This window comes from Nothobranchius furzeri, chromosome 5 (assembly GCF_043380555.1).
Source record: "Nothobranchius furzeri strain GRZ-AD chromosome 5, NfurGRZ-RIMD1, whole genome shotgun sequence".
NCBI lineage: Eukaryota > Metazoa > Chordata > Actinopteri > Cyprinodontiformes > Nothobranchiidae > Nothobranchius > Nothobranchius furzeri.
In genome coordinates, this window is record NC_091745.1 from 67,779,093 (window position 1) to 68,001,267 (window position 222,175).

The 222,175-nt window shown below is 41.3% G+C and overlaps 2 protein-coding genes across 2 annotated transcripts in view; both read right to left on the minus strand.

Annotated features, from left to right (window-relative positions):
- Nucleotides 1-1,873: 1,873 nt before the first annotated feature.
- LOC107379285 (neural-cadherin) lies at nucleotides 1,874-163,152 on the minus strand. The gene is made up of 34 exons (XM_054740960.2): nucleotides 161,753-163,152; nucleotides 91,848-92,036; nucleotides 88,429-88,654; nucleotides 85,226-85,430; nucleotides 74,803-74,914; nucleotides 73,718-73,967; nucleotides 73,149-73,291; nucleotides 69,570-69,742; nucleotides 69,324-69,486; nucleotides 69,074-69,244; nucleotides 66,874-67,046; nucleotides 66,583-66,750; nucleotides 55,101-55,350; nucleotides 50,549-50,676; nucleotides 50,285-50,471; nucleotides 49,842-49,985; nucleotides 37,739-38,022; nucleotides 30,165-30,794; nucleotides 29,080-30,076; nucleotides 27,120-27,213; nucleotides 22,570-22,754; nucleotides 21,563-21,801; nucleotides 17,979-18,256; nucleotides 17,291-17,505; nucleotides 14,625-14,752; nucleotides 13,502-13,629; nucleotides 12,525-12,636; nucleotides 9,625-9,805; nucleotides 9,377-9,543; nucleotides 9,034-9,295; nucleotides 8,609-8,789; nucleotides 8,273-8,523; nucleotides 7,542-7,699; nucleotides 1,874-6,929 (listed from the first exon to the last, which is right to left on the minus strand). The coding sequence occupies exons 1-34, from the start codon at nucleotides 162,705-162,707 to the stop codon at nucleotides 6,240-6,242; spliced, it is 8,817 nt and encodes a 2,938-aa protein (XP_054596935.2). The 5' UTR covers nucleotides 162,708-163,152; the 3' UTR covers nucleotides 1,874-6,239.
- Nucleotides 163,153-215,637: 52,485 nt separating this feature from the next.
- LOC107379288 (complement factor B) overlaps nucleotides 215,638-222,175 on the minus strand; it is a 19,711-nt gene continuing 13,173 nt past the window's right edge. The window contains exons 10-18 of the mRNA XM_015949982.3: nucleotides 222,088-222,175; nucleotides 220,051-220,160; nucleotides 219,785-219,917; nucleotides 217,771-217,909; nucleotides 217,581-217,657; nucleotides 216,478-216,578; nucleotides 216,257-216,386; nucleotides 216,110-216,159; nucleotides 215,638-216,002 (exon numbers count right to left, since the gene is read on the minus strand). The exon at nucleotides 222,088-222,175 is cut by the window's right edge and continues 47 nt beyond it. Of these exons, the coding sequence (XP_015805468.3) occupies nucleotides 215,826-216,002; nucleotides 216,110-216,159; nucleotides 216,257-216,386; nucleotides 216,478-216,578; nucleotides 217,581-217,657; nucleotides 217,771-217,909; nucleotides 219,785-219,917; nucleotides 220,051-220,160; nucleotides 222,088-222,175 (1,005 nt within the window). The 3' untranslated portion in view covers nucleotides 215,638-215,825. The remainder of the gene's footprint in view (nucleotides 216,003-216,109; nucleotides 216,160-216,256; nucleotides 216,387-216,477; nucleotides 216,579-217,580; nucleotides 217,658-217,770; nucleotides 217,910-219,784; nucleotides 219,918-220,050; nucleotides 220,161-222,087) is intronic.

Genomic DNA, 222,175 nt, shown 5'->3' on the forward strand with positions numbered 1-222,175 from the left:
GCAATAAAAAAATTAAGCAGCTTTTTGGTGTTTTTTAAATGGAATAATTGCATTTGATTTATACAACAGTGACACTAAAAATACCAGTAATAACTTTAGGTCTGTTTAAGTTTTATTTATTCTCTTCCACATATGTAGCATCCCATAGACAAATATATCTTTATGTTCTTTAAGTTTTTATTTTAATTTAAAAACATAATAGAAGGAAAATGGTGGTTTATTTTCTTTTTTCAACTAATATTTTAAAGTAGATATTTATGGAAAATGAACGGGAAAAAAGACTTCTGATTTTCATCTAATAAAATCTCACATAATTCTCAGAAAGAGACAAATAATTAAATTGCCCATCTTCCATAGGTATTAAGAATTATAGCCTCTTTTCAAAACATCCTGTGCTATTTGTGTCAAAAAATGTTTTATTTTGGAGGACTTTTTCATGCAGGCTGAACATTAATAGTCTCCTACAGCTATCTCCTGCATTAGCCTCTGATAGGAAATAGACTGTGAAACTTTAGGACTTGAAAAGCCTGACAGATCTACGTCACACTGTCACTTAATATTCATGGACTCACCCATCTTGGCTCACGGCGGGGAAGCCTGTTGGTGGTTTAGCATCCAGGAATCGTCAGAAAACGTCTTGGCTACTAGATGCTAACTGTTAGCATTAGCATCTCAACCACACAGCAGAAGCTTCGAGTTATTTGTGGGGATTAACCAACCACTTCACAAAGCAAATGGATTAAGTGGCAGAGTTGCTTTGCTGATATCCAATCTCAGGCAACATGTCCAAAAATCAGGAAATAAGACTCCAAATCTCGCTGTCTTGTGCCACTCTGCTGCAGCAGACTTGTCCCTGCTGATCAAGGTGTATGGCTTGCAAGGCGTTCATCCCTACCAGAGACCACTGCAAATGGGTAACACTTTACAATAAGGTACGCAAAGCTGTGCTTTGTTACTAGGGAACGACTTAGGGGGTAATGAGTAATGAAGAAGAAAAGAATAGGTAGTTAACCAGTACTTACTGGTAAACATCCAGCAGTCTTTTTCAGGGAATAATAGGTAGCTTTCTATGAAAGCTATAAGGAATGAATCCCAGATGAATGTAGTGCCTGTAGACTCTTTTGTCAACTTCATGAAGGATGCAGATAATTAGCAACATCACAGTGATTTAACATCCCTGTTTCATCTTGATTTCACTCATCTGTCACTTCATCTTCCATCGTAGGCATCCGTCCTTCTCGAGATGATGGGAGGTGAAGGCTCCTTCCAAGTACCTACTCAGGAACTAATCTATAGGTACTTAACCATTACTTTTATGTTGTTACACGGCCATAATAACATTGAGCTTATTCACACATCATTTCTTTCATCTTGTTTGGTAATATTCCAGAGATGGGTGACCAAAATGCCAGTGTCACCTGGCTCAAATCAATCACTAACAAAATGTTCATTGTTTAAGGTAAGGTACTTTTTTTTAAAAATAATCAGAAAAGTATGCAAAAATTAACTTTTAAATAAACATGTAAAAAAATTCTTAGACTACATATTTTTCCTGCATCATTACTCATTACCCTCTAAGTTGTTCCGTAGTAACGAAGCACAATTTTGCGTACCTTATTGTAAAGTGTTACCCTGCAATTGTGTTGATTAAATGAGTTTTTTACACTTTTACAGTTTTGCACCCAACCAGAGGGCCAGTTTCTGATGAAAGTACTAAACCTGTTACAGACTTACAACTCCAAAAAATGTGATGATCAAAAACGATGTGCTTTTTAAAACATCCTGCTATATACAGCTTTGAACTTTGAAATGAGCCAAACTGCACAATTATTGTTTAGATCCAAACAAAAAGCTAAAAAGAAACAAATCAAACTTCTGGGAAAAGACTTTTTATTAATTAAAAGTTGCATACAAAAGGGTTTACCCATAATCGGCAGCTATAAAATGTTTTTCATGTACAGCATACTTTACAGATCGTCAGCACAAACGAAACTTTAAAACCTACAGGACAACAAATGTGTTTAAATGAAAACAAAAACAAAAAAAAACACATCGACACTCATTGTACGCTGCTTTAAAAGCACTGGATTTACACCAGATGTCACCGAATACGCTGTGCAGGCCAGAAGTCACGCAACATCTGCTTCACATCAGTTTAGAAAAGGACACCTGTATTATTCTGCGTGGATGCATAGCTGTGAGCGCAGTTCTTTCAGGGCTCAATACAGGATTTGTTTTTTCTTCAGGCACCAGAAGAAAATAAAAATCTGTTCATTCATCTAAAAGAAAAACATTAGACTGATTTCCACTGAAGTTAATGCTCTGTATGTGTGTCTGGGAAAGAACTGGAATGCAGTCTGCATTACCAATTTAATGATGATTGACTTGTCATTAAAAGCTGTTATTAGGAGTTTTTCTTTTAATATGATTGTACTTTTGCTTTTTCAGATACCTGTTCAGTCTTCTAGGCCTCTCCATATAAATCTACATTCATCAGGCAGAGTGACAAAAAATTATGCTTGGCTGAAAGGCATACGGGGAAACAAAAGAAGAAATAAACCACTGTCCCTCATTTTAATATATATATATATAAAAAATATAAATAAGAAGAAAAAGAACGGCTGCTTTGTTGCGGTCACTGATCCAACTTACTCGTCTTATTCTTTATTTCACCTTCAGGGAGATGCTTGGATATTTACTGTCCCATAAAGCAGCCTGCTTTAATGCAGCTAAAACAAATGGCTACTGCCTTGATTAAACAAGTAATTTACAGAAGCTGAGTCATGAAAAAGCTGTTAGGAGACCACCAGGTGTCTTGTTTAACACGAATACCGACAGGCAGGTAGTGGGGAAAAAACAGAACAATTTTACTGTGATCAGGCTCTGTCAGCGTGCATAGACACACTTTATGAGTTAAAATAATTAAAATGGTTGCTTTTTATGTTTTTAAATGAACTAAAGTAGTTTTTTGAGTCAATGTCTAGAAACAAGATTAAAGTATCTCAAATGCATTTAGATCCTTAAAGCTGGGTTACGTAGCTGGTGTAAAATGTTTAAAGTAACGTCAAAGATGTTTACATCTGACTATCTGACCCTGTTCTGCTATTTAAAGTCTAGAGAGTTGACCACTAAATTTACAGAGACTCAAGAGGAGCTGTCGGGCAAAAACAATACTCCCTATTCCCAAAATGCACTACGGGGAGACACAGGCAGTTCAGTCAGCTTAGCACACCAAGCTAGCTTCAACGCTAACTCAACCTAAATTGAATTACTGTCAGTCTGTAAACCTCAAGCTAACTGTTGGAAGGGAACAAAAATGGATTTATCTTTTGTGTGTTTGAGCTAAATAATTAATGTAGCGTTCAACTTTAGGTCAGACTATTGCTTTAGCTTGTAGTAGCGTTAGCAGCATAGACATGAATATGTAGACGCACCATTGGGCATGATCATCATCTACTCGTTGGAGGAGTACGTTGGAGGGTATAACACCATCGTCGCCATATTAGGTGGGTTTCTCACTCTCCGAACCATAGACTGTACATACTGGACAAACGGATTCCATAGGCTCCAATAACGCGTTTTTTGTCCATAATGGGAGGTGGCCACCACCGCCATTTTGACCGTGTCACAGGTTCCGTCCAGCCCAGACAATTCTATAAAAGGGAAGAGAGGAGGCGCTGAGGGTGGGGCTGCGAACCCAGCCTATGGTTGCAACAACAGGCGCATTATTGAAAACAGATCATGTGGGATTACTATTGACTTTTCTAGCCTACCTGTTGAGATTTTATGTTTTAAATTATTTCTTTCAAATATCTTTATATTTTAATCATCATGCCACACCACATAGCTGTCTAATAAAATGTTTTTATTTGGGTAAACACCTTCCACCGTAGAAATGTGGACACATCCAAGATGGCGTTTGTGATTAGCAGGGGTGTGCTAGCACCACGAGTGTCAGATTCCTGCTTGTTGTAGATGTGTCCCTGCTTGAACGATGCAGATTTGATTAAAACGAGTAATCAGCAGAACCTGAGAAAAGCTGAGGAGATAATTCAGCATTTAGAATCAGGTGTCTGAGCAGGGACATACTGAAATTGTTACTTTTCAGCTAGCGCTACAAGGCTACTTGCGTTTTGTGCATGGTAAAAGACGTGGCTTTCAGCTCCTCCCAGAAAGGGAGGAGCTACAGGGGTGGAACTTACAGCCATTCCGAATTCAAAATCTCCTCCTGATGACGTCACTCTATGGACTCTAGCTTTAAAACTTATTTAAATGCAGCTTGTTGCTTTTTCAACCATCTATTTCCTGAGGAAATGTCACATGATCTTTGTGAAGCTTCTTGATTGGATGGATGTCGCACAGCATTCTGCTTTTGTTCAGTACGGAATTACCGCTTTGAATCTGAATGTAACCTTTACATTTAGAAAATAAAAGAAAATATTCAGTCTTGTAAACAATTGAAATACCATATATTATTCATGTTTGGGAATTTGTTGTTGTTTTTTGAGTACGTGTACCATAATTATAGGAGGAAAGGTGAGTCAGTAAGCTTGGACAAATAGACCTGCTTCTGTTAAAAAGTGAAATATTTAAACAAAAAAAAAAATTGGTCCCACTAAAGAAATATAAATCTTTACAAAAGAAAATGCTGCCGTCTGGCTGCTAAACGTGCATCAAGTTCAACTGAAAGCTGTAAAATCTCACACCTATGTGGAGGTGCTTCTGTTCATTTTCCAGCAGCCTTTAACAAATTAAAATACAGGTAACAGATGAACATATTGGTAAAAACAAAATAGAAACAGTCAGTGACACAAACATCACGTTAACAGCACGTAGAAAAATAATCTCTTATTTTGAAAAGCTGAGGTGAAAACAGCATTCCACCCAGTGAGCTCACAAAGGATTTTGTTTTCTAAATCGGGTCTTGCATCCAGAATAAAGGATCGTTTCGTAGTGCAATAGAAAGATACAAATAGGAATTAAAAGCTGGTCTTTAGGTATTAAACGTTAACCTAAAACATTTTGACTGCACAGAACTGAACATTTATTTAGTGAGGAAAGAAAACTGCAAAATAAAGTGCTGTACTTGGGAGGATTTTTCAGTGGAGGGTGTTGATTTTCTAATTGAGCTGCAAAGATGAGATGAAATTCAAACCGTCTGCGTAGAAAAAAAAACCCCAAACTTTGATAAAAATGTTCTTTAAGGAGAACTTTGAGTCTTCTTCAAGGCCCTAATGCTGTCTGAGATTTCAAGCACACCAGAATAATTCTTCCACACCAAAGCTCCACTCACCCTGAATGCTTTCACATAATTTAATGGAACGTTTTCTGCTGAAAAACATAATCTTTCGACCTCGAAAGTTCGTTTTTGCACGAGCGGAGCCCACAAACTGCTAAAAAATTGAATAGCTTCAGCACAAAGAGCTGCTTTTAAAGGAAAGAAATAAAAGAAGAAATAATCTTGGGTGGCATATTACTTTGTAAAGATGTTAAATGAACCAGAAACAAGTTCTTTGTGCTTTTTTTCCTCTTTCAGTTTCCGAAAACCGACCTGTCTCCAACAAACAGAAACAAGAGGACAACGCGACGATCCTCCGACCCTGAAAGTCTTTGAATTATTGTGAGCATGTGAGAGACGAGCTGCTGCATTCACATGTCTGATTAAAAGAGCTTTAGAAGTAAGACTTCACGTAAAAAACTGACCTAGATGAGCATCTTTGACATTTAGCTATTTTAAATGTTCTTTAATCTGGTTTATTATTTACTCCTCAATGCAACTTGTTGGACTTATTAGTCAGTAACCAATCTTTTGAAAACAGAGATGTTTATTTTATGTTTAATTTAACATTTGTTGCACCACCATGATCGTTTTTAATACAATTAATATTTAAATTTACATGATAATTGGTATTTGTGTCAGTCTTCTCAATTATTCATGTAAGAAACTATGATTTATCAAACTCTCTCCAGCTTTCTTTGCTTTCCGTCGTCTCTGTTCTTTATCCCATAGAACTTTTTAGGGCCGGGCGATGTGGAGAAAATTCCCATCACGATATTAATCTTCATATCAATCGATATCGGTCTATATCACGATAAATCATTGTATCGCCCAGCCCTAGAACTTTTCATATAAAATAATTTTAGGACCAGCAGGTGATTTTCATATGGCTTACAAACATTCTAGTCAAATTTGCACAGGTGTGGTGTGAATGCAGCACCCTTGTTCACATTGTGGGTGATCAGTGCTCTGTGGCTCCCCCTAGTGGTGCTTTGGCAGTGGGTGGGTCATGGCTCTGACTACTCTGTATGTAGGCTATTGCGTCCCCGTATGTGAGGGCCAGCTGGGGCCGGTCATACATCTCACTCAGAGCCTGGAACTTTGGGCCCCATCGTGACAACCTGTCATAAACAAAACCTCCTTCATCATCTTCATCGTCCTCCTCGCCTGGAGGGATTTTTCTACAGGACACTGCAGACCCCAGGGAGCTGAGGCTTCCAGCTGAGGACCCAGAGCCCTCACTGCACCAGACGTGGTAGGCGTCGGGCGGGAACGCATCTATGTCATTGTCTGCTTCCCAAATGATTCGCGCCACGTAGCTTTTGAAGTCCACATGGGAGCGAGACCCAGCCGGGGCGTCCACATAGCTGCCCGTGTCACTCGCCTCTGTGTCTCTACCTGTGTGAGAGGTGTGGTTGGCGTAGGGGGCGCCGCTGTTGTAGTTGGGGCTGACTGGGTGCTGATGGTGGTGGTGGTGGTGGTGATGAGGGATGCTGAGGTAGGGAGCACCCGAGCTACAAGAGGAGCTGGACGGATGAACTTCTTCCTGAGAGCCTGGTGAGGATTTGATGAGCGGGGCGGTGGTGCAGGAGGAGGACTGGGACAAACTGGAGCACAAGGGACGCTTCAGCTCTGTGATGTCATAACCGTTCTGAAGGAACAGAAGGACAAAAACACAAGAACTCAATAAATAACATATCTGGATTGAATGTTTCATTTGTATTTGGAGGTAAATAAGTAATGAGCTAACTGCTCGTCTAAAATTGGAGGTGGAACCCTTAAAAGTACAAATTTTAAGGCAATGACGAAATGTGAAAAGTTGAAGGCAACTCAAAATGCGAGTTTCAAAGACAACTCTTGCACTTAGTGCACTTGTGTAGGTGGTGTGATGGAGTGAGTTCAGTTCACTTGGAAAATAAAAATTAATGTCATTTTAAAAGAATATGGACTTGGGGTTTTGTGTGTGTGTGTGTGTGTGCTTGTATTTGTACCCTTGTGAAGACTGGATTTGGGATATTTACTAACCTTCTTATGACCGATGGTCCTTGTTAGGACCAAAACACGTTCCTAACACGGAGTACTCCCTAGGGGTGGGATTTACAGATAAGATGTGAATTGAGTTTTTGTTACAGATAACTTTAGGAATGTACTGGTTAGGGTTAGGGTTTGGCATAGTGGACTCACTAAAATGAATGGAAAACAATACCTAACATGGGTACAAATACAAGAATGTGTGTGTGTGTGTGCGTGTGTGTGTGTGTACCTGGTCTTGCTCCCCTCCTCCTTCCTCGTTATAGTTGAGGATGTTTTCTCGGATGTCCTCCCAGCTCTCGTGCTCAGCAGGGATATGATAAACTCCCCGTTTCCTGAATTTGTTTCGGCTTCCTTTCTGGTTCCAAACTGTCACTGCCACTAACACAACTACACACACGCACACACGCACACATGCACGCACGCACGCACGCACGCACGCACGCACACACACACACACACACACACACACACACACAGAAGGGAGCACAGTGTAACTATGCATCTTTTCATTAATGTGTTTCTGCACTATTCCAGATCGGACGATAATTCTCCACCGTGGACGTTTGAAGCTGCTCAGTGGAACCATTTCCTCTCATAAATCAGCCACGTGTTTATTAAGGAGCAGGATTATGAAGATACAACGAGCCTCCAGTTGGAGGAGTGTCAGCATCTGTGCTGTTTTTCATATTTAGAGTTGCTTTGCTACTGAGGGACGTGAACTTCCATTGTTAGACTGAGCCGCTGATTAAGATCCGTCAATGTTTACCAAACTCATTTCTCCCGATGACATCACGCTGCTGGCTCTATTGATCTGGAAACTGTGACACTAGTTGGAACAAAGGTTTTTATTGATAGAATGTGTCTTTTTTTTTTTTTTTACCTTTTGAAGCACAAGTTCATCAGTTGACCTCTTCCAGATTGTGTAAATTCACGTGACAATTCACGTGTGTAGGTGCTTACCGATGAAGACTAGCAGACACATGCTGATGGCAAGGATGGAGCTGGCACTGAGGGCAGTTAACCGGTGACCTTTGACCTGTCCTAGTTCACAGCGTTGACCCCTGAAACCCTCTTGACACTGACACTGATAACTGTCGGGTGAAAGCGCCTGGCACACGCCGCCGTTACGGCAAGAGGATGGTCCGCAGGGCGACGGCACACACCGGTGCTGGCCGGCGTCGCTTGTCACCGTCACCTGAGTGCCAGGACACCTGGGATGAGAGGGAGACCAGGAAAGATGACGGGATGACTTGACAGAATCTTATTTTTTTAATCAGTGACAGCTGCGTTATTTACTTGCACTGGTGTTTCCTCCACAGGTCGATGCAGCGCATCGGGCTGCGGCACGGCTGGCTGCTACAGGCGTCACTCGAGCAGCCGGAGGTAACTCCTCGCCTCTCCAGGATCGTCACCAAATCTCGACTCTGCCCGTCCAACGGGAGGACGTGACCATTAAAACGGACGTCCCGCAGACATCCTGCAGGAGAAGAAGTCCCGGTTAGTTACGAGTCCTGATTTTTCTACAGATTCTGTTGACAATCCGTCTACGGTGACTCAAGGGGCAGCATCTCTCTGATGTTTGGGTCTGATTTAAAGTAGCTGAACAATGTCAGGTTGTTTCTTTCAAAAATTTAACCACACGGATTCCACAAAATCTAGAGTCAGTTGTATTAAACATAAAGTATTCATGCCTAAATAAACACTCCTGATCCAGATCTCACCCTGAAAGTCGGCCTCTCCAGAGTTTGGTCGGTTTCCAACCATCAGACTCGCTGGATGAACCACCAGCTCCCTGCGGCTCCCCAGCTGAGCCTGCACCTCCCGCGAGCCGCCTCCCTGCTCCAGTCGTAGGGTGAACATGTTGTCATGGCGACTGAGGCTGACCAGGACCCACTGCCCGACGTCCACTCGGTGACCGGAGAGTCGCAGGGAGTGAGAGCTGTCGCCCAGGTTGGCACGGGCCGAGATGTGACCCTCAATGATCTGACAGAGAAAATGGAATATTTGTTCAAATGCAACATTGGAGCAGGTCATGAGATGAAACATTAGTGACGATGGACTGACCTCTAGGATAATGTACTCGTTGACATCCCGGGAAGCTACTGAGAGCAGGACCCCAGACGTGGATCTAGTCCGGAGGAGCAGCTGGATGTTGGTGCGTCTGGAGCTGCTGCCTCCTCTGAGCTGAAAACGAACCGCGCTGTTTGAGTCGAAGGAGAACTCCGGGACGGCTGAAGGGTGAGGAGGGGACAGAAGTTCAAACGGTGTCTCACAGCGATGTCCAACAGCAGTAAGTCAGAAGAGTCCCTCACCTTTATCACACTTGTGTCCAGTAAATCCTGGACGGCACTCGCAGCTGAAGGAGCCCCAGTCGGCGAGGCAGGAGCCGTGAACGCCACACGAAGGGCCGGCCATCGTCACACACACTCCATCTGTTAACCTGCAACCTGGCATGCTGTCCACGCTCTCACCTGGAGACGCCAGATCGTAAACCTGAAGGACAAACAAAAACAGAAAAATGTTTTCCTTTAATTTATTTTAATCAGTTTTAATCACCGCAAAGTTCCTCCACATTTTTTAAAATAAAAAAAATAACCCAAATAAAACATAATATTTGCTGGTTCCATGCTGCGCTCACAGCTTGAGATTAATGCTTCATATTTCCTTTTAATTCCGCTGTTTTCATCCCTCGAGTCCGAAATGCAATAAGGCTCGATTCGACATGCACTAAATTTCCACTCAAGCCCATTGTTTCAGCTGGCAGGCACACTGTGGCTGCATTTTGTAGTGCATCAGTCACATTAACACATAAATGTGCTCAATTCCTCTGATCCAAATTGGGAAATCAGCTTCAATTACACAGCAAAGCCTGTTAAGAAGAGGGAGAGCAGTATAAGCGACTCTGTTTTGTCACCAAAGCTCGGCTGATGAACTTTTACAATAAAAGTTCCTCCAATAAGGAGCAGATTTTACAGATCTTAAGGTTTTTGATCCAGGAAGAAAAAAAAAATTCACCACAAACTATAAACAATCACACGATGCACTAATTTGGACACATTTTTGTTATAACTCACTGTTCTACAAAAAACCCATAAAAGTTTTAGTAGAAGGCATAAAATGTAAATGTAGATATTTCTCTAAAAGACTTAAAGGTGCAATGTGGAAGAATTAAGTAAAAATTACATCATGTGGTCAAATTTGGGTACTGCAGTACATTTTTATAAAAAAAGATGACTTTCTCACTCCCGTGCCGTAAGTTTCATGGCTGTTGCAAGTTATGGATCAGCGACAGAAGGTTCTAGATCACAAGCAAAAACGAGTCATACACAGTAAGCTAATAAGTAAATAAATACATTGTCATATCTGGTGTTTTATGGTAGGGGGCACTTATTACGGTAATATGCCTCTGGCATTACAGGAAGTGCAGTTTGCCGTCTTGCTGTTAGCTTGTTGTTCTAGTTCTGAATGACTCATTAAAGGAAGTAAAACACCACAACTGACTCATTATTCGCTTCACACACACACCACTGTAAAATCGAGTTGCTGGTAACCGTAAAAGTAGCTTGGGATATTTTTAGAGCTGACTATATGCTTCTAATGAGCTGTTAGCATTGTTAGCTCATTGTTAGCCCTAGCCTATTTTAACCAATATTAGAGAAAAACAAAAAGGTGCAGTGGTTTCTTAGGGGTACACTGGATTCGGTTCTTTTAACATTTCTGGAGCTTTTTCTCTGCTAGTGTCAAAAAAAAATGTCAGCACTGCTGCGTTAGTCCGACTTGAACTCAGAGACCATTTGACCATTTTGAAAGGAATTTGTTTCAATATAACTTTCCTTCCAACATGACGGAGACATTAGACTGTTTTGGGTTTATTTTTATTGTAAAATCCTTGCATATTCCTCTTTAAACTGCAGTGATTTCTAAGTGAATTCATCTGTTCTTCGAGATCCAACCTTTACTTAAAACATCCACCCTGGGTTTTAAGTCTAAATATGTGAAATCTCACAGTAAAAACCAAATAGGACCCTAAATCTGTTTATCATCTGACGATTCTAATTAAATTTTAATCAAACAAAATTGCTGCTTTGGATCACGTTTATGAGAACACTCCTTCATTCATCATCCGTGACCTTTAATTAAAGACATCTAATTCTGCTCGCCGGATGGATTCCCACTCCCTCCCCTCTGGATTGGAGAAAAGGGAGGTATTATTTGATAGGAATGAATTATTAATTTGATCACATTTAACTAGCATGTGGCAAGGCTCTCTGATTAGTTTCATTACAATTATGTTGTTTTAATTATCTATGAGGAAAAAAAGGACCTGTCATCCTTTTTTTCATATTTTAATGTATAAAACACAAACCAGACGTAAAAATAGAAAAAAGTGAAATTTTCTTCACTTTACTGTATTATAGATTTATGAAATAAATGTCCTAAAGGCTAAACTTTCTTTATTTCTCATGCAAACATCACTCCACACCAAACAATGCCTGCAGGGTTTGTGCTGATGCTAAAACAATAAACTTCTATATTTTTTCCGGCTTGGCACAGCCTGGACTCTTTCTTGGGGGAATATTTTGGAATCACAGGGAGGTTTCTGAGGCTCGGCAGCAGCTTGCTGAGTTTCTGGAGGATAAGGAAGGATGCGGGAACTTCTCTTAATTTTTTATTACACTTTGGACCAGGATGTTGCTATATTGGCTTTGGCTAATGAGCCAAGCTCAGACCACCATCTGTCCGACCTCCACCCCCATGCCACACGGGTACACACACACGCGCGCACACACACACACACACACACACACACACACACACACACACACACACACACACACACACACACACACACACACACACACACACACACACACACACACACACACACACACACACACACACACACACACACACACACACACACACACACACTAATGATACACACCAACAAGTACTACCCACTGAGGACTTGGCGAGGGGTGAATTCATGCATGTACAAACAGATAGATGCAGGCCTATAGACACTGGAACACACACAGGAAATGCTAATGATCTCAGAGTTGTGTTGCCTTCTCTTCAGCTGGTTTTATTCAGTTACATTCATCATGAGAAGACAAACCCAAAAAGTTTACTTTTAACACTTTCCTGCATAAATTTGAGGTTATTTAACCCTTAAACTGAACAAGGCACATTATTTACAGCATGATGTTACCTGACTGTCAACAATGAGGTTCCGGATGCATCCGGTGAAACTTCGGTACCGTCGGTAAGGAGTCATTTCCTTCGCTCCGCCCAGCTGAAGAGGCTGGAATACATTTAGATACCTGAAGAAGAGAGAGAGCAGACAATGTGAAGACGAATGAAAATAAATCAAGTATGGGTCGGGATTTACTCTCCATAGATTCTGCCCCACGACTGAGTTGTGTCTATGAGTCGTGGCCAGCCTATTCATATAGGATGGCTTGCCTGGCTAGGTCTCTACAGCCTCTGTAAACACTCCCAAGTGTGGGGGGAAAAAACGATTCCATGTATTTTCTGTCACTGCTCGGTTGTAGGAATTGTATGCCTAAAACAAGCCGTTTCAAAAAATCCCCGTTTATGACATCACAAAGCTGCTGCTGACAAATATCATAGCTTCTCAGCTTATAGCAGCCTGAGGAGAGGGTGGGTGGGTGTGGCCAGCTCCAGTTTGATTTTATGACGAATCCCTGAAATGGCTCATTCTGGAAGGTACTGAAATTGTCAAACATAAAACAGCTGAAATCTCTTTGTGTGAGAGGGATTTGGTGCAAAGAACTTCAAGAAAATGTTCTGTATCAATCATGTTACAATGATAAAAAGTCATAATACATCCCCTATAACTTCATACATGATTGCTAATAGGATATTTAGCCTTAAATGTGACAGATAAACACAAGAGCTACAAAAGGATGAAACTAATTCAATAGTTGACACATTTATTTGTAAAATGGCTTATAAGCAATGTTGGTACCCTGAGCCTGGCAATAGTTGATGTTATGTCTGGGGTTTTTGTTTTGAGGCCCTGAAGTTGAAAAGTTTGTGAACCCCTGCTGCTGCCGATACTACATGCTCTCTGCTTTGGCAGGTCATCCACACATCCAATTATTCATGCTCACATCACCCCTAAAGAACAGCAGCAGTGTCCAACATCTGTGTTTGTGCGATTACCTCTGGTTCCCAGGTGTCTCTCCTGCAGCTCTGCAGCCAGATTCATCGATCTCTCTGGCATCTGCTCCAGCACCTTCCAGCTCATTCAGTGCCACCCCTGCACACTGGTCCAGGATCAGCTGGACAATCTACAAACACAATGATCATAATAAAATTGAATAAAACTCAAATAGAATCATTTATTATTACTAATTCATGATACACCTGAAAAAGAGATGCATGGACTGCTGAGGGAACGTTAGAGGTGACTTTTAATTGTAATGGGCTCGACACACGGGAGGCGATCCGCGGCAGCGGCCAGTGGCAAAGCCGTCTACGCGTTCTGTTCCATGGCGAAATCGAAACTTCCGTTGTTTTGCTTGGCTGTGTCAGGTTGGAGGGAATTAAGGTTATTTAAGCGGTTCAGAGTTAATAAAGCGGTAGATATGATGTTTCACAAGGTGCTGCTAGAGTTATGTGAAATCTTACTTCTGATTTTACTATATAAAACATAATAATAATCAACTTCTCCTTCATGTTTGCTCGGAGATGTACGGAGCATCCTGTCCGCTCATTGGTCAGTGAATGAAACCTCCGTTGATTGGTCCTCGTCTGAGCGACAGCGATGAAAAGTTGAAAATGTTTCAACTTTCTGGGATCGCGTCGCTGGGTCGCCTGTGCACGATACGTGCACGAGCTCAAAATTTCACACGCACGTTTTTTGCGTTTCGCTTGGTAGGAGGGAGACCCGCGATTATCGCTTTGTCGCGCATGTCTCACTGAAAATGAATGGAGGAGAGGCGATGTCGCCTCCCGTGTGTCGAGCCCATAACAGAGAGCTGGTGATTTTGGTACGGCAGAAATATTTGTGTTTTTTTAAGCGCTTGCTGCTCTTAAATGGATGAGCTGAAGTTGTTTTATGGGTTGTTTTGGGTAATTCTACAAATAGAATCCTACAGCAGTCGAATCTACTTGACGCATAAACCAGCACTTTAAAGTCAGTTTAAATTATAACTTCTTTTTAACTTCTGATTTATATTTTAGGCTATAAAAATGACTTATAAACTAGCAGAAAATTAAAAATCTCTATCCTGACATGTACCCATTTATTCACCCATCAGACATCAGTTTTTCACTGTCTTACTTTTCCATCGCTGATGATATCAAGGCGATGCCAGCGTCGGTCATTGATGGTGGCTTTAGGTGGGAGCTGGAGGGTCAGTGTTCCAGATCCATGGTTTACACTCAGAACTGGAACCCCATTTCTCAACTCTGGAAGAAAAGAGATGCATTTCTCTTGTTTTAAGTTCTTTTGGATCTAAAATTAAAGGTACAATATGTAAGAATGAAGTAAAAATGACACCATGTGTTAAATTTTAAGTAATGCCGCCCATTTTGCGAAACAAAACGTTACTATACCACTGCCGTGATTTTCATGACTGTTGCCAGTTAGGGACGTGGTCGTGGATATAAGTTATTTAACACTAGAAAGTTCTAGATGACAAGCAAAGATGAGTTTTAAGCTGATAAATAGATAAATACATTGTCATACCTGGAGATAGCACTCTTCGGTGTTTTATGATAGGGAGCACTTACTAGGGATGAGCCGGATACTCGTTTCAGATGAGTATCCGGTACGGATAAAGCATTTTTGACGAGTACGTGCATGAAACGAGTAAAACTCTTAAATATCTGTAATCGTGCTGAAGGAAAATCCTCATTGGGTAACTGACTGTCTTCACGCTCTGTGATTGGCCAGTCACATAGAGCGCCCGCCCCTCCCTATGCACAAAACTGCAGCCGGCCGGGAGCGCAGTCCGTCCGGCTCATCGGCGCACACACACAGACCGTAACGGATCTCGCTGTGATTGCTTCACTGTTGCTCACGTTCAGTTTTCCCTAGGTTTTCTTCAGCTCACCTCTTTTTTGGTTGAATATTTAAAGTTACTTTTTTCGTAACTTACCTGGTGCATTGACAAGACAGAGCTGACGTGCTGCATCAGTCACGCACTACCTCCGCTCCGGTCGGGTTTTTAAAATTTTTTTTACTCCCTCTCTCTCCCTCCCACCCTCTCTATCTCTCTCAGACACACACACACACACACACTTCAATCCACATTGTTTTGTTTAACTTTGTGTGGGGCAAAATGCCAAGAACGTTAAGAAAAAATTAGTTTAATCAAATTAAAATTAAAAAATATATATAAAGTTGTGTCTGGTTCTAGTATTTCATATTTCCTAATTCCTACTGCATGAGTTCAGATGTATTAATCCATGCACTTAAATATTAATGTTCTGATTTTATTGAAACACTTGTTCTGTAATACTTCCTTTGCTATTGTGATCAAAATATTTAATCTCAATTCTGAGGCTGCTCTGTAAATAGTTTTCAAACAAACAATACACATAGCAACATCTGATCAATCCATATCAATTTCAGACTTAAAATAATATATTGATGTAAACCACACCCACTTCCGGTTAAATCACGCCCATTCCGAGTGCAGATACAGATACAGATAATTTAGTTGGTTGAACAGATACAGATAGTGGTGTACTCGCTCATCCCTAGCACTTACTAACACTTATTACGGTAATATGTCTCTGGCATTACAGGAAGTGTTCTTGTTTGCCATCTTGCTGTTAGCTCATAGTTCAGAACAACAACAAAGGAAGTAAAACACCACCATTGACTCATTATTAACTCCACACACACGTTTCACTGTGATATTGATTTGTTGGTTGAAAAAGTAGGTTGAGATATTTTTAGAGCAATTCACTGTTAGCGTTGTTAGCTCAACATTAGCCTTTAGCCTGCTTCACCTGATATTAGAGTAAAAAAAGATGCTGTGGCTTCTTAAGGGTACAAGAAATAACTTTTGGGTTGCTTCTGTTTTCTGGTTTCTGTTCTTTAAAAAATTCTGAAGCTTTTTGCCTGCCAGTGTCAAATTACAAATGCTGCAGCTGCAGACTCTGCCACCTCACACGCTCACAAATAGTGAACAGTCACCACATCCATCCTTTTATTAGCATTTTCTAAAAAGAGAAAAACTGGCGAGCCTCCAGTCAGCTGAGATTGAAATCTGCTTCAATGTACCATTCCTTCCAACATGACTGAAACCTAGACTGTTTTGTGATTATTTCACTGTAAAAATCTTACACATAGCTCCTTTAACACAAGGATGGTCAACATATTTAGATGAATGTGAAATAACATAGAAGCTCTGGCAACTACAGAAAGTAGTTGAATTCTCTTGTCTGACTCTAAATCACCTCTCTGTGCTCCTGCATCGCATCAAGAACTGCAGAACCAGCATCTGATGTGTTCATGGTCATGTGTGTGTGTGTGTGTGTGTGTGAGAGAGAGAGAGAGTGACCCGATCAACTCCACAATCACAAAATTGAACGTGTAAGGGAAATCCGGCTCAAAAGCATCAATAATTCTGTCAGCTTTGATTTTCCTTTCCCCAGATCCATGCAGCAACAAGCCCGCGTTCGATAATTACATAAATTTAACGCCACAAGATTACGCAAGAAGTGTTTGAAAGGCCATCGGCGGGCTAATCCATTAACACCACATAAGAACCGCTGGGAGCTGACATTAGAGTTTATAAAGCTTTTCCTCCACTGAGAAACCGTCTGTGCCGCAGCTGAAACTGTTCCTTTGGGATTGTGGGATAAAAGTCAAACAAAACTTGGGAATTAATAGGATGTTTGTGTTTTAATCTGCAGGAAAAGTCTTCAGTATTGCCTATTCATGATAATTAAATCTTACTGACGCTGGTTTAATGCACTCTGCTGTGGACTCACCCACAGCGATGAAGTCCTCCAGCTCTCCAGAGTGGACGAGGCCGAGCGGCCCGTTGTAGAGGAGCAGCCCGTTGGACGACTCGGCCAGGAACTCTAAGGAGATGTGGCTCTGGAAGCAAGGCCTGATGGGAGGGAACCAGGCGTAACCCTGGCCACCAAAGCTGTGCTTGGTCTGCTGGCACTCGGGCCCGTCAAACATGGGAGGACACTTACATCTGAGGGACAGGAAAAGTTTACTTTAAAATATTTAAAAATTGAATGACTATGGTTTTCATAGCAATCACATTTTTTATGGCAGATGGAAAACTAGTTAAGAGAAAAAAACAATCAGCAGAAAGATTTCATCTAAATTCTAAAACTGATAAATTCATGTGACATTTCAAAGCCGGCGACTGTCTGTGCAGCTAAAAGTGAAGCTTCAGAGTTTTACCACTGAGTCTGTTCTTCATCTTTAAAATGTTTGACAGATTTCACTTGGGTTGTTCAGTCAACAAGCAGGACATTTCTGGCAGCTTTAAATACATACCCACGATAATGGTTTGGGATGTGAGTTACAGCTCAGATACCCTATAGTGCAAAACTAAACAATTACTAAAAATAAATCATACTAAAACAGCCATTTTTTGCTATGTGCACATGCTGAAGGAAAAGCACGACTCTAATCCTAAAACTTCTTCCCTACACCTACCGGTATCCCAGCGGGCCATCCTGGCAGGTGCCCCCATTGAGGCAAGGGTTGAAGGGGTGAGCGGAGCAGGGCAGGTGGATCAACTCTCGGCCCTTGCAGCCACATTGCCTCGACAGAGAGGCCAACAGCGACACCAGAGAGGTGTTTCCAGAGCTGAGAGCCACTGGAACCTGGCTGAATGACACCTGACTGCTGCAGCCTCCATATTGACTGCAGTCTGTGTTTGGACAGTCGTCTACGCCCACCTGAGAGATGGACACACCCAACATGGCCTCTAGCTACACAGGGTGTGAGGAGAGAGGCAGATGAACAAATTAAATAATTAGTTTGATTTAATTATCTGTATTAGATCAAAGTAGCAAAAGGAAGCAGGATGGAGATAAAAACTAAATGCCCTTCAAACTCGTAGTCTTTGGGTTTTGTTGTGTTTATATGATTTATGTTTTATACAGGGCAGCTTATGCTTGCTTTTAGCACCCCCTAGTGTCCATTTGTAGAACCGAGAGCAAAATCTATCTCCGTTCATTTTTTAACACCTTAATCTAACTGCTGAAACGTCTCCAAGCCTTGGGATTCATCACTAAATTAAACAAATCTAAAACATGCAGCAAACATGTTGGAAGCAGACTGCAGCACCAGGCATGTCAGCTCCATTTTTTCTAAGTTCAACAGTTGGCGGCCCACCAGTCAGAAGTTGCAAATGTGGCATTCTGCCCACAGGAGGCGACAGGGGCTGGGTGGCTTCTAGGGCTGGGCGATATGGCTTAAAATCAATATCACGATATATTGAGGATTTCACCTCGATAACGATAAATGGACGATAACTACAGGTAGGCGCAGAAACAAAAGTTGTCCACTAGATGGGGCTGTCACATGTATTATGCTGAGTCACATTTTTACGTGACTCAAGGTGGTACAGCTTCTTAAAGGGACATGAACGCTGCCAACCTACACACATCTTTTCATTTTTTTTGTTATCAAATTTATTGACATGGGAAAAATTATCTCGATAAGTCACAAATTTCGATAACGATACATTTTCGATTCATTGCCCAGCCCTAGTGACTTCTCATTAACACTGTGAAGAGTCATTTTAGCACATGCAGGCTCTAGAAAATGATTTAAAAATATGAAAAAGTTGCAAAGGGCCTCTTTAATGCAACCGTTTACACACCACAGAAAATACCTCAATAGAAACATAAATATTTTAGTAGCAAAGTAAAAAATGCTGCAGATCAGCTGGATATGATGACCTCTACGCTCTGAAATAACCAGCAGAAGTTTTCTAGGTTTTATTTACATCTCTTTACACATTTATCCTATCAAATTAAGACAAAATACAGTTAAACTCTTAAATTTAAATCGGTAGTTCACTGAGATAATATTTCTGACTTGGTCACTGAGTTTTTCATACAGGCTGAACATGAAAATAGTCTCCTACACCTATCTCCTGCATTAGCTTCTGATAGAAAATAGACGGTCAAAATCTCAGATGTGAAAATCCTGACAGATCTACGTCACACTGTGAATACGCATTCATGGACTCGCCCATCTTGACTCGTGACGCGGAAGGTCGTTGTTGGTTTAGCATCCAGGAAACAACAGAGAATATCTCAAATAGTAAGCTAACTGTTCGCGTTAGCAACTCCACCACACAGCAGAACTCCTCCAGGCTTGTGTTATTTGTGGAGATAAAACATCCATGTTGCAGAGCGAACAGAGTCAGTGGTAGAGTTGCTTTGCTGTTATCCAATCAGAGGAGAGATGTCCAAATAACAGGAAATAAGACTCCAAATCCCGCCGTCTGAACCTCAGTTCTGATCTGGCTCACATCTAGTTCCTGAAACAGGTGAGACCCCAGCAAATGTATTAAAAATATGAGTGAAAGACCACATTAAGGTGAAATCTTCCTCCTCCATTTAGGAAATAAATGTTACCTGTTTGCTTTATTGGAAACCATATTTGTCTGTTTCTTGGTTTGTTTCTGCTTTTCTTTTGCATGCCAGCTTTTACAGTAAGTACATCAGTTTGGTAGATTAGATTACTGCTAAACTGCTTTATTTTTCTTTCATGCACCATTTCTGCATTTTGGTTTTTCCTTCTTTTCAACCATCATGTTTGACAAGAATCTAGAATCAGAAATGACGCTCATTAAATATAAAGACAGGAAGAGCTGCAGTCAATATTCCCTGATGTTTTGAACATAATAGAGAATTTACAGTGAATGACAGCGTCTGTCTTTGATCTTGTCTCTAACTGCATCAATCATTTATGAATTACCTCCATTTCCTTAATGTTATTTTATGCACTTTAGTGTTTCTGTCATTTCTTCTCTTGCCGTCATTCAGTTGCCAAATTCACTCGTTCCCCTGCTTGTCATCCAGATTCCTCTCTCCTATTCAGTCTATTGGAGGGAGAGGTTTTGTCAGAGTCCCTGAGGGTTTTCTGTCTCTGTGTGTATTCCTGTTTTATTTTTGTGGAGATTCGGTTGACACTCTCATACAGTGTGCTTTACACTTCCCAGACAAGGTGCTTTACATTTTGGTTCCACAGTTTCAATACAATCTTTAATTTATGCCGACTTCCTGTCTGCAGTCATTCTCGCTCTAAATCACACTTCTTATAACCTGAGAAGGGTAAAGACCAATCTTCTTCGTTTCACGTTTGAGTTGCACATTTTTATTCATTTTAATTAGAAATTATTCCACGTGCTTTGGTAAAAATAAAATTTTTTCACTGTTATGATAATAATTTTTGGATGTAAACGAGAGTTTTGACCCACACTTCCTTAGAACATGAGGTGTGTTCTAAATGGTCACCTTCAGGATTTGAAAATGTGACTACTTACATGAAAAAGCATCTCATGCTCTAAATCAGTCAGGCATGGCGCTTCATGGTCAAATTCAACATGGCTAATATGTTTTTCTCCCTTGTTTTCTTTGTCTTTTTTTATTGATTTTAATTTAAAATTCTTTAATGATTTTATTGTTTTTTGTCACTATATCTTGTTTGCTGTAACCAAACATTCTGGTGCAACCTTACCTTTTTATTATTTCTTTGGCTGTTTTATAAAATTTTCTTGCCTCATGAACAAAACATCAGCTGAGAGTTGGCTTAACCTTGATTGGTGAAATACGTGCACAGCACACGCACTGCACGTGTTTAACATGTTTCATGCTCACAGAACTGATCTGAAATCAGCTGCAGCTCTCCCACTTTTAGTGTATGTTAAATATTAATTTTTATGTAGACGTGCATGTGAATCTGAGTGTGTGTTGTAAAATTGGACATTTTCTCACTCCTCTAATACGTGTGTGTGTGTGTGTGTGCAAGCGTGAAATGGTTATTGTTAACTGTCTGCTGCATGTATGTTAATGCATGATTATCACTTGTCTTGTTCTTTCAAAATAAAGTTCATGTAATTTCAGTTTTTCATTTGTATAAATCTTCAAAACAACGATTGTTTCGTTTTTGAAAGATCTGAAGATCAAATGCAAACTTGACATATTTCTGATGGTTGAACAAACAAACAACTGTTCTAATCAGAGGTGTAGATGTACTTTTTGTTGCAGTGCTCTCCTCACCTTATCTTTGTTTGCAGCCACATAGCCGTGCAGTCTCTCTGCCTTGTAGTACGGAGAGCCGTGCGCGGCAAACCAAACATTAAGCGCTTTATTGATCTTCAGGCCGGCATCGCCTACAGAGAAGATCTGAACATTCTCTGGCAGCGTCTGAAGGACTTCAGCCAATGTTCGACTCAGACGAGAAAACCGACTCTCCTCGCCGCCGCTACCTCTTCTGAAAAAGTCCCCCACTGTCAGATCTTAAAAAGACAGGGAAAGATAATAGACTTTGATAAACCTTCACAGGGAATCAGATTATGAGTTTTTTACCAAAAGAGTACAAAAAATATAAATGGTAAATCGCCTTCTAGAGTCCTGGAACCCCCCAAGGCGCTTTACAACACAATCAGTCATTCACCCATTCACACACACATTCACACACACATTCACACACTGGTGGGGATGAGCTACGATGTAGCCACAGCTGCCCTGGGGCGCACTGACAGAGGCGAGGCTGCCGAGCACTGGCGCCACCGGTCCCTCCGACCACCACCAGCAGGCAATGTGGGTTAAGTGTCTTGCCCGAACCTGCGACCTTCCGATTGCGAGGCGAGCACTTAACTCCTGTGCCACCGTCGCCACCACATATAAAAGGGAGTTTATGACACACAAATGCTGAAAAGACTTGAGAGGACATCATTTGATAGTTTTGATTAAGTTTGAGGAAGCAAACAGATGGAAAGCTAATATTTAGCAGCTTCCTGATGGCATGAAATACAGCAACCCATCAACTAATGTTACCATGGTAACTACAGGGCATGGAGCATCACTGAATAACATGTTGAGATGTCAATGTTGTATTCGAAAGTGATGACAGAGGCTAGAATTTTACGCACACACACACACACACACACACACACACACACACACACACACACACACACACACACACACACACACACACACACACACACACACACACAGTTTTTTTTTATATTTCCAAGCAACACCGTCACTTTGGGACTCACTAGTCAGACGAATGGACGCGGCTTGTTGCAAGGCACTCCGATGCAGCTCCGTCACGTCTACCTGGGCGGTAGAAATGACGTCAGGCCAGGTGCGGTCTGACACGCGCACCTGCAGGTGATACGAGCCTGGGGGAGTCCCCTCCCTGATAAGCAGCTGACCCGAGCTCTGGTTCAAACTGAAAAACCTGAGAAGAAGAGTGAGAAGTTTTCAGTTTCAGTAAAAAATAACAACAGCATGAGGTATTTTAAAAGAATTGGTTCTTAAAGTGAGCTAAAACCTAAAGAATGACGTTTGTAAAACTGGGGAATCTTGACATTTTGAGGTTGAAACAAAGTGAAGTGACAGATTCGGGAAGTGCTGCTAATCTTTTTATTGACTTAGTTCCCAAACGGATTAGGAATGTTTGTCTACACGTCTACAGCATGTTCTCATGATGGCTCTCTTTAGGGAAACTAAAACTCAAGGTTTTTATTAAAGTGCTACATTTACCTGTAAGATCCTGCTGTTTTTCCATCTTAACACTGGATTGGTTTTCATCTCCCAGGTGTAATCCAGGTTTAGGAAGCATTGCATCATAAAAACTAATGTAATGTTATGGAATGTAATAAAAATATAAGTACACTGCAAAAACTAATTTCGTTTGATTTAATTTTTTGTCTAAAAAGAAAAAAATCTCATCTAGAAAAACAGTAATACTTAAAATAGGGTAAAAATTCTTAAATAAGATCCAGTTTATTGTTTCATCGATCTAAACTTAGGCTTTTAAAAAAACTTTCTTGGAAATAAGTTTTTGCAGTGTACTTAGTTACTCTACTTCCACTACTACAGTTTTACTTCATCTGAACTTAAGTCATTTTCTTGAGGCCCACATTTTACTTTCTGTTTGAAAAGTAAAAGTACTTTTATTTACGTTTTGTCTGACCCCCCTCCCATGTTACAGTGTTTTGACTCCTCCCCTTTGGTTCGACATCACACACACAGCACATGTTTAAACGTTAGTTGAATACTTTTACTTCTGTACTTTTAAGTCCATTTGAAAATGTGTACTTTAACACTTTTAATTAAGTCAAACATTTGTTGGATGGTTCCACTTTTACTTAAGTAATTATTTTTGCCACCTTATCAGTATTTTACTCAAGTAAAAAAATAAATTGAAGTACTTCTTCCACCGCTGTGAAGAGGCAATAATTATTACTGTGAAACCATTGCTATCTAAAAGATAGAGGCTGAACAGAGTTCTGCCAACTTATGGAGGCTAGTTTTGAAATAAATAAATAAACATAGAAAAGTTGACAAAATTAAACAATTAGTAGACCTTTTCCCTTGCTTTCACTTAGTAAAATAACGCTTCTGACACAAATGAAATAGATTGGGACTACATGACAAACCCAGCCATGGGTAAAATTGCACTACAGATATGTTAAATAAAACAAAAACCTAATAAAAATCAAGTTAATGCAGTGTATTTCCCTATGATATGCAAAGCTCTACTAAAAACTGTTAAATCAAAATCTAAAAATCTAAATTAAAATATTATGGATGTAGTCTGAGCTGAATGGTATTTTGAAACAGTCAACTCAAAAATATCAAATGTAAATACGTCATAAACTTTTTCCACCATCAGTTATTTCACATTATGCTGTTAGCTCAGCTGAAAACTCCCCAAATTCCACCTGGAATTGTGTGGAAACCCCGGCGTCCCCTGCTTCTACTGTTATAGCTGAAACCAGTTTATGCATCTTCTCAGTTTCCTTAGAGAGGCAGGCCAGACCTAATCTGACTATGTGCCAAAGGGTCACGTAACAACTTAACCTCCTCACGCTGAAGCAACCTCAAGAGCTCAAAGCAGCTGGATCGATTACTCGTTGCACAGTCAAGACCAGAGAATGCAGGAATCAACCGGCGTTACTGCAAAAAAAAAAACTGGCTTTTTTCTGAAGCTGATTCAACCCTCAAGACTTAAAACTACAGAACAAAGTAAATGCATTTTTCTTTTCAACTTAGATTTTGAGACATTTTGTTGCATTTACACAAGTCGTCCTTTGAAGATGTGGTTCTTCATCCGGACTTTGCATTTCTTTTCTTTATGTAAATAACGGCGAGCCTAAACTCGATCTATTCTGTGAACAAATTGCTTTCTGCTGGCTGCAGAGATGACAGGAGGTGGTTCAAAAGTGTCTATGGTAATTCTCTCCCTGGTGGTTTCTTTGTTCTTGTCCGTCTCCTGTCGTCTCTTGTCATCCCTCCTTGTAGGTATCTCGTTAGAAGAAAAGGTGGCAGGCCGAGCAATCAGGTTCTCCTTTCTTTGTGTCTGCATGAAGCCTCGCCTCATCAAACAAAATGAGTGCGCCCTCACTGCGCTTCACTGGGAATTTTCAATACCGCTGGTTATGAAGTATTAATAGCACTGTTCCTGACAAGTCAGATCTCCTTTTCTATCCTTTTCCTCCAATTTTCATTCTTTTTCACTCTTTATTTGTTTCCTCCTTTAGGCTTAATGTAGCATACCAAAAGGTCTGCGCTGCCTCTGACCTGCATTCTATGTAAATTAGTAATGTTGTATGGCAACAGAGAAATGGTTAGTTCTTAGAAAAGCTGGTTTAAAATGTCATAAGCAAGACACAACACCTTATATTAGGATGTCCTAACCCACTCTAGCATTAACTTATTAACTGCCAATGATGACTAAAGTTGCCATTTGCATTTTTTTACTGAGTGGGCGTCGGAACGATCCCCCGCACCGTAAGAAAAAACACATCAGCTCTAAAGCCAATCTTCATCAGCGTACATCACACGTCACGTAACCAGGAAGCAGAAAATCCATGTGTTAGGAGATCGTTTTGGGCCGCTGCTGTCAATAAAGTGGCCGTGAACCAGAAAAGCTTCTACTGATTCTAATTCGACAACGGATTATGAAAGAACGGATAACGCTCGAAACGAGCAGATTCTTTCTGATGTAAGAGGTGAGTCTACTCTTTGTTTTGGTAGTTTTGGCGTTGACATCATCCTAGCGTGCAACGTTCTGTGACTTCTAAAAAAACAGTAAAAACACTGAAAAATGCTGGCAGCGAAAGGCTTTTCTGATCAGGACAGGCTGGCAGTGAATGAGTTAATATAAAATGTTGTTCACGGTGGTGCTAACCGCAAAACAGCGCCTGGCTGAATTACTGCTAACGCTAGCCTGAGCTGATGCTAATGCTAGCCTGAGCTGATGCTAATGCTAGCCTGAGCTGCAGCTAACGCGAGAATGAAATGCTAATAGCCCTGGTGGACAAGAGAAAAACAACAAAGAAGAATTTCAGAGCATTCTGATTCCAGGATGTACTGGGAATATCCAGACTATGAATAAATACCAGAGAGATCTACAGCTTGTGGTCCATGTCATGCACCGGTTGAGTGGTCGGGGGAAAACCAGTTTTTACATTGCAGGTCTAATTTTAGGGGTTAAAAGTGACCCTTAATCTGGGATCCTGGTAGATTAGGATTCCAGACCAGCAAAAGCAAAAGGATGGTCTAGCCATGCTCCATTCAAACATCCGCAGATCCGGCCAGTCTGGTGCCGGGCCAATCACAGCACTCTATCAGTTTCGTTTGTGTATCCTTTGACAATATGGCTGACTATTCCATTCACTGACATTCGAAGTGGGCCAATCACAACGCTCTATTTGTTTGGTGGGTTAATCACAGCACTCTGTTGGTGGGCGGGATGTTATTGCGACTGAGTGAAAAAAACAAAGATGGCGGTGGCTCATTTGAAATGGCTCTGGCATCAACTTTGGACTCTATTGACTCGGGCTTTTCTTTGAGTCTAGAGCGGATAGAGGTACTTAAGTTTATTTAGAAAAGGGATGTATTTGCATCTTTTTTGATGGAATTTGGTGGACTGCCCCATTGACTGACATGAATACCGGTGAGCGCATCACATGGTTTGTTGTCCAATAGCATGCAGAGACAGTTTAAAAGTCAATCATAGATCTCGTTCTATGACTGTCCAATTACTCCATACTATACATTCATCTATATGAGATGGGTTGCCAGGCTAGGCTCCTGGGTCACTGTGAGCCCCAATAAAGTTTCACATGCTGTTTCCAGTATTAAATACCCAGTATTATACTAACCATTTAGTGTGTAAACTCCACTGAACACTTCTCCCTTTGATAATGTTTGATTTTCATCTATTTTTATGTCAAAGACACAAAGCTTTATTTATCACAAGCTAAGTTGCTTTCTGACCATTTTAGCACATATTAATGCTTCTCCCAAATTAATGAAAAAAAAATCACTTCTTTTCTTGGTGTAGAAGGAAATAATCAGTTTAAATGTGTCTTTTATACTTGATTCTTTGTCAGGTCAAACTTCAGAATCAATTTTTATATTTAATCAATACCTAAAAATACTTTCAGGATATTTGCATTGCTGTCTTCCTATATTACCTCATGACCTTCTCCCCCAGTAACGTGATTTGTCCATTTCTGTTTTCCCCACCATCACTCTTTTCCAGGTCACTTTTAATTATTGTCAAAGTTTCACCAAGATTGGATCAAAGTACCTGGTTGATTTGCCTTCAAACCGGTACACTTTCTCGCTCCAGTCGTCAAGGTCAGGGGACTGAATGTGTCCGAGCACCGTCGTCGGGAGGATACCTGTCAGGCGGAAAGTAAAAAGCACCAAAGAAAAGAGAGAAAAAGTTAAAATTCATTCACTGGAGAAATTAGTTCAGAGCACAAAGAGATCCCTGTGGCACAACTCAAATATTAAGAGTGAAAGGAAGAAAGTTGGGGCTCCTTTAAAGAGATAAGAAGACAGGTGAAGCCTTTTTGGCATGCATGGTCATGGTTTGATGGCACATCGGGAGGAAGGGCACACATTAAAGTAACTTTGCTTCTCCCCAGCTTATTCCTCGCCCCCTCTTCTAAACCTGAACACAGTGCTGTAATCACTTTAGCCATGAAATCAGCCACCTTTTAAAAATGCTTCCTGTTTATGTGCCCGTCAAATCTGGGACATAAGCTGGAGTTAATTGTTTGCTTTGTGACATGTTTTCTGGGTGAGGGGTGGATCGTGTTAGCAGGTTAATATACTTTCAAGTGGAAAGGCCCCGGAGAGGGAACTCACCCAAAATACATTTCAGAAAACTCAAGTTTTCTTTTTTCCACCAGAAAATTACAGCGGGTCGACAGATGGTATGAAATGCTAAATAAGTGATAGGGCTGGAGCAAAAGCGTGTGAGTAGTTGAGTGTGACAAGAACATTCTTAACACGAGTAGAGAGTGCTCAGGAGGTTGTGAGTGGGGCCTGAGAGAACCTGAACGTTTGTGATGGGATCAGAAAGAGACCAGTCTGTCCACCAAATCAGGTCCATCAGTGTGAGACAAATGTCCCTCTTTTTCTTATATGACTATCCTAAGTGTGCCTTTGAGCAAAGCAGCCTGACCACGAGCTCTCCACTTCAGCAAACGGTTGCAAGTTTGCACAATCGGTCTTTCAGGTGTGAGCAAAAAAATAAAACCAATAAAGCCTGGCGCTGTATGAATTTAGAACTATAAAATGAAATAAATAAATAAATAAACATGCAAAAAAAAAAAAAACGTTATTTTAAAATATTTTAGAAAACAAATCAGAAACGTAAAACAATCTTAATTATACTTTTTATTTATTTATTTTGTGGATTTAAACAGTTAATGGTTTAAAAAAGGTTTATTGGCAGAACAATTTTGTAGTTCATTTAAAGATAGAAAATAGACGGATAAACGCTCGTCTCAGAAATACCTGACAGATCTATGTCGCACTGTCACTTAACATTCTTGGACTCACCCATCTCAACTGGTGACGGGGAAGGCTGTTGTTGATTGGAAACTACAGAGAACGTCTTGACTGGTGCTAACTGTTAGCATTAGCAACTCCACAACACAGAACTCCTTCAATCTTGTGTTATTTGTTGTGATAAAACATCCATGTTGCAAACAAACGGTTAGTGGTAGAGTTGGACTCCAAAACCTGCCGTCTGAAGCTAATTTCTCCTTCGGCTGACCTCTACATCCCCAACCTGGTGCGCCAGAGCTTTTTTTCCCCAGAGAATGATTCACAAGGCGTTCATTCCATAAATTCTGATGCTTTCAGGCGCAATCCCACTTTTTGGCGCATTTTTCAAACAGAAAATGTTGGTGGAGCAAGACTTTGGTGATGGGGGTGAATTGCTCTTTAACCAAAAGAAAATCTGTACATGTCTTTTATTTTGAAAGTTGCTGGATGCTTCACACTGCTCCCATATTTGATTTCCTGTCTGGCCTAATCTGATCTGCTCAGCTGGGTGGGTAAAAATAAAACCGGGGCATAAATTTAGCACAGCACAGCAGCACAGCACTTCTGGGATGCATTTGAGATGCGCTACTTTGCGGCTTTTAGCTGTGAAAATTCATTGGTGAAACCTTATCAACAGAAACCAGAACACAGATTTATAGAGACGAAACAGACTGTTCTGTTTAACAAGATTAAACAGGTTAACATACCTTCATAGCTGTAGACAATGAAGTGTGTGTGTCCAGGTGAATGTGGATGGTCATTCCTATCACCGATGACAACTGTCAGTGTGTTGGTTGAACTCATTGGTGGAAAGCCACCATCAATCATGAGAATTGGAAGGCGGTACTCCTTTTGGCGCTCACGATCGAAGGTGCGGAGGGTCGTGATGACTGCACTTCCGTTCCTAAAGTCAGTCAAATTAAAGTTGGTGGCATCTGAAGTGAGCATGAGGAGACGTATGGAGAACGGGCCACCATTGGTGGATGTGTCACGGTCAGTGGCATGAAGTAGCAGGGAGGTTTCATTCATTCGGACCACCTGGGGAGCAGCCGTGTTCTCCCAAACAACAGGCTTGTAGGGAGCCTCAAACTCAGGTCCGTTGTCATTAACATCCAGTACAGTTACCATGACGATCGCTGTGCCAGTCAAGGGTGGAGTACCAGCATCTGTCGCAAGAACCATGATCCTGTGCTGGGCAATCTTTTCTCTGTCTAAAGGATGAGCCACTACCACCCAGCCTGACTGGTCCACGAGGAACTGGTTATAAGGGTCAGACTCTTTGGAAATACTGTAAGAAAAGTGGGCATTTTGCCCTGAATCCAGGTCTGATGCTGTAACCTGAGTGACAATTGTCCCAACAGGGACATCCTCAGACATAGCAGGAGACTCATAGAACTGTGGAAAGAAGACAGGAGCATGATCGTTGGAGTCTTCGACCTGAACCAGACAGTAGGCCAAGCTGAAAAAATCTGCGTCTTCAGCCTTAAGGGTCAGATTGAAAGTCCTCTCATGAAGCTTTTCAAAGTCAACCCCCTTCTTAAGTTTTATGACGCCACGCCGATTTAATTTGTCCGTCTCCACAAAGAACTTTCTGTCTTCGTCTCCACCAACGATGCTGAAGGTAACCACGGCATTCTCGCCCTCATCTCCATCAGTTGCAGAAACCACAAGAACTTCGCTGTTAACTTCAAGGTCCTCGGTTACCTGAAATACACAAAAGAAGCACAGGGTGTATTGCTACTTAAATACCTTTCATGAGAAACTTCAGACCCGTTGATGCATGCTGACTCACCAGAGCAGTGTAGGACCTCTGTGTAAAAATGGGTGGGTGATCATTTACATCTGAAATCATAACGGTGGCTGTCCCTGTTCCTGACAACCCTCCTCCATCACGTGCCTCCACCACTACCAGATACTTGTCCTCTGTCTCCCGGTCCAGAGAACGTAGAACAGTGTAGATGGTCCCCGTAGTGGCGTTTATGGAAAAAAGGTTGAGGTTGATCTCATTGCGAATGTTCTTGATGATGCTGTAGGTGAGCACGGCATTCCTGCCTTCATTGGGGTCATCCAAGTCCATGGCACGCATCTCCATAATGGAGGTGTCAGCAGGTGAGTTTTCAGGAACCTGGCCAACAAAACATCCATCTACTTCAAAAGCCGGGCACGGAAAGAAGGGGGCGTTGTCATTTATGTCTCTAACTTCTAACAGCACATCAGCGAATCCGGTAAGTCCTAATCCTGCCTCGTCTGTGGCGAGGACGAGAAATCTCCAGGCAGGTCGCTCCTCGCGGTCGAGGCGACGCTGAGCATAAATTCTCCCGGTGTGTTCATCAATGGTGAATTCACCACCAGCACCCTGACCGTGGAGGGAGTAGCGGAGGGCGGACTGGTCGGCTTCCTGATCTGGATCTGTAGCTGAGACCTGCGAGACGGATCAATTAGGAAAAGAGATAAATTAATACGTTTATACATTAGAGATGTTTTAATACCTTTTCGAGGAAGTCGTGTAAAACACCACTAAGTTTAGCATTAAAACCATTTTGTTTATTTTAAAAACAAAAGTTAACTCCCAATATATAAATGGTGCGATTTGTAAGAATGCCATCCAGTGGTCAAACTTGGGTATTGTAGCCCATTTTTCTTAAATATAGATGGCTTTCTCACTACTGTTAAGTTAGTTTATTGACTGTTGCTAATTATGGATCAGCACCAGAAGATTCTAGATGACAAGCAAAGATGAGTCATTCACAGTCAGTTGATAAGTAGATGAATACATTGTCATATCTGCTGTCAGCACTCGGGTGTTTCACAGTAGGGAGCGCTTACTACACTTATAGGGCTTGTGATCACACGTGATTACGCATAGCATTCTGGGATGTGCGCGGACATGTTGGAAGGTTGACGAGTGTAAACAAACCATGAAACAATCGCAGAGAAGAAGCGGATTTGGGTGAAAGAAAGTGTTAAACAACATTATAAAATCCCCAAAAGGATGAGGAATATACAGGGATACATTAAATAAAGACATTGTAAACTGCTACGTGGACAAAACCAGCATTATAAATGGTTTTTATGCATATGAAAGACCCAAGACCAAAGCACCGATGACATATTGTTGCTGCCGCAGTTCTGCATAATGGACATTTTCAGCTTTCTTCTTAGTGGTGTGAGCGGATGTAAACGTCCGGATGAGAGGTACAGTGATCCCTCGCTACTTCGCGGTTCGTTTATCGCGGATTCACAACTTCGCAGATTTTTTCTTTGGAGCCTTATTCAAGGGAAATTCGCCGATTTGCGGTATTTCTCACCGATTCACGTTATTTTTCTATGCGAAATATCAAGAAATTCCTGTTTTTTTCATCAATTTCATCATAAAATGCACTTTTTGTAATAAAACTATAAAAAAACCAAGTAAAAAAAATTTTTTTTCTTGAGTTTTACCCACAAAAAGAGAATGTGATCATATGATAATTCAATATAGTTCTGTACTGTAAATATGGTGTGCCTACTTCGCGGATTTTCACCTATCGCGGCCAGGTCTGGAACGCATCTACCGCGATAAACGAGGGATCACTGTAAACATTTTTTGTTGGTTTTTCTAGTAAAACAATAAAAATTGTCATCTCACGGAAGAAGTGTAGTGAGAGAAGTTGTGTTGTGTGTCAGTGCACCTGCATTAGCTTACTGGTGTGTGAGTGTAGCCTCTGTCTGTGTGTGTGTGTGTGTGTGTGTGTGTGTGTGTGTGTGTGTGTGTGTGTGTGTGTGTGTGTGTGTGTGTGTGCTTCGTGTGAATGCCGCAGTGGAAGGAAAGAAACAATGTATAAAAAACGTAGACTATCTGTAACTTACCAGAATGAAAATACACTGGAAGGAGTAATATAACAAGACTTTGTTATGCTAGATACCTGATCTCCGTGGTTTTGCCTCTAAGCAAGAAAACGGTGAAAACTTAGCTTGTTTTCCACCTTTATTCCCCTGGCGATCACATGTGTCACCCCACAACACAGCAACGATTTACTAGAGTTGTGTAATACAACCGATCAACTGAATAATAGATTAATTTAAGCTGCAAGAACGAGACTGAGCGCGCTGTTTACGGTAGTAACAAGCAACAATTAAGGACTCACACGCCTCTAACAGGGCGGCTGCGTCGGTGATGACATCACAATCACATACCCTATTGTCTTAGTCTTAGGTTGTCTTACAGGAAGTCTTGTTTGCTGCCTTGCTGTAAGCTTGTTCTTAGTTCGACTCATTAAAGGAAGTAAAACACCACGTTTGACTCATTATTCACTTCACACATACATTTCACTGTGATATTGAGTTGTTGGTAATTGAAAAGGTATCTTGAGATATTTTTAAAGCCAGTTATTTGCTTCTAATTTACCATCAGCGTTGTTAGCTCAACGTTAGACTCTAGCCTGCTTTACCTGATATTAGAGTAAAGTAAAAAGATTGTGTGGCTTCTTAAGGGTACAAGAAATAACTTCTGAGTCACTCCAGTTTACTGGCATTGGTACTTTAAACAACTCTTGAGCTTTTTGACTGCCAGTGTCTAATTACAAATGCCAACATTACTGCTTTAGCGCGGCACAGACTGAGTGTTGGAGATTTTTTATGTATTACTGTCTTAAATGTTCCTTTTTAAGTAATCATATGTTAATAAGAAAGCCACAGAGTTCTTTCTCCTTCTTTCTTGATGTAGAATGTGGCTGATAAGCCCTGATGTTTGACTGGTATGCTGCGGGGGTGTCATGGTCTGTGTCCGTGTCTCTTTGTATTCCTCATGTGTCCCCTGGTCTTCAGCCCTCCAGATATTCCCTCTCAGGTCCTGTGCTCCTTCAATCTCCCCCAGTCACCCCTCTGCAGTTTTTTATAGGTTCAGCTTCTCTTTTTATTAGTCTCTTTAGTATGTTTTTTCCACAGGTTTTTGTAGTTTCCCTTCCCCTTAGAATATTATTTTGCTGCTCATCTTGTCTTTAGGTTTTTTACTCTTACTCTTAGGTCATGTTAGTTTCCTCCCTGATTAGTTAATTGGTTTCACCTGGTTCTCTCTCCACACACATGCAGCCCATCTGCCTCCCATCATTGTGCTCTTTAAGTGAGCTTTTGTCTCCAGGTTTCCAGGACATTGTTTTTTGACTCCCTGGCCTTTTTTTTTTTTTGGATTTTTGGTTCCCCTTTCTAATAAAGGAATGATTTCATTTACATCCACTCCTGCCTCATGTCGTTCTGGGTGTCTGCATATTGGGTCCACACCTCCTCCTAACTCGCAACGTGACAGGGGGTTGGTGAAATAGCCTGCCCAACAGGTATCCATGGTTACTGAGTTTCTGGCTGTCAGTTATAAATTAAGACTTCCTTTGGGAAGGCTCTGCTTGGCAACAGGAAAAGCTAGCAGGCTGAATGAGTCACCCCTGTAACTTGAGACTTCCTTTTTAGAAGGTCCCGCCTTAGATAGAAAACAGTGTTATTGGTTAAGTGTGGACAGTGATGGATCATCCTTTGTCTCTGTCTGCCTGTGTTTCAATAAAACCAGCTGAAGAAAGAACACGCCAGAGTTAATCGGACAAGGGCCTTGGACAGGCTTTTGGCTGGTTGCTCTCCGCTGTCTCCTCACAGCGTGTAAAACCTACTGACGTCTCTCACAGTGTGGTTCATTTCAGGGTTAAGTTTCAGGATTTAAAAATACCCAATAGTGAGCAACCTCACGGGGTCACAGAGCGTCAATCGTGACTACATCCCTCTTTAGTTTTTTCAAAAGGAGAAAAACTGACAACCCCCCAGCCTGCTGGGTATGAAATCTGTTTCAGTGTAACTTTACTTCCAGCATTATTGATACATTAAACGGTTTTGTGATTATTTCACCGTAGAATTCTTACATATTACCCCTTTAAGCCTGCGACAAACACCATAGTGAATAGATGGCAAAATGTAATTGCAATCTTGTGAAAATGCAGGTGTATGAATAAAGATGTTTATTTGAATTTACTGAATATCAAGACTCATGTGTTCACTACTCCTCTAAAAAAGGGGGTTAATTTTCCATTTAACCTTGACTGCTCTTTGAGAAGCTGTTTTTGAGTGTTTCAGGCTAATTATTTAACCTTTTGGTGACATTGAAAAATTTCTCACAAAACACCAACTTCCCATTCAAACGCTGCCTCAATAAAACCGTTGAAAATGGTAGCTGTTTGTTAAAATCCGGTCAAAGATGCCATGTTGACATCTCGTCCCAATTCAGTAACATCCTTCCTTTAATAAGACACTATTTCTTGTGTTCATTTTTTCCCATCACGTCTTATTAAAAAACAATTAAATTGCTTTTTCATTATGTAGAAATGTCAAGCCTTGCAAATAGGACTTGCGGCAGGGAGCTGATTGCAGCATTTGCCCCTGCACACTGAGACTTCACAGCACAGGAATAAACATTTCGCTGTTGCTTTGTCCTGTTTGCTTAATTAACCTGCCTTCCTGCTATCTCTCTGAACAAGAAGACAAGAGCAGCGGCAACCAGACAAGCTCTCACATCTGTCACTGAGACACACAATACAATTAAAAGTTAATACATGGCAACAAAAGCAAGAAAAGTACACTTTTACCCTTTCTTCTCTTTTCTCACCAGAGGGTTTGTTTACAGAAGCCTTTGAAGTCCCCCTACCCTCCCTGCCACCTCATGTTGGCTCCTTGCATTCCCTGACAACGTGATGCAGGTACACAATATTGAAGATGAACAGTGGTGACACCACAGAGGAGGCTGTCGCACAGGTGAAGTCACAAAATATTCATTTCAAATTGGATTTTCTCCTCCGTTCGCTATCTACTGAATTGTATTAGTGCACGGGGCTGAGAGTGGCGTGTGTTGAGGGAGGACCCGTTCGCTGTGCACCAGAAAGGAAAAAAAAAACAAACAATTGAATGCCTTGCAGAGGGACCCAATGCACATCAAATCAATTCCGGCAGGCGAGAGGAAACAGGCCCAGGTTGAGGACTCAATGACACCTCTGACAGAGATTATTCCCCTCCCCTCTAAGACGCGCTTCCACGTTTATAATCTTATTTAGTTTGGCAGCACAGGCAAATTATTGTGAAATACCAGAGATAGGTGTGACGAAAGGTGGATGAGATCAACAGAACAAGGAGTTCAAGTCTAACTTTTCAGAGGCAACTTTTGGGATCGTGGTCTCTTTATGTGACCCTTCTGTAAAACTGTTGCCACACACACATGATGTGTTATTATGACACCAAATCTCTGCTGGGGTGTCGCTCTGGGCTTATTCAACACTAAGCGTGACCACTTCTAATAGATTAGCCTCCATTAAACTTGATACCTTTTCACATATTGTTCATATAAGCTCTCAAATTTTAAATCAATGTGGTTGTGATACTTTCTCAGGTTTACATTTGAAACAATTTCCTCTGGAAAGGGTGAGCATGTGATTTAACATGGCAGTAAAAACATGTACCGTGCTTTTAACCCACCCCTTGGTTTTGTCTTGGTGTGTCGGATCGTGTGTCGGATCATAGTGTTTGTGATGAGGTCTCCCTATGGCGCCTCCTCTGGCCCGCAGATGTAATGAATTCCAGCCCAATAAGACTCTGAATGAACCACGGCAGGTTTGTCGGAGTAGAGTGATCGCATCCTTTATTTACACACCAGGTGACCCTAGATACAAGTAGGATCCAAAACCATGATCAGGAAATTTGACAGCAGGAAATAGGCTTCACCTCGTTGGTCACTTCTCAGAGCCATACTCACAGCCGCCAGGAGCAACTGGCTCCTGAGGCTTTCCCAATCAAAAAAAAAGCCTTCTGAATTGCAGTGAAGAACATTACATAGAGGTAGCCCCGCCCCTTAATCATCCTCTGTTTCTCCACCCGGAAGTGCGGCGGAAGTACGCCAGACAGGTAAGCGCCACCAAAACCAAATATGTGAGTTAACGTTTGTTTAACCATGAGACAGCGGGACGAGCACAAGTGCGAACACTTGTCGTGTCCTGCACAGAAGGAAGGGAGAGTGCCGATGATTTAACAGCTGTTTAGTGTAAACGGAACGGGAAGGTTACTGGCTGGTCGTGAATGTGTGTGCTAGGGTCACCCTTAACTGGAGGGATGGGTCTACCCCATCACAGTGTTGCAAGAGCAGATCTCAGTATATGCAAAAGAAAGAGCAAGACCTCACCACATACTTTACTTTTAAACTTAGTTTCTGCTGTTTAGATCACATTTACTTGACCAATAAACAGGTAAAAAAAACATTTCCTGTGTTAAAAAAAGAACCTAAAAACGCAGTCAGAAGAAAAACACAGGATGAACATACAAAAGATGTTTAAAGGTCAAAGAAGAGTTTGTTTCAAGATAATAGATTTGAAATGGAAAAGCATAGACTTCCTGACCTGGGTCTGAGGAATGGTCTGTGGAGACGTTTAGGAATCTCATGGTGTAAACCAGTCTCTTGTGAAGAAATGACTAAAGTGAAAGGTGGAGATTTGAGTCTACTGGCGAATCTATGTCCCAACTGTCATCTATGGTCATGGGCTTTGGGCAATTAAAAAACAAATGGAATGTAGCTGGGATTGGCTGACTTGGATTGGTGTCACTGCGTCTCCACATGGGTGGGATATGAGATGTTTATCAGAAGCATTTTTTCCCATATTCTACTCCTTGTTGCTCGCCCCGTAATCGGAAGGTTGCAGGTTCAAGCCCGCTCAAATTGTCTCTGTTGTTATGTCCTTGGGCAAGACACTTACACCCCCCCACCCCCGACCTTGCTGGTGGTGTTCGGGGGAACCGGTGGCACCAGTGCCAGTGCGCCCAAGGGCAGCTGTGGCCACATTGTAGCTCATCCCCACCAGCTGGTGAATGTGTAAATGACTGATTGTGTTGTAAAGCGCCTTGGGGGGTTCCAGGACTCTAGAAGGCGCTATATCAAATACAGGCATTTGAAATGCTCCTCATATACAGAAAGAAACCAATAAATTCAATATTTTGTCCCAAAAAGCAATAATGTTTCTTTCCATTGGGATGCTCCAGGGTGGAGCAAGGACAAAATGGAGGGGCTATATTAGTAGATTGGCTTTGGAACATCATGGAAATAATGTTAAGGTGTTGAAGAAGTAGATAAAGCGAAGGAAAGTCAGGGATTTTTGCTAGGGCTTCAGCAACCATGAGCCACATGGGGTAAGAAACCCAAAGCAAGATAATAGAACTTAATGAACTCTTGAGATAAAGTAGTATCTTGTTCCAGTTTCAAAAATATGGACATCTTGGAAGATTTGGAGTTATGCTTCTCTAATACCAGGGAGGTCACAATGAAAAAAACAAACTTTTGTGAAACATCTCTATCCAACACACATGCTGACTAACCTCCAGGATGAACACAGGAAGCTGGGTGAGCTCCTCCATCACCGTGGCGAGATACTCAGTCTGGCTGAAAACTGGCGCCTCATCGTTGCGGTTGACCACCTGAACCACCACCAACGTCTCGTTTTCCCACTTCCCGTCCGAAGCAACAAGCCGGAGCTCGTAGCGTTGCTCCATCTCATAGTCTAGAGGCTGAGCCACAAAGATAGTGCCCACCTCCGGCTCCACGTCGAACGTCCCCATGCTGTTTCCAGAGGTGATCTGGTAGCGCAGCTTTGCATTGGCACCTGGATAGAGGGAATGGAGTCATGGTTAGATCAAGCTGGTTTCGTTGTCATCAATCAACTTTTTGTTTTTAATATTTTCATTTAATTAATTTAGTCATTCATATCCCATTTTCTTTAAGAAGACCATCATCATCATCATCATCAACCTTTATTTATAAAGCACATTTAAACGGCGACAACGCTAAAGTGCTGTACAAGACAATACATCACCAAAATAGATAAAACAAATAAAAACTAGTAAAAAAACAAAAAACAAAAACAAAACAGGAAAGCTCAAGGGTTAAACAGTCTCAGCCGGGAAGGCCAGGGAATAGAAATATGTCTTCAAACGTTCTTTAAAAGTGGGAAGGGAGGGGGTAAGTCGGACCGTCAGGGGGAGTTGGTTCCAAAGTTTAGGCGCACAAACTGAAAAAGCCCGTTCACCACGGGCCATATAGCGGGCAGGAGGGACAAGCAGAAGTGCTGGTCAGAGGACCTCAGGGTTCGCGCTGGAACATAGGGACTCAAAAGATGTGCCAAATAGGAGGGGGCCGTTTCATGAATAGATTTGTAAACCAACAGGAGAATTTTGAACTTAATCCGAAACCGAACTGGAAGCCAGTGTAAACTTGCCAAAACAGGGGTGATATGCTGCCGTTGGTCTATGCCCGTCAGAAACCTTGCGGCAGCATTCCGTACCAATTGGAGGCGTACCACTGAAGAGAAGGGAATACCGTATAAAAAAGAATTGGCATAGTCCAGACGTGACGTTACAAAAGCTTGATCAACTGACTGAAGATCTTTTATGTTCAGGACAGATTTTAGTTTGGCCAGCCGGCGAAGACGAAAGAAACACAACCTGACTACCTGATTTTTCTGTGCATCCATTTTAAACAAAGCATCCAGAGTGACCCCCAAATTTGTAATTGTCGGCTTCACCAAAACTGACAATGAAGGGGGCAGAGATGGCTCCATAGCCTTAGGGGAGCAGGGGGCAAAGAAAATAGCCTCCAGTTTGGAGCTATTAAGATGGAGAAAATTAGCCGACAGCCAGGACCTGACTTCACTCAGGCAGTCAGTCAGTGGTTGCACAGGGTCAGCAGATTTTAGGGCCATAAAAAGCTGACAATCGTCAGCGTAGAGATGAAAATTTACCCGGAATTTTCTAAAAATGGCTGCCAAGGGTAAAAAATATAGATTAAAAAGAAGCAGACCTAAAACGGACCCCTGGGGAACCCCACAAAAAAGAGGTGCCACTCTAGAGGTGCAGTTCCCCAGGGCAACATTAAAACATCTGCCATTGAAATAGGAGCAAAACCACTCTAAAGCTCTTCCACGAATGCCAATTAACTGCTCCAGTCGCTTGAACCTGAGTTATCTCTTCAACAAAACGTTTTTGATGAAAATACCGCAGTTGAAGGCAGAAAATTCATATTTGATTTACTGGTGACAAACACACACGTGCACACACACATATGCACGGACTGATGACCCATATGGACAGCAGCAACAGAGAAGAAAACAAGTGCTTCTTCAACAGAGGGGCTCATCAGATGCTCTGTCCTTCACACACACACACACACACACACACACACACACACACACACACACACACACACACACACACACACACACACACACACACACACACACACACACACACACACACACACACACACACACACACACACACACACACACACACACACACACACACACACACACACACACACACACACACACACAAGATTGCATGAAATTAGATTCCTGGAGATATTACACGTTCCATGACCTTAATCTTACCTCTCCCTAACCTCACGATTAGACGTTTTGTCCCCCATAAAAAGTCGCCTCCTGATAATGCGACCATTTAAAGATTTAAGTCCCCACAAAATGAGGAATATAAATCCACACACTTATGGGATCTTTAAGCTCTTCTTGCTCTTTTCTCCTGAGGTGTTCTCTCTGGGTCTTCTGAGCACAACTGGAGAACTCTGCAATAATGAAAATTCGGAATGAATCCTGATTAGGTGTCAGAATCACCTGAACTGACACAAACGGAGCATCAGCTCCGCCCCAAGTGCCTCCAGATGTCTGCGTTACTCATTTCTAGCTGGAGGAGACTATCAACGTGCTCTAGCAGGTGAACACATGAACATAACATCCACTGCTAAAACTCACAGCCTTGCCTTCAGGCTCAGCTCCCCCTTCACCTCAATGCTCTTGTAGTACGTTTGCATTACTGCTGACTCCGTCTGTCAGCCTCTCACACACATTTACTCGTCACACCCAAGGTCCTTGAACAGCTTCAGCTGGGTAAGCGGCTTGGCTTCAAACTGGAAAGAATAACTGTAGGCTCTATAATGTCTTCTCCAAACCCTTCTTCATCCACTTACACCTATTTTGGGAAAACTGCAACAAGATTGTTGATGAATGGTGAGAAAATATTTTGTTCCTGATGAATTTTTACATAGGTGACACTTAAGGGTTCATTTATTAATGTTACTTAGTGCATAATTAAGCATTAATAAACTATTAAGTAAAGTAAACAACTGCTTAACCACATTATTTAATGCACCACTAAGCAGACCCACCCCTGGTCCTTTGTCCTAACCTTAAGGACACTTAATAGTTAACAATAACAGCGTTAATAATATGGTAAAATGGTAAATGGCTTGTATTTGATATAGCGTATTCTTGAGTCCTGGAACCTCCCAAAGTGCTTTAAAACACAATCAGTCATTCACCCATTCACACACACATTCACACGCTGGTGGGGAGCTACGATGTAGCCACAGCTGCCCTTGGGTGCACTGACAGAGGCGAGGCTGCTGACCACAGGCGCCATTGGTCCCTCCGGCCACCACCAGCAGGTAAGGGGGGTTAGATGTCGTGCCCAAAAAGTTTCTCCTTTTGTATCCTCTTTGTCCTTCTCTACCTGGCTTTAAGTCTTCATGGGCTTTTCTCATTCTCAGTCATCCCTCCAATATTTCTCCTTCATTTAATCTCTTTTCCTTTTACATATTTATCTTTCCGTCTCATTCTCCACTCCATCCCTGATTTAACTTCCTTTACTGGCCACTCCTCTTTCTTCCTGATGAAGTTAAAAACTCCTGCACTCACAAATTAAGTAAAAGCACACACGAACACATGCACGTCCGTGCATGGGACCCCCCCCCCCCCCCACACACACACACACACAGATGTATGTTCATAGCCCAGAGGCAGGTCTGTCTGGGTCCAGCTCGCTCTCTGTTTACCGGCACCAAGGAGACTTTAGGAGACAAACACCATCTGTGGAGACATGGAGGACTTTCACTACGATACCAGTGTGTGTGTGTGGGAGAGAGAGAAAGCAAAGTGCACCAGCCCATCAATGCCGCATGATCTACCGTGACACTCAGCGAGCAGCTCAGTGCGTGTAAATGGGAGTTTGTGTAAATGTGTGTAAGGGGAGCAGCTACAGCGGTTTTTTGCCTCCAGCGGCTTCCTTAATGATCAGTCTGGCCATATGGTTCTGCCCTCTTAACACACACACACACACACACACACACACACACACACACACACACACACACACACACACACACACACACACACACACACACACTAGGGAACAGGGTGAATTTGATTCACAGCCTAGGAGAAGACCCAAAATTCAGATTAAGGTCAGATCTCTGCTTCTCATGAGGTGGACTGGAGGGTAAAGTCGTCCCTGAGCGCTGACTGCAGGTCAAAACCCTAAAGGACTAAACTCATCACTGAAGGAAGTTTCATTCCATTTTTAAACTGCGTAAGAATATATGGCATGGGTTCTCACCTCATCTGGTTGAAACAGATCCCCACGCAATTACAACCTAAAATGACAAATTTTGTAAATTTGAACTATCTCTTTAGTTTTAACTTTCTACAAGGCGTGTTTGATTAAGTAAACACAATCCTGATGTGCATTATTCAACATAAATGAGGGTATAGACTATTCTGATTATGTTTTAGCTTCACTGGGCAAACAAGCGTCCGCACATGTTGTTTTTGTTTGTTTTCATGTGAGGTCAGCTTACGCAGCACGGGGGACTCTAACCTGCATCAGGGCTCATCTATCTTGCATGAGTCTGCAGCTCTCCACTGGGCTGACTGTTAATCCTAAACTGGCTGTGATTGGATGTCACTCTGTGTTGGCTCTTTGATGGACTTGTGACCACACTTCTTGTTCAATGTCAGCTGAAATAGACTCCGGCTCAACGCGGCCCTGAACAAGATAAAGTGGTTATGACAATAATATGCTTCCTCGTGTCAGACCTGTTAAAGGTCACTGAGAATACCAGAGAAGAGACACACTGATGGGAATACGAGGATGAATATCAATCCAAAACAGAACACATTTTCTCCATTTTTAAAGCAAACTATTCTCCTGAGGCATAATTAGTTTAGTTCCTGTGAAAATACTGTAGGTAGGCCCCATATGGAAAGTATGGGCAAATCACACAGGTCCCAACAGGTTTTGTCCAGTTTCCACGGGTACCCCAAGGGTTTCCCCACAAAAACTTTAACAGACCCATTTGGGTCCCTCTGAAACCCCGTGTACAGCCCGTTAAAAACTTTGTGGGCAAACCCTTGTAACACCACCATGGAAACAGCAGAAAAAAAACCTGTTAGGACCCATAGTGTTTGCTCATGTACAGTGATCCCTCGCTACTTCGCGGTTCGTTTATCGCGGATTCACGACTTCGCGGATTTTTTCTTTGGAGCCTTATTCAAGGGAAATTCGCCGATTCGCGGTATTTTTCACCGATTCGCGGCATTTTTCTATGCGAAATATCAAGAAATTCCTGTTTTTTTTCATGAATTTCATCATAAAATGCATTTTTTGTAATAAAACTATAGAAAAACCAAGTAAAAATTTTTTTTCATGTGTTTTACCCACAAAAAGAGAATGTGATCATACGATAATTCAATATAGTACTGTACTGTAAATATGGTGTCCTTTCTTCACGGATTTTTACCTATCGTGGCCAGGTCTGGAACGCGTCTACCCCGATAAACGAGGGATCACTGTATGCTCCATAAGGGGCCCACCTATGTATGTTAGTCAAAACAAAACTAAAAATGGTTGCTTTAAAACTGGTTTCAGTGATTCTTGAGGTAGAAACTTTACCAACTTCACCCTGGACAGCATTCTCCAGCCCTCTGCTGACCACAAACTGCATTTGTGGCACAGGTAGTTTCTCTAGTGGGGGGACTTTACCTGCTTTACGGCAATAGCTGCTACCAGTAGCTAGCAGATAGCGTTGTCAGCTCTGTCAATAATAAGCATTAAAAAAAGAAGAAAAGTAATTTTGGTGGAGCCTGGAAGTAAAAGTAAGAGAGTAATGTCTTTAAAGTCAAAGTAGGCTATGAAATTGTGGACTGATGGTGACCTGGCTTTGTTGCTACTGGATTTATAGGGAACATTTTACAATGAGGATCTTTGACTTCCTGGCCAATTTAGTATCATTTGGCTTCTGTTAGCATTAGCTTGTTGTTAGCACTAGCTACAGCTGGGTTGTTCATGAAAGTTGTAATTTTGCTTTAAACCAGTAGGAGGGAGAAGTGGGTAATCTCATTTAGTGTTGCTTTGAACTAGCTTCATAGCAGTAAAAGTACCAACAAATAGGCCTTCTGTAACTGCTGCACACATTTTACTAGGAAATAGAGGAACCTAAGAAGATTTAAAGTCAAATGACACCTGGAATAACGTATTATGCACACGTACAATATCAGTGTTCATTGTTTGAGCTCTGACCTCGTTGCTCTCTAAGCTCCCTGGTAAGCTTTCCTTCAGGTGCGACGATAATGATGCACAAAGTGCCTCATATCGGAGGCACTAAGCAGCGGGATGTCTCTCTGGTGAACTGTGTGACAGCAGGCATGCGGTGCAGGAATAAGGAACCTAATTACCCCCTCATGATCTGGAAGGTGTACAACTGAGATGCTTTATAGTCACTGCAGTGGACTTGGATCTGCAACCAGACCTTACTGTGTCTGTCGGGCTCATTTTGACCGACATAGCGAGCAATCTCCATGAGCTGCGTCTTTTCATCACTTCCATCATCAACGTTTGCAAGGTAACACCACTTCTGGTCAGCGTGACTTGACCAATCACTCCTTCTCTCAAATCCCTTATTATCACCCCGCCTCTCTGCTGCGGTAGGTGTTTGTTTGTGTTTACTAAACCCCGAGGCGACACTTAACTGAAACACTGAACTCAGCAGAACTGAAAAAAAGCCTCTTGATCTCATTACCAGACGCTCTTAGTTCGGCACATTTTCCACTAGAAGGACCAAATGGAGCCAGAAAACATGACGGGTGACAAAAGCCGCTGCATCTAATCAGCTTTATGACCAGGAGGGAGGTGAAGAGGGGTAATCTAACTCCACCCCTTGCGTTGCTTCCTCCTCACCTTTGATAATTGCAAGAAACACCAAGTCGAGCTGAAACGAGTGTAAGAGTTTTGTGTGTCGATGCGTGTGTTTCTCATGTAATTGTGTTTGTCGGATTTAGTTTAAACTGGGGCTGAAGGTCGGTGGTCCTTCAGCACCTGTCAGCTTCAACAACAAAGAGTGGTCATAATGTACAACACACACGCACGCACGCACACACACACACACACACACACACACACACACACACACACACACACACACACACACACTGATGAAGCCAAGGTGATGGGACAGCTAGATGATAAAACCTTCAATGCAGTTTACAGCTCATCAAATCTCCGTCTGCAGCTTTAACTCTTTCAGGAGTTTGGTACGTTGCCCTTGGCGACCTTACAGAAATCACTTGTATGGCTCAAAAGCATCATGTGCTGCATGCACATCAGAATCAGGGAGTCTACATGGGAAACAGGAATGCTTCTGGCCAAGTTACAAACTGGTTCATTGGTAAGACGGCCTTGCGTTTGACGAACTCACACATGCACATGGTTTCTCCGTGTGGTTTCAACCCCACTTCTTGTTTACAAGACGACCTGCAGCAATATTTTAGATGTAACACACCCAGAACTTTGGCCTCCATTGTCTAATAACAGTTCTGCAGAATTTTCTCAGATTCTTGTCAAGAAAACTTAACTTGATGAGCGTGAACGTCCTTCAAGAAGAAGAAGAAAATATCATTTCTATAGCGCCTCTCAAGATAAAAATCACGAGGCGCTTCACCCCGCTTAAACCCCTTAAAGTAGCTGGAACAGTGTCTGTTTCTCATGTGGAATGATGCATATTAATGATGTTGTTACGGGGCAGTCAGAATTGATGCAAAGACACATCTGCATTCATTCAAACATTTACGCCAGAGCTTTACGCTTTAGTGCTAGTTTTGTGATGAAAATAAAAACTTCCTGCTACCATAAGTCATGTGATCAAACACCATTATGCCCCAACGATTTGATATTCATGATATCTGAAAATCTGCTTTGCTCAAATTCTAGGATTTCTATGTAAAATAGCTTTTAGCACCCCCTAGTGTCCGTTTAGTAGAACTGAAAGCAACCCCCTCCGAGCCTTTCTACAGAAGATTCATCACTAAATTAAACAAATCTGCTGTGTTCATGTACTAAAACATGCAGGAAATGTGTTGGAAGCAGACTGCAGCTCCAAGAATTTCTGCTCCACTTTTTTCCCAAGTCCAGCAGGACAGACTGGCAACTCTAAAGTTGCAAATGCGGTATTCTGACCCCAATGGGGCTCTGAATGACATGTCATTAACCCTGTAAAGGGTCATTTTAGCACATACTGGCTCAAGAAAATGATTTAAAGATTTGAAAAAGTTGCAAAGGATACATATTAGCCCAGTGTTTGTCCAATTTTTTTCATTTTTCTCTTTAATCCTTTCAGATTTCCTTCAGGAAAATGCTCGGCATTAGATTAAAAGACGCCACGGGAGCAAAATACTGCTGATTTCTTCACAAATGCTTCTGTTTTATCGTTATCTGCTTTTTTTTTTTTTGTCTCACCAGAGATTTTCTTTGGTAATTAATAATCAACCCCCAGTTCCAGACCAGTTAGGTAAAGATAAGCTCAAATGCCCATTTAACCCCCACTTTTGCAGGGTAAGTGGGGGTGTTATTGGGATTAATTTAAACCTTAAATCTAATCCTTGCTGAGTCAGCACCGTGAGTATAAAGAAAGAAGTTTCTGTTTAGGATTAAACATGTTTTTGAAAATCTATCACTTATTCTCCAGAAATGTGTTATTTCCCCCTTTATTGTTTTAGGCTTCACCCAGCTGCTCTGGTGGTGGCATGATAAGTAACATAAATATTTATAAAATCTATCATTATGAATGCAGGATAATCCTGTTTTTACTTCATAAATGCAGTAAATTTCAGATTTATTTAAATATTCTCCTCCAGACACAAAAATCATCTGGGCCTTTTTTGTCTGCAGGAAAATCGACATTTTGTTGTTGCACAACAGGCATCATTAAAGACATGATTTAGCTGCCATTAAACCACAACTTGTCCTTTTGTTTCTAATTTATATAAACTTTACTCATATTTTTAATACATTTGCAGTTGTCTCTAGTCGGAATGAATGCCTTATAAGTCGTACTTGGTGGAAAAAGGTTTTGGTCCACCGGTTTCAGGAACTAGAAGTGAGCCAAATCCGAGTTGAGCTTCAGACGACAGCCATGTTTCCTGATACTTGGACATCTCGCCTCTGATTGGATAACAGCAATCTTCACTGACTGTTTGCTCTGCAACACTGATGTTTTATCTCTGATGTTTTATCTCTACAAATAACACAAGCCTGAATGAGTTCTGCTGTGTGGTGGAGTTGCTAATGCTAACGGTTAGCTTTTACTAGCTTCTACTAGCTGAGACCTTCTCTGCTGTTTCCTAGATGCTAAACCAACAATAGCCTTCTGTCAAGATGTGTGAGTCCATGAATGTTAAGTGACAGTGTGACGTAGATCTGTCAGGATTTTTACATCCTAGAGATTCACTATTGCAGGATTCAATTCAATTCATGTTCATTTATACAGCGCCAAATCACGACAAGAGCCGTCTCAAGGCATTTCACACAGTAAACATTCCAATACAGGTCAGTTCATTAAAGGGGCATTATGGAAGTTTGACAGCCAAAACATGTATATAAATAAAACATTTCTTCTTCATGCATTATCCTGCAATGCCCTGGTCCTGTAGAATGAGCCCTGACATTTTTACTGTGATTGCCTGTTTTTCTGTATAATTACAGAAAAAGAGCTGCTAGGGTCGAGCAGACTGCTTCATGTGCATTCACACTCAGGCATAGCCCTCCGAACCGTTCGTTTAACATTGTTTCAGCTGTCATCAAGAATATAATTGTTACAGATACAGATGACGTCATTGGTGGTTTAGCTCGCCTAGTAAGACGTCAGGCTGTCGTGCAGAAGACCCGGGTTTGATTCTGGATGTGAACATAGTTGTTTTAGATTTTCTTTTTTACATTAATGAGATTTTTTTACAGTAAGATGCCCAAATTTTTATTTGAGACTCGCCGAACGGCATTGAATTCACAGGTAAAAAAGATGTGGGTTCAACTTTCATTTTGGAACAATTTTTCAAGCAAGGGAAGGGAATAATCTGAGCATGCAGGAGGACTGACCCATCTTAAACCTTTGTCGGCTGTGCTGAAGAGAAAGGTACAGAGCCAAATTATTTCATTAGCTGCTTGTTCTCCTGTCCTCTGTCCTCCGGGCCACACACACACACGCGCACACACACACACACGCACACGCACGCACACACACACACACACACACACACACACACACACACACACACACACACACACACACACACACACACACACACACACACACACACAGGACTGTCTCAGCTGTTATTTTCGTTAAGGAGTGTGCACGTACAGCATGCGCGCCTCGTGCACGAGCCTCCTATTGAAGCTGCCGTTACGCTTTTGGCCTGAGGGGGCAATTGCAAGCATAAAAATTCAAAACTCCGTAAAGTCCCTTTAAGCCAATCAGTAAAAAGTTTCCTGTATAAGGAACCCTGCAGGTTGCATCATGTCACTGACTTCTATAACAGGAGATTGGTGTAGAAGACTTTTTTCACGTTAAGCCTGCCTGTGAAAATCAAATTGACCGATTATAATCAGAAATAAGATTTAAAACATATTTTTTCAGAGAAAGGGACTTTTAATTCAAATTTTCTGTTTAAACTTCACAGCCCTCACAATCATGAAACTGTTTCTCAGCCATGTTTTCTGTTTTCTGACTGAGGGAAAGAGGGTGAATAGATAACGGGCTGGATTATGTTCTTGGCCCTGCATATGCTATGATAAACGTCCTCTAAGGGAAGCTGCTTTTGGTCTTTTTTTGCATGAAAATATCCAACTATGACTAAAGGTTTTGGAAAAATTAACTTTCTGTTATCCATTCATCTTCTGAACCAGCTTGCAACACTTGTCCATGTGGGGTCGTGCCTGTCTCCAGTGGTCAATGGGCAATCAGGCGGGCTACACCCTGGACAGAGTGTCAGTCCATCGCAGGGCAACACAGAGACACACAGAACAAACAATCACACACACACACACACACACAACTAAGGACAATTTAGACAGACTAATCAACTGAACAGTCATGTTTTTGGACTGTGGGAGGAAGCCTGAGTTCCCAGAGAAAACTCACGCATGCACAGGGAGAACATGCAAACTCCATGCAGAAAGATCCCAGGCCGGGAAGCGAACCCAGGACTGTCTTGCTGCAAGGCAACAGCTCTAACCACTGATTTTCCGTTACCTAGATTAAAATGGTCAGTGACCATCACCAAGCAGCATTATTGACCTAATATGACTGGAAATGACAAATGTTGCACAAAACCAACCAAAATAAAGCTGCTAATTTTAATTCTGGTCATGATGAAATTCAGCTGTCGTATTGCACGTTACATTTTTGACCCAAAATATCGAATTTTATGGCTTAAACCCAAACAAAAGCTAAAAGAGCTCTGCTTTTTGAACAGATACTTTATTATTTGAATATCTGCCTATTTAAAAAATACACACTATATTGATCAAATATGGAATCTGAAAAATTATGGTGAAGTTAGGAGAACTTTCACATTAAGAGACGAGTGATGAGCAGTGGGACGCTCCCCTGGAGACAATCTTCTGAATAAATAGAAGCACGAAATAACAAATACATGTTCAAAACCTGCTTTCCTTCTCCCGTTGTCTGGGTTAAGAAAATCTCAGCTGCTTCCTACTGATGCCAACAATGGTTGCAAAAAAAAGGGGAACAAGAGGAGGAGAATGAGTTATTTTTTTTGTTTTCTGATATTTTTGTCCCTTTTGCGTCCTGCTGCTCATTGGTTTAGAGCGGAGGAGGAAGACGATTGAGGGACAAACACAAACAAAGAGACAAACATCAAACTGTCGACCTCAAGGGAGCAGCAGCACTCGCTAACGAGCAGCGACAGTTAGAGAGGAGGGAGGAAAAGAGCGCAGGAGGCGAAGCAAGAGTGGAGAGAACAAGGCAAGGAGGCAAAAAGTGAGGAGAGAAGAGAGGAGAAAAAAGCAGCAAGAAATAAAAAAAGAAAACACACCAGCTGATTTAGAGAGGAGTGAACACATACATTCTGGTTTTATACAGCAGCACGTTGAACAAAAACAATCCACGTAATAAGCCTCGCGTGATTACAGAGGGCTGAGTTATAATTTTCATCATCCTGCTGACTCGTGTTTCATCCTCTGCTTTGTTCCGAACAGACGGTTGCATCAGATGTGTAGAAAACCCGTGATTAGTAAGTAGACACAAAAAGATATTTCAGGTAAAAGCAACAAAACTTTGACGGACCTTCATCTTCATCGTTGGCCGTGACCGTAATGAGGACGAAGCCGACCTCCTTGTCCTCCTCCACGCTCACTTCGTACACCGGCTGAGCAAACGCCGGCGCGTTGTCATTGACGTCAGTGACGAAGATCCTGACGTACGCCGTGTCTGAGGGAAGACGGGTGGAAAATGTGCCGCAAGTTATTTTTTTATATCCTTAATTAACTCAATGCACTAAGTAACATTAAGGGACCCTTATTGTAAAGTGTTACCAATAGTTTTTTTATGCCAAATTCCTATTTATCACCCATAAAGTCAACTATTATTATTATTTTTATGAGAGATGATCTCTTGACCCACCGGGTTGATCTAATAACATTTCTCTCAACAAGACACGGCCTGTAGATGTAATTTAATAAAAAACAAACGTAGTCAAAGAGAGATTGTGTGCTTTGTAAGTGTGACACCTGTATTCAGCTGGCCTTGCTGGCCTGGTCGGGCGGACTCTGAGCCATCCTGCGACTGCACCTCGATCAAGTAGGAGGCTTTCTGCTCCCGGTCAAAAGAAGCACGTGTGATGATGACGCCGCTGCGTGAGTCGATGCTGAAGTACTGAGAGTCCCCGCTCTCATCCTTCAGGATCACATAGTGGATCTGATGAGGACAAACAGATGAGCTGTAGAGAAGAACAAGCCCACACTGAACCAACGCTGAAAGCAGCTGCATCCTACCATTCCATGCAGACCAGAGTCCAGGTCTGTCGCCGACACCAGAGCTACCGACGTGCCAATCTGGGCTCCTTCAGGAACCGTGGCCTCGTAGGTGGAGGACAGGAAGAAAGGAACATTGTCGTTGACATCTGAGTGAAGACACAAAACAAGGTTGTGCAAAAATTTAATTTTCTGGACTTGATTCGTTTCTTTGTGGTCTGCAGAGACAGTCGTGCCTAGAAAAGCTCAAATTAAATTAAATTAACCTAAAGGGGACATATGATGCAAAACTCATGTTTTGCTTCTCAACTACCTCTACAAACACTCCAAATGTGCAAAAATCCACCCATCTGCTTTCTGTCAGACTAAAATGAGCTGTTTAAAAAAAAACCATCTGTGACATCACAAACAGGAAGTGATGAGTCCTGCAACACTGACACACCGGCGCTTGTATCTGGCTCATTAGAGGGACATCTGTGTTGGTGTGCGTATTGTTTAGGAAGTAGTCATGTGACCAACACAGCGGCTGTTTCGCTTGTCGGTGAATCGTCAAACTGTGTTTAAATTAAACTGTCGACTCAACAGGATCAGTTTCTTCCACAAGTACATCTTTTAAAGCAAAATTATACCACTGTTGCATCAAGGAGCTGGAAAGAAAATGCAAGGTGATCCACAAGGGATCATTTGGTTCTTATATATCTGCAAATAAATGTTTTGTTTTAATTTTTTTGTTTCATCCTGTTCCTCTCAGTTTCCACCTGATCCATCAGATTTTTGTTTCTAAATTATTCTTTTAAAATCATTCATACTATTTTCTGCAGGTTAAACATCACATTTGTTAAACTAAACTTGCATACATCAGAATGTCATCACTGCTGAGACATCACAGAGAAACACGTGGAAATTTGGCTGACCAACTGAGCGGGGGGTGGGGGGGGGGGGGGGGGGGTGGGGGTGCGGACTGGACCGGACCAGACCAGACCGGCTCACATTGGGTGAACAGCCCACCGAGACTTGATGTCAGTAGAGTATCGCTATTAGGTTTGCAGTGATGTTTATTATCCAGCAGGTGCATAAGACCAACATGGTGACACGGTATTGATACAGGTTGGGTGATGTGTCAAACATCTCTACATCTACCCATCACTACAAACAGGGAACTTAGAATAAATCCACTTTTCGTGGGCAAAAGAGGGCTGCTGCTAAGGAGCAGCGGCTCTACTCCGAGCCCCTCTGAGCTTCTCAGCTTATAGAAGCTGAACAGGAGAGGAGTGGGCATGGCCAGTAACAGCTTGTTTTTTCTTTTTAAAGTGAAGCGTTCTGGAAGGTACTGAAACTGTCAACAATAAAATTGCTGAAAGAGGGATATTTTGTGCAAAGAACTTCATAAAAATCAAAAATAGGTCTACCATAAATGTATTATACCTTACAAACAAAGCCATAATTTGTCTACTTTAAAAGGATGCTAACCAGTTTTGACTTGCTTTTAGCACCCCTGGTGTCCATTAGTAAAAGTGAAACTTATCTCCTTGCTTTGCGTTTGTTTCTTTAACACCTGTTAATCAGAAAGCTGAAATGTCTCTCCAGCCTTCATTAGTTTCTACAGCAGCGACTCATCACTAAATCAATCAAATCACCAATGTTCACGATCTAAAACATGCAAGAAACATGCTGGAACCAGAAAGCAAAACCAGATATGCCAGCTCACACAGGGACTGGACAGGCACTCTGAAGTTGTAAGTGTAGTGTTATGGCCACAGAGGGTGGTGGGCTCTTACTGACATTTCCTTAACCCTGTAAAGGGTGCTTTTTGCACATGCTGACTCAAGAAAATGATTTAAAACTATGAAAAAGTTGCATAACGTGGCTTTAAAACACGTCAGAAACAAAGAAAATGTGAACAGGAAGCAAAAGAAAAAGAGTTTGAGGGTTTAGGAACTTTTACACTTGCAAAGAGATTAAAGAACGGAAAAGATGACTGAAACAAAAGTCTGCTTCCTGAAGACCTTCAGAAAGTGAAATCAGACTTTGGTTCCTCGTGCAAATGAAAATTGAGTTATTAGCAGGGAATTATCCTCCAAACACTCTGAAGTGTCCACAAAGACGCTTGTCAGCTCGCTTTCAAGCTCTGTTAAGCCAATTAGAGCATCCAGTGCGGGTTTTTTCAAAGCCAATCAAAGTCAGGAAGTGTTTGCTCCTCTTTACTTCCCTCCACCCGCCAACAGATGCTGATTGCGAAACGAGTCACTGTGAAAATGAGGCGGCTTGGAGCTCACACCAGCAGTCCCTGATGTTTTAGTCTTTTTGTCTTTCTGGCAGAGACCACCGGGGACTCCAACCAAACCTCATTTGTGTCTTTGCTCGTCGTTTTCCGGTGCCGTCGCTCATTAGAGCTATATGCTTCTGCTTTGTTGTGATGGCTCCAGCATCTCAGCGTTAAATGGTGACTTTTTACATACAAGTGGATATGCTGTTAGTTCTTAATGGTTTAAATCAAAGACACGAGGAGAGATTTGTCTTAAAATAGGACATCAGCTGAAATAAATGATGAAACTGACTGAAAATGAAGTTATCCATCAGCATGGTGAAGACAAAATTAAAACCAAAATTGTAAGAAGCTAAAACTCCTTCAGCCGTTAAACTAGATGCTGCATTTAACTGCAAATAACAGTAAAAGACAAATTAATACAAAAATTATTTTAGTAATTCTTTAACTATGATTGAGGATCTTTTCTCTGATGATTATTGTACACACACTTATTGCAATCAGCTTGGAATGAAAGCAGGATTTAAAAATGTTTTTATGTCCAGTTTTATTGACATCCATCTGAAATATTTTAGTTTTTACCCCATCCAGAAGTTCCATTCACATCTGGCATAACATGACCTTGATGGGATTTCTAGCTAAATTAAAGGTGTAGTTGACTCCTTTAATCAATACATTTTGTCTTTAGTAGGAATGATCGCCTTGTAAATCGTACCCTGGGGACAAAAATCTCTGGTGCTCCTGTTTCAGGAACTAGAAGTGAGCCACATCAGAGCTGAGCTTCAGATGGCAGGATTTAGAGTCTTCTTTTCTGATATTTGGACATCTTGCATCTGATTGGATAACAGCAATGTGACTCTACCACTCTCCACATATAACACAAGCCTGGAAATGTTCTGCTGTGTGGTTGAGTTGTTAATGCTAACGGTTAGCTTCTACAAGCCGAGGCGTGTTCTGTTGTTTCCTGGATGCCAAACCAACAATTCAATTCAATTCAATTCAAGTTTATTTATAAAGCGCCAAATCACGACAAGAGTCGTCCCAAGGCACTTCACATAATAAACATTCCAATTCAGGTCAGTTCATTAAGCCACTCAGAAATAATGTTTCCTATATAAGGAACCCAGCAAATTGCATCAAGTCACTGACTAGTGTCAGTGACAATACAGCAATCCTCATACTAAGCAAGCATAAAGCGACAGTGGAGAGGAAAACTCCCTTTTAACAGGAAGAAATCTCCAGAGGATCCTGGCTCAGTATAAGCAGCCATCCTCCACGACTCACTGGCGATCGAGAAGACAGAGCAGGCACACACACACACACACACACACACACACACACACACACACACACACACACACACACACACACACACACACACACACACACACACACACACACACATACACACACACACACACACACACACACACACACACACACACACACGCGCGCGTGCGTGCGTGCGTGCACACACACACACACGGACAAGTAATGTGTCTACAGTTATATTGTGATGTCTTAGTAAATATTCTATTTGGTGAGAGATTAACTTTATTGTATTTATCCTAGTGGATCTATAATTAAAAGGATAAACTAGCAGTAGCACATCCAACATCAAGGAAACAAAAAGTTATTAACAGGAGAAGGAGAATGTTTAAGTGGTTAGCAGCAGTGTGCTAGACGATGGCCCCCTCCATGAGGCCACCACAGCTCAGCAGAACAACAACAGCCTTTCCCGTTGCAAACACATCAAAAATGTGTTTTTAAAGTTAAAGTTAAAGTCCCATTAGTTGTCACACAGTGAACCACACCTTTAACAACTTCCCCTTCTCTTAAACAAATCTGAAAATAAATGATAAATAAACTGTATTTAGAGGATTGAACAGCTTTCTTAAAAAAAGCTTCTGAAATGTAATTTAAAAACATTATTTCTACTGGCCCATGTGACAAATGCTGGCATTTAAAATTCAATGTTTATTTAGGCAAATTCAATTTATTGAAATAGCGCTAAATCTCAACAAGTGTCATCTCAAGGCACTTCACAAAGTAAACATTCTAATTGAGTTCATTATCCCAGTTAGTTAAAAGAAAATTACATCGAGTCACTGACTTGTTGTGTCGGAGACTTTACAGCAATCCTCATGCTGAGCAAGCATGTAGCGAGAGTGGGGAGGAAAACTCTCTATCAACAGGATGAAACCTCCCACAGAACCTGGCTCAGTATGAGCAGCAATCTGCTCACTGGGGGTTTGAGATGACAGAGCAGATTTCAATGTAAACACACACTCTTCCACTGAGTCTCACCTGTCACATTTACATAGACGGTGGTGAAGGAGGCAAGAGGCACGGCGGCAACATTCTGCACACGAATCCTCAGAGTGAAGAAACGGGTCGTCTCATAGTCGAGGTTCTCGGCCACCAGGATGGACGCTGACCCATCAGCCCGGTTTGGTTTGATGTAGAATCGCACCGGCATGTTGGTCTCAGGCACCTGACCCTCTTCTAGGTTATAGGTCACACGTGGGTCACCCAGCGGAGACGTCGCCTTGATGGTCTGATCAGCAGAGGAAGTGTGAGTTAATAGGATGCAACAGGAGTCAACATTTTCCTCAGGTTCTAAACTAAAAAAGTCTGATTACCTCTGATCCACTTGGGATCTGATACTTGTCTCTTAGACATAATAAAAAAAAGATCATCTGAAACAGTTTGTCTGGTATTTGTTTCCTTATCTGGTCTTTAAAAGTGAAAGCAACCAATAAAAAAACAGAAATCACCTCTAAAGTTTCTATCATTTCCAGTCTGTGTGTGTTTGAGAATCAGATGCAGTCCAGCAGAGAGAAATGGTTTTTTTTAAGAAGACCAAGTTTTCTTTTGAAGGAGACATATTATGCAAAACGTATATTTAGCATCCTGTAGTGCTGCCATGTGGGTCTCCACTACCTCAATAAACACTCCAAACGTGAAAAAGCTCAGTCCATCTATTTTCTTTCCATCTGGTTTTAGTAATAAAGTGCCTAAAACAGACCGTTTCTAAAACACCCAGTTTGTGACATCACAAATGGACAACTTAGCATAGAACCACCTCTCACGTGCAAGAGAGCCCTCTACTCCGAGCCCTCCCTGATATTGTAGCTTCTTCTTTTAGCTAATATCAGCCTGAGCAAGGAAAGGTGGGTGTGGCCAGACTGTTTTCTTAAAGTTTTCTTAATATTTTCTTTGGACTGCATGGTGGCGCAGTTGCTAGCACTGTTGCCTCACAGCACGAAGGTTGCAGGTTCGAAACTCGGCTGCGTGTTCTCCCCGTGCATGCGTGAGTTTCCTCCGGGTACTCCGGTTTCCCCCACAGATCACAACATGCCCTATAGGTTATAAGTTGTAAGTCGCTTTGGATAAAAGCGTCTGCCAAATAAATAAACATAAACATAAAGTGACAGAGCCCTGAAACAGTTCATTCTGAAAAGTACTGAAATGGTCAAGAATAAAATTGCTAAAATCACTTCATGTGAATGGAATTTAGTGAGAAATAATTCATAAAGATGTTTTTATGGACCATAGAACTATTATAACTTATGGGCCATTCCCATCTGTACCGGGTCGGTCCGGGCCGGGTAGCGTAGGTTGTTTACATATCTGGGTGGCCTGGTATTTTTCCGGGCCAACCAAGGCTCATTCTCAGCCCTCTTCTCGAGGGGGTCTGCTTCAGGCCGACCAGGGCCAACACACCCACTGCTGACAGCAAATTCCCACCATCCATTAGAGCAAGCCTCTGATTGGTGGGTAGAAGACAAGGATGTGTGGAATCAACCGGGCCAGACTGGGGCCGACTGGGGCTACCCGGCCCGGGCCGACCCGGTACAGATGGGAATGGCCCAATATAATAATAGGTCCCCTTTAACGTAGCACATGTATGTAACATGAAGCTGGACTGGCCCATTCAGGTCTCTGCAGTATTATGCAGAGTTCTTTTGAAATGCATCTTTTCAAAGGTTAATAAAATTGGTGAATGGGCTGGAGAATTGGATCATCGCACCGACTGATTTTACGCAGCACAGCACCGATAAAAAGAAAAAAAACTATAAAATCCTTTTATGCAATTACTGAAGGGCTCAGTCAACTGTTGAGATTCCTATTATAATTCAAGTTTAGCACATACACATTTCTGAAACATAAACACCCACATATTCTACCAAAGATTCAGGCAAAAGAAGACCGCTTTGGTTTACAATAACATAACGTTGTCACACAACAGCTGGTGTCAGCATTAGGGCCATTTATTATTTTCTCCAACGGCTCCAACAGCCTCCAGAGGTATGAAATACATCACTCACCAGTAAATGACACTCTAAAATACACAACTACATTTCAAAGAATGCTGCTTTTTACCGGTCAGCTCTGCAGTTCAGCCCTTCTATGGAGAAAAAACACTTGAGACGAAACTCAGATACCAAAAAAGGTTTCAGCTTCTGCTTCATTGCTGCTTTCTTTTCAGATGTATCCACTTTATTCAGTCAGTGTGTGACGGTGTTAAACTGTCTCGACCCGGACAACAACCAACAGAAGAGCTCTTAAGAATCTCTTTTTTTCCTTTTAGAGGCAGATAAACTGGCCTTGGAGAAAATCTATGTGCTTGTGTTACTCTTGCAGGGGGCATAATTGCACGGTTTCATTGCAGGAAGATGTTTGTTTTGGTGTTGGGGATGACCGAAGATTAAGGTTTGAGGTTAGATTGAGGTTAGGCAATTACCAGTTAGAGATAAGGCAACAGGAAATTAATACAGCAAAACACTGGCCGGTCGGAGGGGAGGTGTTTGAGAGCAAGCTGTTACAACCTCTGTCCTTCAAGACCACAAAGTCAAAGCCATGCAACGGAAGGATTGCATTTTCCATGGTTGAGTGATGCCAACAACCTTTATAGTGGTGACCTAGACTGCACACATTCAAGTTTTTGCAAGCGTATATTCTCTGTAACATTGACATCGTGCTGAGCTTTTACAGATTTGGGAACAGGCTAAGGCTTTTAGCACCTTAGTCACCTAATTAGAATCTAATGGAATTAATAAATGTCGTGCTAAACAAGCACAATTCCCCCAACAGATCAAATCTTTAATGTCATTGTTATTTTATTTTTACAAAAAACTACAAAAATACAAGATGAGGTCAACTCAGTGTGAGGCATAAATGATAAAGGGAATATTTAAAAGACAAGTATAATCAAAATAAAAATAAATAAATAAATAAATAAATAAATAAAAATAAATAAATAAATAAATAAATAAATACAAAAAGGCTACTAATGAAAATTGCACAGTTTTGGCACTGGTTTAGTTAGAGTAATGATAGTTTCTGAGGTGGTTTGTTCTGGTTTTGGTTCTGTTGCCTGATGGAAGCTTTTTATGGGATTATCAGGAATATATTTGTTCCAAAGAGATGGAGAAAAGACACTTATAGAGCTAAACCACTCCAATGCATGATGTATGTTAAACCATCTAAACCAGCAATGTCTAGTCCTGGTCGTCACTGGCCCTATCCTGCAAGTTTTAGTTGTTTCACTGCTCCAGCACATCTGTTTAGCAGATCATCAAGTTCTGCAGATGCCTGTTAATCACCCACTGATTAAAATCAGGTGTGTTGAAGCAGAGAAATCTCTAAAACGCTGACGGTGGCCCTCAGTGACCAGGATTGGGCATCACTGATCTAAACAGGCTACCACGTTAGCAAAGCCACACATGCCATTTTCCAATTGTTTTATTATTAAAAAAAATGTCCACACAGGTGCTTCAAGAGCAGTCGGTACACAATCATGTCACCTTTAAGTCAAGGACGTGGATAACCAACCTCAAAGGGCCTGTAGAGATCAAGTCAAAAAGAAAAACATGACCTCTGAGAACTTCTAAATGTTGTTGTCATTTCCTGAGTTGACATGTTTCTCCTGAGTGAGAAACGCTGTCCTCCACCTCAACCACCAAAACCCTCTCAGGCCTCTTTCGCTGTGATAACAATGACTTCTATGTCTTACAAAGACATGTTGCATGCTGGGAAGATGCACAAGGACAAAGGCAACTGCTTATAAACAAGGTTTAAAGCAGAATGAGAAAAATAAGCAAACTCTCACTTCAATACATTTTTAGTGGTCTATAGCACGAATGAATGATTTGTGAGTCGTTTTTGTGGAAGAAGGTTCCCACGTTTCTATTTCAGGAAGTAGAAGTTGGAAGAGTGGGAGGCAGAAAATGGCGGGATTTAGAGTCTTCTTACTCATTAATATTCATGATATTTGAACATCTTGCCTCTGATTGGCTCACAGCAATGCGACTCTTCCGCCTCCATTCGCTCTGCAATATTGATGTTTTTATCTCCACAAATTACACAAGCCTGAATGAATGTGGCCATATTGTGAAGCTGCTAATGCTAACAGTTAGCTTCTGCTAGCCGAGATGCTCACTGTTGTTTCCTGGACGCTAAATCAACAACAGCCTTCCCTGTCGCAAGTCAAGACGGGCGAGACCGTTAACCATTAATGCTAATTTACAGTGTGACGTAGATCTGTGTGGCTAATGCAGGAAATAGGCATTAAAAACTATTCTCACGGGCTGCATGCATGTGAAAGTTAGCGCGACTGATCTTATTTCAAAAGTGAAAATAAAGATAAGTTGAAATGCTCCTGAGAAAAAATTTCATAATTTTCAGCGTAGAGGTCATGCCAGGGTAACGCCCGGAGATCTGCCCTGCGGCGTGCCGAGGCGGTGCTGATGAGAAATCTTCTCATTAGACATCGCTGCTGCGATGTGCAGAAGCTAAACTGATCAGCGTCTGCCACCTTCTCCCACACAGATTAACACACATAGAAAATATGGCAGGAGATCACTCACAGCTGGTGAGGCTGGGAAAAAAAATCATCCCTTCAGCTCAGAATTCATAACTTTACCTTTGAAAGGAGTGAGCTGAGGAAATCAAGGGGCCCAAAAAACCTTAAACTTCCTTTATTCCAAACTTAGACGTGATACATTAATTTTTTAAGGCACCTTTGACTAATTATGGTTGTTCTGACTGAAGGGGTTAGGCAGTGATTTCAAGAGTTTAACTGGTTTTAGACGTGTGCTTTTTCTTGTGCCTTGCGGCTGGTTGTCTGTGATGATCGGAAGCAAAGTGCATGTTGTTGGAGCACCACCTATCAGGCTGCTGCTCCAGAGCTTGTCACTGGCTCGCTGGTTGCCTCAAATAAGCCTGCTATTTCTGACACAGCTGTCAGGCCATCACAGTTTCTCCCTTGTCAAAATCATTCAAATCCTTAAGTTTGGCTATTTCCACCAATTCCACCACATCAACTTTTGGATTTGCTCTCTCACCTGGTTGTTCGCTCCTCTGGCACGTGCCACTGCAACCAGGAAATCATTGTTATTTATCTCCCCAGAAACTGGTTTACATACATGCATCAGCATATTGTCTATTTCTGAGCTGACAGCCGAGGCGAGCACATCTTTCACTTTTGCGTATTTCATGTGTAAAAAGTATAAAAGCTGCAAAAATAATGACAGCTGGACACTGAGACTAGCTGTAAACCCATTAAAAAATATGTGATTCAATGGAGAGGTTTGCCTGTAGGTGAGTACATGGATTCTCTTCAACTTTTATAACAATATTTGAAAATGAAAGAAAATATCACTCTTGCATATAATTGAATTCTGTGTGGGTCCATCTGGGGTGCTGTTTGGATCAGAAATCTGCTTTTGTTTCTAAAGTGAAACTATTGCAAAGCCATCCTCAAGGAGCCAAACAGAATAAAACAATATCAAGTCATTAAAAGGAGGGGGTTCTCTTGCACATCCCTGTCCTTAAAAACATCAAGAAGGTGCACAAATATCAGAACTCTACAAACTCTACAACCTAAACAACACAATTAAAAAACAGCTGCTGCAGAAAAAACTATAACATTTTTTTTAAAAACCGCCCTATGTCACAGATAAATACTTAGCTAAATTATTATCACAAATCTAAATGTATAAACCCACCTCATTTCCTGACATAAATGAGGAACGTGATCAGTTAGTGTATTTATTTAGCAGATGCTAAAATCAAAAAGCAACTAAAGGTTTAATCTGACATTTTTTTGATCTGTGGGAGGAAACTGGAGTAAGTGGGGAGCACCCACGCATGCGTAGGGAGAACATGCAATCTCCACGCAGCAGAAAGGCAGCAGGGGTTTAAAAACCTACAATCTTCTTCCTGTGAGGCAACAGTGCTACTGCACGACCATCAGACAAACACTTAGCCACGCTGCAATATAACTTTTGACTCACTGAGACGGTATTATTCTAATCTCATCACATTATTGCATCTCAGCTGCTACTTATCCTTCACCTCTATCATAAAAGCCTGGTTTAAACGCCCACACAGCTTTGTTCTGACTGTGTTAATTAGACCACATTTCACTTTTAGACCTTCAGAAGCTTGATCCTAATGCCAGCTGCTAAACAACAGGTACTCATCGCAATATTTGGGTGAAAGGCATTAAAATCATCTAAACCCTGACATTACTGAACCTTTACAAAAAAATAAATAAAACATCTTCCTTTTTGATTTAGCCTTTTGTTTTTGACTCCGTAAGCCCTTCAGTTAAACAGATTCCCAGTCTATATTTTACCTGATCCTGTCAGACATTTGGGTTTAGGATATTCACGACTAAAATGCAGTAAAACAAAGAAACTAAATGCGTTTTACATGGATGTAATTTTGGGGGGGGACAGGGGGGACATGTCCCCCCCACTTTTTCCAAAGTCAAGCTTTGACCCCTGCACTTTTTACCATCCATAAACAATATTACGCTATATTAAATTGACACTGGTTGAGCTCTAGCACCAAGTGGAAAACAACTGTTTGTGCTGAAACCTGTTTCCCATTAGAGCATACTGTAAAGATACAACCCCCCCCCCCCCCCCCCCGTGTCCCCCCCACTTCTAAAGTGAAAATTACGTCCATGGCGTTTTAAAATCTGCATCAACAACAAAAACAGGAAAAAAAAGAAGAAAGTCGGATAAACTCAGAGGTTTTCTGCAGCATATCGATATGGAGATGTAACAAACCCCACTTCAGCAGTGTCTTTAACAATGTGATTATTAGACCTCATTAAGGCAACAGTTCCTCTTCAGTGCAATTAGCGCAGCAGAGGGGATGGAAGAGGAAGAGGGAGGGTGAGGAAGAGAAGCAGGACACATCACTGATTTGTTCAGATTTGAGTAATTACATTATGATAAAGATGGCTCACTATAATAAATGACATTACCTTAAGTTAAGAACTTTAAAATGATACACCATGATAGTATAATTAGAGGAGGGACTCTAATGAGTTAATTACAATTAATTAGTTAGAAAAATAAAAACCGCATCCCCCAATTGGTGTCTGGAAAAGTTTAACATCACAACATATTCCCTAAATCTAAATAAATATCACCAAGCTGCACCTCTAAGAAGACTGCAGAGCCTGGGATGTAAGAGCATAAACATTTTTTAGGTACAAACAACTAAAACTACAATTAAATGAATTGTGAAAAATGTCCCAGCTCCAAATCCCTAACAACCTCCCGGACCCTAAATCACCAGCACTCTACTAGCCAGCAGTCACCATCCAATGCTTCCTGATCACGTGGCACGCCCACTCTATTTAGGGAAGTGTGTTGTGTTTATGAAGTTCTATAGTAAAGGAGGCAAAGTATTACATGCTGTTACTCTGTCAGACCAGGGGTGCCGCTAAAGAGGCTGGTAAAGGAAAAGGGGAAGGAGAAGAAGAGAGAGTGGGTTAACAAGATGGTGTACCGCTGTAAAGCTTAAATAAAGTGTTGAATCGAGACGTCGCCTCCGCTGCCTGATTACAAACGCAACAAATTGGTTCACTTCCGCTCATCACTCAGTCATCGTTCCCGTTTGAACCTTGCTACGAGTTACCAGACCAGTCAACCTTCTTACCAGTCTGCTGACTTCCAGTAAGTCCATTTTTCTACCTGTTGTGGAACCGAGGCACACCCTGATCTCCCGGTCAGCACGTGACTCGATTCCTATAGTAAACTGCGTGTCTGCTCTACCCAGCACTAGTCACTCTGCATTTGGATTTTCCCACACATGCCACAACCGAACTCCAGTCCCGTCACCTGGTCCTGATTCCGACCTTGACAAAAAATTGCTCTTCATGATGAAAAGAAAGGAAGAAAAAAAAACTTTTTTTTACTGTTGTGTTTTCTAGTTAGTAGCAATCAGGCAGGCAGCAACTTTATCCATATGAACTTTACTACAGCAGGAGGGACAAGCATACATGAAGTATTCATCTTGTAACTCTCAGCAGAACTTCCCCTGAACTCGACACTACACCTTTATTAGCAGTGATCTGCTGTCACCTAGTGTTCATTTCAGTACCATTTTACAATGTTCCATGTCCATTTACACTTAATCAGTAACACATATACTAATATTTACACGTCCCAACAAATACCACAATGGTTACTTTTATAAGTAAATGAGACCAAAGTAATTAAATAGACCTTGTGGTTACATAAATATATTTATTAAAGTGTAAGTATGTTATATGTGCCTCACTAAAATGATTATTTGTTTATAAAATTGCTTGGGCGCAAATTGTCTCGAATGATTAAAATGTGATTAATAAAGATTAATTAATTACAAAGCCTCCAATTAATTAGATTCATTTTTTATTGAGTCCCACGCCTAAATATAATATACTCATGTCCTGCATTTCAATGTCATTTTCCAACGTCATCTTTATTCTCTGTTTTCTCTCCATCTATTTATGATATAATTTCACTTTTCAGTTGTTGTTTTTTTGGCTAGTTTTTACAAATAATTTCTTACCTTGGTGAAGGCAGCCCTTTGAATGACTACAGTTTCCAGAAACAGATTATTTCAGATTAACAGTTGATCTAACAGACTCAAGAGTGCTAGCCACAGAGAAAATGGTAAATAGTCTGTATTTCTATAGCGCCTCCTTAGGATTCTACCCCCCCCCCCCCCCCCCCCCCCCAAGGTGCTTCACAACACAATCAGTCATTCACACGTTCACACACACATTCACACACTGGTGGGGATGAGCTATGATGTAGCCACAGCTGCCCTGGTGGGCACTGACAGAGGCGGCCGAACACTGGCGCCACCGGTCCCCCTGGCCAAGTAGATTAATTTAGTTTTTGAAAAAGAAAATTAAAGAAAAAAAAGCTAACTTCAGAACTCTTAATGTGATATTTCACCAATTTCTGCTGTAAATAACTATATAATTAGATGTAAATTATTATGTATGATAGTATAAAGGTGGATGATATTTAACAAAATGTTGCAGCATTTTTGAAAATCACCATAAGACTGTTTTGTACCTGTCAGCTCATCAGTTTGGTCTGAATTATTCTGTTTCCTAAATGTAAGGCTGTTCAAAGAGCTAGCAGATGTGATTTTAGTTGAGAAAAAGCATAAGTCAATATTAATTATACCTTTGTATTTAACCTGTTGTATCATGTCACTGTGCAATAGTAGCACTCAGCTGTTTAAAGCTTGTATCTAATGAGCTCATATGACATTAAATGATAAGTACCAAACCATTAGTTTTACTTCAATATTTTTCATCCAAGAATTAGAAATATGACATGAATTTTTAAAAAGTTGGTGCTTTCATTTAAAATTTAACTCCATATAATGAAAGCATTTCCATTAAACCACTTCACGGCTTTGAAGCATCCAGGTGGAGTATCAGCATTAGTACCTTCATCTGAAAACATATTCACTCCAATACATGTCTACTGCCCCCTGGTGGAGGATCTACGGGTGGTAAGGGCTAATTTTAATTCTTTATTTGTCTTTATTGATATCTAATTTCATAATAAAATAAAACTGAGTATTTTACAGTTGTCATGCTAACTTTAGCTAATAAATTAAACCAAATTTAAAAAGCAAAAGTGTTATTATTAGTATTTTTTCATATACAAACTATATAATATGTCCCTATGGTTCATAAAAAGTATAATTTTAATAAAGCATAAGAAAAATAAATACTAGATAGAAATATCATGCTTCAACAGAACTTTTCACGATTCTTCTATGTCGTTGTTGTCTTCAAATCCTATAAAAGCACCAAAATCAACGATGTGTTACTTTGCGTTGAACTGGCTTCATTCTCCTCCATTTGATTCCCCCTCTTCTCACCCCCTCTTTCGCTCTCCCTCCTCCCTCCATCACACAGTGTCTGTCGGGTTAAACACAGTAATTAAACGTCTGTTTTTCTGAGGTGATGAGAGTCCATTGTGATGCTCTGACAGCAGGTGTAATTTTCTCCTTCTCCTCAATCATCTCTGACAGATGGAGCTGTGGGCGGAACAGCCTCCAATCACCGCCGCCGTTTTCAGGCCGTTCACAGCAGAAACGCAGGCTCTAAAAGAAGCTCAGCATCATTCCAAAACGCACAAGCAATCACACTCTTACGCACGCCCAACAACTATTTGAAAACTGACTAACCGCCATGAAATTGAGCAGCTGGAGGGTGAAAACTCCTCCACCTTCTAAACCCGCAGTTTAGGAAGAGAGAACAAATTAGAATGGAGGGATCAAAAGAAGAAGAAGAAGAAAAAAACCTGGAGGTCTACAAGCAATCTGTGTGTGTTGGTGGAAGTGAGTCAGGTGAGACAGACTCGAGGCAGGTTTGTTGTTTGCTCGGCAAAAAGGCGCTTTGAAGGGGCTCGGCTAAACGTGCTGACACAGAGAACGAGGGAAGGGATGGATGAACGGAACAGGCAGGAGAGCAGCAGGAAGAGGAAGAAAGACTGTTTTCAGCTTCCTCGGGGTGCGCTGCAAAGCCACAAGTAAGGATATGAAATGAAAGAGAGCTTTTTTCACCGCTGCAGGAGAACAACCGCGTTTAAATATTCCTCTTCTTTTTCTGAGTCTGCTTCCCCGCCAACCGTGACACTCAGAGCTGCTTTTAATGATCAACTTAAGCGTTATTTCCTGATCAGCAACTTCTAAGGCAAACAGTTTAGATTTTTATGAAGAAGACACAGAAACCGAGAAGAAAAGTTCCCTTTTTGTTTCCTTCTACGGGGAGGATAAAACGTGTCCTCATCATCATGGTGAAATCATGAAATATTCCTTCAGGTGATGATTTTGAATAATATCATTTCCACTTGGAGAAAGCTGCAGACTGGGATCCCAACAACTTTTAATGGAAAGCAGCCAAAGCCTCTGGGAAAGACACTAAATGTCAATAGTCAGCTCAGCGTCTGAATCTGAATATTCATTATGTCATCATATTGTATTCCTCTCCGACCTAGTTTCAGCTGGTGTCAGCGCTCTACATCTGTTTGCTTCTCCCCCAATCTGTGCTCACTCTGTTTTTTAACACATCAAGTCCCATCAAAGCTGTTCCTACATTCATATCTGGCCTGTTTACCTTGACTACGGAGGTTTCACGGGAAATGATGTACGTTTTTTTTTTACTAGTTAAGCAACTGGAAATCTGCATGTGACCTTTATTTTGAAAGTTTCCGGATGTTTAAAATTGCTTTTGTGTTTGACTTTCTGTCTGGCCTGATCTGCACTGCGGAGTTGGACGCCTTCGTTAAAAATAGACTCAAAATGTAAGCAATGTTTCATTATCCTTCTGGGATGCGTCCAAAACGTGATGTTTTGTGGTGGAAAAGAACCCGTCTACTATATCGGCAGCTAATTGCGGCAAAGCACGTTTTGCGGCCGTTTTGCGACATCTAGTTGAAAGGAGTTGTTTCATGACTCTCTTACTCACCACTATTTTGGCATCTCGGATGGTGTTTTCTGGCACGGTGACCCAATATTCCAGCTGCTCCCACTGTGGTGGCTGGTTGTGGACATTGGTGATGATGACAGTTAGTTCGACAGAACTGCTGCGGCTTCCTCCATCTGAAGCCACGATCTGCTGGTTAATCCTCGAAGTCTGTGAGGAATCACAGAATAAAAACCGTTTGGAAGCTGGAGCACTTTGGATACACACTAATATGTGCCTGAAGGATTCGTTTTTCCAGACTACAGGGTGGTTATTGCTGCTGTTGTTTCTGACCTGTGAGATGGGGTGGTTGACATAAATCCAACCAGTACTGGGGTTGATTTGTAGGTAAGACTGTTTCTGATATGACAGCGAGTAGGATATGGCCGAGTTGCTCCCCTGGTCGTCATCATGGGCTGCTGCTCGCAGGAAACTAGTTCCTACTGGTGTGTCTTCTCTCAGGAAGTCTTAAAAGAAGCAGGTTTACAATAAATAACCAGATATTACCCAGGATGCACCTGCTCTACACAAAGCCCCATTCTGACTCAACCACAAACCCTGGATTTTAATACATTTGACAGAAGACAGCGTAACATCATATTATAGGATGGTAAGCAGAGATTAGAATAATGGGAACAGAACATTGTGATGTGTCAGCACAGTGTCACCTCATTTAGTCATTTCTGGGTCTCACACTGCAAAGTCAACACGCGTTTTTAAATTTATGAATATAACCTCCAATCCTGCTGACGGTGGCGCATGTCGGTGCTGATCAGACAACAAAAGCAACGGCAGCAAAGGAGGTCAGCTGCTCGCTGCATTTCTCTCCGTAATACTGCATTTCAAGCATTATGTCAATAGTACTGTCTGTCTTTTTCACCATTTGTGGGTCTCGGTGGATGAATTTCAAAAGAAAAATCATGTCAGATTCAGCTGGTTTCATGTGGTTCACTGACACAACAAGGAATGGCAAAGTCTTGAAGCCAAGCCTTAAATTCTACATTAAAGGTGCAATTTGTAAAAAATACGCCATTCTGTGATCAAAAGTGGTTACTGCAGCCCGTTTGCTTCAGGCAAAAATATTACTTTATCAATGACGTTTCGTGAGTTACGTATCAGCACCAGAAGTTTTTAAATGACAAGCAAAGACAAGTCATACACAATAAGTTGATAAGTAGCTAAACACAGTCATATCTTGTGCTAGCTCTCTTGGGTGTTTTACGGTAGGGAGCACTTACTACACTTATTGCAGTAGTTTGTCTCTGGCATTAGAGGAAGTGTGGTGTTTGCTGTGTTGCTGTTAGCTTGCTGTTTTAGTTCTGAACGACTCAATAAAGGAAGTACAACGCCACAATTGACTCATTATTCACTTCGCATACATTTCACTGTAATATCAAGTTGTTGGTAATTGAAAAAATAGCTAGAGATATTTTTGCTTCAATTTCACCGTTAGCATTCTTAGCTCAACGTTAGCCTTTACTAATATTAAAGCAAAACAAAAACATGCTGTGGCTTCTTAGGGGTAAAAGATATTACTTCTGTGTTGCTCCTGTTTACTGGCTTTGGCTCTTTAAACTACTCTGGAGCTTTTTGTCTGTCGGTGTCGAATTTCAAACGAGTTAGCTCGCTGCAGATTTGGCAACACCACAAACTCACTGTGTAAACGGTGACCAAGTCTTGCTTTTGTTTTCTTTTTTTGTTTTTTTGCATATTATAGTTGTGCATATTTATTTGCTCTTTTACTACACACTTGTATCCTTAATTTACATACATAAACATTTTACCCCCAAACATTAGTGCAAATATGACATTTGCAACAGGCTGGTGATCTGTAACTGCCTTTTCGCTGCAAATATTTGCTGTAAAATACCAACATTTCCCAAGCGTTTTAAGTCTACACTAGATTTAAATTGCTGTCGTGTTCACAGACATCAGAAAGTTGCTTTCTGTTGCCAAAGGACACAGTTAACTCCACGGTAAACAGACTGCTATGCAGGAGAGGGAAACTCTGAACATGTTAAGGCTAATAAAAAGAAAACAGAAAACACCCACAAGATGCTCATCAAGCTGTCTCTAAGGCCTTTAACTTTTGCACAGAGTTCCATGAGAATCTAGACTATTAGATTAATAAGAAGCTGACTTAAAAAGAAGTTGTTTCTAGCAGCTGCAACCCCCCAAACAGCAGTAGTAAATTAATGCATGTCCCAGAAACATTTAAATCCACCTCTTAAATAGTTAATGAACCTCTCTCTCCGTTTCTGTAATTGGACGTGGAGAACCTCTGACAAGACGCTTATCAAAACGCATATTTGCACACTCAGTAAACAACACTAACCAACGGGGGCTGGCTGCAAACATTTCATCAGTCTTAAAAGCTTTCCAGGATTACAAAGATGCAGATTAGCAAATGACAGCGAGAACAAACATTCGAGTTTCTCTACACCTGCTCCGTCTAAGCTCCTAGCACATGAAGGCAGCCGGCGGGAGCACTCACATTGGTATCGGCTGTTTTCAAACTTGGGGTCGTTGTCGTTTTCATCTAAGATCAGCACTGTGATCTGGCAGATTCCGATGAGCGGCTCCTCAGCCTGATCGGTAGCTGTCACGGAAAGTGTGAACTCCCTTTGGCGCTCCCGGTCAAAACTCACCGCTGTTGTGATCACACCTGATAAAACACAATTTCATCTTGCAGTTGGTTCCATCTTCTGTGCAATATTCATCTATACTGCTTCCAAGTAGCTCACCGGTGTCAGTGTCGATCTCGAACCCGGATGAGACTCCGTCCCTGTGCATGATGCCGTATTTAACCTCTCCGTTAACCCCCATGTCAGCATCGTGGGCCTGAACCTGCAGGACAAACGCCCCTGGTAGCTGGTTTTCCAGCACTGCTGCATTGTAGTTCTGACACTGTAGGACACAAACATCCCATTCAAGGAGATACACTTATAATAAATACAAATGTTTATTAGAGTAAGGTTTAAATCTGCTACCTCCTTAAATATCGGCTTGTTGTTGTTGATGTCATTGATCCCAACGATGACCTGTGCAGAGCTGCTGAGTGGATACGGACCTCCAGAAGCATTGTCATCAGTGGCAGTGATGTTGAGGACGTACTGGGGACCCCGGAGTCTCGGAGGGGGACTACGTCGCAGCTTAATGATGCCTGTGCACAGAAACCTTTTGTTACATTAAACGTTTCAGATCTGCTAAATGTTTACAATTCATCCATTCTCTTCTGCTTATCCGGAGTCGGGTCGTGGGGCAATAGTCTAAATCGAGAGGCCCAGACTTCCCTCTCCCCACCCACTTGGGCCAGCTCTTCCGGGGGAATCCCAAGACGTTCCCTGGCCAGGTGAGAGACATAGTCCCTCCACTGTGTCCTGGGTCTACCTTTAGGTCTCCTCCCAGTTGGATGTGCCCAGAAAACCTCACCAGGTAGGCGTCCTGGAGGCATCCTAATCAGATGCCCGACCCATCTCAACTGGCTCCTCTCGGCGTGGAGGAGCAGCAGATCTACTCTGGCCCCTCCTGGATGACTGAGCTTCTCAACCTACATCTGAGAGCCCAGCCACTGAGAAAACTCATTTCATAACTGTGATCTTGTTCTTTTGGTCAAAGAAAGAAGGTTTTTAATGTCAGATTGAATAAATTCAAAATGCAACTTTAAGTTCAAACTTAACCTCTCAAAATAACAAAAATTCTTGTCCAGCACAATATTAATTTTGGAATATGTTATCAAATATCCATTTTTCAGATTCACTACTGCAAAAATCCACATGCTTGACATATTCAGAAGCATGAAAAGTGATTTCTTAGACATGCTGCTCTTCAGAGAATGTAACTCCGCTGAAGAATTCAATACAAATTGTAGCAAAAAAAAATTTAAAAAAGTGCACAGAAGAAAACGCCTGAAAGACACAGCTTGTTTGTCTTTTTTGTTTACAAAAAGTAAGCAAGAAAAGTTTTAAGGAAATCCTCAGAACATCTCAGTTGACTTTTTTAGCTTCAGGTGTTTTCTGTGGGTTGTTTCTCCGTGTGAACGCTCACAGAGGAATTCATGTTGATGAGTATAAATAACAGCTGACACGTGGAGCCGAACAACACTGTAGATAAGAAGCAGTTCTTTGATGTTTTCTGCTCTGTAGGTCAACAACAACAACAAAAAAACTGTCGGCTCAAGCCTGCAAAAAGAGAGAAAAAAGAAACGACTGCATCGTTCTAACCGAGTCTAAAACAAAATTTCCCTTTTCTGCACTAATAATCACATCTGCATTAACACAATAGAGATGCAGTGCAAACAAACATGTAAACAAATAAGCAGCTTTGGCAGCGACATGTCATCAAATGTTCACGGTTATGCATGGATGCATGTGAACAATGAAGCAGTGCATGATGGGTAAAGAGACTACATTAAAGCTCTGGCCATCAACACTGCAGAGGAAAGTAGATGAAGGAGATCATGTGTAGTCTAGAGAGGAACAGAAGGCTGGGCAGCATAAGCACAGGCTTCAGTTAAGTTAGCTTAAAAAACAGATTTCTGCTTATTGTAGTGATGCCCCCCCCCCCCCCCGAAAAAAACCCTAGAAAATATATAAAAAATCCAAATTGGTCCTCAAAAAAGAAGGCATGTAAGTACTAAAATAATAAACCACATCAGAGATGCTGAGCTGCAGTGTGTGTGTGTGTGTGTGTGTGTGTGTGTGTGAAAGCTGTTGTGATTATGTGTGTATTCATGTTTTTGTATCTTATGCATGCATTGTGCGAGTGTGTCATCCAGGGGGATACTGGCCTCATTATTGCCACCATACTTTATCCCCAAATACACGTTGCTATGGAAACAGACACTTTGGTCTGTGTTAGTGTGTAAATGTAAGTGATTTCAATGCTGTGGTTTTGCCTGTGTGTGTGTTGAAGTCCTCTGCTAACTAACTAGCAAACAGCTTGTTAAAAGTCTGTGGGAAATGAATATTTATGTATTTGTTTGTTTGTTTATTTATGTGAATAGCTCCACAATAAACCCAACTGTTCAACAACCCGACTCTCTTTAATTGTGGAGACCGGTTTATCTTTCTTTGTCTCAATAAAACATTGATTTGCACAATTGTTGAAATGTTAATTTAAATTTAGTCTGAAAGAAATATTTTTTTCATTTTGTGTCGGTTTAAAAAACTTTTAGATAGTTTTGTGGAGAGGCAGGATGTTCTGGTTTTTGTTATAATACTGATGAAACAAAAATATTTATAAATGGAGAATCTTTTGTGTTTCTTGCATTGCATCATGGGATTATATGGCAAGAACAACATATTCTGACTAGAATATGATGGTTTTGCACGTTTGGAGGAGGATTTGGCGGATTCAGAATCAGATGGATCACTCTTGCTGTGTGGTTGATTGTTCGGCCCGTGGGAACTTGATAAAGTGTTTTTTTTTAAATTTACTCAATAAAGGACCGTGAAGTAAGAAAAAGGTGATTGTAAACAACCCGGAGCCTTTGAAGAAAGCCTGGATTCCTGCAGCAACAGACAGTTTGTGAGGCTCATTTTGTTCATGGTAAGTCCTTGTGACTAAGTATTTATCAGAGAAGATGTTTTTAAAACATTCATCTTTGTACATTATTAAATCCACAGTCATGTTGTTTTCCCATTCTGATCCAAGTGTCTCAATCTATGATCATTATAATAATAAATTAATAAGAACAGTGATTAATGAAGAATTACTCAGTTTTGCAGTCGCTGTGAGGATTTATCTGTTTTCTTTGGAAATCACCCACAGGTGATTTGAATCATGCTGTGGTTCTGCTCGTCGGAGGCGGACTCCTACTTTAGCAGGACCACGGATGTGTTTTGCAGAAGAAGGCGGCCCGACTTCTCTTGAAACAAAAAAATCGTTGGCAGTTGTTAAAGCCTTTAACTTTTCATGAGTGATGGGCCAGGATTTTCTGTCTCCCCAGCAGAGGTGTGAAAAAAAACAGGTGAAGCAGACCAAAGTTTTTTGTCATCCAGAGCTCAGACGGGCTTTCAATAACTTAATTTTTGTCTCCTATGCATATTTTAAGCTTCTCTCTTGTCTTTAGACGTTAAAAGTGTTAAAATGTTGGGGATTTCGCCCGCACAATTTCTTCAACGTCTTTGTGTTTTTGCCACACAGCCACTTGTGTCCACCAATGTGGACCAATCACAGCACTCTTTCAGCTTTGTGGGTCAGTCAAGGCGCTCTATTGGATTGGTGGGCAGGATGACGCGACAGAGTTGAACAAGATGGCGACGGCTCTTTTGAAATGGCAAGTTTGGACTATTTGGGCTTCATTAGAATCAGGAGCACATCGATGTATTTAAGTCCTTTGTTTATAAAAAGGGTGGATTTTTGCCTTCTTCAACAGCGGACTTCCTCGTTTACTGACATCCATCGAGTAAGTCACGTTTGTTGTCCAACAGCATGCGGAGATCGTTTGAAAGACAAAAGTAGGACCCGCCCAACGGCCAAGAGCCGTCAATGGAGCGTTGCCAGACTAAATAATATATTTAATCATTTAGTCTGGCTTGCCAGGTTAGCTCACAGTTGCATCTCACCTTTCTGGTTGTCCAGCTGGAAGTTGCTGTCCTCATTGCCGCCGGTGATGGCGTAAGACACGCCATCTCCATCGGGGTCATTGGCGTGAACTATAGCAACCAGTGTGTCCGGACCAGCGTCCTCACTGAGGAAGGTCTTGTAGCTGAAAAAGGGAAAAACAAAACATTAGCATGGTTCGTATTGACACTTGATGATTGGTGAAGAATTTAGAAAAGAAGACAATCAGAGAAAAAGAGTCAAAACTCAAAAAATTTAAACGCTGCATTATTTTAAGAGAAATGGAACAAAATATGAGGAACAATACAAACAATCTTTAAAAAAATAAAAGTAAGGAAGAAGTGCATTATTGAAAATATACAAAAATATAGTGTAATAAAAAGACAGACGTGAGAAAAGAGGTGAAGAGGAAATAAAACAGAGAAAAACAGCAGGTCTGAAAATAGAGTCTGATTTTAAACACCTTAATTAGCAGCTTGACTCTGTGGGACAGACAGAAGGAGTGAAGCAGAGAAACGTTCAGTGCTGATGTTCATTAGCAAAATGTAAAAACTGAAAATCAGATTCTCACACGCTCTGGGAGAAAACCGGAGCCTCGTCGTTGCTATTGGCAACACGGACGCGGACGGAGGCGGTCCCGGTGCGAGGAGGTGCTCCCGAATCCACGGCAACGACAACAAACTCGTAGATGTGATTGGGTCGCTCGTAGTTGAGGCGACGGGCGGGGCTGACCACACCCTCTGATGTGATGTCAAAGTCTCCACTTGGAATGAAGTAAGAGAGCTCCGAGTTCACGCCTGAGTCACAGTCGCGAGCCAGAACTGAGGATGACAATGAGAGGAAGTGAGAGAGGAGAAGTGAAAAGTCACGTGACGGAGGGAGGAGAGAGAGAGAGGTGAGAAGAGGGTAAGAGAGGAAGATTTAGTGAAAACGAGCACATACACACACATACAAACACACACACACACACACATTCACGCACACATGCACACAGGGGCAGACCTTTAATCAACAGGAGGATGGGGGGGGGGGGGGTCAACATTTGCTTAATTGTTTGATAACTAATGTGTGTCTTTAGACAAAATGAATTCATCCAACCGTCATTTGGTCCAAAGCTGTCAAAGACAGATTGATCATTAAGACTTGGATAGTTTAGACTAAAACGTGGTGGTGCATCAGGTCTACACAGATCAGATCCCTGTGAGGAGCAGTGAAACTACGCTGGTGCGAGTCAGCTCGTGTTGTTGGCTGTCTGCCTAATAAGAGCAAAGCCTCACTGAAGTTTGTCTGTTTGATCTTTACCAGTCACCAGCAGCTATAACAGATGGCTGTGAAACACACACACACACACACACACACACACACACACACACACACACACACACACACACACACACACACACACACACACAAAATAATCCATTGATATAACAATCTGATGTTGTGGTCACTTAGAGGTTAGCATCTCTCTCTCTCTCTCTCTCTCTCTCTCTCTCTCTCTCTCTCTCTCTCTCTCTCTCTCTCTCTCTCTCTCTCTCTCTCTCTCTCTCTCTCTCTCTCTCTCTCTCTCTCTCTCTCTCTCTCTCTCTCTCTCTCTCTCTCTCTCTCTCTCTCTCTCTCTCTCTCTCTCTCTCTCTCTCTCTCTCTCTCTCTCACCTTGGAGCAGTGAGGTTCCAGGTGCGACACTCTCCGGAATGTTATCCCTGGTGTAGATGGAGTGAAGGAACTCCGGAGTGCAGTCGTTCTTATCCATTATATGAACAACGACCTGCAGAAAGCATTTCCTTACTTTTCACTTCAGATCAGTTTTTGTCCACTTCTCACTCCACAAGCAACACCAGATAAGGTATTTATACAATGTGTTTGAATATATTTGCTTTTGTCTTTCATCTTAAAAGAGTATTACACTATTTTAATTGTACATAGTGTTTGAAAGGATTATGTTCCAGCAGAATGCATAAAAAAGGTATTAAATAGTTTTAAAATTGCAAAAAAAAAGCAAAATACACCAAAAATTAAATAAATAAATAATAATAATAATTAAATGAAACAGCCTAGAATTCTGAATTTCATGATGTTTTTACATCCCACCAATGCGCATTCCGAGGAGGAACCAGAGCTGGGAGGCCTGGGGATGGACTGTCCGATCTCGGGGGCAGAAGTTGCTGAGGTAGTCAAACAACTACACCGCGGCGGAGCCCCGGGGGCGGATGAGGTTCGTCCTGGGTATCTCAAGGCTATGGATGTTGTAGGGCTGTCATGGTTGACACGTCTCTAAAACATTGCGTGGTCATCGGGGGCAGTTCCTAGGGAGTGGCAGACCGGGGTGGTGGTCCCCATCTTTAAGAAGGGTGACCTGAGGGTGTGTTCCAACTATAGGGGGATCACACTCCTCAGCCTCCCTGGAAAGGTCTACGCCAAGGTACTGGAGAGGAGGGTCCGATCGATAGTTGAATCTCAGATAGAGGAGGAGCAATGTGGTTTTCGTCCTGGCCGTGGAACTGTGGACCAGCTCTATACCCTTGCAAGGGTGATGGAGGGGGCATGGGAGTTTGCCCAACCAATCCACATGTGCTTTGTGGATTTGGAGAAGGCTTATGACCGTGTCCCCAGGGGCACCCTGTGGGGGACGCTCCAGGAGTATGGGGTGGGTGGCTTTCTGTTAAGGGCCATTCAGTCCCTTTACCAGAGGAGCGTGAGTTTGGTCCGCATAGCCGGTAGTAAGTCGGACCTGTTCCCAGTGAGGGTTGGACTCTGCCAGGGCTGCCCTTTGTCACCGGTTCTGTTCATTACCTTTATGGACAGAATTTCTAGACGCAGCCGTGGTGTGGAGTGTGTCGAGTTTGGTGGCAGGAGAATCTCGTCTCTGCTTTTTGCGGATGATGTGGTCCTCCTAGCTTCATCCAGCTCTGACCTTCAGCTCTTGCTGGGTAGGTTCGCGGCCGAATGTGAAGCGGCTGGGATGAGGATCAGCACCTCCAAATCTGAGACCATGGTTCTCGACCGGAAAAGGGTGGCTTGCCACCTCCGGGTCGGGGAGAGGTCCTACCTCAAGTGGAGGAGTTTAAGTATCTTGGGGTCTTGTTCACGAGTGAGGGTAGGAGGGATCGGGAGATCGACAGGCGGATTGGTTCGGCGTCTGCAGTGATGCGGACGCTGAGCCGATCTGTCGTGGGGAAGAGGGAGCTGAGCCAGAAAGCCAGGCTCTCGATTTACCGGTCGATCTACGTCCCAATCCTCACCTATGGTCATGAGCTTTGGGTAATGACCGAAAGAACGAGATCGCGGATACAAGCGGCCGAAATGAATTTCCTCCGTAGGGTGGCCGGGCTCAGCCTTAGAGATAGGGTGAGGAGCTCGGACATTCAGGAGGGACTCGGAGTAGAACCGCTGCTCCTCCGGATCGAAAGGAGACAGTTGAGGTGGTTTGGGCATCTGGTCAGGATGCCTCCTGGACGCCTCCCCGGGGAGGTGTTTCGGGTATGTCCTGCCGGCAGAAGGCCCCCGGGTCGACCCAGGACACGTTGGAGAGGTTACATCTCCAATCTGGTCCGGGAACGCCTTGGGGTCCTGCCGGAGGAGCTGGTGGACAAGGCCGGGGAGAGGACGGCCTGGAGCTCCCTAGTTGGGATGCTGCCCCCGCGACCCGGACCCGGACAAGCGGAGGAAGACGAGACGAGACGAGATGATGTTTTTACTTCATGTTCATCTGAGGCATCAAACAGAACACCATTGCTTGCAAATTTAAATAAAGTAGGGTTTAGTATGATGATGATTTTATAACTTCCTGGTCCGACGTATGATTCAGGAAAAACATAATCTATTTTATGTCACGAAGAAGCAGCCAGAGCAGATGTAATGGTTGCCCTAATTCTTAAAACAATGTCCCTGATGTCTCCCAGTGGAGCGGGAGAATCCATCCTCTTCCTCTCTGTCTCTCCTTTAAACCCCTTTAAACCTCTTTAAACATTGAGCCTCTGTGTCTTTGTCTCGCTCCTGTTTCTCTCCAGGTTTATCCCCACCCCAAGCAGCTGGAGCCCATAGAAAAAGCACTTGAGGCTGCTGGCCTGACCACCTGAGCACAGATTTCCTCTGCAGGCCTGAACTTTCCACACAACACCTGTTCACTTAGCAGCAGAGGGGGAAGCAGAGCTTGGCTGCCTCTGCAAATCTGCTTGGTATATATAGAAGATTTAAATATAAACTGTGGGTAAATTGGTTATTATTTTCACTGCCGCTCTTGCAGGTATTTGTATATTTTCTGAAAGCAGAGATTTAAAAATAGGAAACAAAAACGCTTTAATTTATTTTTCTTTGCCTCAAATTTAAAAAATAAACCACAAACTATGTTGTGTGCTGCAGAAAGCAAGAACCTATCAATACCAGTGGTATATAATGAGCTATTTTTGTAGCTGCATATTATTATTTCTGTGATTTTATTTTTCATGAAAAAGGCAAATTTTCACTTTTCTTAAAGACTAAGGCCATTTATGAATACCCAAACACCATAGTACATGCTTGTGCACTTGAGAAAGTACTTGCCAAGAACACAAGTCTGTTCTTGGCAAGTACTCCAGAATGTCTGTTTTACCGAATATGGGAGGATGAGGACGGCATTTGGAACAGTACCGTTCTCTGTTGCGTCATGGTTATAAAAATAGACCTGACCAAAAACATAAAAGTCTAATTTGTCCCTTAAATAACTAAATAACAAATAATGCATAGTATTTGTACATTTGGTCCACTTTTGATAAAAATTGTTAAAATAACAGCATTTTCTGCTGTTAAATGAAGACTTTTTCATCAAAACAGAGCTGTTTTAGGCCACACTGCTTTTATTTTGATAGTGGGTTAGCCAATTAGCATTTTGAAGATTAGCAAAAAGTCTGAAAAAAAAACAAGGGTTTGCACGCAATGCATTATGGGATACTTTGCTGCCCAAAGTCTGTAGAAGGATGCGTTGACAGAGTCGACTCGTTTGAAACAGCTTTGGCGTCAACTTTGGACCATTTATTTATACTTGGCCTTTTCTTTGAGTCAAGAACATATAGAGGTACTTAAGTCTTTTACATAGAAAAAGGATGTATTGCATCTTCTTCGACAGTGTTTGGAAAACTGCCCAGTTGACTGACATCTGTAGCGGTGAGTACATCCCATTGTTCACTGTCTTGTAGCCAGTCGCCAGACTAAATATTCACATATATAGGATGGCTTGCCAAGCTGGCAATACTGACAAACAATTTTTAAACAGATGTTGCTGTAATTGTAAAACGAGCATCAGTTGCTCTTATTAAGTACCTTTTGCTGCATGAAAACATTACAGTTATGGAGTCTTTCAGAGGCAGCGCCTTACATAGTTGTGCAGCATTTGATTGCAAACAAGAGAAGATGGGATCATGTTTTGTAAAACTGTCAAAAAGATGCTCATGTCAGGGAGGCATGTTTGAAAATGCTTGATGAAGCTGAAGGCAACAGAAACAATAAAAGCATCATCAAATGATCTCTAATAACTCAAATATATACATATATACACACACCCACACCCACACACCCACACACCCACACACACACACACACACACACACACACTCACACACACACACACACACACACACACACACACACACACACACACGCAATTTTATAATGAATTAGCCAGTCAGGCATAAATAGCAGCACTGGCCTTTGGGAAGATGCGGGGAGTAGAGCAGCTCTCTGCTCCATCCAAACCATCTGGATGAAGGTGATCATGAATTTCTCAAATGTTTATGTGGATTCTCCTCACATTAATGTGTGTTAATGTGAAAATGCATCTTTATGTTGTATAAAGTATGCAGAGCTTTGAACGGCGGTTTATTTTAGGATTAAACACTTAATGGTTACAAATCGGTGTGTGTTCACATGAATTTTTAAATACAGCTTTGAAACATTTTACTGACTTTTCATCACATCGGTGCAATAGGAGGCTCAGCAGTATGTTTTACATCTGTACAGTGAACTTGCAGAATAAACATTAAAAAGGTTGCATCACAGCATCTGATTCAGTGGCGGCCTTTCCTCTCATTTGAAATTAATGAGTTTTTATCTGAGAGCAGCGGGTTTAACATTCGAAGGTCAGAACCTTTAGATGTTTTAAAATATGCAAGTGTTGAAAATGATTTTTTCTGTTCATCAGTTAAAGAGGAGCTGCGAGATCATTCAGAAACAGACCTTTTTATAGTTCATGCATCAGTTCTGTGACATGAACTCATTAAATGCTTAAAATGCTTACAAGTCCCAACTAATTTAAAGCTAAAAAGGCATGATAAAAATGAAAATAAACAAACAAAAACACAACATAGATTTAAAACGAGATTTATTTATTTGCTGACATGGTGCTTTCACAAGTATGGACTCGGTTGTTATTATCTTGGGCTGTGGTTGGCACTAAATGCACCATGAATTAATTATTACTGTGTGCTTTTCAGCAAAAAAGGTTACTGTTATATAACCTTATGTTGTTTGGTGCACTGATATCATTGTTTTGTTGTATTTTTGTGTGTCCCCGCTTTATTCATTCTTTCTGCAGGACTAGAAGCAGATTCTTGTACTTCCTTTTTAGTTTATTTTTGTGAAAACTTTCCATCTCCGTATCCATTGGGATTAAAAACAACAAAACAACAAACAAGAAACAAAACAAGATTATTCCAAAATATCATCTTTTTACATCAAAGACGGTTATTTGAAATCCATTTTTGTAGATCACTTCCTGAACAACCTGTATTACATGTAGATAAGGGTATGTCCTACAGGAGGGGCTTGTGTTGGGGTAGGCAATCCTGGTGCTTAACTGCCACAATCCAACATGTTTTGGTTGTTTCCCTGCTCCAACACGCATAATTCAATGTCAGAATCACCTGTTCATGAGGTTTTCAAGCACTGTAGAAGCATGTTAATCACCTACTGATTGAAATTAGGTGTTTTGGAACAGGGAAACAACTAAAACATGCTGGATAGTGGCATTCAAGGACCAGGATTGCTTACCCCTAGGTTAGAATTGTGTGTCAAGAAACTGAGTATTTTGCCTATAATTTGATTGTTTTGCACATTTGGAAGTGGATTTAGCAAAGCAGATGGACCGCTCTTGCTGTTTGGTTAACTGTATGGCCCGTGGGCAGCTCAGTAATGTCAGAGAAGGAGAAACAGTCAGCTGCTACCACTCAAATTTAGGACAAACTACCAGAATCCCAAAAAGAAAAACACCATTTGAAGTCATGGACAACAAAAGAAATTTAGACCTACAAAACTGTGACTGGTGTTTAGCATTATTTTGTTTCATCCAGCATCGCAGGTTTCGGGTTCTAGCAGAAGCTTCTCAGGGAAGATACCCAATTGGAGAGGTGAGTGTTACGTGACCATGTTTGCATTCAAAACTAAGCTTGTTTCCAGATTTGTTATAACAGCTTTAATAGTTCAGCCAAAATATTGTAATACAAATCTTATGGTGATGTAAAAGTTACTAAATGTAGTTTTGTTTCATTGTGAAATGTATGGTATTGAAATTGTTTTAGGATGGCAGCAATCCACTATGGATGTGGTCCCAGTTAGATTAGTCAGTTTTAGCTTGTCAATAAGATCTGACTTTAGTCTTGACTGTGCTGAAATGAGTAGTCAGCTCAAACAGCCTAATTCTTCAGAGAGGTTGTTCAGGAAGCTATCGACAAAGATTTAGCTTTCACACGAAAACACACATCAAAAATATTTTGAGGGTTCTCTGAATAGCTTTCAAGTTAAAATGTCCACATTTTTTTTCTTTTATGTGTGTGCATGTGTGTTGTTGTTGCTCCGCTGAAATAACAAGTCTTGACAAAGTTCACAGGGAGCAGGATAACAGTTGTGACTGTGATCACAGGTCAGTGACTCTGCGACCTTGTTCACGCCTGACTTTATCAGATCACAAGTGGACAGCCTCGACTACAGGTGTGAATGCACCCGGGTTGTACTGAGGTCATGCTGACATCAGGTTTCTCAGCAAAGCTGCGTATGACCATATCGTTTAGCAGGGTGAACACAAAAGGCTTTATTTACACTGAGCTGCCTCAGAGTCAAGCTGGGTGGTCATTACTGCTGTATAAGATAGTTGAAAAGATAGGTTGAAAGAAAAAGTGATTTAAAGTCACATCAAACTAATTCTGGCCTTGAATGTCCAAATCATATAAATGCACCAGCTTGCATATTTAAAATATATTTTCAAACATGAAAAAACTTTTCTTGCCTAATTAGTGTAATAAAGCTATAATTCAGTGATGCCCAGTATTTATTATTGCGAACATTAAAGGTACAATATGTAAGAATGAAGTAAGAATGTCATCCTGTGGTTACTTGGTTATAGTTATTTATAGTGATTTTCCCCAGATTTAATGATCCTATGGTTGTCCTGGAAGAAGGATTCGAAGCTCGCTAAACTCACAGCCATTTTCTCCTGTGTCTGGCTTGATGATGTCAGTATGGTGAGACACACTTGTAGTCTGTTGTCAATGTCAATGTCAAGTTTATTTATACAGCACATTTCCAACAATCAGAGACTGCACAAAGTGCTGTACAAGCAGTAAAAAATAAAATGATAAAACACTAAGAATAATCCAGTAGACCCTAGATAAAATAAATTAACGATGAAATCAGTTAAAAGCAAGGGTAAAAAGGTAGGTTTTTAAAAGAGACTTAAAAGTAGAAAGGCTGTTAGCAGACCTAATCTGTAGGGGAAGGCTGTTCCAGAGCTTGGGAGCGGCCACAGAAAAAGCTCCATCACCTCTGGACTTCAGCCTAGACTGGGGAATCTTTTCTCACAAAACCTGAAATAACTTTTGCTGCTGTTCAAAAATTTGGGTTTCTTGGCATCAAAATGTGTCTTCAAAATTCATCATATGTGAAATCCATGGCACGTATTAAACGAGATGTGAAAATAGCTTTTTTGGCCCATTGACTTTGCATTAATTTTGTTCTTATTTCTGGGGACCCATGGTCCGGAAGTAGATGGGCATGACTAGGCTCTTTATAAGTGACACGGCGTGTTTCCACTACAAGAACTTCAGATTTACAGGAACCTCCCGACATGTGTGTCTCCACCTGACCAGGCCGTCCGAACGGCTGTTTTTCAGGCCGTTTTCAGGAACCTTCTGCGTACCTGCTCTGGAGAAGGTACTCTGAATGGCCCAATGGAGTAGCTGAGCGAAACCTCCGGTTAACTCACTCTGATTGGTTGTAACTCAGTAGGAAATGACATCAGCAGACGTCCAAAACAAATGGCAGGAGTAAAATTAGAAGAGTAGCTCGTGATGCAGAATTAAAGCAAAAGAAAATGAGCAGCGATCACATTTAAAATCGAACTCCTGACACCGGAAAACTTGGTGAAATTCCCCCACAGCTGTTGGAAGAAATGGGGAAATTCCCCCACAGATGTAATTAACAGGACTTATTTCACAAAACTCGGAGCTGCTCTTGTCCTCTGAATGGATTAAATTATGATTTACTTCTATAAAATAAATGCTTTTAATATTATTAATGTTACTTTGGGCACTTTTTGGGGCTGATCAGTGACATCACTCACTAAACAGTCGTGACATGGTGACGTCTGTGCAAAGTTCTGAAAGGGCTGAGTTTGAATGGAGACACAACAGCTGAGAGGACTGGGACATCCTATCTCCTGGTCAAGTTCCCCATCCCAGGAACTACCCTGGAGTTCTGGTAATGGAAAAACGCCTATTATCATATCTGGTGTTAGCCCTCTTGGGTGTTTTATGGTAGGGAGCACTTACTACACCTGATGTGGTGATATATCTCCAACATTAGTGGTTGTTTGCTGTCTTGCTGTTAGCTTGCTGTTATAGTTTTGAATGACTCAGTAAAGGAAGTAAAATGCCTGTCATGTTCTGTGTCCCCAGCTTCAGTTTGTGTCTTGTGTTAATTGGTCCCACCTGCCTCTCGTTCTCTAATCATCCGTTCGCGCTTGTGTTTAATCCCTGTCAGTGCTGTGTGTGTTGTCGGATCGTCTGTGTTATCTGTTTATTTTTCATCCCTTCCTTGGTTCTGCTGTGTCTCAATTGAAGACTTTCAAACTCCTATGGCTGACTCGGTGCTCTTACTCTGTCATGGTCCGTGGTGAGCTGCCTGCCAGTAATTTTGTTTTCCTCTGAGGCCTAGTCCACATGTAACCGGGTTTAAAAAAAAAAACCAAATATCTGCCCCTCCAAAAACTTGCATTCACACCACCTCGTTTAAAGAATAAAACTGTCCACACGTACCCGGATAAATACGTTGTTAAGGACATGCCAGACCTGTAGGCGGCAGTACTTCCCCCATTCTTAACCTCGTCCTTCGTCTGTGGTCTTCAACAAGGAGCAGTAATTCCGCTTGCAAAAACAAACAAGCAAAAAGCGCTTGGACAATTGATAAAGCGAGCGCAGCTCTGAGAGCATCCATGCTGTCGGCTAGTGTAAACACAGGTCGCACACGTGATGTCAGCATTTTTTTGTCGCGGAAAGTGACGTTGCGGACCTTAAAACTCCGGCTTTGTCTGTCCATACGCAGACCCCCAAAACGGAGAAAACGCAGATCTTCACTTTGGCCGGAGTTTTTAAAAAGATCCATTTTCGTGTGAAAAAACTCTGTTTTTGTGTGGATGACAGGCCAAAACGTAGAAAAATATCTACGTTTTGGCAGATCCCCGGCTACATGTGGACAGGGTCTGAGTCTTGTCTGCAGGTGGGTGTGTCTGAGAGCAACCAGCTGCAGCTGATCTTGTCATGAAGGCCCAGGGGATTTAAGGAGCAGTGTGACACAACACCATGCCAGATGATTACTCTGTTTGGATAGGTCTAGCCACTAACCTGCCTTGAGTTTTGTGTATCTTGTTAGAAAACCTGCTGCCTGAAAATCCAAGACAACTCTCCCTGTTCTCCTCCAGGTTTCCACTCCATGTTCCCTCATCTCCATAACCAGCCCGGTCTCCTGCCCTCACCAGCATCCGCACCAACCTCACCTCTGGACAAACAATTTGTTGCTCTCTGGACCGGACCAAGCTCCCTCTGTGCCTCTTACCGTACCCGGAAAACGGTAAGCTTTCATTTAAGTCAATATCTACATAAATCCCTCTGGAATCTCACTCTGTCTCCCTCCTCAGGACCCCCCACCCTGGAATCCTGCTACCAGTATGCAGCATCTTCAGTTCCTGTTGCTCCTCATTTAAAATAAATCTTTTTTACACCTACCTGTTTCCCGTGTGTGATTCTGCATGTCGTGGGTCAAGAAACTGCATCCCAACATGACATACTCACCTACTTTAAATCCACACTTTCCTCCACACCATGACAACGCCTTACTCATTATTCGCGTCACACATACACGTCACTGTAATGTCAAGTTGTTGGTAATTAGAGCACTAGCTTGAGATATTTTTAGAGCCGACTTTTTGCATCTAATTCACCGTTAGCATTGTTAGCTCAACATTAGCCTCTAACTTTCTTCTCCCAATATTAGAGTAAAACTAATGGATTGTGTGGCTTCTTACGGGTACAAAAGTAACTTTTGGTTTGCTCCGGTTTACTGGCTCCAGTTCTTTAAACAACTCTGGAGTTTACGGCCTGCCTGTGTCAAATTACAAATGCTGGTGCTGCTGCGTTAGCTCAGCGCAGACACGGAAATATCACAAACTCACTGATTGTAAGCTGTGCCTCTTTTCTTGTTTTGAAAAGAGAAAAACAGGCAGCCTTTCATCCTAAAAAATAAAATCACTCTTCCTTTCAGAAAAAAACTGATAAAAGCAGCTAAAAGTGTTCAGATAAGTTTTCGGGCAGCAGGAGATGGTGTTGCCCTCTGCTGCCCGTGGATAAAAGGAAGTGACTCCACCAACATCAGCGATCTCTGATGATGGCTAGAGATACTAGCTGAAACGTGTCACATAAAATAACATTTTTACTTAACTGTATAAAAAAATAATAAGAAAATGGATGTTTTTTTTTCATTTTTTTAAACAAACAGAGTTTAATTAAAGCTACCACATTCAGGTTAAATAATCAGGTTATTTCTGGAGGGGTGGAGTTACCTCTGCCACACTGCTGAGTCCCGTGTCAGCTTCCGAGGCTCGGACCTGCAGATTATGGAGGTTGTGTCCGCTCTCGTAGTCCACGGTTCTGGTGAGGCTGACAGCTCCGCTCTCCTGGTTGATGCTGAACAGATTTCCAGGATTAACCAGCAGCATGTAGGATAGACTCTTCTTCTGGAAGGAGATGGCCTGAACCACAGCAACTCTGACCACAACAAAAAAGATGACAATAAAAATGTCAGAAAGACGCCAATTTTTTTCTGCAGTGATTCAACTTTTCTTTCAGATGTCTGGTTTCATCCAAACCTAAATAAAATGGATGCTGCCATGGCGGCGTTGGAGAAACAGAATTAGGATTCTGTTTTATCTCCTGGTGTGTGAATGTTAGTGATGTTCTGTTTACTCAGTTAAATTATTCTTGTTACTTCTGTCCTTCCCAGTTAAATCAGGCTGCATGAAGCACTTAAGATTTCTTCATGTGTGAAATTTGCTCTAGTCTGTAAATAAATGTGGCTTGTCTTGCCTTAAGTGTAAACATGACCACAGGTCAGAGTGAAGCAGCTTCGTATTTCTGTCTCCAGACTTAGAAAGAGAAGAGGAGCTGTGTGACATGCTGCTGCAGCACTCGGCTTAAAGTTTGCTGCCTTCACAGATTCTTCTGAGCTCACTGGCCTTCTATCTAATTATTATCATTAAAGTACACACACACGGTTAAACACACGTAAGAATATAAAACACACAAAGAAATGACAATGGTTGTAGAGCTACAAAGCACATAAAGATCCAGCCACATACAGCGCTCAGGGTGGCGTGGAGGCTTGGATATTAATACAATGTGCTTTGCGCCAGCAGCCTCGAGGGACTCAGCACACTCACAGACTCCCCTTCATGTTTATCCACTCCTCACTTTTAATAAATATTTGAATTTGCCACACTTTCAAATTCCCAGCCTCAAGCCACACTCATACATCTGGGTCCTCTTCCTCCACCCCATCCTCCCTCTATCTTCTAACCCCTTCTTCTCCTCTTTCCCCTCACTCCTACTGGTGTTCTTTTATCTCTCCTTCCCCTTCCTCTCTTTTGTCTTGCTCGTTGGGGCTCATCTTTCCATGCATCACGTGACAGACAATGTAAAGAACCACAAACGCACAGATGCACAAATACCGTTTTCATGCACAGCTTTCAGAGTGGGTTTACATGATGCTCCAGCAGACCAGGAAGTTAAAACAGAGACTTAGCTTAAGAAACACTTCGTATGACAACAATGCTGCATGATTTATAGCTATAGCATCAATGCTTGTTGAATATGCATCCACAATGAACAAAAAGACCCGTGTACTGGAGACAAATTCCGACATTGTGAAATTCTGTAAAACACACCCTAAAACACATTAGCCTGAAAATCTAGACCAACGGTAGCAATAGCAAAAGTTTTAGCTCTGCAAGTCAGTCTAGCCATGCGCCGTTGTAGCCTCAGCAGGACTAACTTTAGTTTAGCTAAATTTAAGCCGAGCCACTCACAGTGATCTATGCAGAGAAACGTTGGGTGGGATTAGCACCAGAGCTACGACGGAGTTAAACAACAATATGGCCTTGGCTCAGGAAAAGAGCCAATTTTAAACGACTTTGGCCTCAACATTTGACGACTAGGGCTCTTCTTTGAGACATGAGCAGACAGAGGTAATTAGTATTTTTTTTAATGTACTCTCTAAAAACATTGGGTTAAAAAAACAGCTTCAACCCAGCCACTGGTAGTGGTTGCTCCCAACACTGGGTTATTCTAAGTCAGTTGGAATGTGCAATCAACCCAATGAGCGCCTTTGGAAATGACTTTTTTTGAGGAACATACAGCATTTTCTGAGAATTGTTTTCAGCCCACCAGTTGGGTATATTTTGACCCAAGGACGTAATTTTCACTTTAGAAGTGGGGGGGACATGGGGGGGGTATCTTTACACTATGTTCTAAGGGGAAACAGGCTTCAACACAAACGGTTGCTTTCCGCTTGGTCCTAGAGCTCAACAGTGTCAATTTAATATAGCGTAATATTGTTTTTGGATGGTAAAAAGTGCAGGGGTCAAAACTTGACTTTGGAAAAAGTGTGGGGGGGGGGCATGTCCCCCCTGTCCCCCCCCCAAAATTACGTCCATGTTTTGACCCAAGAGGTAGTCAAACCTACCCAACCTATGACCCTTCATAATTAGTCAAGCTTTGGAGGCAATTAAAGAACCCAACACGTTGCCAACCCAACTCCTGGGTCAAGGCTTTTTGAACCAATATTGGGTCAAACTAACCCAAAGTTGTACCCAACAGCGTTAATCCAGCAAACCGGGTAATGAAAAACCCTTTTTTAAAAGTGTGTATTCATTTCTTTTATTTCCATTGCTATGAATCTGTCACATTGTTCAAACTCTGATTGGTCCTAGGGCTGTCCAATATCGTGCCGAGACAGTTTGAAAGACAACCGTAGATTCCACCCCTAGCACTGAGTTTTGTTATGGGACCTGCCCAGACTATATAAAGTTAAAGTCCCATTAGTTTTCACACACGCTGTTGTGTGAAATTTGTTCTCCGCATTTGACACATTCTTTGGGGGAGTGGTGGGCTGCAGACAGAGCCATTTGGTGGCTTAAGCCCCCATTCCAACCCCTTAGTGTCAAGCGAGGAGTCACTGGGTCCCAGTTTTGGTGTCTTTCATATGATTTGAACCCACAACCTCCCAGTCTCATACCAATAGGCCACAAAACAGTTATATCCTAAATACATATATAGGATGGTTTGCCAGGCTAATAGATTATGCAACTCCCATAGAAACATGAAAATCTGCACAAATACTGAAGGTATTTACTAGAAGTCTTGGTTTAGTGTTTTATAATGCTAGATTTAGTTTTTAAAAAGGCTGTTTTGACCTGATTAATGAACACACACACTGCAAAGATCTAGTTTGGACATCCTACGTGGTCTGGACCGACGGACTCAATATAGACAAGATCTGCACGTACATGCGACGTTGACTGTTTGCAGGGCAATAGCCACAGCTTTCTATGCATCTTCCACAAAAATGTGTCCAAAGCCCTTTTCTGGATATTTCCTTCTTTCCTATAAATACCCGAGTTGGACAACACGTGTTGTAATAGAATTCCTGTGATCCAACCAAAAGAAACATGTGACCCGGACACAAAATCAGACTGATGTGAGAACTCACGATTGGCCAACAGGTGTGTCCTCTGGCACATTCAGGCTGTAGGTGGAGTTGGTGAATTGTGGAGGTCGGTATCCGGCAAGGATGAAAACGGTGGCTGGAGGGCCTTTACGTCCTCGACCGTCTACTGCCTGGACTCGCAGCAGATACTCTCTGCTTGGAGTCAGAGGTCGTCCTGTGATCTTAATCATGCCAGAGCGACGGTCCACCTCAAAGCAGTCCTCACCACCTTTGTAAGAAAAGACATTTAAGTCAGTCAAGGAAGCAAAGCTCTTGCACAAATAAATATGTTTATTAGTCAAATATAAGTCATAATTGTCACGGAACAATGTATCAGTTTTATAACTTTTAACTTTTTTTTTTACATAAACATCCATCAGTTAGTGTTTCTGCCTGTCTGTTTCTGCACAAATAACATGATGGAGTCCCAGCTGTCCAATTATGAAAAGCCAATTGAGGCAAATTGGTGCTGGAGGGATGCTGCTTGTGTGTTTATTTCTGTGTGTGTTCTGTAAGCTGGTTAACTTTCTCCGAGGACTCAGACATAAAATTAAAAAAAGCAGCGAGCTCATTTTCACCCATGTACCCCTGGGACGAAACGATGGAAGCAGGAGAAGGCAGGGATAGAGAGATGGAACTGAGGATAGGAAGAGTAAAATAAAAATAGAGAGCTAGGAGTGAGGTTGATGGAAGAGAGAAGAAGAAATGAATAGATGATGAAGGGGAAGGGAAGGATGTGAATTTGGATTAAAAAAATAAAGTGGTGGGAGAAGAATGGAAGTAAGGATGTAAGGATGAATAAAAGCTAATTAAGAATCCCCAGCTGTGGACCAGAGGGTTCTGCAGCCGCATCCAATCTGTCCATCATTTTATCCTAATGTTTAAATTACCCATGAGTAACCTTGAGTTTACTTAATTATGATTATTATTTTTACCTACTCCTGTCATTTTACAGCTAATAAAAAAAGATTTGATTAAACTATAATTGTTTTGCTTTGAACGGTTATAAAAATCTCAAAAATTTCTGGATTTTACTCAACTGTAACTAAAACAGATTACTTTTAAAGTCCCCCTATAGAGGTATTAAAGTCTAAAATGAATACATTTTAGGTTTAAAATTGACATAATATTTAGTGATGGGAATTCCGGCTCTTTTTAGAGAGCCGATTCTTTTGGCTCAGCTCACCAAAAAGAGCCGGTTCTTTTGGCTCCCAAGTGGCTCCTCAGATTTTCTGTTGCGTAGAGTACATTTATACCCAAAATAATGCTAAACTATATGTAAAATGATTTACTAATGTAAAAAATGCAATATATCAAATATTTATCATTTCTATGGATTTAATAACTGAACACTTTAAGAAATCTCCACTTTCCGACTGCTGGCGCTCCTTTTCTCACCGTCTTTGTCGCACTCTCCTCTCTCGCTCGCATTTTTCCTCTTCCTCATTCCCTCTCGTCTCCCTCCACCCGCATGTGGTCTGCTGTGTGTCTGAGTCTGATCCTCCCTCTTCCCCGCCCCTACTGCTCTGTGTGTGGACAGTCTGGACACGCAGTTACACATGTTGACCAATCGCATGTACATGTAGCTTTCACCAAAGCAAGAGGGGAGGGGGGAGGTGAGGGGACGGCTCCCAATGACGAGCCGACTACCGTTGTTCACTTCAAAGAGCCGGCTATTAGAGCCGGTTCGTTCGCGACCAACACATCACTAATATCTCAGAGCCAATCAGAACACACATCCAGAGTGCTAATAGATTGGGCAAGATTGTGTGGCATAAGGTAAGACTAATCTTAGATTCAAAGTTTGCTAAACTAATTTTTCCCTTTTTTCTGTGTCTGGTTCGATGACGTCAATTTGGTGAGACGAAAATTTGTAGTCCTATACGTCTTTTCTCTCAAAACCTAAAATAACGTTTACTCCCGTTCAAAAATAAACACTTTCTTGGCATCAACATTTGTTTTTTTTAATCCACGGCACATAACAAACAAGTTTTAATAGCCCAGAACACTTGCATTCAATTTTTCTTATTTCCGTGGATCCATGGTCTGGAAGTAAATAGGGATCAGTAAATGGGGATAGAGTGTACATTAAAGGGAGGCTAGGCAGTTTTGGCTTGCTTTTAGCACCAGCTAGTGTCCGTTTGTAGAACCGAAAGCAAAACCTATGCCATTGCTGTGCGTTCGTCTTTTTAACACCTCAATCTAACAGCTAAAATGTCTCCTCAGCCTCCATTAGTGTCTACATGAATGATTCATCTCTAAATTAAACAAATCAGCTGTGTTCATGATCTAAAACATGCAGGAAATGCGATGGAAGCGGACTGCAGAGCCAGGTATGTCAGCTCGAGTTTTATTAGTTTATATTCTGGCCACAGGGGGCGACAGGGGCTGGGTGGCCTTACATTAACCCTGTAAAGGGTAATTTTAGCACAAACTGGCTCAAGAAAATGATTTAAAACTATGAAAAAGTTGCAAAGGATCCCTTTAGTGATGTTTAAACTGAGTGAATTTATAAATATTTTACCACTGATGAGCTCCACACATATGAGCACACAGTCTGTGGCCATATTTTCATAATGGCATGAAGCCAGAAATGTTTTGAAGACAAATTATTGGATTATTCATCAGTACACATGTAGTCACATAATGCCAAAGGGAAGTCAGATAATTTTAATATAAGAACATTAAAATTAGCTCCAAAAATACCAGCCCGTCACCATTTATTTTTCTTCTATTTCCTTCCTCCTTTTTAAAGATATTTTGGTAAGAAAAAAGAAAAACAGCCACCGGCACCCATACGCCCACCTTCTACTCTCCCACTCTCAACCTCTCCAGAGACTTTGTCACTATTCCCATTTCTGGGAGCTTTCTTCGCCCCAGGGAGTGATTAACAGTGCAGCTCCATGTTGTTTATGTGTGTTATTTTCTCTCTCTCCCTCTTGACGGTAATTGAAATCCAACAAGTCAATTTTTATTTATAAATCGCTCCTTTGAGCTAAACAGGTTTGTCACAGAGTGCCTGGCAGGAGCAGTGGTGGACCTAATTACAGATACAGGCAGCAGATAAAAGCGGGAGCAAGGAAATTGCAGGTTTAGGAAAAACACTCAACTGGAGAAAGAGGGTTTGACTGGTGAGAAAAAAAATTCTTGTGCAAACAGTGACATCAATTTGCATGTTAATAGACTATTTCATGCGTTTTGAATTGTATTTGTTGTCATGACTGAATGTGCTTCAGAAAATCCTAATTGTACTTTTCTGAGGAATTTGAGCGCTGTGGTCTAGATAAGCTTCATTTACATTCTAGTGGACACCAACATTTCATGCATGTTAATAATGCTGCACGTTTTTTAACATATGCAGATTAAAATATAGAAAAACAGCAACCGTTTTACAAACCGTTAAAAAAACAATACCAACTTACCATCCAGTAAAAGGAACTGGGCCTGTTCCAGTGTGCCGTCTCGTTGCCGTGCCGATAGTCGATAGACTACTGAACTAGGAGAGGCATCAGGACTGATGGTGGCCAGGAAAGGTGATGGAAACATCGCCCACTGCAAGTCAGCCTGGCTGGGCGTGCTCAGAGTCAACCTGCACAGGTACCACTCATCACCTGGAGAAAAGACAATGAAAAAATTAAATTGAAAATTCTACTTACACTCCATTAGTATCTGTTATAGCATCAATAACATTTTCATAAACTGTGCTTTCCATTTTCTGTTTTCAGTTTTCAAACTGGATCACCTAATTAGTAAATGATAACTAGTCTGTATGTATATAGTGCCTTCTAGAGTTTTACAACCCCCCCAAAGCGCTTTACAACACATTCCCCCATGCACACACACGTTCACATGCTGGTGGTGATGAGCTAAGATGTAGCCACAGCTACCCAGAGCACACTGACAGAAGCGAGGTTATACATTGGTGCCACCAGTTGGCAAGGAGGGTGAAGTGTCTTTCCGGACACAACAACTTCAACAATTTGTTTAAAAAAAAACGTCTGAAGGTTAAGCAGCAGAATTGAGTCTGTGGGTTGTACCCATATGAAGCGTACCAAATCTGCTTGCCAGTACCGACGAGCTTATAATCTGCTATTGACTCGTTGGTGTTGTTTATCAGATTGGATGGCTAAAGTCAGTAAAAACAAGACATATTGCAATGAGTCCCAATTCATCCCATGGCTGTTGGATTTCGGGGAAGTTGTGGAAAACGGATTTTGGTGGTGGCAGTACAATGGTGTGGGACGGCTTTTCACTTCCTGGGAAAACAAGGGTTGCCATCACTGGAGGCAACCATGATGTAGATACAATATCCAGATGGTATCCAGGAACTAGAAGAAATCTGACTGAACTCTATCCTTCAACAAATCTAGGTGGATCAGAGACAAGCTCCAGAATTTCAATACACAAAGAATTTTTTACTTTTTGTGCTGAATTGATGGGTTTTTCCAGATTTGGAGTAGTGAAATGAGCATAACTGAAAACCTGGAGGTAAAATGCACCAGTGTGCTAATGATATCCATCACTAGTCTTGATGCGAAGCCTAACTCTAACCCTTTAATTGTAGTGAGCACTTACTATCACAGTAGCATGCCTCCAACATTAGAGGAGTTTGTCATCTTGCTGTTATTCCTGCAGAAAAAAACCAGCACAGACCAGCAGATGTTGTGCTTTGTTGCTGGTATACTGGTCCAGCACGGGATGCTGGAGAGGAGATGCTGGACCAGCATCCCGTCCAGGATCATCATTGGATGCTGATTTATGTTGTTTCTTTTTCAGCAGGGATAGTTCAGAATGACTCAGTAAAGAAAATAAAACGCCACGATTGGCTCATTAAACTCTTCACACACACATTTCACTGTAATATCAAGTTGTTGGCAATTTAAAAAGTAGCTTGAGATATTTGTTCTAATTCACCATTTGCATTATTAGTTGTACGTTAGCCTCTAGCCTGCTTCACCTGAGAGTAAAACAAGGACGCTGCGGTTTCTTACAATGTTCAAGAAGGGTAAGGGTTACCCTAGGATTACCCTAGCCCTAACCCTAACCCAGACAAAAGAATTTTCTGTTCCTGTGCTGTGAACAGCTCCTATAGTTGTCTCAGCTTTGTAGTAACAAAGCTTGTTAGCTATAGCTACATCCCCTATTTCAGATAAGGGTCTAAAAGAGGAGCAGCTCTCACCCAAAGGGGACAAGATGACATTTCTCTGCATCTGTCATGTTTTCCCATGTTTCATCTTCGCCCCGCTACACCAGAAGACAAGAATAAAGGCGTGACAAGGTGGTGGGGAGAAAAACAAAACTGCTCTTCCAAAATAAAACAACAAAACTTTGAGAACATACAGGTACACACACAGCAGGTGCTCCCATTTGCCCAGTAAAAATACACACATATATATGCTTGTCGTACGTTTCTCTCTCTTCCCCAGTGTTGTTTTTCATGTTCTCTAGTTCTGAAGAGGGATTTGTTCAGTTTGGGGTGTGCTCGCTGTTGTTTTGACTCTTGTGTCGTTTCTCAGCAGCGCGGGAGACAACAGCCTGACAAGAGAGGAAACTTCACTTCAGAGGAACCGCAGAAGAAAAGGAGGATGAGGTGGTGACAGGAGAGGATGAGAGGAGATGATAACAGTGTCTCTTTCTGTCTTTTTTTATCACCTCTGAAGGTGTGTCAACAAACTGAGAGCAGCAGAGAGGGAGGAGAGGCAAGGAGGAGATGAGAAAGCCCCCTCCACTCATCAGAGCAGAAAGCAAGAGGGGAATTAGAATCAAAGAAGAAGAAATTAACGGGGATGGATAATAGAGATGTGAGATGTTAAAGGGAAGAAACCAAATACGGATGAGGAAGAAAGTAAAAAGTACAACAGGGTGAAAAACAAAAGACTGCGGTAGAAGAAATAGAAATGTAAAAGACAAATGAAGGAGAAAACTGGGATGTGAGGGATCGGTGAAGATGGAGCAAGAGAAGGAAAAATATAAAATAACATTGAAAAAAGCTTTTTAGCAAGATGGTGGCTCTAAAATCTCCAAAATGAAAACAGCAGCACTGTTATACTTAAGTAATGTTTTTAAGAAGTCACATAAACATAAAAATATCTGTAGATTTTGCAGGGATGTAAAAAGTATTTGCCCCCTCCTAGATGTGACGTATTTTTATTACACTCTTATTAGAAAACAAATTTCAGGATTATTCAAAAATAACCCAAGAAAACACAAAAGGCAGTTTTCAAACGATGACACTTGTTATTTGAATAAATGTGCGAGAGTGGAGGTGTCAGGATTTGGAGTCTGATTGGCTAAAAGCTGTGCAACTCTTCCGTTGCCTCCGTTCGTTCATCTAGCTTGGGTTAAAAGTGCTACACTGATGTTTTATCTCAACAAATACCCCAAATCTGAACATCTGCTGCCATAACAGGACAAACGCCAGTTTAAATAAGGATTCCTCCAAAATGTTGGGGACCATGCACGTCGTTTTTGGTAGATGTGTGTTTTTCTTAGTAGAGGTTTTGGCCTTTAAACCCTTCCAGATGTGACATTTTGCCCCATCTCCTTTTCATTCGTGAATCTTGTCCTTAATTTTATTTTTCCTTTAAAACAGCAAACATGTTGCCTTTTGAGTTTTTTTTAACCTCCATGTTGGACAGCTTCTATTGAAGTGGTTTCTTGATTCTACAGATCTAGGTGTGGCTAATTAAAAACAAATTATTGGATAAATAATTTGGTTAATCACAGTTAATTCATGATTTAATGAAGGGGGGATTGCTTTTTCACACAGGACCAAGTTAGCTTGAATTTCTCAAGAAATCTGATGTATTTTTGATTGACTGGTTTTCTTTGTGCAGCAGTGATGTTTGTTGAAAAAGCACTCGGGCCGAAACAAAACAGATTAAATTTGAACATAGCTTGTAATTCAAGCAAAGGGTTGATTATTGTTTGTAAATAAAATAAAAAAAAAGAAGAATAAGGGGAAAAAAAGGTGATAAAAGAGAAAAGGTTTCACTGATCAGCACTTTCCTGCTTTTTTCTGCATCACTAGACCTCAGCCTTCAGTCAACCCATGAAATCCAGAATAATCACATCTATTTCTGTCTGTTGTTTTGCATCCACTGGGCTGTGGGCCGTGCATGAAAGTGAAATGAAATCTGTCCCATTATCATGATAAACATCAACACATCCTGATGCAGAGCCAGGGTTGAGCACGAACACCAAGGAGTGGGAGGACGGAGGAAGAGCTGTCAGCTGGACTAAACGCTGCCTTCATTCCTATAGGCAGTGGAAAGGTCACCGACACCAGAATAATGACTTCTGAAGAACAGCAGTCTACTGAGACACTTCATTACAGAAGATGCTGCTGGATAAAGACACTTCTGCATTAGAGGTTCCTGATGAGTCACAACAGCCTTACAAAAAAGAGAGAGAACTTCAAAAACTTAGTGCTCTGCATTAAAACATCAGTTTGAGTTTTTGCTTGTTATGTCTGACTCCATAAACCTCTGAGGCTCCCCTCATAACAGCTGAGGTGCTTTCAGGGGAGCCGGGCTAGCTCCACCGTATTTCAAAGCCTGCTCCCACAGTCTCTTGTCTCATCCGACCTCTTCGAACTTTTCGTACTTCCTCAAAACTGCAAACAGTAACAGAATAATTTAACTATATTTTACATTTTTGTCTTTAGATTTATTGATTTTAGTCTCTTAAAGTGAGTTGGAAACAGTTATCTGAGACACTCAGGATGTCTCTCAGCTTTTCTGGACTTTCTTACACATGAAGAAACACCAGAAAATGAGATCTGATTTCTGCTCAGCTTTTCCTCCTTTTCCTCCTTCTCTTGCCACCCATATCCCCTCATATTAAGGGTAAGTTATTTTTGTTGGTTGGTTTCAGTTTTTTCCAGCACCAGACTGCACGATAGTTTAATTTGGTAAAAGGGGAGAAGGGGTCACTTCACAAAGCAGCGACATGTCCTATGGGCACAGCTCTCACCCAAAGAGTACGGTCTAACAAAGCCAGAACAGGGAACAAGGAAACGAATCACAGAAATTAAATGAAAATTGAGACATCTTTGTAAAGGCTGCATTTAAAAAAAATCATTTGATTCTGCTTTTATTTTGAAACGTTATCACGGCAAATGCATAAAAAGGTCAGATATACAAAATTAAAAAAATCAACACACAATATAATAATCAGTATCAATGGATTTTTTAACCAAACCTAAGTTGAAACATAGAAGCAGAGCTGAAAGAGTTTGTTAATTGCACCCAAGTTACCAATCATCAATGAGTTCATGTTAAAGTTCTGCCCAACGGATGAAAAGAATTAGAGAAGCATTTTCAAAAAATACTAATGTTTGTTCTGTATTGTGTAATTCAGAAAAACAAGTAACTTCACGTGCTTTCTTGAGCCAGTATGTGCATAATGACCTTTTACAGGGTTAATGAAACACCACTCATTCACCCACAGCCCTCTGTGGCCAGAATACCACACTCGCAACTTCAGAGTGGCGGCCCGGTCCCTGTTGGATTTAGCAAAAGTGAAACTGACATGCCAGCACTGCAGTCTGCTCCCAGCACATTTCCTGCATGTTTTAGTTACTTTCACTAACGGCTGCTAAAAACTGCCTAGTCTTCCTTTTTTAGGATCGAGTACTTAACCTTAAATTTTGCGTTAGATTTACATAAATAGATTTTGTCACAAGTATGAACAGTTGAACATGTATGTCAAGTATGAACAGTTGAACATGTATGTCAAGTATGAACAGTTGAACATGTATGTCAAGTATGAACAGTTGAACATGTATGTCAAGTATGAACAGTTGCTGAAACATCTAAATGAAATTCAGGTAATGGACATCTGTCAGTCTGGTTTCAGAAAACAGCACAGCACTGAAACTGCTCACGTTCGGGTGTTTAATGACATTTTTCTGGCTTTAGATTCAGGTTTCCATGTGGTTCTGGTACTTTTGGATCTATCCGCAGCATTCGACACGATCGATCATGACATTCTGATCACAAGACTTCACACTTGGGCTGGCATTTCAGGCTCAGCCCTAGATTGGTTTAGGTCATACTTTTGTAACAGGTCCGCAAGGGTCATGTTGGATGGCTGTTCATCCGAGTCACAGCCTCTACGTTGGGGTGTCCCACAAGGTTCAATACTCGGCCCGTTACTGTTCAACCTCTATATACTGCCCTTAGGAGCCATTTTCAGAAAGCACACTGTCTCATACCATCTTTACGCTGACGACTGTCAAATCTACTTTTCATTTAAGCCAACTCAATCAACGAAAGTTCTGTCTGATTGTATCCTTGAGGTCAAGCTAAGGCTTGCTGATAACTTCCTCCATCTTAATGACTCCAAAACTGAGTTAATCGTTTTCAGTCCTTACAGTACCACGGCTACTCATCAACCTGACCTCAGCTATCTCTCACCTAATGTCTCCACTGTAATTTCCAACCTTGGAGTAAAAATGGACCAGGCTCTGAAGATGGATGCCCAGGTCAATAACACAGTTAAATCATGTTTTACCAACTAAGACGCATCTCGAAACTAAAGCACATCCTGAGTGTCCGTCTTCTGAAATCTGTGGTCCACACTTTCATCACTTCAAGGCTGGATTACTCAAACTCCTGCTTATACGGCATCAGTAAAGCAGCTCTTTCTAGACTTCAGCTGGTCCAGAATTCAGCAGCTAGGTTGCTGACTGGAGCTGACAGAAGACAACACATTTCTCCAATTCTGAAATCTCTCCACTGGTTGCCCGTGCAGTTCAGGATAAATTTCAAAATTTTGCTTCTGACTTACAAATCCTTGAACCATCAAGCTCCTCCATATCTGTGTGAACTGGTCCATTACTACAATCCGCCGCTTGCTCTCAGGTCCGAAGATAAGCTCCTCCTAGCTGTTCCGAATGCTCGTTTAAAAAGCCGTGGAGAAAGGGCTTTCTCTGTCTGTGCACCCAAGCTGTGGAACGCATTACCACTGCTAGTGAGGCAAGCACCAACAGCTAGCATTTTTAAATCACGCATGAAAACTCATTACTTCAACCTAGCTTATACCACATAATTATGAACCTCACTTACAACTACATAGTTTAAAAATGGAATTCACAATATCAACTTCTGTATTATTGAGGTTCTTTTTTAAAATGCTTTTCTTATTTTTTTATTCTCCCTGTGTTTTATTGATTTTTAACTGTTAGTTTTAGGAATTTTGTTGTATTTCCTTTTTACCTTTTATCTCTGTTCTACATGACTGTATAACGCCGGTTTAATTAACTAATATTTTTAGTGTACAGCGCCTTGTTTGGTTGTAATGCCTTGTTGAATGCGCTTTATAAATAAAATTGGAATTGGAATTGGAAGTACAACCCAAACCCATTCATGGAGATCCAAGCTGCAAACCAACTGTTACATTTAGAGAGCTGTTGTTTGGTGGATAAATATCAATCCTTATTTATAATCTGTTGAACCTCAAATGTGTTTTCTGCTCTTCCCTCACATCCCATTCAAGGTAGTAAGTGAGAATAAATACGATGCTTGAAAATCTTCTTCTTGGCAGAGATTTGAGATTTTTATCGCCATTGTGTTTGTGTGAGCCGATTGTCCTCTGCTTATCTGTCGGATCAGCTTTTCCTAATTTCCTGGCAGCGATCAATAAAGTTTCACAAAGCTCTCCACGGCACAGCAACACTTACAATCCTGTGTGTTCAACAGAAAATACAGTTTTGCCCTCAACCGTTCAAAAGGGAAAAGTCAAGATGACACATCTTTTACACGAGCAACTAAACAGTCCCAGTGAGGTGCGCCAAAATCCATCTAAAGCCTCCACTTGAATCTCAATACAGAGCGTGTCCTGCTTTGTTCTGCAGAGCAGAATAGTGCTTTGTTTGCTCCAAACTCCATTCTGGGGTCTTCCTAATCTAAATGTATTTATTTGTTTGGGTAGGGGATTGGTTACAGGCTGAAGCTGGGATCACAGCGAGGGGACACAGACACAATGAGAGGAGCTATTTTCTGTCTTTTTCCTCAGAGTATCTGACTTGAATGGCAGCTGATGTGTTTAGCGTGAAGCGGAGCGGTGGCAGCCAACCAACGCACGCTTCAGAAATAGCTTCTGCTGCCGGTGCTCACAGAAGCTTCAATTAAGGGAAGGATGCCAAACGAGATGTACGAAATAACAAATACATCACGCAGCCGCTGATGAAAAGTTATTGAAGAGCAAAACAAGTTTATGTGTAAAGTGTTTTTAACAAGCTGTTTCATCTCAAACCTGCTCTGCAGAGCAGCGGGAAAGATGAGCGAGATCAACGCAGTCAAGACCCATTACAGATGAGAAAGAAGGCACAAAACACAAACAAGTACACGCTACAAAAGAAAACAACCCACTGATAACTCACAAACACCATTAAGGGTGCTTGTGAGACTTCAAAGTAGGAACAACAAAAATAAGAGATTTTTTTTTCTAAAATCCCTAAAGAACAGGAAGCAGAGCGCTTTTGTCAACTGCAATAAACAATGTAGGTAGAAGAAGAATGTGGTGACACTTCTTTGTGCTCAAGGATATTCGGTATTAGAGGTCGAACTTATAAAGAATATGTCCTTTCATACCGCGTAGAACATTTTAAACATTATTTTAGAGTTTTTTTTTAAGTTTATCGTTTATCTGTACAGGTGGAAGGTCCTAAGTATCCCATGTCTTGCATGGCTTCTGTTCCTTTGTCCTCTAGGTGTCAGCAACACAAATAATAGGTGAACTTTTGACAGAAGATAGCTCACCTCCATTTATGTCTGATGTTTGTGTGCATCAGGTGAGTTTAGACACACAAACAGACACATCTGTGTGTGGATTCAGAGAAAGATCAAAGCAAGCTGTTACCCTGATAAATGTGTACAAACACACACACACACACACGCACGTACACACGCACACACACACACACACACACACACACACACACACACACACACACACACACACACACACACACACACACACACACACACATCTGTAAGGATTAGTTTTGAACAACCATCATAACCACTGTACATGCCTTCCCTCTAACAGCTGCATTTTACCTGCGTGTGCATGCAGGCATGCATGTGTGTGTGTGTGTGTGTGTGTGTGTGTGTGTGTGTGTGTGTGTGTGTGTGTGTGTGTGTGTGTGTGTGGTTGATTGACATTATGGCACACATCTCTGTAGCGCTCTGGCTGCAGGTGTTTGTTGTAAAACCGGTTGCCAGGACAACAGCTAGTCTCTTCTGAAAGGACCTTTAGCCACAGTTCCTGTGTTAGACAATGCATTTATGTGAGTGGGTTATGGTGTATTTTAAGTTGATTAAAGTGTTTTAAGCTTTTGCAGATATGACTTCTTGTATTTGTGGTTTACAGCCCTACTTCCTGTGGTATTTAAGTAGTTTTTTTGTTTCTCCACCTATTCTTCATCTTGTGATTACCACAACTATATACTATTGATTGGTAATATAGCATCTGTGTAAATTCTGTTTTTATTGTGAATTCTATGACAACGTAACAGTAATAAGTAAAAATATTTGGCTCTCACCACCTGTAGATCCTCCACTATGGGGCAGTAGACATGTACAGGGCTGAATATGGCAGGTTTTTAGATGAAGGTACTAATCCTAATCTGGGTTCTTATCCCATTTAGGATGTTTTAAGGTCAAAAGTTGTTTTATGCAAATTTGCAAAAATGTTCTTCCAGAAATTAATTTTGTTTTTCAAATATGGAACTCACTTCTGGTTAGTCTACCAGATTTGGGTCATTTTTTTCATCATTGACTCACAGAAACTTCAAACAAATAGCAAATATTTATTGGCTACTATGTTTAAAGAATAACACATCTGTGGCAGTGCCAAATCAAACATTTTTTGAGACTTAAATTCAGATGCAGATTTTCTGCATCAATCTAGATGGAAACTAGTAATGCTGGTTGTGAGTTTAAGAGAAAATTTGGTATATTTTCTTACCATACCATGTCATGTGTATCTAAACACGCTTATAGAAGAACAAAAACTGTTGAAACACCTAAGAAAAAATAGGAGACAAAGCTACACAGTTCAAAACATTGCAGTCTATTTGGTTTTACAAGATAAGATGAACCGGATCAACTTAGTGAACTGGGCTGAACTGAGACCACAATACTAAGCACAGAGGCACTGGTTGCAAACAAAGACCAAGGTAGAAACACAACTTCCTCCTGGAAAAGGTGGTGATGTGAAGAAACTTATGTCCACATTGTCATTCTGAAGTCACGTCAAAGTAAAACCATGAAACAAACCCTCCCCTGTTTGTAAACCAGGCCCTCCATCTGGTCCCTAGGAGCCAGCGGACAGAGGCCTGCTGCATCCTAATTAACCACCTTATAGAATGGCCTACTTTACTTTACCTCCACACACACACACACACACACACACACACACACACACACACACACACACACACACACACACACACACACACACACACACACACACACACACACACACACACACAGAAAGACACAGAGAATGCCAAAGTCCTGCAGGCACTCAGTTAATTAAGCCCCATTTTTCAATACTGAAGAGAAGAGAGCAGGAGGATGAATAACCATGAAGAGAGTAACAACGGACATAAAAGTGGTAAATCCACAACAACATTTGCCAAATGTAGCTTCAGAACCCACATAATCTGAATTATACTTTAGAAAATCAATTTACAATGAAAATATGTCACCTTTCAATTATTTTATATTCACTTAGTTGTAACCCTCCACAGAACTTCCCCTGAACTCTACACTACACCTATCCCCCCCCCCCCCCCACTCTCTCTGTATATATATATATATATATATATATATATATATATATATATATATATATAATATATATATATATATATATATGTGTATAGTGGGGCAAAAAAGTATTTAGTCAGCCACCGATTGTGCAAGTTCTCCCACTTAAAATGATGACAGAGGTCAGTAATTTTCATCTCTCAACTTCAACTGTGAGAGACAGAATGTGAAAGAAAAATCCATGAATTCACATGGTAGGATTTTTAAAGAATTTATTTGTAAATCAGAGTGGAAAATAAGTATTTGGTCACTTCAAACAAGGAAAATCTCTGGCTCTCACAGACCTGTAATATCTTCTTTAAGAAGCTCTTCTGTCCTCCACTCGTTACCTGTATTAATGGCACCTGTTTGAACACATTATCTGTATAAAAGACACCTGTCCACAGCCTCAAACAGTCAGACTCCAAACTCCACTATGGCCAAGACCAAAGAGCTTTCGAAGGACACCAGGAAAAGAATTGTAGACCTGCACCAGACTGGGAAGAGTGAATCTGCAATAGGCAAGCAGCTTGGTGTGAAAAAATCAACTGTGGTATCAATTGTCAGAAAATGGAAGACATACAAGACCACTGATAATCTCCCTCGATCTGGGGCTCCATGCAAGATCTCATCCCGTGGGGTCAAAATGATCATGAGAACGGTGAGCAAGAATCCCAGAACCACACGGGGGGACCTGGTGAATGACCTGCAGAGAGCTGGGACCACAGTAACAAAGGTCACCATCAGTAACACACTACAACGGCAGGGAATCAAATCCTGCAGTGCCAGACGTGTTCCGCTGCTGAAGCCAGTGCATGTCCAGGCCCGTCTGAAGTTTGCCAGAGAGCACATGGATGATACAACAGAGGATTGGGAGAATGTCATGTGGTCAGATGAAACCAAAGTAGAACTTTTTGGTATAAACTCAACTCGTCGTGTTTGGAGGAAGAAGAATACTGAGTTGCATCCCTAGAACACCATACCTACTGTGAAGCATGGGGGTGGGAACATCATGCTTTGGGGCTGTTTTTCTGCTAAGGAGACAGGACGACTGATCCGTGTTAAGGACAGAATGAATGGGGCCATGTATCGTGAGATTCTGAGCCAAAACCTCCTTCCATCAGTGAGAGCTTTGAAGATGAAACGTGGCTGGGTTTTCCAACACGACAATGATCCCAAACACACTGCCCGGGCAACAAAGGAGTGGCTCCGTAAGAAGCATTTGAAAGTCCTGGAGTGGCCTAGCCAGTCTCCAGACCTCAACCCCATAGAAAATCTGTGGAGGGAGTTGAAAGTCCATGTTGCTCGGCAACAGCCCCAAAACATCACTGCTCTCGAGAAGATCTGCATGGAGGAATGGGCCAAAATACCAGCTACTGTGTGTGCAAACCTGGTAAAGACCTATAGTAATCGTTTGACCTCTGTTATTGCCAACAAAAGTTATGTAACAAAGTATTGAGTTGAATTTTTGTTATTGACCAAATACTTATTTTTCACCCTGATTTACAAATAAATTCTTTAAAAATCCTGCCATGTGAATTTATGGATTTTTCTTTCACATTCTGTGTCTCACAGTTGAAGTGTACCTATGATGGAAATTACTGACCTCTGTCATCATTTTAAGTGGGAGAACTTGCACAATCGGTGGCTGACTAAATACTTTTTTGCCCCACTGTATGTGTATGTATGTATGTATATTAGGAATGTTGCCTTCTAGTGTTCAGCTCAGTACAGATTTACCATGTTTATTTACTCTTTATCAACTAGTAATTACACATCCCAACAAACCCCACAAGGGTGATAAGACAGAAGTAATGAAATAGACCTTGCGGTTACAGAAATATACTCATAAAAGTGTGGGTGTGTCATCTGTGCTTCACTTACATTATTTTTAATAAAACAAATTGTTTGGGCATAAATTGTTTTGAACAATTAAAATGTGATTAATTAAGATTAATTAATTACAAAGCCTCTGATAAATTTTATAATTTTTAAAAATCAAGTCCCACCCTTACTATTTAAGTTGATTTCGCACAAACTTATTTCAAAACTTACAACTTTATTAGTAAATGTAAGACATATTTTTTTCTGTCTTGAGCTGGTTATTTTGAACCAATTTTAAAATGTAAATTATTAAAATCACAAAACGTTATTTTGTAGTAATCAGTGCAGGAACCTCTGTTTCATCACTTTAATAAACCCAAACTACGAGCCTTAGTTTAGTTACCATGAGTGCAAACATACAAGGTAAGAAATAACGTTGGCAGTGGTTGGTGAGTTATCATCCAAATGCAAACAATAAAAAATAAACAACAAAGAGGATAAATTGTGAGTAAAATTAATCAATTTTAAAAGTTGGAGGAAAGAAAACATGAAAATGCAAAAAATATGCAATTTTATTTTAGAAACTCTAAGGTAAAAAAAATATTGATAAACACATTACAGAGCACAAAATGCGTGGAGGGTTTGTATATGTGTGTGCGTGTGTACGTGCATCAGGTTTGTCATGTCCTCTCTTTGACCACTAACGTAATCTTTCATAAGTCCTGGAGGAGAGAAAGCTGACGTCTGAGCTCTCAGGAGTGTGTAAGCGGAGCAAGCGGTTACACGAAAACTCAATTAGAGCTTGATTCTGCAGAAGTGAAGAAGAAACTTTCAAAATAAAAGTAGAAAAAAAATAAGACAGCAGAAAAAAAAATCTGCTGTGAGTCAAACCAACAGGAAAACAATCTATGTTTTTTCTGCAAAAACATGACAAGAGTAACTAAGACTGTCTTAGTTACTCTTGTCACGTTAGTAAGACGAGATAAACCAGATGTAATCAGATCATAAACAATTAGGTGAGTTAAATCTGTCATGCTGACTAAGCTGCATTTCATGATTGCAGACTCTGCACAATATTTGTATTGGAATAAAAATAATCATAATAAATTTATATTTTTAAAAGTAACACCAGACACCTCGTCCTAAAAAAGAAACCAAAGATAATCCTATTAATATATTCAGAATATGACTACCGTAATGATTCAAAAGATCAAAAGGAGCTTTTAATGTTTCCCACATTTTTCACTCTGCTGGTGAATTAATAATTGAAGATTTTAACATTTACCTTTAGTTTTTTCTGCCTACTGTAAAGGTTGATTTAACAGAGATTTCAAAGACTACGAGTAATCTCAAGTTACTAAATTGGCAGATTAAATGCCCAATAAGATTTATTCCCTGAGAAACATAAAAATAAATAAGTAATGAGTTGTATTCTTTCCACTTTTTGACAAATTACAAATGCTTATATTTAATGTAAACATCATGTCTTTATGCATCGAATGTGTTCCAGGGGCAGCAACGACACCAACTCAAGGTTTGAAGATCAAAAGAGGGATCAGATGAGACTTTAAAGGGACATAAATTAAACATGGCTGCTGTGTCCACAGAGCAAACGGATGACATCATTGCATCAGCTGTCATCATTCAATTCCCAGCGAGCCGAATTTGAAACTAAGCACAACTTTGCTCCAGTTGGCAATCAGGATCTGTGTTTCCCACGAAGGAGAACGCAAGGCCCTGGAGGAGCGGGGGTGGGGGTTGCTCAGGAGGCGCAACGGCCCCCAAGTCCAATCAATACAGGCAAACAGTGGATCCACAGGCTTGATTTGTATTGACACCACTGCTGAGAGAATCAATGATGCAGGAGGGGAAACAGATGGGTGAAAACAAGGAAAGGATTGGAGGAGACGAGGTGAAGCAGAAAAAAAACACCTAAAGAAAAATAAAACTCTGAATTAAGTTGGTGAATTGCAACTTTCTGCTGTTTGTTAGTCAGATTACATTAAAAAGCATCATGGGATGTGGGACAAAAACTGTGTTGGTTTTAATCTGCGAGTCAGTGCAAACAGGTGGAGCACAGCCACAGCGCCTCAAAAAGTAACAAAGACTTAGACTATCAGAGGGAAGTAGTGTGTGTGTGTGTGTGTGTGTGTGTGTGTGTGTGTGTGTGTGTGTGTGTGTGTGTGTGTGCGTGTGTGTGTGTACGTGAGAGAGAGAGGCAGCGAAATTGTTCCTGCAAGAGTTACACCAGAAGATGAAAAGATGACAAGAAAGGCAGAGAACATGAAAGGGAGGGCGAAAAGCGCTGAGAGGAAAAAGAAAAATCAAACTTGAGATAGTAAACCTGATCAAATCAGCCAGAGAAGCTGAATTATGAAAGAAAGGAAAAACAGAAAGTAAAATAAATTAAATGAATCATGAACAAAGAGAAAAAATAACAGATGACTGTGAAAATGAGGATGAACACAAAACTAGACAAAACTAGACGATAATGAAACATTGATTTTGAAGACAAACACATTAAAAGTCAACTTTACTCATATTTTAATACATTAGCAGTGATTTCTAGGAATGAATGCCTTGTAAGTCGTTCTCTAGGGAAAAAAATATCTGGTGCACCAGTCTGAGGATGTAGAAATCAGCTGGAGTTAAAAGTAGCTTCAGACAGCAGGATATTTGGGTATCTTGCCTCTGATTGGGTAACAGCAACATGACTCTATCACTGACTGTTTGTTTTGCAATGGTGATGTTTTATTTCCAAACCATGAGGAGTTCTGCTGTGTGGTGGAGTTGCTAATGCTAGCAGTTAGCTTCTACCAGAAATTGGCTGTTTCTCAATATGCACACTTGTCCGAACTTTTGTACTCACGTCCTTGTGAAACATCATCAACGACAGCCCAAGGACTGTTCAAAGCCAAAAGTATGCATAACAGCAAGCTCGCTCAAAGTTCCCGGATGTGTTCTTGCTCCGCCCATTGTATCGAGGATGCATCAATGCATCCTTCTGCGGATTTGGGACAGCAAAGTTTCCCATAAGGCTTTGCGTCGCAAATTGTTAAACCCCAGACGTCAGAGGAGAAAGCTAATAACTAATGTTATATATTAGAAATATAAATACAATAATCTAAAGTTGCCTGTTATTGTAAATAATCATGTGTAAACTGTAAATTTTGCTGTTTGTCTCTGTCCACGATCCTTCAAAATGCTAATTGGCTAACCCACTATCAAAATAAAAGCACCGCTGGTCTGTTCTGATGAAAAATATTTTTTTTAATTATTGAAGAGCGGGAAATGCTAGTGTTTTAATCGTTTTGACGAAAAGGGGGCCAACTATGATACAAATATGAATCTTTTGTTGTTATTTAAGGAACAAATTAAACTTTTATTTTCATGTCAGACTACGACATACGAGGCTGTGGGATTTTTTTTAGACCTCTGGTAAATTTACTTGAGGTGTTCCGCATCTCTTACTGAGCATCATCATGCTAACTTAAGAAGAGGGGTCTAGTGTGATGTGAGAAACAGCGGCTGTCTCCTAAATTATGCATATCTGAGGACTTTTGTCAGCCATTAAAAAATAAAGCAGTGAAAGTTTAATGCAGTGCCTCTTTGATTATTGATGGAGGAACTCCAGCGCTGACAACCGATGGGGTGTGATGTGTGTGTCTGGTCATATTTAAAACCATGTGGGCCGTCTTCTGTCTCCCAGTGCATCGCAACGGTGTTTAAAAATCAATTTTGAAATCCATGCTTTCCAAAATGATGGCTCTCCACAGCTGGTGGATGTAGCTTGTGGGTGGGGCCTATAAATAACGGACGAGTCACCTCCGGGGGGCTCAGTGGAGCGCAGCTGTGGATCTTCTGGCTGTACATCTGGGTAACCGTGTGTATTATAGTGGCTTTTTGTGTGCTTTTATCTGCTGTGTTTGTGTGTGTGAGTCAGATTCAAACTGTGACAAATCCTCAGTCCTGATAACGTGTGAGCGAATGTGTCTGATGTTGGAGCTTTGAACTTGTGATGGGATTTCCTTACTGTGTGTTTCTGTGTGTTTGTGGAAATATGTAATCTCCTCCACGGAGCAACAGATAGAAATCATCAAAAGCAAAAAGTCACACTGATTGTTTTTGTGTTTGAGCACATCGATACATTTTCATTGGTTTGTCGGTTGATTCCTTAAATTTCCCTGTGACTTCAGTTAAAGTGACAGTGTGTATTTTCCCTGGTGATAGAGGGCAGTAGATACCTGAATCACTGCAAGCAAGCATTATTTTTGTGTTCAAATAAGACCTTACCAACGGATGGCCATTAGGGTGAAAAACCCTGGGAGTGCAACATCCAGCAACACGTCAAGCACATCAGACTCCCTTTCATCACTGGCAATGAGTGAAGAGGTAAATGTGTAAAACAAAATGTTTGTTATTGGTGAAAGTTTTGTAACCATTTGGACCTCGCTAACTCTCTTGTGTCTTTAAAAGGAACTGGCTATGAGGACGTGTATGTCCTAATAAGCCACATGTTTTCTGTTGTACCAAACTATGTTGTTATAAACACAAAACATTGCTGTTTATTTATAAATCTGTAATTTTAAGTAAATTTTTTGACATACGTAGGGCACCATGTTTTCCGCATGCAATGCACTCTTGCGGCGATGACGTATATTGGTTGCACTTGGAAGAATAACTGTTGATGCTAGTGTTTGTTTATGCGCTCACCGCATTAATAATTAAGTAAAACGCTGCATTGTGCTGCTTTTGGATGTAATTTCCTGTCAGAGGGCAACAAGGGGAGTGATGTGAGTTTACACAGCTTTCCCACCAGCAAGAAGAGGAGAAAGCAGTGGGAAGACGCCTACGGACGGACACAACTTCCCAAAGATCCGTGGCTGTGTTCCCGACATTTTCTCCTGATGCGTTTGAGGCTTATAGTCAACCACAACTACTTAAAGAGCTCACCAGAGCAGCTGGGTATAAGAGAAGGCGGAAACTAAATGCTTTACCGACCATTTTCCCACACAAGGAGCTTAAACGCCCTCGGAGAGACAAGAAATGCTGGATGCTCTCCTGAGCCGACAATCCGCTCCTGCAGCTGCCGCTTCTGTTATGTTGGGCGAACCATCGGACATGCCACTCGTCACAGAAGAAGCTGAACATTCACCTCTCCCGTCAGTAAAACAATCAGTAAGTGCAGCAATACAGTGTTCTCCAAATATATAATATCTGCAAAAATGATAAAAGTCGATTCACTGAATATCCTAATCATCTATAAAGCACATGACAGCTCTGGATGCTGAAATTCTCCAAAACCATTGGTAATTGAATAAGTTGGATCACACGAAGCTTACCGTTAACTTCTGCTGACAAAAATGTGAGCTCTTGACAACAAACACTCTCCCTCTCGGTTACCACGGAGATGCATTTGCCACACACGCACCACCGGTTTTGTCCTGCACTCGCTTCATCCCGCCCTTCTTGCTCGTCATGTAGATGCTCGTCTTGTGAAACATCGTCAGTGATGTCCTCATTAATGTTTCACTCTGGTTCAAATTGAGAAGGCTGAACAGATGACATGTTGATGTCGCTGAACAGTCCCTACAGGGTCGCAAAGTCGACCAGTGCAACCGAGGTACAACCATATGACGTCACTACCCAGAGTGCATTGCGACACTAACAACAATGGACATCAAGCAAAACAAGGCTAACACGGATTGTGAAAACCAGACTTGACTCCTTTTGAGTCAACGTTACAAACACCTAAAACCATGTTCTTGCTGATAAAACCCATAAAGTCATCTAAAGGACGATCTTATCACCCTGATGATATTCTTAGCCACCCAAAGCAGTTTTTAAACAGGCTGGAGAAGAAACTGGTCCTCACAAAGACAGAATCAACAACAACACGCTCAGACACACACTTCCCTGCAGATCTGGCAACTCGGCCGGGCGATCAAAAGCTTAGATTTGCTCCATTGTGTGGTTAAACACCCAGCCTTTCACACACACAGCAACACACTCATCCAGCACAGCAGCACAGCACAAAGCATACACTCTTGCATAATTTCGGCCAGTCTTCCAAAGCGGCAACTTTGGTTAATTCTCCTCTAAGAGGGCTGCAGAAACTTGTTCAACGAAAGCACTTTGCTACGGTGCTGGTGTACAGCTGGCACAGGGCCTCTTGAGCACACTGCAGCCCTCAGATCAATATTAATCCATATAAGGCTACAGTGAAGTTCAGCGCTACCCGTATTGTAGCAAAGCTGAGCTGTTGTGGAGCTTAGGAGTGTTGAAATCTGTTGAAATACGCTGCAGAAAGTGAGCCAGAATAGCCAGCCGGTTTCATCACAGGAGAGTTAACAGATCTCACGAGTGAAAATGACTAAATGTATGGTGGGATGCGTTTTTGAGGAAATGCAGAGAACCTACAGAAAAGACATGTCACAAAAGTCTTAAGTTTTCATTTATTTTCTTAAAAAGTCTAAGTAGGTCGGTGTCAGACTAGAACAACAGTATAGTGACTCTTTTAAATGTCACTCTTAAGAAGCTGGGAATGGTATTTACCGTTTGTATTGCTTTAGATGTTTACAGCCACCGTGACTGGCCAGTCAGCTTTCCAGCACTAACCTACTGTTAAGGGCTTTGAATGATGACCAAAATAATGCAAATACAAGCTAATGGAGTTTCCTCGGCGTGGCTGGACTCAACCCACGGGATGAGACGATGCGCTCGGGCATCACTCAGATTGGAGCTGCTGCTTCTCCACATTGAGAGGGACCAGCTGAGGTGCACACATCCTGGATGCCTCCAGTGCTGCCTGCAGGAGGACCTAGAGAACAACTTGGGCTCTCATTGGAAGAGCTGGTCGAAGTAGCTGGGGAGAGGACATTCTAACCCCTTCTTTCCACGGGAGCTGTCAGCAGCATGTTACTGCAGCAGCACGTCTTGCTCGCGTAAGCTGCTGCTTGGCCCTTCCCACGAGACGCGAAGCAGCAGGGGAGCAGCTGTCATCGACCGAGCACGAAGTCACACGAGTGACTTCGTCAGTAAACACAACAACAAGCAGGAGAAAACTACAACATGGCTCCAAAAGGTTTGTGTTTTATGTTCTGTCTGTTTTATAATCGCCAATACGGACCTGAAAAACAAAGGAGACCGCTAGCTAGGTGATAACTTCTCACGGGGCCGCACAGTTAGTAACTTTTTTTGAAAGTAAAGCTACCGGAAGGCAGTATGTTTCTTTATTCTGAAAATCTTGGGAGCTTCTCTCCATTTCCGCATCTGATTTCTTGTCTTTCCTTCCCCAAAAATGTCGAACTTGACCCGTTTCAAAGGTGTCGCGCGTAGAAAATAGAACCGGCGCGTAAAGGCCGCGACATGCTGCTCCTGAGATGCGGCCGACTCGCGCTGCTGACGGCTCCAGTGGAAAGCTGGGTTTAGTCTTCCTGCTAAGACTCCTCCACCTCATGACCCAAACACAGATGAAGAAAAGTCAACTTGTTTTTTGTGTAGCATTCGGTAAATTGAGTGCTTTAAGAGCTCAAGATATATATATATTACCTCTACTTATGACCAATAAGCTGTGATACTCTAAATATAAAATATCAATCCTGCTTGGTCTTTATTGTATTTATCAGAAGATTCTAGGATTTTTGCTTTATTAAGTAATTGTACACACTTCGTTTTGATTCAGAAAATAGTCAGGTTTATGAAAGTAAGACTTTATTTTACAAACAATTAAAACATAACTAGATAACTAAGCATTTACTGTGAGTGGGTGGAACTAAATGTGATGTATAAACCTACGTGTCAATGTGGTGTTAGTCAGAACTTCCTTATCTAGGAAAGCTGAGTTTTGGATGTAAAAGAATTTGGTTTGCATAAACTATGAAGTTGGTTGTTAACAAAACACATCAGACGCTATCTGTCATGTCTACTTCACCCGTTCTTGGAGACCTTCGTGATAGATCCGGAATGTCGAAGTCCTCGGACTTCCAGGCGCCGAGGTCCGTAGAAGAAACTGCGGCCCCACGATACCGGTCTTAGAGTTGTCTCCGGGTCACAACAGAGGATGGAACCGCGCGTCTGGTGGACTCTTAAGGAGACTGAACAATATCAGCTGTGTTCTGTAAGAACTGTTGCTTATCAGCTTTGCAGGTGCAAAAAGGTTTTGACGACGTGTCAGAATCTTTGATGGTTAAAGAGGTGTGCTTCAGATGGCGAGTCTGAAACTTTCTCTAGAACCGCCGAATAACCCATGGTGATCCAGTTTTAAGGTTTTGATGTTATGATTTGCACAGCCACTCAAAGGCTGACAGGTTTGAGAGATGTTACCAAGACAACTCAGAAACACCCTTCCTTGATACCGGATGTTCTGACTGGGTAAAAGACTATTTATGTGTCAGAGTTTAACTTAACCGTACTTGTTATTGTGAGTGCAGATGTTATCACCTCGCCAAATAAACATGCGGAGCCACATTGCAATCATTGTAGATATAACATTCATTTCACACTTCAATCATTGAGCACAGATTAATGAAGCATTTCATTATAATTTAATTATTATAAGTAGCAATAAACAAATGTTTATTTAATGATTATCTAGATTATAAGTCGTGGAATAGTTCATACTGATTTAGGAAATCATTCTTGCTTTAGCAGTTGATCCGAGCTAGAGTGTTCCTTATGTGGAGGCCTTGGGGAAAGAAAGTTATTGTTGTCATACCAGCAGAGTCTCTGAGCTCCAGCTGGAATGAAGGCAGGCTCATTTAAAGGGAACACATGCAGTCTTGTGTCTCCTGTTTGACCCTAAGTCCCGTAGAAATGGTAAGCGTCTATCAGTGCCTTCTTAGGGTTCTACAACCCCCCAAGGCACTTCACAACACAAACAGTCATTCACCCATTTACAGGCTGGTGGGGATGAGCTACGATGTAGCCACAGCTGCCCTGTGGCGCACTGCCAGAGGCGAGGCCACAACAGCAGCATTCTCTGGCGGGAGCTGGGATAAAACCTGCAACCTTCTGATTACTGGAGAACCCGCTCTACCTCCTGAGCTACTGCTGACCTATTTGAATTGAGCACTGCTCGGCATTAACCGATAACATTAAACATCTGCTTCAAGAGGTATAAATTAGGCTTAACGGCGATCTGTTCTTTCCCTAAATTTTCAACTGGTGACACAAGCTCCGCGTGAGCCCACTGAAGATGAGTGGATAAAATTTGGTGGTGATGTTTAGAACAACCTAAAGTCTGGGATTTTTCTGGGGTTTTTGCTTTTACGTCTAGGAAAATAAAAATTCCTGAACTTGTTCTGCTGTGAGAGGAACTATTGTCGACTTGTTCCACAGATTCTACGTAAGGCCAACACATTACAGCACATTGTAGCAGATCATTAAGAAAATTCATGTGGGTACAATCAAATGTTGGCATCACTCTGAACGCTTTGGTAATAAATCCTGATAAAATATACATGGTAGTTCTGTTTCCATAGAGGATGGGATGGTTGACCTTCTTTCCCATAATATTTGCACATATTGTGTGTTACACGCACATTTGGAGTCAAGTCACGGCTAGCTTAATTCAGAAATAAAAAGAGATTTTCACTAAATCTGAAAAGTAAAAGCAAATTGAACTGGACTTAAGTGAACATAAAGGTGATGAAGACAAACCAGGTGTGTTTCTGCCTTTGTAGGATTTAATTAGCTTCATTACTGAGAGAATGACTGTCACCGCGGTAGCTGTTTGCAGCTTTTAAAAGTCCTGTCACCATAGAAAAGTTCTCAGGTGTTTGATAAGAAAAACTAAACTCAGACCTGCCTCTGCCACCCACACCTGGAAACAAAGCAAGCAGCTATCACGGTGTGAAGTGTGACTCGGTTCAGCACAGAGTCATTAACAGTAATCAGTCAAACGCAGACGTGCACGCCGATCACAGCTTGATTTCATTATTTATTTTTTAAAATCAGAATGCAACAGAAATATGCACATTTCTGCCACATTTTAACTTAGAGAGTTCTCACTTCTAATGTGGACAATGTGCAATAAAGCAAAGTTAAGGTTTTCCCCCAGCCGAGTTAAGAGAAATGGTGCAGGTCGGGTTAATTGTGTCGAAGTGTGCTGGTTAATGAGGCTCACAGAGCAGACAGAGCGCCTGTTTGACTAATGAGAGCATCTGTCGAGGCACAGCAGCCTACACACACACACACACACACACACACACACACACACACACACACACACACACACACACACACACACACACACACACACACACACACACACACAGAGCATGTCCCACGATGAAAGAAACTGCTTTCACTTCTCTCATCACAGACTTTGTCAACTCCAATCTGTCTCCCATCATATCTCCATGACGATGCCCTCTCCTCCACAACTGATACAACAAACCATATAACATCTTCATCATCACTAAGTTCTGAGACCTGTGTCTTTAGCGTTTTGGCATGGGTCAAAGTTGATTGCATGTTCAGGAGGAGTGATTCCAGCTTCATGAAGTGCAGTCTGATAATTAAAAAGCAACTAATGGGATAATCCCATAATGCCCCCCCCCCCCCCCCCCCAAAAAAAAACAAACACAAAACTGAAATGAAATAATGAAGACGATGGTAAAACGTCAATATATTCTGCAACAGCTTTGACAACAAGTAGAAATGTGTTATATTTACAGCCAAATATTTAAATCTTTGCTGTCAAATTTTTGACAAAATACTTTGATACTTGGCATTTTAATTGTGTTATTTATAGTTTATTTCTAAGAGTCCGTTTAAAATTCCGGTAGTTGTCCCAATCTGTAAAATCTTGCTGTCCATGATTCAGCATTTTAAAAAAATCTATATAATGTTACTGTTTAGTTAACTTGAAAGGTAAACTTTACCCTTATTTGTAACACATTTGCAGTGGTCTCTGGTGGAAATGAATGTCTTGTAACGCATTCTCTGGAGGGAAAAAAAACTCTGGTGCGCCTGTTTCCGGAACCAGAAGCAAGCTGGAGCCGAAAGTATAGCTTCAGACGACAGGATTTGGAGTCATATTTCCTGATATCTGGACATCTCATCGACAGTTTTACCCTTTTCCAATCAAAACTCAAAACACACATGTTTAAATCTGCCTACAACCTCTGATTTTATTGAACTGTTTCTCTCTTTGTTTTTTCTTGTTTGGGTTTTATTATTGTTTTATTGTATTTTATTACGTGTTTTCTGTAAAGTGACCTTGGGTGTCCTGAAAGGCGCTTTGAAATAAAATGTATTATTATTATTATTATTATCTCGGCTCTGACTGGCTAACAGAAACATGACGCTACTGACTTGCTATGTTACTAACTAACTAATTAAAACTTTATTTATATAGCGCCTTCACATGGCCCAAGGACCAAACAAAGCGCTGCACAGCAGAAATAAGCATTAAAAAATAAATAAATAAAATAAAAAATAAAAACATATAAAACCATTTAAAACCAGCAAAAACATGCAGATAATATCTAGGTGGGGCAACAAAAAGTGCAAAGCCAACAGTTAACGGGACTCTTCCTGAATAAAAGCTAAAGAATAAAAGTGAGTTTTCAGATGGCTCTTAAACTTGCCGAGCGTGCTGGCCTGTTTAACCCATGCAGGTAGCTCAACCCAGAGCCTCGGCCCCAGCACCGAGAAAGCAGGACCCCCTCGGGATTGTAGTCTGTGTTTGGGAACGACTGACATTCCTTGTTGTGCTGACTGAAGGTTCCTTGCGGGAACATAAGGCTGAATCAGGTCTGCCAGATAACGTGGAGCCAACTCATTTAAACATTTAAAAACAAACACCAGAACTTTAAACGAAATTCTAAAAGAGACTATAGCCAGTGTAGGGATGCCAAGACGGGCGTGATATGTTCAGATCTCCTGGTACCAGTCAGTAACCTGGCTGCCGCATTTTGGACCTTCTGCAGTTTCGCTATGGAGGCCTGCTTGATGCCTGCATAAAGCGAGTTACAGTAGTCCAGTCTGGTGGTGATGAAGGCGTGGACGACAGTTTCCAGATGTTTACGAGATAGCAGCGGCTTAATCCTAGCTATTCTCCTGAGATGGAAATAGCAGGATCTGATTGTTCCATTGACCTGGGTGTCCAGTGTGAGCTCCACATCCAACGTCACCCCCAGGTTGGTGACCACAGCCTCCTCAAAAGGCGCTAATGAAGGAGAGTCAATCCCTTGGGCACATCCATGTTTGTATTTCGGGCACAACAGGATATTCTCAGTTTTATTCTGGTTGAAGAACAATAAATTTTGAGCCATCCATAACTTGACCTCCTCCAAGCAGTCCAAGAGTGGTTTAAAAGAACTTGAGTTATTGCATGATACAGGTAAATAGATTTGACAGTCATCCGCATACAGGTGAAACTTGACGTTGTGCCGACAAAACAAGTCACCCAGCGACAACAGATAGAGGGAAAAGAGGAGAGGTGCCAGGACTGATCCCTGAGGCACTCCACTGCAAATCAGCAGTATCAGACGAACAGCCTCCCTGACAGGAAAGATTTTATCCACTGGAGTGCTAAGCCTGATATTCCCACCCAGTGCTCCAGTCGACCAATCAGGATATTGTGATCTATGGTGTCAAATGCCGCAGTCAAGTCCAAGAGCTCCAAAACCACAGCCTCCCCAGAATCGTTTGCCATCATGATATCATTCAAAACCATCAACAGGGCTGATTCTGTACTATGGAGAGACTTAAACCCAGACTGAAAAATCTCTAGCATGTTGATGTTTTATTTTCACAAGTAAAAAACCTGAAGGAGTTCTGCTGTGTGGTGGAGTTGCTAATGCTAACAAGATGTCCTCTGCGGTTTCCTGGATGCTAAACCAACAACAGTCAAGATGTGAGTCCATAAATGTTAACTGAAAGTTCGACGTAGATCTGTCAGGCTTTTCAAATCCTATTTTCACCGTCTATTTTTATCAGAGGCTAGAGGAGGAGATAGGTGTGGGAGACTTTTTTATGTTCAGCCCGCCTGAAAAACTCAGAGTGACTGATTATAACCAGAAATAATGATAAAAATGGATTTTAGAGATGTTGACATTCAAATATCCAGAGTTCAACATTACAACTAAAGGAAGGGTCCAAAGATCTTTTCAAATTACAAACTTCAGCTCACTCACGATAATTCTTATTTCCCTGTAGCACCACTACCTGATGCAAATCTGTTCCCTGCTGCTGTAAGAAACCAGAAATGTCACGCCCTAGACGTTTAACATGAAACATCTCCAACATGTTACTTTCGTTTAACGTTTTAGTTCAGAGGGTTTCCTGCTCCTTTTGTTTTCAGCCTAAACTCAAATGAAAGGTTTGAAAATGACCAAAATTGGAGTTCAGAGTTTTTTCCACATGACAAACGTGTGTTCTCATTATGTCTCGCTTGATCTTTCTCTCTGCTCCTGTTGCACTCAACAGCAGAGTGAAGATGACTCACATCAAAGAAACATTCAAGGAAATGTTAACGCCTTACTCATTTTAACTGATGGCATACGTTAGTTGGTCTGTGGGTGCGTTTCTACTGTATGTTGTCCCTGACTCTTTTGCTCCATTGTTCTCATGTCTGCTCACACTCATACAAAAAACCCGGGGCAGACACAAAACCATCAAACACCCAAAGCACAGCAATAAATAAAGTTTGACACGAAAATATTCACCTCAGTAGGAATTTAAGTGACATATAAAATATTTATTGGATAGCTGAGATTTTTAAAGGTCAACTTTATTCATATTTTAATACCTTTGCAGTGGTTTCTAGTAGGAATGAATGCTTTGTAATTCATCCTCTGGAAAAAAAAAGCTCTGGTGCGTCTGTTTGAGGAACCAGACGTGAGCTGGAGCAGAAACTAGATTCAGAGGACAGGATTTTGAGTCTTATTTCCTGATATTTGGACATCTCGCCTCTGACTGGATAAAAGCAATGCAACTCTACCACTGACTCCATTTATTTACTTACATTGATGTTTTATTTCCACAAGTGACACATGCCTGAAAGTGTTCTGCTGTGTGGTGGAGTTGCTAATGCTAACCGTTAGCTTCTACTAGTCAATACGTTCTCTGCTCTCTTCTGGACCAAACCAACAACAGTCTGCCTCGTTGTGAGCCAAGATGGTTGAGTCCATGAATGTTAAAAGAAAGTGTGACGTAGCTCTGGCAGGCTTCCTATCAGACGCTAATGCAGGAAATATCCATCCATCCATCCATCCATCCGTCCATCCACTTTCAGCCGCTTACCCGGAGTCGGGTCGCAGGGGCAGCAGCCTTAGCCGAGGTGCCCAGACTTTCATCTCCCCAGCTACTTGGCCAGCTTTTCTGGTGGAATCCCAAGGCGATCCCTGTCCAGTTGAGAGGCATACAGTAGTCCCTCCAACGTGTCCTGGGTCTTCCCTTGGGTCTCCTTCTAGTCGGTTGTGCCTGGAAAACCTCACCAGGGTGGCATCCAGGAGGCATCCTGACCAGGTGCCCGAGCCGCCTCAACTGGCTCCTCTCGATGTGGAGCAGCAGCGGGTCTACTCCGAGCCCCTCCCAGATGACCGAGCTTCTCACCCTAAGGAGAGCCCAGCCACCCTGTGGAGAAAACTCTTTTCGGCCGCTTGTATCTGAAATCTCATTCTTTCGGTCACTGCCCAAAGCTCGTGACCATAGGTGAGGGAAGGAACGACCGGTAAATCCAGGGCTTTGCTTTCTGGCTCAGCTCTCTCTTCACCACGAGACATCAAAACAGCAACTGCATCACTGCAGACGCAGCACCAATCCACCTGTCGATCTCACACGGCATTTTTCCCTCGCTCATGAACAAGACCCCGAGAAACTAGCTCTTGGTAATATGGATGGAAAACACTTTTCACTTTCAGCCTGCATGTGAAACTCAGAGTCTGTTCACTTTTAGAACATACCAGGACACACAAAAGCCTCTTGAAGGCATGCTCCATACTAAACAGGCAGACATATTGGATTGAAGTTGCGAATTTGACCCTGTTATGGCCGTTTGTAGGGTCAAGTCAAGGTGTAAATGTAATAAATAAGTACAATTCTGCAAAGAAACAAAACAACCACGTAAATAAGAAGAAAGCACAATGCAACAGTGGACATAAAAATAAAATACAGACATAAAACATCAACAGACACCCGAAGTACAGAGCAAGAGTCTAGGAGTTGATTTTTTTCTTTTCCTACAACGATGCAGCCGTCTGTAAACATCTTTTATCTTATCAATGGTTCATGAACAACAGCAACTCAGCGCAACTGTTTCATTTCAAACAACGGGACGGGAACTGCTGAAGTCAACTTTCTCACATGGATTAGGAGCTTTTCTTTATTTTTGTTGTGTCTAAAGCAGTTTTTGAGCTTGTTATGCTGTTTTAAAGCCACCACACGCCGGCTGCATGGAAATCCTATGGTCTCACACTACATTAGTAAAGAAATGTGGACCAGCTGTTATGAATAAATGAGAACAAATATTTAAAAAGAGAAGTTTTGTGAGAGCTGAAAGAAGACAGCATCAGGGAGGACAAATGCAGAGAGAAGGATGCAGAGGGGCGATCCATTAGAGTGATAAAGATAACACTAAGATGTGACAACGAGAGCCCAGAGGAAGAGACAGAAGGACTCCGACGACACACTGAGGATTGTCTAATGGAGCTCAGCTCCGAAGAGAGATGTTGCTCTTGTCCGTGATGAAGCCTCAAGGTCTCGAAAACGCGAGTCCCTCGGAACAGTGTTGGTCTGTTTCAGATGATGGGGATCGTAAATTTGTCCTCCCCTGAGCTCAGCTGTGAGTTCAGGGAACAGTAACCTGATTATAACCACAGGGAAGGAGACGGATCCCGCAGAACACAGAAAGAAGGTGTTTTCTTCTCACCCTGACACTAAGAAAGAGAAAAATCAAACTTAATCAACTTAAGAAAAGTTAGTAAGAAATAAAGAAATTAGGGGAAATGACTGAAAAAGACGTAAAGAGGAGCAAAAACAATTTAATAAAGACATAAGATTAAAACAAGAGGTGAAAAATAATTTTAAAACACCAAAAGAAAAAGGCAAAAGGGAGAAAATGTTTTTGAGGAGGGGATTAGAGAGTGTGACATGAGAAAATGAGATTATAATAAAAGATCTGCACTTGTATTGCATCTTTCAGAGCAAGAGGACTCCAAAGCGCTTCACACTACAGTGTATCATTCACACACTCACACGCTGATGATGAGCTACACTGTAGTCACAGCTGCCCTTGGGCACACTGACAGGGGCGAGGCTGCTGACTACAAACACCACAAGTCCCTTTGACCCCCACCCGCATGCAGGGTGGGTTAAGTGTCTTGCCCAAGGACACTGAAGCAGCGTTCTCTGCCGGGAGCCGGGATCAACCTCACAACCCGCTCTACCTCCTGAGCTACTGCTGCCCCAGAAGAGGGACCAAGACTCAGAAAAGGATGGAAGAGACAAAAGTAAAAGCAGTTTAAATAAAAATGAGAAAACGATCAATTTAAAGGGGGGAGGAGAAGATGACTGGAAACACGAGGAGGAGGAAGATGTCAGGTGAAATGCTAAATTTTAGAAAACCTCTTCTGATCGGAGAGGAGATGAGACAAGGAAGGCAGAACGCACTCGCACAGCCTGCAGCTTTATTGTGTGTGTGTGTGTGTGTGATGCAAGCCTGCCGGTCTCTACTGTAATCGAGGCCGTATGGACATGAGGGCTGAGCTGCCCCTGCAGGATGTGATGTAGAAGACACACACACACACACACACACACACACACACACACACACACACACACACACACACACACACACACACACACAGGTAGAAATAGCATATTTTTATTATATTGTCCATCTTTCTTCCCCATTTCTATTTCCTTCTTTCCTTCACAATGAAGAGGCTTTCATTCTTCTTTTGCCTCACCATCTTTTTCCTTAAGGTCATTGCTTCTGACTTCCATCCCTAAAGACTTGTTTTATGGTGGTCTTGTTCAAGTATTTTTTTATATCATCAAATTCCTCACACAGCTGTGATTCTGTATTATGCATCAGATAAGTCATTACAGATACATAAAAACAAGGTGAGAAATTTAGAACAAAAGCCAAAACCTGGAAAAGGAATCTAAGATGTGTGTTTGACTCTTAGTCATGTTCCACCTGATTATATGGAGGGGCTGGGGTTTCACCGTGGCCTGCCAATAGGGGGCGCATCGGTTGCTTCAACATTCATTCTATCAATTATATTTTAAATGCGTTAAAGATAGATAAATACAAGCTCTGAAATGTTTTATAAACAGGCAAAATGCAACATTTTGAAAAGGATTACGTCACTGCCCCACCTCTAACCTCTGACCTCTGACCCCCCCATGCACCATATTAACATTGTATCATCCACGCCTTCAAATGTGTTGATGTTTTGGGTTGATTTTTGTGTCGGTGAGGACATTTCTAGAAACATTGCTGTCTATGAGGATAATTAAGGAAATCATATTAAAATAAATGTTTAGGAAATATCTATTTCTCCTAATTTTATAATAAACATATTATTACTAATCCTCGGTTTTAACACCAGCCCCGTCACATGTGACCAAACTAAAAGCTACTCTAAAATAGCCTGGTAAGCCATCCTATGTATGTGAGTAGTCTGGCCTTGTTCTTGAGCTGTGTTCAAGCCATGTATCATATCAAGCCAGCATTTCTTGGTTAGTTTCAAGTCTTCTTCTCGCTTTTTAACTTGTTATATATTTGTTCGCCCATCTCCATCTCCTTTTTCTCCCCTCATTAAAAAAAATTATGGGGAAACTGAAAAACTTCCTTTTTGCTCTGTGGAAAGGAGAGAATAAAGATCTCAGATCCAGCATGTTTATCCCTTTCTGGAAAGGTAAGTAAGGGGAAACAAAGAGAATGATGGGTCATAAAGTGGTTTGTAAAAAGAAAAGGGAGCACAGTTTGGTTTCCTGTGAATAAAACAACCCTATTTGATGTGACTGTCTTTTGATTCAACATTTCAGGCAGAAAACTCCCAGCATCCTTTGTTTCTCATTAATTTGCTCTTCTATTTCTCTCCCTCTAGCTAATTACACTACTGGAGCCTTTGATCTGTCCGTTAACCCTCCGTTAACAGAACAATTAGTCAGCAGCCATTCAGGTGAGGATTGATCCAAACCACTCTGCGCCTACAAGGCTTTTAATGGATTTAATTAAAATGAGGTGTGTGTGTGTGTGTGTGTGTGTGTGTGTGTGTGTGTGTGTGTGTGTGTGTGTGTGTGTGTGTGTGTGTGTGTGTCTGAGTTAACACCCAAAGCAGGATCAGAGTAAAGTGAAACACGCTGGAACACTGGGTTGTCAGGGAAACGCAAGCAATATCTACACATAAACGTGGCGCTTTGTTAAGTCAGAGAGAAAGTGAGCGCGGTTCAAACAAAAGGTCTAAATATGCTTTTATGTAAATTATGAGACAAAGAAATAAAAAAGGCCATCCGCCAGTGAATCTGGGTCACATTTTTATCAAAGTGGAAAAATAAAGAATAAAAGAATAACTGTCTATACTCCTCACAGGCTTTAAAAGATAAAGCTAAGGGTGAAATTAGTAAATTAACAACAAAAAGTCAGAACAAACCATTCTATTCTATTTGATCAAACCCTTATGCAGAGGTTCAAACATTTAGATCATTTATTCAATGCGAAATAAGTTCCTAATTAAGTGTTTAACGTAACAGTTTGGCTCTATAATCGGTTATTCATAGAATATTTTTATAGGTATTATCAACAAGACTTCCAAGTGTCAGAACTGAATCGCCGGACTTAATCTGGATTAATTTAAATAATGCTTTGTGAAGTTTTAAAGTCTCTTTTTTTTGTGCTCAAAATCAACAATCATTCACATTTGCATTCGTGAAAATCTTTTACGGCCTTTGAAGCATCTTTTGAATGTATGATGTGTTTTATGGATTGTATGGATGCTCATTCTTTAGCACAATAAATCACCCATGGGTACAATAATGAAACTTGTGATTAAAGTTTCTGTAATTTCTGAGACTTCAACTGATAAATGGAGGGGGAAACTACCGGTATGCACTATCCACTACTATTATGCTGAGAAGTAATATTTAAAAGTACCAGTGCGCACTAGCTCACTGACCTAACCTAAAGGCAAGTGTGTTTAGTTCCTGACGCTAAAAATCTACCCTGATTTTTTCACTAAACCACATTATTATTTCACAACTAAAACCAGGATAAAAAAAAACATTTTGTACCTTGATGAGCTAAAGGGACATGTTACGAAATTACGACTCCAATCTGTGACAGTGACAGGTGTCGGTTAGTGAATGTGACAAGTGTGAAGCTCCCCTACAGGGCAGAGGGCAGCTAAAGTCCATAACACAAGGTGTCAATCAACCACCGAGCAGAAAAAAAAGGCAAAATGCATCATAATATGTAATTTACTCATTAATGAGGAGGGATGCTTCAAATTTTGGAGTAAACGTTTCATTTTAAAAACAAAAAAGAAAGAAAGATAGATTTAGATAGAAAATGTCTCCTTGTCTGGAGATCTGAGGATATTTTACATTTCCATAGTATTTTACGTTATTTGTTTTTATTTGTTTTAACACTGTACCCTCAATGACCAAATGTATCGCTGCATTAGTTTCGTGGATTTTTTTTTACTATTTCAAATAAAAATAATTTCAAAACCTGTTCAGACTTGAACACCTTTATATATCAGCCCAATAGGAAATGTTGTAACATAAATTTTATAAACTTCTCCTTTGCAGGACAATAAAGGTTTATCCAAGTCAATTCAAAGAATGGGGGCTTGTCCGGGATTTTAGAGGGAAGTACTAAACTTGTTCTTTTACAGCCTCAATAAATCTATCATATATCTATCATAATGAATATGTTATAGTTAAATAAGGTAAGGGTTAATGACAAACAGGCTTTTTAGAAATACTTTATTTAAAATTTAGAAAAAGCAACGTGCTTAAACACTGACCAAATTGTTTCAGATTATTTTATGGCAGCAGTTCAGATAATCAGTTAATAGTTGCTACTTAATGGTAGTATTGGTAGTAACCTTCTTTGTATTGTGAACATTAGAATGAAATAAAGAAAACGTTTAATAATAAATTACTGGCATCAGAAATGCAACCTTGAGCCATCTACTCAATCTCAGACACCTGTGCTGATTAGGTTGCCAGGTGTGGCCAATTGAAGGAAAAACTCTGCAAGAGGGACTGTCCACATGAGCAAACCAGCATTTTCAATTAATCCAAGTTGAGAAATGGATTTCTGAAAAGTGTGAAATGCCTCTTACGAGGTTTGAAAGCCTCAAAACTCCACAAAAAAAGTTTTGCAAGCAAAAACATTTCAGTGAAAATGTGTGACATTGTGTTTGTGCAATTAAAAGCCATGACAAACAAGTGAGAAACGGGCATGTAAAACAGTGTTTATGTCCTCTGTTCTATCAAAACTCTTGCATTCCCATTGAAACAAGTTCACCCCGCTGTGAGTCATCACCCATGTGACCCCCAGGGCACCTCCCCTTTTGTCACTCCTGTTGTTTCCCACCTAACAGTCCAGCCCCCCACCCCCACCCCCCATCAGATGTGACTGACAGGCCGGGTTAAAGGACAGGACCACTGGGAGGAAACAATGATTGAGGCAAAGAGAGGGCAAAGAAGGCCAACGAGAGGTGCTGACAACCTGAGATACACTCTGAATTTTAAACTCTGAGACTTTCTGTGTTTTATTCTGAGCTTAGAAGGTAAAAAGCAGCAAAAAAGTGAACTAAAATACTAGAAAGAGCAACTGTATCTTTAGAATTGTTTATGAAGGAGATTATAAACCAGTTTACGGAACGACTACATTAAATTCATGACAAATTTGACTGTAATACATTAATAATAAGAAGCTTCCTGTCCCTTTATAAATGTTTAAATTCATTTCCTGCAAAATTTTTGTTAAATTAAATGAAATATACTTTTGTTTTATACACACTTCCAGTAAATATTACACAAACAGATATCATAGCTCAGTAATATTTGTGCCTTTGTCCTGGAATCTCACGTCTGCTGCCGACTTTAACAGCAGTTCAATAATCCCACTCATATAATCCCGTTCACATGGACACAGACAGCATGTTTCTTTCACTGTATCTGCTAACAACAGATTTAACACCAGCAGCCTGTTACACTCAGCCACAGTGGACTAACGCACACGTCCATCTGCTGCGTGAGGCGGTCAGGACCCTGAAACATCGTGTACAAACTGACACTGAATCTGTGGTTTTGGATAACAACAGATATCCTCACAGGATCCCACAGATTAACACACTGGGCATCTGCTCTGGATGTGTGAGGCTCATCTGGTTATAAAATTATTAGATTAAAATTTTAATGAGGATAATGGATTTCCTCTCAGTTATTGAAACACGTTTTTGAGATTCATTGTTTTCATTTCATATTTGTTATCCATCTGCATTGTGGTGCAGTTGGTGGTACTTTGGCCTCGCACCACTAGGGTTGCAGGTTTGAACCCCATCTGCAGCCTTTCTGTGTGGAGTTTGCTTGTTCTCCTTATGCATGTGTGGATTATCTGCTGGTACTCCGGCTTCCTTCCACTGACCAAATACATCCATATCAGGCAACCTTGAATATTTCCTAGGTGAGTGCTTTATTGTGGCGGATGGCTGCTCATACCAACCCAGGTTCTGTTGGGGGTTTCGTCCTGTTAAAGTAACACCAGTTAGCTTTTTAAAACGTTAAGCTAGAGCTTTAACACTGATCTCAGTGATAGCTGATACGAGTAGCCCTCTGCTAACCAAAAACTACACATAATGAAATTTGCACAGCGGGTAGGTGTCTTAGGGGCTGCTCTTCACCTGCCTAACAGGTGTTAGCTGTAATGCTAGTGGTTAGCAGTTTCAGTTTGATGATCATCAACAAAAAATACAAGAAGAAAAACAAGAAGTTTGTTTTTCTGTTGGCATTATGGGGGAGGGGAGCTTGTGCACTGTGTTGCCCCCGTCTGTGGGTGGGGGGTAGTACACGAGCGACTGTGACGGGGGGTGGGGGGGGGGGGTGGGGGGTGGGGGGGGGGATAGATTCTTCAGCATGAGATGTTGAAGGTGTGACATTAGAACACGTGAAGAGGGTGATATGTGTGTTTCTCACGCTTACTGCATGAAGGCTAGCAGTCCTGGTATCCTGTTAGTGTTAGCTTGTGGTTACGGCTAGCTACCGCAGGCTGCTGCAGAGTTGTTTACAAGAGTTGTAATTCCACTTTCCACCAGTAGGGCAGAGGAGCAGGACACCATCTGGTGCCTAGTTTTCCTCTCCACTGTCGCTACATTCTTGTCACTGATACAAGTCAATGACTCGAAGCAATCTGCTGGGTTTCCTTATAAAGGAATTTTAACTTTGTGAACTGCCTTGAAACAATTTTGTCATGAGTCGGCGTTACAAAAATAAACTGAACTGAAACAGAATTGAACTGAATTAATCCTAATAAGGAATGCACAGTTTATGAGGTGTGTGCTTATTATAAGAAATCATAGAAATTTTGCTTCCAATAACAGTTAATCCATCATTTGAATGAAATTTAATAAAATAAATAGGTGATGACTCAAATCTGGAATCATCTCTGCATGCATTAGCATTTTGCTCTGATTTGCCATGTGACCATATAATGCAGACAATGATCACAGTGGTCACAGTGTGCCTCCAAAATTGCACCTTTTCTTCATAAACCCATCCTGACTGTGTGCAGTAAACACGACCCCCTCCAACGCTCTTTTTCTATGTCTTTGACCTTTAAAACATTGTGGCGGTTCTCTTGAGCCCTTGTCTGCAGAAGAGTTCCCGACCTCGTCTCTGAAGGGACCAATTAAGCCGACAACCAGGGCAAAAAAAGAGGCACAATGATTCCATTCAGCAGCTTTGACAAGCAACCTTCCACTCAGACTGCTGAGGCTTTTGTCTCAGCGAGGGCTGAGGTCTCGCTGCTCTGCCTGATCTGTGGGCATGTTTGGGTGTTTTGGGGTGTTGTGGGTCCTCAGAGTCGGAGAAGGAGCAGGAGCTCTGTATTTGTTTGTGTGTTTGGAGGGTTTGACTGACAGCAATTATTGTAGAGTTCACAATAGGGTAAGAATGTGTGTGTGTGACCCAGCGCACTCACTGAAGAAATGCAAATACACACAGGAAAATGCAGAAACAAATTCATAAACAGATACACAAAAGTATTCCACAAATGAAGTGTATGTGGTGAAAATGTGTCTCTTCTCACTCTCTAGCACATTTCTGTCAGGAAATAAATTAAATTCTGTTTTTTTTCCTTCTTTTATTTGGCCCAGAACCTAATTGAAAGCTCTGTAATTAGAGAGCTTCATTTGCACATGAATTGATGCAGCGCCTTCTGCCCACACTGACGGCGAAGATACATTTTCGTTTCATAAAACCGCGCTCACATGAGCTGCCTGACCTGTTAGAAAGTGTGAGTGGGGGTGTGATTAGCAGTCCAGTGGCAGCGGCTAAAGTGAAGCACAGACATAATCATTTACAATTACTGGCTCAACACTGGAACGTTAGCTTCACCAGCTAAGCTTTTAATAATGGTTGGAAATCAAAAATCTGAATTTAAGTGATATACTATTGCCAAAAAGTCTAGACTGTATTATAAAAGTAACACTAGCTAATCCGGTGATTGCTTCATTGACGTCCAGGACCTAAAATGTGCTCTACCAAGTGGTTGAGCTAGCGTAAGGTTGAACGTGACGCTAATCAGTTCCAACACACAAAAAATAAATACCTTTTCGTTTTCCTCCTTTCTCTTCCTCAGCTAGCTTGAAGTATACAGACTGGAATTAGTTCATCATAGGTCAAGTTAGCATTCAAGCTAGTTTGTGTGCTAAGCTGACTGCATCATGTTTGTGTTTATTTATTTGGAAGATCCAAAGCAACGTACAATTTCTAACCTATAGGGCATGTTGTGGTCTGTGGGGGAACCGGAGTACCCGGAGGAAACCCGCGCAAGCAAAGAGAGAATATGCAATTCCACTCAAAAACACTGAAGCCAGGATTTCAAACCTGCAGCCTTCTTGCTACAAGGCAACGGTGCTAACCACTGCGTCACCATGCATCATCCCGTAGTGCATGCTGAGAACTGGGGCACGTTCTCATTGACTGACAACACTAGGCTCATGTAAATAATTTGTTTTGGTGTAAAGGGCAGGAGAGAGACTCTGGAATTTTGTTTTTAGGAAAGATTATTTCCTTTGTTTTTCTAGAACAGGGTCAGACTGTCGAATTCAAGCATTTTTAAAGTAACTTAAAATATTTTATATCACAAACCCTAGCTTTAAAGGTAAATTTTACTCATATCTAGTAAGAAATGAATGCCTTGTAAGTCATTCTCAGGGGAAAGAAGCTCTGGTGTATCTGTTAAAGTTTTTTGGACATCTTGCCACTGATTGGATAATAGCAACACAACTCTATCACTGACTCCATTTGCTCTGCAACGTTGATGTTTTATCCCTACAAATAACACAAGCCTGAAGGAGTTCTGCCATGTGGTGGAGTTGCTAATGTTAATGGTTAGCTTACTAGCTGAGACTCGCTCTGTTCTCTCCTGGATGTGAAACCAACAATAGTCTTCCTCGTCGCAAATCAATACGGGTGAGTCGGTGAATGTTAAGTGACAGTGTGACGTAGATCTGTCGGGCTTTTCTGAACCGAACGTTTTTCCATCTATTTTCTGTCAGAAGCTAATGCAGGAAATAGTGGTAGAAGAAGAATAACTGTTTTCATGTTGAGCCTGCATGTTTAACTCAGAGTGACTGATCATTTTCAAAACTAACAAATAATAAATGGTTTCTTAGTAAGCCTGATCTTTAAAGGGCAAAAAATGCCACGGAAGTTGAGCTCAGAAAGGTGTTGCTTTCTACACCCACATACGCTAAATCAAGATGATAGTAAATCTCACAGACTTCTGATAACGACATTTTAATACTTTTAATTACAGATTTCCAGGAACTGTCAAATAAATGTAATCACAGCTGCATTTTCTCTTATTTTTTCCAGTGTTTTCATGGTCTGGATTATACGATTACAGTAGAGCTACTGATTGAAAAGTACAATCTGATGTAAAAAATGTATTGAAATTAGAAACACTTTTTCTCTATATGTGTTTTAGGTAAACCCTTTCATTCAGCTTTTTAAATCTGTGAAGCTGGCAGTCAGCAACCGTTTAATGACAAATTAATCTCATAAAACGGTCGTTAACAGGTTAAGTTTGCATGACAAAGAAGAGCGATAACACTGTTCAGTAGAGGTGTGGAGTCTTCCACACAAACTGATATCAGTTCATTAAACTTGTTGCTGAAGTTGATGGGAAAGTTGTGCCGATTGACCCACAGAAGAGCCGCGCCTCCAACGTCCAGCTGTGTCCTTCCATAATGAAGGAGAAAGGCAGCAGAATGAGGGTGTGGGGAAGGAGGAGAAGAAAGACAGAGTGGGTAGACAGAAGCAGGACTTTCAGTCTGCTAATGAGGTGTGGAAATGTTATCAGTGACAGGACTAATTATTTTCTCTGCGTAGTTAAGACGCAGCGCTAATCCTGTTAGCAAGGAGGATGAGGGGAAAACGAGAGTAGAGAGTAATAAAGATGGATGAGAAAGGAATGAAAGGATGAGTATCATGTCATAGAGGATGGAGGCAACAAATGATAGAAAGACTAACATTATAGTTGAAAGACAAAAAGAGGAAAACAATACAAAGAAAGATGAAAAATGAAAAAGAGATGGACATTTGTATGGGAGACTAATGATAAATAAAGAATGGGTGGATGGGAAATGCTGAATCAAATAAAAAAGTGGCAATAGGAAGAAAGAATGATGGAAAGGGATCAAAATTATTCAAATTAAGAAGATATGTAAAATTTTAAAAATAAAATGCTGAATTTCAAAAAGAACTGGGCCAAGATGGTGTATGAAGAGGACCACGTTTGATTAAAATGGAGGGAAACATTTAGATTATATGAACAAATGAAGAAAGTCAGGGTGAAAATAAGTTAAATTAATGCGGGAACAGATCAGAGAAAACATATGGAAATGATGCAAGAGGAAGGGATGAGTGAACGTATAACAGAGACATGGAGTATGAAACTGACATTTTTATGATTTTATGTGATGCTGTTATTATAATTTTAGTGTAAAGAATTTGGGTAGACCGTGTGGTTGCTGGCTTTAGATTTGATGACAATAATGGTGATTAAAGTGACAGTATGTATTTTCCATGGCGATAGGAGGCACAGGAGTTAAGTGCTCGCCCTGTAATCGGAAGGTTGCAGGTTCGAGCCCCGCTCAGTCTGTCGTTGTCGTTGTGTCCTTGGGCAAGACACTTAACCCACATTGCCTGCTGGTGGTGGTCGGAGGGACCGGTGGCGCCAGTGCTCGTCAGCCTCGCCTCTGTCAGTGCGCCCCAGGGCAGCTGTGGCCCAGTGTGTGAATGTGTGTGTGTGAATGGGTGAATGACTGACTGTGTTGTAAAGTGCCTTGGGGGGTTCCAGGACTCTAGAAGGCGCTATATCAAATACAGGCCATTTACCATTTACCATACCTAAACCATTGCCAGCAAGCGGTAAGTCGTGTTCGAGTAAGACCTCACCAATGGATGGCCATTAAAATTAAAAATCTCTTGGAGCGCAATTTATAAATGAGTACTTCGTCAGATCGTTCAGCCTCTTGCTAAATGATGAGCACATCAGACTCTCTTTCTGTCAATGTGTAAAACAACAATGTTTATGAATGGCGAAAGTTTTGTAACCATTTGTTACAAATCAGTAAATGTGTTTTGTCCTCACAAGTTCCCGTAGAAGGACCCGCTCTCCAATTTTTATGGTTATGTTACAAAGCCGCCAATTGTTTTCAACAACTTGGCATCAAATTCATTTTCAACAGCATTCCGATGGATATTTCCAGAGATTAATGGTAAAAACTACATATTGTCTCCTTAAAGGAATAAAGATTGGTGGATGAAATGTGGAAAAGAATGAAAATAGGTAACAAAGGAGTGGTCTTTGGAAAATGGTAAATATAAGGCTAAACGAATGCTGAGAAGGGGTGGATGAAAGGAAAATGGAAGAAGTTTAAAAATAAAGAAATTAGTGAAAGACAGAGAACTAAAGACAATTATAAGGTGAAACGTGGAGAGGAATGAGGGTGATGGCAAAGATGATTTTTTTTCATCTTGTGTCTTTTTTTCCATCACCCTTTTACCAATTATGAGGACAGGAAGTCGTTAGTGAAACCACAGCTGCACTTCCTGTCTCCTGATTAGTAGAGAACTTGCATTTTTGTTTCATGTTTCTTTTCTTTTTCCTTTTTCTCTGTTTGATCTAATCTCTGAGCTTCCTAGAGACAAATTGGGAGTTAGCAGTGTCGCTGTGCCGACCTGCTGCTTTCTAACGCCCTCATAAATTTGTAATAGCCCACCTATTAAAGAGCAAGCACTTATTGAAGATGCATGGTATGTGCAGTTGTTTGCTGAAAATCTTTTTTGTATTCTTAGTTTGTCACTTTCTCACCAACAGAAAACAGATTTTCAAGTGAAAATGTAATACTTAGAAATTCAGACAAATATTAAAACTAACAATATAAAAAGATGTACCGTACAGAGTAACGTGCCTTTGAAATGTGCAAATGCCATGAATTTCAGGCCAGTCTCTTGATAACGCTTGTGAGCATGTGAAAATTTCAACCTAAGGGTAGAAAGATGGAAAGGTCACAAGGACATTAAAATCAAAGGAAAACTTGGAAATGCGGATGTACTTGATGAATTTCGTGGCGATCTGCTTATTAGAATTTAAGATATCTTGACATTTTGGCCCAAAGCTGCAGCTGATGAAAGGTCATGAACTGGCTAGGAAATAAAAAAATATAGTAATGTGACCCACCGCTCACTACATTCCTACACATTTAGATTTTTGATGCACAGTAACAGTGAAAATAAAGATGATGTTCAATGATCAGCTGCAGATTTCCTGGATTCAAAGATGATGATTATTTAAAAATAATACAAGTTAAGATTTTTATATTCATGCCTTAAAATGTCCTAAACTTTGCCATGATTATTTAGATTTCTTTTAGGTGGGGGGTGTTGTACATGTTTTCTTTGTTTTGTGCCTCACTTCCTGGTTCACCCAGCCTGTCACCAGTTTATCCAGGTAATTAGCCCAACTGCCTCCACTCAGTAATCAACGTCTCTACAGTTTAGGAATACATTCCACTTATTTTCACTTCTTACCAATTAGCTGCCGTTATGGTGGATGGTTTTCTTTTCACCGGCAGCTAAGTGTAATGTTCTGGACCCGTCCCAGAAGCGCAGGGGCGCTATCATTGCGTTTAAAGTTTATTTTTATGCACTGCATTTCCAAAACAGGTCAAAGTCCACAGTTTATATCAAAGCAGACAGGAAGTCGAACACAAAGGCAGTGTAAAACATCCAGAATCTTTCCAAATAAAAGTTGCGTGCAGTATGTCATTACCTGTGAAACCCCCATAGCCGATGTAAACAGAACAGAAAATAAACCACAGCCCTTTTTCCATACATGCACTGTCGTTCTTCTTGCCTTTTTATCATGTGGACTTCTGAAATCATGTGTGGTGTTGCAATTCTCCCATAATCAATACGTTTACATGCAGCCAATATCCGGGTTATGATCGGGTTAAAGTCGGGATTCGGGTTTCTGAGTTGATCAGAATAACCTGTTTACAAGCATAAATAGAAAGAGTTACCCCTAACTTGCATAACCTGATTTAAATGCGGACGTTGGGGTAGCGTCAAGACGTATGGACTACGTCCAGACGCAATATGCCTCATTTCCGGTTCTTCTTGTTCCGGTATCCATGAAAACATGTTTCCCCGTTCGGAAGAGATAGCGACCGCGTTTCTTTGTGCTTTAGTTTCCTCGTCACTCCAAAAGTGTGGTGCTGTGCCGCGACTCACCATGTTGCTCCCAACTTGTTGTTTACTTCCGGTGTTCTGGCGCATACAAGACGTCTCGCTACTCAAAAGACCAAGATTCCTTGCGAACAGAGCATGCGCAGAACACATGCTTTGATGGGGATATCCCGGTATGCGTTTACACGACCAAACATTCGAGTTAGAAAAGGGTTACCCCAGGTGTAGTAACCGGGTTTTTAAAAACCCGGTTATGAGCATATCTGGGTTTTTGGCGGTGTTTACATGGACCTGCGGAACCGGGTTATTGTGAATATTCGGGTTTTAAAAGGGTTACTGGCTGCATGTAAACGCACTCATTGTTGTGACCTCATGGGATCAGCTGTGTGTGATGGTTTCGCTCCAGTTTTGCATCAGAATCATTCCCAGTTGGAAGGGAGCTCACGTGTAAAATGCCTCTATTTAATTACACGCTGCTTTCGCGTCCGGTGTACGGAAAGGGTCAGTGTCACCATCTCAGTCTCTCCCCTCATTTACATCAAATGCAGAACTGATACGGTATGGAATCTGTACGACTTCCACAAACATCAAGCCCGGTCAGAGCAACCCCACTGGCTGCAGCGTGGTGCAGATCCTAATGCAGTTTTATGGAAAGTTTCCACAAGGAGACAGCAAATGCAGATTTTTATGAAGTTAAAGAAATTACAAGATGTGTGCCAGTGAGTTGTCACTCTAACCCTAACCTTGCATAACCTTGCATAATTTCAAAATAAAACCTGTGCTGCATTTTTTACTCCTTTTTCTCATAATTCTGACTTTTATTTTTTATTTTTTTACCTCTGAGAACAAAGTCAGAATTATTTGTCTTTCTTGTATTTATTTGTTTATTTTTTTCTTTTCAGTAGCCATGATTTTCTTCCATAGGTCCCCAGACAGTTTCAGGAACTTCTCTCATCTGGTTCAGGTCAACAAAGACCCCGATGACCCTCAACAAGGATGATCAGGAGACTGCTCTTCCAACTATCTCACATTAACGTATACCTTCCAAACATCTGACACCGACGCAGATTTGCTGCAAATGACTGCAACTACAAGTATCAAACCTGACATTTGACCTTTTGCCTTCTTCTCTGTTTGGTGAAACAGGAAATGTTGATGAAGAATGAAAAAAATATATACATTAGTACTAAATCCATTCAGCTTTATTATTTGCAAATTTAAGATTATATCTGTAGCATCTTAAAGCTTAATCAATAATGTTTTATTAGAGTGGAATAATGAACCGTGTCCAGCATGTATTAGTACACCTAAGAGATTGTGGGATGCAGACAGCATGTCGCTATATTTTACACCATACCAGGTGATTTGGATGATGAATAAGAGTTTAAGTCTACATTAATAAAATGCTGGGCGGGTTGTCGGCCTCGGCTTCAGTCTGGTGTCCTTCTGTAAAATGTGACGCCAGACTTGTTTTGTTTATCTTCTTGAATCTGTAATTGCTCTCTAATTGCTCCTGTTTTGTTTTCTCATCTCTGAACCAATCTTGGCAAACGTTGCTCTTCTTCCAGCCTGTTTACCGAGCCGCTGACTGATCCGAGCTGATATGTGAGAGTGTTGCAGAGAACAGCTGTGCACTGAAAGTGTCGTTGTCTGCCTTTTTCCTTTGCTCGCGCATGCGTGGATGTCTACGTCCGACTCTGTGAGGATCAATTTGAGGTGTTTGCTTCTGGAGAGAGGACGTTTTGGACAGCGTTCACTTCGGGCCATTCCTTCACAGAGCTGCCTGATGCCGCCGCTTTGGACTGATGACTGAGTTCACAGCCAAGGTCTTCTGCTGACTTCAGAAAGAACCTCGGACCAACTGAAACTGTTTCAGAGCTCCCTTTCCACCGGTAGCGTTTCTGATGTAAAACAGCAGCAAACGTGTTCAACGCAGCTGGTCTCACAAAGTCACCAAATCATAGTAGATTTGCGACACCACGCGTGATTTCAGCAGTTCTCACGATAACAAGCAAGTAGAGGGACAGCAGCATATATCCTAAAAGGTTGGTGGTTCATTTTCTCTTGAGTTTACTTCAGCTACAAGTTTCACAGGTAATGGCACATTTATTTTTACAACTTCAGCAACTTTTATTTCATTTTGAACTTTTGGTCAGCTTGCTTAAGTTCTCACAACTCTGTTAGGAATCTGGGAGTGACCTTTGACCCCGCTCTCACCCTGGATTCTCATGTCAGTTGTTCGCTCTTCCTTCTTCCATCTCAGGAACGTTGCTAAGCTGAGTCCCATTCTGTCCCACTCTGACCTCGAGACTGTTATCCACACCTTCATCTCCTTACACTCACCCCTACTGCTCACTGGAAGCATCAGCGGCGCAGAACGGCGCAGATTCAAATGGAATCCATTACAGCCAATGGAGTGCACCAAGCCAGCCGCGACGCAGCAATTTTCAGACGCACACCAGAAGCGGCGCGCAGCGCTGCTACTGATAGGTTAGGTTCTATTTTTGCCACGAGTTGCTTCTGGGATGCATTCACTGCAGTTAACGTAGGGCTAGATAGGAAATCACACAGTTTCAGTGCAAAATCCCTGGTAATTTTCTAAAGAAAATCATATACATGTGACCTAATGGCTTATTTACCCAAAGCATCGCTCCAGAAGCGCAGCAGTGTATTTTTCATGGCTTCAATCTTGGCAGTGAAGAGGAACAACATCACATATGGCATAAAACAGCGATATCAATGTGATTTTCTTCTTTTTGGTTTAATGGTGGATTCCATAAACAAGCCGTAAACTTTGAATTCTCGAGGGATCGTATGATCTCCCGAAGAGGTAGGCGGAAGTCTCGAGTACAGTGATTGTCGCGAATAAACTGTTCCACTGCTGTTCCGCACAGCTGATGCTTTCAGTATGCATCTGGGGTTGCTGCAACTCGCTTTTCACTTCTCTGAGCAAAACCTCCCTGAACCGTCTGCAGGTGGTTCAGAATGCCTGTGCTCAGCTTCTGACTGAGTCGTCAAAGTACACCCACATCACCCCGCCTCTCCTCCAGCTTCACTGGCTGCCTGTCAACTTCAGGGTTCATTTCAAGATCCTGGTTCTGGTTTTTAGGGCCTTACATGGACAAGCACCATCATACATTAGTGATCTTCTCAGTCCCTACACCCCCAGCAGGTCCCTGAGGTCCAGTGAGGTGCAGTCCAATGGTGACAGATCATTTGCTCATGCATCTGGTGGAAAGGCCCAATGGCTCAACTCAAGAGTTTCATATGTTTCCTCAATTACCTCTTCTCATGACCCACTCTGTGTACCAGTTCAATTTTAATCAGCTACAATTTTGCGTCTTCAGTGGGCTCATTATTTTCCAAGAAACTTTTTAATTTCCCCATTATTATTGTTGCATTTCATTATCTGTGTCCCATTGTGTATTTTATCCTCATTCAGTTGATCTTGTTAAGTCTCTCTGGAGTGTTTAATCTTGGCAGTGAAGAGGATCAACATCACATATGGCATAAAACAGCGATATCAATGTGATTTTCTTCTTTTTGGTTTAATGGTGGATTCCATAAACAAGCCGTAAACTTTGAATTCTCGAGGGATCGTATGATCTCCCGAAGAGGTAGGCGGAAGTCTCGAGTACAGTGATTGTCGCGAATAAACTGTTCCACTGCTGTTCCGCACAGCTGATGCTTTCAGTATGCATCTGGGGTTGCTGCAACTCGCTTTTCACTTCTCTGAGCAAAACCTCCCTGAACCGTCTGCAGGTGGTTCAGAATGCCTGTGCTCAGCTTCTGACTGAGTCGTCAAAGTACACCCACATCACCCCGCCTCTCCTCCAGCTTCACTGGCTGCCTGTCAACTTCAGGGTTCATTTCAAGATCCTGGTTCTGGTTTTTAGGGCCTTACATGGACAAGCACCATCATACATTAGTGATCTTCTCAGTCCCTACACCCCCAGCAGGTCCCTGAGGTCCAGTGAGGTGCAGTCCAATGGTGACAGATCATTTGCTCATGCATCTGGTGGAAAGGCCCAATGGCTCAACTCAAGAGTTTCATATGTTTCCTCAATTACCTCTTCTCATGACCCACTCTGTGTACCAGTTCAATTTTAATCAGCTACAATTTTGCGTCTTCAGTGGGCTCATTATTTTCCAAGAAACTTTTTAATTTCCCCATTATTATTGTTGCATTTCATTATCTGTGTCCCATTGTGTATTTTATCCTCATTCAGTTGATCTTGTTAAGTCTCTCTGGAGTGTTTAATCTTGGCAGTGAAGAGGATCAACATCATATATGGCATCAAACAGCCATATCAATGTGATTTTCCTAATGATTTCCTCTTTCATTAGATGATTACATGAGTCAGAAGGTTTACAGCAACACAAGAAGCTCTGTGGCTCAAAAAAAAGCAACCCTCACTGACATTTGGAAACATTTTTGGAGAATCACCTTGTGAATGTAGTTCGTAATTTGTCTCACAAGCCCAGCGAGATGCTGGGTTAAGCCCGTGTCGGTTTTAGAGCAACAACCCAAAGCACGTCTGCTCGTTAGGAACCATCTCACACAGTTTATGTGGAAGGCTCAGACTTAGGGAAAAAAAATCACCTTTCTGGGATTTAAACTCACACCGATTAAAAACCAGCAGGTGGTGTCACACCTTTCAACAAGCTCGTCATTCTGTTGACTTTTAGCTTTTTAGAATTTATTTGTCATAATTAAGATTAGCTTAAAGGGGTTAGAGTCCTCACAATAACGAACAAACATGTTCCAACACATTATGGATGCGCGTGTGTTTGTGTGCGTGCGTGTGTGTGTGTGTGTGTGTGTGGTGGCTTATCTGTTCCAGTCGCAGGCTGTTGAGCCCTCCAGAACATTCCACCAGCTCTGAACACATTGCCAGCTGGCACAATCACACACACACACACACACACACACACGCACACACGTGCACACAGTAGCCTCACACAGGCCTGCTTTTGGCCCTCACACATCTGAGGATGCATGTACCCCAGGCATTCGGCAGCAACAAAAGGGGAGGGGGACGACAGACAGAGAATTAGGGCAGAAAAGAAGAATGAGAGGAGGATGCAGAGAAAAGAAAAGATGAAGTGAATCACCACAAATTGTGAAGGGAATAGAGACGTAATTTAAGGGAAATGAGAGAAATAATCAGATTTAATTAAATGCTCTTATTCCCAAAAAGTGACAAATAAATAATCATGTATTAAAAAGATATTAAAAAATAATAATTCTAGGTTGAAAAATTCCTCATCCTCACAAACACTCTGATCAAAGCTTTCTCACCCTCCTTTGAGTGTTGACCTTTGACCTTGGCTGCTGTGACCTCCAGACATTAGCAGTGTGTGTGTGCTTTTATTACTCATGTTGGGAGGGCACACATCTGTCCACACAGTCCTATCATGGGGACTCGACTTCCTTTAGAGGACAGAAAACAGGACCCCGTAACGTAAATCAAATGTTGGTCAAGTTTGAAAACAGACCGTGTTTGTTGTTGGGATGAGAAGAAAGGCACAACGGGGGTGAAGAAGAAGAAGAAGAAGAAGAAGAAGAAGAAGAAGAAGAAGAAGAAGAAGAAGAAGAAGAAACAAGGAAATAGAAAATGATTCTCAAAGTGAAGAAAGCAAAGAATAGATGAAAATGAATAAAAGATCATGGAAAACAAAGAAAACAGACGACAGATAACTTCTATAGCAGGACTAAAGGAAGCAAAACCAATTACGTCAATTAAAAGCTTGGATGAGATAAAATAAATTTATTTAGATAATAAAAAAGAAAAAAGGGGACGATTAAAGATGCAACAAAAAGCTTAAGTATGGGAGAAGAATGTGTAAGCAAAAGTAGAAGAGAAAAAGGAATAACACATGAGGATGAGGAGGATTTTGGAGGAGAAGGAAGAGCCCTGCAGGAGGTGCTGAAGGTGAAGGAGGTCTGGCACCAGGCTGTGTGATCGGCTTCAGTGCATGAAGTTTGTTTTTAGCTCGGTGGGACACCGTGTTGAGTCAGGTGTGTGTTTGTGAGTGAAATATTTAAACCAGCACAACACGTTTTATTACCTCAGATGGGATTAGTAGTCTGCTCCCATCATTTAAACTCAAAACTTCTGTGTTTGAGTCAAACTGCACTTTGATGTGTTACATCAGAAATTCAATCATGTCACTTTTCTGTTTAAAATACATCTTAATTTGAAAGCTTGTCTAATTGTAAACTATGTATGTCCAAATGTATTATAATAAACTAAACTGAGGTTTAGTCATTGGTTAGATATAGGGGTATAGCCTTCCTTTAGAATAGAATAGAATAGAATAGAATAGAATAGAATAGAATAGACTTTATTGATACCACAGTGGGGAAATTTGCTTGTTGCAGCAGCACCAACACTTTAAAGGGGCCTTATGGAAGTTTGACAGCCAAAACATGTATTGAAATAATAAATTTCTTCTTCATACATTCTCCTGCAATGCCCTGGTCCTGCAGAATGAGCCCTGGCATTTTTACTGTGATTGCCTGTTTTTCTGTAAAATCACAGAAAAAGAGAGCTGCTCGGGTCGAGCAGGCTGCTTCATGCGTGTTCACGCTCAGGCACAGTCCGTAGCGTTTGCTATCCGTAGCTTTAGCAGCAGAGAGAGAGGTAGTGCCAACTCGGCGACTTTGTTGCTGTTCCTAACGCCTAGTGATGAACCAAGCTACATTTCTGAGGACCCTTAGCTACTTTCTTCTAGATATTTCCTGCAAATTAGCAACAAAATAGCCATTTTCGCTCCGAACCGTTCTTTGGTTTGACGTTGTTTCAGGTGTCATCAAGGATATAAGTGTAGCTCACCTTGTAAGATGTCTGACTCCTATGCAGAAGACCTGGGTTCGATTCTGGGTGTGAACATAGCTTATTTAGAGTTTCTTTTTTATATTAATGGTATATCTTTTTTTACAGTAAGTTGCCCAAATGTTTATTTGAGACTCGCCGAATGGCATTGAATTCACAGATAAAAAAGATGTGGGTTCAACTTTCATTTTGGAACAATTTTTCAAGCAAGGGAAGGGCATGATCTGAGCATGCAGGAGGACTGACCCATCATAAACCTTTGTCAGCTGTGCTGAAGAGAAAGGTACAGAACCAAATTATTTAATTAATTAGCTGCACATTCTCCTGTCCTCTGTCCTCCGGGCCACACAAACACACACACACGGGACTGTCTCAGCTGTTATTTTCGTTAAGGAGTGTGCACGTACAGCATGCATGCCTCGTGCACGAGCCTACTATTGAAGCTGCCGTTACGCTTTTGGCCTGAGGCGGCAATCGCGAGCATGAAAATTCAAAAGTCTGTAAAGTTCCTTTAAACGATGATTCAAAGAAAAAGTTTTAAAATTGGTTCTTCGGACTTCTTCAATTCTCAGGTAATTTTACCAATAATTAAAGAAGTTGCTAGTTTATGATAATAATACATTTCTGTCAAATTTGATGGAGGAGAATAAAAGCAAAAAGGTAAAATAAACTGTTAAAAATAAAAAGGGAAGAATATGGTTTTTGGGGACCAATAAGGTTAATGGTTAATTTGTGTTTTCAAGTATTTCACTGAGTTTATTTATAAAAGTAGTACTAACCAGTTTCCTGCTTCTCCCCCACTAGTTGGGAGCAGAATTACAAGTGTTGTAAACAACACTGTCACAGCCTGTTGTAGCTAGCTAGCACCAAAAACGAGCTAACACCAACGCGAACGCAAGCAACTGATACTAAATAAGCCACAAACTAAAAAAATCTACACTGGTGGCCAAAACATAGTATTACTTACAAGCCCAGTAGCAACAAAGCCTGGTCACTATCAGACCGTGATTTCGTAGCCTCCTTTAGCTCCCTCAAACTAGTGTAGGCGGCGCCGATGTTCACTCTGCTATTAGCTCTTTGCTTAAGCTACAAAGACATTACTCTCTCTGACTTTTAATTCCACTATGATGCCAACAATGAAGCAAACTTCTTTTTCTTCTTGTGCTTTTTAGTGATGGTCGGCGAACTGAAAAAGCTGACTACTAGCCTTTATAGCTAGCGGCGGGGTAAATAGCTAAAAGCCATTGAGCAGCTTTGGCCTGTTTTTCACATTAAGTATAATTTAATAGGTTTTAAACATAAATGTATGCATATTTTACCAACGGTCAGCACCTAAAGAAAAGAAAATACTGATTTTATAGAATTTCTTCACAAAAACTATGTGTCCAATTTAAGATGTGAGACTTTCTTTTAGTTTATTTTGGGAAATTCTTAAGGGAACAAAAACTTCCAGGCTCAGTTCCATGTTGCATGCATTCTTTAAGAATCTTTTATTGAGCATCATGTATAATGAGTTAAAAGGAGACATGGACACATTTGAGACGCACTCCGTGTCTCCACAAAAAACATGTCTCAGCATGTCCACACAGCTGCTGTCAGCCAGCTTGTCCCTGCAGTCAATGACATCCCTCTGCAGTCATCACGTCTCAAGTATGTCTTTGTTATCTGAGAAGACACTTCTGAGCAGGGTTTTCTGGGAAACTGAGTCTCTGCTGGGTGTGCTGACAGAACCTGTCACCAAGCTGCTGCTAGAGCGAGATGTTTCCTGCATCAGACAGTACGCCGCTGACCTGAATTACATCTAATGTAATGCTTTTAAACCAACAGTTAATGGAGAAACTTAGATTTTGTTTTCTGAAGGTCATAACTACTTTTCAGAATTATTTAGCATTCGCTCCAAGTATATGGATTATATGAGACAAAGCAGCCGACACTTGAAGATGAGGTGGGATTCCAGCTGCAAGGCCTAGCATGTCGTCTGTCATCAGTGGGATTTGGCCCCGCCCCCTGAACACCTACTGAAACACACATCTCCGTTCCTTCACGTCTCATTAAACAAAGTGAAGCAGGCTCAGACTTTACAGCATCGCAGCGACGACAGAACCGCCGGCTGTTTGTTTAGAGTCTCATTAACACACCTGCAGCCTGAAGTCATGCAGGACAAACTTCACCTCCTCAGTGCAAATGCTGACATGCATCCAGTATCTAGTCTAAGACAGCAAAATCGTCATCCATCGGTTTACTTTTCCACAATTAAAGAATTAAAACCTACAAACCGCAAAGTCTTTGAGACGGAACGAAACAAACATAAAATGTGAAACAATTCCTCTTTGTGCATAATAACTACAAACAACCAAAATACAATTTTAATGTTCATGAAGCCTTGCCTTCTTTCAAAACCTTTTTTTTCCAGTAAATATTTAATAATAGCTTCCCAAATAGCAAATAAATAAATATATAAAATGTGGTCACTACATAGCTTTAGTAAAATCTACCTCCTCCTCTTCTTCTTCATCCTCCAAACCCCCAAACATCAGAGAGAAAAACCAACAAGCTGGAGGGGAGAGCTAACAACATCCTCCGTTTCAGTTTTTTCACAAACATTTCTTCCACTCTGCCTCAGCTGGATCACAGTGATCCATTTATATTTGACAAGTGGCATTAATAAGTCAGCAGGAGAGTAGATAGAAATGTCCTCACACCTTCAGTACATCTGTGTTCAGCAGGGGGCTTCCATGCTCGCAGGTCTTTCTCTGTTTCTCTGAGTGTGTTTTATTCATAGTCAATACTAATACAGAACATGTGTGTGTGTTTGAGCATCCTGCAGGTTGAATCAGTGAAAAAAACAAATTAATTGTACTCCTAATTTCTTCATTTTGTATTAACTATATTATTGCAAACTCAGAACTATTTTTTTTTGCTCATCCTTTGGACTTTTGCCACTTTTCCACTAATTTTCAATATTTGCAACTGACCATGAAAAGTTACAGTGCTGCATGCATCTGAAAATGAGCAAAATACACAATTAGAGGAAACAATATTAAAAAATGTAAGCAAGTCCTAAGTGCAAAAAAATAATAAAAAAAAATGCCACAAAACAAAAACACAAAAAAGAACTTTCCTTGCTACTAATATTATTTTTATGTTTCAAACTGAGTCATCTTTGGTCATTTTTATTGAAAAAAAAAAGAAACAAAATGTCTTTCTGATGGACTTATTATAACATATCTAACTTATCTGCAAACATTAGGAGATAACAAGGTAGCCTAACATTTTGCACATTTATCCTGTGCATGATTTGTTCATCTTATCTGAGCCAGTTTGACTGCTATTGATGCTGAAAGCTGATGTTTAAAGATTTATGACAAAATATCTCATTTACAAAAATTTAAATGATCAGAAAATAAGTTCTGGCTTCATGAAATGAAATCACAGTATCTGTGGATGATGATGCGAAACAGGCAAAAAGCTCACATGTTTATCACATATACTCTGCAAAAGCTCAGTTGTGAAATATAAAAAATGTGTCCAGTCAAAAGGAAACCTTCAAAATAAATTAGGATGAAAAGAGAAAGAAATACAACACAATGAAACAAAGAGCATCACAGGGATTTGGGCAATGAGCACACCAAAACACAGACACAGCTCAGTTAGGAATTAGCAGGGCCAACAGAGGATGGACCGGTTGGCACGGCGACACGTACACTGACAATGTGGCAAACCCTCGGGGTGAGAGAGCGAGTGGTGGCCGTCCTGTCAGAGCTGGTTTGAGGCTGCAGCTTCACAAACACAGACCCTGCTTCATATTGGATTACTACCTGCTTTTTGAAGAGGTGTGTGTGTGTGTGTGTGTGTGTGTGTGTGTGTGTGTGTGTGTGTGTGTGTGTGTGTGTGTGTGTGTGTGTGTGTGTGTGTGTGTGTGTGTGTGTAAAAGTGTGAGGGGATGAATGTTTAAACCTTGGTTGTCATCCCTAAAGCGCAGTTTGTCTCCCAAGTGAAGATTAGTCTTCTATTGTCATTGGTGTGTGTGTGTGTGTGTGTGTGTGTGTGTGTGTGTTATTTTTAAGAAGGGGGGTGTTTTTCAGGCCAGTGGGTCAGATATGTTAAAGTTTTTAGGAAGGATTTGACTTCATATTTTTAAATAAGTGATATCAATGTCCATATTACAATATAAGTAATGATATCTATTAGACTACTTTTTATCTCAGTATTGGTGTTTAAGCACTGCCTTTTAAAACTTGAGCACACTACTTCTCAAAGATTGGAAAACTAAAAATGAACTCAGTTCAACAAAGTGAAAAGTCACTTTTTTAGAAGTATGAATGGCATTCTTTCAATATATTTTTATTTTATTTTAGCTTATAAATTAGTTCTTCCTTGTCAGACATTGATGTCCAGCCCTGATCCTCCAGGGTCACCGTCCTGCATTTTAGAAGTTTTCCTGTTCCAGCACACCTGGTTTTTAATCAATGGGTTGTTAACAGGCTTCTGCGGAGCTTGATAACCTGGTGAACAAGTAATTTCATCTTTAAGTCAGGTGTGTTGGAGCAGGGAAACTACTAAAACATGCAACATATCACCCTCAAAGGACAACTTTTTTTTTTTACTGTATATGGATAGAAGAGGAAACTGGTCATTGTTGGTTGTATTCCACATTCTAAACCTAAAGTACAAAATATTGAATTATCCATTTCAGAATGTTAAAAAGCATCACTTCACTAATTATTCGATTACTTTAAAATGTTACAAATCTGAAAAGTTGTGATCAGTCTTTTCATAGGTGTCACGAGGTGGTTTTGGAGAGAGGTTAGGACCCAAGATGCAGAACCAGATAATGAGGCAGGAGGTGGAAAAAAACATAAAAATCCTTTATTAAGGAGTAAATCCGGAGAATGCAGGGCGCCAAAAAACAAAATCCAAAAATCTTAATAACTAAACCTTGAGAATCCAAAAACACAAGATACCTAGAGATACTAAAAGCTAGAGAGGGGGATGAGATGAGGTTGACACAAAAAATGAATCAACAAATCACTGAGACGCAGACAGGGTTAAATACACTGGGGTAGGATGAGAGGGAGATGAGCTGCAGGTGTGTGGGGAGAGAAACCTAGTGAAGACAATTAACTAATCAGGGAGAGGAAAATAACATGACCTAAGAGTAAAAACAAAACCTGAAGTCAAGAAGATTAAGGCCCTGTCCACACGTAGCCGGGGATCTGCCAAAACGTAGATATTTTCCTACGTTTTGGCCTGTCATCCACACGAAAACTGAGTTTTTTCACACGAAAACTGATCTTTTTAAAAACTCCGGCCAAAGTGAAGATCTGCGTTTTCTCCGTTTTGGGTGTCTGCGTGTGGACGGACAAAACCGGAGTTTTAAGGTCCGCAGCGTCACTTTCCGCGACAAAAAATGCTGACATCACGTGTGCGACCTGTGTTTACACTAGCCGGCACCATGGAAGCCCTCAGAGCTGCGCTCTGTCACTACCCGATCCATCAATTGTCTAAGCGCTTTCTGCTTGTTTGTTTTTGCAAGCGGAATTACTGCTCCTTGCGGAAGACCACAGACGAAGGACGAGGTTAAGAACGGGGGAAGTACTGCCACCTACAGGTCTGGCATGTCCTTAACAACGTATTTATCCGGGTACGTGTGGACAGAGTTTGTTTTTAAAATGCGGTGGTGTGGATGCAAGTTTTTGGAGGGGCGGATATTCATTTCTAAAAAACCCGGCTATGTGTGGACTAGGCCTAAGATAAACAACTAATGATGTGAGGAGAACTAAAAAAAAAAACAGTGGAGAGAGAAACACACTAAAAAGAGACTAATAAATGAAAAGCTGAACCTATAGGAAAAAAACTACAGAAAGAAAAACTACAGAGGTGTGACTAAGGGAGACCACGGGAGCACAGGACCTGGGGGGATACCTGGGGACAGGGGAAACCTAGAGGGGCTGCAGATCAGGGGACACATGAGGAAGATGCAGACAAGAACACATGAGGACGCTAGAAGACACATAAGAACGTAGAGAGGGATGGGGAACACAAGGAGACACATGAGGGAGATGTAGACGCAGACCATGACAATAGGAAAACATTATTTTTTCCAAAATAACTGCAAAACTTCAATGAGTCAAGAATTAAGAATGAAATTACTGTCGTATTTTGGAGGAATTAAGCTGTGATGGGATGATTCTAATTTTTCAATAAATTCAATGAAGTTTTCTGTGTATAAATATGTGATCATGTGTCGACTGAGGCATGTGGGCCAGGTACCCTGGGAATGCTGTGTGGCAGCTGGTGGCATCAGTGGTGTGTGTGTGTGTGTGTGTGTGTGTGTGTGTGTGTGTGTGTGTCTCAGTCTGGTCACATGGACTGATCAGACTGAAACACTAAATGATGAACAGCATGATGACTGTAGAGATCACTGAGAAAGGTGGGTGTTATGATTGTGATACTAACTCCAACAGAACTGCTTTTCTTTCTCACGTCTGTTGTTTCATTTGAAGATGCTGATATTGGTTTAACCATGAAGTTAAGCTGAGCTCACTAATCAGAATCCGAATTACTTTATTATTCACTGAACTAAATGTTATTCCAGTACAACTTTTCCAAGAACACATAAAACACATTAACAGGAATGGCTAACTGTGGGCATGCAGCCACCACCGTGCTCCCAAATGTAGACAAAGGAACTGGTGACAAGGGGGAGGGAAGGGATGAGGGAGAATACAGACACCCTCACCATGCCTCTAAAAGTGGGCAGAGATGGAGTTCAGGAAAAACACCTCAAACATAAAAGAACAACACCTCAAACATAAAAGAACATACTCTCTCCCATGAATCTCCCATGCTACTGTGTATTTGCAGCTACTCACCATGGCCTACAATCCCTAGCCCAGGAGTGAGAGGGAGCGTTCAGGGGAAGAGGAGGACTTCATGTCCCTAAGGACTACTTGTTTTGATATATTTTACCATTTTCCTGAATATTTTATTATTCGTAGTCAATTAAATTACATTAAAGACCAAGTACATTGAGAAACAGTGATTCTTACATGCAGGCTAAAGATGAAAATAGTCTTCTACCCTAATTTCCTAATTTAGCCGTAGACGGGAAAACTCTTGTACCACTCACACATCAGCTCCACTCCAATCCACCTGCCCCAGCCTGGCCATGTTCATTCCACACTGCCTTTAGAATGCGGACCTGATTGAGCACATGGGCGATCTGTGGCCTGTGATCACATCTCCAAGCATGTGGGCATGCGCGTGATTTTGGGCTGGCAATGGGTGTGTTGGCTCTGTTCGGCTCCAGGCAGACCGCCTCGGGAAGAGGGCTGAAAAATCGTCTGGTTACCCACAGGAAAATCCAAGGCTACCTAAATGAGAACACTCCCAACCCGGCCAAGGCGGAGTGGAGCCGATGCTAGTGTGTAAGTGCCACTGAATTCGAAAAGACTAACAACTGCATGTCATGACATCAAATTAGCACCCATGGACTCACCCAACTTGGCTTGCAAAGAAAGGCTGTTGTTGATTCAGCATCCAGGAGATATGCTAACCATTAGCAATAGCAACTCCACCACATGGCAAAACTCCTTCAGGCTTGGGTTATTTGTGGAGATGAAACATCTACGTTGCAGAGCAAACAGTCAGTGATAGACTCACGTTGCTGTTAGCCAATCAGAGGCGAGATGTCCAAATATCAAGAAATGAGACTCTAAATCCTGCAGTGTTCTGCTCACCTCTGCGCTGGCTCACGACTGTTTCCTCAAATAGAAGTGCGGAAGCTTTTATTTCCCACAGACATGGACATAATTTTGGAGGGGGGGGGGAGGGGGGGCAGGGGGGACATGTCCCCCCCACTTTTTCCAAAGTCAAGTTTTGACCCCTGCACTTTTTACCATCCAAAAACAATATTACGCTGTTAAATTGACACTGGTTGAGCTCTAAGACCAAGCAGAAAACAACCGTTTGTGTTGAAGCCTGTTTCCCATTCGAACATACTGTAAAGATGCCCCCTCACCCCCCCCCCCCCCCATCCCCCCACGTCCACCTCACTTCTAAAGTGAAAATTACGTCCATGCCCACAGAGATCGACTCACAAGGCCTTCGTTTGTACTACAGACCGACAAAATGACGGAACTTGGTCTTTCAAGTCAACATTTCTATTTAAGAGTGGCTAAAACTCAGGCTGCATGGTGGCGCTGTGGCTAGCACTGTTGCCTCGCAGCACGAAAGTTGCAGGTTCGAAACTCGGCTGCGGCCTTTCTGCGTGGAGTTGCGTGTTCTCCCCATGCATGCGTGGGTTTCCTCCGGGTACTCCGGTTTCCCCCACAGATCACAACATGCCCTAAGTCGCTTTGGATAAAAGCGTCTGCTAAATGAATAAACATAAACATAAACAAACACTATAGCTTGGGTTAGCATGTTTATTTGTAGGATTTATTTTATTGTAAACTATCTTCTAAACGGCTGCAATAAACATGAATTTTTAACATGAGAGCAGGAGAGTATTTGAACGAAAGAAGAACTTTACTTGAGTAGAGGGGTGGGTGGGGGGTGGAGGTGACAGGAAGTTCAACACTAAACTTGCTTAGACTTGCAGGAAAATGCTTTTACTGCTGGAAACCAAGCTGCCTGCTGAAAGTGTTGAATGTCCCCAATATCTTCTCTCCTGCAGCTTAGTGAGAGGTGATAAGTAGAGAGTAAGCAAGATGCATGTGTGTGTGTGTTTGTGTGTGTGTGTTTGTGTGTGTGTGTGTGTGTGTGTGTGTGTGTGTGTGTGTGTGTGTGTGTTTGAGAGCCTTAATGAAAGCTCTTCTTCTTTTTTATGCTTAACTGCTGCTGCTGCATTCTGCTAAAGGAGCTGTCTGATTGCTTGTTTGAATAAACAGGTTTATTTCCTGCTGTAGTTTATTTTGACATTTCAGTCTTAGAGCATAATTATTACATTTTATTTTGCTCAGATATGTAAATGTATGTCTTGTGAACAGATTAGCTCTGCTGACACTCAGGAATGTTGCTACTCTGTTGTTGTTTGCATACAAACCCTTTGCCTACAAAACACATATTATAGCCAAGAATGGGCGGTTTCCTGGCAGTTTCATGAGGACCAGTCCAACTACCTACATCTACAGCAAAGGGACGTTTCTAAATGTACCTCTAACAGCTATTAGGACGAGTACGGGAGCCACTTTAACTATGAATATTTAACATTTGAAGACAGGGATCATCGTTTCCCTCCTTCCTCCTGCTGCTCATCCTCTGAGGAGACACGTTAAAGCTGATAAGCTGCCGAGCAGAGAGTTTAGTGAGCTGAGCGCGTCCCTTCATCCCTCCACATTCCCTCACCCGACAGAGAGCCGATCTTCCCTGGGGTCAACCACAAGGGGTGAGAGAGTTAAAGGCCTCGAGGGAGAGGAGGAAGAGGAGGACAAAGAGAGCAAGAGGAGTGCCATGGCGAGGATTGATGGACAAGTCGGGGCTCTGGAGACGCTAAGGTTTTTAACCTGATTCTCCACACTTCAGGGATCTGGGAAGGTCACAATGCGCTGATGGATGAAATCGCTGCTCTTGCAGACACTTCGGCTTTGTTTGAAAAAGTTTTCTCATTACTTACATGTTGAGCGACCTCTGTCACCCTCAGACATTTAATGACAGTGACGACTTCCAAAAATAACGACTTCTAAAAACGCTTAACCTGCTTGGGAGAGAAATCATCATTAAGGTTTTATCAGAGACTCGATCAAGACTCTTACTCTTCATGCAAAATGCTTCCTTTGCCTTCCTCACTTATTCAGGTGAGGTTAACTATAATTAAAGTGTTTTCTTGTTTTGCTGAAAAGACGTAGACGGACATTTTTTGTCTCTATAATGAAAACGGTCCTACTGTACTGGTCGTCTCGGCGTGTTTATGTCTCTAAAGGATCGCAAGAGTGAGGTTTTAGCCTGCAGTCTGGGGTCAGAGTGACCTTTTAACATAAAAGGTCCTGTAATAAAACATGAAGGTTTGACTAGTTAGACTCAGAAAAGACCCAACTTCTTTTGTTATTTTAGGAAAATAAAATATTTCTAATTTTATTTCTACATTTCATGTTTTTTGCAGACTTTTAGTTTATACGTTTACATTTTATACTTCTAGCTCATATCTAAATTCACAAATTTGAGTATAGAAAGAGTTTTTTCCATTTAAACAAAATTATCTTTTCATTTTTACAGGATTATAATAATTCCCCCAAAGATTCCCAACAGAGGAACTTTGCAAACGGAAAATAGAAAAAGTAGATAAATGAGCAGCTCAAACAGCAGAAAGTCAATGTGATTCCTTTTGGTTGGGTTATGATGATTTGTGCAAAAGATAGCTTGAGTCTTCAGCCTGTTTTAGATTAAATGTGAAATATTTTGAGTTTTGAAGGTTTAAAAATGTCTCTTTTCCTAATGATCAGTGTCAGAATTCCCAATTCAATGAAGCTCATTCTCTTCTCATCTCCCCTCCCTGCACTGAAAACACAACTCGGCACAACACCTGCTGCACAAACACAAAAATTATTACTAATCCGTTTAGTGAATGCATAAAAAAATAAAAATGCTACAAATGCACGAGCTCACTAGCAGCTTTATCCATCATTCCATCTATTTATTCATCTGTTCGCTGCTCTGCAGATGTGACAGCAGCAGCAGCAGAGTGTGATGGGAGACAATTAGTGAGGACACGTCAACAAACACAGACACAATGATGTGCAACACCCTGGGGGTTTGTCTGTGAGTTTGCATTAGGGAAGTGGGTTAACATGTAGAAAAAAGACGTGCTGCAGCTCTCGTGTACATGTTAATGACACACGCAGCAGGATGAAGTCATTACCCATGCATGTGCATGTGGCATGTGTGTGTGTGAGCTGAATGGTGATGGTGGATTTGTTGATGTGTTTCGAAAAAAATAGAAATCTGACTGTGTTCTTATTGTGTATTACAATGAGTGTAAATGTAAAATAATTTAGAAAGAAATGGTTACTTCTGTTAAAAAAGCTCTTCTAAAAAAGCCAAGGCTCTTTTTAGTTTTAGCAAAAAATGCAGCGTTCTTTTCTACTTATTTATTTATAAGGTGCATTTAAAATGCATTTTAGCTTAACATTTTGATAAAAAAAACTAAAATACTGCAAGTCTACTCACACTTTTGAGAAGTCATTTGTTGTGTCTAGTTTCACCTCGGGGAGTGCTTAGGCGGTGGGGGTTTTCGCCTTACCTCCCTGAGAGCCCTTGGCTGGTGCCTTTGCTGCTGCCGTCGATCGACCACTACCGAGGCAGATGGCTCACCTGATGGCGCGTCATTCATAACCTAACCCACCTGAACTCGGCCTAATGTTTACTTATGATATTTTATTCATTTATTTATTTATTTATTTATTTTTAAGTTAATAGATTATATGATTTATGTATTTATTAAATTTTTTTGGGGTGCAACAGTCATGATCATTTTATATTTTTGGGAAAATTATGGGATTATGGGTTATATGAGGTGATTTTAACCTGTAGAGCACTCTGAGTTGTATTTTTTGTATATGAAAAGTGCTATACAAACAAAGTTTGATTGATTGATTGATTGATTGAATGATTGATTGTATTTTCTCTAGTTTCTCATTCGTAAAAAGCTGAAAATGCATTCCTGTTTCTTCCTAGTTTGCATCCAGACGTCATGCACAAACCATCGAGGTAAATTTGAGAGAATAAAGTTAATTTGTGAGGGGCAATTATGTGCCTAAAACAAGCCATTTCAAAAACGTTCCCATTTGTGATGTCACAAACTGGGAAAGCAGAATAAAAATCACCTCTCACGAGCAAGCTGCTCATGGAGGAGCAGCAACTCTACTACAACCTCTCTCAGATATCAGAGCTTCTCAGCATACAACAGCCTGGGTGGGAGTGGACAGCTCCAGTCCCATTAGTCATCATCACACACTGGTCAAATTCATCTCTGCATTTGACCCACCCCTGTGAGGTGCAGTGAGCTACAGCAGTGGCTGCACTCGGGAACAATTTAGTGGTTTAACCCCCCCAATCCAACCCCTTAAAGATGAGTGTCAAGCATTTTTAAACTCTTTGGTATGACCTAGGGCTGGGCGACAAGGCCTAAAATCAATGTCAGGATATTTTGAGGATTTCACCTCAATAACGATAAATGGATGATATTTACAGGTATGCGCAGAAAGAAAAGTTGCCCACTAGATGGGGCTGTCACATGGATTACGTTGAGTCACATTTTTATGTGCCTCAAGATGGTACAGCTTCTTAAAAGGACATGAATGTTGCCAGCCTACACAAATCCTTTCATTTTTTACTATCAATTTTATTGACATGGGAACAATTATCTACATTAGAGTTAGAAATTTCGATAACGATAAATTTTCGACATATTTCCCAGTCTAGTATGACCCGACCGGATTCTGAATCCCGATCTCCCAATCCCAATGTGGACACTCTACCACTAGGCCAGAAGGTCTTGAAGTGAAAAAGTCCTGAAATGACTCCTTCTGGAAGGTACTGAAAACGTCACATCACAAATCTCCTGTTTCTTGGCTTTGTGTGGACTCATCAGTATTCTAAGCTGTGTGACAGTCAATGGTATTTTTGATTTTAGAGTAGATGTTTTTAAGCAATTCAAGTTTGATATTTATCGTTTTCCAATAATCGTTTGGTGTTTTATGGAAGGTTCAGCCATTTAACGACAGCTGTTCAGAAAGCTTTTTAAACATTTCTAAAGCTATAGCATCAATGTGCTCAGGGTGTGAGTTTATTGTTGCGATCTGGATGGGACGACCTTGTCCTACTTGGTGATCGGTGAGCAATTTCCCCAGAGGACACAGCTGATTGGCTGTCAATAAGCTATTAGGACAACAGGGAGAGATAGAGATGATAATGCAATGGTACAGAGCAGGAACAAGGACAGAGGAGAATGAAAAAAGAAAACACAGAGAAGTTTTCCCAAGAGGCTTTTTGTTTAATTACAGAAATTACAACGTTGTGATAATTTAATTATTAGGTGCAGGTCCTACATGGCACTGATGTTTGTTATTTTAATGAAGCAAATTATTATAAAGAGATAAAAGCCGAAACAGCTACTTAACAGCCAAAGGAAATTTTATTTCTAGATGGAACAACTATGGATGTTATTATATGAATCTGACTGAATAAAGCACCTCAGAGAAAACAGAATTTATTAGGATTTAAAATAAATGTTTTAACTCTAATAAAAGCCTGGTGCCTTTAATGTAGTTAAGTCATGAAGGTTGTTTCCATGCTTGGTTTTGAAACTTTTTTTATGAAATTCTGCCAATAATTAAAGGCTGATTAAGCTGTGGTAGAGAGATGAAACGGTGAAAACATTTCCTTCTGCAATCTAAAAAACTGAAATGTTCAATTCAAAGACCAATATTTATTACTTCTAACACAACAACTTATAACAATGTATATAACTATATTTAAACAACTAGGAACCAGATCAAACAAATTGGTTAAGTACATTCCACATTTCATTTTTTAGAGTGTGCTTGCTTGACAGAGATTTTGAATTTCTTCTGCCTTTATAGATTAAATAAAAAAATACATTTAAATTGAAATGCTAATTTATAAAGCTATTGTTTATTATTCAGATGACTGTTTTATTGTCTTTGAACAAGGTTACCCCCCAGGAGATTCACAGTGTGGTGAGAATTTCTCCTGCAGCAGTTTACGCAAATACATGACTATTTCACCCACATAGCAAGTACACAAAAATAAACCTGTTTGGTCACCTTAGCGAGGACGATTACTGACCAGACGCATTGCCTATAGCAATGGTTCTAATTCTGGGCCTGGAAGGCAGGTATCAGGCACGTTTTGGTTTTAACTCTGTTTCAACACACCTGACATCAATCTGCCGGCGATTAACAGGCTTCTGCTGAGCCTGATGAGCCCCTTTAACGTAGCCATGACAACTATAAGCCACACTCAAACCCCTTTTTACAACTTATCCTAAATCCTAAAGTTACATCCAACATGAGAGCCAGTGGCTTTGGTAATTAAATTTAAAAGAAAAATGCATAGAAGCACACGTAATGATATTCCAGGAAATAAATATGCAGTTTAAGACAACTGAGGTCAATGTATTTGACTCTGACATTCACTGTGAAGCTTAGCAGCCTCAAGGATACACAATCCCATAATGTTTGGCTCACACACACACACACACACACACACAAACACAACCACACACGCACGCACACATGCATGCACGCACACACACAAACATGTGGCGCTATGGCAGGTTGCTCCACGCCTCGGGCTAAATCCAGAAATAAAGGCAATAAAATAAACCAGAGCAAGAAAAAAAAACTGTACGTGTGTTTGTCACCTCAGGACTGCCAAGCACAGAAAATCTTTGTAAAATCCTGACAGAACAGGACCACATTTGTGTAATATTCTGTGTGTGTGTGTTTGAGAAAAACTCAAACACACGTTGACTAAAACAATTAAGAACAGTTATCAAGAGAAGAACTGCAGTTTAATGAGGAAAAGGGCCCGCCAGTGTGCATGCTGATGCATTAATTGCATCTAACAGAAAAGTTTTTCTTAAATAAAATGCAAATAAGAAGTTTTTAAGTTTTAATGGGACAGTGGAAAAAGCACTGTATATTTTCTCTCAGAAACACTTAGTTTTCTATGCTGTTTACTGTTTCATGCATTGGTTTGCTTTACTTTTCTCTGTTTGACGGTTCATTTCCTCTAAATTAACATCAAATAGAGTTTGCAGTTTTCCTGCTAAATCAAAGTCTATTTAAATCTCCAAGTGAATTTGTTTTCAGAGGCAAGCTTAAGGAGTGTGAAGGTAATTTAAAAACTAAAATAAGAAATTTAAACAAGCTCATCTAGATACACTGGAGAAAAGCTTAAATAACGAGGCCATATATTTCCTTTTTATTCCACATCTTTTCTGCTGAAGTTCATTCTCGCTTATTTAATTTGTCAAAGTATAAATGATTTTATTTTAGAGCCTGTAAACAGAATGTGACACAAGTGGAAAGTTATGAAAACGTAACTCAGACATGCCCACTTTTGAGTCTAATTTAACATGAATAAATGGTTTATTCACTAAACAACATGCTAAGTTACTTGTATGAAGGAGACAATCTACTGAATCTCTTGCCAACAAAGGAGGTTTTGCAGGAAATGTTAACAGGACAAAAATACGTGTTTGAATTATCCTAGACTGTTTCCGTTTGGAACAAGCAAGCGGATTGAATTTGACTGGATACATTTCATTTCTGTACCAGTAAGGAGAAGCGTGCACCTTTTTCTATCATTTGTTATTGTTCTTTGTTGCATGGATCACAAGATACTAAATATTTAAAATAATGAGTGTGTGACTGCACAACTGCAACCAATCTATCCTATATTAAAGCTGGATTATGTAGTTTAAACATTTTAAATTAACTTATAAATTCTTACATCTGACTATCTGATGATGTTCTATGATATAAAGTAGGTCTTTCAGAATTTATATTTACACTAAGCCCGTCCCCCTATAGCTTTTATGGGAAAACAAATCATTTACGTGAGTCTAGAGCTTTGAGGAATAGAGAGGGAGCTGTCAATCAACAAGAACATGCACCAGTTCCCAGCATGCACTTTGGGGCAACACAAACATGCTTCCCATTAGTTTAGCACACCAACCTAGCTTAAATGCTAACTCATTTTGAACTGAATTAATGTCAGTCTGTAAACTTCAAGTTAATTGTGGAAAAGGAGGGAGGGGACAGAAAACTGATTTATCTTTTATGAATTGGAGTTAAGTGATTAGCTACCTCAGGCTATTGATTTAGCCTGTTGTTGTGTTAGCAAGAGTGTGCTAGCATCGGGAGTGTCGATTCCTGCCTGCTTTTTATGTTTCCAAGTAGATTTGATTTACCCGAGTGATTAGCAGCTCCTGCAGAATGTGGTAAAGGCTGAGGAGATAATTCAGCAGTAACAGTTAGGTGTGTCTGATCAGGAACATAACAAAAACATTACTTGTCTGTAAGTACTACAAGACTATGTGTGTGTGTGCGTGCGTGGTATGAGTTAGGCTACAGCTTCCAATCTCTTTCTCGTCCACTTTTTGATGACTTCACACCATGGACCCCAGATTTAATCTTAGATTTTGGTTGAATTCACCATGCCTTTACTTTCATTGCCTAACAATTATAGTTTATGTAACCTTAAAGCACTCAGATCTGCTTTCATTAAATGAGTTGGTGTGACGCTTGACATTAAAGAAATAGATAGGTCATTTTGAAACAGGGTTGTATAAGACACTTATCCAAAGTCTATTATCTACACTACATTGTGTGTTAAACTAGAGTGGGCTGAGGCTGAAAAGGGCACACAGGAGTACTTGTGATCAATGAAAAGCTCTGAATGGGGTCAGCAGCGAAACGCACTTCAGCATCCAACCAAAAAACACACTCAGAAATAATCAATATGAGCTTAAAGGCACACTATATTTAGAATATTTTGCTGCTTTGGTGTTTTTTGATAGGAAGCTGAAAACTTTCCATCATACGATAGCACCCAGGTCTCTTGGCCAACATCAACCAGAGCACGAAAGACAAAAATCCATCAAAAACAGATGAGCCAAAGGTCATGAAGTTAAATCAGGGCAAATTATATAACTTTAAATACTTTTAATCTAAACCATAACTGCAAAAGAGGATCGAGACCACGCTTGGCCCTGAAAACAAGCCATTCTAAACATTTATGGTGAGAAATGCAAAAAAACAATTCATTTTTCCATTCCAGTCTTAAATTCAGTCCTCCAAACTAGTGCTCAAAATGTCGGGATCACTTGCAAACGTCATTGTTTTCCAAAAGTAAACATTTAGTTCAAAGGTTTTATGGATTTTACAAAGACTTTTCAAAGATATATCCAGATCTGAACCCTATTTGCTGTTCTGAGAGCAGCTTGATCAAACCTAACCTAACCAAAGTGTTTTCTGGGAGATGCTCCAGATGAAATTACATCAGATTGACTTTTTTATAAGCTGCAAAAGGTGTTAAATGCAATTAGAATTTTGCTTTATTTAAACTTGAAATAATAAGTACCATGCACTAGGTAGTTATGAGTGGGAACTACTAATGCATACAAAGTCAAAACATGTACCGTAAGTTATTAAAACTTAGTGAAACTAGTACAACATACTTAAAAGTTTGCGTACAATTTACTGCAGTTTAAGTATATACAACTCAGAAATACTATTCCAGTAAAAAATTCTAAATACTTTGTACTAGTTTGTCTTAGTTAAAGATACTTGTATTCAAGTTAATTTTGCTTTGTAAGCATTAGTAGCTTCAACACAACACGCCTAGTCCAATCCAATGGACTTATAATTTCCAGTGAAATCAGTTTGCATGCTTTTTTCAAGTTAGCAGAACTAATCAGATTTTGCAGTGTACCTTTATTGCATCAGTGCGCTTCAGGGTAGCTGTGATTACATTGTAGATCATCATCACCAGGGTGTGAATGTGTGTGTAAAGCGCTTTGGAGTCCTCTGACTCAGAAAGGCGCTATAATTGTACGGGCCATTTATCGTTTGATTTAAAAATCTGACAACATCTGCGCGTCCTGTGCATGTACTATATTTTACTATTCCGACAGATTTCCTGTTTTTCAAAAACAACAATTGGAAGAGATCCCAATCTTTTAAGCAGTATTTGCAGAAAGCATGAAGAGAGAGTGTGTGAACAACATTCGCTACAGTCTGTGTTATAGACTTGTGTGTAGAGCTGTGTATGCAACATGGTCGTGAGTGTAAAAGATAGACAGGGATCGATTCACATTCATCCTCTGACAATTAGTAAAATGCACAAAAAAAGCCCAAAACATTGATTGATGATAGATGTACAGGTGCTGGCCAGTAAATTAGAATATCATCAAAAGGTTGAAAATATTTCAGTAATTCCATTCAAAACGTGAAACTTGTACATTATATTCATGCAATGCACACAGACCAATGTATTTCCAATGTTCATTACATTTAAATTTGATATTCATAAGTGACAACTAATGAAAACTCCAAATTTGGTATCTCAAAAAATTAGAATATTCTGAAAAGGCTGAATATAGAAGACACCTGCTGCCACTCTAATCAGCTGATTTACTCAAAACACCTGCAAAGGCCTTTAAAAGGTCCCTCAGTCTTGTTTTGAAGGCACCACAATCATGGGGAAGACTTCTGACTTAACAGCTGTCCAAAAGACAATCATTGACACCTTGCACAAGGAGGGCAAGACACAAAAGGTGATTGCTAAAGAAGCTGGCTGTTCGCAGAGCTCTGTGTCCAAGCACATTAACAGACAGGCGAAGGGACGGAAAAAATGTGGTAGAAAAAAGTGTACAAGCTCTAGGGATAACCGCACCCTGCAGAGAATTGTGACGACAAACCCATTCAAAAATGTGGGGGAGATCCACAAAGAGTGGACTGCAGCTGGAGTCAGCGCTTCAAGAACCACCACGAGGAGACTCATGAAAGACATGGGATTCAGGTGTCGCATTCCGTGTGTCAAGCCACTCTTGAACAAGAAACAGCGCAAGAAGCGTCTCGCCTGGGCCAAGGACAAAAAGGACTGGACTGATGCTGAGTGGTCCAAAGTTATGTTTTCTGATGAAAGCAAGTTCTGCATTTCCTTTGGAAATCAAGGACCCAGAGTCTGGAGGAAGAGCGGAGAAGCACAGAATCCACGTTGCATGAGGTCCAGTGTAAAGTTTCCACCGTCAGTGATGGTGTGGGGTGCCATGTCATCTGCCGGTGTTGGCCCACTCTGTTTCCTGAGGTCCAGGGTCAATGCAGCCGTCTACCAGGAAGTTTTAGAGCACTTCATGCTTCCTGCTGCTGACCAACTTTATGGGGATGCAGACTTCACCTTTCAACAGGACTTGGCACCTGCACACAGTGCCAAAACCACCAGCACCTGGTTCAAGGACCATGGTATCCCTGTCCTTGATTGGCCAGCAAACTCGCCTGACCTTAACCCCATAGAAAATCTATGGGGTATTGTGAAGCGGAGGATGCAATACGCTAGACCCAACAATGCAGAGGAGCTGAAGACGACTATCAGAGCAACCTGGGCTCTCATAACACCTGAGCAGTGCCACAGACTGATCGAGTCCATGCCACGCCGCATTACTGCAGTTATTGAGGCAAAAGGAGCCCCGACTAAGTATTGAGTGCTATACATGCACATTCTTTTCATGTTCATTCTTTTCAGTTGGCCAACATTAGAGAAAAAAACATTTTTTCATTGGCCTTTAGAATATTCTAATTTTCTGAGATACCAGATTTGATGTTTTCATTGGTTGTCACCTATAAATATCAAAATTAAACGTAATAAACATCGGAAATACATTGGTCTGTGTGCATTGCATGAATATAATGTACAAGTTTCACGTTTTGAATGGAATTACTGAAATATTTTCAACCTTTTGATGATATTCTAATTTACTGGCCAGCACCTGTACATTAGTCCTAAGTGATGCAGGTCAGTTTAAATCACTGACCACTCCTGAATCAGCTGACCTGTGAGCAACCCGCTCTGCTGCTCCCACCAGACGACGGGCGCTGCTCAGACCTGGTTCCCACAGATCAAAGTCAGTCGACATAAAGCAGGCCGTCTCAATCATCCGGCCGGTTTACAGCACACTCAGCTCCGTGTCGACCAAATCACACACTCTTCCTCTGCGGTCACAAACTGGAACCAACCTGCACTCTGCAGTCTGCTTCAACACAAACACAGGTTCCTGTCCACAGCTCTGGCTCGCCTGTTCAGACCTGGGACAGCTCCAGGTGAGCAAACACAACTAATTTTTACAAATAAACAACCCAGATGCAGTTTGGATTGGCTGATTGGCCAGATTTGACCAGAACATCAGTGTCCAGATGTGAGGTCTTCGGGCTCTTGCTTAAACATTTGCTTTTGAGGTGTGGGGGAGGTCGCAGCATCTGGATGGCATTTCATCCTGTCAAACAGATCAGAGCTGCAGCCCATCAGCACGCTTTAGACTGACGAGCACATTGGCCGGCAGCCCTGGTTCAAACACTTCTCAAGTATTTCTTTGATTTGTCTTAATCATCCTTGAATAACGGTCAGATTAGTTGTAGCTGTTCTTCAGTGAGTCATTGACGGTGACTGACAGATGAATTAGATTTAATTTCCTTTATGTTTTTTTCCCAGCTGTATTCATGCAAACAAACCAAAACCTTTTAAACAATAACCATGATGGCAAGAAACTGGCACCAAAATACATGTCAAAGCGCTGGTTAATGGGAAAACTTAAAAGCAAAAATCTAATCAGTAGGTTTATTGACCAATGCTTCATTGATATTTGTCTGTGATGTCCTTTCCAGGTCTCTGTTTTGCTTACATATTCGATCTGAGTCACCTGATAACAACAAAGCTGTTGCCGCACAGCAAGGCGAATGCCAGTTCAGTTCCCAGTTACATCCAGTCTGCTTGGAGTTTGCATGTTTTTGCATGTGTGGGTTTTCTCTGGGTTGCACAGTTTGAAAACTGACAGCAAAAGGAATGAAGATACACAGTAAATGTAGTTCACAGCAAAGATGTTTGCTTCAGTGTAATTTGCAGTTTATAAAACTACAAGGACCCACCATCACACAGTTTGTCCAGAGGGGAAAGGAGTACATGAAGCTGGGTTTAGTTTGTGAAACACCACAATACTGAAATACAAACAGTTGTATGTATCGAAGTTTGCTTTAGTTTCATTTGTAGTTTAATAAATCGTCTCCTCATCACAGTTATTCCAGTGGGCATAGAAGAGGTTTATCAGTCCATGGAGCGGGGTTTGTTTTTGTGCCATTTGGAAACTGTTGTTGTTAAAGGTTTCATATTGAAGAATTTTGTACAACACTACGATGATAAAATAAATATATGGTTAAATATTGGGAAAACATTATATATTTAATTTTAAAAGTGATTTAAATAATTATTAAACACTCAGAAGTTTAAAAATTGGTACTGTCAAGTACCGGTATTGATTGGTAGGTACCGAAAATTGGTATCATATCGATTCAAATGTCAAAGGTACCATCCCTAGGGTACGGGTTAGGACAGAAAAATGAATGGGAGTCAATGGATGTTGCTCACTATGATAGAAAGACAGACGTGTGTGTGTGTGTGTGTGTGTGTGTGTGTGTGTGTGTGTGTGTTGTTTGGGATGTGTTTACTCCCTCACTTTACACTGAAGTGTTTTTGTCAACCTCCAGCTGTACACACCTTCTAACAACCTCTCTCCTCTACCAGAGAGAGAGAGAGAGAGAGAGAGAGAGAGAGAGAGAGAGAAAGAGAGAGAGAGAGAGAGAGATGTTTAACAGCACTCAGTAAAGTGGAATGAATGAAAGAGTGGAAAGTAGCCGTTGAGGAGGTCGATTCAAAATGCTGGAAAGCGGCCAACACACACACACACACACACACACACACACACACACACACACACACACACACACACACACACACACACACTGCAGAATGAATGAACTCCATAGTTGACAAAGGCAAGCAACAGATTTCTGAGGTTGGCACGTAGAATGTAAATTCAAATGATTACATTTAAAATGCTTCAAACCCAAACTTAATCTGAAATAAGATTCAAGTTCTTCACACACTAAAGTTCCTACTGAAAATCTAACTCAAAACTCTGATTACAAACATGTTATCACTGAAATAACCCAGCAACAAACCTTGGGATTTATTTTAATATTCTATTAATAGCCCCCTAATCTTTTAAAAAAATCATCTTTCATTAGAAAACGAATTTCCACCAAATGACCGCATCGCTCGATTTTACGCACGGAATGAAGGTCAGCGACTCACCTCTGAGGTTCTGGATCTTCACCACCACCTCCGCAGGCTCCCGTAGGTCGCGCGCCAAGTACAAACGCCCGGAGTCCCTTTCAATCTGAACAGGTGAGTCTGCCTCGGATATCACTTCGAACCACCGCTGCTCGAACTTCTGGTCCGGTACCGTGAACACCAGATCCCCGACTCTGATGTGGTCTGGAACGGTCACCGAGTAGGTCAGATCCTCGGACAGAGCTCGGACCCTACGCCGCGCTCGGCTGGACTTCCGGACGCTGACGCTCAGGTAAACGGGCTCACCTATCAGCGTCACATCTCCGCCGTCCTTCACGTACAGACGTAGAATCACTTGGCTGACCCCCAGGAGGGATCCCACGAGCCGCACCTGTCCGGTCTGTGGAACCACGTGGAGCAGGTTGGACTCAGGTGACGCGTAAAAAGTTACACGTCCGTTTCTCTGTGCGTCTCCGTCTTTTGCGTCAAAGCGAGCCAATTCTGTCCCAAGAGGAGTCAACTCGTCTATTTGGACGGTCTTATTCCCGAAAGTGAACCGGGGTATATTGTCGTTCATGTCCGACACCTCCACCTGGATGGCTGCCGGTCTCCTTTGACACCTCGGCGACAGCTCAACCTTTAGTTCATACATCGCTATAAACTCTCGGTCCAAAGGCTTCGCGGAGACCAGAACCAGGTGATTCAGGTGTTCATTGTTGTACACGAGTTTAAAATCCGAAGCGTAATTTCCAGACAGGCTCAGGTCAGGATCCGCACCAGGGCAGCCAGCGATCAGAAGCGGGATTCTGACCCCTTCCACCGGCGTCCCAGCCGGGGAATTCTCGGCTATGTGCCCGGAGTAGCGCGCCGGACGCCCGTGCTGCGCAGAGAGACACACCGGTGCGACATGGAGCAGAAGCAGCGGGAGCAAGTGGAGGACATTCAGGAGAACCGGCTCTTCCGCAGCTTTGGTCATGTTTCCATTAAAGTCGTTTTGCTTCTTACAGCAAAGTGTCCGCCAGAAAAAGGAATGGACGCGTCTTTTACAGAAAGCTGGTTCAAATATTTCGTAGTTTTCCCTCAAAAATGCTTAAAGAGTCAGATCTCTTGTCATGGAAGAGATTAAAAGTCTATCTAGGGGAAAAAATGAGTAGGTGATGCCACCAGTCAGCTCCACGTCATTCATTCAATCAAAATAGACTATTACGCACAAAGAAAATTCTTTTTTTTCTCCAAATGGTCCTCCAAAATATAATGAAAATAAAAAAAACATGAATCAAAGTTATGCATGAAAAAAAAAGTAAAATATTTATTAGTTTTGTCAGATCTTTTCTGTGTAGGAGATGCTGATGTTGCCCAAAATAGTCCCTCTGTGTCTGGATGACTCCATCGGAGGATAGAATAGAGTAACGGCCACAGAAACATCCAGCTGGCTCCATGTGGCTGCAGCGCACCGCCCTCTGCCCCCCCCAGGAGACAAACCAATCCAGAAGCTGAAACAGTCTGAATGACAGCCCGTTAGGCCTGCCCACTAAGGGAAGCGTCAGCGAGAGAGAGCGAGAGTCAGAGAGTGCACAGGAATGAAATAGACGGTGCACAAATATTTTACATGTTTTCCATAAAACTGAAACATGTATATTTCCTCAGATCTGAACCTCACAACCTATATCTACTATCCACGCCTTCATCAGGCACACATGCTGTCATTTTAGGTCAAATTTATTGTTTTCCAATCCAATTAGAACAGAACATTACATTACCTACTGCATTTAGTTGTTGTGGGAGAAGTTAGAGAGCACATCATCATCATCATCACTATCATCACTATCATCATCATCATCATCATCATCATCATCATCATCACTATCAGCATCACCATCATCATCTTCATCATTATCATTATCATCACCACCACCATCATCATCATCATTATCATCATCATCATCATCATCACCACCATCATCATCATCATCATTATCATCATCATCATCACCACCACCACCATCATCATCATCATCATCATCACCACCACCACCACCATCATCATCATCATCATCATCACCACCATCATCATCATCATCACCACCACCACCACCACCATCATCATCATCATCATCACCACCACCACCACCACCACCACCACCATCATCATCATCATCATCATCATCATCAGCATCATCATCATCACCACCATCATCATCATCATCATCATCATCATCATCACCATCATTTATATAACATATTTCTCCACCAAGATGAATTAAAACTAAGCAATAAAATCTTAAAAGCAGCAACACATTTATTACTCTGACTAAATCCTCACAGATAAAAATGTGTTTTCAATTTTTTCTTAAAGACCAAGTTCACTGGTCTCTAGCATAAATGAATGCCCTGAGTCAATCTCTGAGGGAAAAAAAAAACTTTGGTGCATCTGTTCCAGGAAGTAGAAGTTAGCCAGGTCAGAATTGAATTGAACGAGGCAGGATTTGGGCCCATTCCAAATACTCGTACTTCCACCCTTGCACCCTTCAATTGAGCATTCCAAGTCCAGAGGTGAGTAGGGTGTCCCAGTCCTCGAGTGCGGAAATAGACCACGCCCTTTTTGCGTCCTTGGCCCACACTTTGCCCGAGCCCACATTGATGCAGCTTTGAGCGAAAGGTATAAACACAAGCCATTGCTGCGTAGGATTTTTTAGAAGAAGGCGGAGCAATGGCTCATGTGCCTTTTCTGAAAATCTGTATTTTCAAATGAAAGAAGTTGATTTTAAAATGATTAATATTTATTCATGCTCTGAATTTTTTAGACTAAGATTTAATGCGAAATGCAATTAATGTATATTTTGTCAAGAAATTGTTCAAAAGTTGTTAATAAAGACTTAAAAAAAATAGCACAAACAGCTGAATTTGAGAAATGAACATTTCTTCAACAAAATCCACATGTGCACGAGGACAACATGCACACAGAAAGGTTTCAACCACGTGTTCAACCTGCAACCTCCTTGCTAAGCGGCGACAATGCTAACCAGCTGCGCCAACATGTGGCCCCACGGCAACAAATGTCCAGCGTTGGTTCATTTGCACTGGTGGCAACAGCAACACATGGGTTCTGATTTCCAAGTACAGCAACAATGCCATCCCACCTGCAGCAACAGTGATGAGGAGTGATGTCTGCCAGCTGAACCTAAGTGGCATGACAGTTTTACTTCCCAGCTCAAGCACAACCGCAGTGAAACACCAGTGACGCGCTGCTCAGGATCGTTATGCAGCTCTTTCTGAGTGAGTGGCAGCGTCAAAATGCAGTCTACTAAACAGCATCACAGACTCAAACAACTATTGTCCTCATTTAGCATCGAAGATTTTGATGTAGCCACCTTGACACCACTCTCTGTTGCTTGTGGACCGATGTTTTGAAGTCTCCAGTTTGTCCTTTGGCCGTTGCCATCTTGGGTTTTCAGAAGCAGGAGTGACATGTAAGGAGAGCATTGGGTAGCTGCCACAGCATCTTTCTGTCAGTCTGACTGACAGCAATGCAGACCAAAACAATCCTTGCACCGTGTTGTTTCTGTTTGTTTGTTCATTTATTTATTATGGCGGATGTTATAAAATCTTCAGGGATGGACTGTTTTAGAAACAAGCTAGCTGGGAGTCAGAATGGAGACAGGGCAGGAGGGAACATGAGAATGAACATAAATCTAAAGGTTAGGGTGTAGCGAAGGGGAAAAAAACAGGACTAGGATGAAAAGATGCTACAGTAACTTTTGGACAAGCAGTTGAGGTAATATGCAAGAGAAACAACAACAACAACAACTACTACTACTACTATTACTACTACTACTACTACTACTACTACTACTGCTGCACGGATTAATAAGGCCCACATTTACAGAAAAGAACAATAGGTCTGCCCCCCAAACTCTTGTATGAAAATGACAACAATGCACTGAGTGGGCAGGTAAAGGTCACTTGAATCCTAACAAAGCTGCAGATTTTTCATAAATGACAAGTATTTCCAAGCTAAAAATAACCGTGGAAATAGCTCAAATCTAACATTTTCTTCTTAAAGACCAAGTTCACTTGTTTTTTCAACACATCTGCAGAAGCCTGTAGTATAAATGAATGCCTTGAGAGTTGATCTCTTTGGGGTAAAAGCTCTGGCGCTCGTGTTTTAGGAAGTAGACGTTAGCCAGAGCAGAGGTGAGCAGCAGACGGCAGGATTTGGAGTCTTATTTGCTGAAATTCATCCATCTCACCTCTGATTGGCTAATAGCAACACTACTCTGACTCCGTTTGCTTTGCAACGTTGACGTTTTAGCTCCACAATTCACACAATTAGCTTCTATAGCCGAGAAACTCTCTGCCCTCTCTTTGACGCCAAATCTTCAACAGCCTTCACCATTGCGAGCCAAGATTGATGCTAATTTTGCAAAGTGACAAAGATCTGTGTGGCTTTTCTAATCCAAACATTTTCCCGTCTGTTTCCTATCAGCAACTAACGCACAAGATAGGTGTAGAAGACTATTTCAGGTTTAGTCTGCATGTGAAACTAAGAATTGTCTATCATTTAAAAAAAATAAGTTCTCAGTGAACTTGGTCTTTAAGAAACAAACAAACATACTCATATATGCTTATTTATAAGCTGTTTTCAAACATTTTATTAAATAGCTTATATCCAAAAAGTAAATCACTATCTCTTATTTAACTTTACTACTTTTGGTTGCGAGTTAAATTGGGTAAGCAAACTTTTGGGTTTAAACATGTTGTGATTTCCTGTTTTCAGCCTGCAGTGGAATTTATAAGAAGGGTTTCAATACCAAGACAATTTCTATGGATCAATATATTTTTCTCAGTCAGTGCTTCAAGGATTAAAACTGACGTAAGATCTCATTCGTCATCAGTGTTGGGACTAACGTGGTACAAAAGTAATTAATTACTGTAATGCATTGCTTTTTGCTGTAATGTGGTAATGTAAGGCATTACAGGGAAAGAAAATGGTGATATTTACTCGGTACAATTGTCAGTAACGCGGTAATTACAATGCTCTTTTAAACCCAGAAACAAGATGTGGGTTTCCTAAAAATTCAAATTGCGGGAAGCCTGAAAAAATATCCAGTATCTACATATATGACGTCATTTATGGACTCGGCTTTGCGGGCATTCTGTGAGCAGAGAGGACGCAGCGGTAATGGCTCAAATACTCCAGCTGCGTCCTGCTCGCGGGCCGCTGTTATATTCACAAAATCGCTCCACCAAAACAAAGTAATTTGTTTGTGATCGTTTATATCAGCCCATGTTCTCTGGTACTTCATGTACTTTTCAGCTAAGTTCATAATCTGTGCCCCGGTGATTTAAACTCATTGCTGCTGGAGCGCAGCGCATATTATGCTTTTAATTTAAATTTTTTTTTTTGAAAGATCCCTTTGGCTGATTAGTTAGAAAGTAGGAAGTCTAGGAAACAGTTTTTCTGGAAGATGGAGAAAACATGCAGCATGCAGGAAGGTTAGAGAAAGAGCAGGAAATTATTCAAATTAAATCAAGAACGTTGAAGTATGCCCAACACTGTTCATCATAGACATTTGTGTCTCAGATACCAGAATGTGTGTGTGTGTGTGTTTGTGAGTGTGTGTGTGTGTGTGTGTGTGTGTGTAATCCTTCTGAAGTTTTAACAAGAACAAGACATTTTCTGCATGATGTTCATACACTGAATTTATCCTGCATAGGATTTTTTTAGAGCTCATAGTCATTTTTATTATTTAGAAATAACCAGAGGTGTGACAAAGTCGCTGCTTTGCAAGTCACAAGCAAGTCACAAGTCTTTCCAGTCAAGTCTCAAGTCAAGTCCAAGTCAAAGACAACCAACTCCCAAATCGAGACCAAAGTCAGTGATGTGGAAGTCCAAGTCCTTAACTTTGAATTTTTAAGTCATTCAAGTCATCTGTCCAATTTCCATTTAATGACAATGATAGTAAATACATTACAGAATTAAAGCTTCATTTATTTGCTGAAACAAGCAGAAAGTGCACCTGAAGCTGATTCTAAACAAAGTGCTGCTGCATCTAGCCGTACAAGATCAAACCCAGAACGAAGAATGATTTATGATTTTTGTCCATGTCGTGCCACTTTTGTGCTAAAATACCAAATATGCTCAAGTCATCATCAAGTCAACAGATGCAAGTCGATTCAAGTCGTAAGTCATTGGCGTTCGAGTCCGAGTCAAGTCGTAAGTCTTTATAGATTTTATCAAGTCAAGTCAGAAGTCATTAAAATGACTCAAGTCCAAGTCATGTCACTCGAGTCCACACCGCTGGAAATAACCAACGCCTTTTAAAAGCTAACTAGAGGCTAGTTTTACCCTAAAATTATGCCTTGTTTTCTTTCTAATTTTCAGAATAAACATTTTTGAACAACAGAATATCAGATTCTGAAAAAAATATATAGAAAATTGTGTAAAATGATAACTCATAATTCATAAAGTATTGTTGATTTTGAAGACTTTGTAATGTAGGCAGCATTTGTGGATGGAGATGTTTATTAAGTGAAATAGATAACTTTGTTTTTAATCATTTAAACTATAATAAAGCAGCTCTACCTCACTTTGCTCTCAAAGTTTTTCTAATTTTGTTTTTGAGGTGACTAGCATCCCCATTTTTGCCTCTCCAGCTCATGTATCCGTATCGGCTGCTTCAGGCCGTGGCCTCTTCTTGCTGATTTGTCTAAGTACCCTCACTTACACTCTGGCGACATGTTGGCTGCAGCCTTCCAATCAATTCGTCATGCTTCTCCAAGCCTCCCGTCAGGAAACCTTCAAAGGAGTCTGAACTGGAAGGGGCTGTCATCACCTCACCGCACAGACAATGGAGAGACGTTTTTACAAAGAGCACAGCAGCGTTTTTCACTGGAGCAAATGGTGATTTTTGCAGTAACACCTTTAGTTAGAGAATGAAGCACCACGGCAGAATGTTGCATTTATAACCGACAAGACTGTTAAAGCAGAAAAATCCCTCTTATCTTAGCTCCCTTCACTATCCCACTTCCTATCTGTGTAAGTTTGTCACCTCACCATAGTTTTTTTTAACACTCATCTTCTTAAAAGAAGTGTCTAATTTGAAAGCCAGTCACTATTTAATCCCAGAAAATAATTCCCCTGAAAGCGGCAGCGACTTCTGACAGCAAACCACTAATACGATGTCAGCTAACAGCTAAGCTAACAAACTTACCGTCCTAATCATCTGCTGTCGCCGTTTTCAGAGCACAGGCTTCTGATCTGAGTCTGCGACTCAATCAGGTGTAATCTCCCTGGACATTTTGCATAATCTACTAACACTTAAACAATTTTCACAAAATAAATGTATTTATGGAAAAGGATGTAAATTTATAAAAACATTCTCACTTCAGATTCTGCCATTATCTTTTGCAAAAGTCTGTTCTGAGAGAATTCCCATTTATTTAAAGGTGTGGATCACTCGTTTAATCAATATATTTGTAGTGGTCTCTAGTAGGTATGAATGTAAGTCACTCTCCAGGGGTAAAACAATCTCAGATGCACCTGAATCAGGAAGTACAATTCAGCTGGAGGAGAACGTAGCTTTAGACGGCAGGTTTTAGACTCTTATTTCCTGAAATTTGGATATCTCGCCTCTGATTGGATAACAGCAACACGACTTAACCACTGACTCTGTTTGCTTTGCAACGTTGATGTTTTATCCCCACAGAAAACAGAAAAGTTCTGCTGCAATTTGAAGATGCTAATGCTAACGGTTACCTCTTACTAGTCGATATATTCTCTGCTGTTGCCCGGATGCTAACAGCATCCTTCCCTGTCATGAGTCAAGATCGGTGAGTCCATGAACGTTATGTAGATCTGTCAAGCTTTTCAAATCCCGTCTATTTTCTATCAGAAGTTAACGCAAGAGATAGGAGTAGGAGACTATTTTCATGTTAAGCCTGCAGGAAAAACCCAGAGTGACCGATTATAATCAGAAGTAATCATTAAAAGTGTTTTTCAGTGATCCACACCTTTAAGTCCCCTGTTCGACAATAAAATCATAGAGTTTATATTGACGCTCATGGTTTGCTAGAGTTTTATTCATCATTATTCAGAGAAAAGATTAACATCATTAGCATACTCCCTCAGATTTCAGTTTGACAATATTTTAGGCTGAATAAGATCCATCCATCCGTTTTTCCTCCACACAACAGTGATGGAAAGCATTGCAGTTGTCCCTCTTTCTAGAGATCCTCCAGCTTCTTCTGGAGGATCTCAAGGTGTCTCCAAACCAACAAAATTTTTTTTATCTCTCCAACATGTCCTGGGACCTCTCTGAATTCGCTTCCTAGTGACAAATGCCTGGAGAAACCTGCTGAGTTAGGTGACCAGAATCAGACTTAAACCTAAAAACCCTCATGTTTGCTGTTCTTCATCAGGGCTCAGTTAACAATAAAAGATGTGTCTACCATGAACGAAAAAGCTCAGTGTGTACCGGGCAGAGGTGTGACCAAGTTGCTGCTTTGCAAGTCACAAGTAAAGCCTGATTCATACTTCTGCGTCTGCGTCAGTGCGGAGACACACAACGCCATTATCCGTCCTTGCGGGCCTGCTGGAGGGCTCCGCAAGGACAGACGGAGTCGAGCTTTCTTTTCTAAACATCCGTCTGTCGAAGAACAATGCAAGCTTGTGATTGGTCAGGGCACCAGTGTCGTCTACACCGCCGTCATTGCGCCATCAAAAACATAAAGAGAGTCGAGAATAACTAGTAGCAGGCACGGAGAAGCTTGAAGAATACCTCGCTACAAAACTCTAAAATATGAACGTTTAATTCCCCCGTGACTGGAGGAGTGAAAAGATACACAGCAGGCATTTTATTTGTGGACGGAAATGACAGGAAACGTGGGTTTAGAGGTGGCGAGTACATGAAGAGGTGGAGGGGAGTGAGAGACAAATTTGTCCGTGTTAAAAAGTCTCTTTTATACAAAAAACATAATATAAACACACTATCATGGACCGATACATGACAGGATACCTCAGAACAGCGCTGCGCCCTCTGTTGTCCTGGCGGGGAATTGCTTTGCAACGCTCCCCCAGGAGACGGAGAAGTATGAGAGCAAAACGCTTCCGTCAATCCGTGCGTGTCTGTCCCTTACGGAGCTGACGGAGAAGCATGAATCAGGCTTAAGTCACAAGTCTTTCCAGTCAAGTCCAAGTCAAAGACAACCAACTCCAAGTTGAGCCCAAAGTCAATGACGTGGAAGTCCAAGTCATCTATCTAACTTCAATTTAATGACAGTGATCATCAATAAATCCCAGAAATAAAGCTTCTTAAAGCTTTGTGGCACCTAGGACACTTATCAGGATAACCCTCATGCGCTCCGGAGGATAAAGTGATCCTGAGGAGGCTGATGTCCAGTGCAGACCCAAGTGCATTTATTTACATTTTTACAGGTTAAAAGCTTTGCTGCAGCAGCAAATGTCCCTACATGCTGCTCCATCCATCTCTATCTACTCTCTAACAAACACAGAGCTGTATTTTATAACAGGTGTGACTAATTGGACTGATCCTAAAACACAGACACAGGTAAGTACAAAAATACAACCTCTCAATGTTCTTAAAATTATCCTTAACTCTTCATCAATAAGATTTCTTCAATAAATTACAATACAAAAATGGAAATATCCTTAATCAATCCTAAAGACATTCAGTGAAAATAATCTGCATTCCTTAGAGTAATTTCACAGGTCATCCCTCCTATTCATCATGTATGGAATGCTCTGGAACCTTCTTTAGGTGCTCCAGCTCCTGGGGACTCTTTTAGCTGGGACACTCCAAGAAGCTCAAAGGAAACAGGAAAGTACAGACACAATCATTTACCATTTTAAATCTTCAAGACTCATACCCACTCTTCTTCTTGCAGGTCTGCACTCTTTACCTTTTTAAATAAACATTTAACAAATTGTTATTGTGTCTGGTTTCATTTATCATACAAAACCATAACAAAAGCTTGTGTAATGGACTTGCTACATTACAAGCTTCATTTATTTGCTCAAACAAGCAGAAAGTGCAACTGAACTTGATCATAAACAAAGTGCTGCTGCATTCAGCCATACAAGATCCAACCCAGAATGAAAAATGATTATGACTTTTGTCCATGTCCTGCCACTGTTGTGCTAAAATGTCAAATATGCTCAAGTCATCAAGTCAACAGATGCAAGTCGATTCAAGTCGCAAGTCATTGGCGTTCAAGTCCAAGTCAAGTCGTAAGTCTTTATAGATTTTATCAAGTCAAGTTAGAAGTCATTAAATAATGACTCGAGTCTGACTCAAGTCCAAGTCATGTGTCTCGAGTCCACATCTCTAGTACGGGGCTTAAGGCTGAGCCCGACTACTCTGCTTTTACCTGGGATTTTCTTCTTTTGGTCGTAGTCCATAACTAACGAATAGGGTTGAAACCCGTTTTTGTTGGTTTATTTCTTGTCCCATTCTACTCCACCCTAGTGCACCCTTAAGGTGGATTATGGAGATATTTTGTATATGAACGCTTCTGCTAAATGTCTTCAGTCACTTGACACAGTGTATCATGCTGCTCTAAGGTTTATTACTAACCGTAAGTAGTCGACTCATCATTGTGAGTTGTACTCTCAGATGGGTTGGCCTGCTTTGACCATCAGGAGGAAGTCTCATTTTTTCAGATTTATATATAAGGCACTACTTGGTCTGCTACCTTCCTATATAACTTCCCTACTTAAAATGAAAATTGCAGGTCATTATTCTCTTCGTTTACAAGACACTTTGCTGCTTTCTGTCCCATTTGTACGCACTGAACTTGGAAAGAGAGCTTTTGCCCATTCAGCGCCATCAGCTTGCAGGAAAAAAGGAAGATGACAGAGTTTATTTCACTGAATGTTTTTAAATCTAAACTAAGAAATCTTGAGAGCAACTCAATAACATGCAACCGTTTTATTTAGACTGTTTTTATTTTCGGACTTGTTTAAAGTTTTATAGATTTTACTTAACTTTGTTGTTAGTTATTTTATTTTAGATTGTTCTTATACAAGTTTAAATTGTTGTAAATTTTGTCTTGTATATTTGTGTGGTTTGCTGCAGGACTCCCTGGAAAAAGAGGTTTTAAATCTCAATGGGACTTTTTTCCTGGGTAAATAAAGGTTAAATAAAAAAAAGGTCTTTGACAAACGACACTAACATTAGACGAAACCCTGACGTTTGCCTTCTCTCAAGGGTTATGCCCTAAAGTCCTTCTCATGGACACAGCAAGCAGGACTGGAGACAACCTTCGACCTTATCTGGGATCAAGCTCAACTTCGTGCTATAAGATCCTTATTTGGAAGGGCAAAATTCAAAAAGCTCCATGAGGTGGAAGATTTATCCCTCATTGCTAGATCTGACTTTCCTGAAAAGTGCACAATCGTTCCATAGCAGGTTGTGGCTCTGTTAAACTCACCGCTGTTTCTACCCAGAGGCAGCTTGGCTAAATATACCCGTTGTTCTACACACACCTTGACAACCTGCGATCACACTGGGCTCATTTCATTATGCCGCATGATGGGATTTCACCACATGCAAACGCGTTTAATTAAGCTGAAACTTATTAGTCAGTGGAGTGTGATTGAACGGATATGTAAATGTTCAGCGGTGCGGCTGAAATCAGATCACATGAATAATAGGATGGAAGATAAAGAGGTGTAATAGCACAATGGTGAGCTTGCAGCATGTCATTAACCGCTAAGTAGATAAGGCCGTGTAAATATGATTACCTTCGGGGTCGTTGTGATGGGGGAGATGAGATCATGAGATTATTCCCACGCCACTGTGAGATGAAGAGGGAAAAAAATCACATTGTAATAAAACACAAAACATTAACTCTGCCCAACACTTTTCATTTTCTCAAGTTTTATCTCAGTCTGCACGAGGGTCGGCATCACGTTTTGATGACTCTGCCTCTTTGGCAGAAGAGAATATAAAGGAAAGGGTGTGAGCTGTGATGAAACAGGAAATTTGACACCATCAGCTCCATCTCACTGCCTCCATCTCAGCCTGAACTGCTGTGATTTGACCTTAGACATCTGTCATTCACAGAGGAGAGGAGCGAAAGAGCCCTGGAGCTGGCGTGGAAAGGTTAATGGTTTAAATTCCCACGAGCTGTGATTGGGTCAAAAATGCAAATTATACTTAAATATTCAATTCAATTCAATTTAAGTTTATTTATATAGCGCCAAATCATGACAAGAGTCGTCTCAAGGCACTTCAAATTATAAACATTCCAATTCACAGTTCATTAAGCCAATCAGAAATAATGTGTCCTTTATAAGGAACCCAGCAAATTGCATCAAGTCACTGACTAGTGTCAGTGACTATACAGCAATCCTCATATATAAAAGTAATGATGAATATTAGTGCGTTTCCAAACGGGACGGCACTTCTAAAGTAAACAGAAAAGCTTTTTGTCTGATGGAGAAAACAGATGTCACCTCCTGGCAGCGTTTGGATCACATTTGTGCACATCTCTGTGCGTTAATGGTCCGCTTGGAGGGCGGAAGGTGAACATGCACTAATGCACATCTTCTCCTTAGATCAGAATTCAAATATGGATCCATCAGACTGCAGAACCTTTTAGAACCAGAAACAGTATTGTGTTCAGGACCAGGATCACAACACATACACCCATACTTGTTGATGCTGTTGGTAGCAGTTTGCAATAGAAACTTACAACGTAATCTGAAATGTAATATTGTGGGTCTGACGTACGGAACACCTTATTTCCTTTCCTCCCGACTTCCAACCAGAGGAAGCAAACAATTCTTCCTGAGCCTGTTCCTGGTTCTGCTGAAGTCATTCCTTCACTCCGATATAACTCGCTTCTCCCTGTAAGCTCAGAACGAGGGACTGAATTGATTTTAAGATATGATGCAAGCCACAGGTTTTAACTTTTGCTTTCCATCTGGCATGGCACACATTTTGATGTGCAAGAGTGACGAAAAGTCAGCAGTACTGATGAGGTCAGCATTCCAATTAGAAAGAGTTCTGCTTGTTAGCATTTTTAAACATGATGAACAAATGCAGGAATGGAATGCAGCCCTCAGTAAAGCATTAACACCTCCCAACTGTGAATCAAAATGTCAGCTGTCAAATATCGATCACCGATTTCTTTTCATAAATACGTTTTTCACTTATCTTCACTGAATTTAACTGCAGGAGATAAAAATTTAGTAAATTATTTCATCACTGGTTTGAACTGGAATATGTGGCTGTTTAAAAACTTTGATAAATTTCTATAAAAATCTATTTGATATCCCTTAAAGACAATTTTGAAATAAAATCTGATCTGATATGAATTTGTTCAGTTTTGAGAGTTAGTTTGTAAACTTTTTTGATTGCTAAAAGAAATTAAATTTACAGCAATTTTTGCAAAAGATGCTTGGTGCATGATATAAATATTCACGTATTTTTTTTGGTAGTTGCCATCTACAGAGTTTTGAACGGGTAGTTTTCAGTTTGCTGGTTGTCAGTTAAAAGCAAAAGAAGAGGAAGAAGAAAATCTTGCTTTTTCTGTTGACATCATGGTGGAGCCTGGAAGTAAAAGTAAGAGAGTAATTTCTTTGGAGGTGAAGCAAAGAGCTAAAACCAGAGTGAACGTTAGCGCGGCCTGCACTAGTTTGAGGGAACTAAAGGAGGAGACTACATTTTGGATGGAGGGTAACCTGGTTTTGTTCCATCCATCCATCCATCCATCCATCCATCCATCCATCCATCCATTTATCCACTTATCCGTGGTCGGGTCGCGGGGGCAGCAGCCTAATCAAAGAGGTGCAGACTTCCCTCTCCCCTGCCACTTGGGCCAGTTCCACAGGGGGAATTCTAAAGCCTGATTTATACTCCTCCATCCGCGTCGGTGCGGAGACACGCAACACCACTATGCGTCGGCGCAAGGGTTCGCCAACGGGCTCACAGAGGGTGACGGAGACATGCCTAAAATTTTAAACATCCGTCGAAAGTGACGGTGAACGCAAGCTTGTGATTGGTCAGGACGCCGCTTCCTGTATATTCGTCAGCAGCACCGCTGTAGCTCCGTTAAAAGGTAAACACATATTCAGCAGCAGACCCAGAACAGAAAGAAGAGCGCATCATGGAAAAAGTCAGAGAATATTTACTTTTTTTTTCACCCGTGAGCAAATAAGTACAAAATACGAAGCAAACGTAGACTGAAACAACGGGAAGTGTGGCTTTAGAGGTGCCGACCGCATGAAGAGGTGGAGGAGAACGAAGGACAAATTTGTCCGTGTTACAAAGTCTCTGAAATACATAAACACATTAGTAAATACACTATCGAAGACCGGATGAGTGTTATGGTGGAAGGATACCACAGAACAGCGCTACGCCCTCTGTTGTCCTGGCGGGGAATTGCTTTGCAACACTCCGCTGCCTGAACAGAAGTTCGAATGTGAAAACCTTTCTGACATGCCGTGTGCGTGTCTCTGTTGTGAAGCTCACAGAGAATTATAAATCATACTTGAGGCGTTCCCTGGCTAGCCTTTAGGTCTTCTCCCGGCTGGATGTGTCCGGAAAACCTCACCAGGGAGGCGTCCAGAGGGCATCCTCTCTAGATACCCGAGCCACCTCAACAGGCTGCTCTTGATGTGGAGGAGCAGCGGTTCTACTCCGTGCCCCTCCCGGCTGGCCGAGCTTCCTACTCTATCTCTAAGAGAGAGCCCAGCAAACCTGGTTTTGTTGTAACTATTAATATTTTTCATCCATGAGTGTGGATCCTTATATTGCATTATCTCATTTAGTATCAGTTGGCTTGTGTTAACATTAGCTTATTGTTAGTGCTGAGCTGGCAAGCTGTGGCAAGGTTGTTTACTACTGTTGGAATTCTGCTTTTAACAAAAAGGAGGGAAAAGCAGGAAACATATTACGTGTTGCTTCAAAGTATTTTAATGTAACACTCAAGACATGTTTAATAGACCACTTAACAACATTTCCTGACAAGTTGTCAAAGTTTAATGAAGTATATCGACGTAACTTTTCTGGCAACTAAACCTGCAGAATCATTGAATAAGAGGGAGCATATTGTGCAAAAGTCACCTTTTGCATGCTTTTGTGCAGCCATGTGAGTCATTACTGACTCTAAAAAAACTATCAATTTTCTGACAATGTTAGGTTTTATGAACCTAAATCCTGTCTAACCTTGTCTTAAACAAGCTGTTTCAAAAAGTCGCTGTTTGTGATGACACAAATGGGTAAATTAGCACACAACCACCTTTCACGTGCAAGAGAAAAATACTTCTGTAGGAGCAGGAGCTCTAACTTTGAGGACCTCCAAGATAGTGGAGCTTCTCAGCCTCCAGCAGCCAATTGGGGAGTGAGTGGGCATGGCCAGCTTCAGTTTGTTTCTTAAAGCGGTACAGCCCTGAAATGGCTCATTCTGGAAGGTATTGAAACTTTCAAGAATATAACTATTGAAATACCTTTATTCAAAACTGATTTTGTACAAACAACTTCATGAACATGTTTTATTGACCATAAAACTATTATAACTAAAGAAAAATGGCCATATGCCCCCTTTCAATTTAAGTATTTGTGCATATTTTCAGGATTCTTGTTTTTCTGCCCCTGCCAACAAACCCAAATATTCTCCTCACACAATCAAACATTCATATTGTCATCTGTGTCTACAATGATGTCAGTTACCAAGAAAATGCCACATCCAAACGGAAAACAAGCACACAATAACAAAGAAAGGCAACGAGTCTTTAAAGGCCAAAACAGACTGCAAGCCTGTGAGGAGAAAACATCTCATGCTTCTCTTTGGTTTTCCATGATTTAAATGTTAGGATGCCAAAAAAAAAAAAAAAAAACATCCCAGAGCTTTCAGGACTGATGCTGTAACTGACCTTTTCTGTACAGATACTTTGTCCGGATAGATTCTGAGATTATTCAGGGAGAACGAAGCAAAAACGAACGGTTGGTTTCAGAGTTTCTTACAAAGAGAGAAGAAAATGAAAAAGCTTTCAGTGTCACAAATTTCTCCAACAGATGGAATGGATTTGGTAAAATGAAAATGTATGCATGATTCATGCTGACACAGTGATGCCACAGCCTTTCTCATGCAACTTGTGACCAGTTTAACCTCCTGCAGGCCCCCGAGCAATAGCTGGTAATTGGGACTTTAATGACCCCCACCACACGGAGTAATTTGATGACTTCCCCAGGCTTAGAGACACCAAAATGTACTTTGGAGCAGAAAAGAGTTGATTCATCAATTGGACAGTTGACTCAAAACAAATTAAAATCTCCACTTTCACTCTTTAATGGAGCATTTTTAGTTAACAGCAAAGACTCAATAAAGGCAATACAAATTCAAAATGTCTACTTTTCTCATTGTGTTAGAAACAATCTGCATCATCTGCAACAAACACATGAAAATTAATATAAAACTGAGAAATAAAATATTCTGCATCCGCTTCTTGAACTGTTGCCAAGCTTGGACATGAGACGTTTCCACAATGAGGAAGATCTTGCTAAAGGCTCAACGGATCATCATCCTCATATACTCCAAGTCAGGACAGATGGTTTAAATTGAGCTGAGTGGGGAGGAAGAGGAGGAGGAGGAGGAAGAGGAGGAGGAGGGAGAAGGTGAGTGACAATCATCCACCACCCTCCATCTGTCCAAAATGTCATGCAGAAATCTGAGAACCATCAACTTGACCAACAAGTGGGAAACATGTGTGTGTGTGTGTGTGTGTGTGTGTGTGTGTGTGTGTGTGTGTGTGTGTGTGTGTGTGCGTGCGTGCACGTGTGATGAATAACAAGCTCCAAGTGACATTTTAAATTGAGTAGTATTTCCCTTTAAGTGAATGGCTGAATCTCTCCGCTGCAGGTGAGGGATGAGTTTCTGACAGTCAACAAGTATGTGATTATGGCACACTCACACACACACACACACACACACACACACACACACACACACACACACACACACACACACACACACACACACACACACACACACACACACACATGTGTGTCCTTTTGTAGCTGTTTCCTTCCATTCGGTCTCTAATGATGGTGTACTGAGAGAGCTGTCGATCAGCAGGCGCCCACACCACTCACCTACAGGTAGATGACGATAAAAACGTGACATTTTCATGTTAGTTTCTGACTTTTCATTTGTTTAGAGGAACAGAACAGAAACCAACAACCAAAAAATATCTGATGTATATCTTGGTCTTTAAAAAGTCTTTACAGTAGATTTTAAAATCAGATGCACAATTGTAGCTCAAAAATCTCCTGACATGCAGTACATCGAGTTCACCAGCATGGTGATTATTTACTGTCAAACAATGAACCAGACAAGTTAAACATTATTAATACATTTAAATCTACAATGGCAAATCTGCAAATATACAATATAGTATATATATAAAGACGTGGACACTTATGTTGTGTAGTGATTGTCTCACATTTGTCTACAAACCCCAGCCAATAACACGGCTCAGTTTGAAACCAAAGATTGGACCATGTGGTTGTCTGTCTCGCCAAACCGGGTCCTCCATTCATTACATGTATTTAGCAACAGAACACCACTGGTGTGAGAAGCTCTCCACTCAATAATATCAGAGAAGGAGAAACAGCCGGCTGCTATCACTTCAACCTTAGGACAAACTACCAGAGTCCAAAAAAGAAAAACACCATTTGAAGTCACGGACAATAAAAGAAATTTGGACGTGGGAAAATGGCGGGTTACGGTGTCGGGCAAACATGGACCAGGGATGATAACTGATGGAAGGGGTGAGTGTTCCGTGACCATTTTAAACATAACTTGTTCTTTAGATTTACTTATGCAGCTTTAATATTACGTTGGTATTTCCATTTACATGTATCTACCACCTTAAATAAAAACAGTACATTTAACCCTCATATAACCCGTTAATTTTCTAACGCTTTTGTCCTTTGAGCACGAAAAAGTGCACTAAGGTCGTATAAGGGTTTATACACATTTATTAAGAAATCGTATTTAAAATGGGCCAGCTCTTTAGAGCGTATGTCACTGAGATACAAATGTTGGAGGCAAATTGCTAACAGCTTTTGCTCATTGAAAAAAAGTTTCCCTACTAAATAGTCGCAGGTGGAGGTGAAGGTGAAGCTTTCAATTTACCAGTTGCTCTACGTTCCTACCCTCACCTACTGTCATGAGCTTTGGGTAGTGACCAAAAGAATGAGATTGTGGTACAAGCAGCCAAAATGCAGCTGCAGAGTGTCTGGGCTCTCCCTTAGAGATAGAGTGAGAAACATTATAATCTGGGATGGGCTCAGAGTAGATCCACTGCTCTTTCATATCTAGAGGAGCAGTTGATGTGGCTCGGGCATCTGATTAGGATGCCTCCTTGATGAGGTTTTCTGGGCATGTCCAACCGGGAGGAGACCCTAAGGAAGACCCAGGACACATTGGAGGGACTATGTTTCTTGGCTGGCAAGCGAATGCCTTAGGATTCTCCAAGAGGAGCTGGCCAAAATGGCTGGGGAGAGGGAAGTAGCAGCAGTAGCTCAGGTGGTAGAGCGGGTTGCCTCATGATCGGAGGGTCATGGGTTCAATTCCAGCTCCCGCCAGGGGTATCCTGCTGTTGTGGCCTTGGGCAAGACACTTCACCCAACTCGCCTGTGTTAGTGGTGGTCAGAGGGGCCGACGGCACCAAATGGCAGCCTCGCCTCTGTCAGACCTCCCCAGGGCGGCTGTGGCTACAAGTAGCTTACCATCACTAGCAGTGTGTGAATGTGAGAGTGTGTGAAAGCGTCTTTGGGTGTCTAGAAAAGCGCTACATAAGTTCAATGCATTATTATTATTATTATTATTAAGTCTGGGCCTCTCGGCTGCTGCCCGTGCGACCTGACCCCAGATAAGGAGATGAATGTGGATGGATGGATGGATGGATGGATGGATGGATGGATGGATGGAAGGATGGCAACTAGAAATTCAAACCATTCCTATCAAGTTTGAGTCTCGTTGAAAACCTTAATTTTATATCCTGCAGCTGTCCGGTTGCTCAGACTGTTTGCCATCTCATTATCACACCATGGAGCCCCAAAGCCAGCTCTGTTTGGGGCTCAGAGGAGTTACTGTGACAGTTTCCCCTTCATGCTGCTTTGCTCCTTCTAGAAACCACACCAAGGTGGACAGGGGGATTTATCAAAGGGGTTACTGTGTCCTAATAGCCAGAAGGTGTCTCGTTTGGATTTCAAAGCAGCCCAACCAACATACATTTAAAACTTAAATGCAGAATGTAATATTTAATTTGGTTTACTGCAGTGCACAGCAGTTAACTCCAACTGTCTTCTGTCTGGTCTGAAGCATGTATGGTAGGTCTTTCCACATGACATATTTGTATTTGTGCCGTGAACTCCTTAACTCTTCTTCTTCCGGCTCTTGGAGAGTACAGGTGCTTTTTTCCTCCTCTCCTACCGATCTTATCGCAAGGCTCTTTGTCTGTCTTTGGATGTATGGCGCTTCTGCATTTTTTTTTTTGGAAACTGGAAACTGGAAATTATTAAAATGGATCTGGTCAGTTTGTCTCTCAAAGCGGGTGACAAAATGTTTTCAACGATGAGAACGGGAGAAGGGGCTCCCGGGTGCCCCTCTGGGACAGAGCCAGCTGGGCATATCATGGACTCCTGGAAACAGTGGAACCTGATCTGCTTATCTCAACTGTCTGTAGAGGATTCTGAAGACGTCTGGATATTTGCTGTGCTGGTGTCAGGTTTCGTGCTGTTTGGCCTGAGCGGTTACCTGGCTTACCAGAAAATTAATGAGCTGTCGAGGAATATTGGCTCAATCCTGGAGCTCAGGGATGGATTACACCGCACTGTGAATGCACAAACTCATATAATTGTTGAGATGAGTCGTGAGCTTGAAACTTTGGCTGAGATTCAGACTCTGGCACAGAAGGCTGATGCCATCAAGGGTAGAGTTGACGGATCAGCACAAATTGGGATAGATTAATCTACGCCATTATTGGATTCAGAGGGGTTGGAGATCAACAGAACTTTAAGACATTGACGAAATTATATCTGTCTGGCCCCAAAATAATTTCTTATCTGAATCTGGTGCCCTTGAGCCTGTGAGGCTGAAGAGATTGCTCCCCCTCAGAAGAAATGTGGAATGCTGCCGTTGCCATGGCAACTCTGTCTCCCTATCCCAGCCTGGGGAGTCACTGTGCTCTCTAACCCAAATACCTCCTTCCCCTGTCCAAACGGAGGTGGCGAGCGCTGCTTATCGCGGCTGCATGCACTGATGTGTGGAGAGTCCCCAACCCTACCTCCCCACCTAGTGGACACTTATGTTGTGTAACGTCTGAAGTCTGTTGCATTTCTGTCTGAGGTGTTTTTTGCATAGCAAAGCTGCCCTCCCTGTGGAGGGTAGCTCTGAAGTGCCTTTTTTTTCTTCCACCTGACCCAGTCCTCATGTAAACCCTCTGATCTCTATTAAGGTAGCGCGACTCGGGTTGCGAATGACCACAGTCACCAATTCTTGTCATGTGTCTATGTATGTATGTCTGATCTCAGAATTGTGTGTACTGAAACTCTAATTTCCCTCTGGGATTAATAAAATATCTTTGATTTGACTGAACCCTCTGGAGGCAGGCGTTGCAGATTTGCACCGTTGAAACAAACCTACCTGGTTACTCCACACACGTATTTCATGAGTATTTTTTAACTTAGAAGTACCCCTGAAGGTCTTAGTTGTTCATCCTTTATCAAAACTTATTTTGAGCCTGAGAGGGTTAAGGGTGAGAGTTTGGACATTCTATATTAAGATCTTTTCCAGCCAGTGTTCCTACCCCGAGTCATCCCTCTATCCTCTGGAGGCCGTTCTGATCCTGTCAACATGAGGCCAGCATGAGATATCAAGCTGATGGCTGTTTGTAGGAATCTTATACCAATAAATCTGTCTTTTTCTTATATGTATTCCTAGAAAACGCCATAAATATTTATGCTACAAAGTCTTGTTCAAATTAACATTTACCTTTTAAAACCGAATAATAGAATGTAGTTGAACTAGGATCTTTATAAATAGTGCATGTCACATAAATCAAGTTTTAAAGACCAAGTTCACTTGTTTTTTCAATACATTTGCAGTGGTCTCTAGTATAAATGAATGCATGTTGAAAAAGCCCTTCTGCTCCCATTTCAGGAAGTAGAAGTTAGCCAGATGGGAGGGTAACTTCAGACAATAGGTTTTGGAGACTTGTTTCCTGGTTTTTGGACATCTCACTTCTGATTGGCTAACAGCAACACAACTCTACCACTGACTCTGTTGATGTTTTATCACCACAAATAACACAAGCCTGGAGGAGTCCTGCCATTTTGTGGAGTTGCTAATGCTAATTGTAAGCTTTTACTAGCTGAGATGTGCTCTGCTCTTTCCTGGATGCTAAATCAACAACAGCCTTTTCCGCCGCGAGTAAAAACAAGTGAATCCATGAATGCTAACATTATGACGTTGTCATTTGCATTTTTTTTACTGTGAGAGCACCGGACAAGCCCCCGCACCATGAGAACAAACATCACAGCTTTAAAGCTGATCTTCATTCACATATGTAACATGTCACATGATCAGGAAGCAGAAAATCCATGTATTAGAAGATCGTTTTGGCCGCTGGTGTGAAAAAAGCGAGGCGCGAACCGGAAAAACTTCTGCCGCTCACATTTCAACAACGGTTTATGAAAGAACGAATAACACTAGAAACACGCAGATTCTTCCTGATGTAAGAAATGAGTCTACTCTTTGTTTTGGTAGTTTTGTCACTGACATCATCATAGAGCACAACGTTCTGTGACTCTTCAAAAAACAGTAAAAACACTCAAAAACACTGGCAGGGAGGGGCTTTTCTGATCAGGAAACAGCTGGCAGTGAATGAGCTCAACTCAGAGTGACCTACCGTATTTCAAAGGTAAAAGGTAAAAAATTGTTTCTCAGTGAACTTGACCTTTAAAACTGAACTATTTATTGGCTAATGTTAATATAACTATAATATAATTTCATAATGGTAAGTTTCTGTATTGGAATAAAGAAGTAATGAAGAATTAAAATTGGACTGTGGGGCATGTAAATTCTCCACCAAAGGGTAGTCGACAAATGTAGATTTGATGTGACATGTTTTTAATGAAGGTACTAATAATGCTCCATGTGGATGCTTTAAGACCAAAAGTAGTTTGATGTGAATTTGTCACCTTAGTCTATTTAGGAGAGCAGATTTAAGTACATTTAACTCCGTTTCACCAAGTTTGGTTGCAAAACTTCAACACAAACTGGAAATACTTGGTGACGTGTTACAAACCTAAATTACAATCAAAGACCATAAACAAAATACATTTCATACATTATTTTCATGTTGGAAATATTTTCTTTCGCAACTATATTAATTAATTAGGACTTCCGAGTCATCAAACACCTAAGAAAAACAGACCATCTGCCCCAACTGGTAGGCGACTAATGCTGAGCAAAAGTGGCCCAAAGCCGACTTCTTTGCCCATATGTGACCCATATCTGACTTTTGCATGATAGTGTGAGCAGCGCAAAATCAGAATTATTTGTGGTCCAATTAATCCAGCGATGTTCTTCAAAGCGACCAACATCTTAATATATTACATTTGACTTTAATGTCACTGAACCCTAACACGTGTCATATTTCTGCACAGGAGGCGGCAAGTGGCAAGAACAAATGCAAACAGTGACTAAAACAAGCTTCTCTGCATCACTTGGTCACAATTTTGTCTATTCTGACAGCACAACAACCTGAGAACAAACACAGGCTAAAATGAACCACTCATTTTTATTTTTGTAAATATTTAGTCTCCTCAGGCCCAAAGACTGCTCACACTGGAGTAGTGGTTATATTAACATTATAATATCAGCAGCCATTTGTTTGATGCTTTACCTGTTTTGAATTCACAGATCAAACAACAAAAATAAAGGGGAAAAGGTAGAAAAAAACAAGTTATATATTAGTGTTTATGGAAGCATGTGTCTTTGGGGCTGCTACGTCATGATCCTTGCACCTTTCAGCAGATGCCCAAGTCCCAATAAAGTCCCAAGTCTATAATAGCGCCTGTGATTCCTTTGAGTTACTTGCAGACAGTATACTTATTAAGGTCACCAAGCACAATTAGAATCACTGTTGAGAAAAATTCATGCCTTTTTCACACTCAGTACTAGTTGGTACCATTCACTTACATTGTTTTATGCTAAGCTAAAGCTAAAAGAGTACCGCCGAATCAGGAGAATGACTGAGCTGGTTACTGGTTAAAGTTATTTTTCCTACTTATCTAATTACGGGGAACATGGCAACAAACAAAATTTAACTTAGGGATGGAATATCCCTTTAAGTGAAGGAAATGAAATCATGACAGGAAAACCAGTGTTCCCAGTTAGAACCACAGAGTAAACCATACCTGTTGCTGCTTAGGTCAAGTCAGAACCATCTGAGACTTTTACTCTCTAAGTTTTTTCTCCGAAGACTGCTGTTGCATAAATCATTTCATCGATCTAATTAAATTGATATTTATTGAATATTTTAATCAGGCTCTTATGAATTTGATCTGATATTATATACAGTTGGGCTTAACTGCTGAGATTAATGCCATTATTTAAAAAAAACACTCACAACAAGAGGAAAAGGAATTACACAGATTGATGTGAAGAGTTAGGAATTTACTTGTAATTATTTTTTGTTAATAAGTTAGACTTGTTGAACAGATATCAAACTGCTGTTAAAGATTTTTACTTTATACCAGCGTCTTGTAGTTAAGAAGTGTTTAAAACTCACACTTCATCCAACACTGATAAAATGCATGCTGCTCCTAAAAATAAGGAGCAAAACTGAACTTTATGACTCATCGCTGGAAGAAACACCAACTCTGTGATTAAACTTCGCCTGCCCATGCTATATACATTTTCGCTGCAGCTCTGCAATTTGTCAGATTTTTCTAAATAATCAGCCTTTTATTCACAGGCCCAGTCTTCAGCCGCGCTCAGCACCATGCAGGGCTGCGGGGCCGGAAGGAAGTTTAATGACCGTGGCCTCTCGCTCCTGCCGGCCGCTGTGACTGACGGCCTGACGGCTCTTGATGAATGACATTCCCTGCCTCAACAGAATGAAACCGACGCAGGCGGCAGGAGGTGATTCAGCTGCTAAACATCAGCTCTCTGTCCTCCGAGGGCCTGCAGCCGTAATGAGCCTGCCTCTCGGTTCAGTGGAGGGCCACAGGGGCTGAGGCCGAATGATGAGGGCCAACAGTGACAACATGATGGAGCGCATGCAGCAGAGCTGGTGAGGAAATGAAGAAAAGGGCATGTGAGAACTGTCAAAAAAAGCTGAATTATCCAGGTTTCTTATTTAACCTACATATAATGGGAATAGTCCACCTCCAGCTGTCTTCTGTTTTATTCTGATTGCTGTTAAAACAGTGTTACTCTTGTTTATTGTCCCTGCTAAAATACAGAATACATGTAGGGGTTTAACACAAGTCCAGAGACAATGTTGCTGATTTCATTTTGACAAATATCCATCTGAATCTGCAACATGTCAAACAAGAGACTGAGTTCTGAAAAAGTTCATAAACCCTTAACTTCTTAAGAACTTGGGTCAATAGAAAAATAAAATACTTGAAACAAAAAGCTATTTGTCTTCTAACCTGTGGTTCCAAGTGTAAGTAAAAAAAAAGTCTGATCATTAAAATGAATATCAAAAATATTTAAACTATTAAGGCATCCATAGAAAACCCTGTATTTAACAAATTAAACTCCACATTTCTCTTACAAATGATAATGTAGAAACTATTTTTCATCCTGATAGACAAAACAATGGCTGTACCCACAATGTACAACATAATGTACTTTTATGTAATCTTTTATTTGGCTTTTATATAGTAATATTGCCACATGTAGTACTTTGACCTTTGAAAAGATGGCAGCATTAAATAAGCTAGGTGTTAGCATTAGCAAATTCACCACATAGCAGAACTCCTCCAGGTTTATGTTATTTGTGGAAGGAAAACATAATATCTAATATGGTGTCTCCCAGAGACTCAGACCCACTCCCATGTATTTTAGATCTGACTTTCATGGTTATATATTACAAAGCTGATGATAATTTTCAACAACTGGACATCATTTAATTCATTTTCAACAACATTTGATTGGATATTTCTAGAAATTAAAGATAAAAACTACACATTTTCTCATTTCGAAAGCTGTGCATCTATTGCTTGAAGGTATTCTTGTTTTCCTTGAATAACTGACAGCTGAGAGGATCAGGCCACAAGTCACCCATCTATGATGGGATGAAATATTTCCATCCTTGAAGGCTGCTGAACTGTAAAACATCTGTGTTGTCAAACACACCGTGTCACCGCTCTGACCATTAATTCTTCACCACCTGCCCTTGATCAGCCCAGACTCCGAGCTCTGTGACCTCCAAGCAAGGAACCAAACTGTTCAAACTGAGGATCTGCAACACCAACAATTATGGTTTGTCAAATTTGTATTACACTATGCATGCTGACAAGATCCAGAACTACTAGAATGAAGATGTCTAAATATGTGACTCAGCAACTTGCAAGACCCCCACACAAATGGGTCACTAAAGATTTTCCGAAAAAGCCCTAATTCAATTCAGTTTAATACAGTTCAGTTCAATTTTCCTATATAAGGAACCCAGCAGATTGTGTCGAGTCACTGACTGGTGTCAGTGTCAACAGCAATCCTCCTAAAACAAATACACCACAACTCTATCTCAGTCTCAGGTTACTAAGAGGAAATAGTGAAATAATGGTGACAGATTCCAGGACTGTAGAAGAAAAAAACCAATGAACGGAATAAAGAATCTGCTTGGTTGTTGAAACAATTGATAGGGTTTAGTAGCCTAGCAAGCCATCCTATATATGCCAATGTATAGTTTGGCAATGGTCCATTGACAGCTCTCAGTCATGGGACAAAATCTACGGTTGTCTTAAAAAAATGTCTCTGCATGCTATTGGATAGCAAGCAACATCCCTTACTCATCGCTACAGATGTCAGTCAACGAGGCAATCCGCCGTACTCCGTCAAAGTAGATGCAAACAGTATTGCTGTCGGCTCTTTACTCAAAAAAAAAAGCCCAAGTAAAAATCGTTTAAAGCTGATGCCAAAGCCGTTTCAAATGAGCCGTCCCAGTCTTTGTTTTATCAGTAACATCCCTCCTACCAACAGAGTGCTGTGATTGGCCCACCAAACTGATAGAGCGCTGTGATTGGATCGCTACGGATATCAGTCACTGGGGTCTGCCATTACCTTTTGGAAGAACTACATAAAACATAAAAAAATACGTTGTTTTTCTAAATCAGCATGCTGTGATTGGTTAGCCAGGGCTGTGATGTTCCAATAGGGAGCCTAAGCCACGCCCATCTACTTCTGGACCATGGGTCCCCGGAAGTATGAAAAAATGAAGGCAAGTCAATGGGGCTAAAAATGCTATCTTCTAATTCTGCTTGTTTGGTGCCATGGATTTCACACATTACATACATAGGATTTCCTAATTTTAAAGACAGGTTTTGATACGAAAAACATGCTTATTTTCAGGGTAGAACGTATAAATGTTGAGTGACAGTGTGACATAGACCTGTCAGACTTTTCTGTAGGAAATAGGGGTAGAAGACTATTTTCCCCTTCAGTCTGCGTGTGAAACCAAGAGAGACTGATCATATTTTAAGAATAACAAGTAAAAAACAGTCTAAGGTTAGTAAACTTGATCTCTAATAAAAAAAAAGATTCTGCTGACAAGCTTACATTTTTTTCTTTAATGTGCAAAAGTAGAAAAAGAACAATATACATGTTGCATTGGTACCATCACGTGTCTGGGACTAAATTCTAAGGAAAAATGATGAAAGGAGGTGAAAAATCTCTTTAAAACATAAGCACGAGTCCAATATTCTTTCAATTACATTAACAGCTCCAACGTAAGCTTCACACGTACGCACATATGTTAAATCTCTTGCAATGTAAGTACAAGGCATAAATCTCTTTCCTGTGTCAGAAGGCAAGCGTGCACGTAAGTGATGGTTATTGAAGAGCGAAGCCAGCGGCTGAGTTTAATCTCTTTACTTTATGGGATTGAACCCTTTATTTTAATAGCCTTGAAGTGAGATCATCAAACACATTTATTATTGAATGCACAGCAACCAATTCCAACTAAACTCAAAAACGTAGTTGTGCAACGGCTGTCATTGTTCACAATTGTGGAAGGTTCCTTTAAATTCAGCTGCCAGTACCCCACCCAGCCCCCCACTGTAATGGCCAAACGAAACACTTCAAACAGCAGCCATAAAACAGGAACATTAATCTGGTTTGTTGGGAGTTATTGACAGAAAAGTGCTTGTGTTTGATTGTTCAAGCTTTCAGCACCAATGTCTGCAGTTCATAAGGATGTAACAGGCTATCATTCTTATCACGGGGGTAATAAAAGCCACTGCTGCTGCTCTGTTCTCTCACTGAGTGGAAGCATAATAAAAGAGGAGAAAGAGTAAAGTGGCAATTTCAGTTTTTCTGTTTCACTCAACCGTTTAACCTGTTGAGAGTTTAATGATCTCTGAGTGCCAGAAAGTGGTCAAATCTCAATTTTATACCCCGTGAAAGCCAGAGTGCTAATATCCATAACCTTTCTTTTTTTTTTTTTGGTTTGACCACAGTAATTTTACAAAGTGCTACGAAGAGAACTTCATGACAGAAAGAGCCATTACTTTTAACTTGATAGTGGAGGAAACTCTGACCAGATTCGTGCATCGTGTTGGTGTGGGCGATGTATTTTTTTAACCAGTCAAACAGGAACCCAGGACCTTGTGAGCTGAAGGACTCCAAGAACAAATAATAGAGTGCTGAGGACAGATTAGCTCTCTCCGCGGTGAGCCCGCGGTTGTTGCTCGTAGTTTAGGATAGCACATCAGCTCCACTATTTCCTGGAAATACAAATCAAATAACACATTCAGAAACTTTTGATTTGACCCAAATGAGGCATTCAAGATACACGAAACCCTTAGCCTTGAATCTAGACCGTCATTTGCCGAAGCTAAATTTATGGTCTAGCAAGGCTACATCGGGAGCCTAAGTCTCCTCCCTTTCTGGTCGGCTCATGGGTCCCCGGAAGAACAAAAAAAAAAGAATGCAAGTAAACAGGGCTAAAAACACTATTTTCTAATCCGCTTTGCCTTACGGCCTGGATCGCACATATGTTGTACTGCAATTTAAATGAAAACTAATGATGGGTGTTTCGACCACGCTTGTCACATACGTTGAGATTTATTAGCTTGTAACAGTTCGTAATTAGCATGACTACAAACTAGAAATCGGCATGTTGCATATGTGACGTCACCACAGAATTTCCTCTCCCCAAAGTAGCTGCTACTTACCAAATGATCAGATTTATGGTGGTTCCTTACTCCTGTGGTAAGTTTGCTGAATTTACAGCCCTTTTCTCTCAGTTTTCGCCGTGTCTGGTTCGATGATGTCACCTTCGTGAAGCGCATTTGTAGTCCTGGACTTAGTTTCACACAAAACCTAAAACATCGTTCCCCCCATTCCAAAATAAGCGCGTTCTTGGTATCAAAACACGTTTTTAAAATTCACGGACATATGTGAAATCCATGGCACAAAACAAGCGGAATTAGAAAAATGCGTTTTTAGCCCCATTGACAGATTTCTTTTTTCACTCTTCCTGGGGCCTGTGGTGCGGAAGTGGTTTAGGCTCCCTATAATAGTCCAAATCCTGCCGTCTGAAGCTCAGCTGTAATGTGGGCAACTACTAGCTCATGAAGATGGTGCACCGGTGATTTTAACCACCCCCTGAGTATGACTTACAAAGCATTAATTCCTACTAGAGACCACTGCAAATGTATTGATTAAATGAGTGATCTACACCTTTGAAAAAAATAGCGAATAACAGCTTTAATGTGGTTAAACAGAATCATCACTTCACAGCCTCAAAAAGCCTACTTTAGACTTCCCTTTTCATGACAATTCTTTGCAGGCTACGTGTGTGCTAAATCAGAGTAATCTACGTGGATCAAATGCTCAGTAGAAACTTGTTTTACAGAAAGAAACAAACTAAGATATTTTGAGCGAAGGAATTTTGCATTTACTGTGTAAAATATTTTGACACAGGCAACGAGAAAACAGTGCTTGACAGAAAACTGGAGAAGCGACTGGAATCCCTTGTGAATGTCACATGTGCTTAAAAAGTCTCATCAGTATATTTATGATTTTGAAAGTAGTTTGGTTTAAAAAACAAGTGAAAAGCTGAAAAGTGAATTAATGGATTTATTATATTAAAGTGTGCTTGTGCAGAAACTGTTATGGCCTTAATCCCACCAACACTTGTTTCTGTAGTCATGAGGTTTAAAATAAAGCTCCATTTAGTTCATTGTCTGCTCTTAAACACACACACACACACACACACACACACACACACACACACACACACACACACACACACACACACACACACACACACAGCGTGTCAATGTGTTTCCTGCTTCCCGTTGGCGTGTGTTTTCTATAAAAGTGAATCACCAACATGTGTGAGAGCTAAACGACTGACAGCTTGTTAATCCTTCACTCACTCCTCCTCCCTTTACTCCCATCTTCATCTTCTCACCCCTCCCAATCCACCTTTCATCACCCCCCACCGCCTTTGAATTTCTCCCTTCCTCCTCTGCCCTTTCATTCGTTCCAGCCTGTAACAACTGTTTTTTCTACTTTTCTTAAACTATCACCAGACTTTTGATATATATATTTTTTCTTGCTGTCCCACCATTCTTCTTTTGTTGTTTTTTTTGTCATTTTTGTTTTTGGAGAAACTCCTCATCCACTTTACGTGCAACATATTCACCAACCCTCTTCATTTCTCCTTTTCATGTTTCCAGTTGTAAAAGTGTTTTCCTGTAGAGCTAGCCGTCTGTCTGCCTGATGATTGGTGATGTTCCTTTGAGTTTCAAACAGCCCCACCTGCAGCTAATTAACTCACCTCGCCACAGTCCTGTGCCAGACTGTTTTAGCTGATAGCTTTTATCAATTTTCCTTTTGAAAACGTATTAAACTTTCCATCTCTGGGTTTTCTCCCATGCACGAAAACTTATGTTGCAGTTTTAACCTTTTATCCAACGTTATCATTACAGACCTCTTATACACACACACACACACACGCACGCACGCACACACACACACACACCTGCCCACTCCATCGCCACTCTTTACACCTCTTCCTTGATTTGGCACATAAACTCTGATAATGAAATAAAAAATAAAAAAACACTCAGAAAATGAGAAAAATAACTACTGAATTGAAACATTAAAGCTTACCTGGAACACGAACCCTTATATTTATTCCTCCAGATCCCTGTGGCACATGATCTCATCGTATTCATAAATAACTTTAACAATCAGCATTTGTCCTGTCTTGTGCCAACACATTTCATCTAAAAACATCTTTATCTGTTCCATTGCGACATATTTTCATGTGTACTTTTCTTCTCCCACCACCAGATGCCTGTAAAAAGTCGAACAAGATGTAAGTAAGCAGTTCAGAAATGAGGCAAAGTGAAGTTTTAAATCTGAAGAACATAAGAGTCTTAAAGGTTCAAGGCTCGATCACATTCCACAGCACTCACAGGGGCGACAGTGCTCGGCAGCCTGGTCTCTGTCAGTGCGCCCCAGGGCAGCTGTGGCTACATGGTAGCTCATCCCCGCCAGCGTGTGAATGTGTGTGTGAATGGGCGAATGACTGATTGTGTTGTAAAGCGCCTTGAGGGGCTCCATGACTCTAGAAGGCGCTATATCAAATACAGGCCATTTACCATTTAAACATGAGATATAAATTAGGATCCATTTCTCTAAATGCAAAACCAAACTATTACATCAGCCAACACCATCTTCACATGTTTAAACAGCTGAATTAAACTGTCCTTAGAGACATCAGGAGAGACAAATCACCAGTGGCGGCTGGTGAAAAATATTTTTGGTGGGGCTGTGCTATTTTTTTTTAAAACAAACTTGTGCTTTCTGAGCTTTGTGCACAACTTCACTATTTCGTGAATTAAGCACAGCTCTTTTATTTCCTGTCTTACATTATTGGACAAAGGGATTAATCCACGTGTGTCTGACTATTGGCACACTGCCTTGCGGACCAAGGTTGAAAAATACTGCATTAAATTGCACATAAAATAACATGACCATATATGGTCCACATCCACATTACTGTTTGTGAAACTAACATACTGGAGAATTTCATCACAATAATATTAAATAAACAAGTATGTACCTGATCTTTTGCATACTGTTGGTGAAGCTCTGGATGACCCCTGTGATGGAGACAGAGTCAATGTTCCTCTTCTCCAGCTGGTTGAACAGCATGCCCACATGTGGCATGATCTTGTGACACAATGCCAGCAGAAAGCCAAAATCTTCTTCCTCCAGCATTCTCACAAAGCCTCCTGCCTCTCTCTCAGTGACTGGATCAAAGTCATCCGAGTCTCTGATCATCTGGAAAAATCTGAGGAGGTCATCCTTGTGCTCATACACTGTGTTGACATCTCTCTCTTGGACAAAATATGCCGGTTCTGATCCACTTCTTCATTGTGTTTATTCACTGCAAGCCTGCGTCCCTCGTCTCTAGCTGCATGGCAATGTTAGCTCTGCCTAGCATAGCTAGCTTCACCGTGTTGTCCATGTGCGCCCGGGATAACTCATGTTTCTTCACCTTCTCAGAAAAATGTTTCATGTCCGTAACTCCTGACTCAATCCATGCCTCATCTGTCACAGTCGTTTGGAAAGCAAAATAACGCATTAGCGTGATTGCATCCAGCTAGCCAAGCCTTCCCAGAAGACTCGTGTGTACAGTTTACCTATCTCCTCCTCCTGCTGGCTTATCTTTACGTCGGGCTGATCTGGTCCAAGGTCTTTGACATTAAGTTTTTCCACCATAGTGCTCCTCTCGAACGGATACTGGAGAAGAGACCGAACTGAATTCAGTGGCTGCTGAGATCCGGTATCCATGCTGCTGCTGGTTGTAGGCGCACTGGCGTCAATGTCTATTATGTCTGCGTCATGACCGTCACGAGTCACGACCAAAAACGTGCCGGAGTCGAGAATTTCCGAGTTCTACCGAGCACTAACGAAAGCCTTTGGCGGTAGCTCTATCGCCCATCATGCTTCTGAAACAACGTCGACGCTGATTGGATACATTCCCATTCCTACCCTTTTATTTTCTTGTCAGCAATTGGACGACTGGTCTCGTCCTGTTTGGGCGATTCAAAAACAGCCTACAGCCTCCACCGCTCGGCAGAGCTCGGCAGAGACCGGCAGAGACCAATATAAAAAAATATATATATGATTTATTTTTGTTACAAAACACACAATTAACTTAGAATATGTGATTATTGTTAATTTTATTTATTTATTTTTTTAAATAAAAATTAAAAGCACTGGGGAAACTGTGTGTGTGTGTGTGTGGGGGGGGGGGGGCGCCCTATCGCCCTCTACTGGCCAGCCGCCACTGCAAATCACCATAATAAACACTGACAGGTAGAAAATAAAACATGGCAGGAAAAAAAAAGGAAAAGACACAATAATCAGATCCTCGTTAATGCTGTAAGAAAAACTTTCTTTCAGCTCTTTGTGCTGTAATTACGGCACTCGTGTGGAGCTATAAATGAAAAATGGGTAACACTTTACAACAAGGGTCCCTTTTTCAATGTTTCTTAGTGCATTATTAAGCATTAACAAACTATTAAAAAGTGTTAACAACTGATTTCATGCATTACATAACATTACTAAACATATTATTTAATGAATTATTAAGCAGTTACCTAATGTCTATTACTGAACGTTAGTTAATGTAGTACTAAGCATTTTTTACCCTCATTGTAAAGTGTAAACATTTATCAATTTATAAACACATTCTAAATGTTTAATAGATACCTAAGCATTACTTAAGTATTACTTAACCATAATTAATCATTACTGAATTAATTTTGGACCCTTATAGACATCAGTTAACTGCTTAATATTGTATAAATGTTTAAAAATGCTATGTACTGCATAAAAGCAGTTGTTAACACTTAATGTAATAGTTTATTAATGCTTAATAATGCACAAAGAAACACGAATAAAGGGTCTCTTATTATAAAGTGTTACCAAAAAATTTAAGTTCTAAGTTTAATAACATTATTTAAGCTTCACTTTGTGGCTTGTGGATTCAAGAATTTCACTTTTTTGATAGTTTAATGTGTTTTATAGGAAATTAAAAGATTTGCACTACTTTGCAAATTGATTTGTCTAATCCTTTCTCTTTTATTTGCACGCATAAACCCCCCCAAGGATGTCCTTGTCTAAGATTATAATGGCTATGCTGCTTCAACAACATTACACAACACTAATCGCATTAAAAATTGCCCTCTCTGGTCTTATTTCCATAACGTGCGTACGTTAAAATATGCCCTATTGTTCTGACGCAGCCAGGTGGAAGACTAGAAGAGTTACATTCACATTGTGAAGACGCTGTGGGTGTTGGAGGGTGATGAAGCCACAAAGTCCAACGGCTCCGCTGGCATGATTAGAGAGACAGGCAGGACACCAGCTCTGGGCCTCGTTACTCAAGCTCCATTAAGCTTCACGCTTAAATTAAACCCTAATACCTGTTGTCACGGTGATGCACAGGGATGCTAATGTTTATCTGGGCCACGGGGGCTGCAAACTGTCCCTGTGTGCAACACTGATGGCACCAACTATATGCACACACAATCAGCTCATCCACATTACGCCTTGTAGGTCGCGAGCACACACACAAAGCAAGCTGCTCTGAAAACACACAGCATAAATGCATATTCATCATTCATCAACAGAATAGCCTCCCAGGCTTGCACCTCTTTTTATTTTTCTGATGGCAATTTCACATTATGGTGTCATGTATGAATACATTTATGAATTTTGCTTTAAAGTCGGAAGTAATCACAACGAGTGACATTTTAGTGTCACACAGAACAAATCTGAATGATGAAAAAAAAGGAAAAAGATTCATAAATGAGTCACAAGCATACAGTTAGAGTTAAAGGCAGGCTCATACTTGTTCAAACAAGTTATTTAACTAGTTTAATTTAACTTTTACTCAAGTAGTAAAATTGTGAAAAGAACTGAAAAAGACTGAATGAAGACTTCAGTCGTTGATTTGATTCATCTGATCCGTTTACCAGGCTTTTTCCCACATCATGAAACCACCACTGCTGTGCTTTATGATGTAGAGGGTGTTCACAAGGGTCCAGGTGAGCTGTTTGCCTTTATCTGGATTATTAGATTAAAGAGCAAGTCACCCCCTACCAAAGTCTTACTCCACTCCCACCTTTTGTTTGAAAAATGCAACAAATGCTACTGCCTAGCAGACCGAGAAGGCGGAGCCGCTAACAAATACACACACACACATACAAGCTCACAACGACATTGTGACATCATATGGTACCAGCTAATGTTCTAGGGTACCTCTTAGCCAATAGCGATGGCAGATTTTAATTCAAATGCAGTGCAGAGTTTTTACCTGACAACGGCACAACACTGACATTTTTAGGCAGAAAATTCAAATTTTTAATAAAATGCACTAAAGTGCAAAACTATTGGCTACACATGTCTGCAGCATGATTAGACACGCATTTATGTAGTTTATCAGAAAAAAAAGTTGATTTGGGGGTGACTTGTTCTTCAAATAGTAAAGAGAAACCAGATAGTTTTTATTTGTTTTTAGCACCCTCTAGTGACTGTTTAGAAAAACCAAATGTATAGCATGTCTCCTCACTGTGCGTTCGACTTTTTTGACACCTTAAGTGTCTACAGGAGCGATTCATCACTAAATCAAACAAACAGCTGTGTTTATGATCTAAAAAAAGCAGGAAATGTGCTGGAAGCAGATACCAGCGCTGGTATGTCAACTCCAATTTTAGTCCAACAGGGACCAGACCGGCACTCTGAAGTTGCAAGCACAATATTCTGGCTGCAGAGGGTTGTGGGTGTCTCAGTGACATTTCATTAACCCTGTAAGGGTCATTTTAGCACATACTGGGTCATGATTTAAACACATGAAAAAGCTTAAGATTGACTTGCATGGAAGCTCCATATATGCCGCAGATTTGAAGTCATAAACTTATGGTCTTATGTGACTTGATACTGATGACAGTAAAAATAAATGAATAATGCAAACCAAATTTGTTTGAAAATTGGGTTAAAGTGATACAGGCCCAGAAGTAATTATCAAGACACCCATGAGCTGTAACAGTATAATCAGGATGACTCCTTTTGTGTCTTTTCTGTTAAATATTAGGTTTATTAAAGGGCAGCAAGAACAGTTAATAGATCATCAGCTCTGGCGAGTGATTTTAATTAAGCCTGGTGACCCGATACAAAGTGTGAGTAATTCATCACCCTCTCTCCAGAAATGATCAGAAGCTAAAACAACCTTTTTTGTGTGTGTGAACTTGACACTCATCTTGTAATTTGCAATCACTTTTTATTTAGACAGGAAAACAATCAACATGAAGATGCAAGACAAAAAAGAAAAAAGGATTCATGCAAATGAAGAGAAATCCAACTCACTTACAGATAATTTATAAAATGTGGTTTGAAGACACATAAATACAGGTCTTCCACCAACATGATGACAAGATGTTCTTTTTTTAATGACAAGATATTGTTGATGCCAGATAAAGTAACTTCCTGTCAAGTGTGCGATGAGAATACACTCTCTAGAGACTCAGTGAGAGACAATAATAAAATAAAATAAAATTAGAAAATGAAAATCATACTAGATATCTTCAGTACTCATTTTTTATTCATTAATTTTGGGGACGACGAGGCTGTTCTAAAGGGATCTAAAGGTATCGGTGTGCTGACCAATCACAGGCGTGTGCTGTTCGTAGTGTTCGACAGGGAGTTAAAAGTTTGGTCATTTCTCCTTCACCTTAAGCGAGCCTGCCATAGAGCGCTTGAGTCAGTGGAGTCAGGGTGTTTCATGTCTCCATACTGCCACAGGCATAGAAATATGGCTTTCTCTGAGATGTTATTATATTAAGCACTGTAAAAAAAATCAGAACAATATTGATTTTAATTTTATGATTTCTGTTCAGGTTTGTAGGATGACTGCAATCTATAGAACACTAGAACACGTGTGTTGGTATTTCAACTTAGAGGGACCATTTGAAATTTGGAGACAATTTTGAAAATAACAATTTTTGACAGTAAAAAGTCTTTCCCCATCTGAAAATAATTATAATCATTCTAAGTGTTAAAACTTAATATTAGGTTTAAGATTAAAGTTCATTTAGCCAGGGTTACCTTTCATTTGAGGGTCCTGACAAGTATGGATGCATGTGAGTGATCAACCAGTCTGTTTTATCAGAACTCGGTCTTTCATCTCTGCAGTGGGCCTGAACACAAATTGGGTGACGCTGACACCCAGGGGTCTCTGAACACATCAGCACCCGTCTTCACTACACACACACACACACACACGTGTGTGTGTGCGCGCACACACACACAAAAGGCATTCGCAAACACACATACACGTATAGATGCTCAGTCACTTTAATTCATACAGATATCATTGCTGCAGATGTCACATCCACTTTCATCAGCCTCATTTTCAGTCACTGAAAATTTCAGGACAATGCAGAATCTGTTGTTGCATACATTTTTGTGGCTGTCTACTTGGCAAAACAAATCTGTTTACCAGAGGTGTGGACTCAAGTCACATGACTTGGACTCGAGTCAGGCTCGAGTCATTATTTTAATGACTTCTGACTTGGCAAAATCTATAATTACGACAACTCAGACTTGAATGACAATGACTTGCAACTTGATTCGACTTACATCTGTTGACTTGATGATGACTTGAGCATATTTGATATTTTGGCACAAAAGTTGCACGGCATGGACAAAAATCATAAACCATTCTTCGTTCTGGTTTGATCCTGTTCTGCTAAATGCAGCAGCACCTTGTTTATAATCAGCTTCAGTTGCTCTTTCTGCTTGTTTGAGCAAATAAATGAAGCTTTAAGAAGCTTTATTTCTGGAATTTATTTATCATCATTGTAATTAAATTGAAGTTGGACAGATGACTTGATTGTGACTTGAAAATTCAAAGTTAAGGACTTGGACTTGACTTGGACTTTCAAATCATTGACATTGGACTCGACTTGGACTTGGTTGTCTTTGACTTGGACTTGACTCGAGACTTGACTGGAACAACTTGTGACTTACTTGTGACTTGCAAAGCAGTGACTTGGTCACACCTTTGCTGTTTACTTATGACTGTCTAGAATGCTACACCTCTCAAGATTGTGGTGTCTTCAAAAAATACAAAGAAACAGCTTTAACTGTAAAGCATGTACACTACAGCATGTGCCACTTCTGTCAGCCAAGAGAAACTGTTGATCCTGCAGAATCAACACAACAGAATAGTTCATGAGTGATTGAAACCTTTGAAACTAATTTCCATACTTACTTAATTACAGAGTAGTTTTTGAATTTTTGTTTTTAGTTTTAGGCTTATGACCGTGTCCCCAGGGGCACCCTGTGGGGGACGCTCCAGGAGTATGGGGTGGGTGGCTTTCTGTTAAGGGCCATTCAGTCCCTTTACCAGAGGAGCGTGAGTTTGGTCCGCATAGCCGGTAGTAAGTCGGACCTGTTCCCAGTGAGGGTTGGACTCCGCCAGGGCTGCCCTTTGTCACCGGTTCTGTTCATCACTTTTATGGACAGAATTTCTACGCGCAGCCGTGGTGTGGAGTGTGTCGAGTTTGGTGGCAGGAGAATCTCGTCTCTGCTTTTTGCGGATGATGTGGTCCTCCTAGCTTCATCCAGCTCTGACCTTCAGCTCTTGCTGGGTAGGTTCGCGGCCGAATGTGAAGCGGCTGGGATGAGGATCAGCACCTCCAAATCTGAGACCATGGTTCTCGACCGGAAAAGGGTGGCTTGCCACCTCCGGGTCGGGGGAGAGGTCCTACCTCAAGTGGAGGAGTTTAAGTATCTCGGGGTCTTGTTCACGAGTGAGGGTAGGAGGGATCGGGAGATCGACAGGCGGATTGGTTCGGCGTCTGCAGTGATGCGGACGCTGAGCCGATCTGTCGTGGGGAAGAGGGAGCTGAGCCAGAAAGCCAGGCTCTCGATTTACCGGTCGATCTACGTCCCAATCCTCACCTATGGTCATGAGCTTTGGGTAATGACCGAAAGAACGAGATCGCGGATACAAGCGGCCGAAATGATTTTCCTCCGTAGGGTGGCCGGGCTCAGCCTTAGAGATAGGGTGAGGAGCTCGGACATTCGGGAGGGACTCGGAGTAGAACCGCTGCTCCTCCGGATCGAAAGGAGCCAGTTGAGGTGGTTTGGGCATCTGGTCAGGATGCCTCCTGGACGCCTCCCCGGGGAGGTGTTTCGGGCATGTCCTGCCGGCAGAAGGCCCCCGGGTCGACCCAGGACACGTTGGAGAGGTTACATCTCCAATCTGGTCCGGGAACGCCTTGGGGTCCTGCCGGAGGAGCTGGTGGACAAGGCCGGGGAGAGGACGGCCTGGAGCTCCCTAATTGGGATGCTGCCCCCGCGACCCGGACCCGGATAAGCGGAGGAAGACGAAGACGAAGAGAGTTTTTAGTTTATTCACTTTACACATACACATGTAATATTAAGTTGTTGAAAAACTATCTTGAGATACTTTTAGAGCCAACTGTTTCTAATTCATCGTTACTATTCGTAGCTCAAAGTTAGCCTGTAGCATTCTTCACCTGATATTGGAGTAAAACAAACAATTGCTTTGGTTACTTTGGGTTAATTTAACACCTGGGCTGCTCCTTTTGCTGGCTAACATATTGTCTACAACTCTGGAGCTTGTGGTTGGCCGTTGTCGAATTACAAATTGTGGAGTAACATCATTAGATGGCGCAGACTCGGCGACCCCACGGGCTCACAGATTGTAAACAAAGACTAAAGCCTGGTTTATCCTTCTCCGTGAGCTCCACAAGGGAGAGACGTACACGGAGTGTCGGAAAGGTTTTTCACATTTGAACTTCTGTTCAGGCAGTGTTGCAAAGCAATTCCCCTGCCAGGACAGCAGAGGGCGTAGCGCTGTTCTGTGGTATCCTACCACCATAACACTCATGTATCCAGTCTCCGATAGTGTATTTACTAATGTGTTTATATATTTCAGAGACTTTATATCACAGACAAATTTGTCCTTTGTTCTCCTCCACCTCTTCATGCGGTCGCCACCTCTAAACCCACATTTTCAGTTGTTTCCATCCACGTTAGCTCCATATTTTGTACTCTGTCAGTTACGGGTGAATAAATGTTTATATTTTCGGACTTTTTCCACGATGCGATCTTCAATCTGTTCTGGGTCTGCAGCTAAATATCTGTTTACTTTTTAACGGAGCTACAGCGGTGCTGGTGATGAATGTACAGGAAGAGGCGTCACATTGGATGGATGTTTAAAAATTTGGGCATGTCTCCATCACCCTCTGTGAGCTCGGCGGAGAGCCGTTGCTCCGACACATAATGGCGTTGCGTGTCTCTGCACCGACGCAGATGGAGAAGTACAAATCAGGCTTAAGTCCTTCTTTAGCCTTTTTAAAAGGAAAAAAGCTGACAACCCTCCAGCTGTCTGAGAAGAAAATTGGGTACAATGTAACCTTCCTCTTTGGTATGTTCTTACTGTGTCTAGTTTCTAATCAGAACATACTTTTCGGCACGGTCCTGCGCCTGGAGCGGGCGTGGGTGATACTTTTTAGATACTTTGTAGATACTTTTTTAGCCACAAATCAGAACATCCTGTATCTGAAAGAGACGTTGACATTTAACTTAACTTTAATTTATCTCTAATGAACCTTGTGTCTGAGTGTAGATAATGATTCACTCGTTAAATCCACAATTACTGATCGTACCATATTCATTTCAAACTTCAGTAATTCAAGCACAGATTAATCAACCATATTAATTCAAGCACAGATTAATCAACCGTATTAATTTAAGCACAGATTAATCAACCGTATTAATTTAAGCACAGATTAATCAAAACATTATTGATCATTTCGTATAACATTTGGTCATTCCATTTCACGATTGATTAACTCATATGAGCTGAAAATAGTCACTTTATTCAGAGGCATGAGGAATTCTGCGGTGTTTTCAGAAGAAGGTTTTGTTTGGGACCACGGGCTGACATCGTGTCCCTCCTGAAATGTCAACAAGGTTTGCAGAACCTTGTTGCTTGTTGGAAGGTAGAATGTAAAATCCACCTTAGAGAATGGAATTTATGTCTGCCGGTGACCGGTGGCATGTAGGTCAGTTTTTAGGTGAAAACGGACTATTGCTGGATGTTACAACATCAAATATATATAATCAGGAACTTGAAGCTTATGGATGCAGCTGAACATGTGTTTTATGTTTTTTATGTATGTGAGCCTGAAAAATTCAAGCACTGAAAGTTTAAAAGTGTCAGAAATGAAACTTTTTCCGTTTGGTTTTTAAAGATTTTTCTCGACAGGCTCCAAGTTAGATCTCTGTTCGTCCCAAAAACAGAATGGAAAAGCACTTTGGAAGAATACAGTTTGGGAGTTCAGCACACAAAGCCACCTGACTTTTCCGTGGTCGGCTCGGCATCAGGCTGACAGAGGGGAAGCGGAAGCCTCCATAAACTGGGTCGCGGAGGGTAAAACTGCCTGAGGGCAGCTTGGCTGACACCCCACATCTAAATCAGCACGTTAGGCACCAGTGCACGACAAAGAATTATGGGGGAAAAAATGCAAGAGAGGAGAAACTGCATGCATTATGTGTTTTAATATTCAGTGTTTGGAGAGTGGATGAGATCAGTGCAGTGGAGCTGAGCCATTTGGCTTCCCTTCAAAGCAACAGACGCATGAAGGGTACTTAACTACTAAAGTTCATGCAAGAGCTGCATTTTAGTTTCCAGATGAAACCCTACCTGAAGGTCATCACTCCACTCAACAGGAAGTTGAAGTTATACAAGCACACAAAACTGCAAAAGGGCATTGTTGTTTTTTTCACTTTTTGGCCTAAGCCTTTTTGAGAATTAGAGAAAATCAGTTTTACCAATTATTTAATCCATCTATCCATTTTCTATACTCGCTTGTCCACGCAGGACCGCAGGGGGCTGGTGCCTATCTCCAGTGATCTCTGAGCAAGTAGGCGGGCTACACCCTGTACAGGTTGCCAGCAATTAACTTAATTGTAAATTGAAATATATTTTCAGATTCAAAATGTAGCTCACATTTAGTCGTCAGTGGAAATGTCACACTAGTTGCTAAAAAAAACTTACTAAAATAAAGTATTTTATTGTATGTGTCTTGGATTGGTGCTTTTGTAAGTCCAGATACGTTTGTCATATGCAGCTCTTTAAATATCTACCAGTTTCAAAAGACGGAAATTGGAAGAAATCAGAAGATTCTCCTTTTAGCAGATCATCGGCCCTCATCTTCATTAGTGTCCTCTGTGTCAACCCTCTGCTTCTAGGAACTTTTTTTTCACGTTCCTCTTTTCTTTCTTCATGTCATCCAGCTTTTACACATGGCTCTACATGAGCTATCCATCTGTCTCTTCACACTTATTTCAATTATTTTTATTTAAATACCTCACTAACAATGTCAGCATTTTTAGTTCTGCCTCCAATTTATTTATTAGGGCATAAAATACTAACTCTTTGGATAATACATTTATGTAAAAATTTGTTAAAAATAAACAACATTTGCATCAATGCAGAAGGGTACCATCTAGAAGCAGAAAAATGTGTCGCACCTTAAAGATAAAATGATAAATCTTCAAAAAAGCTAGCTTAAGATGTTTTTTTTCATGCCTCAACAACATTCAAATACATTACAACTATATTGTGGAGTTAAAAATCAATAAACAAAAATTGATAAAGAAGTTCTGTCACATTTGTCTTAAAACCTCCGCCAATAACACGACTCAGTCCAGAAGCAGCCATTGGACCATCTGACTGTCTGTCTCAACGAACCGCCACACTTCCGCTCTTCCCTGGGTCCTCCACTCATTACAGACTCATGCATTTTGCAACAGAACCCCACTGGTGTGAGAACGTCAGCTCTGTCTTGTCAAATGCACCATGTAAGTTACTAAAAAAGTAACTTTAAATATTCAACCGAAAAAGAGGCGAGCTGAAGAAAACCTAGGGAAAACTGAACAAACGTGAGCAACAGTGAAGCAATCACAGCGAGATTCGTTACTGTCTGTGTGTGTGCGTGGATGAGCTGGACGGACTGCGCTCCCGGCCGGCTAGAATTTTGTGTGTAGGGAGGGGCGGGCGCTCTATGTGACTGGCCAATCACAGAGCGTGAAGACAGTCAGTTACCCAATGAGGATTTTCCTTCTGCACGATTACAGATATTTACCAGGTTTACTCGTTTCATGCTAGTATTAATCAAAAATACTTTATCCGTACCAGATACTCGTCTGAAACGAGTATCCGGCTCACCCTAGTAATCAGTAATGTTGAACAGTGTGAAGAAGGTCATTTGCACGTGTGCACACCATGCAGAACTGAATTCAAGGTAAAGGTAACCACCTCACATGTCTTTGCTCCATAACCAAAGCTTCCTATCTCTGAGAGGGCGTGTTCTGAGGTTTTGTTAAAACCAAAAACTCCTCAGTTCAACTCCAGTTCTTGAACCAACCAGATACTCTCCATGATGACGAGAGTCATCCCAGAGGACGAGGGTCGGCCGCCCGAAGCCTCACTAAGCTGTTCTGTCACGCCGATAGAATCGCTCCGAATAAACACCACCTGTAACCAGCTGACGCAAAACTCCTTCAGAGTTATTGATTTTGAGACGCAACTAGTTTCATCAGTCGTTGTGACCCGGAGACATCTCAGGACCGATTTGGTCGCACTAAGGTCCTTCTACCAACCTCGTGCTCGGAGGACATCATCTCCACCTGACCAGCACTCTCCTGAACTGGGTGAGGTAGACACTTTCCGACAGATGGCGTCTGTATGCTGTTCTCTCTAAGAAACAACTTAGTTAGCTGCAAAACAACTTTCCACCCAGAACGCGTTTCTCTCTCTGAAAGAAATCTTCTGAGATTCATCCACGAATCCAACACACGCATCCACTTTAGTTTCCATTCAGACACAGGTTTGCTCTTGATTCCAAGTTTAATATCAAAGCTGTTACAAATTATTATTTCTAAATTGTCATTTCTAAATTGTCATTTTTTAAATTGTCATCTTTAAATTGTTAGTAATAAATTCTTAACTTTTTAAGCCTGACTCTTCTTTGAAATCAACCACAGAATGGTAAATATTTGGTTATTGAATAAGCAAAGATTCCATTAAGTCTTCTGTTTAATAAATAAACTTTTGCTATTAATTTAACTATCTTAAATTAAATATTAATCTTTGGATTAAATATAGACCAAGCCCATTGGTGTATGAACTTCTATCAAATATAAATATACTGGATATTTATATATGATATAAGCTTCATTTGCTAACTTGTTTGATCTTCTTCAGAATCTAACAAAGCTGATAGCAAACAAAGTTAATTCTAGTATGTAGATTGTCTACGCTACATAATGATGTAGCAAACAGTGACCGGGGTTTTGTGCTCTCTCGTTTCCTCCGGTATCAGATGTGATCCACGGATGATAACCGGAGAGATGAATGGTCTGTGATCATGTTTGTGTTTCAATGCTAGCTTGTTCTGTAGATTTGCCAATGCAGCTTCAAGCCCATCTCCCTCCGTGATTACAGCTGGAAGCAACGCCTCTCATTCACAAATGCGCAACACATAGAGCTAAAACACATAGTTTTACAATCTTATATTATGCTGTTCATCCATATGTACATAGCGTTAAGGATTGGCCACACATATATTAAATGATCAACAAGATGTGATGATTCCATATAAATATGAAATATCAATCTGGTTGATCTTTGAATGTTTAATCAGGATACTTTAATTTCTTTTACTTATTCAGGGACCATAAACACACTACATATTAATTAAGTCATAGTCAAGCATATAGTTTATGAAATGAATTTATTTCTATTTTCCTAAACTAATGATTATACAAGACAAGGTATGAATGAAATTTTGGGATGGAAGCTACATGTTTTCTCTGAGAGGGTTTTTAATTCAGTTGGGCTGTATATTTTGATATGCTAGAGATTTGTTTATAAAACCATCCGACACAATTTGTGCCGAGTCTACGCACCCTTGTGTGGAGATCCTTGTGCAGATCCGGGGGGGTGGGGGGGTGGGTGGGTGGGGGGGGGGTGGGGGGGTCAGGAGGTTGAGATGGACACTGCCGATGGCGTGGACCTCTGGTATGGGAGCCCGTAGACAGTTCAGAACACGACCCTCCCAGTCTGAGTAATCTTCAGGCAACGGCAGGAAGCTGGATAGCCTATTTTGCATCTAAGGCTGTTTGGTGGCTCTTAAAAGAGCCGCTGTGTCTGTAATCATTTGCAAGTGTTGCATAGACGCTTTGACCTTGAGGTCAAAAGAGAGGATGGTCTCATAATGCTTGCATACCCAGTAGGCCTGGTCGGGAGGCAGCTGAAGACTGATTAGATCAGGAAATAAATCTGTTTAATCACCTTCCTTGTTTATAAACTTGTACAAATCAGAATTTGACATGTTTAAAAGGCATTACCAAAATACCTCAGAGAGTCACGTCTTAAGCCAGATACTGAGAGAGGTTACTCTTGATGAAGTGGAGATGTTTTTAACATTCATGTGAAGTGAATGTTAAACATTAATGATAATCTTCTTATAATGTGTATGAGTATACTGATTTTCCAGAGTTTTCCTCTTTCAGAAATTATGTATGATTTGTCAGAAATCCGTAAAAGTGATTATCTTATCATGTACTGTGATATAATATAAGCAATACGTCTTTTTTTTTTTTGCTAAGCACGCCCCCGCCCGGCAAAGCTTCGTCCAATAGGAAACTGAGCGCCGTCCAGAACTAACCAATAGCGTCACTTAAATGTTTCAAATTTAAGGAATACCTCGGCTGATGCAGAGTTGATGAACTTTTCACCAACAAATAATTCTCTAAAGTATAAATAAATGAGAACACAACATGACATGAGAATAATACTTGTAAAACAGCGTGTTTTAGCTCTGTTTGTCAGCTACAGAAGCACATTTATAAAACAGAAACATGAAGTCGTCGTCGTCGTCATCGTCGTCGTCTTCCTCCGCTTATCCGGTTCTGGGTCGCGGGGGCAGCATCTCAACTAGGGAGCTCCAAACCGTCCTCTCTCCGGCCTTCTCCACCAGCTCCTCCGGCAGGACCCCAAGGCGTTCCCGGACCAGATTGGAGATGTAACCTCTCCAACGTGTCCTGGGTCGACCCGGGGGCCTCCTACTGGCAGGACATGCCCGAAACACCTCCCCGGGGAGGCATCCAGGAGGCATCCTGACCAGATGCCCAACCCACCTCAACTGGCTCCTTTCGATCCGAAGGAGCAGCGGTTCTACTCTGAGTCCCTCCTGAATATCCGAGCTCCTCACCCTATCTCTAAGGCTGAGCCCGGTCACCCTACGGAGGAAATTATTTCGGCCGCTTGCATCCGCGATCTCATTCTTTCAGTCATTACCCAAAGCTCATGACCATAGATGAGGATTGGGGCATAGATCGACCGGTAAATGGAGAGCCTGGCTTTCTGGCTCAGCTCCCTCTTCACCACGACAGATCGGCTCAGCGTCCGCATCGCTGCAGATGCTGAACCAATCCGCCTGTCGATCTCCCGATCCCTCCTACCCTCACTCGTGAACAAGACCCCGAGATACTTAAACTCCTCCACTTGAGGTAGGACCTCTCCCCCGACTCGGAGTTGGCAAGCCACCCTTTTCTGGTCGAGAACCATGGTTTCAGATTTGGAGGTGCTGATCCTAATCCCAGCCGCTTCACACTTGGCCGCAAACCTACCTAGCAAGAGCTGAAGGTCAGAGCTGGATGAAGCTAGGAGGACCACATCATCTGCAAAAAGCAGAGACGAGATTCTCCTGCCACCAAACTCAACACACTCCTCACCATGGCTGCGCCTAGAAATTCTGTCCATATAGGTAATGAACAGAACCACTGACAAAGAGCAGCCCTGGCAGAGTCCAACCCTCACCGGGAACAGGTCCGGCTTACTACCGGCTATGCAGACCAAACTCACGCTCCTCTGGTAAAGGGACTGAATGGCCCTTAACAGAAAGCCACCCACCCCATGCTCCTGGAGCGTCCCCCACTGGGTGACCCTGGGGACATGGTCATAAGCCTTCTCCAAATCCACAAAACACATGTGGATTGGTTGGGCAAACTCCCATGCCCCCTCCATCACCCTTGCAAGGGTATAGAGCTGGTCCACAGTTCCACGGCCAGGACGAAAACCACATTGCTCCTCCTCAATCTGAGATTCAACTATCGATTGGACCCTCCTCTACAGTACCTTGGAGTAGACCTTTCCAGGGAGGCTGAGGAGTGTGATCCCCCTATAGTTGGAACACACCCTCAGGTCACCCTTCTTAAAGATGGGGACCACCACCCCGGTCTGCCACTCCACAGGAACTGCCCCCGATGACCACGTAATGTTGCAGAGACGTGTCAACCATGACAGCCCTACAACATCCATAGCCTTGAGATACCCAGGACGAACCTCATCCGCCCCCGGGGCTCCGCCGCTGTGTAGTTGTTTGACTACCTCAGCAACTTCTGCCCCCGAGATTGGACAGTCCATCCCCAGGTCTCCTGGCTCTGGTTCCTCCTCGGAATGCGCATAGGTGGCATTGAGGAGCTCCTCAAAGTATTCCTTCCACCGTCCGACTATAGCCTCAGTTGACGTCAGCAGCTCCCCATCCCCACTGTAAACAGTGTGAGCGAGTTGCTGCCTTCCTCTCCTGAGGCGCCGGACAGTTTGCCAGAACCTCTTTGGAGCCGATTGATAGTCTTTCTCCATGGCCTCACCAAACTCCTCCCACGCCCGAGATTTTGCCTCGGCAACTGCCACTGCTGCACCCCGCTTGGCTATCCGGTACCTGTCTGCTGCCTCCGGAGACCCACAGACCAGCCACGCCCTGTAGGCCTCCTTCTTCAGCCTGACGACTCCCCGAACCTCTGGTGTCCACCAGCGGGTACGGGGGTTGCCACCACGACTAGCACCGGCCACCTTGCGACCACAGCTAGCAACAGCCACCCCAACAATTGCAGAGTGGAACAAGGCCCACTCGGAGTCAATGTCCCCCACTGCTCTCGGGACACGGTCAAAGCTCTGCCGGAGGTGGGAGTTGAAGACCGTCTTAACAGGTTCTTCTGCCAGGTGTTCCCAGCAGACCCTCACTATGTGTTTGGGTCTGCCAGGTCTACGCGGCATCTTCCCCTGCCATCTGATCCAACTCACCACCAGGTGGTGATCAGTTGACAACTCCGCTCGTCTCTTCACTCGGGTGTCCAAAACATACGGCCGCAGATCAGATGATACGACTACAAAGTCTATCATCGACCTGCGACCTAGACTGCCCTGGTACCAAGTGTACCGATGGGCATCCTTATGTTCGAACATGGTGTTCGTTATGGCCAAACTGCGGCTTGCACAGAAGTCCAATAACGAAACACCACTCGAGTTCAGATCAGGCGGGCCATTCCTCCCAATCACACCCCTCCAGGTCAAGCTGTCATTGCCCACATGAGCACTGAAGTCCCCCAGCAGGACAATGGAGTCCCCTGATGGAGCACTATCTAGCACTCATCCCAGGGACTCCAAAAAGGGTGGGTACTCTGAACTGATATTTGGCCCATAAGCACAAACAACAGTCTGGACCTGTTCCCCGACACGAAGGCGCAGGGAAGCTACCCTCTCGTGCCCCGGGGTAAACCCCAACACACAGGCATAGAGTCTCGGGGCTAACAAAAAGCCAACCCCAGCCCTCTGCCTCTCACCCGGAGCAACTCCAGCAAAGGAGAGTGTCCAACCCCTCTCAAGGACTTGGGTTCCAGAGCCAATGCTAGATGGCTCGATGTGAGTCCGACTATATCTAGCTGGTACTGCTCAACCTCTGCCACAAGCTCCTGCGCCTTCCCCGCCAGCGAGGTGACGTTCCATGTCCCAAAAACCAGTTTTCTTGTCCGGGGATCGGACCGCCAAGGCTCGCACCTTGGTCTGCCACCCGATCCACATTGCACTGGACCCTTCATGTTCCTCCTGCGGGTGGTGGGTCCACAGTTGGATGAGCCCATGTATCCGGTTCGGGCTGGGCCCGGCCGGGCCCCGTGGGCGAAGGCCCGGCCACCAGGTGCTCGCTCACGGGCCACAACCCCAGGCCTGGCTCCAGGGTGGGACCCCGGTAACCCTCCGGGCGAGTACTCTGACTCTTTGACTTTACCTCCATGAAGGATCCTGTGAAGTTGCCGTCTTAAAAAAACAGAACAGCGTTTTTGTGTGATACGCTTGTCAGCCACTAGATGGTGGCATCGGATAAGAGAAATACTCCAGAAAGAAGCTTTAACTTGTTAAATCAAAAAATACCAATATGGTGGATCTGAAATGAATCATTGCAAGAAAAATATTAATTTTAACACATCCTTGATTAAATGCACAGATTATTCAACATTTTAGGATTGAAACATCTTGATCATTCAACACAGTTGATTATATCAACCTATAAGTTGTAAATTAGTTCATGCTTAAAGGAGGATGAACTTTATTTAGAGTGCAAAATGCAGGAGTCTCCGCATGAGGCCTTGAGCAAAGATATTATGGCTTCTTTGACTGGTTGCACATCGCATATCCCCGTTTCACTTTTTTGGAGGCCAGGCAGCTGTGATGCGACCCTGGATACGTGACGCAGTTTGTGGCTGCAAATTAAAAGTTTATTTCTGTTCATTTTGATTAAAACTTGACCAAAGGCTACAACATACATCTATTTCTAGATATAGAAATAAATTTACATACGTACATTTTTTTTAAAAACTTACTAGCTCACAGGGGCGGACTGGCCATTTATGAGTCCTGGGGAATCCCAAAACAGCCAGTGCCAGTGTTCACAATGGAACATTAAGTAAATTTTGTTACAAATAATAAAAAAAAAAAGTTATTTTCCTCTGAATGCCTAAACACACACACATTGGCACAAGCCAGTCCGTCCCATTCAACGTAACAGAACAGAGAGGGAGGGATGTATTTGGAAATGAGGTCAGTATCAATTCTTCTTGCACATTCCTCTGTCGCTGTCTAACCTTTAGAGAATCTTGCCGACACTCAGATTTACTCTCAGTGAGAGTAAATCCTAGACGGCAGGCAACACACACACACACACACACACACACACACACTCGTGTGTGTGCAAAAGCAAAGTAATACCTTACACACACTCACACAAAGAGTCAATTTTCTGTCTGATTATCTTCAACACACACGGGACACAGGCAGAGCATCACACACACACACACACACACACACACACACACACACACACACACACACACACACACACACACACACACACACACATACACACACACACACACACTACTGTTCTTGCACTATCACTTATAAATGTGCATATGGAAGATTTCTTTAGTTGTCTCAGTTTTGCACAAATACATCATGCAGATTTGCATACAGAGAGAAAGAGAGAGAGAGAGAGAGAGAGAGAGAGAGAGAGAGAGAGAGAGAGAGAGAGAGAGAGAGAGAGAGAGAGAGAGAGAGAGAGTGAGAGAGATCTCCATCCCCCTGAACTTTTGGGATCTGTGGACATAAAGCTGACTGGATGTGACGTGAGGTGTGCAGATTCAGCAGAACTGTTTTTCTGCAGACGGTTGATGTGAACCTGCAGCAGCTGTCAGATCTCTGTCAAAAACTGTCACAGTGTTCTTTTTTCTTCAAGCTGTGCCTCTCACCTCACACACTCTCCACCCTGCCTCTCCCTACAGGAGTTGTCAAACCTCAGCCTCACCCTCTGTGTGGACCACAAAACAAAAAGAAAAAAAAGTGTCATTGCTGCACCAGATAGTTTTTTACAGTCCTTTTATTGACGACTAGATCATGTATTTAGTTGAGAGCCTGGGATGCTTTTATTTCACAGATAGTGTTTAACATTTTTGCAATGACTTTATTTTTGGGGTCACGTCATTGTCTTTTATATCTTTTGTAATGAGAATAGTTGGAGAAAAACTGTGTTAAAATCATATTTTGAGCACAAAGCATTCAGGTGAAGGGAGTCAAGGAGATTAAATATATTAGATGCTGATCAGAATTGGTGGCGCATCTTTTTAAAATTAAAATAAACAGAGTTTGGAGGTTTCAGGCTTTATTTAGTCACATATAAGACACTGATAGACTGCACTTCAATAATTCTATCTTCCTTCATCTTCATCTCAAGAAACAGATAGAACTCATCGTATTGGCAGTGGCACCCCCAAGGGGTGGCCAGGGGTGGCCAGGGTCATCCCTAGAAAATTGCAAGCCACCCCACTGGCCACACCACACCAGTTTAATGTATCATATTAATTCTCCCACAAATGATAACTTCCTGTTCTTTAATCAGACATAAAACAAAGCCCAATAAAAACGAGTAAATATATAACCAGAATAAAGAAAGTATCTATGTTTCTTCTGCTCACCATTTTTAAAACAAAAGTTTAAATCTCTATAGTTTTTGTGAAGACAGCAATTAAAGTGTTTTTAAAAATTCTACAATAAAGTTTAAAATAACATTTCTCATAACTGTTTGAAATGTATTGTTCAGAATAAATTGTGTTCTATAAATATGAAGTGAGTTGGATGAATATTGTTCATTTTTATCATGAAAAAAATAAAGGAGCATACAATACATCGCCACATGCTAAACTCTCAGAGTCACCACATGGTCCAGTCTGGAGTGTCACCCCCAACATTTTCTCTGTTCCCATCTGGCCACCCCTATGAAAATGATCTGGGGACGCCACTGCTTATTGGTTGCACTGGACCAGTTCCAGAAGATTTACATTTTCTTGCTGTGTTTTTGCTACAAACATTTCCAGCTTTTAATAATAATTTCTTCTTGGAATATTTAGGATACAAAATCAAAATTTACATGGAAAACATTTTCATAACACAAATGGACTTTAAATAAAAATAAATGCAATATCTTTGTGATGTAAGGGTTTTTGCTTTTCTTTCTTCCTTGTTAGCATTAGGATTTATTTCCCTTTTAACAACAGTCGTGTCCCCACTATACAAGTTCCAGGAACTTTCTGGGAAGGGTAAATTGGCCAGGTCCTCTCAGCTGTTATGTCTCCGTACAAAATCAGCCCTTTCAGGACTTTGCTAAGACGTCAGCACATCACAAACACTTCGGCAGTGAGTGATGTCACTGATCAGTGCCAAAAAAAAGTGTCCACGGACGTTAATAACATTAAATTTTTTATCCTGTCCACGTATGTCATAAATAAATCAAGTTGGAGGACCAGGAGAGTGGTTGTGATATGTAAAATGTGATGCTTTTTACAGTTTTCTGAGACACCAGGTCAGTGACCTAGTGGTATGACTGCATACCCTCAGACTAGAAGATTCTGGGTTCAAATCCATGGTCGGGTCATACCAAAGACTTTAAAAATGGGATCCAGTGTGACAATTAGTTGGACTTAAACTTCAACTTTAACAAATCCTCATTAATAGCATTTTCTACAGTAGCTTAAAATAGATTGTGACATATCATTCTGGGATGCAGTCAGACAAACAAGCAGGCATTTAATAATGTTTCCTATGGGTCTGAGTTGCTCCAGTCTGGCTAAAGTTCTCCTAAAGATGTTCTAACAGCAAGGAACTTAGCTCTGCTCCTGAGGGAGGTGCTAACTGGACTCTAGATAACCAGATTGGATGTCGGAGGAGACTTTTTAATCCCTTTTCCAAAGCTGGGTAACGTCCACCACCCCATGAAACAGCTGGAAAGGGAAACTGGCTACTCTAAAAAAGCAAAGTGATGGTAGTTTATATGTGGAAGAGCAGATTTTAGCTGTGGGGAGCAGATCAAGAAGAGCACGTATATTTGTTCCTTACATTTTCCCAGAGGGACAGGTCCTACATCCAAGAATGACCAGCCGGTCCTGGCAAGACGTGGAGTTAACAAGGAGGCAGAGGTTTAATGGAGGGGTCCTACCAAACTGCGTGTTTACCCAAACATGCAAGAAAAAGGCTTTTGACCAGAGGTGGGTGGTATTCAAAAAGTAGGGACAAAAATAACAACCTGAGAGTTATAAAACTACCTTGAGAAAATGTTACTTGAGCACTGTGAGTTACTTATTTTTATATTACTCAAGAAGAAGCAGTGATAGGAATAATGGCTTTCAAAGGAATACTATGCAACTTTTTTGTAATTAAAAAAACAATTTGAGCCAGTATATGCTAAAATGACCCTTTACAGGGTTAATGAAAGGTCATTCAGACCCCCCACCGCTGACCACTGGAGCTGACATACCTGGTGCTGCAGTCTGTTTCCAGCATGTTTCATGCATGATTTAGATCAGGGGTCGGGAACCTTTTTGGCTGAGAGAGAGTCATGAAAGCCAAATATTTTGAAATGTATTTCCCTGAGAGCCATATACATTTTTTAAACACTGAATACAACTAAATGCGTGTAATTTTAAATAAGACCAACATTTTCAGAGTGTAATATGTCTCTAATTATTTTTAATAACATTGATATTGTGAAGCAAACCAATTATAAATAAAGTACTGCTTACCATTAATGCAACTTCTGGTGCTGCATGGTTTTGCTGATGGCCTTGTAGTCGGGTTGATACGCGATAATAATAATAATAATAATAATACATTTTATTTCAAAGCACCTTTCAGGACACCCAAGGTCACTTTACACAAAACACGTAATAAAATACAATAAAACAATAATAAAACCCAAAGAAGAAAAAACAGAGAGAAACATTTCAATAAAATCAGAGGTTGTAGGCAGATTTAAACATGTGTGTTTTGAGTTTTGTTTTGAAAAGGGTAAAACTGTCGACGTTCCTGATGTCTGGGGGAAGTGAGTTCCAGAGTCGAGGAGCAGAGCGGCTGAAAGCTCTGCTCCCCATGGTAGCAAGACGGGCAGAAGGAACCGCAAGATGGATGGAAGAAGAAGATCTGAGTGAACGGGACGGGGTGTGAATACTTATGAGGTTAAGCGATGAGGTTAAGCTTCATGTAGGCGTTGAGGCTTCCATCCGTTAAACGCCATTGTAGGTTGGTTTTGATGTTTTTCAGATGTGAGAATGACTGCTCACATGCATGTATGGCATGATAAGTAAATTATACATATAAGTAGACAAAATAAATCTGAATAAATTAAAAATTCCATCAAGTAGCCTAGAAAAGTCAATAGTAATCCAACGTAATCTGTTTTCAATGGTACACCCTCTCTGCATTGACACTGAAGAGAGAGAAGATTTATCCAATATGGCGGCGACGCCGCCACGCTCTCCGGGGCCCAATGGGGTGTTTACAGATTCATGTCTATGGCAGCAGCAAGCAAGCTGACATTTGTTGGATGGTAGCCGTAAAGGACTGGAGTTGGTGACCTTTACCAGCTATAGTTTTGCTCTCCGGTATCACCTGGGCGAGATGTTGACTTTTCTCTTTACATGGTCCAGTTCAGGAGAGGACTCAAACATTTGTCATCATTTACAGGAACTGATGTTTGTTCACCAGTTTGTTTTGGCAGATTTAAGCTTATGCAAATACCATTTAGGCAAGTAATGAGTAACAGAAAAGTATCATATTATCAAATAAAGTTATACTTATTATTTTATACCAGTTAATGAGACAAAAAAATCCATACCTGATTCAGTAAAATGATCGCATGACAGCTTTTATTACATGGTTCTGCATTTTGTTCAACTTTGACACTTTTTAACACCTGTTTTCATTTACTAAATACAGAGAAACAAAGTTAAGACAAATGATCTGAGTTTCAGACAGAAAACTAGTTTTTAACAGAGAGAGGGGGATGCTGTCGCAGAACAAAATATTTTATTCTTCCAGAAATTGAAGTGATAGGTACTCTTGAGTGTCATCTCCAAGGATAGACTTAAGGAAAGGAACCATTTTAAACAGATTAATGTGAAAATCTCTGGACTCAGCACTGGACTCAACCAGACTATGTGGATAGTGGCACAGATTGTGCGTCCCCCAGCTGACCACTCCAATCTGGAAAAATCAAACAAACAAACATGCTTTCAGTTATAAACAATACGAATATTGCTTAATTTATTTCAGTAAACATTCACCACAACATCAAACTAGTGTCTGGTTACCTGTATGGTGCGATGCTGATAGGTCTTGAACACAGCGCCTCCACCATCACCTGTCACAGCAGATTCACACATGCAAGGTTACTAAACACAACCCTTGATGTTTTATTTGTTAAAATATTAAATATTAATATGGCAAAGAGATCACACCTGCGCAAGTAATGTGATCTCTGTGTTTATTCCAACCACCGGTGCACAGGAAGTTATCAGTCACAGCCACCTTTGGATCTTTTGCTGTTATCTGTGACATATTCAGCACCTTTTGGATGCACGAGTCTCTCTGTGTTGGGTTAGAAAAATTGATACAACAAATTTAGTCTCGACACAAAAGTCTGGCACAAAAGTCTAAGAAAAAGAAAAAAAAAACTCACACACTCTCCAAGCTTGGCAAAGGCAATTTTTTCAGCTACTAAGGGCGGATGTTTGGTCAGAAAACTGAGTCTTTCGAGATGTTTGTTTAACAAAAGCTCCTCTGTTAGATTAGCAGACAACAAACAACGTTGTTTTTTTTACAATAATGACTTGTTCATGACATGAAATGTACAAAGTATGTAAGAATCTCTAGCTACTCATCAGTGTTTGTGAAATAAACTGTGAGAATCTGCTGCAAAACACACATACATGGTCTTTGTGCAGAGTAAGTCAATGCTAAAGCCTGGTTTATGCTTCTCCGTCAGCTCTGCAAGGGACAGACACGCACGGATTGACGGAAGCGTTTTGCTCTCATACCATACTCTCATACATCTCCGTCTCCTGAGGAGTGTTGCAAAGCAATTGCCCGGCAGGACAACAGAGGGCGTAGCACTGTTCTGTGGTATCCTGTCAGGTATCGGTCCAAGATCGTGTGTTTATATTGTGTTTTTTGTGTATATAAGAGACTTTTAACACGGACATATTTGTCTCTCATTCTCCTCCACCTCTTCATGCGCTCCCCACCTCTAAACCCACGTTTCCTGTCATTTCCGTCCACAAATAAAACGCTTGCTGCGCATCTTTTCACTTCTCCAGTCACGGGAGAATTAAACGTTCATATTTTTAGAGTTTTTTCGCGAGGTATTCTTCAAGCTTCTCCGTGTCTGCCGCTTGTTATCCTCGGCTCTCTTTACAATGGCGGCGCTGTAAACAACAGCGGCGTCCTGACCAATCACAAGCTTGCGTAATCCGTCTCGTTCGACGGATGTTTAAAAAAGTGGGCTCGACTCCGTACGTACTTGCGTGCCCTACGCATGGACGGATAATGGCGTTGCGTGTCTCTGCACTGACGCAGACGGAGAAGCATAAATCAGGCTTAAAGAGAGAGAGAGAGAGAGAGAGAGAGAGAGAGAGAGAGAGAGAGAGAGAGAGAGAGAGAGAGAGAGAGTTTGCATCACAGCTGGTGATGTGCTGTTATTTTATGTAAAGCAAGTTTCCTTATTTATACTTTTTAAACTACTTTGTTAATAATCGTTGGACCTCCTTGGAGGACTTGATGCACCTTGTTGCTTGCATGTTGATTTACCAACCAGCTTCAGAGCATCGCTTGTTCCTTGGGTACAAGGTATGCAAATGGGTCTGCAAAAATAGTTATGATTATGTTAAGAGATTAAGAGTTTCATTAAAGCAGAAATGTAAATATGTCATTCGTTCCATGTGTTAAATAAAGGAGTTGTTAGATACAAGCTTACCTCGTGGAAGCTGAGATTTGAACAGATTCCTCCAGTCGGATGAGAGCCACATCATAGTCATAAAATTGAGGAACTCCTTCTCTCTCTTTTGCTCTCGGATTAAAGTTCGGGTGTATCGTGAATTTTCGTACTTTTTTCTCTGTGAAAATAGAATCGTACAATAGCTGTTGCCACCAACACCTGAGCACATTTTATTATCAAAGTCAATTCAGAAATCTGTTTTAATTCAGTACTATAAAAGGAAGGTAAGATCTTTTGTGGTGGGTTTCTGTAGAAGGTTGGAAACACTTGGTGGTGGTTAGGAGCAATAAAGAGCTTTGATTGGATGGAGTAGCTGATGTGTAGCCCAAGTTGGACGGACGAGGAAGAGGACAATGGCCACAAGCTGCAGCTCTATTTGGCGATCAGTGGGAATCTGGATGTTCCCAGAGCATCCTGGAACATGAGAGGTGCTCTGGCATTCTTCTTTGTTGTTCCCCTCTCTTCCCACAAGTGTGTTATCAGTAGCTTGGGCTGATTCTGCAGTTGACGTTATAAGACAAGATCAGATAAGATAAGATAAGATAAGATAAGATAAGATAAGATACCGTAAATATTTTTTGTCACTGTCATTGTTGCCAGGAATAAAGACATTGCAGTCAACTCACAAGCATGAAAAAAAAGATAAAACCAGAAAAAATATATTTACTTATTTGAAAAATAATGGGCTGTGCAGTGGCGCAGTGGTTAGAGCTGTTGCCTTGCAGCAGGAAGGTCCTGGGTTCGCTTCCCAGCCTGGGATCTTTCTGCATGGAGTTTGCATGTTCTCCATGTACATGCGTGGGTTCTCTCCGGGTACTCCGGCTTCCTCCCACAGTCCAAAAACATGACTGTTAGGTTTATTGGTCTGTCTAAATTGTCCTTAGGTGTGAGTGTGTGCATGGTTGTTTGTCCTGTGTGTCTCTGTGTTGCCCTGCAATGGACTGGCTCTCTGTCCTACCCCGCCTACTTGCCCGTTGACTGCTGGAGATAGGCACCAGCGCCCCCTGCGACCCTACGAGGACAAGCGGGTTCAGAAGATGGATGGATGGATATTTGAAAAATATTATAAAAAAGATTGCACTCTGTACTGTTAGTTGACCCGTGATCAATGTGCTCATCTGGATTGATCCTTGTGAGTTCAGAGCCACAAATGCTTTGGATTAAAGCTGTTCCTAAGACGGTTTGGCCTCGCTTTAATGGCTCTGTATCTTTTCACCGATGACAAAAGGTGGATGAGGCACTGCCCAGGGTGTGATGGGTTCAAATGTCTGTTGCTCCTCTGCAGCAACGGGAAATATAGATATCTTCCAGGGAGGGGAGGGTACAACCAATTGTTCTCTCACTCTGTCACTCTTTCTATTTATGTATACCCTCTGCATTTATGTATATATATATATATATATATATATATATATATATATATATATATATATATGAGATAAGATAAGATAAGATAATCCTGTGGGAAATTTGCATTATCACAGCCGAAAGTGGACTAAAAGTTTGCCATTTTTTACCTGTACTGTCCACTTTCTGCCATGATAATGCAAATTTCCCACAGGATTATCTTATCTTATCTTATCTTATCTTATCATCTTATCTTATCTTATCTTATCTTATCTTCTTATAAGAACCAATCTCAGTTTCACCATATGAGTAAGGCAATTTATAGAGCAGTTTCCTAAATTTGTTTCTGTGAAATTATAATCTGACCATAATAATGTACCAAGTGCGTTGAGGTATAACAGCCAACATAAGTCTATTCTTAGCCCATCAATGCACTACAAAATGCAACTGCAAACCAGGGCTCAAAGTCAACAACGAGATTCAGGGAAAAGCCATTCCACTCATATCCATGGCATAACTTTCAACAGATGAGGTTCTAGTGACCCAACATATCAGCAGACATATTTTTCCTCTGCCTGGTCTTTAACAACCTCTTCCTGTCTCATCCTTGGTCTGATATTGCCGTACATTTAACACCAGTCATTACCTCTGCTATGTGATCCGTCATCAATTTCAACAACCACATCTTTGGGTTCCAGAGAAAAGAGGCAGGCAGCACCAGTCAACACAAAGTCAGGTGACACCAGAGAGCCGAGGCATCTCATTCCCTTGGGAAGAGTCTGGTTATGAGCCAATCATTTTCCACAGTAAATATGCAGTTCAACACACTGAATATAAAAACAGATGATTTCAAGGCCTTGTTAACTGTAATAATATTCCACAAATGAGTTAAGTTTAATAAAATAACTTCACCTTTTTTAACACAAATGCTACCCATGGATATCTTCTCAGGCTGCTGGCTTTGTCCTGAGTGGCGTCAGATTCTTGGTAAAGACCACACAACTCTCCGACTTCATTTTCATCTGCATAGAAAACTCAAAATGTTAATAACAAAGTTGTAATTCTCCACAAAAATTACCTCAAAAAACTTTATATAAACAACTAAATTCATATCAGAATCCAGTCGGGTGAAGTCTGTTAAAATCAAATAAATGTAGTGAACTGTGTTGCCAGATTGGGTGGTTTTCTACACAATAAGGGGTTTTTGTTTAGAATTTTGCAGGCAAAATGAGCTTTGGATGGGCAGATATAATTTGGAGTCAATGTGGCAGTTTTAAGCTAGCGTCACTGAAACACATTTCAACCAATCTGTCATTATTCTAAGTTAATAGCCATGACCCATGACCTTTCTGCCAGGGAGTTCACAACAAAGAAATAAATGCCCCATTAAAGGAAACTGTAAAGGGAAATCTTGGACAAAACACACCTGTATCTAATGTTCTCCTCAAAAAATCTTTATTTGAAGTTCAAACTTGCATCCAAAATGCAAACGGAGGAGTGAACACTGATTTGCTCTGGTTACTGGCTAGTTGGACTGTAGATTACTGAATCATGCAGTTAAATTGCTGGGTGCAAAATGCTACTATCATGGTCAAACAATTAACATTCCAGTATTTTGATTGGGCCGGTTTTTCTTGTCGTGGTGGTTTTTGAAAGATTTTTTTGGTCTGGAAAACTGACTCTGAAGGCCCGTTTGTGATGTCTGAACTTCTGGGAGGGGAAATTGAGTGGGCGGGAGATACGATGTCTCCATACAAATTCAGCTCTTTCAGGACTTTGCACGAGCGTCAACCTATCACAACTACTTTGGCAGTGAGTGATGTCACTGGTCAGTGCCAAAAAGGATAAATTATTCACAGTTGTATAGTGCCTTTCAGAGTTAGAGGACTCCAAAGCACCTTGCTCCACACTGTAATATTCATCCATTTACACACGCATTCAGATGCTGATGGTGATGAACTGCAAAAAGCATCTACAGTAACATTAAAAGTTTTAATCTGTCAAAGAACACCATCATTTAGTTCATTAGGAGGCTGAGAGCAGCTGCGTGATGTAAAACGTGGCATTCGGTGGCCAGAAAAAGCTTAATTTTTTATGGCGCTCTGTGAGAGAAACCCTGTGAAGGACGTTGTTGAGGGGGGAAGTTTTCTGGTGTTGGGAGTTCAGCAATTTTACAGCAGCGCAATCAGTGTTTATTTTCTTTTGCTTCCGTTCGGCTTCACAAGCAACTCTTCTAACTTTTCTAATGCTGCATGGTTGTTTTGGACAGCGTCTGCTGATGTAATTTCCTACTGAGTTTCAACCAGTCAGCGTGAGTTAGCCAAAAGTTCCACTCAGCAACTCAGCCGGGCCATTGGAAGTACCTACCCATCTTCAGATAATCCAAAAATTCCCCAAAACGCCATGGAAGTTGACATTTGACCCATCCGGTGAAGTGGAGACACTAAGGGGAAATGTTGGTCTGAATTTTCTGAAGCCAACGATGAAATGAAAAGTTGTGGTTGCAGTTCCACCCTCATCAGTCAGAAACGAACAAATTCTCATCGACTCCTATCTTAAAAATGCCAATCCCACAGCATTCATTCCAGAGCCATTTACCTGGCTCTTTCGAACAAAGCGGATGGAGCTTCGTTGGGGGCGGGGGTTAAGTCACGCTTCCTGGACGCTTACTGGAAAACAAGATTAACGCTTCTCTAGAAGGACTCAGCTCTCATTGTTGACTTATAAGATTGTTCAAAAGATTTGTTCCCTTCATGAACATCACATCACTATCACGCAGGAGAAGCACGCCTTATCTGGCACAACTGGTGTTAGATCAGAAAACGGTATTAGTCAAAGTTGCATTACAGAAGAAACTTGCACAGCCCCCACCATGCTGTGCAAGTACAGCCCACAGCATCAAAATCGTCCATGAATAACTAAATGTGTTTCGTATCCAAAACAGCTTACCAATGAAGCGATCAAAGGCCTCTTCTAACCCAGAGAGGTTTTTCATCCGGAAGTAATGCTGGCCGCCTGTTCCTACAGTGAGGCGCTG

Bases quoted from the DNA above. Each gene is read 5' to 3' on its own strand.
- LOC107379285 (XM_054740960.2), bottom strand. From the start codon at position 162,707: ATGACCAAAGCTGCGGAAGAGCCGGTTCTCCTGAATGTCCTCCACTTG. The intron at 69,245-69,323 runs GTGAGCTACTTG...GTGTTTTATCAG, and splicing joins CGAGATCGACACTGACACCG to GTGTGATCACAACAGCGGTG. The intron at 67,047-69,073 runs GTGAGTGCTCCC...GCTTCTTTTAAG, and splicing joins TGAAAACAGCCGATACCAAT to ACTTCCTGAGAGAAGACACA.